Here is a 232220-nt window from a genome sequence, read left to right as displayed (position 1 = left end):
TGGCCCATTAGGTAAAACGGCCCTGGTGAGTGGTTGGGTGAGTGCGGAAGTGACTATGCCTGAGGCACAGTAAGAGAGCACGTGCTTTATTACTATAGTACTATACTGCCTCCAACTTTTATGAACGACTGGGTGTTTAAGGTTAGCGATTTGTCGTTATTATCTGGCCGTATAGCAAATGAAAAAAATACAATTACTTTACTATGCAAGTTAAAATGTAGATGTTTTAACATTTATGTTGAAAAAAAATGTAGGGCCCCTGTAACACATTCTCCTGCGGAGGGAGCTGGTAGGAACGTTGGCTTGCTCGGTCAATGGCCAGGGTCAACGGCGGCACCACGTGGTACATTCAGCACAATATGCCCGACTGTGAGGGCGGGCACAAGCCGGCGTGAGTAGGTTAAACGTTGAGTTTTATAAGGGCACCACGGGGTGACCAGCCCCTCCCCACCCAGCCCCACCCCTCCCACCCCCCACCCAGCCCCACCCTCCCCACCCACCCCTCCCCACCCAGCCCCACCCTCCCCACCCAGTCCCTCCCTCCCCACCCAGCCCCTCCCCACCCAGCCCCTCCCTCCCCACCCTCCCCTCCCCACCTAGCCCCTCCCTTCCCACCCACCCCTCCCCACCTAGCCCCACCCTCCCCACCCAGCCCCTCCCTCCCCACCCTTCCCTCCCCACCCAGTCCCTCCCTCCCCACCCTCCCCACCCAGCCCCACCCTCCCCTCCCCACCCATCCCCACCCCTCCCATTTTTGGATGCACGACGGACGGACAGACACAATAATCCCCTGTGGGCTGGTGGTGTAGTAACCAGGAGGTTCCTGTAGCAGATGTTATACTGTGTAGTAACCAGGAGGTTCCTACACAGAATAACATCTGCTACAAGCCCCGCACTCGCTTCATCCGGCACTGGATCTTCCCCGACCCACGTTAGGAAGCCAATGGGAGCTTCGCTGCACTTTTAAATCATCATCATCTAGATTGACAAACTCATCTCTTTAGAACTGCTTATTCCTGTTTTGGTCTGCTGTGTACGGTGCGAAAGACGTTCACACGTGCATGACGAGCATTGATGTCAATGACATAATTTGTGTCGACTGTAGCGTGACGTCACCGCTAGACGGTCGGAGAACACGACCAATTAGTACAACTTAGCATAATTTATATCGACCACCGCGTGACGTCACCGCTAGACGGCTCGGAGCGCGCTAATTAACATAATATATGCAAACCGTTGCGTGACGTCACCGCCGGACGGGTTGGAGGACGCCGACGATTAAACACCCGCTTATCATAATTCATGTCGACAATCGCGTGACGTCACCTCCAGACGGGGTTGGAGGATGCTCACACACTTAGCATAACTTAGCATAATTTATGCGACAGCGGCGGCGGCTGCTGCTTGCTTGGGACCGCAAGTCGCATTCCACGCGTTGGGCCCCGCTTTGCAAAGAGAAAATAAATACATTTGGGCAAAATATTAACCGAGCAACCTGCAGTTATTTTACAGCGACACACACACACAAAAATTAAATATTATTACGTGCAATTAAAGCGCTCGCGTTGTTGGTGGTGTTTGGCGGCGGCGGCGGCGGGGGGGGAGGTAGGGGAGTGGGTGGAACAAAAAAAAGCAAAGTTTTAAAGACATTTAATTCGCAATTGATTTAAATTTGGCAAAACCGTCAACCGCCTCTGTGCCGTCAACTCCCGTGCCTGAGAAAATAACACTGAAGGTGAGCGGCGGCGGCGGCGCACCGTCACGTTTGCTATTTCTTTGTAATTTTTTTCCACCCCCATCTTAACCCGTTGCGATTTTCTCTCGTCGGATTCCGGTTCGGTACCTTTCACCGTTGCTCGGTATATTTTTTGTTATTTTTTCCCTCCCTAATCCGAGTTTGTATTTCCACGGTGCGAGGAGGTTTTTTTGTGTGTTAGTGTTGTGTGTTGTTAACACGGTGGTGGGTGGGGGGTGGGTGGTGGTGGTGGCGAGAGACCCGAAGCAGCGGCCGCCATCTAAACCAGCGGACGCCGCACAGATTTCTCTCGGCCCGACGCCTCTTTCAAACGGTGAATTTCTAAACATCTCCCCTCCTCCCGTGGATCTATATCTACCTTTGTCGGACATTCACGTCGTTCGAATGTCAGCTTTTTAGACGCGCTGGTTAAAAAAAAAAATTAACCCTCCCCCCCCCCCCCCCCCCGATTACGCCGACTCCCTCAACACCGTGCCGGGGTGGGGGTGGGAGACTCCCACCCTGCGCGCGCGCGCGCAGGCAGCCGATTCAGGCGAGGGCCTAGGGCCCGCTTGCGGCCTGGTGGGATATTAATTTACACAAAAAAAAGTGACGCATAGCAAATTGATAAAGGTGCGATCGCCGCGCTATTAATTTTGCGTCGTGCAACTAAAAACGGGCGCGTGCGACGGAGCTATTGGGAGACGCGTGAAAACGCAGCGCGTTCAAATGCAGTTGTAATAAGTTGCAAGTGTGTTCCTTTTTAATTCATTAGCGGATGGAGTGGTGGTGGTGGTGGTGTGTGTGGGGGGGGGGGGTTGTCAAAATGGCGACTGCAGACAGTGACTTGAAATTAATGAGATAACATTTGTTTTGTTTACATTTAAACGGCCCAAACTCGTAACAACGTTAACACTATTTGCGTGCAGAGAAACGCGAGGCGTTGACTTTATTGTAACCGCGGCTGTAAAATGACGCCGGCCGACGCTTTAACGGCGAAGACGGCCGGCGAGGCCGACTTTACCGGGCGGCCTTTTGTCATCGGCGTGCTTATTTTGTCCCGAGCTTTTTGCGTTGTTGTTGTTGTTGCTGTTCGTTGTTGTCTTCGCATTACCGCTGTCGCTTTCGCGCGTACGTGTGGTGCGTGGCCGTCGAAACGTCAACGCGATGCGGGTTTGAAAGCCGTGTGACACATGCAGTCCACGCCATCGTCCCCTTGCCTGTGTTTTTTTTTCTCTCCCTCCACATTTGCTCCCCGTCGTCGATCTCTTAAGCCGCGTGTTCAACCTGCACAGCATCACCACCTCTCACCGGCTTTGTCCACTGCTGGATGAGATTGGGGGGGGGGGTGGAGGAGAGATGTGTGTGGAGGGGGGGGGGGAATCCTCTCCATCATCACGCCCGTGTGTCTCATCATCATGGTGGTGGTGGTGGTAGGGAGGGAGGGGATCTTTAACCATACTTCACCGCGCCGGTCATTGCTGATTTAAGCGAAGGCGCCGTCGTGGGGGCAAGTCCGCGAATGTGCGTGAGGCATGTTGGACGACTTCCTTCGCGCCGTACGTAGCCGGCGTCGTGTGCGGGCGAAGGACGACGGACTAAACACGACCAAGCTGTTGCTCGAAAGAAACGCGTTAAACGAATTCTATAGAGGGGAATAACCTTGCGCGTGTGTGTGTGTATATTTACGTATCGATGTGCTGCTGTACACGGACGCCTCACATGCACACGACGCTTTGCGGGCACAAACAACCCCCCCCCCCCAAACCCCCCCCCCCCAAATGCCCGCTCATTTTCCGAGCTCGCAGAACGCATCCAGTACGAGAGAGATTTGCACCACCACCACCACCGCCTCCTTGGCGCACCTAGCCTGGCACGATCGCTGCGGCCCAATGGGGTTGTGAGCATAGTGCTGAAATCGCGTATAAATGAACGTGGTCCCATACCCGGCGACCCCTAATCACTTACCTTATTACAGACCAACTCGGACCTTATTGGCCACCCTGTGTGCCCTCATCAAATACACTACGCTATACACTACGCTATACACTCCACTTTACACTATACACTACATTTCTACATACTTGTCAACCCCTCATCAGTTGCCGTGCCTTATTACAGACCAACTCAGACCTTATTGGTCACCCTGTGTGCCTCATCCAATACACTACGCTATACACTACACTATACACTCCACTTTACACTATACACTACATTTCTACATACTTGTTAACCCCTCATCAGTTGCTGTGCCTTATTGCAGACCAACTCAGACCTTATTGGTCACCCTGTGCGCCCTCATCCAATACACTACGCTATACACTCCACTTTACACTATACACTACATTACTACATACTTGTCAACCCCTCATCAGTTGCCGTGCTTTATTGCAGACCAACTCAGACCTTATTGGTCACCCTGTGCGCCCTCATCCAATACACTACGCTATACACTACGCTATACACTCCACTTTACACTATACACTACATTACTACATACTTGTCAACCCCTCATCAGTTGCTGTACCTTATTGCAGACCAACTCAGACCTTATTGGTCACCCTGTGTGCCCTCATCCAATGCACTACGCTATACACTCCACTTTACACTATACACTACATTTCTACATACTTGTCAACCCCTCATCAGTTGTCCTACCTTATTGCAGACCAACTCAGACCTTATTGGTCACCCTGTGTGCCCTCATCCAATACACTACGCTATACACTCCACTTTACACTATACACTACATTACTACATACTTGTCAAGAACCCCTTATCAGTTGTCCTACCTTATTACAGACCAACTCGGACCTTATTGGTCACCCTGTGTGCCCTCATCCAATGCACTACGCTATACACTCCACTTTACACTCCACTTTACACTATACACTACATTACTACATACTTGTCAAGAACCCCTTATCAGTTGTCCTACCTTATTACAGACCAACTCAGACCTTATTGGTCACCCTGTGCGCCCTCATCCAATACACTACGCTATACACTACGCTATACACTCCACTTTACACTATACACTACATTTCTACATACTTGTCAAGAACCCCTTATCAGTTGTCCTACCTTATTACAGACCAATTTAGGCATTATTGGCCACCCCGCGTGCCCTTATAAAGCACCCCCCGTTCATCCTGTAAAGTCCCATCGCAAGGGAGAAACGCAAACACGTTGACAAACGCATTTTTGTTGTTGTTGCCCGTATTGAAACGGCTGTACACGCCTTATGGGCCTGAAAACTGAATTTTCCCGGTTCAAGAATATGGGCGAAACCGCGTGCGGGTTGACAAGTATGCGTTTCGGACAAATGGCGTCACTTAACAGCACTTTACCCAAAGGTTTGCTCAGACTATACAGAGGGGGTGAATCTTTGTCTGTACATACAGTGTATATGCACGTCGTGTGTGGAAATTTTATATATATATCAATATATATCTGCATATGAAATGTCGCTGGGGCATTTGATGGGGGGAAAAGGGCCCTTCTTAGCCTTTGCGTCAGTTTCCTCTGGTGTCCTCTTTTTATTTTGTGGCACCAGACGTTTTAACTGAACTAAACTACATATTTTTTTATTTCACCATGTAAGGACCCACTGAGCTATGTAGCCTCTTTGCCAGAAGCGACCTGGCTTTCACAAATGATAAATCGACGAAGTCGTTCGTCATCATCATCACATGGGGATTTATAGCAGCAGGCAATCAATGCATAGAGACCCATAGAGGCCCATAGAGACACAGAGGCGCATAGAGACCCATAGAGATGCAAAGAGAGACCCATACAGGTACATCGAGACCCACAGACTAAATTTAACTTCAGATAGTCCCCGATTTACGATGGTCCGACTTACGAGATTTCGATCTCACGATGGCGATACGACAAAATTGTAAAATATTTTACATTTTGCTCGGCAGGCAAACGCAGCAGCGTGCAAGGTACGATAACTGTACGTTGGGGACGCTGCCGGGATGTACGCATCTCCCGCACCTTCTATTAAATTGCAGTTCATATAGGTAGGCTAAGAATTTACCATGTTTTTTTTTACTTTACATTTTACTGTGCAATACAGTATTGTAATTAATAAATACATACAGTATATAGTTTATACAGTACGGCACTGTAAATTTGCTCTGTTTTGCTAAATTATCACCATTCTTTAAGACTCCTGGGTAGGCTAAGGCCATCTTCGACTTACGATATTTTTGACTTACAATGGTGGTCGTCGTAACGCGTCTCCCATCGTAAGTAGAGGCCTACCCTGTGTTTTGATTTACCAGGGAAGAAGGCCTACTGAGCTACATAGCTCTTATTGCTCAACGAAGTGGCTTTTTATCACGTGGAAATGTTGCGCAGCCAAAAACTCGTGTTGTTGATTTAAAATGTGGAGGGAAAAAAACCGGGAGGACCCGGGAAAAAGATCCACGCGACCACGGGGAGAACACGCAAACTATAAATATACAGCAGGCGTCAGGGTCGAGATCGAACCCACGGACCTCCTGTATACCAAGCGAGGTAGTTAACATCTCGCGACCGTGGCGAGATGTTAACTACCTATTATATAATTTCTCCTTTTAAGATCAGAATGTTTTGATGAACTCGATGAGTTTGTTTGGTATTGCCTATAAAATAATTATTTTTAGAGGCACCACGTAAGTTATTCTCCCTGAAAACTGCTATTTGCGTGAGGGTCAAATTGGTATCCTTAATTCTCATAGCTGGGATTTGGTGACATTGAGTGCAAAAAACAACCACATTTACACTGGAGAAGCCAATTGAACAATGACTGTTGTCTACGAGACGATATAATTCCCTATCGAAGACTGAAGGTAATCTACCTTTTAGTCTGTGTGTCTTTGTTTGAATCTTATGGGGTAAAGTGAGCCTACGGGTCTCTGTGTGAGTTTACAGGTCTCTGTAAGTCACTTGTCACCGGGCTGAAAACCATCAACTTACACACGCTTGAGAATCCAGTTTAATCACATCTCCACGTGACGGCGTGAGTTTCGATGCAAGACTGGTCGTTTGAATCTGTGGGTTAGAGTGAGTCTACGGGTTGCTGTGTGGCTGCCGCTGCCTTCCCGCTGGTTTGTGGTTCCTCCTCCTGGTGCCTCTTGAGTTGTCCACACTCTCTCAGTCATCCTCCCCTCTCTCCGAGTCGTCCTCTCTCTCTCTCTCTTCGAGAGCGAGCGGATACTGTGAAGCGCTGCGTCACATGTTGACTTGGTTGTAATTTCATTAACCCGGCAGGGATGATTGGACCCCCCAAGAGGTTGGTTGCCTCCTGTGCGCATGTGGATCTTGTGCTCGTCAATTATGCACATCGTCGTCATAGTTGTCATGATTCCACGGTGAATAAAATAGGTACCACTCGCATCAGAGAAATGAAATTCAGCTGCTGCTGCTGCTGCTTCTGTTCCCCTTGATCAGTGATGGGGTAACCTTGGCCCTGTCACAGGAATGTGGACAGTGCCGGATTATCCTCGTAGCAAATGTAGCATATGCCACGGGCCCCGCACTTTCAAGGGCCTCGCGTTAAATGCTTTCAAGCGATCAATTCCAGTTCAGCGATTCTGCACTTGCTTTATTACTATAGCACCTATACTGCCTTCAACTTTTATGAACGACTGAGCGTTTAAGGTTAGCGATTTGTCGTATTATCTGGCTGTGTAGCAAATAAAAAAAATGCAATTACTTTACTATGGAAGTAAAAAAAAATGTGTTTTAATATTTGCGTGTTTTTAAAAAAAATTTAGGGCCCCTTTATTATAACATATGCTACAGGCCCCGCACTAGCTTAATCCGCCACTGAATGCGGAATTGTACCGTGTACACGTGTGCATTGTACGAGACAGCAAGCGGCACGTGCAGCTCAAGCGACTGTTGGGTCTCTGTCTCTTCTCCCGTGCTTCTGCTGCTTCAACTGCTGCTTCCCCTCCTCCTCTACCCCTCCAGCTTCACTTTACCTTCCCTTGCTTCCGTTCCACTTCACCGCAACGCTTCGACCGCTTCACCTCCCGTTGCTCTTTCTCGACCCCCTCCGGCTTCCGCTGACGCCTCTCGTCTTTTTTTCTTTTCCGGCTGCCTCCGTTGTCGTTGCTTGTCGCTCGCGTCTTCTCAATCCTCCTCCCGCTGCTGCTTCCGTGCTTTGATTACGAAAGCGCAAAGCGCTTGCCACAAATAAACCGCAGTATCTTGCCGATCTCATCAAGGAATATAAACCATCACTCGAACTGCGGTCGTCCTCGCAGCGGCTTTTGGCTCGCCGTCGAGCAAAGGCGGTCACCGCATCGCGCGATTTCAGATGCGCTTCTTCGGCCGCCTGGAACGCTCTTCCTTCCGATATTGGAAGCCACTGGAGCTACACACTTTAAAAATACAGGTAGAACATTAATTTATTTAGAACCCCTTTGTGTGTTTAGTTTGTTGTCCTACCCCGGCACCTCCGATTAGTACCGTTGGCTACGTACGGTGCGAAAGAAGTTCAACATACACACACACATACATACTGGTGCTTCTCATGCTGCTGCTGCTGCCTCTCCAATTTCTGCCGTTCCCTTTTGCGTCTCATTGTACTCCGATTTTTATGAAGGGGGACTGTGTGTTATCTTGCTGAGGTTCTTGCTGCTTCGCCCGAGCTTGGGAATTGATGCGCCCGTGGAAATTTTAACCTTGCAACAATCCCCCTCGCCAACCGCGGGGCTTGCCGTCCTGATAACCGCCGTGGTTGGCAAAACCGCCACGGCATTATGGGAAATATAGGGGGTTGGGTCGCACTCGTCAAAAGCCTAACGACATCGCCGGTTCCTTCACTAGGCACAATAAAAGCACAAGTGATATTATGAAAAGCAGTGAGTGTTCAAATCGCCTCATTAACAACGATAACATAATGCGAGTTACCTTTAACTGCTAAGCATTGAAGTTACGTGGCGATGACGTTATTGATAAGGTGACGTGGGAGAGAGGAGGTGGTTGTCAGAAGGCAGTGTGGCTCTGCCCCACCCCCTACCCTCCACCTGGTGGGGGATAAGTGAGTGGTGGTGGGAGCTGCTGCTGCTGCTGCTCCCTCTTCTTGCTGCCACTGCAACTTCACGCTTCCCGTTTTGTCGCCGCGCAGGTTGGGGCCGCGTCCTGGGAGCGACGCCGTGAGCCACCCGTACTCAATGATCGCTCTGAGCCCATGTCCGAGCGTGCGGGGCAGAGCGCAAAGGGAAAGGACGGCAAGACCAAGTACGCGTCGCTCAGCCTCTATAACACCTACAAGGGCAAGAGCATCGAGACCCACAAGACTACCAGTACGTTGGGGGGGGTGGGGGGCGGGGGGTCGCGCACACGGGGACACGCACGGGGAGACACGGTGAGATGCGGCGAAGCACGGGAAAACATGGGGAACGTGTGCGGAGGCATGGGGACATGCGGGGAGAGATGCAGGGAGGCACGGGGAACGTGTGGGGAGACACGGGGAGACATGGGCAACTTGTGGGGAGACATGGGGGGGGACATGCGGCGAGTCACGACGTGAGATGGCGAACGTTTAGGGGGGACATAGGGACATCCGGGGAGACATGGCGAATGTGTGGGGAGACACGGGGACATGCGGGGAGACACGGGGCGACATGAGGAACGTGCGGGGAGACTCGGTGACATCCATGGAGACGCGGGGAGACACGGCGGACGTGGGGAGACGCGAGGTCTACGCAGAGAGACACGGGAAGACAAGGGGGTACATGCAGGGAGACACGGGGGACATACAGGGGCTGACACGGCCGGACGAGGGACACCCCACGGGCAGACAACCTGGTTTTGTGCGAGTCGCAGAACCAGAGACGTCTCCACCACCAGAGGCCCACTGAGCTACGCCGCTCTATTTCAGAAGCGGCTCGGCCACCACAAAATGATAGCTCAACGAAGTCAGTGGCTCATCATCACAGTGTGGAAATTTATATTAGCAGCAGCAGGAGCCAAGTACTCTAAAACCAGTGGTTCTCAACCGGGGGTACGCAGACCCCTTTGGGGGGGGGGGTACGTGGCAATGTCCCAGAGGGTACGAGAGGTGATTTATAAACGTGTGATATGATACACACGAGAGCCATTTGTGAATTATGAATTTGCCAATATCAGGTAACTGTGATAACATTCAAATCCACGTGGTTACCGAGAACAATATTAAAGACCTTTCTAAACTCATTGATCTTAAACAATGCGGGTTTCCAAGGGTAACCGGCAAGCGCGAACAAATGACATCACGTGCTCCGTTATTTTTTTGTGCTTGCAGTTACATAGCTAGTTAGGGGATACCTCACAAAATGGACAATCGTGTAAAAAAATGTCGATTTTCTCGTAATTGATGCATTCATTTTTCGGAACCCATGTTGGCTCAGTGCAAGGTGGGGGGGTTACTACTCTGTTGAAACTAAATTCAACAAGGGGGGGTGGGTGGGGGGGGTAACACAGTAGCCAAGAAAGTCTGAGAAAAATAATAATTTACATTTATATGCGAGTTGCCATACACTGTTGCCTCAAGGCCCCTTTGTAAGAATAATTGTTAGGAGAGAAGCTTGAATAGAATAAACGGATATAGTAATAGGTTTTACCCTTTTAACTGGCACAAAAAACTGACACCTTTATTCAAGGGCATCATGTCTGCAATAACCACAACACAAGCAGTCAAAATGCAAACAAAAAGACAACTGATAATAATATGCACTGTCCTTGAATTTGATTGGTCCACACCCGAGACGGCTTTCTTTAGAGCCTAGTCTCCACTGGTGTTGGACCAGAAGACGCCAAAAGGCGTACAACTCAAAAACAGGACACTGTCAGAGTATTGAGGCCTCGGGGTGAGCATTTGCATTATGAGACCTCCTTTGCCAGTAACAAGATATAGTAATAGGTTTTTACCCTTTTAACTGGCACAAAAAAACATGTGGTGGTGGTGCCAGGCCATGCAAGGTCTTTACAAACGAGTTAGAAGGCTCTCGAACTCCACACGTTTCAAGACAGGCAGCCAGTGTCATGGATAAGAGAACCGGAGAAATGGCACGCAACGGGGCCCCTATAACTGCCGCGTTCTGAACGATTTGTAATCCACCAAGGACCGCTGCTCTGAACGCACGCCGGTTCTCGGTGCCGAGGAGGGATGAACCGAGCGGGGCGGGGCGGCGACGGGGCGCCCCGCCGCCTGCAGCCCTGTGCGTCGAGGCGGCCGAGACCCGGCGTGAAAACCCCAAAGCAGAAAGCGGAAAAGAAAAAAAAAATCCTTTTGGCCGTAAACCTGAATCGGGCGTAACTTGTTTCCTGAACGTCGCTTGCTCGGCGCGAAACCGGAATTGGAATCTTTATTCGCCCCGGAGAAATGTGAAGCTCTTTTTAACCAACTGGCGACCCTAACCCCCGACAAACCCGGGTGCTCGTGTGGCGATGGCGGTGATGCAGTCGCTACGAGACATGGCCTGCAGAGCCTGGGGAAGGTGGCCACGGCGCGGCGCATGCCGCCCCCTGCCAACCTGCCGAGCCTGAAGGCCGAAAACAAAGGCAACGACCCCAACGTGACGCTGGTGCCCAAGGACGGATCGGGATGGGCGAGCAAGCAGGAGCCTCGCGACGACAAGACGTGCGTGCGCAAGTCCCTCGCCCGCTCGCTCGCTCTCGCCCACTCAGTTTGCACGCTCGCCCACTCGCTCGTCCGCCCACTCGCTCGCCCGCTCGCTCGCCCACTCGCTCGTCCGCCCACTCGCCCACTCGCTCGTCCGCGCACTCGCTCGCCCACTCGTTCGCTCACTCGCCCACTCGCCTGCTCACTCGTTCGCGCCCACTCGCTCACCCGCTTGCCTACTCACTCACCCACTCACCCACTCGCTCATCCGGTTGCTCGCTTGCTCGCTCGCCCACCTGCGATATCACTCGCTCACCAACTTGCCCGCCCGCCCGTTCAATTGCACGCTCACCTGGTCATGCGTTAAACTGCTCACTCGCTCGGTCACTCGCCCATCCACTCGCGCAATCGCCTGCTTACTCGCTCACTCTAATTACTCACTAGCACACTCACACTCTGCTACGCCCGAGTGCCAACCACTGCGCCACTGCTCCCCACCTGCGCATGCACACACGCGCGCACACACACAGTTATGTCCATTTTGTGGGTTGCGTACGTGCATGGTATCTGCGTGTGTGTGCGCGCATATCTCCGCGTGTGTCTATATCTGCGTGTGTGTGTTTTCGGGGAGCGGTCGTGTAACGGTGAGCGCCCCGAGGCTATGGAACCCGGTGGCCCGAGTTCGATTCCCGCTCACGGCCAACATCGGCGGCGACTATCTGAACCGGTCCCGGGGCCTCGCCTAGGTCGCCTCAGCCTCGTACGAGTACCTGGCGCTGTGCGCAGTCAACGTCTCCGCGTTGGAGGCAAAGGAGGCCGGGCATGGTGCTGGCCCACACCCACCCCCTCGGTGTGCCGTCCCGGCCTTGGTAGGCGATGCTGTTCGCTAAGAGCGCTGTTGAGGCTAGACGGGGAATCGTCGTCGTTGTCTGTGCCGTCGTGGTTCGTGTCGCCCAGGCCTCGGGCGCCGCCTCTACTGCAGCCAGAGTCGCTGCCGCCGCCGGCTACACCGAGCTGCGCCGTCTCCTCCGCCCCCTCGCCCCCCTCGGCCAACGTCAGCGCCACCACAACCACCACCACCACCACCACCACAGAGGTACGGGCGCACGCACGCACGCACGCACACGCGCGCGTACATACGTGCGCACGCGGGCATGTACATGGACCGTCCTCGCGGTCCGTGGAATTGTAACCTCCCGCCAGCGAGTCGCAGTGCCGCCAGTGACGACGCCGACTGTATCGCCGAGCGCCGCCCATCACCTCCCGTCCAGCGGCAATGTCCAAGGCACCCGGGGCCGTTTCCTAGATGAGTCGGCCGTATCCCAGCCCTGGTTTTTATTATCGCCGTCATCATTTTGTCATCGCCCCGTAGGCCACCGCACGACGATGACTGCCGGTTATTTGCGAGCTGCTGCATCCCGCCAATCGCAAGACAGCTTCTCCCGCGGGCGCTGAAGTTGCCGTGGGTTGTCGCGTTTGTCCGGCGTGACGCCCTCTCTCCCCAGCCCCCGGACCCCCCCCACCCCGCCGCTCCCCCCTCTGACTCTGCCTGGGGTTCGTGTGCTTCCTTTGCTCGTGTTTGGGTGGCAGAGTGCAACCTGCAAGACGAATGTCACCTCCTGGGCTCCACCTGCACCCAGGGGCAGCAAGGTTCACGTAGAAGGTGAGTGGCCCATATCCGTGGGGTTTGAGTCCTTGGTCTGGGTGCGTTGTGGCGGTGGGTGGGTGCGTTGTGGCGGTGGTGGTGCTGGTGGTGGTGGAGGTGGTGGTGTTGATGGTGGTGGCGGTGTTGATGGTGGTGGCGGCGGTGATGGTGGTGGCGGTGGTGGTCGTGGCGGCGGGGGTGGTGGCGGCGGTGGCGGCGGCGCTGGCGGTGGTGCTGATGGTGGTGGTGGTGGTAGCGGCGGTGGTGGCTAAGCTGCTCCTGCTGCTGCTGCACATGGCTGCCTGCGGATCCAGCTCTGTGCAGGCAGCAGCAGTAGCATCGAGGGCTTGGTGGACCACTCACAGGTGGGGTGGGCCTCGAGGAGGAGTCGTACTCCTGGAAGTGCCAGAAGAAGGCAGTACAGCAGCGGAGTGTGGGGACGAATCTCCATCTGTTCCATCTCATGTCCTTCTAACCCGTGGGTGGGTCGTCATAGAGGAGCCGTACCCCTGGTTTTGCCAAGTGAAGGCAGTACGGCAAAGTGCGGATAAATCTCCCATCCGTTTCCATCTGTACCGGGATACTGTTGCCCCCCCCCGCCCCCTCTGCCCTCGCACAAGGCTTGGATTATTTTCCTGGTGCTCCATCCCACGTGAATAATAGTGTAGCCAGTTACCCAGCTATGCTTTTGGTGGAAACGAGGAGCGGGGGGGGGGGGGGTGGATGGGGTGGCAGGATGTCGGGGGGGGGGGTGGTGGAGTGTTCATAATGGCCTTGCCAAAGTACCACGATCGGGATTTTTGCCAGTGCAGCTGCCATGCTTTGGCATGCGTTGCCTTTGCGATTGAGACATTCAGAGTCGTGAGCGCTGTTTGAGTCTTGTCTTGAAAACTCACCTACTTAAATTGGCTTCATATATCAAAGCGAATTTCCCCATAATAAATGATGGAAACTCAGATGATTCGTTCCACAACCCACAAATATTCATGTAAAAATGCTTAATGCAAAATACCTTTTTATATTTGTATTATTTAAATTTAATGTAAAGTAATCAAATTTATTAATTACATTTAATCGTGGCTGGTGTGAGGGAGACGAGAGAGAGGAGAGGAGGAGGGTTATTGTATAGGACGACTTTCACTTGCAGTACAGTTACTAAAGAACAGTGACTACACTTTGACACAAAATTAAAAAAATGCTTTACGCACACACATGGTCACAACACTATTATACGGTAGTAAACAGTATACACGTGGTCACAACACTATAGTACTGTAGTAAACAGTATACACGTGGTCACGACAATATAGTACTGTAGTAAACAGTATACACGTGGTCACAACACTACAGTACTGTAGTAAACAGTATACACTCGCACGAATGTTGACTATACGAGTGAGGCACGCCGACTGAGACCGAGCATGGGAGACGATTACCCACAATCCCGCAGCGAGAGAGAGAGAAGAACCATTGGCTCAGTTGTGATCACGTGACGCTTGGCAGACAAAGCGTATGCTGTACGTACTGCTCGTATTGCAAAGACCCTCGCTCGTTTATCAAATTATTATTTATTTTAAAAATTAGCTTGTCTTGCAAAACACTCGCAGACCAAGTTACTCGCAATCCAAGGTTTCACTGTACGTTAATTCCTCAAGCCTTTGCCTGGTAGGATGGGGATGGTTTAGTTTTGCTATGCATCTCATCATTAGACCTCCTTTGCCAGTACCAAAATATAATAATAGGGTTTTTCCCCTTTTTTTCTGGCAACAAAACTGAAACCTTTTGACAAGGATTCATGTTACTGCATTAACCGCAATACCTGCAGTCAAAATGCAAACAAAAAACACACTATGATAATATATGCATTGTCCTTGAAACTGATTGGTCCACACCAAGGGACGGCTTTCTTTTGAGCCTCGACCCGATTGGTGCTCGACCAGATGACGCCATTTGGGTCGAGGCTCAAAAGAGAGCCGTCCCTTGGTGTGGACCAATCAATTTCAAGGACAATGCATATATTATCATAGTATGTTTTTTGTTTGCATTTTGACTGCAGGTATTGTGGTTAATGCAGTAACATGAATCCTTGTAAAAAGGTTTCAGTTTTGTTGCCAGAAAAAAAGGGGGAAAACCCTATTATTATATTTTGCTCTGTAGTTTTGCTGATTTGTTTACCTTGTGTTTTTTGTAGTTTGTCATAACGTTCCTACCCCGTGCCCCAACTGGACATCTGTTAAAAAGAGCTTTATAGCTCATCGGATTGCTCCTGCAGTGTAAATCAATATTCCGATTCGGTCCATTTACCCCGCAGGTTCTGTGTTTATTTCCTGGCTTACCATACACGGCGGTGGTGCATTAAGATCCGTGATAAGCGCCACTATCCAAATCTAAATTATGATTGTTTGGCGACAGTGATGGTTGCGGTGGTGGGGATAGTAATTGTAGACGTAACGATTGTGGTGCTTGGCGATGGTAGTGATTTTGACGACGACAGCGGTGGTGGTGGTGGTGGTGGTCAGGTTCGTGTTATTGTTGTTGGTGATGTCTATGGTCCTAGTACTCTAACCCATCGCAACATCATCATCATCGTCATCATCCTCCTCCTCACAACCACCATGATGTCCTTGTCCACGCTGCGGGTTCTGATTATCTCCTGGCTTTCCACACACGGTGGTGGCGCATTGGTGGGATCTTACGGATGCAACGCGCGTCACTTTACAAACGTGAATTATTATTCTTGCGAGGCCTCGCCCTCCATCCCGCCACTGTGTGTGTGACCTCTCCTCCTTTTTGCCCCCTTGCCCTCCCTGCCTCCGTCCCCCTCCCACCTTGCCCACCGCAGTAGTGGCTGCCCCGAGCCAGCGTTCGCGGCTGTCTCAGCAGGAGTTCCCCAGTCTGCAGGCGGCCGGGGAGCAGCAGCAGCAGCAGCAACAGCAGCAACAGCAGCAGCAGCAACAGCAGCAGCAACAGCAGCAGCAGCAGGCGGAGCAACGCGGGGAGGCTGCCCACGACGGTGCCGTGCCGGCGTACGGACCCGGGCCCAGCCTGCGCCCACAGAGTGAGTGGGGGGTCCATAATACCTTGCCCCAACAGTCTGTTAAAGGCTACGTGGAGGATCATTGTCTGTGGGGAGACTAAGGCGGCCGGGCATGGTGCTGGACGATGTTACTTAGACCGGCGATGATGCTGATGACTACGATGGTACGTACACCGATGATGCTGATGATGATCATGACGATGGCACCTACGCCGATGTCGATGGTGACGATGGCACCCACACCGATGTGGCAATATCTCCCCTCCCCCCCCCCGCCACCTCCTCGCAGATGTGGCAAGCTGGCGGGAGGGCGGTGGGCGCATCGCAAGCGCAGCGGCAGCCGCAGCGGCGGCTGGAGGAAGCGCGGCGGTGGCGGCGCCGGCATCATTATCATCGTCGGCGGCGGCAGCCGGCGCCGGCTCGGCGGGGTCCGGAGGCGCTGGCGTCCCCCCTGGCGCCAGCCTCGGCGACCCCGAGCCCCTCAGAGGCGCAAACGGCGTCGGCCCCCGAGGGGGAGGGGTGCCGGGGGGGGTGGGGGCGGGGGGGGCGCCGGCGCCCGAGACGAGCAGCCCGGGACTGCTGGCGACGCCACAGATGATGGCGCCCGGTTCCTCCTTCCCCTCCTCCTCCTCCTCTTCAGCTGCTGCTGCTGGCGCCGTCGGCAATGCGTTCTCGCCGGCGCCCTTCCGGGGCCCTGGGCCTCCTTTTGTAAGCGTGGGGCCATCGTGTCCGGTCGTGGGATTGCGCGGCGTTTGCGGTTGTGTGGTTAGGGGTTGTGGTTGTTGTTGTTGTCGTCGTCGACGGGTGGAGAACAAACACCCCCCTTCTTAGAGCGCCCTCTAGCGGATGCCCTTGGGCCAGCATTTGCGTGAGCGAGCAGAGCTATTGCAGGGGCTGCGCCCTCGCCGTTTTAACCGAGACGCGGCGTGTTCCGTCGCGCCCTTTGTACGTTGGCACGCGCCTTGAAATTCCGCTCGCCGGTTATCGCCGGTTAACCACCACAAATTAAACCGTGCTTTGTATTTTCGTCCCCGTCTTCCCCTGACCCCCCCACCACCACCCCCCCTCCTCCCCCTCCTTTGCCTTTGGGGGGTGCTTACCACAGATGGGGTACCCCTCGGGGTCTCTGCGAGGGATGACATTCGCCCCGGCTTTTGGTCCCGCAAAATTCCGCTTCCCGTTCACGCCAGCTGAGGCGGCCAAGTGAGTGTGCCGTGCCCGCCTCGTCCCCCCCTGCTCCCAATCCCATTGATGCTCCTTTGCGCTCATAGCCACCCCTCCACTGGAATCAATTCCCCCTGTACATTGAGCAGCACCCCACCACAGACTCAACACTGCCCGTAGACTCAACACTGCACCACAGACTCAGCACTGCAACATAGACTCAACACTGCACCATAGACTCAACACTACACCATAGACTCAACACTGCACCATGGACTCAACACTGCACCATAGACTCAACACTGCCCGTAGACTCAACACTGCACAATAGACTCAACACTGCACCATAGACTCAACACTGCACCATAGACTCAACACTGCCCGTAGACTCAACACTGCCCATAAACTCAACACTGCACCATAGACTCAACACTGCCCGTAGACTCAACACTGCACCATAGACTCAGCACTGCAACATAGACTCAACACTGCACCATAGACTCAACACTGCCCGTAGACTCAACACTGCACCATAGACCCAGCACTGCACCATAGACTCAACACTGCTCACAGACTCAACACTGCTCACAGACTCAACACTGCACCATAGACTCAACACTGCACCATAGACTCAACACTGCACCATAGACTCAACACTGCCCATAAACTCAACACTGCCCGTAGACTCAACACTGCACCATAGACTCAACACTACACCATAGACTCAACACTGCACCATGGACTCAACACTGCACCATAGACTCAACACTGCACCATAGACTCAACACTGTACCATAGACTCAACACTGCACCATAGACTCAACACTGCACCATAGACTCAACACTGCACCATAGACTCAACACTGCACCATAGACAAAACACTGCACCATAGACTCAACACTGCACCATAGACTCAACACTGCACAATGGACTCAACACTGCACCATAGACTCAACACTGCACCATAGACTCAACACTGCACCATAGACTCAACACTGCACCATAGACTCAACACTGCCCATAAACTCAACACTGTACCATAGACTCAACACTGCACCATAGACTCAACACTGCCCGTAGACTCAGCACTGCAACATAGACTCAACACTGCACAATGGACTCAACACTGCACCATAGACTCAACACTGCACCATAGACTCAACACTGCCCATAAACTCAACACTGCCCATAGACTCAACACTGCACCATAGACTCAACACTACACCATAGACTCAACACTGCACCATGGACTCAACACTGCACCATAGACTCAACACTGCACCATAGACTCAACACTGCACCATAGACTCAACACTGCACCATAGACTCAACACTGCACCATAGACTCAACACTGCACCATAGACTCAACACTGCACCATAGACTCAACACTGCACCATAGACTCAACACTGCACCATAGACTCAACACTGCACCATAGACTCAACACTGCACCATAGACTCAACACTGCACCATAGACTCAACACTGCACAATGGACTCAACACTGCACCATAGACTCAACACTGCACCATAGACTCAACACTGCACCATAGACTCAACACTGCACCATAGACTCAACACTGCCCATAAACTCAACACTGTACCATAGACTCAACACTGCACCATAGACTCAACACTGCCCGTAGACTCAGCACTGCAACATAGACTCAACACTGCACAATGGACTCAACACTGCACCATAGACTCAACACTGCACCATAGACTCAACACTGCCCATAAACTCAACACTGCCCATAGACTCAACACTGCACCATAGACTCAACACTACACCATAGACTCAACACTGCACCATGGACTCAACACTGCACCATAGACTCAACACTGCACCATAGACTCAACACTGCACCATAGACTCAACACTGCACCATAGACTCAACACTGCACCATAGACTCAACACTGCACCATAGACTCAACACTGCCCGTAAACTCAACACTGCACCATATACTCAACACCGCCCGTAGACTCAACACTGCCCATAGACTCAGCACTGCACCATAGACTCAACACTGCACCATAGACTCAGCACTGCACCATAGACTCAGCACTGCCAAGAGACTCAGTACTGCACCATAGACTCATCACTGCACCATAGACTCAACACTGCACCATAGACTCAACACTGCACCATAGACTCAACACTGCACCATAGACTCAACACTGCACCATAGACTCAACACTGCACCATAGACTCAACACTGCACCATAGACTCAACACTGCACCATAGACTCAACACTGCACCATATACTCAACACTGCACCATAGACTCAACACTGCACCATAGACTCAACACTGCACCATAGACTCAACACTGCACCATAGACTCAACACTGCACCATAGACTCAACACTGCACCATAGACTCAACACTGCACCATAGACTCAACACTGCACCATAGACTCAACACTGCACCATATACTCAGCACTGCACCATACACTCAGCACTGCACCATAGACTCAACACTGTACCGTAGACTCAACACTGCACCGTAGACTCAACACTGCACCATAGACTCGACACTGCCCATAGACTCAACACTGCACCATAGACTCAACACTGCACCATAGACTCGACACTGCCCATAGACTCAACACTGCACCGTAGACTCAACACTGCACCATAGACTCGACACTGCCCATAGACTCAACACTGCATCATAGACTCAACACTGCACCATACACTCAACACTGCACCACAGACTCAACACTGCACCATAGACTCAACACTGCACCATAGACTCAACACTGCACCATACACTCAACACTGCACCATAGACTCAACACTGCACCATAGACTCAACACTGCACCATAGACTCAACACTGCACCATACACTCAACACTGCACCATAGACTCAACACTGCACCTTAGACTCAACACTGCACCATAGACTCAACACTGCACCATAGACTCAACACTGCACCATAGACTCAACACTGCACCATAGACTCAACACTGCACCATAGACTCAACACTGCACCATAGACTCAACACTGCACCATAGATTCAACACTGCACCACAGACTCGGCACGACGATGACGACGACGATGTCACGCGCCCCCCCCCCAGGTTTGCCCAGGGAGCTGGCCGCGCCGGACCACGCGGCCCAGGCTTGGTGGGAGGCCTCTCTGTGGTCACGGCGTCTTCGGCAGCCGCGGCCCTGTCGTCGGGGGGCGGCGGCGCCGGCGCAGTCACCGGCGGCGCCACGCCGCCACCGGGCGGCGAGCAACCGCTGGAGCGTCCCTGCATCGTCAACGTCAACGACCTGAAGGAGTTCGACACGCTGGAGAGCGAGGCCGACGACGGATGGGCCGGTGCGTCAAGACGCGCATCTCATCGTGTCCCACCAACCCTGGCCCGCGCGATTGTAGATTTGGACGCGGCCGGGTGGTGTCTCGTCAGTGGTTGAGCGCGCGGCTCGCGGTCAGAAGGTCAAGAGTTCAATTTCCGCTTGATGGGTGGGAGGGGGGTAGCGGTTGACCCGGCCCATCATCATCATCATCCCTCCTGGGTTGATAGAATGAGTACCACTTTGTGGGGGTGGGGAGGGAGTAAGTCAACAGTTAGGGGTCCTATGGATGTACTGTCCACCCCCCCCCCGCCTCAGCCCTAGGGCTGTGGAATGTCCAGCAATGGCTCCGTGCGGGGCCGCAAGCGGGAGATTGGTCGCCAGTGGCTTGATGCTCATTTGAGCTGTGCCATTATTGACGTGCGTGGCGCTCCGCCCTTGCCATATCGTCTCCCTCCCCCGCCCCCCGCTCCCCCCAGGCGTTCAGGACGAGGTGGACTACTCCGAGAAGCTCAACTTCAGCGACGACGACGAACCCAACGGCTCCAAAGAGAAGAAGCTTTGGTACGGCCCGTGCTCAAGAGCCGCACGGCCATTCTGAGCCAGCCCCTGGGGAGGAGGAGGCACCGCGTTTTTACGGGTTCTGGCATTTGCCGGCTCGGCGTGCCTGACGCGGCCGTCCGTGCGCCCCTTGAGAGCCGTGTATCCTTCTTGTCGCCAGGGTGGCCCAGCAGCGAGTGGATGCCTCTTCGGAGCTATCCATCAAGACATCTGCACTGATGCAGACTTCACAAGCTGGACAGTATCAGCAGCAACATCAGCATCAGCAGCAGCTCCATCACCATCAGCAGCAGCAGCAGCTCCATCATCATCAGCAGCAGCAGCATCAGCAGGCAAGTTACGATGCACCCCGACCCAAGGACTGGAACCCGTGCAGACGCAGTGAAACCGACACGGCCGTTATGAACTCGGACTCGGGCCTTGAACCAGAGCGAGCATATGGGCCTTTTGAAATTAGGTCGTGGGCCGTGTGAGAACGAAGTGGCAGGGCAGTGCCTGGTCCACGGGTCGTGTGAGAACAAAGTCTCGTCCCTTCACCTGATGAAGGCCGCTTGTGTTGTGGCCGAAACGTCGTGGGAATTTTATTGTGTTCTTTTTATTTTATCAATTTATTATTTTATTCTCATTCTACGTGACTTAACCAGGCCGTGTCTGGCCCACGGGGGAGTTGCGTGACCCCTTCGTGTGTGTCCCTCGCCCTCTCTCGCTGTGCCTCAGAGCTGGAAGTTGCCCGGCCGCCCCGGCTTCGAGCGCCGCCTCGCCCCGCCGGAGCTCCCCTGCCCCGTGGTAGCGTTCGCAGCACCACCACCACCACCACCACCGGCAGCAGCGGCACTGACACCGGCACTAGCAGCGGCACTGACACCGGCACTAGCAGCGGCGCGCGCGGAGGGAAAGCAGCACTAGCAGCAGTAACGCCGGCAGCGTTTTTGCAACGGCGCCAGCAGCACTCGCGCGATTACTGGCAGCAGGTGGCGGTTGCGTTGACGGCGCTGCCAGTCGTGAGTGACGCTGACGGTACTGGAAGCAGCATTGGCAGCACCAATCAGCAGTAATACCGGCAGCACTGGCAACAGCACCGCCGGCGCTGGTGCAAGTACTACCGCTCGCAGTAATAACAGCGGTTGCTAGTGCTAGCGAGCACGGCTTCCGGCACAAGCAGCGCTAACGGAGGAAAGCATTAACGCTTCCAGCGGGAGCAGTCGTCAACACCAGCTGCCTTGGCGCTATCAGATGTGACCCCTCACTCACCCACCCACCCACCCACCGCCGTCATTCCTAACACACCGCCCGTCTTGTCCACAGGGGCAGCGACTGCAGTCGCCACTCTTGGGCTCGCAGCCTGCGCCCCATCACCTCCACCAGCACCACCTTCACCAGCAGCAGCAGCAGCACCAGCAGCAGCAGCAGCAGCACCACCAACTAATGCAGCAGCACCAGCAACAGCAGCACCACCTCCACCCGCTCCACCCGCAGCAGCATCCGCAGCAGCACCACCCGCACCAACAGCAGCATCACCACGTCCCTCAGCAGCAGCAGCAGCAGCAGCAACAGCAGCAACAGCACCACCACCACCAGCTGCAGCTGCCGCTGGCGCTCATGCCGGGACGTCCCGGCTTGCAGGCGCCGTCGTCCATGCCGCCCGCCGTCGCCGTCGCCGTGGCGGCCGTGGCGGCGGTGGCGGCCGCGGCGTCCGCTTCCGCCGCCGGCGCCGGGGGCGGCGGCGGCGTAGCGGGCGGGGGCATCCTCCCCGCCCCCGCAGGGGGGCCTTTGCCGGCGCCGGCGCCGGCGGCGGCGGCGGCGGCGGCGCCGGGCTCGCCCGTCGCTCCCGCGCCGGTGGCAAAGGCGCCGTCGGAGGAGGCGGAGGACGAGGCGTGGCGGCAGCGCAGGCAGCAGGCGAGCGGCGGCGTCTCGGCCGCGGTGGAGCGGGCGCGGCGCCGGCGCGGGGCGGAGGAGCGGCGCATGGAGGAGGAGCGCCTGGCCGCTTGCGCCGAGAAGCTGAAGCGCCTCGACGAGAAGATGATGCTGATGACGCAGGCGACGGTGCAAGCCGGCGGAGGGCAGCAGCAGCAGCAGCAGGCGGTGGCGGCGGGGACCGGGCAGGCGCGCGACGGCGGGGCCGCGGCGGCGCCGGTGGCGGCGACGGCAGAATTGGCGACGTGAGTGGGCGCCGGCGATGGGGGAGGGTGGAGTTTGTGTGTCGTGCGCGCGTGTGCTGTGCGCGTGTGTGTGTGTGTGTGCGGTCTCCTCTGCACAGCGGTAGTGGAGTGGCTAGCGCTAGGCTGCGCTATGAACCCGGCGACCCGAGTTCGATTCCCGCCCGCGGCCAACACCGGTGACGGTTATTTGAACCGGTGCCGGGCATTGGTGCTGGACACCACCACCACCACCCGATCGTGTACCGTTCCGGCCTTCATAGGTGCTCGCTCGTAACAGCACTTGTCTCTAGAGTATGTTAAGGCTATACGGGGGATCTTTGTATTTGGTGTCCTCTGGCCCATGTGTTGTGCACTGCGTGTTGTTGGCGTGGTGTTTGTGTGCCCCGTACGTGCGCTGTGCCTTGGTTTGTGTACCGCTCTGTGTGAGTGGAGCTCTGTGTAATTGGACTCGCACGTCACTCTCTCTGTTTCCCCTGCATCTCTCCCCCCCCCCCCCCCACTCATTTCCTCTCCCATCTTTCTCTACTCTGTTCCCTCTCCTCGCTCGCTCACCTGCATCACTCTCTCCACCTCTCTTTATACCCTCCCATCTCTGTGCACGCTCCTCCTGCTCCCTTCTCACTCCTCTCTCCGTTTACCCTCTCTCTATTTTCTGCCTCCTACTGCGCTCACTCCTCTCCTCCCCATCTCTCTCCTCCACCCTTTTCCCTCCCTTCCCTCGTCATCCTCGTGATCGTCATCATCGTCATCCTCGTCATCCTCATGATCGTCATCATTGTCATCATCATCCTCATCGTCATCATCGTCATCATCGTCATCCTCATCATCGTCGTCATCCTCATGATCGTCATCGTTTTCCTCGTCATCGTCATCATCGTCATCATCATCATCATCCTCATCGTCATCATCGTCATCCTCATGATCGTCATCGTCTTCCTCGTCATCGTCGTCATCGTCATCATTGTCGTCATCATCTTCGTCGTCATTGTCTTCCTCGTCGTCGTCATCATCGTCATCCTCATCTTCGTCATCATCCTCATCATCTTCGCCATCATCATCATCATCTTTTCCCCATCTTCTCTCTCACAGTCGAACTCCCCGATCCGACTCGGAGCTCAAAGCGGCTCCCGCTGCTCCTCCTCTTGCCTCCGCCGCCTCCGCTGCTGCTGCTGCGTCGTCCTCCATCATCACCACCACCACTTCGCCCGCCCCCCCCTCCTCTTCCTCCTCTTCCTCCTCTTCCTCCTCCTCTTCCTCCACGCCCCTCCCCTCGGGCACCACCTGCTCCGCCCCGCCCCTCCCCCCGCTGAAGCCGGCTCCCGTGCTGGCGCCAAAGAAAGAAGCGGAGGCTGCGGCGGTCGGCGGCGGCGCCGGCGTCACCGGCGCCATCGGTAGCGCCGGCACGAGCCGGATCCGGATCGGCGCGGAGAGCGGAGCCGGCAATCGAAGTATCGGGGCACACGGTACGGGGATGGGGTGGGGGGGTGAACGAAGCTCTAAATGGCCGGGGTTGGAGACTGCGTAGCCGGTCGCTCGCTCGCAAAACTCGCCGAGCTACCCACCCACTCATCTGCCTGCTCACCGGCTGACACCCTCGCTCACCCGCTCACGAACTCGCCCGCCTACCCCCACCCACTGTCACGTGTCTCCCTGCGCGCTCGCTCACCCGCTCACATGCTTGCCCACCCACTCGCTCATCTACCTGCTCGCTCGCTCATTTGCTCGCAAACTCACCCACCCACTCATCTACCTGCTCGCTCGCTCACCCGCTCACAAACTCACCCACCCACTCATCTACCTGCTCGCTCGCTCGCTCACCCGCTCGCAAACTCACCCACCCACTCATCTACCTGCTCGCTCGCTCACCCGCTCGCAAACTCACCCACCCACTCATCTACCTGCTCGCTCGCTCACCCGCTCGCAAACTCACCCATCCACTCATCTACCTGCTCGCTCGCTCACCCGCTCGCAAACTCACCCACCCACTCATCTACCTGCTCGCTCGCTCACCCGCTCGCAAACTCACCCACCCACTCATCTACCTGCTCGCTCACCCGCTCGCAAACTCACCCACCCACTCATCTACCTCGCTCGCTCACCCGCTCGCAAACTCACCCACCCACTCATCTACCTGCTCGCTCGCTCGCCCGCTCGCAAACTCACCCACCCACTCATCTACCTGCTCGCTCACTCACCCGCTCGCAAACTCACCCACCCACTCATCTACCTGCTCGCTCGCTCATTTGCTCGCAAACTCACCCACCCACTCATTTTCCTGCTCGCTCACTCGCTCACCCACTCGCAAACTCACCCGCCCACTCGTTCATCTACCTGCTCGCTCACAAACTCACCCACGCATTCCCTCACCTACCTGCTCACTCTCTCACCTGCTCCCAAACTCAACCACCCACTCGCTCATCTACCTGCTCACTCTCTCACCTGCTCCCAAACTCAACCACCCACTCGCTCATCTACCTGCTCGCTCGCTCGCTCAGCTGCCGACTCAACCCCTCGCTCTCTGCCACCGCCCGGGTGCGCGCCCGTGCCTTCACAGATCCCCCTCTGGCACCGACGGGCTGGAAAGAGGGCGCGGGCCGCGTGTCCCTCCCCGTCTCCACCTCCCTCTCCGCTGGCGCCACCGCCAACAGCAGCAGCAGCAATAGCAGCAATAGCAGCAGCAGCTCCGTCAAGAACGCAGCAGCAGCAGTGGCAGCAGCGGCAGCTTCCACACAACCACCACCAACCCCGACTCTGACACCGCCACCTCAGAAGCTGGCGCCGATGGCGCCAGCCTCTGTCGCCGCCCCGGCGACGGCGGCGTTGGCGCCGGCCTTGGCGCCGCCGCCGCCGCCGCCGCCCGCGGACGAGGAGAGGGGGGCGGGGGAATCTGCGGGGGAGGGCATGGGGGGGCCGCCGAGGGAGCGGGGGGGGGCGATGGTGGCGCAGCAAGGGGCACCAGCGCACGCCTACTCCCGCCACTTCCAGAAGACGCTGCCGCCGAGATTCCAGCGCCAGCAGCAGGTGGGTGGGTGGGTGGGTGGGCTGACGGGCGGGTGGGTTGGTGGGTGGATGGGGAGGGGGGGGTGGCGTGCGCGGTGGGCGGGTGTGGGTGGGTGTGGGTCGGTGGATGGGTGTGGGTGGATGGGTGGGTTTGGGTGGGTGTGGGTCGGTGGATGGGTGTGAGCGGGTGGGCGGGTGTGGGTGGGTGTGGGTCGGTGGATGAGTGTGGGTGGATGGGTGGGTTTGGGTCGGTGGGCGGGTGTTGGGTGGGTTTGGTGGGTGTGGGTTCGGTGGGCGGGTGTGGTTTCGGTGGGCGGGTGGGGGTTTGGTGGGTGGGTGTTAGTTTGGTGGGCGGGTGTGGGTTTGGTGGGTGGGTGTGGGTTGGTGGGTGTGGGTGGGTTGGCGGTGGTGATTCTGCGTGCGGTGCTTGCACCGTGCCCCCTGCTCGCGAGGTGGACTCGACGCATCCCTCCGTGCCGCTGTGGCCTCAAACCCGAAAATGAATATGTCGTTGGTGTGACACTCTCGTATACACACGGCAGCAACAACAGCAGCCGCCGTTCGCCACTGAGCGGCGGCGACGTCACCCCCGGCGCTTGTGCCAGGCCAGGTGCACTCTGGCGGCGGTGCGCTCGTGTATACGCGAAGACAAAGATCCCCCGTATAGCCTTTTTAACGGACTTGGGGCAAGTGCTGTTTGCCAGCGGCACCTATGTAGGCCGGCACGGCACACGGGGGTTGGGTGGCCAGCACCACGCCGGGCTCTCTCTGTTGGGTGATGTTCACACACTGCACTCGTTTTGAGGCCGAATCGACCGAGGGGAGGCCCAGGAGACCGTTCAGATTAATCGGCGCCGTTGGTGTTCGTGGTCGTGAGTGGGAAATCCGACTCGTGTCACCGGGGCAACGTTGAGCGCACGGGCCATTCGCCCCTCGCTGGCGGCGACGTCGCCACGGCACCTGTGCCAGGCCCAGGTGCACTTTGAGGCCACGCACTATGCGCGCACGCACACACACGCACACGCACGGCGAGAGCACTAACGTCCTGAAACATCTCTCGGCCCAACCGCAGGAGCAGTTGTTGAAGCAGCACTGGCAGCAGCATCAGCACCAGCATCAGCAGCAACCGCAGCAGCCGCAGCAGCAGCAGCAGCAGCAGCTGCCGCACTCGGGGCTGACCCCGCCACCGCAGCAGCAGCAGCAGCGGACTCAGTACCAGGGCGGGATGGTGCCCGGGCCTCCGTTGCCATCGCTGTCCATCAGCTACGACCCGCGCTGGATGATGATGCCCACCTACATGGACCCGCGAATGATGCAGGCGGGAGGGAGGCACGGCTCCTCGTCCACGCAGGCAGCCGCAGGGATGCATCATCCTTCAGGTGAAGCTAGGCGGCGGCGAGTCAAGCCTCGCTCGCTCGCTTGTTGGTCTTCTTGGCTCCTTCGGTGAAGTCGCGTAGAATGGAAATAAAATAATCAAACTTAATCAAATAAAATTCTCGCGACGTTTCGGCCACAGCACAAGTAGCCTTCCTCAGGTGAAGAAACAGAACTGTCGGGAAGACGGCGCTTCAGTGAGCGCTGCCAAGCTTGGCGCGGCGTCTTTTAAGCTGGGTGGGAGGAGCGGGAGCGCCTTGACGAAGGAGTTTACAGACTGTATCAGCAGAAGAATTTAGCAGTGAAGTAGCTGTGTTAATGTGAGAGATTAGCAGGATGTTAAAGTCAGAAATTAGCATGTAACTGGGAGATTAGCATAATGTTAGTGCGAGGGATTAGCATGTAACCATGTCGGAAAAAGTGGCGGTTTCTTTTCAACGTTTGCACCACGGAAAGCGACGAGCTTTGTTCAGACGGACGAGTCCATCTATTTTTATTTTTCGATTTGAAGCTTTCGTGACTACAATGATTCATCTTCTTTGGTTCTTTCGGTAAAGTCACGTAGAATAAGAATAAAATAATAAATTGATAAAATAAAATAACACAATAATATTCTCACGGCGTGGCTTTTTCACTCCAGCGCTGTCCTACCAGACAGTCTCGTCCCTTCACCTGATGAAGGCCGCTTGTGTTGTGGCCGAAACGTCGTGAGAATATTATTGTGTTATTTAATTTTATCAATTTATTATTTTATTCTCCTTCTACGTGGCTTTACCGAAAGAACCAAAGAAGATGAGTCCATCTATGCTTGTTCGTGTTGTGCGTGTTCCGTGTGTGTGTCTGGAGAGCGGTAGTGTAGCGGCTAGCGCACCGCGCTACAGACCCGTCACCCCGAGTTCGATTCCCGCTCACGGCCAACACCGGTGACGATTATCTGTACCGCTCCCGGGCCTCCCCTAGGTTGACTCGGCCTCAAAGTTATTACCTGGTGCGATGTGTAGTAAGCGTCACCACTGTGGAGACAAAGGCGGCCGTGCGTGGTGCTGGCCCTTCATGGGCGCTCGCTTAACAGCTCTTGCCCCAACAGTGTGTTCAGGCTATACGGAGGACCTTTGTCTGGAGACAAAGACGGCCGGGCGTGCCGCCGGCCCTTCATAGGGTGCTGCTCGCTTTAACAGCACTTGCCCCTACGGTCTGTTGAGGCTATACGTCGGGGGAGGGATCTTTGTCTTTTGTGGGGGGGTGTGCCGCTGGTAATTGCAGGGCGGCGGCCTCACTCCTTTCGTGCTCGCGCCGAACCACCAACGGGATCCTCTCGCCCCCCTCCCTCCCTCTCTCCTCCCCCCCGCCCCGCCGCTGCCACAGCCGGCCTGCTGGCGCCGAAGCAGGTCCTGCGTCGGGAGCACCCGGACGGCGCTCCTGCCTCTGCGATGGAGTCTTACCTCCAGCACGGCGGCGGCGGCGTCGCGTCCACCAACGCACAGCCGCCCTCTCAAGGTCACGCGGGTGAGTCGCCCGCTCCTCTGTCATCCAGCAGTGGCACCACCAGCAGCAGCAGCAGCAGTAGTACCAGCAGCAGCAGCAGCGCCACCATCACCACCATCCGCCTAATGCACCGCCGCCACCACCACCGCCCATTTTTTATATTTTTTTATTTTTTTCACGTTAACACAGCCACCGACGCGCTTTGAACCTACCGACGTGGCTTTACCGAAAGACCCGAAGAATATGAATTCCTGCAGTCACGAAAGCTTTAAGTCAAGATTTAACCGCATCTTTTAACAAACTTCGAGACAAGAAGGCTAAACCTTTAAAACAGTCTGCCTCAGCAGCTTTCCCCGTCTTTTTATTTATTTCTGATGACGAAGGGCTTGCGTTGCGATCGAAACGTCGTCGTTTTTTAAAATTTTTATTATTTTTTTATTATTTGTTGTTTTCACATTAACATAGCCACCTCCGCGCTTTGAACCTACCTACGCGGCTTTACTGAAAGGCCCAAAGAATATCACCCATCTAATCCACCAGCAACAGCAGCGCCACCATCACCATCTCCTCCTAGCACGGTTGGCTACGTGCGGTGCAAAAGCAGTTCAGCATTCACATGTACACCATCACCACCATCACCACCATCACCCCACCTAATGCACCAGCGGCAATGCCACCATCACCACCATCACCCCACCTAATGCACCAGCGGCAATGCCACCATCACCACCATCACCCCACGTAAAGCACCAGCGGCAATGCCACCATCACCACCATCACCCCACCTAATGCACCAGCGGCAATGTCACCATCACCACCATCACCCCACCTAATGCACCAGCGGCAATGCCACCATCACCACCATCACCCCACCTAATGCACCAGCGGCAATGCCATCATCACCACCATCACCACCATCACCCCACCTAATGCACCAGCGGCAATGCCACCATCACCACCATCACCCCACCTAATGCACCAGTGGCAATGCCACCATCACCACCATCACCCCACCTAATGCACCAGCGGCAATGCCACCATCACCACCATCACCCCACCTAAAGCACCGGCGACAATGCCACCATCACCACCATCACCCCACCTAATGCACCAGCGGCAATGCCACCATCACCACCATCACCACCATCACCCCACCTAATGCACCAGCGGCAATGCCACCATCACCACCATCACCCCACCTAATGCACCAGCGGCAATGCCACCATCACCACCATCACCCCACCTAATGCACCAGCGGCAATGCCACCATCACCACCATCCCCCCACCTAATGCACCAGCGGCAATGCCACCATCACCACCATCACCGCACCTAATGCACCAGCGGCAATGCCACCATCACCACCATCACCCCACCTAATGCACCAGCGGCAATGCCACCATCACCACCATCACCACCATCACTCCACCTAATGCACCAGCGGCAATGCCACCATCACCATCACCACCATCACCCCACCAAATGCACCAGCGGCAATGCCACCATCACCACCATCACCACCCACCATCACCCCACCTAATGCACCAGCAGCAGCAGCGCCACCCTCGCCCACCTACGCCAGCGGTGGCAATGCCACCATCACCACCATCACCACCATCACCCCACCTAATGCACCAGCGGCAGCAGCAGCAGCGCCACCCTCGCCCACCTACGCCAGCGGCGGCGCTGACCGCCAGATCCACCCAAAACGTTGCCTCCCCCCCCCCCTTCAACCCCACCAATCGTGCCACCGCGCCTTGCTGTGCATTCACACGCCCGGTGCCCCGGCTCATCGTCGCCGGCGCCGCTGCGGCTCGTCGTGTAGCCGTTGGCCTGCGCCGATCTCCCCCGCTAGCGCCGGCCGGACTCCTGCTGCGGGAGCGAGCGACGCCCCCCGCGGAGCCACCCCCCCGTGCCGTCTGGGGTTCGGCGGAACCGTCGGAGCCGACGCGCCGCGTCTCCCCTTCCTCCGCCGGCGCCGTCACCCCCACCTCACCGCCACCGCAGCAGCACCAGCAGCAGCACCAGCAGCACCAGCAGCAGCAGCCTCCTCCCCGCTTCCTGCAAGACTCTCGGTAACGGGGGAGAGTGCTCAAGGCGGTTACGGGCCGTCCGCAGGGCGCAACCAGACTCGGAATCGTTCAGTTATTACCGCAGGAGGAATCGGATGATTTGCAGAAAGCTCCGTATCACGGACGTCCAGCAGGACGTTACAACTGTCGCTCACGCCACAGGGTCCGCAGGGTTTGCCGGGCGTGGGTGGCGCTGGCCACCCTCGGGCTCCCCCGCCCCCCTCTCAGGCGCTGCTGCTGCTGCTCGCTGCTCAGAGCGCTGGCCCCAACAGTCGGGTTAACCCTTCCCCGTTCCGAGACGACCGCAAATTGCAGGGCGGTTTGGGGGCGCTCCGTTCGGCGTTGAATCTCGGAACGTGCGAGCGGCCTCGGCGTTAAATTTCATTTCGAGAGGCGTTGGTCGTGGTTCAACGCCCCGGTAGGCCTTCCGCGACCAATGCTTGTCGGGCCAGGTCGCGTGAATGTGTAGATGCCGTGTCGTCAAGCCCACCGCCACCCGACACGGCCGAGGTCGCTTTGTGAAGCGCCCCCGGTGTTTCGGAGCGTAAACCCACAGCATTTCTTGCGGTTCGAGTACGCTGTTGTGGAGGCGTGGACGCGGCAGCGCCGCTGCGGTTGGAGACGTCGTTGCTCGCCACGGAGAACCGCAGCGACACGGCCGCCGCCGCCGCCGCCGCTCGACCGATATCCACGCGCAGCGCCCCCCTTGCCCCGCCGCACGGCCTTGTGGGGAGCCTCACGACGCCTCCCGGCGGGAAAGGGCTAAGAGGCCACGACAGTGCGCGGGGATTCTCTGTAAAGACTTGCGGCCCGCCAGCGAGCAAAGCTTTTTTTTTTGTCGAGCGCAGTACGATAATAGTTCGCGGCAACGGGGGCCGATCCACTGCCGGATGAAGGGCCTACCTCCCACGGCGCCGAGCGAGCGGGGTCGTAGGACGTTGAGGGCAGGGGGTGGGGGGGGGGGGGGGGGTGTTGGGTAGGAACCCGGCCCGGCGCCGTGGGGGGCCCCCGGGCTGCGTCACCGCTGGTGAGAGAGCACCGCACCCAGACAGGCAGGAATCCAGCCGAGCCATCGGAGCGTACGCGCGCGCGTTTAACGCGTCTGTCCGGCGCGTTTGCACGGCGCAGGCGTGACCTCGTGCTGGGCTCGCGCTCCGAGCAGCACCAGCAGCACCACCTCTTCGACGCGGACGACGTGTCCCCGCACCACCACGTCCCGGCAATGTACCGCGACCTGTTTGACGGCGGCGGCGGCGGCGGTGGCGGCGGCATTCGATCGGCCCCGCGGTCTTACCGGGACAAGCAGATGTTCCAGCAGCAGCAGCAGCAACAGCAGCAGCAGCAGCACCACTCGCCGCACTTCGAGAAGGTAGAGTGACTGCGATGAGAAACGCGACCACAGCCACACCTCGACAGTTCGTGATGAGCCGCAGCGGCTGACGATTAAACGTGGGGGGTGGGGGATCGATCACGAGCACGTGCCGCGTTTTGGTACGCACGCACGCACGCACAGAATCGGGATATTTATTTATACTTGCGGGAGGGATCCGATGAGCTATGAAGCTCTTTTTCACGGATGCCCAGTCAGGGGTACGGGGTGAGAACAACAAGCACAGTTACAAAAAAAACACGATAGCATTTGCAAAGTATTAACACGGGTAAACACATCGCCCAGACGCATTACAAATGCGACACTCGACCATCCGCCATCCTACCAAGCCCACAGAGGTGTTAACTTTATTTTGTCAAAAGTGATCTGGCCGCAAGTGAACGCCCAACAAAAAGTGGCTTATCATTTGGGCATTTTCGTAGGTAACAAAATAATCGAAATGGTCTGAAGGCGTGTTTATAAATGTGGAGGGTAAAACTCGGAGGACCCAGGGAAAAAAAATGCATGCGACCACGGGGAGAACTCGCAAACTCTAAATATACAGGCGTCAGGGCCGGGATCAAACCCCCAACCCCCTGCACCAATCTGCTCCACGCTGTTCTGATGGACACGCGTGTGCCGCTACAAAGACAAGCCAAAGATTCCCCGTGGAGAGCCCGAATGGACTGTTGGTGGAAAGTGCTGTTAGCTAGCGGCACCTACGAAGGCCGGCGCACGGCACGCGAGGGGGCGGGGTGGCCAGCAACCGCGCCCGTCCGCCTTCGTCCTCCCGAGTGGCGATGTTGACGCACCGCACCAGATGATGCACGTTGAACTTCTTCTCGCACCGTACGTGGCCAACCCGTGCTGCTAATCGGAGGTGCGGGTAATCGTCACTGGCGTTGGCCGTGAACGCGGGTCACCGGGTCCCGTAGGGCAAGCGCGCTAACCGCTGCGCTACCGCCCCTCCATCGCCGCCGCGCCCGTCGCGTTCCTCCGCCCCCGCCCTTCGTCCACCAACTCCTTCGCCGGAATTAACGCCGGCGCGGCCATCGTGTGCCTTGGTCGTTACCGCTCCCCGCTCCTCTCCTGCCCCCCCCTCCCCCCACTAACCCACCCCCCCCCACCCCTTCCCCCCCCACAGCTGTACCGGCACGCCGAGCTCGCCTCGCCCGATGACTCGCCTCGCTCCCCGCTGCCGCGGAGGATCGGCGGAGAATCATCCGGCACCAGGAAGGAAGCTGGCGGCGGAGGCGGCGGAGGCGGCGGAGGCGTCTCGGCACCGCGTGGTGACGAGCGGGAGCGAGAACCCGGGGCCGGAGCCGTGGTGGCCGGATTGTCGGCGCGGGGAGACACCCGGCAGAGGGGAGAGGGTGAGCGAGCGGCGCGCCGGTGGGAAGTGGTTGCGGTTGCCGAGGGCTATCTGAACCGGTCTTCTGGCGATCCCCTAGGTCGACTCGGCCTCGAATGAGTATCTGGTGCGGTGCGTGGCAAACATCGCACCAAAGGCGGGCCCGGGTGTGGTGTTGGCCACTCAACCCCCCCCGTGTGCCGTGCCGGCCTACATAGGCGCTTCTCGCTAACGGCGCTTGCCCCGGCAGTCTTGTCAATAGGCTCGTTTTGGGGGTTCTCTGTCTTTTGGTTGCGAGGGCGGCGGCGGCGGTGGTGGTGGTGGTGACTGAAGTGGCCACGGCGGTGTTTGTGGTATTATAACAATAGCGTGCCGTTCACGCTAATAGTATCCCATAGCGCTGTACAGCAAGGCCTCAGAGTATGTGTTGAGGGCCGCGTGACTTACTCGGCTTGGCGTCCGTGCGTGCGAACGAAAGTACGGGCTGCACAAAGCGTGCGACTGAGCCCCCGCGTACTTGGAGGCCTTGCCGTACATCCATTATATGTGAGGACCAAATCCCATATAGAGCCGCTACCAAGCAATTGGAAACCCTGTTGCGAAGCAAAATTAAAAACGAGTGGACACATTAACGAAGAGTATCGCCGTGAAAGGGATGGTGTTGCGAGGTTTAGCTTTCGTGAACGTGTGGTGGTGGTTGTAGTGGCGGTGGTTTTACAGTTGAGTGGCTGGTTGCGTGGATGGGCGGTGCTTGCGTTGATGAACCTGGTGCTGGTACCTGTCACGGCGATGGCTAATCGGGCTGGTTGATGACGATAATCCACGCACCGCCACCTCCCGCAACAACCTCACGGTCTGGGCCCCCCCCCCCACCTCTCATCCTCCTCCCCCGCCTCCCGCAGGCAAGGCCAGCGCCAAGGCCGCCACTCCGCCCAGCGCCGGCAGCACCAGCGGCAGCAGCACCGCCTCTGGCGGCGCCGGCGACTTTGCGAAGCCGCCGCACTGGAAGGACGGCAAGCTGGAGACCCGCTGGGGGCCCAAGCCGGGTTCCAGCGGCGGCACGGCCGGCGCCGCCGCCGCCGCGGCCGGCGGCAACTCTGCTCCGCCTCAGCAGCAGCAGCAGCAGCACCAGCAGCCTCCTCGCCGCACCGGCCCCATCAAGAAGCCGGTGCTCAAGGACCTCAAGACGGCCGACCGGGACGACAAATCGGCCGGCTTCTCCGACGGCAAGGCGGCGGGCGGCGACCCCGGCGCGGATGGCAAGGAGCCGGGCGCCAGGGGGGCGGCGGCTGGCGGCAGGGACGCGCGCCCCGACCGCTCGTTCCCCCCGGCCGACGGCGGGGGCAAGGACGGCAGCGCCGGCGGGGTGTTGCCATCGAGGCCCCCGCGCCGTCGCGACCCTCCCTTCGAGCGCGCCTTCCGCGGCCGCGGCGGGGCGGCCGCCGCCGCCGGCATCGGCGGCGGCGGCGGCGGCGGGCTCGCCGCCAACGCCGGCTGCGGCGCGAGGGTGTCGAGAGGGGGAGGCGGCGCTGTCGGCTCGCTCACGGCGGCGTCGCGTGGGACGTGCGGCGGCGGCGGCGCCGGTTGCTCACCGGCGACGCGGGGCAGAGCCAGCGCCGGCACCGGGCACCACCGCGACTTCCCAGGCTCCCGCGACTCGCGCTTCCGCTACGGCGGCGCCAGCGGCGGGCAGTGGGGCGCGGAGGACGACAGCGAGAATTCCGACACCGGCGGCGGTGGCGCCGGCGCGGAGCTGGCAAAGCGGCGGCGCCAGCAGCAGCAGCAGCAGCAGCAGCGGGCGTCGGTGAGCGACGCCGAGAGCGACGCGCTGGACGGTTGCGGCGGCACCGGCAAGAGAGAGGCGTCCGGCACCAGCAACAACAACAACGGCGGCGGCATCGGCGGCGTCAACCGTGGGCAGCAGCAGCTGTCGGCACCAGCTCGGCTGCTCGGGCTAGACCAGCAGCAGCCGCAGCAGCAGCAGCAGGCGGTGGGGTTTGGAGCGGCGAGAGCCGCCGTGGCGCCGGCGGCGGCGGCGGCGTCGTCGGCATCGGCGCCATCGCCGGCCGCGGGCGAAGAGAAGCAGGACCGGCCGTTTGCGCCGAGGGGAGAGCCGAGCCGCCGGGGCCGCGGGGGGGCGCTGTCGCGGGGCGTGGCGCGCGCCAGCATGGTGCTGTCGGCACGGCACCAGCAGCTGCACCAGCAGCAGCGCCAGCACCAGCACGGTGAGACGTGGAGAGGACCGCAAGACCCGCAGAGACTAACGGGTCTTGTGTTGTGAGTGCTAAAGCGGTGGCGGTGGTGGTGATGGTGGTGATGGTAGTGATGCCGGTAGTGTGATGGTGATGGCTTTTGGGGGTGGTGATTGTTGCGGTGGTGCGAGTGATGATGATGATGGTGGTAGTAGTGGTGATGGCGGTGATTGTGGTAGTTTGTACGTTGGGGGAGCGGTAGTGTGGCGGTTACTGCGCCGCGCTGCGAACCCGGCAACCCGAGTTCGATTCCCGCTCACGGCCAACACCGGGTGACGGTTATCTGAACCGGTCCTGGGCCCTCCCCTAGATTGACTCGGCCTCAAATGAGTACCTGGTGCAGTGTGTGTAAACATCGCTGCTGGGGAGACAAAGGCGGCCGGGCTTGGTGCTGGCCAACCCACCCCATCGTGCGCCCACCGCGCCGTCTTTCATAGGCGCTACTCGGCCAGCAGCACTTGCGCCGGACAGTCTTGTTAATAGGCTGATTGTGGTGCTTGTGGTGACGACTACGGCGGCACCGTTGGCCGTGGCTGGTGGTGCTGCCGGCATTGGATTCTAGGCCGGGATTGACGAGAAAAAAAAACAAACAACCTCCCCCCCAGCCTCTCCTCCTCCGCAGAAATCATCGCCATTCGCGACCCGCAGTCCGATGGGAGAATTCGACGGCCTTGCCTTTGTGTCTCTCGTAGCTTTGTACCCCGACGTCGCCCCCCTCCCCCCCTCCCCCCTGACCCCCTTGTATCCCATCAAACTTTTGTCACTGTCCCATTTGTACGGTCTCTTCTCGCAGCCATTTGCGTACAAAATAAAACCATTGTCATGCGCACCACGCGTTGCCTGTATTCTGAGCGTAAGGAACCCGTTGCAATTGGAGCCGACGAATTTTGTTAAGGGCACTTGGCAGAGGTTTCACGCGGTTACAATCCAGGAAGGAGTGGGGGGGGGGCAGCCCCTCACCTTCCCGGTCAATACTGCAGGTGGCTTTGAGATGTTGGTGACTACCTCGCCTGGTGTACAGGAGGTTGTGGGTTCGATCCTGACCCTGACAATGCCTGCTGCATATTTGTAGTTTGCATGTGGCTAGGAGATGTTAACTACCTCGCCTGCTATACAGGAGGTCGTGGGTTCCTTCCCGACCCTGTGACGCCTGCTGTATATTTGGAGTTTGCATGTGGCTGGGAGACGTTAACTACCTCGCCTGGTATACAGGAGGTCGTGGATTTGATCCCGACACTGACGATGCCTGCCGCTGTATATTTGGAGTTTGCATGTGGCTAGGAGATGTTAACTACCTCGCCTGGTGTACAGGAGGTTATGGGTTCGAGCCTGACCCTGACACCTGCTGTATATTTTGAGTTTGAATATGACGAGATGTTAACTACCTCGCCCTGGTATACAGGAGGTCGTGGGTTGGATCCCGACCCTGACAATGCCTGCTGTATATTTGGAGTTTGCATGTTCTCCCCGTGGTCGTGTGGATTTTTCTCCGGGTCCTCCAGTTTCCCCCCCCCCCACATTTAGAATCATCACGCGTTTAGAGTAGTTGGCTGCTGTAAATTTCCACGTGATAAGCCACTCCGTTTAGCTATCATCGTTTGTGGCCAGGTCACTTTTGAAAAAGGAGCTAGTTTTATAGTTTCAGTGCTGTTATGCGGTGGCAAGAGAACAGACGGAAGTGGTTAAGGAGGGGATGGGGTAGGCGTGGTTTTAGCTGGAGACCAGGGCAGGGATTAGCGGTAGGGATGGCGATAGGGGGTTGGGATAACAATCGGGGTAGGTGTGGTGATAGGGGTAGGGGTAGTGATAGGGGTTTTGATAGTGATCGTGGTAGGGGTGGTGATAGGTGTAGGGGTGGTGATAGGGGTAGAGGTAGTGATGGGAGTTATGATAGGGGTAGTGATTGGGGTAGGTAGTGATAGGGTTTATGATAGGGGTAATGATAGGGGTTGTTGATAGGGGTAGTGGTAGAGGTAGTGATAGTGGTAGTTATAGGGATTATGAAAGGGGTAGTGATTGGGGTAGGTAGTGATCGGGGTAGGTAGTGATCGGGGTAGTGAGGCCGAACTGCCGCAGGGCAATGGGTGGTAGCGGTGGAGGGTATGGGGGCTGTGTGCGAGGTGCTTCACACGTTTCCAGCGCGTGCCACCGTTACCATCGCTCGTGCGAGGCGGTAAAATCATGTGGTTAGAAATACCGAAAGGACCAAAGGGTATGGATTCCTGCAGTCACGAAAGCTTCAAATCACGACGAATATATTCTTTAGTGTAATCTTGGGAATAGGTTTTCCCCTTTTTTTCTGGCGACAAAACAGTTGTCAAAATGTTAAAACACCAAACTGAAACCTTTTTCAGTAAAACCTTTGATTTGCGAGCACGGTTCGTTCCCGGAAACGTGTTTGTAATCCAAAGCACTCCGCATATCAAAGCACTCCGTAACGTCAGTTGCGTGATCACGTGACGCTCGGCAGTACAAAGCGTGAAACACGTGCTACTGATCGTGTTGCAAGACCCCCTCGCTCCTTTATCAAGTTAATATTTATTTGCAAATTTTTGCTCGTCTTGCGAAACACCTCGCAGGCCAAGTTACTCGCAATCCACAAGGTTTTCCTGTACGAGGAATCATGTCTGCATTAATACGTGACCTTGGTTCATACGTACAAACGTTGTTACGTACGGTAAGGTGTCTAGAGTACGCCCTCCACCCCCCCCCTCCCCGATTCATGCTTACACACACACACACCCCCAACGCGACTCGTACTTTCGCTCGTTTATCAAGTTAATATTTATTTACAAATTTTTGCTCGTCTTACGAAACACCTCGCAGGCCAAGTTACTCGCAATCCAAGGTTTTCCTGTACGAGGAATCATGTCTGCATTAATACGTGACCTTGGTTCATACGTACAAACGTTGTTACGTACGGTAAGGTGTCTAGAGTACGCCCTCCACCCCCCCCCTCCCCGATTCATGCTTACACACACACACACCCCCGACGCGACTCGTACTTTCGCTCGTTTATCAAGTTAATATTTATTTGCAAATTTTTGCTCGTCTTGCAAAACACCTCGCAGGCCAAGTTACTCGCAATCCAAGGTTTTCCTGTACGAGGAATCATGTCTGCATTAATACGTGACCTTGGTTCATACGTACAAACGTTGTTACGTACGGTAAGGTGTCTAGAGTACGCCCTCCACCCCCCCCTCCCCGATTCATGCTTACACGCACACACACCCCCGACGCGACTCGTACTTTCGCTCGCACGCACGGGGCGGCGGGAAGCCGGGGCCAGTCGCGCCGCCCGCCCGCCCATCTCGCCAGACCCGCGCACGCACTGTGACCCTACGTCGTTAGGCCCCTTCATCCCCCGTGGGAGACGAGGCCACGGCCAGAGCTTCCCTCCGTCCTGTCCCCCCGTCCTTGGCCGGAGGCTCGTCCGACCACGGCGCGTAACCCGCAGCATCGCCCCCCCCCCTGCCCCCCCCCCGCCCCCCCCGCCCCCCCCCGCCCCCCCCGCCCCCCCCGCCCCCCCCGCCCCCCCCGCCCCCCCCGCCCCCCCCGCGCGCGTGAGCAACGGGTGTCACCAAAGCTCGCATCCTTCGCATTTGTAACATGCAGACGACCAGCGACTCATTTACCGTACAGTACTGTACTCTGTTAAACACTTATTATATACACTTACTTTTTACATCTGCACCCGTGTAGTTATATAGTGATGTAGTATATAGTAGTGATATAGTATATATATATGTCTTATAGGCGAAACACCCAACTCACGCCAATTCACGCTTACGCCGGGGGAGGGGGGTGGTGGTGGTGGGTACTTGGGGAACTCGGAGACCTTGATGTATAATGTAATATTAACACATATATAAACGAACAAATAAAAACATGTGAGACCGATTAGCCGGGACGGACGGACGGACGGACGGACGGACGGACGGACGGAGAAGAGCCTCTTGGTTTACCCAATGTGTGCCGGAGGGGTCGGACGGTCGGCTTCAAAGCGCTCTGCCGCAGATGTCCCGGTCTCCCGTCTCGCGCTTCGCGCTGCGAGAGGACGCTGAAGGATGGAGACGTCGCCTGGGAGAGGGAGTGGGGAGCCCTCCCCTGCGTGCAAGCAACAGACAGGCAGACAGACACCACCCCCGCCCCCCTCGTTCCTCTTGGAGAGACGGGCCCCCCCCCAGCGGAGGCGGATTGTCGCAGAGCTGCCTCCGTGAATTCCTTCCTCGAGCGACGGGACTTTAACCCCACCCCCCAAATTGAATGCACAAGCAAAGTTAACGTGACGGTGTGTTTTTTTTGTTATTGGTGATTGGGGCGGGGGGCGGGTTGGGTTGGGTGTGTGAGGGGGGGGGGGTCTAAGGTCATCATTCGGCTTCGCTAAACCCACGGTGTCGCACGGGGTGAACGTATCGATAGGACCTCGCCCCTGGCCCTGCTTGGCCCCCCCCCCCACCCTGAGCCAACGGTGCGCGAGGTCGCTGCGTGCCAGTGGGGAAAGCGGAGGAGGGCGTGTTTGGGGGGGGGGGGGGCAGGTTACGATCTACGTAACCCCCCCCCCCCCCCACAACAGCCGGTGCCCATCCCCAGACCGTGGGTTCGATCCCCCGGTACCTCACCGCCGCCCCTCCCCCCCCCCCCCCCCCTTGCTCCCTACGGCAGATTGCGCCGATTGCCCTTCCGGCCCCGACAGCTGCTGCTGCTGCCCACTGTCGGCGTCTTCGGCGGCGGCGGCGGCGGCGGCGGGGGGGCCGCCGCCGGCGGCGGACGGCGCTGGGCGGCCCTGCTTCAACGACCGCTGCCGGGCCGAGCGACCGCCGCGGCGCCAGCGCCCGGCGCGGCCGCCCCGCCAGGACAAACCGCCGCGCTTCCGGCGCCTCAAGCAGGAGCGCGAAGCTGCCGCGGCCGCTGCGGCCGCGGCCGCTGCCGCGGCCGCGGCGGGGGCCGCGGCCGCAGCAGCGGCCGCGGCTTCAGGCAGCGCCGGCTCGGTGGAGACTCTGTCACCGCTGCCGTCGCCGACGCTGGCGGGCGACGACAACGACGACGACGCCGGCGGCGGCGGCGGCAACAACAACGGCGCGGCCGCGGTTTCGAGCGACGCGCCGGCGCAGCTCAACTCGGCGGCCGCCGCCGCCGCCGCCGGCGGAGCGAACGGCGCCGGCGGCGGCGCGGCGTCGGGGAGCAAGTCGCCGGACCTGTCCAATCAGAACTCGTCGGACCAGGCCAACGAGGAGTGGGAGACGGCCTCGGAGAGCAGCGACTTCAACGACCGCCGCGAGCGCGACGAGCGCGACGAGTCGCTGCAGGCCGCCCTGGCGCCGGCGCCCGGGCCCGCGCCCGAGGGGACGGCGGCCGACGGTGAGCGGACGCTAAGGCGGCAAGCGCCGCTTGGCGGGCGAGCGCCCTTTGGCTTCGTAACCCGCTCGGTGATCCACGCGCTCGACCGGCCGGGCCGCGGTCGGTCTCGAGTGATTTCCGAGCTGCTCGTGATCAACCTTGCTGCCTGCCCCCCCCCCCCCCCCCGGGCAGATCTGTCGGAGTCCGGCGGGGGCGGCCGCAAGGACGGTGCTCCGGGGTCGTCGTCGGCGGCCAAGCGAAGCTTCTCGAGCCAGCGGCCCCTCGACCGCCAGAACCGGCGGCCGGTGGGCAACGGCGCCGGCCAGGGCCAGGGCTACGCGGGCGGAGGGGGAGGGGGGCGGCACCAGCGGGCCAGCCCCGCGGGCTCCACGCGGGCAGACAAGAGGAACGGCCCAGGGTCGAAGGGCAGGAGGCGCAGGTGAGGTGCGGGGGTGTTGGGGGGGGTATGGGAAGGTAGAGGGGGGGGGGGTGATGGGAGTTGAGGGGGGTGGGGGCGGGAGTCGTGGAAATGGAGACAGTGGGGGGGAGACACGGGAGGAGACATTGGGGGAGACATTGGGGGAGACATGGGGGGGGAGAGACGTGGGGGGAGAGACGTGGGGGGAGGGACGCGGGGGGAGAGACACGGGGGGAGAGACGCGGGGGGAGAGACGCGGGGGGAGAGACGCGGGGGGAGAGACGCGGGGGGAGAGACGCGGGGGGAGGGACGCGGGGGGAGAGACACGGGGGGGAGAGACGCGGGGGGGAGAGACGCGGGGGGGAGAGACGCGGGGGGAGAGACGCGGGGGGAGAGACGCGGGGGGAGAGACGCGGGGGGAGAGACGCGGGGGGAGAGACGCGGGGGGAGAGACGCGGGGGGGGACGCCGGGGGGGGACGCGGGGGGGAGACACAGAGGGAGACCTCTGTCCCCTGACACAGAGGTCTCCCTCTGTGTCAGGGGACAGGGAGGCAGGAGAGGACAGAGACGGAAGTGAGGGGGAGAGAGACGATGGTGGGGACACGGAGAGGTGGAGAGGCAGGGAGACACCAATCAATCTCCTTGTCTCTGCGGTGTCTCAGCTCTGTGGAGGACGCGCTTGGAGACACGGGGACACGAGCCATCTCCCCTGCTCCGGACGGCGCCGACGCCCGCGAATCGGTGAGAGGTGCCGTCGTCGTCATCGCCATCGCCAAACATCGCCTCCCAACACCATCGTCAACATCATCATCACCACGACCGTCACCAACACGATCACCACCACCACCGCCACCGCCACCACTATCAATATCATAATCGCCACCGTCAGCAACACCATCACCACCGTCAACATCATCACTACACCATCATCATCATCACCACCTCCACTGTCAATATCATCACTACCGTGACCATCAACACCATCGCCACCACAACTATCAATATCATCACTACCATGACCATCGTCACCAGCAACACCGCTATTAATATCATCACTACCATGACCATCGTCACCAGCAACACCGCTATTAATATCATCACTACCATGACCATCGTCACCATCGTCACCGCTATTAATATCATCACTACCATGACCATCGTCACCAGCAACACCGCTATTAATATCATCACTACCATGACCATCGTCACCAGCAACACCGCTATTAATATCATCACTACCATGACCATCGTCACCATCGTCACCGCTATTAATATCATCACTACCATGACCATCGTCACCAGCAACACCGCTATTAATATCATCACTACCATGACCATCGTCACCAGCAACACCGCTATCAATATCATCACTACCATGACCATCGTCACCAGCAACACCGCTATTAATATCATCACTACCATGACCATCGTCACCATCGTCACCGCTATTAATATCATCACTACCATGACCATCGTCACCAGCAACACCGCTATCAATATCATCACTACCATGACCATCGTCACCAGCAACACCGCTATTAATATCATCACTACCATGACCATCGTCACCATCGTCACCGCTATTAATATCATCACTACCATGACCATCGTCACCAGCAACACCGCTATTAATATCATCACTACCATGACCATCGTCACCAGCAACACCGCTATTAATATCATCACTACCATGACCATCGTCACCAGCAACACCGCTATTAATATCATCACTACCATGACCATCGTCACCAGCAACACCGCTATTAATATCATCACTACCATGACCATCGTCACCAGCAACACCGCTATTAATATCATCACTACCATGACCATCGTCACCATCGTCACCGCTATTAATATCATCACTACCATGACCATCGTCACCAGCAACACCGCTATTAATATCATCACTACCATGACCATCGTCACCAGCAACACCGCTATCAATATCATCACTACCATGACCATCGTCACCAGCAACACCGCTATCAATATCATCACTACCATGACCATCGTCACCATCGTCACCGCTATTAATATCATCACTACCATGACCATCGTCACCAGCAACACCGCTATTAATATCATCACTACCGTGACCATCGTCACCAGCAACACCACCACTTTCACCACCACTTTCACGGAACCGTAGAGTTGATCAGCGCCCCCCCCCATCTCGGAAGCCCCCCACGGCGGGAGCGGCCGCGGTGGCGCCGGCCGTCTCCCCGTTTGCCGCCGTGTTCCGCGTCGACCGCGTCATCCCCAGCGACCCGGGCGCCATCGCCCGCGCCGTCACCAACGCCGCCAGCGCCGCCCGGAGGCTCGGTGACGGCTTCGGGGGGCGGCAGCAGCAGCAGCAGCAGCAGCGCCAGCAAGGGCAGCAGCAGCAGCAGCAGCAGCTGCACGGGGTGCAGCATCAGGGCAGAGTGGGCGTCAGCAGGAGGTCGGCGAAGACTGACGCGCTGGCGCAGTTCGACCTCAACAACTACGCGGGTGAGAGGGTGGTGGCGGTGGCACCGGTGGTTGGTGTGGTGCTGATGGCGGTGGTCAAGCGTGGTGGTTGCCCGGTGCTGGTGCGGTGTGTGTGTGTCTGTGTGTGTTGGAGAGAGGTGGTGCTGGTGGAGATGTCGCCTGTGGTAGTGATGATGGTGGTTGCTTAGTGGTGGTGGTGAACGTGCAGTGGTGTGGGTGTCTGTGTGTGTGTGTGTGTTGGAGAGAGGTGGTGCTGGTGGAGATGTCGCCTGTGGTAGTGATGATGGTGGTTGCTTAGTGGTGGTGGTGAACGTGCGGTGGTGTGGGTGTCTGTGTCTGTGTGTGTGTGTTGTGGGAGCTATAGTGTAGCGGTTAGCGCTAAGCTGCGCTATGAACCTGGCGACCCGGGTTCGATTCCCGCTCACGGCCAACACCCAGTGACGATTATCGGAACCGGTCCCGGGCCTCCCCTAGGTCGACCTGGCCTCAAATGAGTACCTGGTGCGGTGTGTAAACATCGCCACTAGGGAGACAAAGGCTTTCGGGCGTGGTGCTGGCCACCCACCCCCTCGTGTACCGTTACCGGCCTTCATAGGTGCTGCTCGCTAACAGCACTTGCCCTACAGTCTGTTAAGGCTATACGGGGGATCTTTGTCTTTGTGTGTTGGACCTCTTTGGCACCGTACGAAGCCAAACCGCGCTAATCGGAGGTGCGGGGGGGGGGAAAGGACAACAAACGAGCACACGAGAAGCAGTTCTATTGTGGTGTCGTGTATCGTGTGTAGTGTGTGTCTGTTGTAGTGTATATGTAGTGTATTTTAGTGTGTCGTGAGTGTGTAGTGTAGTGTGTAGTGTCGTACGTATGGTAAACTTATTTCGCACCGTACGTAGCCAACCATGCCAATGGGAGTGTGCGGGGGAAGGACGACAAACTAAACACAAGAAGCAGTTCTTCAGAAAAAAGGAGTTATTTTTTTGCGTTTAGATTTGTCTGATAGCGGCGGTGGTGACCCAAGAGAAATTTCACCAAGTTCTGTTCGTGAGTAGCAGCAGCAGCAGCAGCGGGAGCGGGTGGCCATCTTTGTCTCCCCCCAGCTCACCAGCTACTCGTTTGAGACCCAGACCTCTCCTCTCCACCTCCCCACCGTCCCCTCCCACCCTCCCCGCCCCACCACCGCTAGGCGTGGTGGTGATCGACCACCGCCCGAAAGGTGTACGACGAAGACAACGAAGATCACGAGGAGGAGGAGGAGGAGGAGGTGGCCGGGTGCGGGAGATGAAGAAGAGGAGGAGGACGGAGAGGGTGGTGCCGGTGCTGTCGCGCGGCGGCGGCGGCGGCGGCAGCGGCGCTGCGGCCTCCGTGGACGGCTTCACGCCGGTGGTTTCGCGACGTCAGCGCCGGCAGCACGAGGACCGGGGCCTCTCCGTGAGCACGAGCGAGCGAGCGGCCCCGCGGGCCTTCCCCCCCCCCCCCCCCCCCCCGCCGGGGTTTTCATACCAGCAGGGGCGTTCGCTTGGCTCGGCCGTCGCTCGAATGAACGCCGTCGTGATGCTCCGTTAGCCTACGGCCTTCGCCCATTACGTGAGGGCCTGCGCCTTGGAGGGGTGGGGGGTTGGGGGGGGGGGGGTCACTGCACCTGGGGCTAGGTGTATGGGGGCAGTCCCCCCCGAGGCAACGCCAACGAGGCCCCCCCGGGGGCAGCCGAGGGCAGCGGCCGGGGCGGGGGGCCCGGGTGAGTCTCGGATCGGAATCTTGATTCTTTTTTTTTTGGGGAGAAAATCTGATGAGCTGTGCAGCTCTTTTTTTTTCACGAATGTCCAGTAGGGGCACCCTCCCACCTGGAGACTAACGCTCGACCGACCTCCATCGTAAGCCGGATGAGCGTGTATATATATACACACGTGTATATATATACACACGTGTGTATATATACACGTGTGTATATATCGGGGTACCCCCTTATCCACGAACGTCAATTGTGCTTAGATTCCTTTCGTTGGCATTTGGTTCCTAGCTCCGTGACGACTTTTTGACCTTTCAACCCCCCCCATCTTCTTTCTCCACCCGCCCATCCCTACTACCCTCCCCCCCCCCCTCCACAACACACACACACACACGCCACGTCCACCCGCCCTGGGCCGCTCCCAATAAGACCCCGCCAACGCCGGCACCGCAACCGCGCCGACGATCGGCGCCTCCAAAGCGCGCGCCGTCGACAAGACGAAGGCCCAGCGCTCCAACGTGCCGCCTCGCTTCGCCCGCAAGCAGCACCAGCAGCAGCAGCAGCAGCAGCAGGAGGGGACAGCGGCGTCCCACCCGGCTCTGTCCGGCAGACTTGTCGGCGAGCTCCCGTTGCCGCTGTGCGATCGCGGCGACAGGAAGGGCGCCGATCACTCGGCGGCTATGGCGGCGGCTACGGCGTCGTCCGGACGGAGGCAGCAGAGGGCACCGGGCGGAGGAGGGGGAGGGGGAGGAGGAGACGCCGCGTGGGAGGCGCTGCCGCGGTCGCCCTCCCTCCTGCCGGAAGTCGTCAAGAAATGTGAGCGTGGGTTCGTAATGGCCGGCCGAGTGAGCGAGTGCGTGGGGCGGCGGTGGGCGGTGGGGCGGGTGGTGATGGCAACCGCCTCCTTTTGTCGCCCCGAGTGGCGATGATTTTTTTTTTTGGTCATCGTTTCTCTTATTATTTGACACGGCCACAGCATTTGAGGATAATCGTCGCTGGTGTTGGCCGTGAGCGGGAATCGAACAACCCCCCCCCCTCCCCCCCCCCGGGGTCTTAGCCGCGTTCGTGTGGCGTACACCGCGCTAACCGCCACACCCCCACGGTGTTGGCTACGTGCGGTGCGGAAGAAGTTTCAAACGCACGCGCGTGACCCAATCCCTCCTAACTCCCCCCCCCCCACCTCCCCCCCCGTCTCCCTCCCACAATGCCGTGTGCCACAGCGACGTTTGGAGCGATCAGCTGTTCCCTGCCGCCCGCGAGCGCCTGGAGCAAGCCCCTCGCTGCCTTCCGCGTGGCGGACGTGGCGGCCGGCACCGAGGTGCGGCCCCCTGCGTAGGAGACACGGGCCCATCGCGATGGCCGTGGACCCCCCCCCCCCCCCCCTTGAGCCAGACGCTCAAGACAGACCTCGGGATGTCAAGCAGCGCTGGCTTTGTGTGTCCGCGACCCGTGACGGAACGGCGCTCACGCACGCCCGCACACCCCCTGCCCCCTCCACCGTTCTAGGGCCGAACGGTCGATCGATTTATAATCGAAATCGCAATTTGAAGCGACGCCATGTGCAAATCGCAAAGGCTGCGATTTTTTTTTTGCGATTCGAAAATGTCCTGTTACGCCCCGATTGGAATTGTTTTCATTTTGTAATTGTTTTAACTTAATTTGACTTGACAATTGTTCTATGTTTCATTGTTCTATTTCAATAATTATAAAAAAAAAAACATTTTTTAATAAATACATGTTGGAAGCAATTCATATCTTTTAAGTTCTCATCCTGGCATTAGAATATATGGGGAAAATTTTGATTTAAGGCTTTTCGTGACTGCAGTAATTCGTATTCTTAGCGCTTTCGGTAAAGTCACGTTGAAGGGAAACAATAACATATATGTTATATGAATATATAGAGCAGTTAATATACATGATGGTATCACGTGGTAATGCTCCATCACGTGTTTTATTGAACTGAAGCTTGACTTGAAAAAATATAATCGCAAATTAAATCGCAATACCTGTCAGAAAAATCGCGATGAAATATCTTCGCCAAATCGTTCAGCCCCCCCCCCCGCCCCCCCACCGTTCCCGTCCGCCTTTGTCTCCCCCAGATGCCACGAGCGAGCCAGCACGACAGCGGCGTGGACCTCAGCATGGACTCGCACGGATCGTCGGCCAACTCCTCACAGCGCAGCTCACCCTATGGGACCGCCAAGTCTCCTGGTGGGGGCACGTGGGAGGGGGAGGTGTGGGGGGGGGGACGTGGGGGGGGAGGAGGTGTGGGGGGGAGGTGTTGGGGGGGGGGGGACGTGGGAGGGGGAGGTGTTGGGGGGGAGGACGTGGGGGGGTGGCAAGGTCTGGGGGGGGGACGTGGGGGGGGAAACATGGGGAGAGGTGGGGGGGGGAGGTGTGGGGTGAGGTGTGGGGGGAGGTGTGGGGGGAGGTGTGGGGGGAGGTGTGGGGGGGGGGGTGGAATACAGTCTTCCCTCGTTCATTCACAAACTTGCTATCACTCGCTCGCCCGCTCACTCAGTCGCCCATTCAGTCTCCCTCTCAATCACTCAACTCGCCCATTCACTCACACACTCATTCGCTCACCCACTCATTCGCTCATTCATTCACCCACCCACCCCCCCCCTCATTCACTCGCCCCTTCACTCGCCCACCCATTCACTCGCCCACCCCTTCACCCGCTCGTCGTTCACTCACCCGCTCATTCGCTCACGCGATGGCCTCGAGGTGCACCTAGCCTGGCACGAGAGCGTAGTGGTGAATTGGCGGCCGTCACGCGGGGGATGCCAACGGCAGCCTTCTCGCCGACGGCACCGCCGCCGCACGCCGCCTCCACCTCCTCCTCGTCATCATCGTCATCTTCGACCTCTTCCTTCTTTTCCACCTCGTCAGTGAGTGCCCCAGCATCGGCCAGTAGCTCGGACGATTCCAACTCCTCGTCCTCATCCTCAACCTCGTCGACGGCATCGGCGTCGGCGTCGGCTCCGGTGTCCACCACCTCCTCGTCCGCCTCCTCATCCGCTCTGCCCGAAGCCAAGGAGCAGAGAGCGGCGATGGTGACGGGGGCTCTCGGAGGAGACGCTCGAGAGGTGGGTGGGTGAGTGGGTGGATGGGTGAGTGAGTGGGTGGGTGAGTGGGTGGGTGGGTCGGAGAGTGGGTCGGAGAGTGGGTGGGTGGGGGATTGAGTGAGCTTATAATTGAGTGGGTGAGCTCATGAGTGGGTGGGAAGGTGGTAGGGTGGGTGGGGGATTGAGTGAGCAAGTAATTGAGTGGGTGAGTGAATGAACGGTTTAGTGAGTGGGTGAGTGAGTAGGTGAGTGAGTGAGCGGGTGGTTGTGGGTGAGTTAATGGGTGAGTGAGTGGGTAGGTGGTTTGGTCGGTGGGGGATTAAGTGAGCGAGTAATTGAGTGGGTGAGCTAATGAGTGGGTGGGTGGGTAGGTGGTTGGGTGGTTGAGTGGGTGGGTGTTTTGGTGGGTGGGGGATGGAGTGAGCGAGTAATTGAGTGAGCGAGTAGGTGGGTGATTGAATTGGTGGTGGGTGGGTTGGTTGGTGGGCCGAGTGGGTGGGCAGGTAGGTGACTGAGTTGTGGATGGGCGGGCAGGCGGGCGGGCGGGCGAGCGAGCGGGTGTGTGACCGCCCCCCCCCCCCTCCTCCCCCTCTCCTGCTCGCTGCCAGCTGGGCGAGGCGGTGCGTGTGGCGCTGGCCGGCGGCGCCGGCGTGGGGGGGGTCACGGGAGGGGGGGGGCCCTCCGCGGGGGAGCACCGGCCTGGCCCCATCGGCAAGGAGCGCTGGCTGCGCCAGCGGAGGCCGGAGAGGACTCCGCACGCAGCTGGCGCCGACGGCGGAGGGCACGGGCCTAGCGGCGCCACACACCCGCCCGTGTTCAAGGTGCGCGTGCACCTGGGCCGGCACAAGCACCGCGGAGAGCGGGCGTTTCCGGCACCTTTGGCAGCCCAACGTCGGTAGTGGTGTTGGTTGTGTGTGCGCGAGTCTGTGTGTGAGTTGTCTGGTGTGAGTTTTCTGGGGGGGGTGTGTGTGTGTGAGTTGTGGGGTGTGTGTGTGATTTGTGGGGTGTGTGTGTGAGTTGTGGTGTGTGTGAGTGTGTGGGGTGTTTGTGTGTGTGAGTTGTGTGGTGTGTGTGTGAGTTGTGGGGTGTGTGTGTGTGAATTGTGGGGTGTTTGTGTGTGTGAGTTGTGGGGTGTGTGTGTGTGTGAATTGTGGGGTGTGTGTGTGTGAGTTGTGAGGTGTGTGTGTGTGTGAGTTGTGGGGTATGTGTGATTTGTGGGGTGTGTGTGAGTTGTGGGGTGTGTGTGTGAGTTGTGGGGTGTGTGTGTGTGTGAGTTGTGGGGTGTGTGTGAGTGTGAGTTGTGGGGTGTGTGTGTGTGTGAGTTGTAGGGTGTGTGTGTGTGAGTTGTAGGGTGTGTGTGTGTGTGTGAGTTGTAGGGTGTGTGTGTGAGTTGTGGGGTGTGTGGTGTTGTGGGGTGTGTGAGTTGTGGAGTGTGTGTGTGTGAGTTGTGGGGTGTGTGTGTGTGTGAGTTGTGGGGTGTGTGTGTGTGAGTGTGTGTGTGTGTGAGTTGTGTGGTGTGTGTGTGAGTTGTGGTGGTGTGTGTGAGTTGTGCGGTGTGTGTGTGTGAGTTGTGGGGTGTGTGTGTGTGTCTGGGGTGTGTGTGAGTTGTGGGGTGTGTGTGTGTGTGTGTGTGGGTGTGTGTGTGTGTGTTGTGGTGTGGTGTGTGTGTGTGTGGGTGTGTGTGTGTGAGTGTGGGGTGTGTGTGTGTGTGAGTGTGTGTGTTGTGTGTGAGTTGTGGGGTGTGTGTGTGAGTTGTGTGGGTGTGTGTGTGTGTGTGAGTTGGGTGTGTGTGTGTGGTGTTGTGTGTGTGTGAGTTGTGGGGTGTGTGTGTGTGTGAGTGTGTGGGGTGTGTGTGTGTGTGAGTTGTGTGTGTGTGTGTGAGTTGTGGGGTGTGTGTGTGTGAGTTGTGGGGTGTGTGTGTGTGTGAGTTGTGTGTGTGTGTGTGAGTGTGGAGTGGTGTGTGTGTGTGAGTTGTGGGGTGTGTGTGAGTTGTAGGGTGTTTGTGTGTGTGAGTTGTGGGGTGTGTGTGTGTGAGTTGTGGGGTGTGTGTGTGTGAGTGTGGGTGTGTGTGTGGTTGTGGGTGTGTGTGTGAGTTGTGAAGTGTGTGTGTGTGTGGTTGTGGGTGTGTGTGTGTGTGTGTGTGTGTGTGTGTGTGTGAGTTGTGGGTGTTGGTGTGTGAGTTGTGGGTGTGTGTGTGAGTGTGGGGGTGTGTGTGTGTGAGTTGTGGGGTGTGTGTGTGAGTTGTGTGTGTGTGTGTGTTGTGGTGTGTGTGTGAGTTGTGTTGTGTGTGTGAGTGTGGTGTGTGTGTGAGTGTGTGTGTGTGTGTGAGTTGTGGTGTGTGTGTGTGTGTTGTGGTGTGTGTGTGTGAGTTGTGGTGTGTGTGTGTGAGTTGTGGTGTGTGTGTGAGTTGTGGGGTGTGTGTGTGTGAGTTGTGGGTGTGTGTGTGAGTGTGTGTGTGTGTGAGTTGTGGAGTGTGTTTGTGTGTGAGTTGTGGGGTGTGTGTGTGAGTTGTGGGGTGTGTGTGTGAGTTGTGGGGTGTGTGTGTGTTGTGGGGTGTGTGTGTGAGTTGTGGGGTGTGTGTGTGTGAGTTGTGGGGTGTGTGTGTGAGTGGGGTGTGTGTGTGTGTGTGTGTGTGTGTGTGGAGTTGTGGGGTGTGTGTGTGTGTGGGTGTGTGTGTGAGATGTGGGGTGTGTGTGTGTGTGAGTTGTGGGGTGTGTGTGTGTGTGTTGTGGGGGTGTGTGTGTGAGTTGTGGGTGTGTGTGTGTGAGTGTGTGTGGTGTGTGAGTGTGAGTGTGTGTGTGTGTGTGAGTTGTGGGGTGTGTGTGTGTGGTGTGTGAGTTGTGGGTGTGTGTGTGTGTGTGTGTGTGTGGGGTGTGTGTGTGTGGTGTGTGAGTTGTGGGGGTGTGTGTGTGGTGTGTGTGAGTTGTGGGGTGTGTGTGTGGTGTGTGAGTTGTGGGGTGTGTGTGTGGTGTGTGAGTTGTGGGGTGTGTGTGTGGTGTGTGAGTTGTGGGGTGTGTGTGTGGTGTGTGAGTTGTGGGGTGTGTGTGTGGTGGTGTGTGTTGTGGGGTGTGTGGTTGTGGGTTGTGTGTGTGTGTGGGTGTGAGTTGTGGGGTGTGTGGTGGTGGTGTGAGTTGTGGGGTGTGTGTGTGGTGTGTGAGTTGTGGGGTGTGTGTGTGGTGTGTGAGTTGTGGGGTGTGTGTGTGGTGTGTGAGTTGTGGGGTGTTTGTGTGGGTGTGTGTGTGGTGTGGGGTGTGTGTGGTGTGTGAGTTGTGTGTGAGGTGGGGAGCGGTAGTGTCGCGGTTAGCGCGCTTGCGCTACGAACCTCCTGCTCACGACCAGATGATTATCTGAACCGGTCCTGAGCCTCCCCTAGGTCGACTCGGCCTGAAATGAGTACCTGGTGCAGTGTGTAAACATCGCTACTGGGGAGACAAACGCGGTCGGGCGTGGTGTTGCCCGTGTCTCGTCGCGCAGAGTCCGGGATTCGCGTCTTCGGAAGACGTGAAGACGGGGTCTGGGCTGTCTGCAGCCGAGAGCCTGGGGCCCAGGGTACGATGGAGACGTGCGGGGGGGGGAGAGACGCGGGCGGGGGGGGGGGGGAGAGACTCACGAGGGGGGGGGGGCGAAGCCGGGCTTCACTCTGACCACACCACCCCCCCCACCCCCTCCCCTCCTTCACGGGCGCCACTGCTCGCAAACAGCACTTGCCCCGACGGTCGGTTGAAGGCTACGTGGGGGAACCTTTGTCTTTGTGCGTTGCAGGTGACGCTGCCCGGGGTGTCGACGTCGCGTCCCGGAGGTTTGCGCTCTGACCTCGCCCACGACTCTCCAGCCACCGCCGACCTCACGCTCAAGGTGACCGGGGGGGACACGGAGTAGGGCGCTGGTGGGGAGCGCGAGCGTTTGCGTCACCCCGGTGTTGGTGCCATTATGTGATCGTCACTCCTTTTGGTTATCTCGGGTCAAGCCATCACGTAGGTATCAAGTAAAATAAATGGCGACGTTTCGGGCTCGACGCAGGCGTCCGTCATTGACCTGATGATGACCTCATGACGGACGCTTGTGGCTACCGGTGCCGGCGGTGTCAAGATCGGCCTCTGTGGAGGAGGAGGAGGAGCAGGAGGAGGCTCGTGAAGGACGCTACTGGGCGCTGGAGGCAGTCGCGCCCCCCCCCCAACAGCAGCGGAGGGGCGAAGGAGCGACGCTCGCAACAACGAGCGGAGCGCCGGGAGGGGATACAGCGCAGCGAGTTGGCAGCAGTGGGCAAGCACAGGTGGTGCATCAGCCACTCATGTCGAGTCGGTTAACCCATTGGGCACCCGGGCTCCGTCCCCGTGACCTTCTGCCGGCGAGCTGCAGACAATTCAATTGGCCTCAAAGTGAAGCTCGCTTGGCAAAAGCGCTGTTGCGATGTCACCGTCACTTACTGCCGAGTGATGGCTGCTGCTGTACGTGTACGTGCACGTGTACGTGTGCGCGTGTGTGCGTGCGACTTTACGATTATGGATTCCTGCAGTCACGAAAGCTTCAAAGATGCAGAGCGGCGTTGGGATCAGTTGTGTGGGTTTTAGTGAAAGTGTGGGCGAGGTGACGTGTGATTGTGGGTGCGTGATTGATTGAGTGGTGGGTGGGTGAGTGAGCGGGTATGCGTGTGCCTGTGCGTGTGCCAACATCGCCACCGGGGAGACAAAGGCGGTCGGGCGTGGTGCTGGCCGCCCACCCCCCCACGTGTGCCGCAGGGCCGGCCTTCATAGGCGGTCGCTAGCAGCACTTGCCCCAACAGTCTGTTGAAGGCTATACGGGGGTGGGATCTTTGTCTTTGTGTGTGTCTGTGTGTGTGTGTGCTCGTGTCCGCAGATGGAGTTTGCTCGCAAGGCGTGGGAGAACTCCCCCAGCCTCCCCCACGCCGCCCCCCGCTCGCCCCCGCTCGCTCCCCTGCAACACCACCACCACCACCGCCAGCAGCTCGCGCCGACGGCACAACCGCACCACCCGCGCCAGCAGCCTCCGCCGCCGCAACAACCGCCGCCCACAACTGTCCCGGCAGCGGCGGCGGTGGGGGTCGGCGGCGGCGGCGGCGGCGGCGGCGGCGGCGGCGGCGGTGGCGCCGCGACGATGGCCGGGTACGGCCCGTTTGGCGCGGGAGCCGGGCCCATGATGGTGCCGTCGCTGGCGCCGCCGTCACTGCCCGGTGAGTGGGGAGTGCAGTGTGTGTGTGTGCGGTGTGTGCGGTGTGTGTGTGTGTGGTGTGTGTGGTGTGTGTGTGTGTGGTGTGTGTGTGTGTGGTGTGTGTGTGCGGTGTGTGTGTGTGTGTGCGGTGTGCGGTGTGTGTGTGTGTGCGGTGTGTGTGTGTGTGGTGTGTGTGTGCGGTGTGGTGTGTGTGTGGTGTGTGTGTGCGGTGTGTGTGTGCGGTGTGTGTGTGTGTGTGCGGTGTGTGTGTGTGTGCGGTGTGTGTGTGTGTGGTGTGTGTGTGCGGTGTGTGTGCGGTGTGTGTGTGCGGTGTGTGTGTGTGTGTGCAGTGTGTGTGTGCGGTGTGTGTGTGTGTGTGCGGTGTGTGTGTGCGGTGTGTGTGCGTGTGTGTGTGTGTGCGTGCGGTGTGTGTGTGCGTGCGGTGTGTGTGTGCGTGCGGTGTGTGTGTGTGGTGTGTGTGTGCGGTGTGTGTGTGGCGTGTGTGTGTGCGGTGTGTGTGTGTGCGCGGTGTAGAGCGGTGTGTGTGTGTGCGGTGTGGTGTGGTGCGAGTGGTGCGAGTGGTGCGTGTGCGTGGTGCGCGTCTTGTGGGTTAGTGTGCACCCACAATACTCGCCCCCTCTCACCCTCACCCCCCCCCCCCCCCCCCCAGTGTTTGCGTCGTCTGCGGGGGCCCCGCGTTCTACATGAACGTGGGCCACCTGTTCACGGCCCAGCCGCGCCTGCACCCTCCGCCCCCCTCGCTGGGCCAGACGGCGTCCTTCCAGCCGGCGCTCTCTCAGGTGACGCCGCTGCGCCGCCGCGGTGGGGGCGCTAGTGAGTGTTCGGTGAAGTCGTGTGTTTGTCTCTTTGTGAGGGTGAAGGAGTGAGTGAGTGAGTGGAGTTTGCATGTTCTCCCTCTCTCCTGCAGAGTGACCGTGAGTGAGCGTTTGCCCGTGGCCCTTGGTTCACAATGGCCGTGTCTGCGTGTGTGTGTCTCTGTGCGTGCGTGTCTCTGTGTGTGCGTGTCTGTGTGTGCGTGCGTGTGTCACTGTGCGTGCGTGTGTCGCTGTGCGTGCGTGTCGCTGTGTGTGCGTGTCTGCGTGTGCGTGCGTGTCTGCGTGTGCGTGCGTGTCTGCGTGTGCGTGCGTGTGTCTGCGTGTGTGTGCGTGTCTGCGTGTGCGTGCGTGTGTCTGCGTGTGCGTGCGTGTGTCTGCGTGTGCGTGCGTGGTCTGCGTGTGCGTGCGTGTCTGCGTGTGCGTGTCTGCGTGTGCGTGCGTGTCTGCGTGTGCGTGCGTGTCTGCGTGTGCGTGCGTGTCTGCGTGTGCGTGCGTGTCTGCGTGTGCGTGCGTGTCTGCGTGTGCGTGTCTGCGTGTGCGTGCGTGTCTGCGTGTGCGTGCGTGTCTGCGTGTGCGTGCGTGTCTGCGTGTGCGTGCGTGTCTGCGTGTGCGTGCGTGTCTGCGTGTGTGTGCGTGTCTGCGTGTGCGTGCGTGTGTCTGCGTGTGCGTGCGTGTGTCTGCGTGTGCGTGCGTGTGTCTGCGTGTGCGTGCGTGTCTGCGTGTGCGTGTCTGCGTGTGCGTGCGTGTCTGCGTGTGCGTGCGTGTCTGCGTGTGCGTGCGTGTCTGCGCGTGCGTGTCTGCGTGTGCGTGCGTGTCTGCGTGTGCGTGCGTGTCTGCGTGTGCGTGCGTGTCTGCGTGTGCGTGCGTGTCTGCGTGTGCGTGCGTGTCTGCGTGTGTGTGCGTGTCTGCGTGTCTGCGTGCGTGTCTGCGTGTGTGTGTGTGTCTGCGTGTGCGTGCGTGTCTGCGTGTGTGTGCGTGTTGCTGTGCGTGCGTGTCTGCGTGTGCGCGCGTGTCGCTGTGCGTGTCTGCGTGTGTGTGCGTGTCTGCGTGTGCGTGCGTGTCTGCGTGTGCATGTCTGCGTGTGCGTGCGTGTGTCTGCGTGTGCGTGTCTGCGTGTGCGCGCGTGTCTGCGTGTGTGTGTGCGTGTCTGCGTGTGCGTGCGTGTCTGCGTGTGTGTGCGTGTCTGCGTGTGCGTGCGTGTCTGCGTGTGCGTGCGTGTCTGCGTGTGCGTGCGTGTCTGCGTGTGTGTGCGTGTCGCTGTGTGTGTGCGTGTCTGCGTGTCTGCGTGTGCGTGCGTGTCTGCGTGTGCGTGCGTGTCTGCGTGTGTGTGCGTGTCGCTGTGTGTGTGCGTGTCTGCGTGTCTGCGTGTGCGTGCGTGTCTGCGTGTGCGTGCGTGTCTGCGTGTCTGCGTGCGTGCGTCTCGCAGCCGCCACCGGTGCAGCAGGTGGCGTTCCCCGTGTACGCGTCGCTCGCGGCGCCGGCGCCACCACAGGACGTGTTCACCGGATCGCTCGCTCCCTTCCGGTATCCGCTCGCACAATGGCAAAGACGCGCAACCCCCCCCCCACCCGCAACCGGATAGCCTCTAGCGGCAAGTGCCGGCAACGCACCGCACGGCACGGCACGCGGGCGGCCGGTGATGAGACTTACGAGCCCCCCACCCCGCCCCCTCCGTCTCCCCGGTGCGCACCGGTTTAGATTTTGCCGGTGCCCTCGGCCGCGATGGGGGAATGGAGCTCGGAGTCGTAGCGCAGCGCCGCTCCCCACCGACGCTGATGTTTTTGTACACACCGCACCGGTGGGGTGGAGTGGAGGGGCGGGGGGAGGCAGGATGGGGTGGGGGGGGCTGATTTAAGGCCGAGCCAACCTAGGGGAGGCGCCACTGAAGCGGGTTACAGATCGTCTCGGTCCCGTGTCGGTGGCCGTGGCAGGAAACTCGAACTCGGAGGAGAGAGAGGTCATGGGTTTGTCGGGGCACCGCTCGGCCAATCACAGACGCCGACCCCTAACGCCAGCGCCGGCCCTGACTTTGCCCCGAGCCCTGACGGTCCCCATGACCAACTCTGCCCTTGTGTGTGTCCCTAGTTCACAACAGCAGGCTTACCTGCAAGGGAACCTGCATCAGCAGCACCATCAGCAGCATCAGCAGCACCAACAGCAGCAGCAGCATCAGCAGCAGCAGCATCAGCAGCAGCAGCACCAGCAGTCACCCTCAGCCTCTGTGGTGCTGAGCGGAGCGCCAGCTGCTCTCTTCTCTACCAGCACCACCGCGAAACCTCACGCTTACAGCGCCACTTTTGCTGCACCACTACAGCCGCAGCACCACCTGCAGCAGCAGCAGCAGCACCACCTCCAGCAACAGCAGCACCTGCAGCAGCAGCAGCATCTGCAGCAGCAACAGCAGCATCTTCAGCAGCAGCAGCATCTTCAGCAGCAGCAGCAGCAACAGCAGCAGCACCAGCAACAGCACCACCACCAGCAACAGCAGCAACAGCAGCAACAGCAGCACCACCAGCAACAGCAGCAGACGGTGCCTGTGGTTGGTGAGGTGGTGCCAGGGAAGTTGCCGGGACCGCCGCCGGTGTTGTACGGAGCTCCGGTTGGTGACGGCATGACTCAGGTGAGTGCCAGCGTGAGAGAGGAGAGGGGTGGTGACGATGGCGGTGGTTGTGATGATGGTTATGATGATGATGATGATTGTGGTGGTGGTGGTTGTTGTTGGTGCTGGTGTTGAAGATGGTGCTGGTTGTGGTTATTGTAGTCATGGCTGGTGATGATTGTGGTGGTGGTAGTTGTGATGAAGGTTGTGGTTATGTATGTTGTTGTGATGATGATGCTGATGGTGGTAGGTGTGATAATGGTTGTGGTTATGATGATGGTGGTTGTGGTGGTGGTGGTGATAGTGCTGGAGATGACGGTGGCGGTAGTTGTGATAATGGTTGTGGTTATCATGATGATGGGGGTTGTGGTTTTGATGATGATGATGATGGTGGTTGCGGTTCTCATAGGAATGCCAGACTGTGTTTCCATCTGGACATCATCAGCAACACAAGCAGAATGGGTTTTCACAGGCTCCAGGCGGCATCCTACAGCATCAGGCAAGCCTCTACCACTGAGGCAGACACGCGGACATGCAGACACGCGGACATGCAGACACGCGGACATGCAGACACGCAGACATGCAGACACGCAGGCATGCAGACACACGGACATGCAGACACGCAGACATGCAGACACACGGACATGCAGACACGCGGACATGCAGACACGCGGACATGCAGACACGCGGACATGCAGACACTCTTAAATACAGAGACCAACACATACAGACAAAGACATAGATCCCCCGTATATCCTTTAACAGACCGTTGGGGCAAGTGCTGTTAGCTAGCAGCAGGACGCCATGGCACATGAGAGAGGGCAGGGTGGCCAGCGCCACGTCCCGGCCACCTTTGTCTCCCCAGCGGCGACGCTCACTACACACGCCACACAGACACACACAGGCCGAATCCCATACAATACAGAGACGCATACGGGCAGGCGGACACACAGACGAGACGGATGGAGACAAAAGATCGATGGCTTGATAGACAGATGGACAAGTGTGTGCGTGTGTTTGTGACCGAGTTCGATTCCCGCACCACGGCCAACTCCGGTGGCGATTATCCGAATCGGTCCTGGGCCTCCACCTAGGTCGACTCAGCCTCAAGACGAGTACCCGGTGCGATGTGTGTCTAGTAAACGTCGTCGCTGGCGGCCGGGCGTGGTGCTGGCCATCCGTCTCCTTCGTGTGCCGTGCCGGCCTTCGTAGGTGCTAATGGGTAACAGCGCTTGGCCCGATGCTCTGTGGGGGGGGGGGGGGGGGGGGATCCTCGTCTTTGATGGGGGAGACAAAGGCGGCCGGGCGCGGTGCTGGGCCACCCATCCGCGCACCCCCTGTTCCGCCGCCAGCCTTCACAGGCGCTGCTGTTCGCTTGACAGCGCTTGCCCCGGACGCTCTGTTAAGGCCTACACGGCGGGGGGGGGGTGGGGTGGTGGATCTTTGTCCGTCCAGACCTCCCTTGCTCCGGCGACTCTGCTGCCCTCCCAGCCGGCGCAGCCTCCGTTTGGAAGCCGCGCAGCAGCGTCGCCAGCCAAGGTGAGTGGAGGTGTGGGCCCCCCCCCTCCCCCCGTGCGGTCATACGGGGCGGGGGGGGGGACAGGCGGTAGGGGAGAGGAGTACGAGAGAGAGGAGAGAGTGGATCGCGGTGTGAGAGGAGCTCGCTGATCCTTGAGAGCCCTGGGGTCTCCCACAGTCCCGTCGTCGATGGTGCTGGCCCTGACTCTTGACTATCACCCCTGAAGCTCACCCTGTGTGTGACCGACTTTCGTCCCGATCCTCGCCCTGACTGTGGCTCTCTATGTCACCAGCTGGGGGAGCCGGAGCGAATGGGAGAGGACCTCAACCAGGGCTCCTCCAACCTCGGCAGCCCGGCCTCCTGCACCTTCAGGTGTGCGGTGACTGCGATGGTGACGGTGGTGGGGTGGTGGCTGCGTTGCTGTTGGCGACGGTGGCGATTGCGATGATTGCGATCCTGCCATTCGTGACGGTGATCGTGACGGCGATGGTGATCGTGATTGTGGTGGTGGCAATTGTGACCGTGACCGTGATAACGTGGTGATTGTGACCGCGACGGTCATGATGGTGATGATTTTGATGATGGTGATGGTGATCATGGATGGTGGTGGTGATTGTGACGGGTGACGGTGGAGATGAGGGCGAGTGATCACGGCGCTGGTGACGGTGGTTTGCGATGCTGTCAGAATGAGAATATTTCTCCTGGAGTAGTCCGATGAGCTATGAAGCTCTTTTTTTTAACAGATGTCCCAGTCGGGGCACGGGGTAAGAATGTTACAACAACAACAACAAAGCTACACAAATCACAGCGATAGCAGCGCAGCGTACAAGACGGGTAGACACATCACCCTAGACACTTCGCAAATACGACACTCAATCATCCCCCCCCCCATCCTCGCAGGGCAAAGCCCCACTGAAGGTGTGAACTTATCTCTCCCGAGCGACCCCGTGCCACCACAAGTGATAGCCCGAGCGAGTGGCCCCCGTCATCACGTGGACATGGACGGCGATCCAACAACAACAACAACAGCAACAACAACACAACCTCAACGCTGCATGTTGCCGAAACGTGGAGGGGAATAACCTCGTTCGATCCTCTGCCCCCCAACTCCCCCCACCCCCCACCCCCACCCCAGGACGGCCGGGCTGACCCCGCAGACAAGCGCGGTGGTGACGGTGACGGCGTCCGGTGGTGCCGGGTCGCCGGCGACGGCCGCCCCCCGACCGTGCTTCCCCAAGCACCCGGGAGCCGGCGCCGTGAGGGTCGGGGGGCCCCCCCTTTCCCCCGCACTACCTCCCCACGCAGGTGAACCCACCGCGGCTGTGAACCGGTGCCGGGGGACACCCCCCCCCCCCCCCCCACCCCCCCCCCACCCACCCCCACCTCCCCCCTCGCCTCGGTCGACCCGCATCGAGCGAGTACCTCGTGCGGTGGTGCAGACGTCGCCACCGGGGAGACAAAGGCGGCCGGGCGTGCGTGGGTCTGGTCACGCCCCCCTCCCCCCCCCCATCGTAGGGCTTTTCGCTCACAGCACTTGCCCGAAACGGCCTGCGAGAGGCTTTACTGACGGAGAGGGGGGACATTTGTCTTTGTGTGTGGGGTCAGCGGGGGTAGGGTCAGGGCGGGGGGGGGAGGGGTCAGCGGGGGTAGGGTTAGGGTGGGGGGGAGGGGTCAGCGGGGGTAGGGTTAGGGCGGGGGGGGAGGGGTCAGCGGGGGTGGGGTTAGGGTGGGGGGGGGGGTCAGCGGGGGTAGGGTTAGGGTGGGGGGGAGGGGTCAGCGGGGGTGGGGTTAGGGTGGGGGGGGTGTCAGCGGGTGGGGGTCGGGGAGATGCAACCAAAGTCCCAGTCGGGGCAGCGATATCCCCAGACAATCCCTGAACCAACGAAGCGTGTTCCCCCCCCCCTCTGCCCCCCCCCCTCTCCCTCTGCCCCCCCCCTCCCCCCGGCATGGCAGGCCATGCCCCAGCCAGCGCTGCTGCGCCAGACGGTGCGTCCCGCCCAGGGCACCACCTTCCCCGCGCCCATCCAGCGCCCGCCACCGCCGACGCCTCAGCCGCTGGCGGCGCCGCAGCCGCAGCCGCAGCAGCAGCAGCAGCCGCCGTCGTCGGCTCCGCCTGGCGGCTCCATCGCTGCCCGGTTCACCAGACCGCCCGGCGGTCAGCAGCCCGCGGCGTTGCCCCCCGCTCAGCACCAGCAGCAGGAGCGCCAGCAGGAGCAAGCGGCCGCGCTAGCGCCGGTGGGCAGCCGGGTGGCGGTGTCGCCGTCGCCGCCGCCGCCGTTCGTCAACCCGCGCGAGATGAAGGTGAGAGAGGGGGGGGGTTTCGGACGAACGTCGCACGCTCTGCCGCCACGGTGAAGCCGGCAACGATGCCGCCCTTGTGGCCCGCTGGCACCAGCGTGGCCCGGCCTCGCGAGCGGACGCACGAACCTGTGCCGGAGCGACGACGCCAGTCGGCACGCCGTGGGCACGCGGCGGCGGCGCCGGCGGCGGTGCCGTCGATGGTCACGGTGCTTGGCCACCCGACGGTCCGTTTGGTGATGGCGGTGATGGCGACGGGGCGGCGGCGATCGTAGTTGTGACGCCACGGTGCGGACGCCGTCTCTCTGCCCCTCTCCACCGTCCGTTCCTCCCAGGCCAAGCAGCGAGCCGAGGTTCTGCAGTCGACCCAGAAATTCTTCGCCGGGCAGCAGCAGCAGCAGCACCATCAGCAGGGCAAGCCTGCAGCGCAGCCACCGGCCTCCTCCACCGCCGAACAAACCCACGATCAGCTGGCCGCTTGCCCGGCCGACGGCGCCGCGGCGGCCCCCGGCGCTCCAAGCGGTGACGGCGGCAACGACGCCGACGACGCCGCTGCCGCCGCCGCCGCTCACCAGGGGCCACTGCCGCCGCGCGGGAAGCCGGCACGGACGGGCCCCATCAAGGCGCAGCACGGCGCGGGGGTCGCCGGCGATCAGGAGGAGCTGCCCTGACGACCACCACCACGACGACGACGACGAGGAGGAGGAGGAGGAGGTGGAGGAGGTGGTGGTGGTGGTGGGGTTGGTAGGAAGGAGGAAGAGATGAAGACGGTCGAGCTTTGAAGCCTTGGCCCATCCGGTGGATGAAGATGACGAGGGATGTGGGAGGGAGGGAGGGAGCCGGAGGGAATGGGCGGCCTCACCGCTCGCCCCGCGTTGAGAGCGAGCGAGCGGGCGCCGGTGCGGTGACGCGAGTCCACCGCCTCCTCGTCGCGGCCCGTCGCTAAATGTTTACCGCGACACGCACGGCATGCGTGTCGCGGTTTCCCCCGGCATCCAGGAGAACCGCCGCCGCCACCCCCTCTCCCCCCGGCCTTTTGCGGGAATTCCGCACGGATGAATTTCGGATTCCGTACGGGTGGATAGATGTTGCTGTGCTGCCAGCACTGTACAGTGCCGCCCCCCCCCCCCCCCCACCCACCCACCCACCGTGCCCCCGTAGCCCGGGGACTCTTGCAGGAATCTCTGCGTGGATCGCCAACCCCTGCCCCTCCCCCCCCCCCCCACATCCCCCCTCACCCCCCTCCCCGTTGAGTTAAGCGACGGGTTCCAGGTCAGCCCCCTTCGACCTCGCCTGTTGTGTGTTCCGGTTTTGTTGGTTAGCGTTTTAATTTTAAACCTTAGACTTAGCTTTTTTATATATATATTAATGTAACCGTGTTGTTTATTATTATTTTGTTTTTATTTTGCCCGCCCTTTTATCACTTGACGCCACCGACACCACAACCACTGCTACCGCTGCCACCACCAACACCACCACCACCACCACCAACACCACCGCCGCCACCAACACCACCACCAACACCACCGCCGCCACCACCACTACCACCACCACCAACACCACCGCCACCACCACCACCACCGCCGCCACCACCACCAACACCACCACCGCCGCCACCACCAACACCACCGCCGCCACCACCAACACCACCACCGCCACCAACACCACCGCCGCCACCACCACTACAACCACTGCTACCACCACTGCCAACTCCCCTACCGCCACCACTGCTACCGCCACTATCGCCGCCGCCGGCGGCACCACCGCCGGCATCACGGTGACCGCCTCCCCATTGCTCCCCCACGCCACACGGAGATGGCGGCGACGGTAACGATGGCGGCGGTCAGTCGCTCGACGTCTTCACAACGGGACGCGGCGGTCGCCCCCCCCCCACCGTGCGCCCCCCCCCCCCCCACCGCTTCCCCCCACCACTTCCCCCCACCACGTCCCCCCCACCCACTGCTCCTCCGCGTGGCGAGCGTCACGGATCGACGGTGGGCCAACGCTTCGCAGTGACCGGGCCAGAGTGGACCGTGTGTGCGTGGGTTGGGTCGCGGATGCCGGGGGGGAACTTTCTGAACCTTGGAACGCCCCTCGCGCAAAGCTGGAGGTCGGATGGATGTGTGGCGCCGCGGTCGGCCTGGCTCGGCTCGGGGGGGCGGGGGGGGGCACGCGACCCCCCTCCTTGAACTCCTCCTTGCTCCTCTCCGCGTCTCCGGCCGGCTTGCGACGGAGCGACGACATTTATTTAAAAATGTTCATCGTCGTCATCTTCGTCGTCGTCATCATCATCACGACGGCGGCGACGGCCTTCCCCCCCCCCACCCTCCGCGCTCACCGCGGTGGGGATCGCCGGCGTTGGCGGGAGGGAGTCGTCGCCACGAGACTGGAGGGAGCACGCAGACACAGCGGCCGATCACACGAACATACACAGCGGCCGATTGTGCGCACAGACACACACACACGCGGTGACCGATCACGCACAGGCACACACACACACACAGCGTGCGTTGTTTTGCCCGCACCACGACGTTTAGCAGAGAGGAAAGACGACGGGGAGAGAGAGAGACACGGAGAGAGAGACACGGAGAGAGAGACACAGAGAGAGACACGGAGAGAGAGAGAGAGGGAAAATACAATCGCCTCCGCTCACGTTTTCGCTGTCACCATCCTCTCGGATCGCCGCGCTGCTCCACGAACGACGGTGAAAAAGAGGACGAGGACGGAATCGCCGCCGCTCGGCTCGCGGTTCAAACAGAGACCCCCTGCCGCTGCCGCTGCCGCCGCTACCGCGGCTACGGCTACAGGGTGCAGCGGTGCGGGTGGACTCCAGCCGGAGGTCGAGCCGCGGTCACCCCGACTGATCGCAGCGGCGATCGCTGCCCGAGAATAGTCGCGACACGAAGCAGCTCGGCCGTTTCCTTCCCGCGTACACGTGTATACGCGTACACACGTGTACACATGTACGTGTGTACGCATGGCGTGCGCGCGCGTGTGCACGCGCTCCGCTTTTTGCATTGGTATTTACCCCGTCCCCTTGTGCGTGTGCAGTCACGGGGTTGGGGTTGGCGTGGGTTAACTGAACAATGTTGCTTCCCACGTGTCTCCGACCTCCCCCACCTCCCCCCCCCACTCCCCACATGACCCCCCCGCCCCCTTGCGCGTGTACCGGTCACGACATTTCACAGGTAGACGGGCGTCCGAGACTGGAGACTCTCAAGGGGTCGTGCATTCCGGGCTGTGTTTTTTTTCCTTCTGGCTTTTATTTGACGGTGATGATGACGACGACGACGACGATGATGACACTGCCCGGCAGTCGCCGTTCGTTTCACGGCGCTCCCCCCCCCCCCCCCCGCCACCTGATGGGACAGGCAAAGGGCTCCCCCACCTGCTCCCCCACCGTGGGAATGTGGAATTTCCCCCAGCACGCGCTCCGTTTGCAGCGTCGCAGGATCGGCCGTGACGTGCGCTGGATTTTGTAAGAGTTAAAGTTCTGTTTGGGGGGGTGGTAGGGGATGGATGGCCGTTGATATCCGCTTGGCGACGATCGCCGTTTGATTATGCGGAGAACTGCCACCGCAAGTCTCCCACCCACCCCCGGGTTTCGACTCCGTCTCCTGGACACGGCACGTCGGAGTTGAGTCTCACCCCGGGTTCCGACCCCACCGCCGCTGCTGTCCGGCCGGCCGGCCGGTGAAGTCGACTGGCAGAGAGGGCTTGATGTTATCTCCCTCGCCCGGGTATACGAGGAGGTCGTCGGTTCGATCCCGAACCTGACGATGCCTGCTGTATATTTGGAGTCTGCGTCTCTCTCTCTCTCTCTTCCACACACCACAACCCACCCCCCTCCCTCCCTCTCCCATCCACCCCCGCCGTGATGATCGCACGGATTCATGTCCGGTCGTTCCCTTAGCCACATTTACAATCGGCATCGAGCGTTAATTTTCACCGCGTGGTGACAAGCCACTCCGGTTGAGCTCATCCACTTGTGGCCCAGGTAGCGTCTTAAATAAAAATAAAAAGCTCTCGAGCTCAGTTGGGCCTCAGCCGGTGAAATATAAAAAAAACATAAACCACTTTAGCTTTAGTATGGGTTACTGTCAACACTCTTTCCAGGATGGTGTTTTGGCCAGCGTGGAAGAGAGAAGGCCAAAATTGCCCCCCCCCCCCCCGTCTAACAGAGGCCCCTCTGGCGGGAGGCCCTTCCGCCAGCAGGGGGGGTGAGGGAGCAGTTGCGGGGGGATGCGCCTTCGATTATTTTTTAATTGGTAACATTTCGCCTTCGCATCCGTGCTGTGTGAGGCCGACCATCTTGCGTGGGGGACATCGTGGCGGCCATGTTGCGTGGGGGACATCGTGGCGGCCATGTTGCGCGGGGGGACATCGTGGTGGCCATGTTGAGATGGGGGGGGGGAATTTCTCATCAGCCATCTTGCATGGGGGGTGGGACATCGTGGTGGCCATGTTGCTTGAGGGTTGTCTTCTTGGCAGCTAATTGGATGGTGCAGTTCGGTGTGGTGACATGCTCCCTAGCAACTGCTCTTGGGGCTTTATTTTTTTCTTTTTGAGTAACGATCCCTCGTGCCCGGATTCTTTTACCGCCTCGTTTTCTCGCGCGGTCTACTCGGCCCTCGTAGAACCGGCGGGCGGAAAATTCCACATTCCAAATGGTGGGGAGCGAGCATAAATAAACCACGTGGACCTGGCCCGTCTGAATTCTCGCCACGGTCGCAGAGCAAACAAAGGGGGGGGGATTTGTTTTTTTGACGGATCGCCGGAATCGTCTTTGGTGGATCGCGGGGAGCTTTTGGACGGGGCTGTGGGAGGGGGTCTTGTCGATGCTTAATGGTTGCATAGCTCTCACGAGCAGCTGTGAGCGTGCGTGTCCTGGTGGGGGTGGTTGTGTCTTCGACTACGACGAATAGTAATATCAGCGCGGCGCAGGGGAAACCACTCGGCGAGAGGAAATTTGGCTGAAAAAAAATGTACAAAAGAAATCGAAATAAAAACCTCAAAACAAGTTTATTACTGGCACCGCGTAGCAATTTTGCTGTGCCAGCGAAATTATGGGTTTGGGGAGCGGCGCGATTGGAATTGCAGGGGCTCGAGGAGTGGTGGTGGTGGGGGTGGGGTGGTGGTGGTGGTATACGTGGTGGGGGAGAGCTGTGGTGGGGGGAGCTGTGGTGGGGGAGAGCTGTGGTGGGGAGAGCTGTGGTGGTGGGGGGGAGCTGTGGTGGGGAGAGCTGTGGTGGGGGAGAGCTGTGGTGGGGGAGAGCTGTGGTGGGGGAGAGCTGTGGTGGGGGAGAGCTGTGGTGGGGAGAGCTGTGGTGGTGGGGGGGAGCTGTGGTGGGGAGAGCTGTGGTGGGGGAGAGCTGTGGTGGGGGAGAGCTGTGGTGGGGGAGAGCTGTGGTGGGGGAGAGCTGTGGTGGGGAGGAGAGCTGTGGTGGTGGGGGGGAGCTGTGGTGGGGAGAGCTGTGGTGGGGGAGAGCTGTGGTGGGGAGGAGAGCTGTGGTGGGGGAGAGCTGTGGTGGGGGGGAGCTGTGGTGGGGGAGAGCTGTGGTGGGGGGAGAGCTCTGGTGGGGGGGAGAGCTGTGGTGTGGGAGAGAGCTGTGGTGGGGGGAGAGCTGTGGTGGGGGGAGAGCTGTGGTGGGGGGGAGCTGTGGTGGGGGGAGAGCTCTGGTGGGGGGGAGAGCTGTGGTGTGGGAGAGAGCTGTGGTGGGGGGAGAGCTGTGGTGGGGAGGAGAGCTGTGGTGGGGGAGAGCTGTGGTGGTGGGGGGGAGCTGTGGTGGTGGGGGAGAGCTGTGGTGGTGGGGGAGAGCTGTGGTGGGGGGGAGAGCTGTGGTGGTGGAGGAGAGCTGTGGTGGTGGGGGAGAGCTGTGGTGGTGGGGGGGAGCTGTGGTGGGGGGAGAGCTGTGGTGGGGGGAGAGCTGTGGTGGTGGGGGGGAGCTGTGGTGGTGGGGGGAGAGCTGTGGTGGGGGAGAGCTGTGGTGGTGGTGGGGGAGAGCTGTGGTGGTGGGGGGGAGCTGTGGTGGTGGTGGGGGAGAGCTGTGGTGGTGGGGGGGAGCTGTGGTGGTGGGGGGGAGCTGTGGTGGGGGGAGAGCTGTGGTGGTGGGGGAGAGCTGTGGTGGTGGGGGGAGAGCTGTGGTGGGGGAGAGCTGTGGTGGTGGTGGGGGGGAGCTGTGGTGGTGGTGGGGGAGAGCTGTGGTGGTGGTGGGGGAGAGCTGTGGTGGTGGGGGGGAGCTGTGGTGGTGGGGGGGAGCTGTGGTGGTGGGGGGGAGCTGTGGTGGTGGGGGGGAGCTGTGGTGGTGGTGGGGGAGAGCTGTGGTGGTGGGGGGGAGAGCTGTGGTGGTGGGGGAGAGCTGTGGTGGTGGGGGGGGGAGAGCTGTGGTGGTGGGGGGGGGAGAGCTGTGGTGGTGGGGGGGAGCTGTGGTGGGGAGAGCTGTGGTGGTGGGGGAGAGCTGTGGTGGTGGGGTAGAGCTGTGGTGGTGGGGTAGAGCTGTGGTGGTGGGGTAGAGCTGTGGTGGGGAGGAGAGCTGTGGTGGTGGGGGAGAGCTGTGGTGGGGGGGAGCTGTGGTGGGGGAGAGCTGTGGTGGTGGTGGGGGAGAGCTGTGGTGGTGGGGGGGAGCTGTGGTGGTGGTGGGGGAGAGCTGTGGTGGGGGGGGGAGAGCTGTGGTGGTGGGGGGGAGCTGTGGTGGTGGTGGGGGGAGAGCTGTGGTGGTGGTGGGGGGGAGCTGTGGTGGTGGGGGGGAGCTGTGGTGGTGGTGGGGGGGAGCTGTGGTGGGGGGGAGAGCTGTGGTGGGGGGGGGAGAGTGGACGTCCCACGTGGTCACTAGGACCGGAAGCTGGGGATGTCATCGTCCTTGATCTCGGCTTCGTCCCATGGTCCGTGGATGTTGCTAAGTGGGGGGAGGGGAGGAGAGGGACGACGAGAGAGATTTCGCAGTTTTAACGCCAGACGAGGAGGCCAGATGGACGAGGCCAAGAACCGGGATTGACATCGGCAAAGTTAACGGATACCGACCGGATAGACAAATCAGATGCAGCCAAAGCTATTTCAATGCTAAATTCTATGCTAATTCCTTTGTGAAGGGGTGCCTCTGCGGATGTGCATGCTTTAACTTTAACACAGCCATTTCTGTGACCAGTCACAAGCTAATCACTCAGCTATTTCAATGCTAAATTCTACGCTAATTCCTTTGTCAAGGCGCTTTGTTTCTTCTCACACAGCTTAAAGGTCGTGATCTGAACGTGGCTCTTTCACTCCAGCGCTGTCCTACCAGACAGTCTCGTCACTTCACCTGATGAAGGCCGCTTGTGTTGTGGCCGAAACGTCGTGAGAATATTATTATGTTATTTTATAAATTTATTATTTTATTCTCATTCTACGCGGTGACTTTACCGAAAGAACCAAAGAAGAAGAAACGAACACTTTGTTGGTGTGTTAACAAGTGAACCAGATGGATTGACGCGACTACAGTTGGGGGATTCCTCTTTGGTTCTTTCGATAAAGTCACGTAGAAAGAAACATAAATTAAATAATAGAATACGACGTTTCGATTGCAACGCAAGCAACCATCAGGTAGAACTACATTTGAGAGGGAGACAAAACACAGACACGGAGACAGACACACGAGCAGAGAGACACACAAGCAGAGAGACAGACAACACAGAGAGAGAGACAGACAACACAGACACACGAGCAGAGAGCCACACAAGCAGAGAGACAGACAACACAGAGAGAAAGAGACAGACAACACAGACACACAGAGAGAGACAACACAGACACACGAGCAGAGAGACGCACAAGCAGACAGAGAGACAGACAACACAGACACACAAGCAGAGAGACAACAGAGAGAGACAGACACACAGAGACAACACAGAGACAGATAGACACATAAGCAGAGAGAGACAACACAGACACAAGCAGAGACAGACAACACAGACACAGACAACACAGAGACACAAAATAGACAACAGAGACAGAGACACACAACATCAACACAGAGAGACACACAATATAGACACAGAGACAGAGACACAACATAGACACACAGAGACAACACAGGGACACAGACACAAGCAGAAAGACAACACAGAGACACAGACAGACACACACAACATAGACACACATAGACAACACAGAGACACAGAGAGAGAGACACACAACAGACACAGACAACACAGAGACACAGACACACAAGCAGAGAGACAACACAGACACACAGACAGACACACAACATAGACACACAGACAACACAGAGAGAGACAACACAGACACACAGACAACAGACACAGAGAGAGAGACACACAACATAGACACAGACAGACACACAAGCAGAGAGAGACCACAGACAGAGAGAGACACACAACGTAGACACACAGACAGACACAAGCAGAGAGAGACAACACACACACAAACAGAGACAACAGAGACAACATAGACACACATACAACACAGAGACACAGAGAGATACACAACATAGACACACAAGCAGAGAGAGAGACAACACAGACACAGAGAGACAACATAGACACACAGAGACAACACAGAGACACACAACATAGACACACACAAGCAGAGACAGACACAAGCAGAGAGAGACACAACATAGACACACAGAGACACAGACATATACACAAGCAAAGAGAGACAACACAGAGAGAGACACAACATAGACACACAGAGACACAAGCAGAGAGAGACACAGAGAGAGACACAACATAGACACAGAGAGACAAACAGAGAGAGACAACACAGACACAGAGACACAACATAGACACAATGAGAGAGAGACAACACAGACAGAGAGAGACACAACATAGACACAGACAGACACACAACATAGACACAGAGACACAACATAGACACAGCATAGACACAGAGACAATACAGAGACACACAACATAGACACACAGAGAGACACACTAACAGAGAGAGACAACATAGACACAGAGACATACAGACGCACAAGCAGAGAGACAACACAGAGAGAGACACAACATAGACACACAACATAGACACAGACAATACAGAGACACAACATAGACACACACAAGCAGAGACAGACACACAGAGAGAGACACACAAGCAGAGAGAGACAACACCGAGACACACACACAACATAGACACACACGCAACAAGAGAGAGAGACACAACATAGACACAGACAGACACACAACATAGACAGACACAAGCAGAGACAGACACACAGAGAGAGAGACACAAGCAGAGAGAGACAACACCGAGACACACACAACATAGACACACAGAGACACACAAGCAGAGAGAGACAACACAGACACAGAGAGACAGACACACAACATAGACACACAGAGACACAACAGACACACATAGACAATACAGAGACACACAACAGACACCCACAAGCAGAGACAGACACAGAGAGACAGACACAGAGAGAGAGACACAAGCAGAGAGAGACAACACCGAGACACACACACAACATATACACACACGCAACAAGAGAGAGAGAGAGAGACACAACATAGACACACACAAGCAGAGACAGACACACAGAGACAGAGACACAAGCAGAGAGAGACAACACCGAGACACACACACACACAACATAGACACACAGAGACACAGACACACAAGCAGAGAGCGACAACACAGAGAGAGAGACACAACATAGACACAGACAGACACACAACAGAGACACAGAGACAATACAGAGACACACAACATAGACACACACAAGCAGAGACAGACACACACACAGAGAGAGACACACAAGCAGAGAGAGACAACACCGAGACACACACAACATATACACACACGCAACAAGAGAGAGAGAGAGACACAACATAGACACAGACAGACACACAACATAGACACACACAAGCATAGACAGACACACAGAGACAGAGACACAAGCAGAGAGAGACAACACCGAGACACACACACAACATAGACACAGAGACACAGACACACAAGCAGAGAGCGACAACACAGAGAGAGAGACACAACATAGACACAGACAGACACACAACAGAGACACAGACAATACAGAGACACACAACATAGACACACAAGCAGAGACAGACACACAGAGAGAGAGAGAGACACACAAGCAGAGAGAGACAACACCGAGACACACACACAACATAGACACACACGCAACAAGAGAGAGAGAGACACACAACATAGACACAGACAGACACACAACATAGACACACACAAGCAGAGACAGACACACAGAGAGAGAGAGACACACAAGCAGAGAGAGACAACACCGAGACACACACACAACATAGACACACAGAGACACACAGACACACAAGCAGAGAGAGACAACACACAGAGAGAGAGACACAACATAGACACAGACAGACACACAACAGACACACAACAGAGACACAGACAATACAGAGACACACAACAGAGACACAGACAATACAGAGACACACAACATAGATACACACAAGCAGAGACAGACACACAAAGAGAGAGACACACAAGCAGAGAGAGACAACACCGAGACACACACACAACATAGACACACACGCAACAAGAGAGAGAGAGAGACACACAACATAGACACAGACAGACACACAACATAGACAGACACAAGCAGAGACAGACACACAAGCAGAGAGAGACAACACCGAGACACACACACACACACAACATAGACAACACCGAGACACCCCAATGCCTCCTGTTGCCGAGGCCTTAAATCCGTGCGTGCCGAGCGTGCCGTGAGTGCGCGGCCTCGCTCACTCCTTGGAGGTCTGCAGCGCCACGAGGGCGAGCGGCGCCAGCAGCATGGGCAGCGCGACGAGCCCCAGGGCAGCGAGCGCTGCGCGCGCTCCGGCCACGTGCCCCACCAGCGCCAGCGAGAGCAGCGACCATGACGCCGACACGCACACGTGGGTGGCCGGGCACCGGCGCTGGGCGGTGTGCCGTGGCGGGCGGGGGTGGGTGGGTATGAGGGGGGGGTATGAGAGGGGGTAGTATAGGGGGGGGGGGTAGTATGGGGGGTAATAGGGGGGTATGGGGGGGTATAGGGGGGAGAGGTGTAACAGATTAACGGATACCGATGGCAGGCAAACCAGATACGGTGCTGATGAGAGAGCAGACAGACAGACACCCAGATGGCATCGTTAAGAAGCCTCGACAGCAGCGGTCCACAAGATTTTTTTTTTGGCACCGGGGTACCGGTTTCGTGGAAGGCTTCACGGACCGGGTGGGGTATGGGGAGGGGGAGGTGTAGGCTACCAGGGGTTAGAGCTTGTGGGGCTTACTCATGTAGGCTACCAGGGGTTAGAGCTTGTGGGCTTACTCATGTAGGCTACTAGGGGTTAGAGCTTGTGGGCTTACTCATGTAGGCTACTGGGGATTAGAGCTTGTGGGCTTACTCATGTAGGCTACTAGGGGTTAGAGCTTGTGGGCTTACTCATGTAGGCTACTAGGGGGTAGAGCTTGTGGGCTTACTCATGTAGACTACTAGGGGTTAGAGCTTGTGGGCTTACTCATGTAGGCTACTAGGGGTTAGAGCTTGTGGGCTTACTCATGTAGGCTACTAGGGGTTAGAGCTTGTGGGCTTACTCATGTAGGCTACTAGGGGGTAGAGCTTGTGGGCTTACTCATGTAGGCTACTAGGGGGTAGAGCTTGTGGGCTTACTCATGTAGGCTACTAGGGGTTAGAGCTTGTGGGCTTACTCATGTAGGCTACTAGGGGTTAGAGCTTGTGGGCTTACTCATGTAGGCTACTAGGGGTTTAAGCTTGTGGGCTTACTCATGTAGGCTACTAGGGGTTAGAACGTGTGGGCTTACTTATGTAGACTACTAGAGGTTAGAGCTTGTGGGCTTACTCATGTAGGCTACTAGGGGTTAGAGCTTGTGGGCTTACTCATGTAGGCTACTAGGGGTTAGAGCTTGTGGGCTTACTCATGTAGACTACTAGGGGTTAGAGCTTGTGGGCTTACTCATGTAGGCTACCAGGGGTTAGAGCTTGTGGGGCTTACTCATGTAGGCTACTAGGGGTTAGAGCTTGTGGGCTTACTCATGTAGGCTACTAGGGGTTAGAGCTTGTGGGCTTACTCATTGTGGCTACTAGGGGTTACAGCTTGTGGGCTTACTCATGTAGTCTACTAGGGGTTAGAGCTTGTGGGCTTACTCATGTGGGCTTACTCATGTAGGCTACTAGGGGTTACAGCTTGTGGGCTTACTCATGTAGGCTACTAGGGGTTAGAGCTTGTAGGCTTACTCATGTAGTCTACTAGGGATTAGAGCTTGTGGGCTTACTCATGTAGGCTACTAGGGGTTAGAGCTTGTGGGCTTACTCATGTAGGCTACTAGGGGTTAGAGCTTGTGGGCTTACTCATGTAGGCTACTAGGGGTTAGAGCTTGTGGGCTTACTCATGTAGGCTACTAGGGGTTAGAGCTTGTGGGCTTACTCATGTAGGCTACTAGGGGTTTAAGCTTGTGGGCTTACTCATGTAGGCTACTAGGGGTTAGAACTTGTGGGCTTACTCATGTAGACTACTAGGGGTTAGAGCTTGTGGGCTTACTCATGTAGGCTACTAGGGGTTAGAGCTTGTGGGCTTACTCATGTAGGCTACTAGGGGTTAGAGCTTGTGGGCTTACTCATGTAGACTACTAGGGGTTAGAGCTTGTGGGATTACTCATGTAGGCTACTAGGGGTTAGAGCTTGTAGGCTTACTCATGTAGTCTACTAGGGGTTAGAGCTTGTGGCCTTACTCATGTAGGCTACTAGGGGCTAGAGCTTGTGGGCTTACTCATGTAGTCTACTAGGGGTTAGAGCTTGTGGGCTTACTCATGTAGGCTACTAGGGGTTCGAGCTTGTGGGCTTACTCATGTAGGCTACTAGGGGTTAGAGCTTGTGGGCTTACTCGTGTAGGCTACTAGGGGGTTAGAGCTTGTGGGCTTACTCATGCAGGCTACTAGGGGTTAGAGCTTGTGGGCTTACTCATGTAGGCTACTAGGGGTTAGAGCTTGTGGGCTTACTCATGTAGGCTACTAGGGGTTAGAGCTTGTAGGCTTACTCATGTAGTCTACTAGGGGTTAGAGCTTGTGGGCTTACTCATGTAGGCTACTAGGGGTTAGAGCTTGTGGGCTTACTCATGTAGGCTACTAGGGGTTAGAGCTTGTGGGCTTACTCATGTAGGCTACTAGGGGTTAGAGCTTGTGGGCTTACTCATGTAGGCTACTAGGGGTTAGAGCTTGTGGGCTTACTCATGTAGGCTACTAGGGGTTAGAGCTTGTGGGCTTACTCATGTAGGCTACTAGGGGTTAGAACTTGTGGGCTTACTTATGTAGACTACTAGGGGTTAGAGCTTGTAGGCTTACTCATGTAGGCTACTAGGGGTTAGAGCTTGTGGGCTTACTCATGTAGGCTACTAGGGGTTAGAGCTTGTGGGCTTACTCATGTAGACTACTAGGGGTTAGAGCTTGTGGGATTACTCATGTAGGCTACTAGGGGTTAGAGCTTGTAGGCTTACTCATGTAGTCTACTAGGGGTTAGAGCTTGTGGCCTTACTCATGTAGGCTACTAGGGGCTAGAGCTTGTGGGCTTACTCATGTAGGCTACTAGGGGTTAGAGCTTGTGGGCTTACTCATGTAGACTACTAGGGGTTAGAGCTTGTGGGCTTACTCATGTAGGCCACTAGGGGTTAGAGCTTGTGGGCTTACTCATGTAGGCTACTAGGGGTTAGAGCTTGTGGGCTTATTCATGTAGACTACTAGGGGTTAGAGCTTGTGGGATTACTCATGTAGGCTACTAGGGGTTAGAGCTTGTAGGCTTATTCATGTAGTCTACTAGGGGTTAGAGCTTGTGGGCTTACTCATGTAGGCTACTAGGGGTTAGAGCTTGTGGGCTTACTCATGTAGTCTACTAGGGGTTAGAGCTTGTGGGCTTACTCATGTAGGCTACTAGGGGTTCGAGCTTGTGGGCTTACTCATGTAGGCTACTAGGGGTTAGAGCTTGTGGGCTTACTCGTGTAGGCTACTAGGGGGTTAGAGCTTGTGGGCTTACTCATGCAGGCTACTAGGGGTTAGAGCTTGTGGGCTTACTCATGTAGGCTACTAGGGGTTAGAGCTTGTGGGCTTACTCATGTAGGCTACTAGGGGTTAGAGCTTGTAGGCTTACTCATGTAGTCTACTAGGGGTTAGAGCTTGTGGGCTTACTCATGTAGGCTACTAGGGGTTAGAGCTTGTGGGCTTACTCATGTAGGCTACTAGGGGTTAGAGCTTGTGGGCTTACTCGTGTAGGCTACTAGGGGTTAGAGCTTGTGGGCTTACTCATGTAGGCTACTAGGGGTTAGAGCTTGTGGGCTTACTCATGTAGGCTACTAGGGGTTTAAGCTTGTGGGCTTACTCATGTAGGCTACTAGGGGTTAGAACTTGTGGGCTTACTTATGTAGACTACTAGGGGTTAGAGCTTGTGGGCTTACTCATGTAGGCTACTAGGGGTTAGAGCTTGTGGGCTTACTCATGTAGGCTACTAGGGGTTAGAGCTTGTGGGCTTACTCATGTAGACTACTAGGGGTTAGAGCTTGTGGGATTACTCATGTAGGCTACTAGGGGTTAGAGCTTGTAGGCTTACTCATGTAGTCTACTAGGGGTTAGAGCTTGTGGCCTTACTCATGTAGGCTACTAGGGGCTAGAGCTTGTGGGCTTACTCATGTAGTCTACTAGGGGTTAGAGCTTGTGGGCTTACTCATGTAGGCTACTAGGGGTTAGAGCTTGTGGGCTTACTCATGTAGGCTACTAGGGGTTAGAGCTTGTGGGCTTACTCATGTAGGCTACTAGGGGTTAGAGCTTGTGGGCTTACTCATGTAGGCTACTAGGGGTTAGAGCTTGTGGGCTTACTCATGTAGGCTACTAGGGGTTAGAGCTTGTGGGCTTACTCATGTAGGCTACTAGGGGTTAGAGCTTGTGGGCTTACTCATGTAGGTTACTAGGGGTTAGAGCTTGTGGGCTTACTCATGTAGGCTACTAGGGGTTAGAGCTTGTGGGCTTACTCATGTAGGCTACTAGGGGTTAGAGCTTGTGGGCTTACTCATGTAGGCTACTAGGGGTTTAAGCTTGTGGGCTTACTCATGTAGGCTACTAGGGGTTAGAACTTGTGGGCTTACTTATGTAGACTACTAGGGGTTAGAGCTTGTGGGCTTACTCATGTAGGCTACTAGGGGTTAGAGCTTGTGGGCTTACTCATGTAGGCTACTAGGGGTTAGAGCTTGTGGGCTTACTCATGTAGACTACTAGGGGTTAGAGCTTGTGGGATTACTCATGTAGGCTACTAGGGGTTAGAGCTTGTAGGCTTACTCATGTAGTCTACTAGGGGTTAGAGCTTGTGGCCTTACTCATGCAGGCTACTAGGGGCTAGAGCTTGTGGGCTTACTCATGTAGTCTACTAGGGGTTAGAGCTTGTGGGCTTACTCATGTAGTCTACTAGGGGTTAGAGCTTGTGGGCTTACTCATGTAGGCTACTAGGGGTTAGAGCTTGTGGGCTTACTCATGTAGGCTACTAGGGGTTAGAGCTTGTGGGCTTACTCATGTAGGCTACTAGGGGTTAGAGCTTGTGGGCTTACTTATGTAGGCTACTAGGGGTTAGAGCTTGTGGGCTTACTCATGTAGTCTACTAGGGGTTAGAGCTTGTGGGCTTACTCATGTAGGCTACTAGGGGTTAGAGCTTGTGGGCTTACTCATGTAGGCTACTAGGGGTTAGAGCTTGTGGGCTTACTCATGTAGGCTACTAGAGGTTAGAGCTTGTGGGCTTACTCATGTAGGCTACTAGGGGTTAGAGCTTGTAGGCTTACTCATGTAGTCTACTAGGGGTTAGAGCTTGTGGGCTTACTCATGTAGGCTACTAGGGGTTAGAGCTTGTGGGCTTACTCATGTAGTCTACTAGGGGTTAGAGCTTGTGGGCTTACTCATGTAGGCTACTAGGGGTTAGAGCTTGTGGGCTTACTCATGTAGTCTACTAGGGGTTAGAGCTTGTGGGCTTACTCATGTAGGCTACTAGCGGTTCGAGCTTGTGGGCTTACTCATGTAGGCTACTAGGGGTTAGAGCTTGTGGGCTTACTCATGTAGGCTACTAGGGGTTAGAGCTTGTGGGCTTACTCATGTAGGCTACTAGGGGTTAGAGCTTGTGGGCTTACTCATGTAGGCTACTAGGGGTTAGAGCTTGTGGGCTTACTCATGTAGGTTACTAGGGGTTAGAGCTTGTGGGCTTACTCATGTAGGCTACTAGGGGTTAGAGCTTGTGGGCTTACTCATGTAGGCTACTAGGGGTTAGAGCTTGTGGGCTTACTCATGTAGGCTACTAGGGGTTTAAGCTTGTGGGCTTACTCATGTAGGCTACTAGGGGTTAGAACTTGTGGGCTTACTTATGTAGACTACTAGGGGTTAGAGCTTGTGGGCTTACTCATGTAGGCTACTAGGGGTTAGAGCTTGTGGGCTTACTCATGTAGGCTACTAGGGGTTAGAGCTTGTGGGCTTACTCATGTAGACTACTAGGGGTTAGAGCTTGTGGGATTACTCATGTAGGCTACTAGGGGTTAGAGCTTGTAGGCTTACTCATGTAGTCTACTAGGGGTTAGAGCTTGTGGCCTTACTCATGCAGGCTACTAGGGGCTAGAGCTTGTGGGCTTACTCATGTAGTCTACTAGGGGTTAGAGCTTGTGGGCTTACTCATGTAGTCTACTAGGGGTTAGAGCTTGTGGGCTTACTCATGTAGGCTACTAGGGGTTAGAGCTTGTGGGCTTACTCATGTAGGCTACTAGGGGTTAGAGCTTGTGGGCTTACTCATGTAGGCTACTAGGGGTTAGAGCTTGTGGGCTTACTTATGTAGGCTACTAGGGGTTAGAGCTTGTGGGCTTACTCATGTAGTCTACTAGGGGTTAGAGCTTGTGGGCTTACTCATGTAGGCTACTAGGGGTTAGAGCTTGTGGGCTTACTCATGTAGGCTACTAGGGGTTAGAGCTTGTGGGCTTACTCATGTAGGCTACTAGAGGTTAGAGCTTGTGGGCTTACTCATGTAGGCTACTAGGGGTTAGAGCTTGTAGGCTTACTCATGTAGTCTACTAGGGGTTAGAGCTTGTGGGCTTACTCATGTAGGCTACTAGGGGTTAGAGCTTGTGGGCTTACTCATGTAGTCTACTAGGGGTTAGAGCTTGTGGGCTTACTCATGTAGGCTACTAGGGGTTAGAGCTTGTGGGCTTACTCATGTAGTCTACTAGGGGTTAGAGCTTGTGGGCTTACTCATGTAGGCTACTAGCGGTTCGAGCTTGTGGGCTTACTCATGTAGGCTACTAGGGGTTAGAGCTTGTGGGCTTACTCGTGTAGGCTACTAGGGGGTTAGAGCTTGTGGGCTTACTCATGCAGGCTACTAGGGGTTAGAGCTTGTGGGCTTACTCATGTAGGCTACTAGGGGTTAGAGCTTGTGGGCTTACTCATGTAGGCTACTAGGGGTTAGAGCTTGTAGGCTTACTCATGTAGTCTACTAGGGGTTAGAGCTTGTGGGCTTACTCATGTAGGCTACTAGGGGTTAGAGCTTGTGGGCTTACTCATGTAGGCTACTAGGGGTTAGAGCTTGTGGGCTTACTCATGTAGGCTACTAGGGGTTAGAGCTTGTGGGCTTACTCATGTAGGCTACTAGGGGTTAGAGCTTGTGGGCTTACTCATGTAGGCTACTAGGGGTTTAAGCTTGTGGGCTTACTCATGTAGGCTACTAGGGGTTAGAACTTGTGGGCTTACTTATGTAGACTACTAGGGGTTAGAGCTTGTGGGCTTACTCATGTAGGCTACTAGGGGTTAGAGCTTGTGGGCTTACTCATGTAGGCTACTAGGGGTTAGAGCTTGTGGGCTTACTCATGTAGACTACTAGGGGTTAGAGCTTGTGGGATTACTCATGTAGGCTACTAGGGGTTAGAGCTTGTAGGCTTACTCATGTAGTCTACTAGGGGTTAGAGCTTGTGGCCTTACTCATGTAGGCTACTAGGGGCTAGAGCTTGTGGGCTTACTCATGTAGTCTACTAGGGGTTAGAGCTTGTGGGCTTACTCATGTAGGCTACTAGGGGTTAGAGCTTGTGGGCTTACTCATGTAGGCTACTAGGGGTTAGAGCTTGTGGGCTTACTCATGTAGGCTACTAGGGGTTAGAGCTTGTGGGCTTACTCATGTAGGCTACTAGGGGTTAGAGCTTGTGGGCTTACTCATGTAGGCTACTAGGGGTTAGAGCTTGTGGGCTTACTCATGTAGGCTACTAGGGGTTAGAGCTTGTGGGCTTACTCATGTAGGCTACTAGGGGTTAGAGCTTGTGGGCTTACTCATGTAGGCTACTAGGGGTTAGAGCTTGTGGGCTTACTCATGTAGGCTACTAGGGGTTAGAGCTTGTGGGCTTACTCATGTAGGCTACTAGGGGTTTAAGCTTGTGGGCTTACTCATGTAGGCTACTAGGGGTTAGAACTTGTGGGCTTACTTATGTAGGCTACTAGGGGCTAGAGCTTGTGGGCTTACTCATGTAGTCTACTAGGGGTTAGAGCTTGTGGGCTTACTCATGTAGGCTACTAGGGGTTAGAGCTTGTGGGCTTACTCATGTAGGCTACTAGGGGTTAGAGCTTGTGGGCTTACTCATGTAGGCTACTAGGGGTTAGAGCTTGTGGGCTTACTCATGTAGGCTACTAGGGGTTAGAGCTTGTGGGCTTACTCATGTAGTCTACTAGGGGTTAGATCTTGTGGGCTTACTCATGTAGGCTACTAGGGGTTAGAGCTTGTGGGCTTACTCATGTAGGCTACTAGGGGTTAGAGCTTGTGGGCTTACTCATGTAGGCTACTAGAGGTTAGAGCTTGTGGGCTTACTCATGTAGGCTACTAGGGGTTAGAGCTTGTAGGCTTACTCATGTAGTCTACTAGGGGTTAGAGCTTGTGGGCTTACTCATGTAGGCTACTAGGGGTTTAAGCTTGTGGGCTTACTCATGTAGGCTACTAGGGGTTAGAGCTTGTGGGCTTACTCATGTAGGCTACTAGGGGTTAGAGCTTGTGGGCTTACTCATGTAGGCTACTAGGGGTTAGTGCTTGTGGGCTTACTCATGTAGTCTACTAGGGGTTAGAGCTTGTGGGCTTACTCATGTAGGCTACTAGGGGTTAGAGCTTGTGGGCTTACTCATGTAGGCTACTAGGGGTTTAAGCTTGTGGGCTTACTCATGTAGGCTACTAGGGGTTAGAGCTTGTGGGCTTACTCATGTAGACTACTAGGGGTTAGAGCTTGTGGGCTTACTCATGTAGGCTACTAGGGGTTAGAGCTTGTGGGCTTACTCATGTAGGCTACTAGGGGTTAGAGCTTGTGGGCTTACTCATGTAGGCTACTAGGGGTTAGAGCTTGTGGGCTTACTCATGTAGGCTACTAGGGGTTAGAGCTTGTAGGCTTACTCATGTAGTCTACTAGGGGTTAGAGCTTGTGGGCTTACTCATGTAGGCTACTAGGGGTTAGAGCTTGTGGGCTTACTCATGTAGGCTACTAGGGGTTTAAGCTTGTGGGCTTACTCATGTAGGCTACTAGGGGTTAGAGCTTGTGGGCTTACTCATGTAGGCTACTAGGGGTTAGAGCTTGTGGGCTTACTCATGTAGGCTACTAGGGGTTAGAGCTTGTAGGCTTACTCATGTAGTCTACTAGGGGTTAGAGCTTGTGGGCTTACTCATGTAGGCTACTAGGGGTTAGAGCTTGTGGGCTTACTCATGTAGGCTACTAGGGGTTTAAGCTTGTGGGCTTACTCATGTAGGCTACTAGGGGTTAGAGCTTGTGGGCTTACTCATGTAGGCTACTAGGGGTTAGAGCTTGTGGGCTTACTCATGTAGGCTACTAGGGGTTAGAGCTTGTGGGCTTACTCATGTAGTCTACTAGGGGTTAGAGCTTGTGGGCTTACTCATGTAGGCTACTAGGGGTTAGAGCTTGTGGGCTTACTCATGTAGGCTACTAGGGGTTAGAGCTTGTGGGCTTACTCATGTAGGCTACTAGGGGTTAGAGCTTGTGGGCTTACTCATGTAGGCTACTAGGGGTTAGAGCTTGTGGGCTTACTCATGTAGGCTACTAGGGGTTAGAGCTTGTAGGCTTACTCATGTAGTCTACTAGGGGTTAGAGCTTGTGGGCTTACTCATGTAGGCTACTAGGGGTTAGAGCTTTTGGGCTTACTCATGTAGGCTACTAGGGGTTTAAGCTTGTGGGCTTACTCATGTAGGCTACTAGGGGTTAGAGCTTGTGGGCTTACTCATGTAGACTACTAGGGGTTAGAGCTTGTGGGCTTACTCATGTAGGCTACTAGGGGTTAGAGCTTGTGGGCTTACTCATGTAGGCTACTAGGGGTTAGAGCTTGTGGGCTTACTCATGTAGGCTACTAGGGGTTAGAGCTTGTGGGCTTATTCATGTAGACTACTAGGGGTTAGAGCTTGTGGGATTACTCATGTAGGCTACTAGGGGTTAGAGCTTGTAGGCTTACTCATGTAGTCTACTAGGGGTTAGAGCTTGTGGGCTTACTCATGTAGGCTACTAGGGGTTAGAGCTTGTGGGCTTACTCATGTAGTCTACTAGGGGTTAGAGCTTGTGGGCTTACTCATGTAGGCTACTAGGGGTTAGAGCTTGTGGGCTTACTCATGTAGGCTACTAGGGGTTAGAGCTTGTGGGCTTACTCATGTAGGCTACTAGGGGTTAGAGCTTGTGGGCTTACTCATGTAGGCTACTAGGGGTTAGAGCTTGTGGGCTTACTCGTGTAGCCTACTAGGGGTTAGAGCTTGTGGGCTTACTCGTGTAGGCTACTAGGGGTTAGAGCTTGTGGGCTTACTCATGTAGGCTTCTAGGGGTTAGAGCTTGTTGGCTTACTCATGTAGGCTACTAGGGGTTAGAGCTTGTGGGCTTACTCATGTAGGCTACTAGGGGTTAGAGCTTGTGGGCTTACTCATGTAGGCTACTAGGGGTTAGAGCTTGTGGGCTTACTCATGTAGACTACTAGGGGTTAGAGCTTGTAGGCTTACTCATGTAGTCTACTAGGGGTTAGAGCTTGTGGGCTTACTCATGTAGGCTACTAGGGGTTAGAGTTTGTGGGCTTACTCATGTAGTCTACTAGGGGTTAGAGCTTGTGGGCTTACTCATGTAGGCTACTAGGGGTTAGAGCTTGTGGGCTTACTCATGTAGGCTACTAGGGGTTAGAGCTTGTGGGCTTACTCATGTAGGCTACTAGGGGTTAGAGCTTGTGGGCTTACTCATGTAGGCTACTAGGGGTTAGAGCTTGTGGGCTTACTCATGTAGGCTACTAGGGGTTAGAGCTTGTGGGCTTACTCATGTAGGCTACTAGGGGTTAGAGCTTGTGGGCTTACTCATGTAGGCTACTAGGGGTTAGAGCTTGTGGGCTTACTCATGTAGGCTACTAGGGGTTAGAGCTTGTGGGCTTACTCATGTAGGCTACTAGGGGTTAGAGCTTGTGGGCTTACTCATGTAGGCTACTAGGGGTTAGAGCTTGTGGGCTTACTCATGTAGTCTACTAGGGGTTAGAGCTTGTGGGCTTACTCATGTAGGCTACTAGGGGTTAGAGCTTGTGGGCTTACTCATGTAGGCTACTAGGGGTTAGAGCTTGTGGGCTTACTCATGTAGGCTACTAGGGGTTAGAGCTTGTGGGCTTACTCATGTAGGCTACTAGGGGTTAGAGCTTGTGGGCTTACTCATGTAGGCTACTAGGGGTTAGAGCTTGTGGGCTTACTCATGTAGGCTACTAGGGGTTAGAGCTTGTAGGCTTACTCATGTAGTCTACTAGGGGTTAGAGCTTGTGGGCTTACTCATGTAGGCTACTAGGGGTTAGAGCTTGTGGGCTTACTCATGTAGGCTACTAGGGGTTTAAGCTTGTGGGCTTACTCATGTAGGCTACTAGGGGTTAGAGCTTGTGGGCTTACTCATGTAGACTACTAGGGGTTAGAGCTTGTGGGCTTACTCATGTAGGCTACTAGGGGTTAGAGCTTGTGGGCTTACTCATGTAGGCTACTAGGGGTTAGAGCTTGTGGGCTTATTCATGTAGACTACTAGGGGTTAGAGCTTGTGGGATTACTCATGTAGGCTACTAGGGGTTAGAGCTTGTAGGCTTACTCATGTAGTCTACTAGGGGTTAGAGCTTGTGGGCTTACTCATGTAGGCTACTAGGGGTTAGAGCTTGTGGGCTTACTCATGTAGTCTACTAGGGGTTAGAGCTTGTGGGCTTACTCATGTAGGCTACTAGGGGTTCGAGCTTGTGGGCTTACTCATGTAGGCTACTAGGGGTTAGAGCTTGTGGGCTTACTCGTGTAGGCTACTAGGGGGTTAGAGCTTGTGGGCTTACTCATGCAGGCTACTAGGGGTTAGAGCTTGTGGGCTTACTCATGTAGGCTACTAGGGGTTAGAGCTTGTGGGCTTACTCATGTAGGCTACTAGGGGTTAGAGCTTGTAGGCTTACTCATGTAGTCTACTAGGGGTTAGAGCTTGTGGGCTTACTCATGTAGGCTACTAGGGGTTAGAGCTTGTGGGCTTACTCATGTAGGCTACTAGGGGTTAGAGCTTGTGGGCTTACTCATGTAGGCTACTAGGGGTTAGAGCTTGTGGGCTTACTCATGTAGGCTACTAGGGGTTAGAGCTTGTGGGCTTACTCATGTAGGCTACTAGGGGTTTAAGCTTGTGGGCTTACTCATGTAGGCTACTAGGGGTTAGAACTTGTGGGCTTACTTATGTAGACTACTAGGGGTTAGAGCTTGTGGACTTACTCATGTAGGCTACTAGGGGTTAGAGCTTGTGGCCTTACTCATGTAGGCTACTAGGGGCTAGAGCTTGTGGGCTTACTCATGTAGGCTACTAGGGGTTAGAGCTTGTGGGCTTACTCATGTAGACTACTAGGGGTTAGAGCTTGTGGGCTTACTCATGTAGGCCACTAGGGGTTAGAGCTTGTGGGCTTACTCATGTAGGCTACTAGGGGTTAGAGCTTGTGGGCTTATTCATGTAGACTACTAGGGGTTAGAGCTTGTGGGATTACTCATGTAGGCTACTAGGGGTTAGAGCTTGTAGGCTTACTCATGTAGTCTACTAGGGGTTAGAGCTTGTGGGCTTACTCATGTAGGCTACTAGGGGTTAGAGCTTGTGGGCTTACTCATGTAGTCTACTAGGGGTTAGAGCTTGTGGGCTTACTCATGTAGGCTACTAGGGGTTCGAGCTTGTGGGCTTACTCATGTAGGCTACTAGGGGTTAGAGCTTGTGGGCTTACTCGTGTAGGCTACTAGGGGGTTAGAGCTTGTGGGCTTACTCATGCAGGCTACTAGGGGTTAGAGCTTGTGGGCTTACTCATGTAGGCTACTAGGGGTTAGAGCTTGTGGGCTTACTCATGTAGGCTACTAGGGGTTAGAGCTTGTAGGCTTACTCATGTAGTCTACTAGGGGTTAGAGCTTGTGGGCTTACTCATGTAGGCTACTAGGGGTTAGAGCTTGTGGGCTTACTCATGTAGGCTACTAGGGGTTAGAGCTTGTGGGCTTACTCATGTAGGCTACTAGGGGTTAGAGCTTGTGGGCTTACTCATGTAGGCTACTAGGGGTTAGAGCTTGTGGGCTTACTCATGTACGCTACTAGGGGTTTAAGCTTGTGGGCTTACTCATGTAGGCTACTAGGGGTTAGAACTTGTGGGCTTACTTATGTAGACTACTAGGGGTTAGAGCTTGTGGGCTTACTCATGTAGGCTACTAGGGGTTAGAGCTTGTGGGCTTACTCATGTAGGCTACTAGGGGTTAGAGCTTGTGGGCTTACTCATGTAGACTACTAGGGGTTAGAGCTTGTGGGATTACTCATGTAGGCTACTAGGGGTTAGAGCTTGTAGGCTTACTCATGTAGTCTACTAGGGGTTAGAGCTTGTGGCCTTACTCCTGTAGGCTACTAGGGGCTAGAGCTTGTGGGCTTACTCATGTAGTCTACTAGGGGTTAGAGCTTGTGGGCTTACTCATGTAGGCTACTAGGGGTTAGAGCTTGTGGGCTTACTCATGTAGGCTACTAGGGGTTAGAGCTTGTGGGCTTACTCATGTAGGCTACTAGGGGTTAGAGCTTGTGGGCTTACTCATGTAGGCTACTAGGGGTTAGAGCTTGTGGGCTTACTCATGTAGGCTACTAGGGGTTAGAGCTTGTGGGCTTACTCATGTAGGCTACTAGGGGTTAGAGCTTGTGGGCTTACTCATGTAGGTTACTAGGGGTTAGAGCTTGTGGGCTTACTCATGTAGGCTACTAGGGGTTAGAGCTTGTGGGCTTACTCATGTAGGCTACTAGGGGTTAGAGCTTGTGGGCTTACTCATGTAGGCTACTAGGGGTTTAAGCTTGTGGGCTTACTCATGTAGGCTACTAGGGGTTAGAACTTGTGGGCTTACTTATGTAGACTACTAGGGGTTAGAGCTTGTGGGCTTACTCATGTAGGCTACTAGGGGTTAGAGCTTGTGGGCTTACTCATGTAGGCTACTAGGGGTTAGAGCTTGTGGGCTTACTCATGTAGACTACTAGGGGTTAGAGCTTGTGGGATTACTCATGTAGGCTACTAGGGGTTAGAGCTTGTAGGCTTACTCATGTAGTCTACTAGGGGTTAGAGCTTGTGGCCTTACTCATGCAGGCTACTAGGGGCTAGAGCTTGTGGGCTTACTCATGTAGTCTACTAGGGGTTAGAGCTTGTGGGCTTACTCATGTAGTCTACTAGGGGTTAGAGCTTGTGGGCTTACTCATGTAGGCTACTAGGGGTTAGAGCTTGTGGGCTTACTCATGTAGGCTACTAGGGGTTAGAGCTTGTGGGCTTACTCATGTAGGCTACTAGGGGTTAGAGCTTGTGGGCTTACTTATGTAGGCTACTAGGGGTTAGAGCTTGTGGGCTTACTCATGTAGTCTACTAGGGGTTAGAGCTTGTGGGCTTACTCATGTAGGCTACTAGGGGTTAGAGCTTGTGGGCTTACTCATGTAGGCTACTAGGGGTTAGAGCTTGTGGGCTTACTCATGTAGGCTACTAGAGGTTAGAGCTTGTGGGCTTACTCATGTAGGCTACTAGGGGTTAGAGCTTGTAGGCTTACTCATGTAGTCTACTAGGGGTTAGAGCTTGTGGGCTTACTCATGTAGGCTACTAGGGGTTAGAGCTTGTGGGCTTACTCATGTAGTCTACTAGGGGTTAGAGCTTGTGGGCTTACTCATGTAGGCTACTAGGGGTTAGAGCTTGTGGGCTTATTCATGTAGTCTACTAGGGGTTAGAGCTTGTGGGCTTACTCATGTAGGCTACTAGCGGTTCGAGCTTGTGGGCTTACTCATGTAGGCTACTAGGGGTTAGAGCTTGTGGGCTTACTCGTGTAGGCTACTAGGGGGTTAGAGCTTGTGGGCTTACTCATGCAGGCTACTAGGGGTTAGAGCTTGTGGGCTTACTCATGTAGGCTACTAGGGGTTAGAGCTTGTGGGCTTACTCATGTAGGCTACTAGGGGTTAGAGCTTGTAGGCTTACTCATGTAGTCTACTAGGGGTTAGAGCTTGTGGGCTTACTCATGTAGGCTACTAGGGGTTAGAGCTTGTGGGCTTACTCATGTAGGCTACTAGGGGTTAGAGCTTGTGGGCTTACTCATGTAGGCTACTAGGGGTTAGAGCTTGTGGGCTTACTCATGTAGGCTACTAGGGGTTAGAGCTTGTGGGCTTACTCATGTAGGCTACTAGGGGTTTAAGCTTGTGGGCTTACTCATGTAGGCTACTAGGGGTTAGAACTTGTGGGCTTACTTATGTAGACTACTAGGGGTTAGAGCTTGTGGGCTTACTCATGTAGGCTACTAGGGGTTAGAGCTTGTGGGCTTACTCATGTAGGCTACTAGGGGTTAGAGCTTGTGGGCTTACTCATGTAGACTACTAGGGGTTAGAGCTTGTGGGATTACTCATGTAGGCTACTAGGGGTTAGAGCTTGTAGGCTTACTCATGTAGTCTACTAGGGGTTAGAGCTTGTGGCCTTACTCATGTAGGCTACTAGGGGCTAGAGCTTGTGGGCTTACTCATGTAGTCTACTAGGGGTTAGAGCTTGTGGGCTTACTCATGTAGGCTACTAGGGGTTAGAGCTTGTGGGCTTACTCATGTAGGCTACTAGGGGTTAGAGCTTGTGGGCTTACTCATGTAGGCTACTAGGGGTTAGAGCTTGTGGGCTTACTCATGTAGGCTACTAGGGGTTAGAGCTTGTGGGCTTACTCATGTAGGCTACTAGGGGTTAGAGCTTGTGGGCTTACTCATGTAGGCTACTAGGGGTTAGAGCTTGTGGGCTTACTCATGTAGGCTACTAGGGGTTAGAGCTTGTGGGCTTACTCATGTAGGCTACTAGGGGTTAGAGCTTGTGGGCTTACTCATGTAGGCTACTAGGGGTTAGAGCTTGTGGGCTTACTCATGTAGGCTACTAGGGGTTTAAGCTTGTGGGCTTACTCATGTAGGCTACTAGGGGTTAGAACTTGTGGGCTTACTTATGTAGGCTACTAGGGGCTAGAGCTTGTGGGCTTACTCATGTAGTCTACTAGGGGTTAGAGCTTGTGGGCTTACTCATGTAGGCTACTAGGGGTTAGAGCTTGTGGGCTTACTCATGTAGGCTACTAGGGGTTAGAGCTTGTGGGCTTACTCATGTAGGCTACTAGGGGTTAGAGCTTGTGGGCTTACTCATGTAGGCTACTAGGGGTTAGAGCTTGTGGGCTTACTCATGTAGTCTACTAGGGGTTAGATCTTGTGGGCTTACTCATGTAGGCTACTAGGGGTTAGAGCTTGTGGGCTTACTCATGTAGGCTACTAGGGGTTAGAGCTTGTGGGCTTACTCATGTAGGCTACTAGAGGTTAGAGCTTGTGGGCTTACTCATGTAGGCTACTAGGGGTTAGAGCTTGTAGGCTTACTCATGTAGTCTACTAGGGGTTAGAGCTTGTGGGCTTACTCATGTAGGCTACTAGGGGTTTAAGCTTGTGGGCTTACTCATGTAGGCTACTAGGGGTTAGAGCTTGTGGGCTTACTCATGTAGGCTACTAGGGGTTAGAGCTTGTGGGCTTACTCATGTAGGCTACTAGGGGTTAGTGCTTGTGGGCTTACTCATGTAGTCTACTAGGGGTTAGAGCTTGTGGGCTTACTCATGTAGGCTACTAGGGGTTAGAGCTTGTGGGCTTACTCATGTAGGCTACTAGGGGTTAGAGCTTGTGGGCTTACTCATGTAGGCTACTAGGGGTTAGAGCTTGTGGGCTTACTCATGTAGGCTACTAGGGGTTAGAGCTTGTAGGCTTACTCATGTAGTCTACTAGGGGTTAGAGCTTGTGGGCTTACTCATGTAGGCTACTAGGGGTTAGAGCTTGTGGGCTTACTCATGTAGGCTACTAGGGGTTTAAGCTTGTGGGCTTACTCATGTAGGCTACTAGGGGTTAGAGCTTGTGGGCTTACTCATGTAGACTACTAGGGGTTAGAGCTTGTGGGCTTACTCATGTAGGCTACTAGGGGTTAGAGCTTGTGGGCTTACTCATGTAGGCTACTAGGGGTTAGAGCTTGTGGGCTTACTCATGTAGGCTACTAGGGGTTAGAGCTTGTGGGCTTACTCATGTAGGCTACTAGGGGTTAGAGCTTGTAGGCTTACTCATGTAGTCTACTAGGGGTTAGAGCTTGTGGGCTTACTCATGTAGGCTACTAGGGGTTAGAGCTTGTGGGCTTACTCATGTAGGCTACTAGGGGTTTAAGCTTGTGGGCTTACTCATGTAGGCTACTAGGGGTTAGAGCTTGTGGGCTTACTCATGTAGACTACTAGGGGTTAGAGCTTGTGGGCTTACTCATGTAGGCTACTAGGGGTTAGAGCTTGTGGGCTTACTCATGTAGGCTACTAGGGGTTAGAGCTTGTGGGCTTACTCATGTAGGCTACTAGGGGTTAGAGCTTGTAGGCTTACTCATGTAGTCTACTAGGGGTTAGAGCTTGTGGGCTTACTCATGTAGGCTACTAGGGGTTAGAGCTTGTGGGCTTACTCATGTAGGCTACTAGGGGTTTAAGCTTGTGGGCTTACTCATGTAGGCTACTAGGGGTTAGAGCTTGTGGGCTTACTCATGTAGGCTACTAGGGGTTAGAGCTTGTGGGCTTACTCATGTAGTCTACTAGGGGTTAGAGCTTGTGGGCTTACTCATGTAGGCTACTAGGGGTTAGAGCTTGTGGGCTTACTCATGTAGGCTACTAGGGGTTAGAGCTTGTGGGCTTACTCATGTAGGCTACTAGGGGTTAGAGCTTGTGGGCTTACTCATGTAGGCTACTAGGGGTTAGAGCTTGTAGGCTTACTCATGTAGTCTACTAGGGGTTAGAGCTTGTGGGCTTACTCATGTAGGCTACTAGGGGTTAGAGCTTTTGGGCTTACTCATGTAGGCTACTAGGGGTTTAAGCTTGTGGGCTTACTCATGTAGGCTACTAGGGGTTAGAGCTTGTGGGCTTACTCATGTAGACTACTAGGGGTTAGAGCTTGTGGGCTTACTCATGTAGGCTACTAGGGGTTAGAGCTTGTGGGCTTACTCATGTAGGCTACTAGGGGTTAGAGCTTGTGGGCTTATTCATGTAGACTACTAGGGGTTAGAGCTTGTGGGATTACTCATGTAGGCTACTAGGGGTTAGAGCTTGTAGGCTTACTCATGTAGTCTACTAGGGGTTAGAGCTTGTGGGCTTACTCATGTAGGCTACTAGGGGTTAGAGCTTGTGGGCTTACTCATGTAGTCTACTAGGGGTTAGAGCTTGTGGGCTTACTCATGTAGGCTACTAGGGGTTAGAGCTTGTGGGCTTACTCATGTAGGCTACTAGGGGTTAGAGCTTGTGGGCTTACTCATGTAGGCTACTAGGGGTTAGAGCTTGTGGGCTTACTCATGTAGGCTACTAGGGGTTAGAGCTTGTGGGCTTACTCGTGTAGCCTACTAGGGGTTAGAGCTTGTGGGCTTACTCGTGTAGGCTACTAGGGGTTAGAGCTTGTGGGCTTACTCATGTAGGCTTCTAGGGGTTAGAGCTTGTTGGCTTACTCATGTAGGCTACTAGGGGTTAGAGCTTGTGGGCTTACTCATGTAGGCTACTAGGGGTTAGAGCTTGTGGGCTTACTCATGTAGGCTACTAGGGGTTAGAGCTTGTGGGCTTACTCATGTAGACTACTAGGGGTTAGAGCTTGTAGGCTTACTCATGTAGTCTACTAGGGGTTAGAGCTTGTGGGCTTACTCATGTAGGCTACTAGGGGTTAGAGTTTGTGGGCTTACTCATGTAGTCTACTAGGGGTTAGAGCTTGTGGGCTTACTCATGTAGGCTACTAGGGGTTAGAGCTTGTGGGCTTACTCATGTAGGCTACTAGGGGTTAGAGCTTGTGGGCTTACTCATGTAGGCTACTAGGGGTTAGAGCTTGTGGGCTTACTCATGTAGGCTACTAGGGGTTAGAGCTTGTGGGCTTACTCATGTAGGCTACTAGGGGTTAGAGCTTGTGGGCTTACTCATGTAGGCTACTAGGGGTTAGAGCTTGTGGGCTTACTCATGTAGGCTACTAGGGGTTAGAGCTTGTAGGCTTACTCATGTAGTCTACTAGGGGTTAGAGCTTGTGGGCTTACTCATGTAGGCTACTAGGGTTTAGAGCTTTTGGGCTTACTCATGTAGGCTACTAGGGGTTTAAGCTTGTGGGCTTACTCATGTAGGCTACTAGGGGTTAGAGCTTGTGGGCTTACTCATGTAGACTACTAGGGGTTAGAGCTTGTGGGCTTACTCATGTAGGCTACTAGGGGTTAGAGCTTGTGGGCTTACTCATGTAGGCTACTAGGGGTTAGAGCTTGTGGGCTTATTCATGTAGACTACTAGGGGTTAGAGCTTGTGGGATTACTCATGTAGGCTACTAGGGGTTAGAGCTTGTAGGCTTACTCATGTAGTCTACTAGGGGTTAGAGCTTGTGGGCTTACTCATGTAGGCTACTAGGGGTTAGAGCTTGTGGGCTTACTCATGTAGTCTACTAGGGGTTAGAGCTTGTGGGCTTACTCATGTAGGCTACTAGGGGTTAGAGCTTGTGGGCTTACTCATGTAGGCTACTAGGGGTTAGAGCTTGTGGGCTTACTCATGTAGGCTACTAGGGGTTAGAGCTTGTGGGCTTACTCATGTAGGCTACTAGGGGTTAGAGCTTGTGGGCTTACTCGTGTAGGCTACTAGGGGTTAGAGCTTGTGGGCTTACTCGTGTAGGCTACTAGGGGTTAGAGCTTGTGGGCTTACTCATGTAGGCTACTAGGGGTTAGAGCTTGTTGGCTTACTCATGTAGGCTACTAGGGGTTAGAGCTTGTGGGCTTACTCATGTAGGCTACTAGGGGTTAGAGCTTGTGGGCTTACTCATGTAGGCTACTAGGGGTTAGAGCTTGTGGGCTTACTCATGTAGACTACTAGGGGTTATAGCTTGTAGGCTTACTCATGTAGTCTACTAGGGGTTAGAGCTTGTGGGCTTACTCATGTAGGCTACTAGGGGTTAGAGTTTGTGGGCTTACTCATGTAGTCTACTAGGGGTTAGAGCTTGTGGGCTTACTCATGTAGGCTACTAGGGGTTAGAGCTTGTGGGCTTACTCATGTAGGCTACTAGGGGTTAGAGCTTGTGGGCTTACTCATGTAGGCTACTAGGGGTTAGAGCTTGTGGGCTTACTCATGTAGGCTACTAGGGGTTAGAGCTTGTGGGCTTACTCATGTAGGCTACTAGGGGTTAGAGCTTGTGGGCTTACTCGTGTAGGCTACTAGGGGTTTAAGCTTGTGGGCTTACTCATGTAGGCTACTAGGGGTTAGAACTTGTGGGCTTACTTATGTAGACTACTAGGGGTTAGAGCTTGTGGGCTTACTCATGTAGGCTACTAGGGGTTAGAGCTTGTGGGCTTACTCATGTAGGCTACTAGGGTTACAGCTTGTGAGCTTACTCATTGTGGCTACTAGGGGTTAGAGCTTGTGGGCTTACTCATGTAGGCTACTAGGCATTAGAGCTTGTGGGGTTACTCATTGTGGCTACTAGGGGTTAGAGCTTGTGGGCTTACTCATGTAGGCTACTAGGGGTTAAAGCCTGTGGGCTTACTCATGTAGGCTAATAGGGGTTAGAGCTTGTGGGCTTACTCATGTAGGCTACTAGGGGTTAGCGCTTGTGGGCTTACTCATGTAGGCTACTAGGGGTTAGAGCTTGTGGGCTTACTCATGTAGGCTACTAGGGGTTAGCACTTGTGGGCTTACTTATGTAGGCTACTAGGGGTTAGAGCTTGTGGGTTTACTCATGTAGGCTACTAGGGGTTAAAGCCTGTGGGCTTACTCATGTAGGCTACTAGGGGTTAGAGCTTGTGGGCTTACTCATGTAGGCTACTAGGGGTTAGAGCTTGTGGGCTTACTCATGTAGGCTACTAGGGGTTAGAGCTCGTGGGCTTTCTCATTGTGGCTACTAGGGGTCAGCTTGTGGGCTTACCCATGTAGGCTACTAGGGGTTAGAGCTTGTGGGCTTACGCATGTAGGCTACTAGGGGTTATAGCTTGTGGGCTTACTCATGTAGGCTACTAGGGGTTAGAGCTTGTGGGCTTACTCATGTAGGCTACTAGGGGTTAGAGCTTGTGGGCTTTCTCTTGGAGGCTACTAGGGGTTAGAGCTTGTGGGCTTACTCATGTAGGCTACTAGGCGTTAGAGCTTGTGGGCTTACTCATGTAGGCTACTAGGGGTTAGAGCTTGTGGGCTTACTCATGTAGGCTACTAGGGGTTAGAGCTTGTGGGCTTACTCATGTAGGCTACGACTGGATACCATCACCACCGCTATCGCCACCACCACTATCGCCATCATCACCTTGATGATCAGCTGCAGGGATGGCCACAGAGCGAAGATCTGGTAGGCGAAGGCGGTGATGGCGAAGGCGTGGGGGGCGGTGGGGAGACGCGATGCCAAGCACACGGCGCCAAACACCGCCATGCTCAGAGACGTCACCCTAACAACACACAAACACACCGTACCGTACCATGCACACCATACCATACACCAATCCATATGAGGTTTTATTTTACTGACCAGTACCAATAACTACCATTCGCCGCCAAGTGACGGTGACGTCACCACGGCGCTTGTGCCAGGCTAGGTGCACGTTGAGGCCACGTGAAGTGTCGAACGCCCGCTGGCAGGAGGTCACGGGGCAGACCCAGGTGCCACGAGTCGACTGACTGAGATGACTGGCTGATGCACCACCTGTGCCCCCTACTGTGCCCACTTGCTGTGTTTAAGCTGCCTGGCGCTCCGCTCGATATGAGCGTCGCTCCTCCACCCTCCGTTGTTGTTGGAGGGCGACTGCCTCCAACTGCCCAGTAGCATCCTTCACGAGCCTCCTCCACAGAGGCCGATCTTGACACCGCTGGTCCCAGTTATTGGAAATTCCACTCGGCTCCACATCCTCTTGTACCACGTCACTCCATCTCTTCTCTAGCCTGCGCCGTGCCCTTTTAGCCCCCTCGAACCGGCCGAACAAAAGCTGGCTGGGCATGCAGGCTACATGACCCAGCCTTGGCTCCTGGAGGAGGTCACCGATGGGACTGTGTCCAGAGCTTTTGAGGATTTGTGAACTCACAATCCAGCCTGCTCAAACCCAGGATAGATCGTGGGCAGGCCAGCCTGAATGTTTTAGCTGTCAAAGATGTTCGTTTAGGGGGGGGGGGTCCACGTTTCATAAGCATAGATAATGGAGGGCATGACCGTGCCCAAGAAAACTTGAAGCTTCATGTGAATCGACACACCAGGTAGCTTCCACACACAGCGTTACGCAGCCGATGAAAAGAATGCCACTCGACTGAGTCGGAGCGAGACCTCTGCTGTCAAACCAGAGCCGGTCATAAGTTTGCCCAGCTTTGGAACTCAGAAAGCATGAAGAACAACCCAGAGCTAGACCTACTGAAGGTATCATAGGCCTTCACCAGGTCAATAAAGCAGATATGTAGGTCTTGCTGGAATTCCCTACACCTCTGCTGTAGCAGACGGACAGAAAATATGGCATCTGTGCAGGACCGCCCTTTCCTGAAACCGCATTGGGGCTCCGCAAGCCTCTCCTCAGCGTGCCTGGCAAGGCGATGTTGACTAATCCTTGCCAGTATCTTTCCCGGCACACTGAGGAGTGAGATGCCCCCTGTAGTTGTTCGGGTCTGTGCAGTCCTTAAAGAGGGGGACCACCAGGGCATCCTTCCAATCCTGCGGAACTCGTCCAGTGGTCTTGACTGTTATGTAAAAATAGGGCATTCTGCACAGAAACACCACCATCCTTCGGCAGTTCGCGTGGGAGATCATCTCTGCCCGGCGCTTTTCCTGGTCTCAGACTCTGGATTGACTTCCATACTTCCTCAACAGATGGCACTTCAGCCAGCCACTCACAGCGGTGACTACATCCAATATTTGAGGCACCGCAGCCTCAGCAGGGTCATGGCTCAACTTTTCCCCACGATGTTTTCCAGGCCGAGGGATTTACCCTCCTCCAAGACCTCACAGAAATGCTCAGGAAATCCGCAAACCTGTTGCTGGGTGTCAGAGATCGGATCACCCTTCTTTCCCCTAAGGTGTGGCACTGCAAGTTACCTTTTTAATGGAATAAAGCGTAATTTGTCAGCTTCTGAGTCAGACTCCACCTCCCGAGCAACACGCGACCACCGCTCATCCTTGCACCGCCGCACGGCTCTCTGAACCTCCGAGTTGAGGCTGCGATAAGCCTCCACATTCTCTGGTGTGGGATGCTGTAGACGGTGGGAGTGGGCCTGGAACACCTTCTCTGTCAGCCGGGGTCTCAGGGCAGGTTTGGACCGTGTACCCAAAGCAGCCGTTGCAGCTACATGAGCCACAGTCCTAAACCTTGGCCATTTCTCCTCGGCATCAGGAGGAGGGGGGATGGACAATGCCAACCCCAGCTGCATGTGCTGAAGACATTTTCATTTGCAACTTTCATCAGCGAGCTAAGACCCGACCACTGTGGGTTTGAATGGGGTCCTAGATGGACACCCACCAACTGGAAGAATGGCTGGCGCATCTTTCAGATGACAAGCCGATAGTGGGCAGTTCAGCTTCACGATAAGTCCTCATGTCAAGGACATGGGCCTGCATCTGCTGTTCCATCACTATATAGTCCAGCAGATGTTCTTGCTGGGACCTGGCATGCATCCATGATGTGTGGATGCCCTGATGCCAGACCAGCGTGTTAGTCATTACAAGCCCATGGGCTGCACAAAAGTGTAGTCGCCTACCATTGTTATTTAGCTGATCTGGCCCATGCCTTCCAATCACTCCAGCCCAAGTACCAGCATCATGACCCATTCGGGCATTAAAGTCACCCAACAGGATGACTATCCCAAGGGGCCACTTTAGCTAGCACCTGTAACAGGAGGTCATAGAAGGCATCTGACTCGGCCTTTTCCTGCATCCCTACACTGATGTTGATCTTCTATGGGGGCGTAAGCAACCACCACCACCCACTATTCCTCGCATTCTGGTGATGGGGAGGCGAGCTCGCTCACGGTAGCCTTGGACTTACAGCTTCCCACACCTCACCGCCACGCTCCCACACTCCCTTCATTCTTTTGTTCAAAAAAACAGTTCCACTCCCTGATGTTTGGCAGTCTCCTTCCCCAAGTTGAGAACTGTGCATCCCTCATGATGACTGGAGCCAGAACCGGTCCACGGGACCTCCTGTATCCCACAGAGGTCCAGGCAGTGCCGGTCCATCTCCCAACAGAGTGAGCGTTCAAACATTCCACGTGGCAACTCACAGTGCCTTTTTGCCGTTCCTGGAGGAACCCCAAGGGCATGGGTTCAGTCTCCTAGCTCCGCCAAGTGGAGTTTGGCAAGGAGACGTCATAGATGCCTGTACCTCCTGGGCCTTTGGCACAAGCTTAGTTAGATTTTTTTTCCACGTATTTTAGTGGTACTTAAATTGAAGGGTTACCAGCCCCTCGCACCTGTCCAGAGTCCCCCATTGGCCGCTGTGGTGGCTACAAACGCCATGAGGGAAAAGCCAATTGAAGTGAGCCTTTCCTCCCATGGGAATGCTCACCGCAGCGTTACCGCCCGGCACCACATGCACCGTACCATACACAGTGCGCCGAACACCTCCATGCTCAGAGACGTCACCCCGACTCGCCACAAAGACAATGGTCCCCCAATTTTTGCGAGCCTACAAAGACAATACCACAAACATACTAAACACCATACCATACACCATATATACACCATACAATACAAACAATAAACCGTACATGAAACACAATACAACACACTACACACAGACACACCATACCGATCATGTCGATGGCAAAGATGGTGATGGTAATGAAGTGGTGATGGTGGTGGTGATTATGATGGTGATGATGTAATCTCTCACCTCTTCGGACTCATGCCATAATCAAACAGTAGCAGATGTCCCAGCAGCATCAGCGTCTGCAATAAAGAAACATCACCATCACGACTCACCACTCATCATTCCCCGCTCACCACCAGCCATTACTCACCACCCAACACTCGCCACTCGCCACCATTCACCACTCATCATTCCCCGCTCGCCACCACTCGCCACCGGACGTGCAGTGCGTGCGTCACCGTCATAGCGTAGATAGTGTCGGTGCTGATGGTGTCAGTGAGCGTCTTGAGGATGGGGGAGAAGCCGTAGGAGAACCCCAGGAAGAAGGTGGCGCTCTTGACGTCAGCCAGGCCTGCGACAAGCGGCACCGCGCACACATGGGGACGCTAGAGCAGGGGCCCCCAACCCCGGACCGCTACAGCAGGGGTCCCCAACCCCGGGCCGCGGACCGCTACAGCAGGGGTCCCCAAGCCCCGGTCCGTGGCCTGTTAGGAACCGGGCCGCACAGCAGCAGGAGTTGAGAGCGGTGAATCCGCGCGTGGCCCGCCCCATTATTTTATTATTTACCACGTCCATCCGCGCCTCCTTCCCGCACTGCGCAACTCATCTCAGTCACGTGGTGTTGGTAAGCCCACAAGCTAACCGCCTAGTAGCCACAATGAGTAAGCCCACAAGCTAGGCCTCGGCAAGGTAAGGTAAAAAAACGAGCCTACCTTTACCCTACCTTTTACCTTACCACAATACAATCATTCTACCCTTACCTTTTACCCTTCAGCAACGAGCTTACCTTTACCCTACCTTTTACCCTTACCCCACCTTTTACCCTTACCCCATACAAATTACCCGATTACAGGGTAATTACTGGGGCACTACTACACGTGAAGGTTTATAACAGGGTAATTACTGGGGCACTACTACACGTGAAGAAGGTTTATAACACGGTAATTACTGGGGCACTACTACGCGTGAAGGTTTATAACAGGGTAATTACTGGGGCACTACTACACGTGAAGAAGGTTTATAACAGGGTAATTACTGGGGCACTACTACGCGTGAAGAAGGTTTATAACAGGGTAATTACTGGGGCACTACTACACGTGAAGAAGGTTTATAACAGGGTAATTACTGGGGCACTACTACACGTGAAGGTTTATAACAGGGTAATTGCTGGGGCACTACTACGCGTGAAAAAGGTTTATAACAGGGTAATTACTGGGACACTACTACACGTGAAGAAGGTTTATAACAGGTTAATTACTGGGGCACTACTACACGTGAAGAAGGTTTATAACAGGGTAATTACTGGGGCACTACTACACGTGAAGAAGGTTTATAACAGGGTATTTACTGGGGCACTACTACACGTGAAGAAGGTTTATAACAGGTAAATGCTAGGTAGAGCGCTTTATTCATCTATAGAAGACTCTCGATGATTCAAATTTTAAATGGAGGCCAGGGACTGTGCCACGGTGCTTTTAGCGAGCGGTAAACAAGGTAGTAGGTAAACAAGGTAGTAGGTAAACAGGGTAGTAGGTAAACAGGGTAGTAGGTAAACAAGGTAGTAGGCAAACAAGGTAGTAGGTAAACAAGGTAGTAGGTAAACAAGGTAGTAGGTAAACAAGGTAGTAGGCAAACAGGGTAGTAGGTAAACAGGGTAGTAGGTAAACAGGGTAGTAGGTAAACAGGGTAGTAGGTAAACAGGGTAGTAGGTAAACAGGGTAGTAGGTAAACAAGGTAGTAGGCAAACAGGGTAATAGGCAAACAAGGTAGTAGGCAAACAAGGTAGTAGGCAAACAAGGTAGTAGGAAAACAAGGTAGTAGGTAAACAGGGTAGTAAGTAAACAAGGTAGTAGGTAAACAAGGTAGTAGGTAAACAGGGTAGTAGGTAAACAAGGTAGTAGGCAAACAAGGTAGTAGGCAAACAGGGTAGTAGGTAAACAAATTGTTTACCGGGTAATTCTTCCGCGCTACCTTTACCCGACCCTTTACCTCACCCCTTGACATGTCGACACCTTTACCCGGTAAGAAGGGTAAATTACCTTACCTTGCCGAGGCCTACCACAAGCTAAAAGTGTGAAAGACCCAACCATGAACCCCCCCACCCCCTCCCCACCCCCGGTCCGTGAAAAAAATCGTCTTCCACAAAACCGGTCCCCGGTGCCAAAAAGTTTGGGGAGCGCTGCGCTAGAGGATCGTAGCGCTCGCGATGATTTGCGGAAGCACCGACTCATCGCAGCGTGGCTGCTACTGCTGCCATGACCACTCCTCGTTTGTGGTTCCTACTCCTGGCGCCTCCGAATCGTCCCCCATCGCTCGTCGTCGCTAACATCGCTGACATCATCATCGTCGTCGTCACGATAACATCTTCAGCGTCGTCATCGGGGGGGGGGAAAAAAAAACAACGCCGAGCCGCGGGCCAGGCTGGCTCGGCCCCGGCGCGGCTTGGTTTCGGCAGTGGAAAAAGAAAAATAATTGGTTAAAAAAAAACAAAATTTACGCGCACAATTTCTTTGCAGTCGAAATGAGAAAATAAACTATATTTTGACCCCAGAATTAATCAAATGTTGATGTGCTCAATAATAAAAGTGGGTGGCTTGCGCGAAGAAAATGAAACACATCGAAAGGAAACCATTGGAAAAATCTTGTTCTTTGTTTAACATAATAATAGCTTGTTGTGCAATTGTTGGTCTGGCGCTAAGGAAGAGAGGGCACCCACAGCGGCCTCTCCGGCGCCATGACGGGCGGCGATAGAAGCGAGCCTCTCATTGGTCATAACTGGCCAGCAACAGCCGCTGTGATTGGACGCAGACATTTGCCGTCGTTGGTGTGGGGGACGTGGAGCGGAATGTACGATTATTAATTATTCAAATTAAATTTAAAACACGATGATTAATTTTTAAAAAGTTAAAAACACGAATATCAATTCGTAAAAATGTGTTAAAAACGCGATTATCAATTAGTATACGTTAAAAAACACCATTATTAATTAGTACAATTGCTAAAAACCATAAATTCATGAAAAAACACAAATCTCAATAAGCAAAAACGTGTTTAAAACACGATTATTCATCAGTATCAATGAGTTAAAACACGATTAATTAGCAAATAAATAGTTAAAAACACGGTTATTAATTAGTCAAATGTAGTTAAAAACACGAATCATTAGTATTAATTAGTTAAAAACGCGATTATTAGTAAAAAATCGTTAAAAACACCTTTTTTGTCAAATGTAGTTAAATACACGATCACGAATGAGTCTAAATTTAGTTAAAAACGCGATTATTAACCAGTAAAAAATTTTAGTTTCAAACGCGTTTATTAATAAAAACATTTATTAAAAACACAAATAGACATCACGATGGGTGGGGGGACGGGGCCTGGACCGGGTTTAAAAAAAAATTTAAATCTCGAATTTACATTATGAGACCTCCTTTGCCAGTAACAAAATATAGTAATAGGTTTCACCCTTTTAACTGGCACAAAAACTGACACCTTTATTCAAGGCATCACGTTTGCAATAACCACAACACAAGCAGTCAAAATGCAAACAAAAAAAGACAACTCTGATGATAATATGCACCGTCCTTGAATTTGATTGGTCCAGTCTCCAGCGCTGTCCTCCAGACAGTCTCGTCCCTTCACCTGATGAAGGCCGCTTGTGTTGTGGCCGAAACGTCGTGAGAATATTATTGTGTTATTTTATTTTATCAATTTATTATTTTATTCTCATTCTACGTGGTGACTTTACCGAAAGAGCCAAAGAAGAGGGTAAAACCTATTTACTAAATCTCGAATCTTGACGAGCCGGGGCGTGGAGTATACTCTTCCGTTCTTCCGGCAAAGTCATCACGTGGGTTAGGAGTCAAATGAAACAAATCACGACGTTTCGACCGCTAACAACCAGCAATCGTCATCAGGTGAGACATCCGCTGCTGAAGTTTTCTTGCCCGTGGTTGTCCCACCCGATGAAAATATTATTTTATTGTTCTACCCACGTGATGAACTTTACCTAAAGAAACCAAAGAATGTGTGGATTCCTACAGTCACGAAAGCTTCAAATCAAGATTTAAAGCATATAGTGCTGTCAGTGTGTTTTTTTTGTTTGCATTGTGATAATATATGCAGTGTGTATAGCAATAATAATATATGCAATGTGTATGGAAATAAAATATATGCAATATGTATAGCAATAATAATGTATGCAATGTGTATAGCAATAATAATGTATGCAATGTGTAAAGCAATAATAATATATGCAATGTGTATAGCAATAATAATATATGTAATGTATATAGCAATAATAATATATGCAATTTGTATGGCAATAATAATGTATGAAATGTGTATAGCAATAATAATATAGGCTATGTGTACAGCAATAATAATATATGCAATGTGTATAGCAATAATAATATATGCAATGTGTATAGCAATACAAATATATGCAATGTGTTTAGCAATAATAATATATGCAATGTGTATGGCAATAATAATATATGCAATGTGTATAGCAATAATAATATATGCAATGTGTATTTCAATAATATATCCAATGTGTATAGCAATAATAATATATCCAATGTGTATAGCAATAATAATATATCCAATGTGTATAGCAATAATAATATATCCAATGTGTATAGCAATAATAATATATGCAATGTGTACAGCAATAATAATATATCCAATGTGTATAGCAATAATAATATATCCAATGTGTATAGCAATAATAATATATGCAATGTGTATAGCAATAATAATGTCTGCAATGTGTGTAGCAATAATAATATATCTTCTTTGGTTCTTTCGGTAAAGTTACGTAGAATGAGAATAAAATAATAAAATAACACAATAAAATTCTCACGACGTTTCGGCCACAACGCAAGCGGCCGTCTTCAGGTGAAAGGTACAGAACTGTCGGGACGACAGAGCTTCAATGAACGATGTTAAGATTCGTAGCGACTTTTAAGCTGGTTGGGAGAAATGAGGCACCTTGACAAAGGGGTTTACATATCAATAGCTGAGGGATTAGCTTGTGACTGGTCACGGAAATGGCTATGTTAAAGTCAAAACCTACACATCCACAGAGGCAACTAGTAATTTAGCATTGAAATAGCTAAGGGATTAGCGTGTGACTGGTCACAGGAATGGCTATGTTAAAGTCAAAACCTACACATCCACAGAGGCAACTAGTAATTTAGCATTGAAATAGCTAAGGGATTAGCTTGTGACTGGTCATAGAAATAGATGTTAAAGTAAAGGCCTACACATCCACAGAGCTTCAATGAACGCTGTTAAGATTCGTAGCGACTTTTAAGCTGGTTGGGAGAAGTGAGGCACCTTGACAAAGGGGTTTACATATCAAATAGCTGAGGGATGAGCTTGTGACTGGTCACAGAAATGGCTATGTTAAAGTCAAAACCTACACATCCACAGAGGCAACTAGTAATTTAGTATTGAAATAGCTAAGGGATTAGCTTGTGCAAATAGCTGAGGGATTTGCTTGTGACTGGTCACGGAAATGGCTATGTTAAAGTCAAAACCTACACATCCATAGAGGCAACTAGTAATTTAGCATTGAAATAGCTAAGGGATTAGCTTGTGACTGGTCACAGAAATAGATGTTAAAGTAAAGGCCAACACATCCACAGAGCTTCAATGAACGCTGTTAAGATTCGTAGCAACTTTAAAGCTGGTTGGGAGAAGTGAGGCACCTTGACAAAGGGGTTTACATATCAATAGCTGAGGGATTAGCTTGTGACTGGTCACGGAAATGGCTATGTTAAAGTCAAAACCTACACATCCACAGAGGCAACTAGTAATTTAACATTGAAATAGCTAAGGGATTAGCTTGTGACTGGTCACAGAAATAGATGTTAAAGTCAAAGCCTACACATCCACAGAGGCACCTCGTACATGGACGCCAAAGGGGGCTGCAACAACTCAACTGTCATACAGTAAAGCGATGTGAAAAACCTAATTCTAAATTACATCAATATAATAAATGTACCCAATATATTCTTCAATAAGCTGAGCTATTAACATTAACTGGGTATACACTACACTATATAATGAATATCATATAGTAAACCAATAAAAACTAAAATATAAACTACCTCAATGTTATATCACAATGTAATATGGTGAAAAAACGGGTGGATTCTTACCTTCCACTTCAGCACCACGGACAGCTACGTTCAGACGGACGAGTCCATCCATGGTTGGAGCGGAGGAGGAAGAAGGGGAGAAACAGCTGCGAGGTGCTGTTATACTCCATGTTGTAAACCATACCATTAACCGTGGTGTGAGAGGTATTAAGAGTCAGTGCCAGCGAAAGAGCTGCGGTCTGAAGGTCCTCGTAAAATACAATTAATTAAGAACCGAAATGGTTTAAAACATATTTCCAATGGTTACTAAGCCAGAATCCATCTTCTCGGTTGAAATTGTCTCTGTGTTTGTATATGTGGATGGCCTCATGAACGAATCTCTCATGGTAGCCGGTTGGTTTGCAAAGAACCTCTGTCTTGGAGAAGTCAATGTCATGTGAACCCACTGAATTATAACAGTGATCTGCCACGGCAGAGGAGTTCGTTCTACCGTGTTTCAAGTCTGCTTTATGTTCGCGGATGTGGTCCGAGATATGCCGTTTGGTTTCTCCAATGTAGCTACTACCACAGAGGCACTTTAGTTTATAAACGCCCGGGTACTGTATGTCTGGAACAGCATATTTTACAGATGGAACCAGATCACGGATTTTATGTACTGTGTTGAATCAGACCTGGATCTTGTGTTTATTCAGGATTTTGGAGATCTTTTTAGTGACCCCTGCAATGTAGGGTAAGGTGATGGTTTTGAGTGGCTCCACAAGAGGATCCTTCTTCCTGACTGGAGTAATGGCTTTGCGGATTGTGTAGTCGGAGTAACCATTAGCTCTGAGAGCCTGGTGTACGTGCTTGAGTTCATTGGTAATGTGTTCCTGGTCGGAAATGCATTGGGCTCTATGGTATAGAGTCTTGATGAGTGAGTTCTTCTGGGATGGATGGTGGTGGGAATCCGGTTTCAAGTAAGCATCTGTATGGGTAGCTTTCCTGTAGACAGACTACCGCAGAGGTGTTTTTTTCCAGTGAAAGGTCAATGGTATAGTTTATAACATGGAGTATAACAGCGCCTCGCAGCTGTTTCTCCCCTCCTTCCTCCTCCGCTCCAACCATGGATGGACTCGTCCGTCTGAACGTAGCTGTCCGTGGTGCTGAAGTGGAAGGTAAGAATCCACCCGTTTTTTCACCATATTACATTAAGATATAACATTGAGGTAGTTTATATTTGAGTTTTTATTGGTTTACTATATGATATTCATTATATAGTGTAGTGTATAGCCAGTAAATGTTAATAGCTCAGCTTATTAAAGAATATATTGAGTACATTTATTATATTGATGTAATTTAGAATTAGGTTTTTCACATCGCTTTACTGTATGACATTTGACTTGTTGCAGCCCCCTTTGGCATCCATGTACGAGGTGCCTCTGTGGATGTGTAGGTTTTGACTTTAACATAGCCATTTCTGTGACCAGTCACAAGCTCATCCCTCAGCTATTTGATATGTAAACCCCTTTGTCAAGGTGCCTCACTTCTCCCAACCAGCTTAAAAGTCGCTACAAATCTTAACAGCGTTCATTGAAGCTCTGTGGATGTGTAGGCCTTTACCTTAACATCTATTTCTGTGACCAGTCACAAGCTAATCCCTTAGCTATTTAAATGCTAAATTACTAGTTGCCTCTGTTGATGTGTAGGTTTTGACTTTAACATAGCCATTTCCGTGACCAGTCACAAGCTAATCCCTCAGCTATTTGCACAAGCTAATCCCTTAGCTATTTCAATGCTAAATTACTAGTTGCCTCTGTGGATGTGTAGGTTTTGACTTTAACATAGCCATTTCCGTGACCAGTCACAAGCTAATCCCTCAGCTATTTGATATGTAAACCCCTTTGTCAAGGTGCCTCACTTCTCCCAACCAGCTTAAAAGTCGCTACAAATCTTAACAGCGTTCATTGAAGCTCTGTGGATGTGTAGGCCTTTACTTTAACATCTATTTCTGTGACCAGTCACAAGCTAATCCCTTAGCTATTTAAATGCTAAATTACTAGTTGCCTCTGTGGATGTGTAGGTTTTGACTTTAACATAGCCATTTCCGTGACCAGTCACAAGCTAATCCCTCAGCTATTTGCAGAAGCTAATCCCTTAGCTATTTCAATGCTAAATTACTAGTTGCCTCTGTGGATGTGTAGGTTTTGACTTTAACATAGCCATTCCTGTGACCAGTCACAAGCTAATCCCTTAGCTATTTCAATGCTAAATTACTAGTTGCCTCTGTGGATGTGTAGGTTTTGACTTTAACATAGCCATTCCTGTGACCAGTCACAAGCTAATCCCTCAGCTATTGATATGTAAACCCCTTTGTCAAGGTGCCTCACTTCTCCCAACCAGCTTAAAAGTCGCTACGAATCTTAACATCGTTCATTGAAGCTCTGTCGTCCCGACAGTTCTGTACCTTTCACCTGAAGACGGCCGCTTGCGTTGTGGCTGAAACGTCGTGAGAATGTTATTGTGTTATTTTATTATTTTATTCTCATTCTACGTAACTTTACCGAAAGAACCAAACAAGATGAATCCTTGCAGTCACGAAAGCTTCAAATCGAAAAGTAATAATACATGCAATGTGTACAGCAATAATAATATATCCAATGTGTATAGCAATAATAATATATCCAATGTGTATAGCAATAATAATATATGCAATGTGTATAGCAATAATAATGTCTGCAATGTGTGTAGCAATAATAATATATCTTCTTTGGTTCTTTCGGTAAAGTTACGTAGAATGAGAATAAAATAATAAAATAACACAATAAAATTCTCACGACGTTTCGGCCACAACGCAAGCGGCCGTCTTCAGGTGAAAGGTACAGAACTGTCGGGACGACAGAGCTTCAATGAACGATGTTAAGATTCGTAGCGACTTTTAAGCTGGTTGGGAGAAATGAGGCACCTTGACAAAGGGGTTTACATATCAATAGCTGAGGGATTAGCTTGTGACTGGTCACGGAAATGGCTATGTTAAAGTCAAAACCTACACATCCACAGAGGCAACTAGTAATTTAGCATTGAAATAGCTAAGGGATTAGCGTGTGACTGGTCACAGGAATGGCTATGTTAAAGTCAAAACCTACACATCCACAGAGGCAACTAGTAATTTAGCATTGAAATAGCTAAGGGATTAGCTTGTGACTGGTCATAGAAATAGATGTTAAAGTAAAGGCCTACACATCCACAGAGCTTCAATGAACGCTGTTAAGATTCGTAGCGACTTTTAAGCTGGTTGGGAGAAGTGAGGCACCTTGACAAAGGGGTTTACATATCAAATAGCTGAGGGATGAGCTTGTGACTGGTCACAGAAATGGCTATGTTAAAGTCAAAACCTACACATCCACAGAGGCAACTAGTAATTTAGTATTGAAATAGCTAAGGGATTAGCTTGTGCAAATAGCTGAGGGATTTGCTTGTGACTGGTCACGGAAATGGCTATGTTAAAGTCAAAACCTACACATCCATAGAGGCAACTAGTAATTTAGCATTGAAATAGCTAAGGGATTAGCTTGTGACTGGTCACAGAAATAGATGTTAAAGTAAAGGCCAACACATCCACAGAGCTTCAATGAACGCTGTTAAGATTCGTAGCAACTTTAAAGCTGGTTGGGAGAAGTGAGGCACCTTGACAAAGGGGTTTACATATCAATAGCTGAGGGATTAGCTTGTGACTGGTCACGGAAATGGCTATGTTAAAGTCAAAACCTACACATCCACAGAGGCAACTAGTAATTTAACATTGAAATAGCTAAGGGATTAGCTTGTGACTGGTCACAGAAATAGATGTTAAAGTCAAAGCCTACACATCCACAGAGGCACCTCGTACATGGACGCCAAAGGGGGCTGCAACAACTCAACTGTCATACAGTAAAGCGATGTGAAAAACCTAATTCTAAATTACATCAATATAATAAATGTACCCAATATATTCTTCAATAAGCTGAGCTATTAACATTAACTGGGTATACACTACACTATATAATGAATATCATATAGTAAACCAATAAAAACTAAAATATAAACTACCTCAATGTTATATCACAATGTAATATGGTGAAAAAACGGGTGGATTCTTACCTTCCACTTCAGCACCACGGACAGCTACGTTCAGACGGACGAGTCCATCCATGGTTGGAGCGGAGGAGGAAGAAGGGGAGAAACAGCTGCGAGGTGCTGTTATACTCCATGTTGTAAACCATACCATTAACCGTGGTGTGAGAGGTATTAAGAGTCAGTGCCAGCGAAAGAGCTGCGGTCTGAAGGTCCTTGTAAAATACAATTAATTAAGAACCGAAATGGTTTAAAACATATTTCCAATGGTTACTAAGCCAGAATCCATCTTCTCGGTTGAAATTGTCTCTGTGTTTGTATATGTGGATGGCCTCATGAACGAATCTCTCATGGTAGCCGGTTGGTTTGCAAAGAACCTCTGTCTTGGAGAAGTCAATGTCATGTGAACCCACTGAATTATAACAGTGATCTGCCACGGCAGAGGAGTTCGTTCTACCGTGTTTCAAGTCTGCTTTATGTTCGCGGATGCGGTCCGAGATATGCCGTTTGGTTTCTCCAATGTAGCTACTACCACAGAGGCACTTTAGTTTATAAACGCCCGGGTACTGTATGTCTGGAACAGCATATTTTACAGATGGAACCAGATCACGGATTTTATGTACTGTGTTGAATCAGACCTGGATCTTGTGTTTATTCAGGATTTTGGAGATCTTTTTAGTGACCCCTGCAATGTAGGGTAAGGTGATGGTTTTGAGTGGCTCCACAAGAGGATCCTTCTTCCTGACTGGAGTAATGGCTTTGCGGATTGTGTAGTCGGAGTAACCATTAGCTCTGAGAGCCTGGTGTACGTGCTTGAGTTCATTGGTAATGTGTTCCTGGTCGGAAATGCATTGGGCTCTATGGTATAGAGTCTTGATGAGTGAGTTCTTCTGGGATGGATGGTGGTGGGAATCCGGTTTCAAGTAAGCATCTGTATGGGTAGCTTTCCTGTAGACAGACTACCGCAGAGGTGTTTTTTTCCAGTGAAAGGTCAATGGTATAGTTTATAACATGGAGTATAACAGCGCCTCGCAGCTGTTTCTCCCCTCCTTCCTCCTCCGCTCCAACCATGGATGGACTCGTCCGTCTGAACGTAGCTGTCCGTGGTGCTGAAGTGGAAGGTAAGAATCCACCCGTTTTTTCACCATATTACATTAAGATATAACATTGAGGTAGTTTATATTTGAGTTTTTATTGGTTTACTATATGATATTCATTATATAGTGTAGTGTATAGCCAGTAAATGTTAATAGCTCAGCTTATTAAAGAATATATTGAGTACATTTATTATATTGATGTAATTTAGAATTAGGTTTTTCACATCGCTTTACTGTATGACATTTGACTTGTTGCAGCCCCCTTTGGCATCCATGTACGAGGTGCCTCTGTGGATGTGTAGGTTTTGACTTTAACATAGCCATTTCTGTGACCAGTCACAAGCTCATCCCTCAGCTATTTGATATGTAAACCCCTTTGTCAAGGTGCCTCACTTCTCCCAACCAGCTTAAAAGTCGCTACAAATCTTAACAGCGTTCATTGAAGCTCTGTGGATGTGTAGGCCTTTACCTTAACATCTATTTCTGTGACCAGTCACAAGCTAATCCCTTAGCTATTTAAATGCTAAATTACTAGTTGCCTCTGTTGATGTGTAGGTTTTGACTTTAACATAGCCATTTCCGTGACCAGTCACAAGCTAATCCCTCAGCTATTTGCACAAGCTAATCCCTTAGCTATTTCAATGCTAAATTACTAGTTGCCTCTGTGGATGTGTAGGTTTTGACTTTAACATAGCCATTTCCGTGACCAGTCACAAGCTAATCCCTCAGCTATTTGATATGTAAACCCCTTTGTCAAGGTGCCTCACTTCTCCCAACCAGCTTAAAAGTCGCTACAAATCTTAACAGCGTTCATTGAAGCTCTGTGGATGTGTAGGCCTTTACTTTAACATCTATTTCTGTGACCAGTCACAAGCTAATCCCTTAGCTATTTAAATGCTAAATTACTAGTTGCCTCTGTGGATGTGTAGGTTTTGACTTTAACATAGCCATTTCCGTGACCAGTCACAAGCTAATCCCTCAGCTATTTGCAGAAGCTAATCCCTTAGCTATTTCAATGCTAAATTACTAGTTGCCTCTGTGGATGTGTAGGTTTTGACTTTAACATAGCCATTCCTGTGACCAGTCACAAGCTAATCCCTTAGCTATTTCAATGCTAAATTACTAGTTGCCTCTGTGGATGTGTAGGTTTTGACTTTAACATAGCCATTCCTGTGACCAGTCACAAGCTAATCCCTCAGCTATTGATATGTAAACCCCTTTGTCAAGGTGCCTCACTTCTCCCAACCAGCTTAAAAGTCGCTACGAATCTTAACATCGTTCATTGAAGCTCTGTCGTCCCGACAGTTCTGTACCTTTCACCTGAAGACGGCCGCTTGCGTTGTGGCTGAAACGTCGTGAGAATGTTATTGTGTTATTTTATTATTTTATTCTCATTCTACGTAACTTTACCGAAAGAACCAAACAAGATGAATCCTTGCAGTCACGAAAGCTTCAAATCGAAAAGTAATAATACATGCAATGTGTATAGCAATAATAATAATATATGCAATGTGTAAAGCAATAATAATATATGCAATGTGTACAGCAATAATAATATATGCAATGTGTATAGCGATAATAATATATCCAATGTGTATAACAATAATATATGCAATGTGTATAACAATAATATATGCAATGTGTATAACAATAATAATATATGCAATGTGTATAGCAATAATAATATATGCAATGTGTATAGCAATAATAATGTCTGCAATGTGTGTAGCAATAATAATATATGCAATGTGTATAACAATAATAATATATGCAATGTGTATAACAATAATAATGTATGCAATGTGTATAGCAATAATAATATATGCAATGTGTATAACAATAATAATATATGCAATGTGTATAACAATAATAATGTATGCAATGTGTATAGCAATAATAATATATGCAATGTGTATAACAATAATAACATATGCGATGCGTATAACAATAATAATATATGCAATATGTGTATAACAATAATAATATATGCAATATGTGTATAACTATAATAATATATGCAATATGTGTATAACTATAATAATATATGCAATATGTGTATAGCAATAGTAATATATGCAATGTGTATAGCAATAATAATACATGCAATATGTGTATAACAATAATAATATATGCAATGTGTATAACAATAATAATATATGCAATGTGTATAACAATTATAATATATCCAATGTGTATAACAATAATAATATATGCAATGTGTATAGCAATATTAATATATGCAATGTGTATAACAATAATAACGTATGCAATGTGTATAACAATAACAATATATGCCATGTGTATAATAATATATGCATTGTGTATAACAATAATATATTCAATGTGTATAGCAATATTAATGTATGCAATGTGTATAGCAATAATAATATATGCAATGTGTATAACAATAATATATGCAATGTGTATAACAATAATAATATATCCAATGTGTATAACAATAATAATATATGCAATGCGTATAACAATAATAACATATGCAATGTGTATAACAATAATAATATATGCAATGTGTATAACAATAATAATATATGCAATGTGTATAACTATAATAATATATGCAATATGTGTATAACTATAATAATATATGCAATATGTGTATAAATATAATAATATATGCAATATACAATATGTGAATAGTAATATATGCAATGTGTATAGCAATAATAATACATGGAATATGTGTATAACAATAATAATATATGCAATGTGTATAACAATAATAATATATCCAATGTGTATAACAATAATAATATATGCAATGTGTATAACAATAATAATATATGCAATTTGTATAACAATAATATTATATGCAATATGTGTATAACAACAATAATATATGCGATGTGTATAACAATAATAACAATAATGGTGAACTCGCAGAGCCTCACGTGAGCGCCCTCCCCGCCCGCCGAGAGCCTCGTGCAGCGCGTAGCCGACGAGGGTGAGGAGGAGACCAACGCAGACGCAGAGCAGGGGGGAGAGCGAACCCTCCGACAGGTGCCACCACACCAGCACCAGCGCGCACACGCTGCAAAACACCCCCACACCCCCCCCCCGGGGGAAAACACGGTTTTATTGGTGCAGTCCGACACCCCCAGGGAATCACGATTGTGGTACAGGCCAACACACCCCCCCCCCCCCCCCCCTGGGAATCACGATTGTGGTACGGACCAAGACCAACATCCTCCTCCTGGGAATCACGATTGTGGTACAGACCAACACACCCCCCTGGGAATCACGGCCGTGGTACAGACCAACACACACCCCCCTGGGAATCACGATTGTGGTACAGACCAACACACACCCCCCTGGGAATCACGATTGTGATACAGAACAACACACACCCCCCTGGGAATCACGATTGTGGTACAGAACAACACACACCCCCCTGGGAATCACGATTGTGGTACAGAACAACACACACCCCCCTGGGAATCACGATTGTGGTACAGAACAACACACACACCCCCCTGGGAATCACGATTGTGGTACAGGCCAACACACACCCCCCCCCTGTGAATCACGGCCGTGGTACAGACCAACACACACCCCCCTGGAATCACGATTGTGGTACAGACCAACACACACCCCCCCTGGAATCACGATTGTGGTACAGACCAACACCCCCCCCCTGTGAATCACGGCCGTGGTACAGGCCAACACACACCCCCCTGGAATCACGATTGTGGTACAGACCAACACACACCCCCCCTGGAATCACGATTGTGGTACAGACCAACACCCCCCCCCTGGGAATCACGGCCGTGGTACAGTCCACGTGTGGACTAATCTGTTCCATCTCACGCCCTTTCTACTTGTTGGTGGGCGTCAGGGAGGAGGTGGTACAGCAGAAAAGTGTGTGGACTAATCTCCATCTGTTCCATCTCACGCCCTTTCTGATTGTTGGTGGGCGTCAAGGAGGAGCCGGTACAGCAGCGAAGTGTGTGGACTAACCTAATTTATATTTTCTTTGGTTCTTTCGGTAAAGTCACGTAGAATGAGTATAAAATAATAAATTGATAAAATAAAACAACACAATAATATTCTCACGACGTTTCGGCCACAACACAAGCGGCCTTCATCAGGTGAAGGGGACGAGACTGTCTGGAGGACAGCGCTGGAGTGAGAAAGCCACGCTGAGATCGCGACCTTTAAGCTGTGTGAGAAGAAACAAAGCGCCTTGACAAAGGAATTAGCATAGAATTTAGCATTGAAATAGCTGAGTGATTAGCTTGTGACTGGTCACAGAAAAGGCTATGTTAAAGTTAAAGCATACACATCTGCAAAGGCACCCCTTGACAAAGGAATTAGCATAGAATTTAGCATTGAAATAGCTAAGTTAAAGTATACACATCCGCAGAGGCACTCCTTGACATTCTACATGACTTTACCGAAATAACCAAAGAAGATGAATCCTTGCAGTCACGAAAGCTTTAAATCGAAATCTAATTTATATTCTTAGCTCTTTCGGTAAAGTCACGTTGAAGGGAAACAATAAAATAATAAAATATACGTTTTTTTCACATCTGATGACGACCGTTTGTGTTATGGTCGAAACGTCGTGAGAATTTGTATTGTTTTATATATTTTATTATTTTATTGTTTCCCTTCAACGTGACTTTACCGAAAGAGCTAAGAATATGAATGACTGCAGTCACGAAAGCTTTAAATAAAAATGTAATCTAATTTAGTTTTAGTATGGGTCTCGACGGGTATGGGTCTCTGTGGTTCTATTAAGAATCTCTGGGTCTCTGTGGTTCTATGAAGAATCTCTGGGTCTCTGTGGTTCTATTAAGAATCTCTGGGTCTCTGTGGTTCTATGAAGAATCTCTGGGTCTCTGTGGTTCTATGAAGAATCTCTGGGTCTCTGTGGTTCTATGAAGAATCTCTGGGTCTCTGTGGTTCTATGAAGAATCTCTGGGTCTCTGTGGTTCTATGAAGAATCTCTGGGTCTCTGTGGTTCTATTAAGAATCTCTGGGTCTCTGTGGTTCTATGAAGAATCTCTGGGTCTCTGTGGTTCTATGAAGAATCTCTGGGTCTCTGTGGTTCTATGAAGAATCTCTGGGTCTCTGTGGTTCTATGAAGAATCTCTGGGTCTCTGTGGTTCTATTAAGAATCTCTGGGTCTCTGTGGTTCTATGAAGAATCTCTGGGTCTCTGTGGTTCTATTAAGAATCTCTGGGTCTCTGTGGTTCTATGAAGAATCTCTGGGTCTCTGTGGTTCTATTAAGAATCTCTGGGTCTCTGTGGTTCTATGAAGAATCTCTGGGTCTCTGTGGTTCTATGAAGAATCTCTGGGTCTCTGTGGTTCTATTAAGAATCTCTGGGTCTCTGTGGTTCTATGAAGAATCTCTGGGTCTCTGTGGTTCTATTAAGAATCTCTGGGTCTCTGTGGTTCTATTAAGAATCTCTGGGTCTCTGTGGTTCTATTAAGAATCTCTGGGTCTCTGTGGTTCTATTAAGAATCTCTGGGTCTCTGTGGTTCTATGAAGAATCTCTGGGTCTCTGTGGTTCTATGAAGAATCTCTGGGTCTCTGTGGTTCTATTAAGAATCTCTGGGTCTCTGTGGTTCTATGAAGAATCTCTGGGTCTCTGTGGTTCTATGAAGAATCTCTGGGTCTCTGTGGTTCTATGAAGAATCTCTGGGTCTCTGTGGTTCTATGAAGAATCTCTGGGTCTCTGTGGTTCTATTAAGAATCTCTGGGTCTCTGTGGTTCTATGAAGAATCTCTGGGTCTCTGTGGTTCTATTAAGAATCTCTGGGTCTCTGTGGTTCTATGAAGAATCTCTGGGTCTCTGTGGTTCTATTAAGAATCTCTGGGTCTCTGTGGTTCTATGAAGAATCTCTGGGTCTCTGTGGTTCTATGAAGAATCTCTGGGTCTCTGTGGTTCTATTAAGAATCTCTGGGTCTCTGTGGTTCTATGAAGAATCTCTGGGTCTCTGTGGTTCTATTAAGAATCTCTGGGTCTCTGTGGTTCTATTAAGAATCTCTGGGTCTCTGTGGTTCTATTAAGAATCTCTGGGTCTCTGTGGTTCTATTAAGAATCTCTGGGTCTCTGTGGTTCTATTAAGAATCTCTGGGTCTCTGTGGTTCTATGAAGAATCTCTGGGTCTCTGTGGTTCTATTAAGAATCTCTGGGTCTCTGTGGTTCTATGAAGAATCTCTGGGTCTCTGTGGTTCTATGAATAATCTCTGGGTCTCTGTCGGTCTCCATGAGTTGTGGCTCTGTGGATCTCTTATGAGTCTGTAGAATACATCAACGTGCTATTTAAGAGTATTTGTTGACCTATCATTTGTGGCAGCCAGGTCACTTATATCGAATAAGTAATATATTTTTTTAAAACAGTTTTTTTAAAACACGCTTTAATGAAATGTACCGTACTAGCAATGGAAGAACTCCACCACGACTCCAAGAAGTGGCCCCGAAGCTTGCCACAACGCAAGGGGACCGTGGTAAATTACAGCCAACGTCAGTTTACCGTAGACAATGAGACCCAAGCCGAAACATGACATCTAAAAATAATGTTTAAATATATATGTTTTATTTTTAATGGTAGAATATATTATTGTCATCAGTATGACATAAGTATACCAAGTTTTGTAGTCGATACCACAATGGGAAGTGGGTTACAATTGAGTTACAAGATTTGAGGATACAACGACAATAGACAGAGTGAGTTAAAAGACAGTGTGTTAAACAAATTTGCTTTACAGCTCAGTGGGCCTTACCCGGTCAAATAAAACTAGTGAAATAAAACACATTCTCCTGCGGAGGGAGGGAGCTGGTAGGAACGTTGGGTTGCTCGGTCAATGGCCAGGGTCAACAAGGGCGGCACCACGTGGTGTATTCCGCACAATATGCCCGACTGTGAGGGCGGGCACAAGCCTGGCGTGAGTAGGTTAAACGTTGAGTTTTATAAGGGCACCACGGGGTGACCAGCCCCTCCCAACCCAGCCCCTCCCCACCCAGCCCCTCCCCACCCAGCCCCTCTCCGCCCACCCTCCCCGCCCCACCCACCCCACCCAGCCCCTCCCCACCCTGCCCCTCCCCACCCAGCCCCACCCCTCCTACTCCCCACCCAGCCCCTCCCCACCCAGCCCCTCCCCACCCAGCCCCTCCCCACCCAGCCCCTCCCCACCCAGCCCCACCCCTCCCCACCCAGCCCCACCCCTCCCATTTTTGGATGCACGACGGAAGGACGCACGGACACAATAATCCCCTGTGGGCTGGTGGTGTAGTAACCAGGAGGCTCCTACACCAGTACAATAGTTGAGCGTCTAGCGTCAGGATAGAGAGAGCGAGTGACATGACAGGGGTTCTGACCTGCACAGCTGTTGGGCTATGATGGCAGATTCGTACACCACGCTCCAATATTCGTAGTGTCGAACCCGGACTGTCAAAGACAAAGACCCCCCCCCCCGGTTATCGCCTTACAACACGAGTGTTGGGGCAAGTGCTGTTAGCGAGCCATCATCATCATCACCACCACCACCACGATGCACGGGCAGATAACAGCCCTGTAGGTTTCGATTTAAAGCTTTCGTGACTGCAAGGATTCATCTTCTTTGGTTCTTTCGGTAAAGTCACCACCACGTAGAATGAGAATAAAACAATAAATTAATAAAATAAAATAACACAATAAAATTCTCACGACGTTTCGGCCACAACACAAGTGGCCTAAAATAACACAATAAAATAACACAATAAAATTCTCACGACGTTTCGGCCACAACACAAATGGCCTAAAATAACACAATAAAATAACACAATAAAATTCTCACGACGTTTCGGCCACAACACACAAGGCCACTTGTGTTGTGGCCGAAACGTCGTGAGAATTTTATTGTTTTATTTTATTTTATTCATTTTTTTTAATTCCCATTCTACGTGACTTTACCGAAAGAACCAAAGAAGATGAGCCCTGCAGGTGTCTACTGCACGTTTCACTTTTCATTGATTTGGTATAGCCCCGTGAGCCATTCTCGGCTCTTGAAATCGGGTGCAACCACAAAACAAACCAAAAAAAACCTAAAACATGAACAAGAAAAACATCTTAAAGTGACTATGTGTGACTGTGCAAAACAGAAAATCCGGGAAAAAAACAGCAAAATATTCCAGAAAAAGCGTCGTACACCAACGCTGCGTGCAAAAAATCCCAGTGGGATGCAAGTCAAACAACAACCACAACAACCACAAGACAACTAAGATTAAGGCCATCAGTCTAACTCCGTACTACAACAAAACAAACCATGGCCAAACCAAAACACTTGGCATTCGTTGTTTTCACGTAGTGCCAATATGGCTCAAGTAGTGCACATAATAGTAGTGTTTAGTAGTTTGTATGCTAGTGTGTAGTGTATAGAATAACAGTGTAGTGTATAGTGCAGTGTATAGTAGTGTGTATAGTGTAGTAAGTGTATAATGTAGTAAGTGTAATAGTGTAGTGTATAGTGTAACAGTGCAGTGTATAGTGTAGTGTGTAACAGTGTATGTAGTTAGTGTATAGTAGTGTGTATAGTGTATTGTGTAAGTTTAGTGTAAGTGTAGTATATAGTGTAGTGTATAGTGTAGTAATTGTAACAGTGTAGTGTATAGTGTAGTGTATAGTGTAGTGTATAGTAGTGTATAGTGTAGTAATTGTAACAGTGTAGTGTATAGTGTAGTAAGTGTAACAGTGTAGTGTATAGTGTAGTGTATAGTAGTGTATAGTGTAGTAATTGTAACAGTGTAGTGTATAGTGTAGTAGTGTACCAGTGTAGTGTATAGTGTAGTGTATAGTAGTGTATAGTAGTGTGTATAGTGTAGTAAGTGTAATAGTGTAGTGTATAGTGTAGTGTGTAACAGTGTATGTAGTTAGTGTATAGTAGTGTGTATAGTGTAGTAATTGTAACAGTGTAGTGTATAGTGTAGTAATTGTAACAGTGTAGTGTATAGTAGTGTATAGTGTAGTGTATAGTAGTGTATAGTGTAGTAATTGTAACAGTGTAGTGTATAGTGTATGGTAGTGTATAGTGTAGAGTGTATGGTAGTGTATAATGTAGTGTATAGTGTATGGTAGTGTATAGTGTAGTGTATAGTGTAGTGTATAGTGTAGTAATTGTAACAGTGTAGTGTATAGTGTATGGTAGTGTAGTGTATAGTGTATGGTAGTGTATAGTGTAGTGTATAGTGTAGTGTATAGTGTAGTAATTGTAACAGTGTAGTTTATAGTGTATGGTAGTGTAGTGTATAGTGTATGGTAGTGTATAGTGTAGTGTATAGTGTAGTGTATAGTGTAGTGTGTAGTGTAGAGTAGTGTGTATAGTGTAGTAATTGTACCAGTGTAGTGTATAGTGTATGGTAGTGTATAGTGTAGTGTATGGTAGTGTATAGTGTAGTGTATAGTGTAGTGTATAGTGTAGTGTATAGTAGTGTGTATAGTGTAGTAATTGTAACAGTGTAGTGTATAGTAGTGTGTATAGTATATAGTGTAGTGTATAGTGTATAGTAGTGTGTATAGTATATAGTGTAGTGTATAGTAGTGTGTATAGTGAGTAATTGTAATCCATGGGCAGACAGCCCGTCGGTGTACCACTACACAACCTTCCCCTTCTCGGTCTTGTAGTGGCCCAATATGCCACTTCTCTCTCTATCTCTCTGGCACCAATTTCTCGTGATTGCGATGTCGTTGTCATCGTCGTGAAGCCAATGTCCGTGAAGTCTTCCTCTATTATCTCCGATTCATCAGGCTGGCTGGGCGCAAGTCGCACGTCCCTTCATTCATTTTCGCGACCGGCGGACGGGCGCGCCCCATCCCGGCAGCGCGGCTAGGAAAAGCGTAAAAAGCCTAGGGGGGGGGGTGGTGTGGTAGGCCTCGCGCGCGTTACAAAACAGGGCGAAGGAGCCGCGGTGTGTCGTTACCGTTCTTGGTCAAGTCCTTTAGGAACTGCGCGTCCACGTAGTTGTCGGGGTAGTCTTGCTTCTCGTACAACACCTTTCGCCACGGCTTCTTAGCCTCCGTCGTTGTCTTTCGTGCCTGCGTGCTCACGTCGGTTGCCATTGCAAAGTGCGCCCGGTGAATACGCGGCGACCATCTTGCATAGGGGTAAGTGGTGAAAGGGACGCGGCGTCCATCTTACTCGGGGGGAGTGAAGGGAACGCGGCGTCCATCTTACTCGGGGGGAAGTGAAGGGGACGCGGCGTCCATCTTACTGGGGGAAGTGAAGGGGACGCGGCGTCCATCTTACTCGGGGGGGGGGGAAGTGAAGGGAACGTGGCGTCCATCTTACTGGGGGAAGTGAAGAGTACGCGGCGTCCATCTTTCTCGGGGGGAAGTGAAGGGGACGCGGTGTCCATCTTACTCGGGGGGAAGTGAAGGGGACGCGGCGTCCATCTTACTCGGGGGGAAGTGAAGGGGACGCGGCGTCCATCTTACTCGGGGGGAAGTGAAGGGGACGCGGTTTCCATCTTACTCGGGGAGAAGTGAAGGGAACGTGGCGTCCATCTTACTCGGGGGGGAAGTAAAGGGGACGCGGCGTCCATCTTACTCGGGGGGGCAGAGAAGGGGACGCGGTGTCCATCTTACTCGGGGGGAAGTGAAGGGGACGTGGCGTCCATCTTACTCGGGGGGAAGTGAAGGAGACGCGGCGTCCATCTTACTCGGGGGGCAGAGAAGGGGACGCGGCGTCCATCTTACTCGGGGGGAAGTGAAGGGGGACACGTCCTCCATCTTACTCAGGGGTGGGGGGGGGACGCGGCGTCTATCTTACTAAGGGGGGAGGAGACGCGGCGCCAATCTTACTCAGGGGGGGGGGAAGGGATGCGACGCCCCATCTTACTCCGGAGGCGAGTGACATAGTCACTTTAAGACGTTTTCTTGTTCGTGTTTTTTGTGTGTTGTGGTTGCACCCGATTCAAGAGTCGAATGGCTCACAGGGCTATACCAAAATAAATAAACTGAAACTGAAATCATCTTACTCAGGGGGAGGGGACACCGCCCATCTTACTCAGGGAGAGGGGAACCCCTCCCTCCCTACTCTCCCTCTCTCCCTCCCTACTCTCCCTCTCTCCCTCCCTACTCTCCCTCTCTCCCTCCCTCTCTCCCTCTCTCCCTCCCTCTCTCCCTCTCTCCCTCCCTACTCTCCCTCTCTCCCTCCCTACTCTCCCTCTCTCCCTCCCTCTCTCCCTCTCTCCCTCCCTACTCTCCCTCTCTCCCTCTCTCCCTCCCTACTCTCCCTCTCTCCCTCCCTACTCTCCCTCTCTCCCTCCCTACTCTCCCTCTCTCCCTCCCTACTCTCCCTCTCTCCCTCTCTCCCTCCCTACTCTCCCTCTCTCCCTCCCTACTCTCCCTCTCTCCCTCTCTCCCTACTCTCTCCTCTCCCTACTCTCCCTACTCTCCCCTCTCCCTACTCTCCCTCCCTACTCTCCCTCTCTCCCTCCCTACTCTCCCTCTCTCCCTCTCTCCCTACTCTCCCTCTCTCCCTCCCTACTCTCCCTCTCTCCCTCCCTACTCTCCCTCTCTCCCTCCCTACTCTCCCTCTCTCCCTCCCTACTCTCCCTCTCTCCCTCCCTACTCTCCCTCTCTCCCTCCCTACTCTCCCTCTCTCCCTCCCTACTCTCCCTCTCTCCCATTGGTAGCGCCCTGAGACTGTGCAGCGCAGCGCTTCACCGCTTCCACCACCGCTCACCGACGTCCCCCCCACAGTCACGTGGTGTGCTTGAACAACCAATCGGCGGGCTAGTTTTTTTGGCGGGTAACTCGGGGTCTGAACCGGAACCGGAACCGGATTCATTCGCCCCGCCCCCCCCCCACCACCCTAGGCACCACCCCCCTCCCCTCCACCAATTCTCCTCACGGTGCAGCGTCGACTTCGTAGGCCGAGTGAGTTTGTTTTCTGTCGTCGTTATAGTACGAGTCGCATCGAGTAAAACGTCGTTTACTCGTTTATCCCCGGTGACATCGACCGGTGGTGCTTATTTATTCCCAGCTTTAATTAAGAGAGGGGTTTGTTTTTTTTGTAATTGTCAACTTCTCGGGCCTAGTCTTGCAGGCCTCGCGTAGGATTCTCAGGCTTCAATCGCAACGGAGTTCACCCCCCCTCCCCCCTTTGCCCCCCACCCCCCTTACGGCTCGTAGCCAAAGGCGCAGCCCCTGCAAGTGCCTCCACTCGAGGCAGCGAGCGACGAGACACACAGCGAGTCAACCCACACGGGTTGACTCCGGTTTTTTTGTACAGGGGGAAATGGAGCTGTCAGGTCTGTGCGGCGTGTACAGCCGTTTCAGTACGGGCAATAACAACAACAACATTATTGTCTTGTAGTGAGACACTGGGTGGTGAGACACTGGGTGGTGAGACACTGGGTGGTGAGACACTGGGAGTGAAACACTGGGTAGTGAGACACTGGTGGTGAGGCACTGGTGGTTAGACACTGGGTGGTGATACACTGGGTGGTGAGACACTGGTGGTGAGACACTGGGTAGTGAGACTCTGGGTAGTGAGACACTGGGTGGTGAGACACTGGGTGGTGAGACACTGGGTGGTGAGACACTGGTAGTGAGACACTGGGTGGTGAGACACTGGGAGGTGAGACACTGGGTGGTGAGGCACTGGGTGGTGAAACACTGGTAGTGAGACACTGGTGGTGAGACACTGGGTAGTGAGGCACTCGGTGGTGAGGCACTCGGTGGTGAGGCACTCGGTGGTGAGGCACTGGTAGTGAGACACTGGGTGGTGAGACACTGGTTGGTGAGACACTGGGTGGTGAGACACTGGTGGTGAGACACTGGGTAGTGAGACACTGGGTGGTGAGACACTGGGTGGTGAGACACTGGGTAGTGAGACACTGGGTAGTGAGGTACTGGTAGTGAGACACTGGGTAGTGAGACACTGGTGGTGAGACACTGGGTAGTGAGACACTGGGTGGTGAGACACTGGGTGATGAGACACTGGTGGTGAGACACTGGGTAGTGAGACACTGGGTGGTGAGACACTGGGTGGTGAGGCACTCGGTGGTGAGGCACTGGTAGTGAGACACTGGGTAGTGAGACACTGTGTAGGGAGACACTGCTAGTGAGACACTGGGTAGTGAGACACTGGTGGTGAGACACTGGGTGGTGAGGCACTGGTAGTGAGACACTGGGTAGTGAGACACTGGGGAGTGAGACACTGGGTGGTGAGACACTGGTGGTGAGACACTGGGTGGTGAGACACTGAGGAGTGAGACACTGCTAGTGAGACACTGTGTAGGGAGACACTGCTAGTGAGACACTGGGGAGTGAGACACTGGGTAGTGAGACACTGGGTAGTGAGACACTGGTACAGAGACACTGGTGGTGAGACACTGGGTAGTGAGACACTGGGTGGTGAGACACTGGGTGGTGAGACACTGGGTAGTGAGACACTGGGTAGTGAGACACTGGGTAGTGAGACACTGGCAGTGAGACACTGGGTGGTGAGACACTGCTAGTGAGACACTGTGTAGGGAGACACTGCTAGTGAGACACTGGGGAGTGAGACACTGGGTAGTGAGACACTGGGTAGCGAGACACTGGGTAGCGAGACACTGGGTAGCGAGACACTGGGTGGTGAGACACTGGTACAGAGACACTGGGTAGTGAGACACTGGATGGTGAGACACTGGGTGGTGAGACACTGGGTGGTGAGACACTGGGTGGTGAGACACTGGGTGGTGAGACACTGGTACAGAGACACTGGGTGGTGAGACACTGGGTGGTGAGACACTGGGTGGTGAGACACTGGGTGGTGAGACACTGGGTGGTGAGACACTGGGTGGTGAGACACTGGGGAGAGAGACACTGGGTGGTGAGACACTGGGGAGAGAGACACTGGGGAGAGAGACACTGGGTGGTGAGACACTGGGTAGTGAGACACTGGGTAGTGAGACACTGGTACAGAGACACTGGTGGTGAGACACTGGGTAGTGAGACACTGGGTGATGAGACACTGGGTGGTGAGACACTGGGTAGTGAGACACTGGCAGTGAGACACTGGGTAGTAAGACACTGGGTGGTGAGACACTGCTAGTGAGACACTGTGTAGGGAGACACTGCTAGTGAGACACTGGGGAGTGAGACACTGGGTAGTGAGACACTGGGTAGTGAGACACTGGTGGTGAGACACTGGGTAGTGAGACACTGGGTAGTGAGACACTGGTGCAGAGACACTGGTACAGAGACACTGGGTAGTGAGACACTGGTACAGAGAGACTGGTGGTAAGACACTGGGTAGTGAGACACTGGGTAGTGAGACACTGGGTAGTGAAACACTGGTACAGAGACACTGGTACAGAGACACTGGGTAGTGAGACACTGGGTAGTGAGACACTGGTGGTGAGCCACTGGGTAGTGAGACACTGGGTAGTGAGACACTGGGTAGTGAGACACTGGTACAGAGACACTGGTGGTGAGACACTGGGTAGTGAGACACTGGGTGGTGAGACACTGGGTGGTGAGACACTGGGTGGTGAGACACTGGCAGTGAGACACTGGGTAGTGAGACACTGGGTGGTGAGACACTGGGTAGTGAGACACTGGCAGAGACACTGGGTAGTGAGACACTGGGTGGTGAGACACTGGGTAGTGAGACACTGGCAGTGAGACACTGGGTAGTGAGACACTGGGTGGTGAGACACTGCTAGTGAGACACTGTGTAGGGAGACACTGCTAGTGAGACACTGGGTAGTGAGACACTGGGTAGTGAGACACTGGCAGTGAGACACTGTGTAGGGAGACACTGCTAGTGAGACACTGGGGAGTGAGACACTGGGTAGTGAGACACTGGGTAGTGAGACACTGGGTAGTGAGACACTGGTGGTGAGACACTGGGTAGTGAGACACTGGGTAGTGAAACACTGGTACAGAGACACTGGTACAGAGACACTGGTACAGAGACACTGGGTAGTGAGACACTGGGTAGTGAGACACTGGTACAGAGACACTGGTACAGAGACACTGGTACAGAGACACTGGGTGGTGAGACACTGGGTAGTGAGACACTGGTGCAGAGACACTGGGTAGTGAGACACTGGTGCAGAGACACTGGGTGGTGAGACACTGGTAGGTGAGACACTGGTACAGAGACACTGGTGGTGAAACACTGGGTGGCGAGATACTGGGTAGTGAGACGCTGGGTGGTGAGACACTGCTAGTGAGGCACTGTGTAGGGAGACACTGCTAGTGAGACACTGCTAGTGAGACACTGGGGAGTGAGACACTGGGTAGTGAGACACTGAGTAGTGAAACACTGGTACAGAGACACTGGGTAGTGAGACACTGGGTAGTGAGACACTGGGTAGTGAGACACTGGGTAGTGAGACACTGATGGTGAGACACTGGTGGTGAGACACAGGTACAGAGACACTGGTACAGAGACACTGGGTGGTGAGACACTGGTACAGAGACACTGGGTAGTGAGACACTGGTACAGAGACACTGGTGGTGATACACTGGGTAGTGAGACACTGGGTAGTGAGACACTGGGTAGTGCATACCTGTCAACCCATACGGTGCACGTATTCTTCCTAGGATGAACGTTGAGATTTTTAAGGGCACGGGGGTGAACAAAATAACGTCTGAATTGTTCTGTAATAAGTTGGGCACTGATGCGGGGTTGACAGGTTTTGTACGACAGTGTAATTGGCCTACTCTTTCGCTTCTTGCGATGCGAGCACACGGCCTGACTCCAGCGTGTTTGTACCCATCCGCATTCGGGGTTCGGCATGAACATTCCTTAAAAACTCGCAGAGCCAGACTAAGGCAAACTTTTACGAGTCGCCTGCACTGAGGAAAGGGCCCATTGGCCGAAACGTCGCCTCTTTTTATGTTCCCCTCGGAACAACAACAACAACAACACTAAGTGGCGGCGACGTCCCCACGGCGCTTGTGCCAGGCTGGGTGCACTCTGAGGCCATCGCGTGAAGCGTCCGACGGCTCCGCTGCTTGCCACGAGGTCACCGAACAGTCCCAGCCAGGTGCCCATGGGTTTGGCCGACTGCGGTGTGAATGCCAGGTCGTGCCGCGCTAACTGAGCCACCACCCCCCTGGGCTCTTACAACTTTTTACGAGTTATAATAATAATAGGGGTTTTTCCCCTTTTTTCTGGCAACAAACTTGAAACCTTTTTTTTACAAGGATTCATGTTTACTGCATTAACCGCAATGCCTGCAGTCAAAATGCAAACAAAAAACACACTATGATAATATATGATGCATTGTCCTTGAAACTGATTGGTCCACACCAAGGGACGGCTTTCTTTTGAGCCTCGACCCAATTGGTGCTCGACCAGATGACGCCAAAAGGCCAAAAGGCGTCATCTGAATCCTTGTAAAAAGGTTTCAGTTTTGTTGCCAGAAAAAAAGGGGAAAAACCCCTATTATTACATTTTGGTACTGGCAAAGGAGGTCTAATGATCTTGACGAGTTGTTTGGTTTAATGAATAACATCATCATTGTGGCATTGACAGCATAGCAGTCTCGGCACCAGACTCCAGGTAGTCCCCGACTTAGGGTGGGGATGCGTTTCGACGAGCACCATCGTCGTAAGTCGAAGATGGCCTTGGCCTACCCAGGAGTCTTAAAGAATGGTGATAATTGAGCAAAAACAGAGCAATTAACAGTACCGTGCTGTATAATACTGGTAGGAACGAAGTTGTAAACTGAGTGTACGAGCCTGCAATGATTAATGTGTCCGTCCGTCCGTCCCCTTTTAATACTTTAACGAAGTGAAATCTCGTGCTGTTGGGGTGTAAAAATAAAATTGGGCAAAATTCCAATGTTCCTACCAGCCCACCCTGCAGGGACCTGTACTATATACTGTGTGTATTAATTACAATACTGTATTGCACGGTAAAATTTAAAGAAAAAAACCAAGGTGAATTCTTAGCCTACCTATATGAACTGCAATTTTATAGAAAGTTTTTTTCAGGAAACAATCCTATCTGCTATAAAAAAACTTTCAACATGCATTGAACGTATGTATCGCATCGTGGTTACCCTCAAATGAAATCGCTAAAGCTACGTATCATACACGCATTGAACGTATCGTAACGTGTCATATTCTACTGTACTCACCAAGATTCTGTCCGTCGTCTGCATACTTGAACGATGTTAAGGTTGTTGATGACCACATTAACTTAGTTTGATGGCGATGATCAAGTTACAGTATCGGACCTCGTAGCACGCTGCTGCGTTTGCCTGCCGCGCGAATTTAATATTTTTTTTACAATTTTGTCATATCGCTATCGTAAGGTCGAAATATCGTAAGTCGGACCATCGTAAGTCAGGGACTAGCTGTATTTGGATGATTTTGCTTGCGATAAATGTCCAAATGATGAAGCCACTTTGTGGTGGGGCAGGTCGCTTTTGAAAAATCAGTGAATACCTCGGTGTCCTTTAACTCGTAGTATGGAGACGGTTTAGTGTTGTATTCGTGTGTGTTTGGGCGATTTGTTTACGTTGTAATTTGAACGCCTATCGTGTTTTGTATTGTTGTTACGTTCTTAACCCCTTGCCCCTACTGAACATTTGTGAAAAAGAGCTTTATAGCTCATCGGATTCCTCCAGTATAAATAAATATTCTGATTCTGGAAACAGCGGCAGCAATGTCATCATCGTGAGCTAACGGTGGTATCATAATCGTAGCAATATGAACAGCAAGTGTCATCGTCAGAGCAACAGTACTGTCATTGCTATCGGAGTCACAGCAGCAGCAGCAGTATCATCATAGCAAGAGCAGCAGCAAGTGTCATCGTCATAGCAACAGTACCGACGTTATAGCGGTCGGTATCGTAGCAGGAGCAGCAGCGGCGTCATCGTCATAGCAACGGCGGTACCATCTCTATAGCAGTCGCACCAGCAGCAGTATCATCGTTTCAACAGCATCGGCGGTGTCACTATAATCGGCAGGATGTCGAGGGAGGAGGGAGCGAGGTCGGGTCGCGCGCACCACAGCGCCGCAGAACGCACGCACGAGCGTCTGGCACGAGCCCCCGATGCCATCAAAGCGGCCATCGAGGCGGGCAACATCAACATCTCCAGCGGTAACATCGGCAACATCGGCAACATCGTCGTCGTCGTCGTCGTGATCACTATCACGATCGTCGCTATCACACCGTCACTATCGCCCGCAAACGTCAGCATCCCCAGCGGGAACATCGCCAGCATTGCATGGCCAACACCATCGTCGTCACTGTCGCCAACATCACTAATATTCATCAATATCACTGATATTCATCAATATCGCTATCATCATCATCAGCAGCAGCAGCAGCAGCGGCATCAGCAACATCACGATGACCCGCAGCATCAACATCTGCGGTGTTAAACATTACCCTTGTCCACCATCACTATCACCAGCATCATCTTTGGGTCTCTGTGTGAGTCATTGGGTCTCTATGTGAGTCTCTGGGTGTCTATGCGAGTCACTGATGACCGTGCCGAGACCATTGACTCACTGCACAAGAGACCCCCGGCCCCACCTCTGTTATCATTGCTGTGGCTGGGGGCGGCTGCTGAAACCCGGGCTGGAATCCCAGGGCTCTCGGCAACGGATCCGGCTCCGTGCCTCTGACCTCGTGAGCCACGGACTCAGGGGTGGGCCCCACCAATCCCCTAACCCAGACATGGGCAGAGCACGGCCCCCGGGCCGTATACGGCCCGTTGGACTTTTTAATCCGGCCCGCCGAACTTGTCCAAATATTAATATTATTATTATTGAATTAAATTTTACCTTTCTCCTGTAATGCCCCCCATTTCTCCATTAGATGACGCACTTTGACCGGGAGTTACGACATGGTTTCTGTATTGTTCAAGTTCGTGCAAATCGTCAAATTGCCTTGCAAATAAACGCTTTGCTAACTGTTAAAGGCCAAATCCTTTAATGTAATGATTTTTAACACGTCATTTACATTAGTTCACACAAACGCTCCATCCATCTGTTCCTGGCCCGGCCTCTCTGTCAAATTTTAGTACCCATTGTGGCCCGCGAGTCAAAAAATGTGCCCACCCCTGCCCCAATCCCTACCCGCTCGGGTTTCCACCACCACCACCACCACAACCACCACCACAACCACCTCCTCCGCGTGCCGTGACCCAGGGGAGTCGATGCCGGTGGAGGCCGGCGGCGGTCCCGGCGGCGTGACGTCGCGCCAGGCCGAGATGCTGGCGGAGTTTGAGCGGCGCAAGCGCGCGCGGCTCATCAACGTGTCCACCGACGACGCCGAGGTGAAGGCGGCGCTGCGCAAGCTGACGGAGCCCGCCTCGCTCTTTGGGGAGGGGCCCGCCGAGCGCAGAGAGAGGTGCGGGAAGGGGAGGGGTGGGTGGGGGAGCACCAGCGGCTCTGTCGCTCCATACAACGCATGCAACGCACGAGCAGTCCACGGTGCACTGCACTGCGAGTGTATGTATGCACGCCGCACTGCGCCACTACCGCGGTAGAGATTCACATGCACCGCACTACCTTATGCACTGCAGCGCTGCCAGCGTTGCTGCACAAGTGTTTACACTGCGCTAGCAGTGTAGGCTCGCTGCGCTGCAGCTTGTGCTGTTGATGATGGCGATGAGATTGATGCCGTTGATGGCGACGAAGCCGCTGTTGAGGACGATGGCTGTGACGATGATGATGATGGTGGTGGTGGTGGCGGCGGCGATTGCGGTGGCGATGGTGGTAGTTTTGTGGGGTGTGGTGGTGCAGCGGTTAGCGCGCCGCGCTACGAACCCGGCGACCGGAGTTCGATGCCCGCTCACTGCCAACACCCAGTGGCGATGATCTGAACCGGTCCTGGGGCTCCCCTAGGTCGACTCAGCCTCAAATGAGTTAACTGGTACGGTGTGTAAACATTGCTACTCGGGAGACAAAGGCGGCCGGGCGTGTGGTGCTGGCCACCCACCCCCTCGTGTGCCGTGCCAGCCCTCATAGGTGCTGCTACCTACTCGCGAACAGCACTTGCCCCAACAGTCTGTTAAGGCTACAGGGGGGACCTTTGTCTTTGAGCGTAGGCTGCGGAACATCCTGTCTGTCGTCGGTCAAGATGCTCTCAAGAAATCGAAACGAGAGGAGGAGGAGAGAGCTCAGAAGAAGAAACAGGAGGTAGAGATGTCTTCTCACCTCACTCGCCACTCACCACTCACCACACTCGCCACTCACCACACTCGCCACTCACCTCACTCACCACTCACCTCACTCACCACTCACCACACTCGCCACTCACCTCACTCGCCACTCACCTCACTCGCCACTCACCTCGCCACTCACCTCACTCGCCACTCACCTCACTCGCCACTCACCTCACTATACACTACACTACTATTCACTACACTACGATACACTACACTACTATACACTAGACCACTATAAACTACACTACTATACACTACACTACTATACACTACACTACTATACACTACACTACTATACACTACACTATGATACACTACACTACTATACACTACACTACTATACACTACACTACGATACACTACACTACTATACACTACACTACTATACAATACACTACTATACACTACACTACTGTACACAACACTACGATACACTACTACACACTACACTACTACACACTACACTACTACACACTACACTACTACACACTACACTACCACACACTACACTACCATACACTACACCACTATACACTGAACTACTATACACTACACTACTATACACTACACTACTATACACTACTACACACTACACTACTATACACTACACTACTATACACTACTCTATACACTACTCTATACACTACACTATACACTACACTACTATACATTACACTACTATACACTACACTACTATACACTACACTACTATACACTACACTACTACACACTACACTACTATACACTACACTACTATACACTACTCTATACACTACTCTATACACTACACTATACACTACACTACTATACACTACACTACTATACACTGTACTACTATACACTTTACTACTATACACTACACTACTATACACTACACTACTATTATACATTACACTATAAACTACACTACACTACTATTATACATTACACTATAAACTACACTGCTACACACTACACTACTATACACTACACTATACACTACACTACTACACACTACACTACTACACACTACACTACTACACACTACACTACTACACACTACACTACTATACACTACACTACTATACACTACGCAACTATACACTGCACTACTATACACCACACTACTATACACTACACTACTACACACTACACTACTACACACTACACTACTATACACTACACTACTATACACTATACACTACACTACTACACACTACACTACTACACACTACACTACTACACACTACACTACTACACACTACACTACTACACACTACCACACACTACACTACCATACACACACCACTATACACTACACTACTATACACTACACTACTATACACTACACTACTATACACTTCACTACTATACACCACACTACTATACACTACACTACTATACACTACACTACTACACACTACACTACTACACACTACACTACTACACACTACACTACTATACACTACACTACTATACACCACACTTACTACACTACTATACACTACACTACTACACACTACACTACTACACACTACACTACTATACACTACACTACTACACACTACACTACTATAGACTACTATACACCACACTACTACACTACTATACACTACTATACACTACACTACTATACACTACACTACTACACACTACACTACTACACACTACACTACTACACACTACACTACTACACACTGCACTACTACACACTACTCTACTATACACTACACTACTATACACTACACTATACACTACTACACACTACACTACTACACACTACACTACTACACACTGCACTACTATACACTACACTACTACACACTACACTACTATACACTACACTACTATACACTACGCTACACTCACCACACCAAACTCACCCATCTGCTCCCCACTGCTCCTTGCCCCACAGCTGCAGGAGACTTGGTACCACGAGGGGCCCGAGACTCTCAAGGAGGCCCGCATCTGGCTCGCCAAATACTCGTTACCACGGTAACCACCCTGCTTTAACCAACCCATTACCATGGCAACCACCCTCGCTAACTCCTCATTACGACGGGAGCCGCCCCTCCGGCAAATATTCATTACCATGGTAACCCAGCTAGCCAACCACTGATTACCATGGTAACCACACTCGCTAACTGCTCATCACTATGGTAACCGCCCTCCTCACTAAATACACATCACCATCATAGTCCAGTTCACTAACAACTCATTACCATGGTAACCTCACTCGCTAACTGCTCATCACTATGGTAACCGCCCTCCTCGCTAAATGCACATTACCATCATGGTCCAGTTCACTAACTCATTACCATGGTAACCACACTAGCTAGCTGCTCATCGCTATGGTAACCGCCCTCCTCGCCAAATACACATTACCATCATAGTCCAGTTCACTAACAACTCATTACCATGGTAACCACACTCGCTAACTGCTCATCACTATGGTAACCGCCCTCCTCGCTAAATACACATTACCATCATAGTCCAGATCACTAACAACTCATTGCCATGGTAACCACACTAGCTAACTGCTCATCGCTATGGTAACCGCCCTCCTCGCTAAATACACATTACCATCATAGTCCAGTTCACTAACAACTCATTACCATGGTAACCACACTAGCTAACTGCTCATCACTATGGTAACCGCCCTCCTCGCTAAATACAACTCATTACCATGGTAATAGAATTAGTTGTTACCACGGTAACCACCCTCACTAACCTTGGATCACCTAATTCTTCTCGTGAGTTATAATTGGTCATTGGCTCCTCTTCACTCATTTCGATTGGTCAGTTTCTTTCCCATGGCTCGTTCGATTGGCTGAGACACCGGTGTCACCGTCCCTGTTGGTCGACGTCGCAGCGGCTACTTCCGATTGGCCGAGGTCAACGATGTGTTGATAACGCACTCTGATTGGCTGCCATCGTGTTCAATGACACGTTCTCATTGGCCGGTGTTGTCTCGATGACGCTTTCTGATTGGTCGCCCTCCCCCCACCGCCTCGTGTGGTGCGTTGCGATTGGTCGGTTGTGTCTGCTTTGTCAGGGCGATGCAGAGGCTGAAGGAGGCGAGAGCCAATCGGGAGCTGCCGGAGGCGGCGAGGAACGCAAAGAGGCAGGAGCTCCATCGGCAGATACGGGTGAGCGATGATATCAGCTACGGCAACATCATCATTAGCAGCTGATGATGATGTTGGGTTTGATCTTCCGCGGAACTCATCGTCCACCCCCTAAACCACATCACCCACTGCACAAACCATGGCGGTAGATGCGGATAACTGATGATGCACAAATGGAGAATTAAAAACTCTCCAGTAGCAGCGTGAGGACCATACAACGTATAGCGATGCAATGCCCGATCCACGATCACGAAGGAGACATCACGGCGACGATGACGATACGCTACTGCTCCGCTTGCTCCTGCTGACGTGGTTATATCTGGGCTTGACCACCTCTCGAATGTGAAATTGTAGTCGTCGTTGCTCTGCTTCTACGTCAGCCGTACAAAAGAAGAAACGGCATCACTAACAGCAGCATCGGTATCTTCAATATCAAATGCAGCAGCAGCAGCAGCAACATCATCATCACCAGCATCTAGAACAGCGGCAGCAGAAACTCATCATCATCATCACCCTCATCGCCGTGTGTGTGTGTGTGTGGGGGAGCGGTGGCATAGCGGTTAGCGCGCTGCGCTACGAACCCAGCTGAGACCCGAGTTCAACTTCCCCTCGCCTCCACCATCCAACACCGGTAGCACCGAATATGTGAACAGGTCATGGTTCCTCCCATAGGTCGACCCGGCCTTGAATGAATACCCGGTGCGGTTGTGTGGTAAACAACAGCGCCGGGGAGACAAAAGGCTGCCCGGCGCACGTGTGGTACCGGCCACACCACCACCACCACCTCTTTTGCCGTGCCGGCCTTTATAGGCTCTGCTTACTCGCTACCGCCACTTGCCCCAATGGCCTGTTGAAGGCTACACGGTGGGGGTGGAGGATCTTCAGATTTGTCTTTTTTTTTTCTCGCCCACCCTCCCGCTACCCGTCACCCCACAGTCGCTCAGTAACTTCTGCAGTCAGATCGGTGACAGTCGGCCCATCTCCTTCTGCCAGTTCAGCCCCAACTCCAAGATGCTGGCCACGGCCTCCTGGTGAGTCCCAGTGGTTGGGGGTGGGCGGGTGGGTAGGTGGAGAGAGAAGTGTCTGGGTGTTCGCGTGTGTACGTGCGTCTGTATGCACGCAGGTGTACGTCTCTGTACGTGTGTATACGTCTCTGAACGTGTGTGTGTACATGTGTGTGCGCGTGTGTGCGCGTGTGTACGTGTGCCCTGGTGGTCCCCCTTTTTAAGAAGGGGGACCGCACAGACTGTAACAACTACAGGGGCATCTCACTCCTCAGTGTGCCGGGAAAGGTCCTGGCAAGGATTATTCAACATCGCCTTGCCAGGCACGCTGAGGAGAGGCTTGCGGAGCCCCAATGCGGTTTCAGGAAAGGGCGGTCCTGCACAGATGCCATATTTTCTGTCCGTCTGCTACAGCAGAGGTGTAGGGAATTCCAACAAGACCTACTGCTTGACCTGGTCAAGGCCTATGATACCATCAGTAGGCCTGGGCTCTGGGTTGTTCTTCGTGCTTTTGGAGTACCTGACCCTCTGCTCACGATCATTAAGGACCTTCATGATGGTGAGCGGGCCCGGGTAAAACTACGTGGCCGGGAGTCAGAGCCATTCCCTGTACACCTTGGGGTGCGACAGGGATGTCCTCTGGCTCCCACATTATTTAACATCTATTTTGACCACGTAGTTCGTGAAGCCTTCAATAGCTGTACCGGGGGAATCTCCATATGGTACAGATATAATGGGAGGCTGATCGATGCCCGGGTGTGGTCAAGGGATGGGCTCCCTATTGCTCAACCACGTTATGTATGCTGATGATTTGGTAATAGCTGCTCATTCAGAGGAGGAGTTGGAGACGCTGGTGCTGAGACTGGAGTGTGCCACTAAGAGGTGGGGCCTTAGCATCAGCCCCACCAAAACTAAGCACCTGCCTGGGTATTTTGTACCATCGGACACTCCACCCCCACAACTCCCAATCGGTGATGGGGCAGTTGTGGAGAGAGTGGAGAGTTTCCCATACCTGGGCAGTGTGCTTATGACTGGCTCCAGTTTAACAGCAGAGGTCTCACTCCGAATCAGTCGAGCGGCAATATATTTTCATCGGTTGCGTAACGCTGTGTGGAAGCTACCTGGTCTGTCGCTCCACACTAAGCTTCAGGTCTTCTCGGCCACGGTCATTCCCTCTCTTCTCTACGCTTGCGAAACGTGGACCCCCCTAATGGAACATCTTCGCCGGTTAGAAACATTTAGGCTGGCCTGCCTACGATCCATCCTGGGTTTAACCAGACTGGATTGTGTGAGGAGCTCACAAATCCTTGAAAGATCTGGGCAAGGTCCCATCGGTGAGCTCCTCCGGCGGGGAAGGCTGCGATGGCTTGGTCATGTAGCCCGCATGCCCAGCCACCGCATGCCGAAACAGCTTTTGTTCGGCCGGATTGAGGGGGCTAAGCGGGCGCGGCACGGGCTAGAGAAGAGATGGAGTGATGTGGCACAGGAGGACGTGGAGCTGAGTGGACTTGCCGATGACTGGTACCAGCGGTGTCAAGATCGGCCTCTGGAGGAGGCTCGTGAAGGACGCTACTGGGCAGTTGGAGGCAGTCGCCCTCCAACAACAACGGAGGGTGGAGGAGCGACGCTCACAACAACGCAACAACGAGCGGAGCGCCGGGTGGCTAAAGCACAGCAGGTTGCCACAATAGGGGGCACAGGTGGTGCATCAGCCAGTCATCTCAGTCAGTCGACTCGTGGCACCTGGGTCTGCCCCGTGACCTCCTGCCAGCGGGCGTTCGACACTTCACGTGGCCTCAGGATGCACATAGCCTGGCACAAGCGTCGTGGTGACGGCACCGCCACTTAGTGGCGAATGGCAGTTGTTGTTGTTGTTGTACGTGTGTATACGTCTCTGTACGTGTGTATACGTCTCTGTACGTGTGTATACGTCTCTACGTGTGTGTGTGCGCGCTTGTGGACGTCTGTGTACGTGTGTGTGTGTGCGCGTGTGTGTACGTGTGTGCGCGTGTGTACGTGTTTATACGTCTCTGTATGTGTGTATACGTCTCTGTACGTGTGTGTGTGCACGTGTGTGCACGTGTGTGTACGTGTGTGTGCGTGTGTGTGTGTGCGTGTGTGTACGTGTGTGTGTGCGTGTGTACGTGTGTATACGTCTCTGTACGTGTGTATACGTCTCTGTACGTGTGTATACGTCTCTACGTGTGTGTGTGCGCGCTTGTGGACGTCTGTGTGTGTGTGCGCGTGTGTGTACGTGTGTGTGTACGTGTGTGTACGTGTGTGTGCGCGTGTGTACGTGTGTATACGTGTGCACGTGTGTATACATCTCTGTACGTGTGTGTGCGCGTGTGTGTATGTCTCTGTACGTGTGTATACATCTTTGTACGTGTGTATACATCTCTGTACGTGTGTGTGTGCGCGCGCTTGTGGACGTCTGTGTACGTGAGTATGTGCGCGTGTGTGTACGTGTGCACGTGTGTATATGTCTCTGTGCGCGTGTGCACGTGTGTATATGTCTCTGTACGTGTGTATACGTCTCTGTACGTGTGTGTGTGCGCGCTTGTGGACATCTGTTGACATGTGTGCGTACGTATGTATACGTGGGGAGCGGTAGTGTAGTGTTTTGCGCACTGTGCTTCTAGTCCGGCGACCCAAGTTCGATTCCCGCTCACGGCCAACACTAGTGACGATTATCTGAATCGGTTCTAGGCCTCCCCTAGGTCGACTCAGTCTCAAATGGGTAAACATTGCCACGGGGGAGACAAAGGCGGCCGGGCGTAGTGTTGGCCATCCACCCCCTCGTGTGCCGTGCCGCGCTTTATAGGTGCTCGCTAACGGCACTCGCCTCAACAATCTGTTAAGGCTATACGGGGGATCTTTGCCTTTGTACGTGTTGCGTATGAATCTGCCAGTCATCTCAGTCAATCAACCCCCACAGCACCTGGGTCTGTCCCCATGACCTCCTGCCAGCAAGAGCCTTCGACACTTCATGCGTCCTCAAAGTGCACCTAGTGTGGCACAAGCGCCGTGGTGACATCACCGCCACTCAGTGGCGAATGAATGAAGGCTGCTGTTGTTGTTTGTGATGATGTTGGTGGTGGTGGTGGTGGTTGCTGTTGCCGATTGCGGTGTTGATGGTTGCAGGAGTGGACTGTGCAAGCTATGGTCCGTCCCAGACTGCACCCCGATCCGCACTCTGAGAGGTTTGTCCGCCAGACACTCCGTGCCCCTCGGCTCTCTCGCAATGGCCATCTCAAACAAACACACGCCCATACGCTTTGGTTCTATTGGGTAAAGTCACGTAGGTGAAAATAAAATAACAAAAAATCACAACGACGTTTCGGCCACAACACAAGCGGCCTTCATCAGGTGAAGGGACGAGCCTGTCTGGAGGACAGCGCTCGAGTGGAAGAAGCCACGCTTAGATCACGACCTTTAAGCTGTGTGAGAAGATAAAGAAGACCAAGCGCCTTGACAAAGGAATTAGCATATAATTTAGCATTGAAATGGCTCATTGAAATAGCTAAGTTAAAGTATACACATACGCAGAGGTGCCCCTTTGACGAAGGAATTAGCATCGAATTTAGCATTGAAATAGCTGAGTGATTAGCTAGTAACTGGTCACAGAAATAGCTATGTTAAAGTTAGAGTATATACATTCACCGAGGCACCTAGTGCTCATCAAACAGGAGAATTTAGCGAAACACAACCACGCTCAGACATCGGACCTGTGTGCGAGCAAACAATGGTGTTCTGACAAATAAATTAGCATAAAAATTAGCATTTGATTGGCGGATTTTATGAAAGAGGTGGTGTACACACGCCTACCCGGCTAAGACCCCCGAGTTGGAATCCCGCTCACAACCACCAACGTCGCCGCTGGGGAGACGGAGGCGTTGCCGGCCACCCATCCCCCCGGCGCGCCGTGCCGCCCTTCCTAGACGCTCCTGCCGCTTGCTAGCGGCACTTGCCCCGGCGGTCTGTTGAAGGCTGCGCGGGGGACCCTTTGTCTTTGCTCCTGATCCAGGCCACGACCAGAACGTGGGGGCGATCGTGTGGCACCCGCAAGCCACTCTGAGCCTTGACCCCAAGGACTGCAACATGGCTTCCTGCAGCGCGGACGGGGCCGTGAAGCTGTGGAACCTAGTGAGGTGAGAGGGGAGGACACGCGGAGAGAGACACGCGGAGAGAGACACGCGGAGAGAGACACACGGAGAGAGACACACGGAGAGAGAGACACGCAGAGACACAGAAAGAGACACAGAAACAGACACACACAGAGACACGCGGAGATACGCAGAGACACGCGGTGACGCAGAGAGAGATACGCAGAGACTGCAGATAAAGACACGCAGAGACACACGGAGACGCAGAGAGACACACAGAGAGACACGCGGTGATGCAGAGAGAGACATACGGAGACGCAGAGAGAGACACACTGAGAGACACACGGCGCGACACGCGGTGACGCAGAGAGAGACAGTGACGCAGAGAGAGACACACGGAGAGACACGCGGTGACGCAGAGAGAGACGCGGAGACGTGTAGAGACGCGGATAGAGACACAGAAACGGACACACAGAGACACGCAAAGGCACACGGAGATGCAGAGAGAGAGACACGCGGAGACGCAGAGACACACGGAGAGACGCAGATGGAGACAGAATGAGGGGACAAGATTCGGCGGATAGACTCGACAGGGATGCACGATGTGGACAGGGACACGGTGTTGACAGAGACACGGTGTTGACAGAGATGCGGTGTTGACAGAGACACGGTGTTGACAGAGACACGGTGTTGACAGAGACACGGTGTTGACAGAGACACGGTGTTGACAGAGACACTGTGTTGACAGAGACACTGTGTTGACAGAGACACGGTGTTGACAGAGACACGGTGTTGACAGAGACACGGTGTTGACAGAGACACGGTGTTGACAGAGACACGGTGTTGACGGGAGACACGGTGTTGACAGAGACACGGTGTTGACAGAGACACGGTGTTGACAGAGACACGGTGTTGACAGAGACACGGTGTTGACGGGAGACACGGTGTTGACAGAGACACGGTGTTGACAGAGACACGGTGTTGACAGAGACACGGTGTTGACAGAGACACGGTGTTGACAGAGACACGGTGTTGACAGAGACACGGTGTTGACAGAGACACTGTGTTGACGGAGACACGGTGTTGACGGAGACACGGTGTTGACGGGAGACACGGTGTTGACGGGAGACACGGTGTTGACGGAGACACGGTGTTGACGGAGACACGGTGTTGACGGAGACACTATGTGGCCGGGTAGAGACCAGACGGGAGACGTGTCTCCTGCTGTGCCTGTGTGTGCCGTGCGTCCCGACAGCGATGAGCCCATCGCCAACATCGAGGGGCACACGGCGAGGGTGGCGCGGATCGCTTACCACCCGTCGGGGCGCTTCCTCGGCACCACGTGGTATGGCGGCGGGCCGGCCTCGCGAGCGAGTGTGTGTGAGCGTGAGTGTGTTTGTGTTTAGATGTATGCGTGTTTTTGTTTGTGTGAGGTGAGCGCGTGTGTGTTGGCTGAGCGCTAGTTTGTGTGTGTGTGAGGTGAGCGCTAGTGTGTGTGTGAGAGTGTGTATGTGAGCGGTGTGGTGTGAACGAGAGTGTGTGTGTGTGTGTGTGAGCAGGTGTGTGAAGGAGTGTGTGTGTGTGTGCATGTGAGCGTGTTTGTGTGTGTGAGCGTGTGTGTGAGGTGAGCGTGTGTGTGTGAGGTGAGCGTGTGTGTGTGAGTGTGTGTATGTGAGCAGTGTGTGAACGAGAGGGTGTGTGAGCAAGTGTGTCAAGGAGTGTGAGTGTGCATGTGAGCTTGTTTGTGTGTGTGAGGTGAGCGTGTGTGTGTGAGGTGAGCGTGTGTGTGTGAGGTGGGCGTGTGTGTGTGAGGTGGGCGTGTGTGTGTGAGGTGAGGGTGTGTGTGTGTGAGTGTGTATGTGAGCGGTGATGTAGCGAGTTAGGGCGCTGCGCTACGAACCCGATTCCCACTCACGGCCAACACCACCGATGACGATTTCCTAAACCGGTGCTGGGCCTGCCCCTAGGTTGACTCAGCCTCAAATTAGTAACCTGGTGCGATGTGTAAACATCGCTTTCGAGGGAGACGGAAAGGGTGACCGGGGGGTGGTTGCTGACCACCCACCCCCTCGTGTGCCGTGCCAGCTTTCACAGGTGCTGCTCCACTAACAGCACTTGCCCCAACAGTCTGTTAAGGCTATACGGGGGTGCGGGGGTATTTGCCTTTGCATGCGTGTGAGTGTGTACGCATTCTCTCTCGTCTTCTCATTTGTGTCCCCCGCCCTCCCCGTGTCTGCGTCCCCGCGTGCCCCAGCTATGACCATTCCTGGAGGCTGTGGGACCTACAGGCTCAGGAGGAGATCCTGCACCAGGAGGGCCACAGCAGGGAGGTGTACGACATCGCCTTCCACCCCGACGGGTCGCTCGCAGGGACAAGGTGCTCGCCGCTCGCTCGCTCACCCCACCTGTCCGCCTGCCCGCCCGCCCGCTCACTCACCACTGCAACGTGATAATAGATGAATGGATTTGAAAATCGATTGTCCGTTCCACGCCGCGGCGTTGCGCGTTCCCTTGCAGCCACCAGGCGGCGCTGCTACACAGCGCAGTGCACACGAGACGCGTGTGTACGTGTGTGTGTACGTGTGTGTGTGTTCGTGTGTGTGTACGTGTGTGTGTTCGTGTGTGTGTGTTCGTGTGTGTGTTCGTGTGTGTGTTCGTGTGTGTGTACGTGTGTGTGTACGTGTGTGTGTGTTCGTGTGTGTGTTCGTGTGTGTGTTCGTGTGTGTTCGTGGTCGCGTGTGCGTGGTCGCGTGTGCGATGGTGCAGCGGTTAGCGCTACGCCGCGCCACGAACCCGGCGATCTGAACCAGTCCATGGCCCTCGCCTAGGTCGACTCCGCCTCAAACGCAGTGTGTAGTAAACATCGCGACGTGGGAGACAAAGGCGTCCCGGGCGGGCGTCGTAGGCGCTGCTGCTGCTGCTGCTACTCGCGAACAGCACTTGCCCCAGCGGCCTGTTAAAGGCTACACGTTTGGGGGTGGGTGGTGGGGTACCTTTGTCTTTGTGCGCGTGCAGTGGCCTGGACTCGTTTGCTCGCGTGTGGGACCTGCGAACTGGCCGCTGCATCATGTTCATGGAGGGTCACCTCAAGGAGATTTTCAGCATCGACTTCTCTCCCAACGGGTGAGGCCCCACGGCCTTCTAAACTAAACTAACAAAATCTAAACAATTTTTGTTATTTTATTTTCCCAGGTAAGGCCCCGTCGGGCTATATAGAGCTCTCTTTCAGAAGCGACCTGTCTGTCACAAATGATAGCTCAACCGAGTGGCTTATCGTCATCATGTGGACATATATAGCAGCCAAATATTGTGAACGTGTGATGTTTATTCTAAATGTGGAGGGAAAAACTGGAAGACCCGGAGACAAATCCACACGACCACAGGGAGAACATGCAAACTCCAAATGTCCAGTAGGGGTTGGTGGGGTCAGTGGGGGTGAGTGGGGTCAGTAGGGGTGAGTGGTGGTCAGTAGGGGTGAGTGGTGGTCAGTAGGGGTGAGTGGTGGTCAGTGGGGGTGAGTGGTGGTCAGTGGAGGTGAGTGATGGTGGGGGTGAGTGGTGGTGGTCAGTGGGGGTGAGTGGGGTCAGTGGGGGTGAGTGGGGTCAGTAGGGGTGAGTGGTGGTCAGTGGGGGTGGGTGGGGTCAGTAGGGGTGAGTGGTGGTCAGTGGGGGTGAGTGATGGTGGGGGTGAGTGGTGGTGGTCAGTGGGGGTGAGTGGTGGTGGTCAGTGGGGGTGAGTGGTGGTCAGTAGGAGTGAGTGGAGTCAGTAGGGGTGAGTGGTGGTGGTGGTGGTCAGTGGGGTCAGGAGGGGTGAGTGGTGGTCAGTGGGGGTGAGTGGTGGTCAGTGGGGGTGAGTGGTGGTGGTGGTCAGTAGGGGTGAGTGCTGGTCAGTAGGGGTGAGTGCTGGTCAGAAGGAGTGAGTGGGGTCAGTAGGGGTGAGTGGTGGTGGTGGTCAGTGGGGGTGGGTGGGGTCAGTAGGGATGAGTGGGGTCTGTCGGGCTGGGGGGGGGTTATCGTGTGCACGCCCAACGTCAAGCGAGTACTCGTCATGCAAGCAAGCGCCACGATAACCGCACGGCCCTCCCAGTGCAATGTTGCAACTCGCTGCTCCGGCAAACGCCATTTTTACCCCCTCCCCTACCCCCCCTCCGCACCGCCGCCCTCCGCCACCTCACCTCACCCCCCCCCCCCCCCCCCCCCGCCAACCTCGCCCACAGGTACCACATCGCGACGGGCAGCGCTGACAACACGTGCAAGATCTGGGACCTGCGGCGGCGCGCGTGCGTGTACACGGTGCCGGCTCACCACAACCTCGTGTCGCGCGTGCGCTTCCAGCGTGAGTTACGCACGCGGCCGGGAGCACTTAACCTACGCACGCACACACACACACACACGCACGCACACGGGGGTCTTTGTATACTTGTGTAGTGAGCCATTTCAGAGACACTTTTTAGGAGGCAACAACGTTTATTCTACACGTATGCAACACCGTTACACACGGGGACTAATACACCGACCTCTCACTCTCGTTGCACACGGGACCACAATACACCTATCTCTTGGTTCTTTCGGTAAAGTCACGTTAGAAGGGAAACAACCGAGACGATGGATTCTGGCTTAGCAATCATTGGAAGGATTTGATAAACCATTTCAGGTCTTAATTAATTCATAATTAAGGTTTTTGGGTTAGATTGCGTTTATTTATAAATGTGTCGTAACCCTCCACCACCCGACACGGCCAATCAGCAAAAAAAGTGTCACGTTGACAAAAGACAAATAATTCACTACTTCAGCCCACCGGTGTGTTGAAGAGTTAATCCACATTTACAGTTTGAGTACGACGTTTCGCTGGTAAATACTTCCAGCATCATCGGGCAATTCGCCAGAATGGTAAAGCCCTCGCTTGCTCCCGGTTTTATATAGAGCAGCAGGGTGACGTCATCACTTAACTCATCAGGTGCAGTGATTAGAGGCGGAGGGGGGGGTAATGTAATTATATAATCGATTAGTAATCAGTCATTGGTTATGATTAGTAATGAGTTGTAGATTAGTAATTCTTTCAATCAAAATGTAATGTGTATTATTTAATAATACTCTTCAACACACCGGTGGGCTGAAGTAGTGAATTATTTGTCTTTTGTCAACGTGACACTTTTTTTGCTGATTGGCCGTGTCGGGTGGTGGAGGGTTACGACACATTTATAAATAAACGCGATCTAACCCAAAAACCTTTATTATGAATAATATTGGTCGCGAAAGCCTACGTGTTAAACTCTTAATTGATTGTTCACGCTTGCGGTGGCTTTCGGACCGCATCCATTATTTTGGTCTCCCACCTCCTCTTTTCCGAACATAGATGGACTCGTCCATCTGAACAAACTGTCAAATCGCTCTCCGTGGTGCTAACGGTTAAAAAAAAAACGCCACTTTTTTCAAATTTTCTTGCTGTGGTTTTCACACCTGATGATGATTGCTTTGTGTTGCAGTCGAAACGTCGTGATAATTTTATTGTTTTATATTTTTATTATTTTATTGTTTCCCTTCTACATGGTGACTTTACCGAAATGACTGCAGGGATATGAATCCCTGCAGTCACGAAAGCTTTAAATCAAAATTTACACCTATCTCTCTGGCACACGGGATAACTATAATCGGGTCAGAGCAGCCAACATGCTGCCTGACCCACGATGTCGAAGACGGAGGCGTCGCACTTGGGTTCTACTTCACCTGCAGACAGCCCCGATATACGATCGGAGCTTGCCTTTTATCCCTCTTGGCGTGGCCTGGCTCCGCCCCCCGGCCACGCCCACCTCTGGAATATTCCCCAAGGTTCCAGGCCACCTGACACCTGTTCCCTCTCTGGCTCCGCCCTCCAGCCACGCCCACCTCTGGAATATTCCCCGAGGTTCCAGGCCACCTTACACCTGTTCCCTCTCTGGCTCCGCCCTCCGGCCACGCCCAACTCTGGAATATTCCACGAGGTTCGAGGCCACCTAACACCTGTTCCCTCTCTGGCTCCGCCCTCCGGCCACGCCCACGTCTGGAATATTCCCCGAGGTTCCAGGCCACCTTACACCTGTTCCCTCTCTGGCTCCGCCCCCCGGCCACGCCCACCTCTGGAATATTCCCCGAGGTTCCAGGCCACCTTACACCTGTTCCCTCTCTGGCTCCGCCCCCCGGCCACGCCCACCTCTGGAATATTCCCCGAGGTTCCAGGCCACCTGACACCTGTTCCCTCTCTGGCTCCGCCCCCCGGGCACGCCCACCTCTGGAATATTCCCCGAGGTTCGAGGCCACCTAACACCTGTTCCCTCTATGGCTCCGCCCTTAACCACGCCCCCCTCGGGAACTCTCCAGACGTTTCTCGGCTACTCTTCCCGTGTCCCCTCGTTCACCTTTGGCCCACATTCCTCACCCCGGCCCATGACTCGTCCCCGCATGCCCCCCCCCCCCCCCCCCCCAGTTACCGCCAGCCGCCCCCACAACACTCCCCCAGTGACCGACTCTGTGGCAATTACCTGCGGCGCTGGCGGAGGAGGCTGCTATCCCCTACTCTGTCGGTAGGCCTCACCTGGTTCTCTTCTGCTAGCACCCAGCACCATGCCCCTAGTGACCCGCTGCGTGGTACTGCACGGCGTGTTCGCCTCGGCGCCAATTTCTACGGCACTTGGCGCTACGCGCCGTTAGTGATCCATTGAACATCACTACTGCTTGTATATTCCTTACGCTTGGATGGTGGAGTGGGGGAGGGTGTGGGGGCAAGGGGGGTGTGGGGGGTTAAGGGTAGGTGGGATAAGGGGGCAGGGGGCGCCGTGGGGGAAGTGTCTGGGTGTTCACTCCCTGGTCGCGTGTGTACGTGTGCGTGCGTGTGTGTGTGTGTACGAACCCTGTGGGTTTTACCGTGCTGCCCACGCATGTAGGCACACGCACAAGAATGCACGCGCGCACGCGTACGTGCGTGCACGTGTGCGTGCGTACGTGCGTGCACGTGTGCGTGCGTGCACGTGTGCGTGCGTACGTGCGTGCACGTGTGCGTGCACGCGTGGGCGTGCATGCGTGGGCCGTACGGTAAACCCACTGTGGTCTGCACGCTCCTTCAACGGAGGAGGAGGAGGAGGAACAGCGGCACTCTCTCTCTGCTGAATCCCTCTCACTCTGGTCGTGCCGGCAGCAGCAGAGCCCAACATTGGGGCATCGGGCTCCTGAACCGTACGGCTATCAGAGAGTGTGGAACGTACAAAGATCCCCCGTGTAGCCTCGACAGACTTTTGGGGAAAGTGCCGTGAGTGAGCACCTGTTTAGGCCGGCACGGCACACGAGGGGGTGGGTGGCCAGCACCACGCCCGGCCGCCTTTGTCTTCCCAGGTACTAATTTTGAGGCTGAGTCAACCTAGAGGAGGCCCCGGACAGGTTCAGTTAATCTTCACTGGTTGTTGGCCGTGAGCGGTAATTGAACTCGGGTTGTCGGTTTCACAGCGCAGCGCGCTAACCACTGCACCTCCAATTTCCATGTGGAATGTACATGCGCATGCACACCCACACATACACACGTCGCTTTAATCTCAACTCATTCTCTTTGCGAGTTTATGGGTCTGTGTGTGAGTCTATGGGTCTCTCAGTGAGTCTATGGGTCTTTGTGAGTCTATGGGTCTCTGTGAATAGTCTATGGGTCAGTGTGATGAGTCTATGAGTCTCTGTGTGGTGAGTCTATGGGTCTCTATGTGGTCAGTCTATGAGTCTCTGCGTGGTGAGTCTATGGGTCTCTGTGTGAGTCTATGGGTCACTGTGTGAATCTATGGGTATCTGTGTGGTGAGTCTGTGGGCCTCTGTGTGAGTCTATGGGTCACTGTGTGAGTCTATGGGTCTCTGTGTGGTGAGTCTATGGGTCTCTGTGTGAGTCTATGGGTCACTGTGTGAGTCTATGGGTCTCTGTGTGGTGAGTCTATGGGTCTCTGTGTGAGTCTATGGGTCTCTGTGTGGTGAGTCTATGGGTCTCTGTGTGAGTCTATGGGTCACTGTGTGAGTCTCTGGGTCTCTGTGTGATGAGTCTATGGGTCTCTGTGTGATGAGTCTATGGGTCACTGTGTGAGTCTGGATCGCTGTGTGGTGAGTCTATGGGTCTCTGTGTGAGTCTATGGGTCACTGTGTGAGTCTATGGGTCTCTGTGTGAGGAGTCTATGGGTCTCTGTGTGATGAGTCTATGGGTTTTTGTGAGTCTATGGGTCTCTGTGTGATGAGTCTATGGGTCTGTGTGATGAGTCTATGGGTCCTTGTGTGATGAGTCTATGGGTCTGTGTGATGAGTCTATGGGTCTCTGAGTCTGAGTCTACGGTTCCATGTGCGAGTCTGTGAGACCCCAGTGTAATCTCCGTGGTTGGGGCTGAAACCTGGATTAGAACCCAGGGTCTTGGCATCGATGACGGCTCAGGGTATCCGACACGGCCGTTATGAACCCTCCGCAATCATCCGGCCCCATCCTCCACTACAGATCTCGAAGTTGCCAAGATTCCCAGTGCACAATGGGCTATTCCAGTGCCTAAGCCATTGTTTCAATCCAGCATCCTTAGTTGAATGGTCTACGTACGTAGGTACGTGTGCGTGCGTGCGTGTGGGGAGCGGTCGACTTGCGGTTTAACACGCTGCATTATGAACCCGGCGACCCGAGTCCGATTCCCCCTCACGGCCACCAACACCAGTGACGATTATCTAAATCCGTCATGCACGTCCCCTCGGTCGACTCGGCGTTCAAATGAGTCTTTCCCCATTGCCACCGGGGAGACAAAGGCGGCCGGGCACAGCGGTGCTGGTCCCAGCCACCCGCTCATGCACCGTGCCGCCATTCATAGTTGTTCTGCGACACAGCGCTTGCCCCAACAGTCTGTTAAAGGCTACACGGGGATCTTTATCTTTGCTCCCTCACGCGCTCATGAACGCGCGCGCACAGGCACCTCGCTTAAACATGCCTCGTCGTCTTGTGAGAAACCAGTCGGCTCAACTTGTTCCCCCCCCCCCCCTCCATCATCATCGGGTCTTCTACCCTCCCAGTCGACCGCCCCTCTCTCTGTCTCTCGAGCCCATCATCATCATCCTGCTACCGCTTCCCCTCCCTGCTGCCGCCCTTCAAGCAACGACCAGCCTACCCCTATCACTTCCCTTATCTCTCACTACCCCTATCACTAGCTGTATCACTCACTACCCCCTACTACTACCCCTATCTATCACTACCCCTATCACGAGCTGTTTCGCTCACTACCATTATCACTCACTAGTCCTATCACTACCCCAATCATTCACTACCCCTATCACTACCCAAACCCCTAACATCACTACCCCTATCACCAGCCAAACCCCTATCACCACTCCAACCCTTATAACTACCCCAACCCTTATCACTACCCCTATCACGACTCCAACCCCTATCACTACTCCTACCCCTATCACCTCACATAGCCTCTGATAGATACTCATAGAAATGCATACTCGTAGAGATGCATGGATATGGGGTTGAAAAGTGGGCTAGGTTTTGCCCAATCCGGACGAAGCTGGCTCGACAAACTTAATAAACAAACTGACAGAGAGACTCCTGGAGACACGTCGGGGCGAGTGAGGGTTGTGGGAGAGACGGTGTGAGGGTTGTGTTGTGTGTGTTGTGGGGGAGGTGTGTGAGGGTTGTGTTGTGTGTGTTGTGTTGTGGGGGAGGTGTGTGAGGGTTGTGTTGTGTGTGTTGTGTGTGGGAGAGGTGTGTGAGGGTTGTGTTGTGTGTGTTGTGTTGTGTGTGAGGCGTGTGAGGGTTGTGTTGTGTGTGTTGTGTTGTGGGGGAGGTGTGTGAGGGTTGTGGTGTGTGTGTTGGGGGAGAGGCCTGTGAGGGTTGTGTTGTGTGTGAGGCGTGTGATGGTTGTGTTGTGTGTGTTGTGTTGTGGGAGAGGCGTGCGAGGGTTGTGTTGTGTGTGTTGTGTTGTGTGAGGCGTGTGAGGGTTGTGTTGTGTGTGTTGTGTGTGAGGGTTGTGTTGTGTGTGTTGTGTTGTGGGAGAGGCGCGGGGGGGTTGTGTTGTGTGTGTTGTGTTGTGGGGGAGGCGTGTGAGGGTTGTGTTGTGTGTGTTGTGTTGTGGGGGAGGTGTGTGAGGGTTGTGTTGTGTGTGTTGTGGGAGAGGGCCTGTGATGGTTGTGTTGTGTGTGTTGTGTTGTGGGGGAGGCGTGTGAGGGTTGTGTTGTGTGTGTTGTGTTATGGGGGAGGTGTGTGAGGGTTGTGTTGTTTGTGTTGTGGTGGAGGTGTGTGAGGGTTGTGTTGTGTGTGTTGGTTATGGGAGAGGTGTGTGAGGGTTGTGTTGTGTGTGTTGTGTTGTGGGAGAGGCGTGTGAGGGTTGTGTTGTGGGAGAGGTGTGTGGGGGTTGTGGTGTGTGTGTTGTGTTGTGTGTGAGGCGTGTGAGGGTTGTGTTGTTTGTGTTGTGGTGGAGGTGTGTGAGGGTTGTGTTGTGTGTGTGTTGTGTTGTGGGAGAGGCGTGTGAGGGTTGTGTTGTGTGTGTGTTGTGTTGTGGGAGAGGCGTGTGAGGGTTGTGTTGTGTGTGTGTTGTGTTGTGGGAGAGGCGTGTGAGGGTTGTGTTGTGTTGTGTGTGAGGGTTGTGTTGTGTTGTTTGTGTTGTGGGAGAGGCGTGTGAGGGTTGTGTTGTGTGTGTTGTGTTGTGGGAGTGGTGTATGAGGGTTGTGGTGTGTGTGTTGTGTTGTGGGAGTGGTGTGTGAGGGTTGTGTTGTGTGTGTTGTGTTGGTGGGAGAGGCGTGTGAGGGTTGTGTTGTGTGTGTTGTGTTGTGGGAGAGGCGTGTGAGGGTTGTGTTGTGTGTGTTGTGTTGTGTGTGAGGCGTGTGAGGGTTCTGTTGTGTGTGTTGTGTTGTGGGGGAGGCGTGTGGAGGTTGTGTTGTGTGTGTTGTGTTGTGGGAGAGGCGTGTGAGGGTTGTGTTGTGTGTGTGTGTTGTGTGTGAGGGTTGTGTTGTGTGTTGTGTTAGAGGTGTGTGAGGGTTGTGTTGTGTGTGTTGTGTTGTGGGAGAGGCGTGTGAGGGTTGTGTTGTGTGTGTGTTGTGTGTGAGGCGTGTGAGGGTTCTGTTGTGTGTGTTGTGTTGTGGGGGAGGCGTGTGAGGGTTGTGTTGTGTGTGTTGTGTGTGGGAGAGGCGTGTGAGGGTTGTGTGGTGTGTGTTGTGTTATGGGAGAGGCGTGTGAGGGTTGTGGTGTGTACTTGTGTATGTATGTGCGTTGTGTAGAGCGGTAGTGCACCTGTTATGTCTCCCACCCTCCCATCACTCGTCCGTCTCATCTTTCCCACTCTCTGATTCAACTCACTGCCTCTCACCTCCCACCGTCTCTCATCCTTCCTTGCCCTCTCACTGTCTCCCAACTTCTCACCCCCTCACCATCTCTCTCACCACCCCCCTCTCACCCCCTCACCATCTCTCTCACCACCCCCCTCTCACCCCCTCACCATCTCTCACCACCCCCCTCTCACCTTCTCACCCCCTCTCTCACCACCCCCCCTCTCACCACCCCTCTCTCACCACCCCCTTCCTCACCACCCCCCTCACCACCCTCTCTCTCACCACCCCTCCCTCACCACCCCTCTCACCACCCCCTCTCTCACCACCCTCTCACCACCCCCTCCCTCACCACCCCTCTCTCACCCCCTCTCTCACCCCCTCTCTCACCACCCCTCTCACCACCCCTCTCACCACCCCTCTCACCACCCCTCTCACCACCCCTCTCACCACCCCCTCCCTCACCACCCCTCTCACCACCCCTCTCTCACCACCCCTCTCACCACCCCTCACCACCCCCGACCCATCCCCCCCACCACCACCACCCGCCCCCCTCCCTCCGCAGCCACGGGTGGCCACTTCCTGGTGACGGCCGCGTACGACAACACGGCGAAGGTCTGGTCCCACCCCGGCTGGTCCCCGCTCACCACGCTCGCCGGACACGAGGGCCGCATCATGGGCCTTGACCTGTCTCCCGACGGGAGCCTCATCGCCACCTCCTCCTACGACCGCACCTTCAAGCTCTGGATGGCGGAGTGAGGGGTGTGGGGGTGTGGGGGCAAGGGGAGGGGTTAAGGGTGGGTGGGATAAAGGGGGGGCATGTGGGGGGGGGGGGGGGCCGTGGAGAAGTGTCTGGGTGTTCACGCGTGTGTACGTGTACGCGTACGTGTGTGTGTGTGTGCTTGCGTGCGTGTGTACGTGTGTGTACGTGTGTGTGTACGGGCAAGGGGAGTGTAGCGGTTGGCGCGTGTTCACTCCCTTACCGCGTGTGTACGCGTGTGTACGTGTACGCGTGCGTGCGTGCGTGTGTGTGCGTGTGTGTGCATGTGTGTGTACGGGCAGCGGTAGCGTTAGCGGTTAGCGCTACGCTGCGCTACGAACCCGGCGACCCGGGTTCGATTCCCGCTCACGGCCAACATCGGTGACGATTATCTGAACCGGTCCCGGGCCTCCCCTAGGTCGACCCAGCCTCAAATGAGTACCTGATGCGGTGTGTAAACAAAGCCACTGGGGAAACACAGGCGGCCGGGCGTGGTGCTGGCCACCCACCCCCTCGTGTGCCATAGCGGCCTTCATAGGTGCTCGCAAACAGCACTTGACCCTACAGTCCGTTAAGGCTATACGGGGGATCTTTATCTTTGTGTCTGTACGTGTACATGTTTGTACACGTGCACACACACGTGTACGTGTTTGTACACGTGTGTGTGTGTGCGTGTGCGCATGTATGGGTGCGTGTACATGCGCGCGTGCGTGAGTGTCTTTGCGAGGTGGGTGGGGGGGGTGGAGCGGTACCGTCGGGGTCAGCGCTGCACTGCGCCACGATCCCGACGACCCAAGTTAGATTCCCGTTCGCGTTCACCGACGCCGGCGGCCATTATCTTCACCGGCCTCTGTGGCCACGTGCACAACAGACAAAGGTCCCCTGCATAGCCTTCGCAGGCTGCCGGTGCAAGTGCCGTTCGTAGCGCGGCGCTAACCGCTAGCGCCAGTGTCCGTCTCCCGGTGCGCTTGGTCGTCCCGTTTGTACTCCGGTAAACTGTAAGCTAAACTTTTTGGGTTTTTTTTTTACGTCATCAGGCAAGGCCCCACCGGGGCTACGTCGCGACCTGGCCACCAGATGTAGCCCAGCAAGAGAAAGGAAGGGGGCTTTTCGTCGCGTGGACATTCATTTGTGGCGAAATTCTCTTGAACGCGCGTTTCTTAGATTTGGGGGGAGGGGGGGGGGGAACCCGTAGGAACCCGGAGAAAAATCCACGCGACCGCGGGGAGAGAGGCACCGCAAACTCCAAATATACAGCAGCAGCAGCATGCGTCGGGGTCAGGATCGAACCGCGATCTCCTGCATACCAGGCGAGGGAGTTAACATCTAGCAGCTGTTATTCTGATGAGAGAGAGTGGCACGCAAACTCCAAATATGCAGCAGGTGTCAAGGTCAGAATCGAACCCACGATCTCCTGCATAACAGGCGAGGTAGTTAACATCTCCTAGCAACTGTTATTCTGATGAGAGAGAGAGACACGCAAACTCCAAATATACAGCAGGTGTCGAGGTCAGGATCGAACCCACGACTTCCTGCATACCGGGCGAGGGAGTTAACATCTCCTAGCAGCTGTTATACTTTTGTGAGAGAGACACGCAAACTCCAAATATACAGCAGGGGTCAGGATCGAACCCACGACTTCCTGCATACCGAGCGATGGAGTTAACATCTGCTAGCAGCTGTTATTCTGATGAGAGAGAGAGAGACACGCAAACTCCAAATATACAGCAGACAGGGTCAGGATCGAACCCAAGGCTTCCTGCATACCGGGCGAGGGAGTTAACATCTCCTAGCAGCTGTTATACTGTGTGAGAGAGAGAGACACGCAAACTCCAAATATACAGCAGGTATCAGGGTCAGGATCGAACCCACGGCTTCCTGCATACCAGGCGAGGGAGTTAACATCTAGCAACTGTTATTCTGATGAGAGAGACACGCAAACTCCAAATATACAGCAGGGGTCAGGATTGAACCAGCGACTTCCTGCATACCGAGCGAGGGAGTTAACATCTCCTAGCAGTTGTTATACTGTGTGAGAGAGAGAGACACGCAAACTCCAAATATACAGCAGGTGTCAGGGTCAGGATCGAACCCACGGCTTCCTGCATACCGGGTGAAGGAGTTAACATCTCCTAGCAGTTGTTATACTGTGTGAGAGAGAGAGACACGCAAACTCCAAATATACAGCAGGTGTCAGGGTCAGGATCGAACCCACGGCTTCCTGCATACCAGGCGAGGGAGTTAACATCTCCTAGCAACTGTTATTCTGATGAGAGAGAGACACGCAAACTCCAAATATACAGCAGGGGTCAGGATTGAACCAGCGACTTCCTGCATACCAGGCGAGGTACTTAACATCTGGCCACCGAGGCACCCTACGCGTTTCGCCCACACTAACAACATTGCCGGTTATAATTAATTTGATATCGCGTCATTCAGGCCGATTGCATGCTGCGACGCTGTACATTAACTTTATGTGCAAGGGGCCAAATCTTTCCGTACAGTAAACCCTCGTTAATTCGACACTTCTGGCTCCCTGGCCTTGCCCGAATTATACAATGTTCCGAATGATTTCCAGTGGTTCTTCCCCAGTGCCCTCCTGACCCAATAAAAATTAAAAAATAAAAATCCGAATTTGTTTTTCCAAATCAGTCCCTTTCTGTGCTCGATGTCGGGTGTGGACGGTGTTTCTGAGAGGGCTGGCTTGCGCAGAGATGCACAAACGAGGTGAAGCCCAACGCGACGGGTTCTGCACCAACGCGCTCCGCCACCAGACCGAGTCCGTTGTTTCGGTTCGTGCCAAGCGGCGTCGCACCGCGTGCCACGCCGACTCCTCGCTTTGTTTTTACCCGCCCGGCGCTCCGCTCGTCGCCGCGAGCGTCGCTCCTCCGCTGTTGTTTGGGGGAGGGGGGGGGGGGCTACTGCCTCCAGCCGGGATCTCGCCTGGTCGGTCAACTGACGGACGCCAAAGGCAAAAGGAGACGGCGACCCTCTCCGTTGACCTGTGACATTTAAATCACGGACGCTCGGTCACGAGATGTTGGTTCCTCCGATGGGTTCTGTCCGTGGTCATCGTAATAACGATTTGTCGTTCACTGAAACGGCGACCCACCCAAGACAGACCTTGGACACGAGCCGAGTGAGGAATTCGTCGTGGGTTGGAATTGAAAGTTTCGTGGCGATGCTATTTTTAATTTTATAGGAGGTATTGAGGAAGCGGATGCTTGACTACGTTGCGGGTGAGTCACGGGCTTTATTTTAACCCATCCGACGGTCCCAACCCTTGAGATTCGCCGTCTCTCGTGGCTTTGGCGTCAGGGTCGGGATCAAACCAACGTACTCCTGCGTACCAGGCGAGGTAGTTAACATCTCCGAGCCAACGTGGCGTGGGACCCCGGTTGGAGAATCGCCGTGATTTTGGTCGCCAAATTGCCTCTGGTCCTGCCTCCAGGACCGGTTGCCCCTCGGTCACCCCCCTCGCACCTCCTGACGTCCTGCATCTAAACCATCGCCCAGAACTCTCCGTGGCTCCTCTACCCAGGAGCTACCCTCGACATCACAGAGAGTCGGGACCACGATCGCCACGCGTCGTTTCTCCGTTGTCGGCCCCTCCACCTGGAACACCGCCAACCCCACCCCCCCGCCCCCCTCCACATTCTCGGCACTGACTTCTTTCCCTACCCTCGAAGTGCCTTCTCGAAACAACATCTTTTAACATTTGACTTTTACTGAGCGCAACTCTGAGCCGGGCACCGCACCTCAGGTTCGCTGCCTTCGGGGCAAGTGAAAATTGTAGTTGTAGATGCAACTGTTTCTTCACGTTCTGTAGATGTAGATGCCACTGGTTCTTCACGTTCTGCAGATGTAGATGCCACTGGTTCTTCACGTTCTGTACATGTAGATGCCACTGGTTCTTCACGTTCTGCAGGTGTAGATGCCACTGGTTCTTCACGTTCTGCAGATGTAGATGCCATTGGTTCTTCACGTTCTGCAGGTGTAGATGCCACTGGTTCTTCACGTTCTGCAGATGTAGATGCCATTGGTTCTTCACGTTCTGCAGATGTAGATGCCACTGGTTCTTCATGTTCTGTAGATGTAGATGCCACTGGTTCTTCACATTCTGCAGATGTAGATGACACTGGTTCTTAACGTTTTGTAGATGTAGATGCCCCTGGTTCTTCACGTTCTGTAGATGTAGATGCCACTGGTTCTTCATGTTCTGTAGATGTAGATGCCACTGGTTCTTCACGTTCAGCAGGTGTAGATGCCACTGGTTCTTCACGTTCTGCAGATGTAGATGCCACTGGTTCTTCAAGTTCAGCAGGTGTAGATGCCACTGGTTTTTCACGTTCTGCAGATGTAGATGCCACTGGTTCTTCATGTTCTGTAGATGTAGATGCCACTGGTTCTTCACGTTCTGCAGATGTATATGCCACTGGTTCTTCATGTTCTGTAGATGTAGATGCCCCTGGTTCTTCACGTTCTGTAGATGTAGATGCCACTGGTTCTTCATGTTCTGTAGATGTAGATGCCACTGGTTCTTCACGTTCAGCAGGTGTATATGCCACTGGTTCTTCACGTTCTGCAGATGTACATGCCACTGGTTCTTCACGTTCTGCAGGTGTAGATGCCACTGGTTCTTCATGTTCACCAGGTGTAGATGCCACTGGTTTTTCAAGTTCAGCAGGTGTAGATGCCACTGGTTCTTCACGTTCTGTATATGTAGATGCCACTGGTTCATGTTCTGTAGATGTAGATGCCACTTGTTCTTCACGTTCTGCAGATGTAGATGCCACTGGTTCTTCATGTTATGTAGATGTAGATGCCACTGGTTCTTCACGTTCTGTAGATGTAGATGCCACTGGTTCTTCATGTTCTGTAGATGTAGATGCCACTGATTCTTCACGTTCTGTCGATGTAGATGCCACTGGTTCTTCATGTTGTGTAGATGTAGATGCCACTGGTTCTTCATGTTCTGTAGATGTAGTTGCCACTGGTTCTTTACGTTCTGCAGGTGTAGATGCAACTGGTTCTTCACGTTCTGTAGATGTAGATGCCACTGGTTCTTCATGTTCTGTCGATGTAGATGCCACTGGTTCTTCATGTTCTGTAGATGTAGATGCCACTGGTTCTTCACGTTTTGTCGATGTAGATGCCACTGGTTCTTCACGTTCTGTAGATGTAGATGCCACTGGTTCTTCATGTTGTGTAGATGTGGTTGCCACTGGTTCTTCACGTTCTGCAGGTGTAGATGCCACTGGTTCTTCACGTTCTGCAGGTGTAGATGCCACTGGTTCCTCACGTTCTGTCGATGTAGATGCCACTGGTTCTTCATGTTCTGTAGATGCCACTGGTTCTTCACGTTCTGCAGATGTAGATGCCACTGGTTCTTCACGTTCTGCAGGTGTAGATGCCACTGGTTCTTCACGTTCTGTAGATGTAGATGCCACTGGTTCTTCACGTTCTGTAGATGATACTGGTTCTTCACGTCCTGCAGATGTAGATGCCACTGGTTCTTCTCGTTCTGTATATGTAGATGCCACTGGCTCTTCATGTTCTGTAGTTGTAGATGCCACTGGTTCTTCACGTTCTGTCGATGTAGATGCCACTGGTTCTTCACGTTCTGCAGATGCCACTGGTTCTTTATGTTCTGTAGATGTAGATGCCACTGGTTCTTCATGTTCAGCAGGTGTAGATTGCACTGGTTCTTCACGTTCTGCAGGTGTAGATGGTTCTTCACGTTCTGTATATGTAGATGCCACCGGTTCTTCATGTTCTGCAGATGTAGATGCCACTGGTTCTTCATGTTCTGCAGATGTAGATGCCACTGGTTCTTCATGTTCTGTAGATGCTACTGGTTCTTCATGTTCTGCAGATGTAGATGCCACTGGTTCTTCACGTTCTGCAGGTGTAGATGCCACTGGTTCTTCACGTCCTGTAGATGTAGATGCCACTGATTCTTCACCTTCTGTAGATGCCACTGGTTCTTCATGTTCTGCAGATGTAGATGCCACTGGTTCTTCATGTTCTGTAGATGCCACTGGTTCTTCATGTTCTGCAGATGTAGATGTTACTGGTTCTTCACGTTCTGTAGATGTAGATGCCACTGGTTCTTCACGTTCTGCAGATGTAGATGCCACTGGTTCTTCATGTTCTGTAGATGTAGTTGCCACTGGTTCTTCACGTTAGCAGATGTAGATGCTACGGGGGAAGGACAACAAACTAAACAGAGGAAGCCGTTCTAAATAAATGAGTTTGACGTCGAGATGATTTTAAAGTGCAGCATAGCTCACAGTGTGGCTTCCTCATATCGGAAGGGGAAGAGCGTTCCAGACGGCCGCAGAAGCAGCAGCGATCTGAAAGTGCCGCATGACGATCATGATGACGACGGTGATCATGACGATGAATATGATGACGATGATGACGATCACATGACGACGATCATGACGACGATCATGATGATGATGATGACTGATCATGATGACGATGATGACGACTGATCATGATGACGATGATGACGACTGATCATGATGACCATGATGACGACGATCATGATGACGATGATGACGACGATGACGACGACGATGATGATGACGATGATGACGATGATCATGACGATGATCATGATGACGATCATGATGATGACGATCATGATTATGACGACTGATCATGATGACGACGATCATGATGATGACGATCATGACGACGATCATGACGATGATCATGACGATGATCATGACGATGTTCATGACGATCATGATGACGATAATGATCATGATGATGACGATGATCATGATTATGACGACGATGATCATGATGACGACGATGATCATGATGACGACGATGACGATGCGGGCGACCGCCGTCTTTGACGGCTGAGCCAACGAACCGCAGCTGAGCGGAGTTCGACGATTCCGCCGCCGCTGCTGCTGCTGCGTTAGCGGTGGTGGTGGTGCACAAACACAGCCAGCGCTCTCAACCACAATGTCAACAACACGGCACGAGAGAGACAGAGAGAGAGGGAGAGAGGGGGCTTCATAAAGCAAAGCATTGAACAAAAAAACCCCCGAAATGATGGAACGAATCAAAGTGCCGACTGCACCGAGCATCATCTTCTTGTTTCCTCTGATTTGTGAAACAAAAAGTGAGAGGGCGGATGGCTCGATTCCCGCTCACGGTCTGCCAGCACCTGGCGACGAATTTCTCTCCCCGTGGCGGTTTCCGCTATTTCACGTTGACGCGTTGTTCAAGGGGAAATCACTTCCGAGCGTGCGGCTGGCGACTCGCACACAGTTGAGTACGTGTGTGAAACACCGGGGAGACAAAGGCGGCCACCCCCCCACCCAACCCCCTCGTGCGCGTTCACCGTGGCGGCCTTCATAGGCGCTTGCTCCGCTTACAGCACTTGCCCCCCCCCCCCCCCAAACAGTCTGTTAAAAGGCTGCACCATCGATCGCCCGTCGGCATCGGCGAGCGGGCGTCGTAAGGAATTGAAGCGACGACGCTGGGTGGTGTGGCGGTGTTGGGTTTGGTGGCGGTGATGCAAGCGCCGCGTGGCGATGTTGTGCGCGCGAAGGAAGAGGTTTTATTTTTAGAATCGCGGGGGTCTGGGACGCAATGTTCTTTCTGCTGCGTCGCGAGCTTTTACATAACCACGGGATCCCCCCCTCCCTCCACCCCCCCTCCCTCCACCCCCCCTCCCTCCACCCCCCCTCCCTCCACCCCCCCTCCCTCCACCCCCCCTCCCTCCACCCCCCCTCCCTCGCTCCCTCCTCCACCCCTCCCTCCTCCCCTCCCTCCCCTCCCCTCCCTCCCCCTTCCCTCCCTCCCCCTTCCCGCCCTCCATCGCTCGCTCCCTCCTCCCCTCCCTCCACTCCCCCCTCCTTCCCTCCCCTCCTCTCCCTCCCCCTTCCCTCTCCCTTCCCTCCCTCCCTCCCCTCCCTCCCCCTTCCCTCCCTCCTCCCCTCCCTCCCCTCCCTCGCTCGCTCCCTCCACTCCCCCCTCCTTCCCTCCCCTCCCTCCCCCTTCCCTCCCTCCCTCCCTCCTCCCCTCCCTCCCCCTTCCCTCCCTCCTCCCCTCCCTCCCCTCCCTCCCCCTTCCCTCTCTCGCTCCCCTCCCTCCACCCCTCCCTCCCCTCCCTCCCTCGCTCCCCTCCCTTCCCCCCCAGCGTGTACCCGCGCGTCATCTCCCTCCCAGGGGGAGCGGTGGCACAGTGGTTAGCGCGCCGCGCCACGAACTCCGCGGGCGGAGTTCGATTCCCGCCCACGGCCCACCAACACCCCGTCCTGGGCCCCCCATCCCCCCCCCCCTCCTCTAGGTCGACTCGGCAGCAAATGAGTTTCCCGGTACGGTGTGTAGTGAACATCGCCACTGGGGAGACAAAGGCGGCCGGGCACAGTGATGCTTCCCCACCCACACCCCCCACCTCGTGCGCTGTGCCGGCCTTCATAGGGTGTTGCTCGCTAACAGCACTTGCCCCAACAGTCTGTTAAGGCTACATGGGGGATCTTTGTCTTTGCTCACACACGCACACACGCACTCGCACGCACTCGCACACACAACAACAACATTCGCCACTAAGTGGTGGTTACGTCACCACGACGCTTGTGCCAGGCTAGGTGCACGTTGAGGCCACGTGAAGTGTTGAACGTCCGCTGGCAGGAGGTCACGGGGCAGACCCAGCAGGTGCCACGGGGCAGACCCAGCAGGTGCCACGGGTCGACTGACTGAGATGACTGGCTGATGCACCACCTGTGCCCCCTACTGTGACAACTTGTTGTGCTTTAGCCGCCCGGCGCTCCGCTCGTTGTTGTGAGCGTCGCTCCTTCGCCCTCCGTTGTTGTTGGAGGGCGACTGCCTCCAACTGCCCAGTAGCGTCCTTCACGAGCCTCCTCCACAGAGGCCGATCTTGACACCGCTGGCACCGGTCATCGGCAAGTCCACTCAGCTCCACGTCCTCCTGTACCACATCACTCCATCTCTTCTCTAGCCCGTGCCGCGCCCGTTTAGCCCCCTCTATTCGGCCGAACAAAAGCTGTTTCGGCATGCGGTGGCTGGGCATTGCGAGCTACGTGACCCAGCCAACGCAGCCTTGCCTGCCGGATGAGCTCACCGATGGGACTTTGTCCAGAAACACTTACTCGGTGTCTTTGTCTCTACGCATGCCTCTTGTCTTTCCACAATGTCTTATCAATGTCAGTATTTGTCTTGATGTATCGGATTACTGTTGTATCTCTGTCTGTCGGTGTCGTTCTCCGCTGTGTACTGTCCCGCGTGTGTCTCTCTCTCCGCATCTGTGATGCTCTGTGTTTTTAAAAAAATATTTGCATTGTTTGATTTGAATAATCCATGGTTTGTTTGTTGTAGTTGTTGAAACTTGATGACCTCCTGTGACCCTTCTGGGCGTCTGTGACACGAAGAGCTTGAAAGCTCATCGGATTCCTCTTGTCTTAATGAATCATCTGAATTGGGGGGAGAAGTATTGTCTTGTGATTTGTAAATCCGTGTGTGTGTGTGTCTGGCTTGTCTCTCGCCATCAGCGAGTTGGCCTCAACGTGCACCTAGCCTGGCACAAGCACCGTGGCGACCTCACCGCCACTGAGTGACGAATGGTTGTTGTTAGCAGCGAGTTGGCACAGTTTGAGGCACAGGCGGTGCATCTGCCAGTCACCTGGGTCTGTCCCGTGACCTCCTGCACCTAGCCTGGCACAGCAGTTAACCCATAACACCTTGGTCTGCCGCGTGACCTCCTGCCCCTAGCCTGGCACAGCAGTCAACCCATGGCACCTGGGTCTGTCCCGTGACTTCCTGCACCTAGCCTGGCACAGCAGTCAACCCATGGCACCTGCTGGGTCTGTCCCGTGACTTCCTGCACCTAGCCTGGCACAGCAGTCAACCCATGGCACCTGGATCTGTCCCGTGACCTCCTGCACTTAGCCTGGCACAGCAGTCAACCCATGGCACCTGGGTCTCTGCCGTGACTTCCTGCACCTAGCCTGGCACAGCAGTCAACCCATGGCACCTGCTGGGTCTGTCCCGTGACTTCCTGCACCTAGCCTGGCACAGCAGCCAACCCATGGCACCTGGGTCTGTCCCGTGATCTCCTGCACCTAGCCTGGCACAGCAGTCAAACCATAGCACCTGGGTCTGTCCCGTGATCTCCTGCACCTAGCCTGGCCAGCAGTCAACCCATAGCACCTGGGTCTGTCCCGTGACTTCCTGCACCTAGCCTGGCACAGTCAACCCATGGTAACTGGGTCTGTCCCGTGACTTCCTGCACCTAGCCTGGCACAGCAGTCAAACCATAGCACCTGGGTCTGTCCCGTGACTTCCTGTACCTAGCCTGGCACAGCAGTCAACCCATAGCACCGGGGTCTTTCCCGTGCCCTCGTGCACCTAGCCTGGCACAGCAGTTAACCCATAACACCTGGGTCTGTCCCGTGACCTCCTGCACCTAGCCTGGCACAGCAGTCAAACCATAGCACCGGGGTCTGTCCCGTGACCTTTCAGCAGCGAGCTGTTGACACTTCGCGTGGCCTCAAAGTGCACCTAGCCTGGCACAAGCGCCACCACTAAGTTGGGGTACAATTGTTTGCGCACGCAGCTGCGAGCCCAGAAACACGAGTTTGATTCCCGACAATGGCTGATATCACCGGTGAGTGATCTTCTGAACCGGTCCTGAGCCTCCCCAAGGTCCGCTCGGCCTCAAACGAGTGCCTGGTGGTGCTGTCGTAGTGTCCCGTAAACATCAGCACCGGGGAGACAAAGGCGGCCGGGCGCGGTGCTGGCCACCCAACCCCCTCGTGTGCCGTTTTGGCCTTGGTCGGTGCTGCTCGCTAACAGCACTTGCCCCAACAGTCTGTTGAGGCTACACGGGTGGTCTTTGGTGGTGGTGGTGAGGGTCCCCAAGGGGTTTACGTGACGGACGACAACTGGGCAAAGCCACCAGCCCTGCCGTGGTGGTAGTGGGGGGGGGGTCCCCAAGGGGTTTACGTAACGGACGACGACTGGGCGAAGCACCAGCCCTGCCGTGGTGGTAGTGGTGGTGGGGGTCCCCAAGGGGTTTACGTGACGGACGACAACTGGGCAAAGCCACCAGCCCTGCCGTGGTGGTTAGTGGGGGGGGGGGGTCCTCAAGGGGTTTGCGTGACGGACGACAACTGGGCAAAGCCACCAGCCCTGCCCGTGGTGGTCGTGAGGGGGTCCCCAAGGGGTTTACGTGACGGACGACAACTGGGCAAAGCCACCAGCCCTGCAATTGCCCTCTCAAGGTGCTGTCCAGGATGGAGGGAGCTCTCTAGAGCACAGCTAGAGTGGTGGGTGCTTGGCCTGCTCTTCCACATCGACCGGTAACGTCTGGGAAAAGGTGGGAATGGCCCACGCTTGTTTGCCTACCGCACGTGACCTGCCGTGTCTCGCTTTCAGGAGGGTACTGCCGCATTTTAGAATCATAATATTTGTTGATACTGCAGAAGGAATCCGATGAGCTATGAAGCTCTTTTTTTTTACTCACAGATGTCCCAGTAGGGGCACGGGGTGATAACGTTACAACGACACACACAAAAAAAGACAGATAAACACATCACCCAGACACATGACAAATACGACACTCAACCATCCGACATCCTACCAGGGCAAAGCCCCGCCGTTGGTGTGAACTTATTATTCAGAAGCTCAACAAAGTGGCCCCCCATCATTTGAACGTCCATGGCAGCCAAAGTCATCGAAAAACCGGAGGTCCTGGAGAAGGCTCACCCATACCACCAGCGCACTGCACGGATGGATTCACGAATCTAGAACACTGCACAGAAGGATTCACGAATCCAGCACACTGCACAGATGTATTCACGAGAAATGTAACGTCTTGTCTTGAGATTTTAGAATGTCGAATTAAACGTGAAAAATAAATGTAACACCCCTATTTAAAAATACGTGACCGGGGTGTTGATCGTGTTGTTTTGTTACAGAATTAAGACTTACACGTGAGAAATATCAAACGTTATACGACTCCTATATATTTATATATCCTAGAAATTTATAAGAATTTCCCATAAGACTCGGAAGGGCTGGGCCAACTCCTCATGCCCATATATGGAAGTGGCTTTTGTGGGCGTTACCATGAGGGATGTGGGGAGGAGGGACCGGAAACGGGCGTGGTTAATGCTAATCTGTGTAAATATGCTAATTAGGGGAGGGGCGAAAACGCCTCTCCGAATTCTCAATAACCCTCGACTTAAAGCTTTCGTTACTGCAGGAATTCATATTATTTGGGTCTTTCGGTAAAGGGCCGTCCATAAATGACGTCACGCGATTTTGGACGATTTTGACCCTCGCCCCCTCGTCACACGACGTCACAAAAAGTCAGATATGACGTCACAAAGCTCTGCCCCCCCCAAAAAACCATATTTCCATTTTTAAAATTAAACATGCTTCAAATCGCTTTAAACTATTGTCACTGTAGTGCGTATTTAATGTGGCGCTGCACTCTGATGTTGTAGGAGAAAACATTTATTAAAAAGTATATTTAATTAAATAGAACGTTTTGATTTAAAGCTTTCGTGACTGCAGGAATTCATATTCTTGGTTCTTTCGGTAAAGTCACCACCACGTCGAAGGGAAACAATCAAATAATAAAAATATAAAACAATAAAATTCTCACGACGTTTCGACTGCAACACAAGCAATCATCATCAGGTGTGGTTTTCACACCTGATGATGATTGTGAAAACCGCACCTGATGATGATTGCTTGTGTTGCAGTCGAAACGTCATCAGGTGTGGTTTTCACACCTGATGATGATTGCTCGTGTTGCAGTCGAAACGTCGTGAGAATTTTATTGTTTTATATTTTAAATATTTTATTGTTTCCCTTCTACGTGGTGACTTTACCGAAAGAACCAAGAATATAAGTAGAACGTGTTGTCTATATTTATTTATAAAGTTGCGCATTTTGATGTGACGTCACATTTCTCAACCCCCCCCCCATTCGTCACACATCGTCACAAATGTCTGACCCCCCCCTCACCCCAGGTGCGTGACGTCATTTATGGACGGCCCCTTTTCGTGACTTGGGTCTTTCGGTAAAGTCACGTAGAGATAGGTTCAAAAAAATAAAAATAAAATAACAAACAAAAAAACTCCGACGTTTCGATCGCAGCACGATCGTTCGTCATCAGGAATTAAAAAAAATAAAGACGAACGCTCGTGTCGTAGTTTTTTGTTGCTATTTTCTTTGAGGCTTTTGATTTGAAAGCTGATTTCTTTGAAACCTTATCGACGTGACTTTACCGAAAGACCCAAGAATAGGGTCAATAACCTGTTTGACAAAACAAATATGTAACAATAGATTTGACCCTTTCGAGGAATAAAACACACGAGGTGAATTCAAATGTTCAAACCACCAAATAGATTATAGCCTTCGCAAGGGATCAAGTTACTTGTTTTGTCTCTCTCTCAAATTTAGCAATCTTTGGAAGAAAGTTAATCGACCAGGTACGGTGTTGAATGTTACGTTAGTCGACTATCTGTGTTGCATTATATTTCTAAGTTTACTAGGTTTCATATTTTGATTTAAAGCTTTCGTGACTGCAGGGATTCATATTCATGGTTCTTTCGGTAAAGTCACCACGTAGAAGGGAAACAATAAAATAATAACATTCTAAAAAATATTGTTTTATATTTTTATTGAAAAATATTGTTTCATATTTTTATAAAAAAATATTATTTTATATTTTTATTATTTTATTACTTTAATATATAGGTTTCATATTTTTGGTTCTTTCGCTAAAGTCACCACGTAGAAGGCAAACAATAAAATAATAAAAAATATAAAACGATAAAATTCTCACGACGTTTCGACGGCAACACGAGCAATCACCATCATCAGGTGTGAAAACCACAGCAAGAAATGTTTTTAAAAAAATGTGTGTTGCAGTCGAAACGTCGTGAGAATTTTATTGTTTTTTATTTGTATTATTTGATTGTTTCCCTATCTACGTGGTGACTTTACCGAAAGAACCAAGACTATGAATCCCTGCAGTCACGAAAGCTTTAAATCAAAATATACTACATTTGTTTTCGCTTTCATTTGTACCTGATGACGATTGCTTGTATTGCAATAGAAACGTCGTATGCTATTATTTAATACTTTTTTCTTTCTACGTGACTTTACCGAAAGAATCAAAGAGTGTGCCCAATGTTGTTGACGGCGGTGTTTTTGTTGTCGCGTTGTGCCAGTGGTGGTTGCACAGACAACCACGACAACAACTCGACTCACATCCGTGTCAACATCGGAATCTGAATGTTTATTACAGCAGGAGGAATCCGATGAGCCATGAAGCTCTTTTTACTCACGGATGTCCAGTATAGGGGGACACGTGCATCTGTGGGAGCTTAAATGGGACAAATGTATTATAGGCGACGTTTCGGGCAATGACCATTCATCGTAACACAATGTGTATGTGCCATTAGGCCAGTGTTATTGAGATGTTAACGACCTCGCCTGGATATGCCGAAGGTCGTGGGTTCAATCCCGACCCTGACGCCTGCTGTATATTTGGAGTTTGCGTGTGGCTAGGAGATGTTAACTCTCTCGCCTGCTATACAGGAGGTCGTGGGTTCGATCCCGACCCTGACGCCTGCTGTATATTTGGAGTTTGCAAGTGGCTAGGAGATGTTAACTCTCTCGCCTGCTATACAGGAGGTCGTGGGTTCGATCCCGACCCTGACGCCTGCTGTATATTTGGAGTTTGCATGTGGCTAGGAGATGTTAACTACCTCGTCTGGTGTACAGGAGGTCGTGGGTTCGATCCCAGCCCTGACGCCTGCTATATATTTGGAGTTTGCATGTGGCTAGGAGATGTTAACTACCTCGCCTGGTATACAGGAGGTCGTGGGTTCGATCCCAACCCTGATGCCTGCTGTATATTTGGAGTTTGTGTGTGGCTAGGTAGATGTTAACTACCTCGCCTGGTATACAGGAGGTCGTGGGCACGACCCTGACGGCCTGCTGGTTTTCACACCTGATGACGATGTCGTGAGAATTTTATTGTTTTATATTTATTATTTTATTGTTTCCCTTCTACGTCACTTTACCGAAAGAACCAAGAACATGTGTTTTATTGTTGTCACGTTCTTGCCCGGTGAGACAAAAGAGCTTTATAGCTCCTCGGATTCCTCATGCAGTATCAATCAATATTCCGATTCTGAATTTGCTGCGGTACCCTCACTGAGGCATCGAATTTGCGCCTTGGTTAAAACGTCGGGCGTGGCGAGACAGAGAGGCATGGGTTAAATCCGGCACGAGAGGGGGCGTGGTTAATATTCAAGGAGGCGTGGTCATACTTAAGGATGGGGCGGGGTTAATATTTAAGGAGGCGTGGTGATACTCAAAGCGGCGTGGTTATATTTAAGGGGGTGTAACTATATTTAAGGGGGCGGGGTACGCGCGACCGGGAGTGGGCGTGGCCGATATCATTTGCGGGCGTGATCAATCCCCGAGAGGGGCGGGCAAGGGGAGGTCGCCGTCCAATCGCGTGGTCACTCTCGCGTGTGGGCGTGGCGAGTGTGCGGGGCGGTGGGGGGGGGCGGAGTCATATAAATAGCGGTGGAGGATGAGGCGGGGTGGATGTCCTTGCGAGAGAAGCCACTCGGGCTTGAGGTCTCCCGGTGTCTTGTCTCCCTCTTACCCCCCCCTCCCCCCCGTGTCTCTCTCTCAGTGTCTCTATCTCAGTGTGTCTCTCCGTGTGTCTCTCTCTCTCTCCGTCCTCCGTGTCTCGTCCCTGACCTGTCCGTGTCTTCCGGTGTCTCGCCCTCCTGTCGTCCCGCTTGGCTGCGTTTGAGTGTCTTCCTGTTTTGGTGTGTGTGTAGTTGCGTCCGTCCGTGTGTGTGTGTGTCTTCTGTCAGCCTCACCTGTGTGTGTCTGTGTATTGGTGTGTGTGTGTCTGTGTGTCTATCCGTGTGTGTGTGTACGTGCCTGTCTGTGTTTGTCTTGTCACATCCTGTCGTGTCCCTTCCCCCCCCCCCACCCCTGTGTAGCTGTCTGTCTGTGTCTCTGTGGTGTGTCCCCGTGTCTCTCTAGGTCTGTGTCTCTCTCTCTGTGGTTAACCCACGTGTTCCCGTAAGGGCAGCGTAGGGGGCCCCCAAAGCACATCACGTATGGAGACTAAGCCATATTTTCGTTTTGGTAAGCGAACTACTTGCATCATGTTTGCATGTATACACACACACAGTAATTACATGTTACATTGTGTGTCTGTGTGTAGCAATTGGAGTGTATCAGGTCGTATTGTGGCGTTGCATGCATTGTGCGAATTGTCCAGTGTGTAATTCCGCACAACAAGATGCATTTTTTTTTAAAATCCTACGTGGTTTGTGTATAGTGTCTTGAAAGCTGCACTGATGTATCTCATGAATCTACGCGTTAATGTACGTGTGTATAACGTCTTTAAGGAGAGTGCGTTGAATTATGCATTCAACGTGTGTGCATCCTGCACGGTTAATATCACACGCTATACTGTACGTGAATACGTGTAAAGGTTACTCGCGAAACGTCGTACTTTGTGTCTTGTTAAACGTTGTGGCTTTTGCTCTCCCAGGAACGAATTGGGCACGTTCCGTTTACGTGACGAATCTTACTAATTTGCTGCGTCGGGTGGTGGCGGGTTTAACGACACAATTTACGCGATATAACCCCAACAAACCTGGATGTGCGCGCTATATTGAACCACAATTATATTAATTATAGTATATGCAGCGCGTACTTCACAATGCACCATACATTGCAGATTAATAGCGCCAACTGTATATTACGCTAGACATAATAAGTGTTATAGTATTAATATTCTCGGTTATTTCGGTAAAGTCACGTCACATTATTCGTCACGTAATAATAATAATTCACTGCGCGTGTGTGTATATATAGGAGTTGTAATGTGCGCGTTGTTAAAAATTATTAAATGTTGTTGCGGGATAAGCGGGTTGGTGTGCAACTTTAACGCATTGCAAGTATACTGAATTTTTGTTTGTATATTATAAATCCGAGCACGGGTACAGTTAAAGCACGCGCGTGTGTGTGTGTGCGTTGTTTAAAACGTTAATCTTTCTTGGGGTTGCTCGATCCACTGCTGGTTGGAGGCATCCGTATAACTAGTTGACATCGAAGCCGCGTGTGTACTTTATATTAAATCTGTATCTTGAGTATCCCGAGATCGTTAACTCGCTTTCCGCGATCGCAACTTTAACACGACCGAGTAGAAATGCCGCAAACAGGTACGCAAACAAATTTATTTTTTTATTTTTTCTTTGCTTGTTAACAAAACGCTTATTCTGATGGGACACGCCAAAAAAAAGGTGTGTGTTTGTTGTTAAAGAACGATGTGTTGAAGAACGATGACAGGCGCCAGTAACGAAACGTCGTCAACTCCTCAAGTCCGACGTTTTAATAAAACTAAAACTGCGGCTCGGCCGCAAAGTCTCGTCTGCCGTGCGTAGAGAGGACGTCGGGCGTTACACAACGATAACAAGCGAACGCGGGAAGAAAAACAAAACACAACAAAGGCAACGGTGTAAAAAAAAACAACTAAATTATAACGATTGTTTTCTGTTTACAATCGTTTAAAAAAAAAATTGTTGTTGTGTTTGAGGCGATGGGATGGTTTCTGCGGCCTGGGACGAAAACACTGAGAGATGGAGCCTTCGGTTAGCCTAGGCTGTGGTGACGTTAGTTTTTTTTAAAATATTTGTTTTTGGAACATTAACAAAACGTCTTTTTTAAAACCCGTCGACAAAGTTTACACCGAACGCGCGGTCCACGTGATGTTAATTGTCGTTGTAAATGTATATTTGAAAAAAAAAAATCGGAAATCTGTCGAAACTCTACGTTGCGCCGATCGGCGACTTGATTTTGAGGCCTAGCGGAGGCTTCGACGAAAAGTGATGGAAGTTAAAAAAAATAAACACTTCTTGTTGTTGTAGCTTTTTTTTTTTAAAAACACACGATAAATAGAACGTTGTTTGTTTGCAATTATATTGTCTTAAACTTAAAGCGGTCGCTTTCGACGCGAACTGGAGGAGGGAGAGGATGAGGAGGGGAGGGCGTGAACAGCTTCACATTTTTTTGCAAAAAATAAACTCGGTGAGCGCTTTGACGCGTTTTTTTTTAAAACAAATAATAACAACAATTGTTACACTTCAAACTTTAAACACGTTGACGGTGCCGTATACGAGCCATAGCGATGCATTCCTTGAGGCCCAGGGCGAAGTTTTCTTTTGGTTTGCTTGCGCGTTTGTTAGCGTTCGGTTTTTTTCCTTCTCTCTCGCCTTAACCGCATTACCGTACGTTATGTTTTTTGTTGTTGCTGTTGCTTTTGATCGCCTCTAACTCCCTTAAACGTGTCTATAAAAGTTACCGTGCGAGCATTCGAAGTCTCTCTGTCGTCACACACACACACAACAACCCCCTACCTACCACACACAACCCCGTACATTGCCCGTGTATATCGACGGGCCCTATGGGCGCCTGCGATGACTTACTTTGTTACGCGCGTATAACGTTTAATAGGCTTATTTTGCTTCGGTATTATTGATAATAATTGTGTAAATGTCGTGTGTTTTTAAATGTGTATAATATTATACACGTGGTCATGTTGTGTCGGGCTGTGTACGTTGTTGCTGCGTGGAATGTCGCGCGCGTGTGTGTGTTGTTTCGTGTCCGCGGTCTAGTAGCAGTTCACGCGGTTAAAGTTTAGTTTCGCTGAGTGCATTAAGCGTTAACGCCTTACCCAGCGTGTTAATAACCTTCGTGCACAATGACATCGGTACGTATTTGTACGATTTAAAGACTAACGATCCCCCCGGTAGAGCCTTTACATACTGTTGGGGCAAGTGCTGTTAGCGAATAGCAAGCACCACCACCACCACCCCTTCGTGACCAGCAACCACGCCCGGCCGCCTTTGTGTCTCCCCCACCTACTCGGGTTGAGGCTGAGTAGACCTAGGAGAGGCCCAGCACGGGTTCAGATTAATAATCGTCACCTTGTGTTGACCGTGAGCGAGAATCGAACAGACGCGCATCAAGAAGTCACGCACGCACCCACACACACACACTTGAACACACACAGATAAAAGTTCCCCCTTGTATAGCCTCAACAGATTGTTGGGACAAGTGCTGTTAAGCGAGCAGCACATGTGAGAATGCTGGGACTGTACACGAGGGGCGATGTTGACTTACACGCCGCACCAGGTATAACTTCATTTGAGGGCTGAGTCGACCTAGGGGAGGCCCAGAACCGGTTCTGATAATCGTCCACTGCTCGTCGTCGGCCGTGAGAGGGAATCGAACTCTGAGGTCGCCGGGTTCGTAGTGTTGACCGCTGCACCACCGCTCCCCATACACGAATTTATCCCGTAGAGCCTGTAACAAACTATATATAGTAATAGGTTTTTACCCTTTTAGCTGGCACAAAAAACTGACACCTTTATACAAGGAGATCATGTTTGCAATAACCACAACACAAGCAGTCACAAATGCAAGCAAAAAGAGACAACTCTGATAATGATATCGGCACTGTCAGAGTTGTCTCTTTTTGTTTGCATTTTTGACTGCTTGTGTTGTGGTTATTGCAAACATGATCCCCTTGTATAAAGGTGTCAGTTTTTGTGCCAGCTGAAAGGGTAAACACCTATATTCTTAGCTCTTTCGGTAAAGTCACGTTGAAGGGAAACAATAAAATAATAAAATATATGTAAAACAATAACAAAATTCTCACGACGTTTCGACCATAACACAAACGGTCGTCATCAGGTGTGTCGGTAAAAACCTATTATTATATATAGCTACTGGCAAAGGAGGTCTCATACCTGCAACAAACTGTTGGGGCAAGTGATGTTATTGAACACGTCCACGTACGTACACATACACATATACACACGTGCAGTAGATCTCTGTAAAAACACAGCGCTGTTTTACTTTACGCGTGCGCCTAAAATTGTTTATTTTCTTTAATCATCAGAATCTTTGGATGCTAAACCCCCGGGGGGGGTTCAGTGCAGCAAATGTGTAAACATGTAAAACCCACGCGTCTCTCTGTGCGGAAAGTTCGACTCTTGGGAGTGCAGCTGGTTGGCACGCCGCGCGCTATGAACCCCACCCATGTGGCACTGGGACTTGGCTACGAACCAGAGTTCGATTCCCGCTCACGGCAGCCAACGCCGGTGACGATTATCTGAACCGGTTCTGGGCCTAACACTAGGCCGACTCGGCCTCAAATGAGTACCTGGTGCGGTGTGTCGTAAACATCGCCACTGGGGATGCAAAGGCGGTCGGGCGTGGTGCTGGCCACCCACCCCTCCTCGTGTGCCGTGCCGGCCTTCATAGGTGCTCGCTGACAGCACTTGCCGTAACAGTCTGTTAAGGCTACACGGGGGACCTTTAGTTCGATGAGAGGAGTGCGTGGTGGGTTAGCGCTACGCTGCGCTATGAACCCTGGCACCAGAGTTCGATTCCCGTTCACGGCCGCTAACACGGGTGACGATTATCTGAACCAGTTCCGGGCCTCCCTTAGGTCGACTCGGCCTCAATTGAGTACCTGGTGCGGTGTGTAAGAAAACATCGCCACTGGGGAGACAAAGGCGGTCGGGCGTGGCGCTGGCCACCCACCCCTTCGTGTACCGTGCCGGCCTGCGTCGGTACTCGCTAACAGCACTTGCCCCAAACAGTCTGGGCAGGGCTGCTGCGGGGATCTTTGCCTTTGCAGTTCGTGTCAGGGGTGAATTTCGGTCAAATGATTCTCATACTTCGCAGGAGGTCGGGGAAAATAGCAAAGTGAAGTACGCAACCAATTGGATGCTGCTACGCTCTCAGTGCAAAGTTCACGGGGTATGTGCGTACCGTGCATTAATTCTAAAACGAAGACACGTACGGGTGTGTAACGTTTTGCAGAGAGTATGCATTGAATTATATAGTCGATGTGTTAATTAACATCGTGCGCTCTGCACGGTTAAGATGTGCAAATGCAGTAATACTGCGCGGTGCATCGTGCATGAATGTGTACGCTTTACTGAACCGCCAGTATATGCAGTGTATACTTCACGATGCACCGTACATTGCAAATGATTGTGCTTTGTAGATGACCACAATACGTTACACAATGAACATTGTTAATCGCGTCACGAACGGAGCTACATTGGGAGGACACTGCTCGCAACAGAGAAACTTGGCCACGTTGCTGGAGTGAGTTCTGCACAGAGCTTACTCCCTACACCGCTTGTCCTCAACCTCATTTAAGTCCTAAACGCGAGCTCTAACCCATAGCGGTGATGCTTACCGTCAACCCTACCACCAATCCCTGAAAGAAAATTCCAAACCCGCTTACCCGTTCCCCTTTTCCTACGCCTTGTAAAAAAAAAAACCTCAACTCCTAAAATCCAAACCTCTTGTTCCTAAACCCTCACCTTAACCCCTAGCCCTAAATCTTATCTCGTTAACCATTGACCTGCACTCTTATCTTCAGGCCTACACAATAGTTACCCTAAATCCTAACCCCTCATCCATTAACCCTAATCGTAAACCTAAACCATAACCCCTCACCCTAAATCCGAGCCCACCTTTTATCCGTTTACCTTAACCCCAGACCATAATTGTAAAACCTTAACCCCTAAATCGAAAACCATAACTCCCCTAGTTTGAAATATAGCCCCTAAACCTAAATCTTGCCGTAAACCCTAACTCTAAATCCTACCCACTAATCCATTACACCTTGGCCTTACCCTGACCCTGTGCCACGAATACGGTGACCAGAGTTCGATTCCCGCGCGCAGTCGCCAACGCCAGTGACAATTATCTGAACCGGTCGTGGGCGGGCGCCCTTGGGTAGACTCGGCCTCAAATGAGTGCCTGGTGCAATGTGTAAACATTGCCACCTGGGGAGACAAAGGCGGCCGGGCGTGGTGCCGTACCAATCTTTATAGATGCCCACTAACAGCACTTTCCTCAACAGTCTTTTTAAGCTAAATGCAGGGGATCGTGAATTATTTATATGTAGTACAAGTTTATGTGTGTATGGGAATGTTGGTATATGCTGTATGCATAGTAATATAAATGTACGTGGTATTTAATTACATTGAGTGGCAGAAAGTTTAACCTGTGGGTTAGAGAATGAATGGGGCGCTGCGGTGGTGAGATGTTAACTACCTTGCCTGGTATACAGCAGGTCGTAGATTTGATCCCGACCCTGACAATGCCTGCTGTGTATATGGAGTTTGCATGTACTCCCCGTGGTCCCGTGGATTTTCCTCGAAGTCCCCCGGTTTTTGCCCTCCCACATTTAGAATCAAAATGCTTTTTAGAATATTTCGCTGCTGTGTACATTTCCACGCGGGGCTATCGTTTGTGGTGGCCAGCTCTCCTCTGATAAAGAGCTTACACAGCTTAGTGGAGCCTTTCCTGGTAAAATAATAAATTGTTTTTTAAAAGTTTAAATGCATGCATGCGAATTGCATCGTCGTAAGCTATTTATAAAAGTGAGCATGGCGCGTCGTGGAGCAGTTGGGACGATGGACAGGAATAATAACTGGAGTGGCAGCCAAGGAATGGAATGCGCCCGAGAGGGACCTCCACCAGGGAGATGGAGTGACGATTACAGCGGTCCATGTGCAGGTGCTGGATGCATTTTTTTTTACCTCGCAGGGATCGTAAGATCTGGCTCTGTCTTGGGGGTGGGGGGCGGGTGAAACCCTTCCATCCGGCGGTGGAATTGATGACAGCTGATAATGGTGGTGGCGATGATAAATGTACGTGTGGGTACGTGCGGGTGTGTGCGCGTGTTGGTATGTTTGTGTTCAGGATGGGTGTCTATATATGGGGCATGGTAGTGTGGCGGAAAGCACCCTGCTGCGTTAGGTTACCCCGGTGACCCAAGTTCAGTCCCCACTGGATATTTTGAACCGTTCCTGGGCCTCCTCTCCCTAATCTTGACTCGGCCTTAAATCAGTACCACCTGGCATGGTGTTTAAGTCTCAGAACGAGGCAGGAGACGAATGCGAATGGGTGTGGCGTTGGTGTTGGCCACCACCCCACAAGGTGCGCTTTTCCGGCCACAATTAGGCCCTGCTACCCGCAAACAGCTCTTGACCCAACAGCCTGTTAAAGGCTACACGGTGGGGAACTTTGTCCTTTTGTGTCCGTGTGTTTCGTATCGCCCTGGTAAGTCGGCAGTAACCTTGTCTCACTCGCAACACATGCTTACAGAGTGTTCCCCCAAAATGTTGATTGACGTCACATTTGGCACTGGGGTGCCCTTGAAAAATCTGCAGATGCAAACATTTGCAAGTTTACCTCCCAGTTACGGTCGGGGTTGTTGAGGTGGGTGGGGTGTCCCAAATAAAAAATAATGTCTTGGTTTTTCAGTGTTGTTTTGATCGGGAACAGCGTCTGATTATAAAAGTTGGGGATTTTAAGGACAAATGTGGGTTCTTTGTGGGGAGCGGGTGCTCGGTCGTGGTGCACTCGCGGATCGTCGCAGAGGTCCCGCAGTTCGAATCCGACCGGCCGCCCTGGTTACCCGCCGCCGGTGCGGGAACCGTTTTGCAATGATTGTAGTTTTTTTTTTATATAAACAAGGCGTCTTTTTCGTGCGAAATTTCACCTCGCGACGCTGTGACGCGAGAGAGAGAGTAGTAAGAACGTGGATAAATGTAGGATAGCGCATTCTGACTGGAGGCAGAAATAGGCGAGGTTTTTATACGACACTTCCGTACGCCCCATAATAGTTTTTTTTTTGGGTTAGATCGCGTAAATGCAAATGTGTTGTTGAACCTGCCACCACGCGATGCAGCCAATTAGTGAGGTTTGTCACGTAAACAAAACATGCCAGTTCGTTATGAGTGTAATGACGACTTGACTCTTTCTTGAGATGTTTTTTTTATTGAAGACACGGTCACTTGAACCGGCGGAGACCCTACCGCAACAGCCCCGAGTCTCCCACGCATTTCCCTTATATGGGGTCCGAGGCCCACGCCCCCATTCCCGAACATTCTCGCTGGTTATAGACGCTCGCTTGACCATTCCCGAGCCTTCTCGATCATTCCCGTAGCCACCAGTCCACTCGCACTGCAAGCTGGCTCCCCTGTCATTACCTCCCGTGGCTACCAGTCCATTCGTACTGCAGGCTGACTCCCCTGGCATTACCTCCCGTAGCCATTAGTCCATCCATACTGTAGGCTGACTCCCATGGCATTACCTCCCGTGGCCACCAGTCCACTCGCACTGCAAGCTGGCTCCCCTGTCATTACCCCCCGTGGCCACTAGTCCACTCACCGAAGGTTGACTCGACTGTCATTACCTCCCGTAGCCACAAGTCCATCCATACTGCAGGCTGACTCCCATGGCATTACCTCCCGTGGCCACCAGTCAATTCGTACTGCAAGCTTGCTCCCATGTCATTACCTCCCGTGGCCACTGGTCCACTCACACCGAAGGTTGACTCGACTGTCATTACCTCCCGTAGCCACCAGTCCATCCATACTGCAAGCTGACTCCCGTGGCATTACCTCCCGTGGCCACCAGTTCATTCGTACTGCAAGCTGGCTCCCCTGTCATTACCCCCCGTGGCCACCAGTCCACTCACACCGAAGGTTGACCTGACTGTCGTTACACTATACTCTTTGGTTTTTTCGGTAAAGTCACGTAGGTATAAAATAAGTAATATAAAAAACTACTTTTTAAAAAACACGCTTTAATGAAATGTACCGTGCTAGCACTGGAAGAACTCCACCACGACTCCAGGAAGTGGCCCCGAAGCTTGCCGCAACGCAAGGGGAGCGTGGTGATTTACAGCCAACGTCAGTTTACCGTAGACAATTAGACCCAAGCCGAAACATAACGTGTAAAAATGAATGCTTAAAAAGATGTTTTTTAAAAAAATTTTAATGATAGAATATAGTATTGTCATCAGTGACACGAGTATACCAAGTTTGCAGTCGATGCCACATTGGGAAGTGGGTTACAATTGAGTTACAAGATTTGAGGATACAACAACAACGGACAGGGTGAGTTAAGAGAAAGCGTGTAAAACAAATACATTGCCATTGTTACTGGAGCTTGTTCATCGATGTATGGTTGAACTTCTTTCGCACCGTACGTAGCCGACCGTGCTAAGCGGAGGTGCGGGGGAAGGACCACAAACTAAACAAAAAACAGTTGTAAATAAATGAGTTTTTTTTTTATCGAAAATGAGTTTTCATTCTACACATACCGTAGCCATGACAATCACAACTGCTAAGATTACCATCACCATCGCCACAATCCTTACCGCCATCATCATCGTCCCTAAGGAATCACTGGAATGGACGCCATCTGCTACGACTGCATCAAGTGACGCAGGAGATTCAATTAAGTCTCTTGTTAGGTTCAATTAAAGGACATCATTGCCCCTGCCATAGCAACATGGACATTACATTGACGAGCTATACGCACTGGATTGGACGGTGGTGGGGGGGGGGGAAAGAGTGGTGGTGCTGCGCTTAGCGCGCACCGCGCTACGAACCTGACAGCCCGAGTTAGATTCCCAACAATGGCTAATGTCGGTGGTGTGGGTAATATCTGAACCTTGTCCCCTCGCCAACCTTCACTGGCTAGCGTCGTGAAGCAACACCTGATGACTGACACGGCGTGGGGGAGGCCTTCAATCACTCGGTGGATTGGCAAAGGCCTGGACATTATTTTACATCGCCAAGTTCGCATATCCGACTCATTGTGGACTTGAGGTGTTCCCGAGGGATGCACGTTACGTCCATCCTCGTGAATAGCACATTGCTCGCGGATGATAACGATAGTAGGCCTAAGATCATGAATTTTTCCGTGAGTAAATACGTAAATAAGCGATTAAATACGTGAAAATTATAATAACACGCAAATTAAATGCGTGCCTTTTTGGTTTCTTCCGTTAAAGTCATCGCGTAGGTATAAAAAGTAAAATAAATCACGACGTTTCGGGCGCACCACCAGCGCCCTCCCGTCAGGTGTGCTGCGCCTGAAACGTCGTGATTTTTTTGATTTTTTTTCTCTACCCACGAAAGCTTCGGATCAAAATAAAATTTGGTTTGAATAAACATCGAAAACACCAAACAAAAATCACGAAAGTGTTCAATAATATCCTGTGAACTCATCGCTCAATCTCTTCGCTTCATCTCATCGCTTCATCGCTCCCTCGATGCAGTCGTGCACATTTCCCAGATGCGTTTTCTCGGATGGGCGAAATCACGGCTCCCCCCCCCCCCCAGCCCCCCCCAGCGAGTTCGTGTATCGCGAGGGAATGCCTACGGTCTGACACGTGTGAAGTGAACGTGCAGTTGAGAATGCGATGGTTGTTATTACGCGGCGGGGTGGGTGGGTTGGGCGGGGGATGAGCACTTTGATCGCGCCAGGGCGGATACGTGACGGTCGGATAGCGCGTCACCTTCACCGTGTTTATTCGCGTCCTCGACGATCGCGGGCATTCTGGGCCCCCCTTGCTATTTTATTATTCACGACGCATTATAATGAGTGGGCTGAATGCGCACGTCTCATTTGGGGGGGCGGGGAGGTGGAGGAGTGGAGGGGGGGGGTGGGCCTTCTCTTCGCTCGGTCCGAGAAGGGATGCCGAATTGATATGTTGGCTTGCCAAGGGGTGACGGATTACGAACGTTGTAAAGTCGGGCTACCTCGTACGACTCCCCCCCATCATTCCGCGTCGCGCCGCGGTAAGTTTTCCAATTGCCAGGCAGTGGTGGCTACGCACGTAGCGCTGTCGAGGCAGCGGTGGGGGCGGTGGGGGGGGATTGGTGGATCGCAATTTTCATCGTAACGCGGTAAAGCGCGGTCGTTCCGTCGCTCTTGTGCGTTGGCCGTAGTGGGTGCTTTGGGGAAGAAAAAAAAACAGCGGGCGCACGCACGCACGCACGAGGAGATGGCCGCCCGGCGAGTGGCGCGCACGGCGCTCCGGTGCGTTCCTGAAAAGTGCCGCGTCAAGCGGAAACTGTTTCGCCCGTCAACGGCGCGGTGGCTGTGAAGCAATTCGCCGTCGAGCGCTCAGAAACTGCTCTACAGCGGGGTGCTCGTTACAGCGGGGTGCGTGTTCCATGCTATAACGGAGTGCGTGTTGTTCCACGCTACAGCGGGGTGCGTGTTGTTCCGAGCTACAACGGAGTGCGTGTTGTTCCACGCTACAGCGGGGTGCGTGTTGTTCTACGCTCTAACGGGGTGCGTGTTGTTCCACGCTACAACGGGGTGCGTGTTGTTCCACGCTACAACGGGGTGCGTGTTGTTCCACGCTACAACGGGGTGCGTGTTGTTCCACACTACAACGGGGTGCGTGTTGTTCCACGCTACAACGGGGTGTGTGTTGTCCCACGCTACAGCGGGGTGCGTGTTGTTCCACGCTCTAACGGGTGCGTGTTGTTCCACGCTACAACGGGGTGCGTGTTGTTCCACACTACAACGGGGTGCGTGTTGTTCCACGCTACAACGGGGTGCGTGTTGTTCCGAGCTACAACGGGGTGCGTGTTGTTCCACACTACAACGGGGTGCGTGTTCCACGCTACAACGGGGTGCGTGTTGTTCCGAGCTACAACGGGGTGCGTGTTGTTCCACGCTACAACGGGGTGCGTGTTGTTCCACGCTACAACGGGGTGCGTGTTGTTCCACGCTACAACGGGGTGCGTGTTGTTCCACGCTACAACGGGGTGCGTGTTGTTCCACGCTACAGCGGGGTGCGTGTTGTTCCACGCTCTAACGGGGTGCGTGTTGTTCCACGCTCTAACGGGGTGCGTGTTGTTCCGAGCTACAACGGAGTGCGTGTTGTTCCACGCTACAGCGGGGTGCGTGTTGTTCCACGCTCTAACGGGGTGCGTGTTGTTCCACGCTCTAACGGGGTGCGTGTTGTTCCGAGCTACAACGGAGTGCGTGTTGTTCCACGCTACAGCGGGGTGCGTGTTGTTCCACGCTACAACGGGGTGCGTGTTGTTCCGAGCTACAACGGTGTGCATGTTGTTCCACGCTACAACGGGGTGCGTGTTGTTCCACGCTCTAACGGGGTGCGTGTTGTTCCACGCTCTAACGGGGTGCGTGTTGTTCCACGCTACAGCGGGGTGCGTGTTGTTCCACGCTATAACGGGGTGCGTGTTGTTCCACGCTCTAACGGGGTGCGTGTTGTTCCACGCTACAACGGGGTGCGTGTTGTTCCGAGCTATAACGGGGTGCGTGTTGTTCCACGCTACAACGGGGTGCGTGTTGTTCAGAGCTACAACGGGGTGTGTGTTGTCCCACGCTACAGCGGGGTGCGTGTTGTTCCACGCTACAACGGGGTGCGTGTTGTTCCACGCTACAACGGGGTGCGTGTTGTTCCACGCTACAACGGGGTGCGTGTTGTTCAGAGCTACAACGGGGTGCGTGTTGTTCCACGCTACAACGGGGTGTGTGTTGTCCCACGCTACAGCGGGGTGCGTGTTGTTCCGCGCTCTAACGGGGTGCGTGTTGTTCCACACTACAACGGGGTGCGTGTTGTTCCACGCTACAGCGGGGTGCGTGTTGTTCCACGCTCTAACGGGGTGCGTGTTGTTCCACGCTACAACGGGGTGCGTGTTGTTCCACGCTACAGCGGGGTGCGTGTTGTTCCACGCTCTAACGGGGTGCGTGTTGTTCCACGCTACAACGGGGTGCGTGTTGTTCCACGCTACAACGGGGTGCGTGTTGTTCCACGCTCTAACGGGGTGCGTGTTGTTCCACGCTACAACGGGGTGCGTGTTGTTCCACGCTACAACGGGGTGCGTGTTGTTCCACGCTACAACGGGGTGCGTGTTGTTCCACGCTCTAACGGGGTGCGTGTTGTTCCACGCTCTAACGGGGTGCGTGTTGTTCCACGCTCTAACGGGGTGCGTGTTGTTCCACGCTACAGCGGGGTGCGTGTTGTTCCACGCTACAACGGGGTGCGTGTTGTTCCACGCTCTAACGGGGTGCGTGTTGTTCCACGCTACAACGGGGTGCGTGTTGTTCCGAGCTATAACGGGGTGCGTGTTGTTCCACGCTATAACGGGGTGCGTGTTGTTCCACGCTCTAACGGGGTGCGTGTTGTTCCACGCTCTAACGGGGTGCGTGTTGTTCCACGCTCTAACGGGGTGCGTGTTGTTCCACGCTACAGCGGGGTGCGTGTTGTTCCACGCTATAACGGGGTGCGTGTTGTTCCACGCTCTAACGGGGTGCGTGTTGTTCCACGCTACAACGGGGTGCGTGTTGTTCCGAGCTATAACGGGGTGCGTGTTGTTCCACGCTACAACGGGGTGCGTGTTGTTCAGAGCTACAACGGGGTGTGTGTTGTCCCACGCTACAGCGGGGTGCGTGTTGTTCCACGCTACAACGGGGTGCGTGTTGTTCCACGCTACAACGGGGTGCGTGTTGTTCTGAGCTATAACGGGGTGCGTGTTGTTCCACGCTACAACGGGGTGCGTGTTGTTCAGAGCTACAACGGGGTGCGTGTTGTTCCACGCTACAACGGGGTGTGTGTTGTCCCACGCTACAGCGGGGTGCGTGTTGTTCCGCGCTCTAGCGGGGTGCGTGTTGTTCCACACTACAACGGGGTGCGTGTTGTTCCACGCTACAACGGGGTGCGTGTTGTTCCACGCTCTAACGAGTGCGTGTTGTTCCACGCTCTAACGGGGTGCGTGTTGTTCCACGCTACAACGGGGTGCGTGTTGTTCCACGCTCTAACGGGGTGCGTGTTGTTCCACGCTACAACGGGGTGCGTGTTGTTCCACGCTACAGCGGGGTGCGTGTTGTTCCACGCTACAACGGGGTGCGTGTTGTTCCACGCTACAGCGGGGTGCGTGTTGTTCCACGCTACAACGGGGTGCGTGTTGTTCCACGCTACAACGGGGTGCGTGTTGTTCCACGCTACAACGGGGTGCGTGTTGTTCCACGCTACAGCGGGGTGCGTGTTGTTCCACGCTACAACGGGGTGCGTGTTGTTCCACGCTACAACGGGGTGCGTGTTGTTCCACGCTACAACGGGGTGCGTGTTGTTCCACGCTACAACGGGGTGCGTGTTGTTCCACGCTCTAACGGGGTGCGTGTTGTTCCACGCTCTAACGGGGTGCGTGTTGTTCCACGCTCTAACGGGGTGCGTGTTGTTCCACGCTACAGCGGGGTGCGTGTTGTTCCACGCTCTAACGGGGTGCGTGTTGTTCCACGCTACAGCGGGGTGCGTGTTGTTCCACGCTACAACGGGGTGCGTGTTGTTCCACGCTACAACGGGGTGCGTGTTGTTCCACGCTCTAACGGGGTGCGTGTTGTTCCACGCTCTAACGGGGTGCGTGTTGTTCCACGCTACAGCGGGGTGCGTGTTGTTCCACGCTACAGCGGGGTGCGTGTTGTTCCACGCTACAACGGGGTGCGTGTTGTTCCACGCTACAACGGGGTGCTTGTTGTTCCACGCTCTAACGGGGTGCGTGTTGTTCCACGCTACAACGGGGTGCGTGTTGTTCCACGCTACAACGGGGTGCGTGTTGTTCCACGCTACAGCGGGGTGCGTGTTGTTCCACGCTACAACGGGGTGCGTGTTGTTCCACGCTACAACGGGGTGCGTGTTGTTCCACGCTACAGCGGGGGGCGTGTTGTTCCACGCTCTAACGGGGTGCGTGTTGTTCCGAGCTACAGCCCCCCCCCCCCTGAGCCTCGTGTAACGCAAGATCGCGGACAGGCCGTTACCCCGGCATTGGGGCGAGGCCGACCGATAATAACTTAGCAGGGGGGGGGGGGGAGGATTTGGTGAACGAATTCCGCTGCTGGATGGAGCGCCCGCCCGCCCGCCACGTGCCGTTTCGGTTGTGGTGTTCGTTTGATGGCCGCGCTTTCACCACGCCGCTGGTGGTCAGGTGGGGGTTTTAAAAACGCGTTGGGGGCGGGCGGGCGGGGGGGGGTGGGTGCGCGGTTTTAAGAAGGGGCGGCGCGCGCGGAACAGGTTTCAGAAATAACTCGCCCACCGGCATTAGCCGCGGCGGTAAATCAAACCCGCGCCGCTTGGGTCATATCGGGGCATGCTAACCCGCTTGTGCCGCCACCGGCCCCCCCCCCGCCTGCCAATGTTGATCCCCGCTTCCCACCCCCCCCACCCCCCCCCGCCCCCCCCCCCCCGCTTCCCACCCCCCCCCCCCCCCCCCCCAAATGTTGATCCGAAGTGAAGAAATTTCAATTGTCTTCTTTTGGTTCTTTCGGTAAAGTCACGTAGAATGAGAATAAAATAATAATAATTTATTTTATTCTCATGCCACGTGGCGGTGACTTTACCGAAAGAACCAAAGAAGATGAATCCCTGCAGTCACGAAAGCTTCAAATCGAAATTTCAATTGGGTTATATCACGGGTGAGCAAAGTGCACCCTCCCCGTTTCAAGGAGAGATGATGGCCTGCGGAAAATGGCAGATGAGGTCGCAGAACTAGTTCTGAAGGGGGTTGGGTGTGGGTGGGTGGTCCCACACTTGTCCCACGGTTGTCCGCATTTGGCGGTGATGCAGCACGTGCCCGGCAACCCCCGGCGCCGAGCCACGCGTCGGTTAGAAGCCGAACCTTTTCCTACATTCTCGCCGGCAAATTTTACCCTCGGCGCATTTGATTTGATTTTTTTCCCCCCCTTCCCCTCTCGCGCACGGTCAACGGTGACCCAGGCCGAGCCGTCAATTCTCGCCGCGCCCGAGAACCCGGTTTAACCACAACAAAACCCCCCACCCCGTCCGCGGGGGGAAGTCCATGGGCGGCCGGCCGGCCGGCCGGCCGGCCTGGCCTGGCCTGGCCGTGAGCGGTGGGCTCGGCGCTCGGCGCGCTGCGCCGTGGACCCGGTGCGGGCGTGCCAACGCCACCGCTCGGGAGACGATTGGCCGGGCGCGGTGCTTGGCGCCCGCCACCCCGTCGTGTGGCCCACGGTGTCCCGTCGCTTCGCGGGTGCTGCTTGGCTAACGGCACTTGCCCAATGCAGTATGTTGAGGCTGTACGGGGGGGGATCTTTGTCTTTGTTGATGTGGCCTGTGATGTGGTGGCGGTGGCGGTTGTGCACAGTGTGGTGGTGGTCTCCAGTCCTCAACGCGGTGTCGAGGAATTGGGAGTTAAGTTCACGGGAACGGTCGCAGTGCGTAAATAGTCTCGTCTCTCGTGTGTGTGTGTGTGTACGCTATGTTGAACTTTCATTTCGATTTGAAGCTTTCTTGACTGCAAGGATTCGTCTTCTTTGGTTCTTTCGGTAAAGTCACCACGTAGAATGAGAATAAAATAATAAAATAACACGATAAAATTCTCACGACGTTTCGGCCACAACGCAAACGGCCGTCTTCAGGTGAAAGGTACAGAACTGTCGGGACGACATTGAAGCTCTGTCGTCCCGACAGGTCTGTACCTTTCACCTGAGGACGGCCGCTTGCATTGTGGCCGAAACGTCGTGAGAATTTCATTGTGTTATGTTGAACTTCTTTCGCACCATACGTAGCCAAACGTGCCGATCGTAGGCGCGGGGGAAGGCCCGCTTGACATTGTGCACTGAACGTAGTACAGGTTTCTTTTGGGTTGGATCGCGTAAATCTAAATGCCGTCCCGTTAAACCCGTCAGCACCCAACACAGCCAATTAGTGAGGTTTGTCTCGTGAACAGAAGGTGGCCAATGCGTTACTAGTACAGTACTAGTGTGTACTGTGTAGTGTAGTATACTAGTACAGCACTAGTGTGTAGTGTAGTATACTAGTACAGCACTAGTGTGTAGTGTATAGTGTAGTATACTAGTACAGTACTAGTGTGTACTGTGTAGTGTAGTATACTAGTACAGCACTAGTGTGTAGTGTAGTATACTAGTACAGCACTAGTGTGTAGTGTATAGTGTAGTATACTAGTACAGCACTTGTGTGTAGTGTATAGTGTAGTATACTAGTACAGCACTAGTGTGTAGTGTGTAGTGTAGTATACTAGTACAGCACTAGTGTGTAGTGTAGTATACTAGTACAGCACTAGTGTGTAGTGTATAGTGTAGTATACTAGTACAGCACTAGTGTGTAGTGTATAGTGTAGTATACTAGTACAGCACTAGTGTGTAGTGTATAGTGTAGTATACTAGTACAGCACTAGTGTGTAGTGTATAGTGTAGTGTATTGTGTAGTGTACTAGTACAGCACTAGTGTGTAGTGTATAGTGTAGTGTATTGTGTAGTGTACTAGTACAGCACTAGTGTGTAGTGTATAGTGTAGTATACTAGTACAGCACTAGTGTGTAGTGTATAGTGTAGTATACTAGTACAGCACTAGTGTGTAGTGTAGTATACTAGTACAGCACTAGTGTGTAGTGTATAGTGTAGTATACTAGTACAGCACTAGTGTGTAGTGTATAGTGTAGTATACTAGTACAGCACTAGTGTGTAGTGTATAATGTAGTATACTAGTACAGCACTAGTGTGTAGTGTATAGTGTAGTACAGCACTGTGTGTAGTGTATAGTGTAGTGTAAGGTTTGTCACGTAAACAGAACATGCCAATGCGTTACGAGTACAGCACACCGATGTATTGGAGAGCAAATCCACAACAATTACAATCTTTTGTCAAGATGTGCTGTACTTGGTAACGAATTGGCCACGTTCTGTTTACGTGGCAAACCTCACTAATTGGCTGCGTCGGGTGGTGGCGGGTTTAACGGCACAGCATTTATATATGTACGCGATTTTAAATACGTAAATGTGGTCGCGGAAGGCTACGTGTTAAATCGTACACTGCATAGCCATAAGCGAGCACCTTCACATGGTGCTGTGGGCAACTCCACGCTGGGCCGCCGCCTCGTTTAAATGTTTTTGCACACACCGCACCGGGCACACATATATATTTTTTTCATCAAAGTCCGAGTCGACCCTGGGTGGAGGCCCGGGACCGGTTCAGAGAAGCCGTCACTGGTGGTGTTGGCCGCGGGCGGGAATCGAACTCGGGGCAGTCTGTTGAGGCTACGCGGGGGGGATGGTACACGAGCGAGTGGGTGGCGAGCGCCACGCCCGGCCGCCTTTGTCTCCCCAGTGGCGGGGTTGTTTACACACCGCACCGGATGCTCATTTGAGGCCGAGCCGACCTAGGGGAGGCCCGGGAACGGGGTTCGGTTTAATCGTCCGTGGTGTTGGCCGCGTGCGGGAATCGAATTTCGGATCGCCGGGTTGGTCACGCGGCGCGGCGCTAACCACTGCACCGCCGCCCCCTCCCCCACTGCACGAAGACAAATAAAGGCACGTGATGGCACACACACAACAACACACACAACAACATACACAACACACACACAACACACAACAACACGCACAACAACACACACAACAACACACAACAACACGTACAACAACACGCACAACAACACACACACGCACAACAACAACACACACAACAACACACCCACAACAACACGCACACGCACAACAACAACACACACAACAACACACACAACAACACACACAACAACACACACAACAACACACAACAACACGCACAACAACACACAACAACACGCACAACAACACACAACAACACGCACACGCACAACAACAACACACACAGCAACACACACAACAACACACACAACAACACACAACAACACGCACAACAACACACGCAACAACACGCACACAACACGCACAACACACACAACAACACACCCACAACAACACGCACAACAACAACACACACAACAACACACACAACAACCGCCATTCGCCACTAAGTGGTGGTGACGTCACCACGAGGCTTGTGCCAGACCATGTGCACCACAACAACATGCACAACAACACGCACAACACACGCACAACACACGCACAACAACACGCACAACAACACGCACAACAACACGCACAACAACACACACAACAACACACACAACACGCACAACACACACAACAACACGCCCAACACACAACATACACACACAACAACAACACACGCACAACACACACAACATACACACACAACAACACACGCAAAACACGCACAACACACCCACAACAACACGCACAACACACAACAACACGCACAACACACACAACAGACACAACACACGCACAACACACACAACAACACAACAACATGCACAACACACACACCACACAGACACAACACGCACACAACACACGCACAACAACACACGCACAACACGCACAACACACCCACAACAACACGCACAACACACACAACAGACACAACACACGCACAACACACACAACAACAACACAACAACACGCACAACACACACACCACACAGACACAACACGCACACAACACACGCACAACAACACACGCACAACAACACACGCACAACAAGCACAACAACACACAACACACGCACAACACACACAACACGCACAACAACACACACAACGACAACACACAACGACAACACAACAACACACACAAAACACTCGCACAACACACCAACAACACACGCACAACACACGCACAACACACGCACAACACACGCACAACACGCACAACAACACGCACAACCACACGCACAACCACACGCACAACAACACACACAAGAACACACGCACAACAACACGCAAGAACACACGCACATCAACACACAAGAACACACGCACAACACACAAGAACACACGCACAACAACACACAAGAACACACGCACAACAACACACAAGAACACACGCACAACACACGAACACACGCACAACAACACACAAGAACACACGCACATCAACACACGCACAACACACGCACAACACGCACAACAACACACACAACAACACACGCACAACAACACACACAAGAACACATGCACAACAACACACACAAGAAAACACGCACAACAACACACACAAGAACACACGCACAACAACACACACAAGAACACACGCACAACAACAACACACGCACAACACACGCACAACAACACACACAAGAACACACGCACAACAACACACGCAAGAACACACGCACAACAACAACACACGCACAACAACAACACAACAACAACACACGAACAACACACGCACAACACGCACAACAACACACAAGAACACACGCACAACAACACATGCACAGCACACGCACAACACACACAACAACAACACACACAACAACACACACAACACACGCACAACAACACACACAAGAACACACGCACAACAACACACACAAGAACACACGCACAATAACACACACAAGAAAACACGCACAACAACACACACAAGAACACACGCACAACAACAACACAACAACAACACACGAACAACAACAACACAACAACAACACACGCACAACACACCAACCAACGCACGCACAACACGCACAACAACACACACAAGAACACACGTACAACAACACACACAAGAACACATGCACAACAACACACACAAGAAAACACGCACAACAACACACACAAGAACACACGCACAACAACACACACAAGAACACACGCACAACAACAACACACACAAGAACACACGCACAACAACACACGCAAGAACACACGCACAACAACAACACACGCACAACAACAACACAACAACAACACACGAACAACACACGCACAACACGCACAACAACACACAAGAACACACGCACAACAACACATGCACAGCACACGCACAACACACACAACAACAACACACACAACAACACACACAACACACGCACAACAACACACACAAGAACACACGCACAACAACACACACAAGAACACACGCACAATAACACACACAAGAACACACGCACAACAACAACACAACAACAACACACGAACAACAACAACACAACAACAACACACGCACAACACACCAACCAACGCACGCACAACACGCACAACAACACACACAAGAACACACGTACAACAACAACACGCACAACACGCACAACAACACACAACACACAACACAACACACAACACAACACACGGACATCAACACACGCACAACAACAACACACACACACACCAACAACAACAACACACACAACAACAACACGCGTTTGCTCGTGCACGCGCGTGTGCGCGCCCTGGCACGCGCGTTAGCGGCTGGCGCAGTGGGTCCGTCCGTGTGTGTGAGACCTCGTCGCGTAATTTGTGTCGGCAGGTACGTTAGCGCTTCAAGCTCGGCTCCGGTGCCCTAATCCGATGGGGGGGGGGGGGGGATTTGCACTCAGTTTGTCGCTTGAACCCCTCGGCGTGCGTCGTTGGGTGTTTCCGGCCGGTTTCGTTGTGTTCCTGTCCCCTCCCGCGAGACTTGAGACGCAAGATATGTCCATCGCGAATCCTGGGGTTGTCTCCTCGTCTCCGACGGTGAGTGATGGCCCCGAGCCTAACTCGAGACACCGATCCCGAGACCCGGTCTAAGGATCGGTGTCTCGGGCGCGGTGGCCTGAGACCGGGTCTCAGGCCACCGCGCCTGAGACTGGGTCTTAGGACACCGATCCTGAGACCCGGTCTCAGGATCAGTGTCTCAGGACACCGCGCCTGAGACACTGATCCTGAGACCGGGTCTTAGGATCAGTGTCTCAGGCGCGGTGTCCTGAGACCCGGTCTGAGGACACCGCGCCTGAGACCGGGTCTCAGGATCGGTGTCCTGAGTCACAGGTCTCAGAAGACCGATCCTGAGACCGGATCCTGAGACCCGGTCTCAGGACACCGATCCTGAGACACCGATCCTGAGACCCGGTCTCAGGATCGGTGTCTCAGGACACCGATCCTGAGACCCGGTCTCAGGATCGGTGTCCTGAGACCCGGTCTCAGGACACCGCGCCTGAGACACTGATCCTAAGACCCGGTCTCAGGCGCGGTCTCCTGAGACCCGGTCTCAGGAGACCGATCCCAAGACCCGGTCTCAGGACACCGATCCTGAGACCCGGTCTCAGGACACCGATCCACGGCGAGAAAAATTTGAAAAAAGTGCCGTTTTTTTCCCCTTCCAAATTTTCTTGCCGTGGTTTTCACACCTGATGATGGACGATTGCTTCTCGTGTTGCAGTCGAAACGTCGTGAGAATTTAATCGTTTTATATTTTTTATTCTTTTATTGTTTCCCCTATCTACGTGACCTTACCGAAAGAACCGAGAACACACACACACACACACACGTAAAACTCGCTTGGGTTCGTGCGTCAGTTGTCGGTGACGTTGCCCCGTCCGCTGTCCCTTAAACCCGACCCCCCCCCCCCGCAGAGTCCTCCAATCAAGTGGGTGCACCCATGAGCGCCCAGTCCCCTCACTCCACTATGAGCTCCCCGCCGCCCCTGGCTCACGGAGGGGCAGGGATGGGGGGCTCGAGGGTGATGGGGGGCCTGGGCGGAGGGGGCAGCGGGGCCGGAGGAGGAGGACCCCTGAACGGCCTGGGGTCCCCGTACCCCGTCATCAGCTCCTCGGGGCTGGGATCGCCCATCATCACTACGCAGGGCCTCGGCTACGGCAGCGGCATCGGGAACCCACAGGTGCAGTGTCGGTCGCGTTGGGGGGCGGGGGTTGGGGGGGGGGTGGTGACTGCGGTGGTGGTAGTAGTAGTGGTGGTAAGGGTTGTTTATGGTGGTGGTCATGAATGTGGTTGATGATGGTTGTATTGTGGTGTAGAGGATGGTAGCAGCAGTGGTTGGTGGTAATGATTGTGATGGTGGTAATGATTGTGATGATTGTAATGATGATGATTGTGGTGGTGATTGAGGTGATGGTAGCGTTGTGGTGTTGAGGATGGTAGCAGCAGTGGTTGGTGGTAATGATTGTGATGATGACGATGGTGGTGGTGATGATTGTCGTGATGGTAGAATTGTGGTGTTGAGGATGGTAGCAGTAGTGGTTGGTGGTAATGATTGTGATTATGGTGGTGGTGATGATTGTGATGATGGTGGTGGTGGTGATTGAGGTGATGGTAGCATTGTGGTGTTGAGGATGGTAGTGGTGGTGGTAATGATTGTGATGATGATGGTGGTGGTAATGATTGTAATGATGGTGGTGGTGATTGTGGTGATGGTAGTATTTTGTTGTTGAGGATGGTAGCAGTAGTGGTTGGTGGTAATGATTGTGATGATGACGATGGTGGTGGTAGTGATGATTGGTGATGGTAGTATTGTGGTGTTGAGGATAGTAGTAGTGGTTGGTGGTAATGATTGTGATGATGATGGTGGTCGTAATGATTGTAATGATTCTGATGATGGTGGTGGTGATGATTGTGGTGCTGGTAGTATTGTGGTGTTGAGGATGGTCGAAGCAGTGGTTGGTGGTAATTATTGTGATGATTATAATGATGATGGTGGTGGTGGTGATTGAGGTGATGGTAGCATTGTGGTGTTGAGGATGGTAGTAGTGGTTGGTGGTAATGATTGTGATGATGATGGTGGTGGTGGTGATGATTGTAATGATTCTGATGATGGTGGTGGTGATGATTGTGGTGCTGGTAGTATTGTGGTGTTGAGGATGGTCGAAGCAGTGGTTGGTGGTAATTATTGTGATGATTATAATGATGATGGTGGTGGTGGTGATTGAGGTGATGGTAGCATTGTGGTGTTGAGGATGGTAGCAGCAGTGGTTGGTGGTAATGATTGTGATGATGACGATGGTGGTGGTGATGCTTGTGGTGATGGAAGCATTGTGGTGTTGAGGATAGTAGTAGTAGTGGTTGGTGGTAATTATTGTAATGATCACGATGGTGGTGATGATGGTAGTATTGTGGTGTTGAGGATGGTAGTAGTGGTTGGTGGTAATGATTGTGATGATGACGATGGTGGTGGTGGTGATGATTGTGGTGATGGAAGCATTGTGGTGTTGAGGATGGTAGCAGTAGTGGTTGGTGGTAATGATTGTGATGATGACGATGGTGGTGGTGATGATTGTGGTGATGGAAGCATTGTGGTGTTGAGGATGGTAGTAGCAGTGGTTGGTGGTAATTATTGTTATGATTGTGGTGGTGGTGATAATGACTGGTGGTGGTGATGATTGTGATGGTAGCATTGTGGTGTTGAGGATGGTGGTAGTGGTTGGTGGTAATGATTGTGATGATTGTGATGATGGTGGTGGTGATGATTGTGGTGATGGTAGCATTGTTGTGGTGTAGAGGATGGTGGTTGTGGTTGGTGGTAATGATTGTGATGATGATGGTGGTGGTGATGATTGTGGTGATGGTAGCATTGTGGTGTTGAGGATGGTAGTAGCATTGGTTGTTAGTAATGATTGTGATGATGATGGTGGTGGTAATGATTGTGATGATTGTAATGATGGTGGTGGTGATTGTGGTGATGGTAGTATTGTGGTGTTGAGGATGGTAGTAGTGGTTGGTGGTAATGATTGTGATGATTGTGATTATGGTGGTGGTGATGATTGTGGTGATGGTAGTATTGTGGTGTTGATGGTAGTAGTAGTGGTTGGTGGTAATGATTGTTATCATTGTGATGATGGTGGTGGTGATGATTGTGATGATGGTGGTGGTGATGATTGTGGTGATGGTAGTATTTTGTTGTTGAGGATGGTAGCAGTAGTGGTTGGTGGTAATGATTGTGATGATGACGATGGTGGTGGTAGTGATGATTGGTGATGGTAGTATTGTGGTGTTGAGGATGGTAGTAGTGGTTGGTGGTAATGATTGTGATGATGATGGTGGTGGTGGTGATGATTGTAATGATTCTGATGATGGTGGTGGTGATGATTGTGGTGATGGTAGTATTGTGGTGTTGAGGATGGTCGAAGCAGTGGTTGGTGGTAATGATTGTGATGATTATAATGATGATGATGGTGGTGGTGGTGATTGAGGTGATGGTAGCATTGTGGTGTTGAGGATGGTAGCAGCAGTGGTTGGTGGTAATGATTGTGATGATGACGATGGTGGTGGTGATGATTGTGGTGATGGAAGCATTGTGGTGTTGAGGATCGTAGCAGTAGTGGTTGGTGTTAATGATTGTGATGATGACGATGGTGGTGGTGATGATTGTGGTGATAGTAGAATTGTGGTGTTGAGGATAGTAGTAGTAGTGGTTGGTGGTAATTATTGTAATGATCACGATGGTGGTGATGATGGTAGTATTGTGGTGTTGAGGATGGTATTAGTGGTTGGTGGTAATGATTGTGATGATGACGATGGTGGTGATGATTGTGGTGATGGAAGCATTGTGGGGTTGAGGATGGTAGCAGTAGTGGTTGGTGGTAATGATTGTGATGATGACGATGGTGGTGGTGATGATTGTGGTGATGGAAGCATTGTGGTGTTGAGGATGGTAGTAGCAGTGGTTGGTGGTAATTATTGTTATGATTGTGATGATGGTGGTGGTGGTGGTGATGATGACAATGGTGGTGGTGATGATTGTGATGGTAGCATTGTGGTGTTGAGGATGGTGGTAGTGGTTGGTGGTAATGATTGTGATGATGGTGGTGGTGATGATTGTGGTGATGGTAGCATTGTTGTGGTGTAGAGCATGGTGGTTGTGGTTGGTGGTAATGATTGTGATGATGATGGTGGTGGTGATGATTGTGGTGATGGTAGCATTGTGGTGTTGAGGATGGTAGTAGCAGTGGTTGTTGGTAATGATTGTGATGATGATGATGATGGTGGTGGTAATGATTGTGATGATTGTAATGATGGTGGTGATTGTGGTGATGGTAGTATTGTGGTGTTGAGGATGGTAGTAGTAGTGGTTGGTGGTAATGATAGTGATGATTGTGATTATGGTGGTGGTGATGATTGTGGTGATGGTAGTATTGTGGTGTTGATGGTAGTAGTAGTGGTTGGTGGTAATGATTGTTATCATTGTGATGATGGTGGTGGTGACGATTGTGATGATGGTGGTGACGATTGTGATGATGGTGGTGGTGATGATTGTGGTGATGGTAGTATTGTGGTGTAGAGGATGGTGGTAGTAGTAGTGGTGGTGGTGATGATTGTAATGATGGTGGTGGTGATTGTGGTGATGGTAGCATTGTGGTGTTGAGGATGGTAGCAGTGGTGGTGGCGGTGGTGACCTTACAAAGGTACTTGGTGGTTAGCCCCGCAATATTAACAGGAACTTATCGATCTTTCTACTCCAACGAGCTCCCTGGGATCATCGGATTGCCGCCTTCTCTAAGTACACCGAGGTTCAAGGCTCATTACCTGGGGTGGATTGCGCTTAAGCCTTGGGACACGTTGCCTCTGCCAAGAGGACAATCAAGAGTCGTCAGAGCTATTTGAGTCTCGTCTTGAAATTGGCCTTAACCCCCCCTTCCCCATCATGTCCTCGTCGTACCCTGCAGGTTCCGTTTCTTTGCTGCCTTCCGTACACGGCGGTGCCGCATTGGTGGGGATCTGCGGCTGAAATGCGTCGCTTTACTGACGTGAATAATTAGTGGTGTTCGGGGCTTCTTGGTGGCGGCGGGTGCGGTGGGCACGGTGATTTTTGGTCGTGGTGTTGTGTTGGCGGTAAGGATTTTGTGTTGGCGATGTTCATGGCCCGAGTTAAACATCATCATCATCATCATCATCCTCACCCCCCCCCCCCCCATCAACACCAAAAATAGATCCCCCGTGTAGCCTCGACAGACTGTTTGGGGCAAGCGCTGTTTAGCGAGCAGGCACCTGTGAAGGCCGGCAGGCACGGCACGCGCCGGGGGTGGGTGGCCAGCAACCAACGCCCGGCCGCCTTTGTCTCCCCAGCGGCGATTGTGTACGCAACGCACCAGCTACTCATTTGAGGCTGAGTCGACCTAGGGGAGACCCAGGACCGGTTCAGGTAATCGTCGCCGGTGTTGGCCGTGAGCGGGGAAAATCGAACCCGGGCCGCCGGGTTCGTAGCGCAGCGCGACGCTAACCCGCTACACCGCCCCCCCCCCCCCCGCCCCGCCCCCAAACACCTCCGCCCCCCCCCCTTCCCTTTCCCTGCCCCCCACCCTGTGTTTTGCAGGCGGGCGGCGGTGTGGGCAGCTCCAGCGGGCTCAACATGGTGAGCAGCTCGGAGGACGTGAAGCCTCCGCTGGGCATCAACGGCGTGGGCGGCAAGGCGTCGATGCACGGTGGCAGCAGCCCCCTGCCCTGCCTCTCCAAGCACATCTGTGCCATCTGTGGGGACCGCTCTTCTGGTGGGGGTGGGGGGGGGTGTGCCCCTGTGTGCAGAGAGGCGCTTTGACACTACCGGACCGCCACCACCGCCACCACCGCCACTTGCTTACACGAGGGCACCGCGGTCTTACATAGTGCAGCAAAACCTTGGATTGCGAGCGACTTGGCCTGCGAGTGTTTTGCATGAGGAGCTCAACACATTTTTCAAGTGGATTTTAACTTGACGAACGAGCAATACGAGCAGTGGACGTACTGGACACGCTCTGTACTGCCGAGCGTCACGTGATCACGAATGAGCCGAACGGTTCTTCTCTCTCTCTCTCGCTGTGGGATTGTGGGTAATAGTCTCCCATGCTCGGTCTCGGTCGGCGTGCCTCACTCGTATAGTCAACATCCGTGCGAGCGTAGACTGTTTACTACAGTACTATAGTGTTGTGACCACGTGTATACTGTTTACTACAGTACTGTATAGTGTTGTGACCACGTGTATACTGTTTACTACAGTGTTGTGACCACGTGTATACTGTTTACTACAGTGTTGTGACCACGTGTATACTGTTTACTATAGTGTTGTGACCACGTGTATACTGTTTACTGCAGTGTTGTGACCACGTGTATATTGTTTACTACAGTACTACAGTGTTGTGACCACGTGTATACTGTTTACTACAGTGTTGTGACCACGTGTATACTGTTTACTAGAGTGTTGTGACCGCGTGTATACTGTTTACTATAGTGTTGTGACCACGTGTATCCTGTTTACTACAGTACTATAGTGTTGTGACCACGTGTGTACTGTTTACTACAGTATAGTGTTGTGACCACGTGTATACTGTTTGCTATAGTGTTGTGACCACGTGTATACTGTTTACTACAGTACTGTATAGTGTTGTGACCACGTGTATACTGTTTACTACAGTGTTGTGACCACGTGTATACTGTTTACTACAGTGTTGTGACCACGTGTATACTGTTTACTACAGTGTTGTGACCACGTGTATACTGTTTACTATAGTGTTGTGACCACGTGTATACTGTTTACTATAGTGTTGTGACCACGTGTATACTGTTTACTACCGTACTATAGTGTTGTGACCACGTGTGTACTGTTTACTACAGTATAGTGTAGTGACCACGTGTATTCTGTTTACTATAGTGTTGTGACCACGTGTGTACTGTTTACTATAGTGTTGTGACCACGTGTGTGTGTGTGCGGGTAAAGCATTTTTTGTTATTTTGTGTCCAAGTGTAATGACTGTTCTTTAGTAACTGTGCTGCAACAATGGCCCAACAATGCAATGTCACATTACCGCGAAATCCTCGAAAGGAGGCAAAAGCGAGCGTCATTGGGATAGGTTCCTTGTTAAAGTTGCACAAATAGGTTCCTTGTACTGGTAGGAACGAAGTTGTAAACCGAGTGTACCAGCCTGCAATAGATTAATGTGTCCGTCCGTCCGTCCCCTTTCAATACTTTAACGAAGTGGAATCTCGTGCTGTTGGGTGTAAAATCAGCAATAGACAGCGCAGAGACTTGTCCTACCAGCCCACCCTGCAGGGACCTGTTTAAAGTTGCACATAAAGAAAATGATTCCAGTGAGCCACCAGATGGCAGTGATTCCGTTAGTGACAGTGAAAGTCGTCCTACTCAATAACCCTCCTCCTCCTCATCTCCTCTCTCTCGTCTCGCTCACACCAGCCACGATTACATTTAATTAATACATTTGATTGCTTTATATTAAATTTAAATGAAAAAAATATAAAAAAGGTTTTTATATTTTTACATGAACATTTTTCGGTTGCGAAACGAATCATCTTGAGTTTCCATGATTTCTTGTGGGGAAATTCGCTTTGATATACGAGTGCTTTGGATTACAAAGACGTTTCCGGAACGAATTATGCTCGCAATCCAAGGTTTTACACTGTACTTCAATCCTACCACGTGACATGATATTAGTACTACAGCAGCAAAGTCCTCCAGGGAGTCGGGTACTCACAAGTACCCACTAGTAACCTGCACCTCCACACAGGACTCTACCTACGGTGCACTACCGCTACATCAATAACATTAACCACCTCCACACAGGACTCTGCGGTGCACTACCGCTACATCAATAACATTAACCACCTCCACACATGACTGCGGTGCACTACCGCTTCATCAATAACATTAACCACCTTCACACAGGACTCCACGGTGCACTACCGCTACATCAATAACATTAACCACCTCCACACAGGACTCTACCTACGGTGCACTACCGCTACATCAATAACATTAACCACCTCCACACACGACTCTACCTACGGTGCACTACCGTTACATCAATAACATTAACCACCTCCACACAGGACTCTGCGGTGCACTACCGCTACATCAATAACATTAACCACCTCCACACAGGACTCTGCGGTGCACTACCAAGACATCAATAACATGAACCACCTCCACACACGACTCTGCGGTGCACTACCGCTACATGAACACAATTAAAACTAAACTAAAAGTTTTTTTATCTTACCAGGTAAGGCCCCGCTCGAGCCGGGTAACCCGTTCTTTCCACAAATGACAGCCCCCCGCGCAAGCGGCTTGTCACGCGGAAATGTAACGCAGCAAAACACTCTCGAACGCGCCGTAGCTAAACGCGGAGGGGAAACGAAAAACCAACCCCATCGCCGTGACCACTCGAGGCCTCCGGCCACCTCCACAACGGCCCTCGCCGACGCCGCCGCCCTGCTGCGTAGGCCAACCCGTGCCAATCGGGTGGTGCAGGGCGGTGTGTGTGTAACGCCGGACCAAAACAACGACGCTAACCGCCGCCGCCCCCGCCCGCCCCCCCCCTCCACACCGGCGCAGGCAAGCACTACGGTGTGCACAGCTGCGAGGGCTGCAAGGGCTTCTTCAAGCGCACGGTGCGCAAGGACCTGAGCTACACTTGCCGCGACACCCGCGACTGCATCATCGACAAGCGGCAGCGCAACCGCTGCCAGTACTGCCGCTACCAGAAGTGCCTCGCCACCGGCATGAAGCGTGAAGGTGAGACGCGGGACGCCGCTGGCTTTCGACCCCCGACCCACGACCCACGACCCACGACCCCCACGACCCCACCAAGGACGACGAAGGGCGGCGCGTGCGTAGGCCGCGGGGTTTAGCACGTCGCGGTTTCGCGCCGGCGTTGTCTCGGGCCGCGGAGTTTTGCCGACCGGCCACCCGGTCCGCACGTGTCTGTCGTCACGTGTCCGTCATCACGTGGCCGTCATCACGTGTCTGTCGTCACGTGTCTGTCATCACGTGTCCGTCATCACGTGTTCGTCGTCACGTGCCCGTCGTCACGTGCCCGTCGTCACGTGTCTGTCATCACGTGTCTATCGACACGTGCCTGTCATCACGTGTCTGTCGTCACGTGTCTGTCGTCACGTGTCTGTCGTCACGTGTCCGTCGTCACGTGTCTGTCATCACGTGTCTGTCATCACGTGTCTGTCATCACGTGTCCGTCATCACGTGTCCGTCATCACGTGTCTGTCATCACGTGTCCGTCGTCACGTGTCTGTCATCACGTGTCCGTCGACACGTGTCTGTCATCACGTGTCTGTCATCACGTGTCCGTCGTCACGTGTCCGTCGTCACGTGTCTGTCATCACGTGTCTGTCATCACGTGTCTGTCATCACGTGTCCGTCGTCACGTGCCCGTCGTCACGTGCCCGTCGTCACATGTCCGTCGTCACGTGTCCGTCGTCACGTGTCCGTCGTCACGTGTCTGTCATCACGTGTCTGTCATCACGTGTCTGTCGTCACGTGTCTGTCACCACGTGTCTGTCATCACGTGTCCGTCATCACGTGTCCGTCATCACGTGTCCGTCATCACGTGTCCGTCATCACGTGTCTGTCATCACGTGTCTGTCATCACGTGTCTGTCATCACGTGTCTGTCGTCACGTGTCCGTCGTCACGTGTCTGTCGTCACGTGTCTGTCATCACGTGTCCGTCATCACGTGTCCGTCATCACGTGTCCGTCATCACGTGTCCGTCATCACGTGTCTGTCATCACGTGTCTGTCATCACGTGTCTGTCGTCGTCCGTCGCCACGTCTCCGTCGCCGCGTGCCCGTCGCCGCCTCCAACGTGCGGCCCTTTGCGTGTCCCCAGGCCACGCGGCGTTCCTGGCCTCCAGCGAGGAGGAGGAGGCAGCTAGGTCCAGTTGCACGGAGTTTTGTCTTCCTGTAGTGTGGAGTAGAAGGCCGTCCTTAATGACCACCCCTGTTGGCAACTTGTCACTTCACGGCGGGCCTCCATAGAGCCCAATGTGTAGTTTATTGTGTAGTGTATAGTAGTGTGTAGTGTAGTGTATAGTATATAGTGTACAGTAGTGTGTAGTGTAGTGTATAGTCGTGTATAGTAGTTAATAGTGTAGTGTGTAGTGTATAGTAGTTAGTGTAGTGGTTAATAGTGTAGTGTGTAGTGTATAGTAGTTAGTGTAGTGGTTAGTAGTGTAGTGTGTAGTGTAGAGTAGTGTGTAGTGTATTGTAGTGTGTAGTGTGTATAGTAGTGTGTAGTGTAGAGTAGTGTAGTGTATATAGTGTACAGTAGTGTGTAGTGTATAGTCGTGTATAGTAGTGTAGTGTGTAGTGTATAGTAGTGTATAGTGTAGAGTGGTGTGTAGTGTATTGTAGTGTGTATGTGTGTAGTGTGTATAGTAGTGTAGTGTATAGTGTACAGTAGTGTGTAGTGTACTGTAGTGTGTGTATGTGTGTAGTGTATAGTAGTATAGTAGTGTATAGTAGTGCATAGTAACCACGGTCCTCCATAGAGCCCAGTGTGTAGTGTATTGTAGTATATAGTGTATAGTAGTTAGTAGTGTCGTGTATAGTAGTGTAGTGTGTAGTGTATAGTAGTGCGTAGTAACGACGGTCATCCATAGAGCCCAGTGTGTAGTGTATTGTAGTGTAGTGTGTGTAGTGTAGTAGTGTAGTGTATAGTAGTGTATAGTGTAGGGCCTCCATAGAGCCCAGTGTATAGTAGTGTGTAGTGTATAGTAGTGTGTAGTGTAGTGTATAGTAGTATAGTAGTGCATAGTAACGACGGTCATCCATAGAGCCCAGTGTGTAGTGTATAGGAGTGTAGTGTATAGTGTATATAGTGTAGGGCCTCTATAGAGCCCAGTGTGTAGTGTATAGTGTAGTGTATAGTGTAGTGTGTAGAAGTATAGTAGTGCATAGTAACGACGGTCATCCATAGAGCCCAGTGTGTAGTGTATAGTAGTGTAGTGTATAGTAGTGTAGTGTGTAGTGTAGTAGTGTATAATAGTGTATCGTGTAGTGTGTAGTGTAGGGCCTCCATAGAGCCCAATGTGTTTGCTTACCGACCATTCCCCTGTTAACGACGGGCTGTTGTAGGCACAGTAAAGTATTAATGAACGCATCGATTTTACCGCGTTTCTTCTAATGTTATTCGTTCATAGTGTTAGTATTTTTACGAATTAATATCCACTGTTTAAATATTACAAGGTACATTATTGTTTTTTGGCGTGATAGAGGGGTGACCGTCGATGCTGTCGGAACGAATTGAGCCTTTAACGTCCATTTCCTGCCGGATCCGTGGGGCCAATTACCGCCGCTAAGAGGAGGCCTTCTGCTGTACAGCACTGTGCACGAATGCCACGTGCACAGTGCCGTACACCACGTTTCATTGTTGTACTCTGCGCACTTGCTGTAGGAGCCATTACATTTGAACGCTCTGGAAATATCCATCGCGTTTTAATTTCAAAAATACTTCCCGGTTTAATGTTTGGCTTGATGCAGGGCAACATAAAACAACAACATTACCAACAAGAGGAGGGTGTTGATTTGAAGCTCTTGTGACTGCAGGAATCCATACTCTTTGGTTTTTTTTGGTAAAGACATCACGTGGGTATAATGATTGATTTGATTTTGTACCTACGTGACTTTAACCGAAAGAATCAAAGAGTAAGACTAGGAGAGTGGTGGTGGGGGGTTGGGTGTCGTATTATGAACCGTGAACTGCTTGACCCCGCCGAGATGGGCAAGGGTTTGCTGCATGCTTCTTACGCACGCCTTTAGAATTCGTGGACTCGCATGGAGACCCGTGGACTCGCATGGAGACCCGTGGCCTTGCGTTGAGAGACACGTGGACTTGTTTACAGAGACCCGTGGACCTGCGTAGAGCGTTTTGTCATCGGGAGAATGTGGTGGCTGCTGTTGTGCGGTGGGTCCACCTGACCCCAGGCAGCCACTAGAGGCGCTGCAGCATCCAGCCACTCGGCTCGAGTGAGGGAAAAGAGTCGACGTGGAACGATTCTTCGCACCTAGAATCGATTCTCACCAAAAAACACTCCCAATATTTATGCGTTTGTGTTTATGTTCCTGTGCGTGTGTGCGTGTTTCTCCGTGTGCACGCGCGTCCATGTGGGTGTGCGTTTTACGTGTGTCCGTGTGGTCCTGTGTCTGTGCCCACCCACCCGTGTGTGCGTGCCTGCTTGTCTTTGTCCGTGTGCGTCTGCCCACGTGCGCGTCTGCCCGCGTGCGCGTCTGCCCGCGTGCGTTTGTTCGTCGTGCCCCGTGTGGCGCCTGTGCCCCCCCCCCCACTGCGGCGCCGGCGGGCGCTTGCGCGGGCGTGACGGCCGGCGAGGCAGCCGTGCAGGAGGAGCGCCAGCGCGGCAAGGACAAGGAGGACAGCGGGGACGGGGAGGGCGGCGCCGGCGGGGGTGCCAACGAGGACATGCCCGTCGAGAAGATCCTGGACGCGGAGCTCGCAGTGGAGCCCAAGACGGAGACCTACGCCGAGCTGGGCGCCGCCTCGCCCGCCGGCGCCTCGGTACGCGCCGCCTCGCTAGCGCACGAGCGCATGCGCACGGTGGCACTCTAGTGCGCTAGTGCGCCACACCGTAGCGCACTAGCGCATGCGCACGGTGGCATGCTAGTGCGCTAGCGCCACACCGTAGCGCTAGCACACTAGCACATACACACGGTGGCATTCTAGTGCGCTAGTGCCACACACTAGCGCTAACACACTAGCACATACACATGGTGGCACTCTAGTGCGCTAGTGCCACACCGTAGCGCTAACACACTAGCGCATACACATGGTGGCATTCTAGTGCGCTAGTGCCACACACTAGCGCTAACACACTAGTGCATACACACGGTGGCATTCCAGTGCGCTAGTGCCACACACTAGCGCTAACACACTAGCGCATACACATGGTGGCACTCTAGTGCGCTAGTGCCACACCGTAGCGCTAACACACTAGCGCATACACACGGTGGCATTCTAGTGCGCTAGTGCCACACACTAGCGCTAACACACTAGTGCATACACACGGTGGCATTCTAGTGCGCTAGTGCCACACACTAGCGCTAACACACTAGCGCATACACACGGTGGCATTCTAGTGCGCTAGTGTGGTAGCACTCTGCATATGTAAATACATACGTAGAGTAGAACCCCTGGTACCGACCACCCCTGTTAACAACTAATCGCTTAACGCCGGGCCAATGTGTTAGAGCCCAGTGTGGAGTGTATGGTAGTGGAGTGTATGGTAGTGGAGTGCATGGTAGTGGAGTGTATGGTAGTGGAGTGTATGGTAGTATAGAGTAGAATCCCTTTTAACGACGACTAATCACTTAACAGGCCTCCATAGAGTCTAATGTGGAGTTATCGTAGTGTGTAGTAGTGGAGTGTATAGTAGTGTAGTGTATAGTAGTGTAGTGTATAGTGGGTGTAGTGTATAGTGGTGTGGTGTAGTGTATAGTGGTGTGGTGTAGTGTATAGTGTATAGTGGGTGTAGTGTATAGTGGGTGTAGTGTATAGTGGTGTAGTGTATAGTTGTGTAATGTATAGCAGTAGAGTAGTGTATAGCAGTGGAGTAGTGTATAGCAGTGTAGTGTATAGCAGTGTAGTGTATAGTAGTGGAGTGTATAGTAGTGGAGTGTATAGTAGTGTAGTGTATAGTAGCGTAGTGTATAGTAGCGTAGTGTATAGTAGCGTAGTGTATAGTAGCGGAGTGTGTAGTAGCGGAGTGTGTAGTAGCGGAGTGTGTAGTAGCGGAGTGTGTAGTAGCGGAGTGTGTAGTAGCGGAGTGTGTAGTAGCGGAGTGTGTAGTAGCGGAGTGTGTAGTAGCGGAGTGTGTAGTAGCGGAGTGTGTAGTAGCGGAGTGTATAGTAGCGGAGTGTATAGTAGCGGAGTGTATAGTAGCGGAGTGTATAGTAGCGGAGTGTATAGTAGTGTAGTGTACGGAGCCAACCGTGCGGGGAAAGCACAACAAATTAAACACAAAGCAGTCTACAGGCAGTGTCCCTGGAGTCTATGTTGCATTGTTGAGTCTATGGGGCAGTGTTGAGTCTATGGTGCAGTGTTGAGTCTATGGTGCAGTGTTGAGTCTATGGGCAGTGCTGGGTTTATGGTGCAGTGTAGAGTCTATGGGCAGTGTTGAGTCTATGGGCAGTGTTGAGTCTATGGTGCAGTGTTGAGTCTATGGTGCAGTGTTGAGTCTATGGTGCAGTGTTGAGTCTGTGGTGCAGTGTTGAGTCTGTGGTGCAGTGTTGAGTCTATGGTGCAGTGTTGAGTCTATGGTGCAGTGTTGAGTCTATGGGGCAGTGTTGAGTCTATGGTGCAGTGTTGAGTCTATGGTGCAGTGTTGAGTCTATGGTGCAGTGTTGAGTCTATGGAGCAGTGTTGAGTCAGTGGAGCAGTGTCGAGTCTATGGGCAGTGTTGATTGTATGGGCAGTGTTGAGTCTATGATGTAGTGTTGAGTCTATGTTGCATTGTTGAGTCTATGGTGCAGTGTTGAGTCTATGGTGCAGTGTTGAGTCTATGGTGCAGTGTTGAGTCTACGGTGCAGTGTTGAGTCTATGGTGCAGTGTTGAGTCTACGGTGCAGTGTTGGAGTCTATGGTGCAGTGTTGGAGTCTATGGTGCAGTGTTGAGTCTATGGTGCAGTGTTGGAGTCTATGGTGCATTGTTGGAGTCTATGGTGCAGTGTTGGAGTCTATGGTGCAGTGTTGAGTCTATGGTGCAATGCTGAGTCTATGGTGCAATGCTGAGTCTATTGTGCAGTGTTGAGTCTATTGTGCAGTGTTGAGTCTACGGGCAGCGACGTATGTTGAATTGCCTCCCCTCTACCCCAACCTCTCCCGACACCCCCTCCCCCATCGTGTCTCATCGCTGCCTCCCCCCCCCCCCCGCTCTGCGCCCCCCTCCCCCCCCGACTCCAGCCCAACGACCCGGTAACGAACATCTGCCAGGCAGCGGACAAGCAGCTGTTCACGCTTGTGGAGTGGGCCAAACGCGTCCCCCACTTCTCGGAGTTATCCCTCGACGATCAGGTCATCCTTCTACGTGCGGGTACGCTCCCCCCCCCCTCCGTGTGTGTAGCCCCTTCAAACAAGGTGCGCCTTTGAGCGAGCGCACGGAATTGAAACATGGGAAAATAAATATTAATTAGCGGTAAGAAAACACAAAATAAAGGCTGCACGTGGACGGGAAGGCTCTGATTCGGTCAGTGATGAAAAGGTGAACTGGCTCGCTATTCGGTTCGGACGTGGGGAGAAAAAAACTGAGTCTATGGGCAGTGTTGAGTCTATGGTGCAGTGTTGAGTCTATGGGCAGTGTTGAGTCTATGGGCAGTGTTGAGTCTATGGTGCAGTGTTGAGTCTATGGAGCAGTGTTGAGTCTATGGTGCAGTGTTGAGTCTATGGTGCAGTGTTGAGTCTATGGTGCAGTGTTGAGTCTATGGAGCAGTGTTGAGTCTATGGGCAGTGTTGAGTCTATGGGCAGTGTTGAGTCTATGGTGCAGTGTTGAGTCTATGGTGCAGTGTTGAGTCTATGGAGCAGTGTTGAGTCTATGGGCAGTGTTGAGTCTATGGTGCAGTGTTGAGTCTATGGGCAGTGTTGAGTCTATGGGCAGTGTTGAGTCTATGGGCAGTGTTGAGTCTATGGTGCAGTGTTGAGTCTATGGGCAGTGTTGAGTCTATGGGCAGTGTTGAGTCTATGGGCAGTGTTGAGTCTTTGGAGCAGTGTTGAGTCTATGGTGCAGTGTTGAGTCTATGGTGCAGTGTTGAGTCTATGGTGCAGTGTTGAGTCTATGGTGCAGTGTTGAGTCTATGGGCAGTGTTGAGTCTATGGTGCAGTGTTGAGTCTATGGTGCAGTGTTGAGTCTATGGTGCAGTGTTGAGTCTATGGTGCAGTGTTGAGTCTATGGAGCAGTGTTGAGTCTATGGAGCAGTGTTGAGTCTATGGGCAGTGTTGAGTCTATGCTGCAGTGTTGAGTCTATGGTGCAGTGTTGAGTCTATGGGCAGTGTTGAGTCTATGGTGCAGTGTTGAGTCTATGGGCAGTGTTGAGTCTATGGGCAGTGTTGAGTCTATGGGCAGTGTTGAGTCTATGGGCAGTGTTGAGTCTATGGGCAGTGTTGAGTCTATGGTGCAGTGTTGAGTCTATGGGCAGTGTTGAGTCTATGGTGCAGTGTTGAGTCTATGGGCAGTGTTGAGTCTATGGGCAGTGTTGAGTCTATGGTGCAGTGTTGAGTCTATGGGCAGTGTTGAGTCTATGGGGCAGTGTTGAGTCTATGGAGCAGTGTTGAGTCTATGGAGCAGTGTTGAGTCTATGGTGCAGTGTTGAGTCTATGGTGCAGTGTTGAGTCTATGGGCAGTGTTGAGTCTATGGTGCAGTGTTGAGTCTATGGTGCAGTGTTGAGTCTATGGAGCAGTGTTGAGTCTATGGTGCAGTGTTGAGTGGTGCAGTGTTGAGTCTATGGTGCAGTGTTGAGTCTATGGGCAGTGTTGAGTCTATGGTGCAGTGTTGAGTCTATGGTGCAGTGTTGAGTCTATGGTGCAGTGTTGAGTCTATGGTGCAGTGTTGAGTCTATGGTGCAGTGTTGAGTCTATGGTGCAGTGTTGAGTCTATGGTGCAGTGTTGAGTCTATGGTGCAGTGTTGAGTCTGGTGCAGAATAATCCACGCGACCATACGGCGGGCGTCGGGGTCGGGATCGAAGCCACGACCTCCTGCGTAGCAGGCGAGGGGAGATGGCATCTCCTGGGCACCGAGGGTAGCCGGGCGAGGGACCGGGTGGATGTGGGTGGGTGGGGTGGGGGTGGGTAGACGTGTGGTGAACGGCGGAGGCTTGGAACAGAGAAACGAAGTCTTGAAGGGGGCGGTGTCCAGAACGCATCGTGACGTTGCCCTTGGCTGAGGACGTCGTTCCGATGACCGGTGAGGAGGTGAACGAGGTGGACGTGATCCAGTGCCTCGCGCCGCACCTCCTCCGTCATTCCTTCAACCCCCACGCCCCACCTCCTCCGGTTTGCGTGGCCCATTGAAATGTGCAGAATCGACAAATTGGGGGGTGATATTTCACGACGTTTCGGGCCGCAACACAAAGCGGCCTTGTTCAGGTGAAGGAACGGGCGGAATTAGCACGCAGCTTAAAAGACCCGGTTCCATGCTTGGCAGCGTTCACTCGAGCGCTGTCCTTCTGGACAGTTCCCGTTTCTTCACCTGAAGAAGGCTGCTTGTGTCGTGGCCGAAACGTCGTGAGAGTTTTATTTTATGTTTTATTATTATTATTTTGTTTCCCTTCCACGTGGTGGTGACTTTACCGAAAGAACCAAGGAGATGAATCCCCGCGGTCAAGAAAGCTTTAAATCGAAAAATACGGATAGTATTTATTTCTCCTGGAGGAACCCGAAGCTGTTTTTTTTTTTCACGGATGCCCAGTAAGGGGGCGCGGGGGTCAGAACACATTACAGCAGCAAAATGTAAACGGATCGCTTGAAAAAATAAAATACGTTAATGAAACTTAAACGATTCGTATGTTACCAGGTTGAGCCCCCACCGAGCTACGTGGGTCTTCATCAGACGCGACCTGGCCCGCCACAGACGATAGCCCTATTCATATTCTTAGCTCTCTCGGTAAAGTCACGTTGAAGGGAAACAATAAAACAATAAAAAAATATATATAGAACAATAAAAAAAATTATCGCGACGTTTCGACCGTAACGCAAACGGTCGTGAGAATTTTTATTGTTTTATATTAATATTTTATTATTTTATTGCTTCCCTTCAACGTGACTTTACCGAAAGAGCGAAGAGTGTGAATCGCTGCAGTCACGAAAGCTTTAAATCGAAAGACGATAGCCCGGCGAGAAGTCGCTCACCGCGTGTAAATTCATGGCGGCCAACGGACGCGCTGTCTCGCCGCTGTTTGCTCCATGACCTGTTGCTCTGTGGCTTTGCTGATGGCAGCGAGGTGGCGTCCCCCCCGGGATGTTCCGTCCGTGAAACTTTTTTTATTGCACCGGGAGAGGGCGGGTTGTGGCGGTGGTGGTGGTGGTTGTTGTAGTAGTTGTGTGGTGGTTGTGTGGGCGGAGACCCAGTTTGCTCGGATTTTCAGAAGTCTCTCCCCCCCACCCCCCCCCCCCCCCCCGAGCCGCCAACCGCTGCTCCAAGAGTCTCGGCTGTCCGTCCCCGGATTTCGGAACGGACAGCCCCAACAGAGGTGTCGAGGGTTTCTTCAGTCTTATCGCTCGGCTTGATCCTTAAACGGAAACTTGCGCCCGAAGGTTCACGCGGGGGACCGTTCTCCGCGGTTGTGTGCGTGTGTGCGTGCGTGTGTGTGCGTGCGTGTGTGTGCGTGTGTGTGTGCGTGCGTGTGTGCGACGTCCCGCTGTACCACCGCAGGCTGGAACGAGCTGCTCATCGCGTCGTTCTCTCACCGCTCCATCTCGGTGAAGGACGGGATCTTGCTGGCGACGGGCCTGCACGTTCACCGCAGCAGCGCCCACAGTGCCGGCGTGGGCTCCATCTTCGACCGGTAGCGCCACGCGGCGCCACGCGGCGCCGTGCCGTGCCACGCGACACGCCGCGCCGTGCCACGCAGCGCCGTTGTTCGTGCCACGCGGCGCCACTTTGCACTGCCACACTGCGCCACGTCACGCACAGCACCACGCCACACACAGCGCCACTCCGAGCCACACAGTGCCACACCGTACCATGCCACACCGCACAGCGCCACACAGCGCTACAGCGCCACACCGTGCCATGCCACACCGCGCAGCACCACACCGCGCTACAGCGCCACACCGTGCCACGCCGTGGTGACGTCGTCACCGCCACTTGATGTCCAACCGTGGTTGTTGTTGTCGTCTATCCGTGTGTGTGCGTGCGCACGCGCGAGTTTGTTCGCTGACAGCACTTTCCCAAAAAGGGGTCCGTGTAAAGGGGATCTTTGTGTCTGTGTGTGTCTGTGTGTGTGTGTGTGCGTGTGTCTGTGTGCGTGTGTCTGTGTGCGTGTGTCTGTGTGCGCGTGTCTGTGTGCGTGTGTCTGTGTGCGCGTGTCTGTGTGCGTGTGTCTGTGTGCGCGTGTCTGTGTGTGCGTGTGTCTGTGTGTGTCTGTGTGTGTGTGTGTCTGTGTGTGTGTGTGTCTGTGTGTGTCTGTGTGTGTGTGTGTCTGTGTGTGTGTGTGTCTGTGTGTGTGTGTCTGTGTGTGTCTGTGTGTGTGCAAAGCGTGCTCACGGAGCTCGTGTCTAAGATGCGGGACATGCAGATGGACAAGACGGAGCTCGGCTGCTTGCGCGCAATCGTGCTCTTCAACCCAGGTGTGGCAGGGCCTTCACGGGCCTTCAGTTACCTCCACGGGCCTTCACGGGCCTTCATTCACTCTGTCCTTCACTCACTCTGTCCTTCATTCACTCTGTCCTTCACTCACTCTGTCCTTCACGGGCCTTCATTCACTCTGTCCTTCATGGCCTTCACTCTGTCCTTCACTCACTCTGTCCTTCACGTGCCTTCATTCACTCTGTCTTTCACTCACTCTGTCCTTCACGTGCCTTCATTCACTCTGTCCTTCACTCACTCTGTCCTTCACGGGCCTTCACTCACTCTGTCCTTCACTCACTCTGTCCTTCATTCACTCTGTCCTTCACTCACTCTGTCCTTCACGGGCCTTCACTCACTCTGTCCTTCACTCACTCTGTCCTTCATTCACTCTGTCCTTCACTCACTCTGTCCTTCACGGGCCTTTATTCACTCTGTCCTTCATTCACTCTGTCCTTCATTCACTCTGTCCTTCACTCTGTCCTTCACGGGCCTTCACGCACCCGCACAGTCCTTCACAGTCCTTCACGTCCTTTCGGCTACCCGCACAACAATTCCTCACGGGTCAATCGCAGACCCCGAAACCCCCCCCCCCTCCCCCCCTTGCCTCGTCGCGGTCCCTTACGGAGCCCTCGAAGGGGCCTTCGCTCACCCCTCACAATCCGCCCGCGCGGGGTGCCTCTGTCAACCCTCCTCCCCCCCCCCCCCCCGGTCCACTCCCCCACTGCCCCCCTCGACCCGTCTGGCGCGAGCGTAGACGCCAAGGGGCTGTCGAGCCCGGCAGAGGTGGAGGCGCTGCGGGAGAAGGTGTACGCCTCGCTGGAGTCGTACTGCAAGCAGAAATACCCCGATCAGCCCGGCAGGTAACCGTCACGCGCCCTTGTCTAAAGAGATAGAGAGAGAGATAGATATTTATTATCATGATGATTATTGACGAGCTTTACTTTACCGGGGCTTCGCCCGAGACTTGGATTCTTGTCTTGGATTAAGGGTTGCGGGGGAGGGGTGATGCGTGACGTCGGCAGGCGGGCACCGGGCGACGCTGCCGCGTGCGGGTGACGTCACAGATGTGACGTCAGCGGTGACGTCACAGATGTGACGTCAGCGGTGATGTCACAGATGTGACGTCACAGATGTGACGTCACCGTCACATCTGTGACAGATGTGACGTCACAGATGTGACGTCACCGCTCGCGTGCCATGCAAAATATATCCATTATTGCGCCCCCCCTCACCCCCCAAAATACAAAAGTGTATTTTTATACAGTCTGGAAGGTACCCGCATGGCAAATTTCAAGTTTGTTGCATGTTGGGAAGTATGCTAAACATTTCGAACAGACACACACACATTCACAAATGTCCCTTTATATATACATAGATATACTCTTGATTTAAAGCTTTCGTGACTGCAGGGATTCACATTCTTGGTTCTATGCGGTAAAGTCACCACCACGTAGAAGGGAAACAATAAAATCAAATAAAAAATACAAAACAATAAAATCCTCACGACGTTTCGACTGCCACGCAACAAGCAATCGTCATCAGGGTGTGAAAACCACAGCAAGAAAATTTGAATTTTAAAATAAATACATTATTTTGCCGTTTCCCTTCTACGAGACTTTGCCGAAAGAACCAAGAATATAGACATACTCGTTGGTTCTGTCGGTAAAGTCACGACGTGGGTAGAAAAAATCCAATGGATCTCGCCGTTCCGATCGCAACACAGGCGACCCATCAGCACCTGAACATGGTCGCTTGTATTGCGACAAATTTCTTTAAAAACCCCTCTACTTTTGATTTAAAGCTTTCGTGACTGCAGTAATTCATATTCTTAGTTTTTTCGGTAAAGTCACGTTGAAGAGAAACAACAAAAGAATAATATATATTTTTTTAGTTTTATATATATTTTATTATTTTGTTGTTTCTCTTCAACGTGACTTTACCGAAAAAACTAAGAATATGAACCCCTCTACTGTATTATGGATTCTTATTATTATTATTTACAACTCCACGTGAGCCCCCCCCGGTACGGAACGAGTGACGGGGGGGGGGGGGGGTGCGGGATCATCGGGAATACCGGGAGCAGCGGTCCGATGTTCGTGCGACAGGGGGAATTTGAAGGTTTTGGAACGTTGGTGGGGGGGGGGGGGACCGCGAGGGTTTATACAGCGAGGGGAGAGGGGTAACGGGGAACGACGACAAACTAAACACAACAACAACGGCAACAAGAAGCACTTCTGAAGCAATGAGTTAGTTGTCAATGTAGTATAGTGGTGTCGTGTATATAGCAGTGTAGTGTATGGCAGTGTGGTGTATGGTGTAGTGTATAGCAGTGTGGTGTATAGTGTATAGCAGTGTGGTGTATAGTGTAGTGTATGGCAGTGTGGTGTATAGTGTAGTGTATAGCAGTGTGGTGTGTAGTGTAGTATATAGCAATGTGGTGTATAGTGTAGTGTATAGCAGTGTAGTGTATAGCAGTGTGGTTTATAGTGTAGTGTATAGCAGTGTGGTGTATGGTGTAGTGTATAGCAGTGTGGTGTGTAGTGTATAGCAGTGTAGTGTATAGTGTAGTGTATAGCGGTGTAGTGTATAGTGTAGTGTATGGCAGTGTGGTGTATGGTGTAGTGTATAGCAGTGTGGTGTGTAGTGTATAGCAGTGTAGTGTATAGCAGTGTGGTGTATAGTGTAGTGTATAGCAGTGTGGTGTATAGTGTAGTGTATAGCGGTGTAGTGTATAGTGTAGTGTATAGCAGTGTGGTGTATAGTGTAGTGTATAGCAGTGTAGTGTGTAGTGTATAGCGGTGTAGTGTATAGTGTAGTGTATAGTGTAGTGTATAGTAATGTAGTGTATAACAGTGTAGTGTATAGTGTATAATCGTGTCGTGTGTAGTGTAGTATATTGTAGTGTATAGTGTAGTATATAGTAGTGCTGTGTATGCATGTTGAACCTCTTTCGCACCACCGTCACGGAGCCAACCGTTGTTAATCGGAGGTGTGGGGGGAAGGACATTTAACTAGACACAAGAAGCCATTCGAAAGAAATGAGTTTGTCATTCTCTGCCATGATTTAAAAATGCAGCGTAGCTCCCAGCGGTTTCCTAATGTCGCAAAGGAAGAGCGTTCCAGACGGCCGCAGATGCGTACCTGAAGGCGCCACGCGATGCAGCATGGCCAGCAGCACCAGGCCCGGCTCCTGTTGTCTCACTAGTGGCGATGTTTACTACACACTGCACGTGTGTGTGTGCGTGGGTGTGCATGCGGGTGTGCATGCACGTGTGTGTGGGTGTGCATGCGTGTGTGCGTGTGTTGGCTGTGTATACACACGTGTGTGTGCGTGTGTTGGCTGTGTTTACACACGTGTGTTGGCTGTGTATACACACGTGTGTGTGCGTGTGTTGGCTGTGTATACACACGTGTGTTGGCTGTGTATACACACGTGTGTTGGCTGTGTATACACACGTGTGTTGGCTGTGTATACACACGTGTGTTGGCTGTGTATACACACGTGTGTTGGCTGTGTATACACACGTGTGCGCGTGTGTTGGCTGTGTATACACACGTGTGCGCGTGTGTTGGCTGTGTATACACACGTGTGTGTGCGTGTGTTGGCTGTGTATACACACGTGTGTGTGCGTGTGTTGGCTGTGTATACACGTGTGTGTGCGTGTGTTGGCTGTGTATACACACGTGTGTTGGCTGTGTATACACACGTGTGTGTGCGTGTGTTGGCTGTGTATACACACGTGTGTTGGCTGTGTATACACACGTGTGTGCGTGTGTTGGCTGTGTATACACACGTGTGTGTGCGTGTGTTGGCTGTGTATACACACGTGTGTTGGCTGTGTATACACACGTGTGTTGGCTGTGTATACACACGCGTGCGTGTGTGCGTGTGTTGACTGTGTATACACACGCGTGCGTGCGTGTGTTGACTGTGTATACACACGTGTGTGTGCCGTGTGTTGGCTGTGTATATACACACGTGTGTTGGCTGTGTATACACACACACGTGTGTTGGCTGTGTATATACACACGTGTGCTGGCTGTGTATACACACACGTGTGCTGGCTGTGTATACACACACTTGTGCTGGCTGTGTATACACACACGTGTGCTGGCTGTGTGCTGGCTGTGTATACACACACTTGTGCTGGCTGTGTATACACACACGTGTACTGGCTGTGTATACACACACGTGTGCTGGCTGTGTATACACACACGTGTGCTGGCTGTGTATACACACACTTGTGCTGGCTGTGTATACACACACGTGTGCTGGCTGTGTATATGCACACACTTGTGCTGGCTGTGTATACACACACACGTGTGCTGGCTGTGTATACACACACGCGTGCTGGCTGTGTATACACACACGCGTGTACACGTGTGTTGGCTGTGTATACACACACGTGTGTTGGCTGTGTATACACACGCGTGCGTGCGTGTGTTGACTGTGTATACACACGTGTGTGTGCCGTGTGTTGGCTGTGTATATACACACGTGTGTTGGCTGTGTATACACACACACGTGTGTTGGCTGTGTATATACACACGTGTGCTGGCTGTGTATACACACACGTGTGCTGGCTGTGTATACACACACTTGTGCTGGCTGTGTATACACACACGTGTGCTGGCTGTGTGCTGGCTGTGTATACACACACTTGTGCTGGCTGTGTATACACACACGTGTACTGGCTGTGTATACACACACGTGTGCTGGCTGTGTATACACACACGTGTGCTGGCTGTGTATACACACACTTGTGCTGGCTGTGTATACACACACGTGTGCTGGCTGTGTATATGCACACACTTGTGCTGGCTGTGTATACACACACACGTGTGCTGGCTGTGTATACACACACACACGTGTGCTGGCTGTGTATACACACACGTGTGCTGGCTGTGTATACACACACGTGTGCTGGCTGTGTATACACACACGTGTGCTGGCTGTGTATACACACACACGTGTGCTGGCTGTGTATACACACACACGTGTGCTGGCTGTGTATACACACACGTGTGCTGGCTGTGTATACACACGTGTGCTGGCTGTGTATACACACGTGTGTGCTGGCTGTGTATACACACGTGTGTGCTGGCTGTGTTTACACACACGCGTGTTGGCTGTGTATACACACACGCGTGTACACGTGTGTTGGCTGTGTATACACACACGTGTGTTGGCTGTGTATACGCACACACTTGTGCTGGCTGTGTATACACACACACGTGTGCTGGCTGTGTATACACACACGCGTGCTGGCTGTGTATACACACACGCGTGTACACGTGTGTTGGCTGTGTATACACACACGTGTGTTGGCTGTGTATACACACACGTGTGTGCTGGCTGTGTATACACACACGCGTGTTGGCTGTGTATACACACACGCGTGTACACGTGTGTTGGCTGTGTATACACACACGTGTGTTGGCTGTGTATACACACACGCGTGTGCGTGCCTGTGCCTGTTGCAGGTTCGCGAAGCTGCTGCTGCGGCTGCCCGCCCTGCGCTCCATCGGCCTCAAGTGCCTGGAGCACCTCTTCTTCTTCAAGCTCATCGGAGACACGCCCATAGACACCTTCCTCATGGAGATGCTCGAGGCTCCTCACCAGCTCACCTGAGCCACCGAGGAGGAGGGAGGAGGAGGAGATGGTGACGGTGGTGGTGACGGTGGTGGGTCGAGGCGAAGGTGGCGACGCAAGGGGAAGGTGGTGAAGGATGCGTGAATATGGCGGCGTCCACGGGAAGGAGGTGTGGGACTTGCTGCTGTTGGTGGTGGTGGTGTGAGTTGAAGGAGGTTGTTGTTTGCCCGGTGGTTGGTGGTGGCGGCAGAGGCGTGGAGGCGGCGGTCGAGCGGGTGGAGCAAGAGGTTTTGAAAGAGAAGGATGAGGCGGTGGGGGCGGGTGGAGGAGGAGGAGGAGGAGGAGGAGGGGGGCGGGTGGCGTGGGGCGCTTAACGAGGCGAGGGAGTTTTCGGTCGAGTGAGCCGCGGTGGTAGATTGAGGTGGTTTCTCTCGGCCAACTCCGCCGTCTGCCACCGGGAGTCGATCTTCCGAGATTCCCGTCGGGGCCGTGGAGTGTCTCTCCTCGGTGCCCGCCCCACCGCTGCTTTCTTCCCTCGCCCCCCCCCCCCCCCCCACTACGCTTGAGCCTCGCTGCTCACGTTGACTGGCGCGCGGTGGCTAGGGGACGTTAACTACCTCGCCCGGTATACAGGAGGGTAACCTGGGTTGCGATCCCGACCCTGACCGACGCCTGTTGGAGTTGGCGTCTCTCCCCCCCTCTCCCCCTCCCCCCACCGGGTATGTCCCTTCCACGTTTTAGAATCGGGAGTATTTGGCTGCTATAAATGTTCGCGTGATTTTGATTTAAGACTTTCGTGACTGCAGTCATTCATATTCTTGGTTCTTTCGGTAAAGTCACGTTGAAGGGAAGCAATAAAGTAATGAAATATATTGTTATATATATTTTATTATTTTATCGTTTCCCTTCAACGTGACATTACCGAAAGAAACAAGAATATGTTCACGCGATGATGATGATAAAGCCACTTCCTGCGATGTGTAGAGCTACGCAGCTTCCAGTGGGCCTGACCTGACAAACTGAATATGTTAAAGAGGCGTAACTTTTACGCTCCATCCTCACCGATGAGATATTGGCGCTCGAAATGTAACGCACCCGAAAGGACGTTGCAATCAAAACCTGTACCCTAAAAGGGTGACCAACGTAGAATTGAGACGAAAAGGGTTGCACGTGGAAGGACGACTTTGATTCGGGCAGCGATGAAAAGGAAACCGCTCCGCTGGCTGCGCGTGGAGGGGAAAAAACGCTTGGAGAATAATCCACGCGAACATACCTCGGGCGTCGGGGTCGGGCTCGAACCCACGACCTCCTGATGGCATCTCCTGGGCACCGCGGGTAGCCGGGCGAGGGACCGGGTGGATGTGGGTGGGTGGGTAGACGTGTGGTGAACGGCGGAGGCTTGGAACAGAGAAACGAAGTCTTGAAGGGGTTGGTGTCCAGAGCCATCGTGACGTTGCCCTTGGCTGAGGACGTCGTTCCGATGGCCGATGAGGAGGCGAACGAGGTGGACGTGATCCAGCGCCTCGCGCCGCACCTCCTCCGTCATTCCTTCAACCTCCCCCCCACCACCCACCCACCCACCGCCAACCCACCACCACCTCCCGTCACCACCACCGCACGCAACACCACCAGCATCACGCCCCCCCCCTCCCAGGCTCGCGCGGGCTGTCGACGGGAGAGGGGTCCTTGGTCCGACAGAGCGCGGCGATTGGCCGTGATCAAACCAGGTGGTTTCTCGACAACGGTTCTCTGTGAAGGACAGTGCACTCGGTTTTATCGTCATCACGGCCGATGTCCCAATGCTTTACTTCCCGACTGGAGCGACTCTTGGATCCTCCTACCTCCCTACCTACCTACCTCCCTCTCTACCTCCCTACCTCCCTCCCTACCTACCTACCTCCCTCTCTACCTCCCTACCTCCCTACCTACCTACCTCCCCCTCTACCTCTCTACCTCCCTACCTCCCCTACTTACCTCCCTCTCTACCTCCCTCTCTACCTCCCTCCCTCTCTACCTCCCTCCCTCCCTCTCTACCTCCCTCCCTCTCTACCTCCCTCCCTCTCTACCTCCCTCTCTACCTCCCTACCTACCTCCCTACTTACCTCCCTACTTACCTGCCTACCTACCTCCCTCTCTACCTCCCTCTCTACCTCCCTCCCTCTCTACCTCCCTCCCTCCCTACCTCCCTCTCTACCTCCCTCTCTACCTCCCTCCCTACCTACCTCCCTACCTACCTCCCTACCTCCCTACCTCCCTACCTCCCTACCTACCTCCCTCTCTACCTCCCTCTCTACCTCCCTCTCTACCTCCCTCCCTCTCTACCTCCCTCTCTACCTCCTCCATACCTCCCTCCCTCTCTACCTCCCTCCCTCTCTACCTCCCTCCCTCCCTCCCTACCTCCCTCTCTACCTACCTCCCTACCTCCCTCCCTCCCCCCGAGGAGGCTTCATCAAGACATCCCTCGCGGGGGAGTTTTCTTAACGAAATCTGTTTTTCGTCCACAAGTTTTGCCCCGCGCATTTTTATTTATTCTCCACAACTGCAGATTTTTCCTCCCAAAACACGCGCGTTCAGTATTTTTTTCTTATTTTTCTTCTAATTTTTCAGCAATTCTTCCCATCCCCCCCCACCCCCCCCCATTTCCTTCCTACGAAGTCCCGATTGCACCGTCCGGCTTCAAATCTGGACCCGCGCAGAGCAGTGCCAATTCTTTTGCGTGTTGGGGAACGGCCCACCCAAGCGGACAACGCCGAGTTACTTCCGAGCGATCCCGCGTCGTGCGCGCGCCGCCTGTAGTCCAAGTTTGGTGGGGGTTGGGGGCAGCACTTTCCCACGCGTCCGTCCACCTACCCACCCACGCCCACATTTTAAACGTATGCGCATATTTCAGAGGCGTAAAAACTGCACTTAAACCACCTTCCGTCGCACCGGCAGCGTGGGGCTCTCCCGACGAGAGAGAGAGAGAGAGACCAAGGACCCCCCTCCCCCCCCTCCCGTCGCACCCGTCCGACACAACCACCCCCCTTTTGCATCCCCCTCGCTTTAATTCTGCACCCACCCATCCATCCACCCACCCATCCACCCATCCCCAAACCCGACACAGAAACCTAATTGCTCGGACATCTTTAAAGAAAGATCTCGAGCTGCTTTTACTTACTGCGACGCAAATCGTGAACGGGGGGTGGGGAGGATGTGACCCACCAGAAAGCGGGGAGGGGAGGGGCGGACACGCGCCCCCCCACTGTCGGTGCCCGTCGCCACCTCTGCGCTAAGCTGCCCGCCGTCTCGTCGCCGCCGCCAACCGTTGGGTGGTACGGCGAATCGGGGTGCGGGGAGGGGGGCGGCCACCCCCCTCCCCCCCCCCCCACCACACGCTTCGGCCCTACCACCGAAGCCCCCTCCCCCCCCCCCCGCCGCCACACGGCGGCAGTTTTAAAAAAGCTCTCCTGTAAATATAAATGAATATTAAAGTATAGATATTGCCGGGACGGTCCCCCGTCGCCTAGCGACGACGAGGTGCGGAGCGGTGGCGGTGTCTCCGATTTCCCCCACCCGCTCCCCCCCCCCGCCCCCCCCCCCACCCTCTCATGCCGCGCCTCTCCTCGTGCCGCGCCCGCCATTGGCCCGGCGCGTCCGTTCACCCCCACGGTGCGTCCGCTGTTGCCGCCGCCGCCACAGCGGCGGCGGCCCGTGTCGGGGGTTGTCCGAGCGCTGCAACGCGATAGTCCGGACGTCCCGACGAAATCCGGCGGATCGGCCTGGACGAAAAGTAAAGGGGCGTTCGTCTCTCTGCCCGTGTGGTGCGGTCTTGCGACTCGTGGGGGGGGGGGGGGGGGGGGGGGGTGGGGGGGGGTGGGGTGGGTGGGTGAGGTCTCTCGTGCATGGGTTCTGCTCGTTCTGCTCCCGGTCGCGATCCGTCGCTTCGTCGAGGCTCGGTCGCTCGCGTCGATTCGTTGGCGAGCGATGCACGGGTCGAGTAAATCCCATTGGTTAGTGGAGCGTCGTGTCGAACGCACCCCACCCAGCCCCACCCTACACACACACCCCCCCCCCCCCCATCCCTCCACACCCCCCTTTTTTAATTGGCCAACATCTTTTTGCACGGTCGGTGCTTCGGCTCGCGGTCCCGATTTTCCCGCGCACCACAGCCGCCGCCTGGCTAGCCAATCCGGAGGGCCGTCGCCCCGGGTTTGATTCCGTCTCCCGGCGGTGCTCAAGTTGAAACAACGGGGAGGGCGGGGGGGGCGGCAGGTCTCTCAAATCTCCTCTCACCGCCGCCTCTGTCCACCCAGCAGCAGCAGCAGTAGCAGCAGCGTGGCGTGCACCCGCGAGTCGCTTCGGCGAGAGCACGTATTGCGGGGAGGTTAAGGTACGGGGGCCTAGTCCCCCCACGTCTTCAAAAGGTCAGCGGGGGGAGGTGGGGGGTAGGGGTAGGGGTAGAAAGAGTAGGCCGAAGGTTGGTTTGCCCCACCCCCTTCCCCGCGCCTAAAATATCACAGGCTTCCCCAGGGCGCGTCTCTCTGGTGCAGCGGGTGGAGTGGAGGCCCTTGGGCCCGCCAGCAGGTGGCGTGAGAGCGAGAAAAAATGCACGTTGGGGGGGCGGCGTCTTATCGTTGACGCGTGGACGGTGTGCCGCGCCTCCCTTTGTGACGTCACCACGGTGATGTCACTGGAGGCGGGCGAGCGCGGGGGGGGCGGCGCGTGGCGGCCCGCGGTAGCGAATTGGAAGTTTTATTTGGAGCGGTGGGGTGGGGGGGGGGGGGTCGCGTCATCCTTCACACTTAAATACTGTTTTATATGTACGCTCTCTCGTACACGCGCACGTATATATATATCTACCTTAACACGCTCGCACCCGTGGCCGATTTTCGCATCCCGGCTGCGAAGATCAAAGACGAGGAATCGCCCCGTGTCAGCCTTCCAAACGGGACTAGGCGGCGGGGGGGGGGGGGGGCAAAGCGCCGCTGTTTGCTCGCAGCAGCAGCATCGGCAGTAGCAGCAGCAGCAGCGCCGCCTTTGTCGGCCGCGGCACGGCACTCGAGGCTGACCGGGTGGCCAGGTCGCCTGCCGTCTTGATGTTTCACTACCACACGCGCACCGCACCGGGTACTCGTTGGCAGGGGCGGAGCCGGGGGGTTGGGGGTGACATTCTGCGTGCGAGTGTACGACACTCGGTCTGGCGGGGACTGCGTGCCAACTGCATCGTCGGAGCGCGTTGTCCGCCGACCGATGGCGTCTGGTTCAACAGCCCGACTCTCTCTAAACCGTTCGTGAAATTAAAATTTTGTTGAATGTCACCCCCCCACCCCCCCCCCCCCCCCCCCGGGGCCTGGAAATCCTGTGCTCCGGGTCCTGCTCGTTGGAGTCGAATCAACGCGGACACGACAGTAAAACCACCACCTCGCTTGCATATGACCTTCATAACTCCCACTTTCCCCCCCCCCCCCACCTCACCTCTCTCCCCCGTGCAAATTGCAAATGTAAATGAACCTGGTAGCATGTGACGGTTGACACAATGGTCACGGAGTGAGTTTGCATGACCCGTGTGTACAGTGTGCGTAAACGCATTACGCACAGCGTGTACAGTATACGCACGGCCTATATTTTAACGGGAGGGGGTGGGGTGAACTATTTTAGCGCAGATTTTTCGGGGGGGGGTTTCTTTTTTTGACGCAAATGATTTTAACCACGTCCTGTCTCGGTCCCCCCCCCCCCAAAAAAAGTACGCTAAATAATAAAGAGAGGTTTTTTTTTTTAAACGATCGCAAAAGGGTCCTTTTGTCGGGCTTCGCCGCGACGAGTTGATGAACGTTGCTTCGGGGCGTCAATTCGCGTTTGCTGTTCTCCGGATTTATAAGACGCTCCCCGGACAGTTAGGGAGCAACCCCAAGCTTGTGCCGCTTCACCCCCCCCCCCCCCCCCCGGGGCTGTCGGCTTCCACTGATCTGGTCTAGCGCCACCTTTTGCCTACTCTTCCCCCTTGCACTGGGAACAAACTTCCCCCTCCGCATGAAACGAGGAAGCACCCCGTGTCTAGTTTCTACTCCTCGCTCAAGACGGGCGGTGGGGGGGGGGCCCGGGGGGGGGGCCCAGCTCATCTCCCTGGTGGCCCATCCTTCCCTCCATCCCCAAGTACCCATAGACTCACGCAGAGACCCACAGACTCGCACGGAGACCCATAGACTCGCACGGAGACCCATAGACTCGCACGGAGACCCACAGACTCACACAAAGACCCACAGACTCGCACGGATACCCACAGACTCGCACCGCGACCCACAGACTCGCACCGCGACCCACAGACTCGCACGGAGACCCATAGGCTCGCACCGACTGAGTTGTGATTGAACCGTGTTTTTAAGTGCAGTGAGTTGATGGTCTCAGTCCGGTCACCAGTGAAGAGAAGAAAATATAACCCTGGCTGCATTGAACTTGGTTCTGCACAGCTCACTTGAATACCGACTCTAGCATCACGCGACGGACGTTACGCTTGGGATGTCTGGGAAAGTTCTGCTGCCCTACTGCTGCCCGACTGTGGACCGCAGGAGCGTCATTTTAATTCGTGATCTCGGATGGAGCTCTATGCTATCCACTTCAGTGGCCCCGTTATCCAACACGTCCACCGATAGCAAAATCTTCGGACAAAATACGGGGGAGGGGGCGGGGGGGGGAGGCGGGGCTTGAAACGCGTCTTATAAAGCGGAGAATATTAAACGAGTTTGATTTGTTGTTATGGTGGTTCATTGTCTCCACACCTGCGTTGCAATTATCGTGAACACTTGGGCAGAGTTTATCCACCACAATTGTGATTTGTCGATGCCTTACCCGACATCCGTGTTGTGATAAGATCGTGCGTCAGCGGCGTGCGTTATTATCTCGCCACGTCGTTTTCACCTCTTTTTAAAATTTATTTTTAAATATTGACCCCGAACCCAAAAAAAAAAGTGACGCGTTAATTCCTGCTACGTCGTCAAAACTCGCGACTAAAAAAACTTAAAGAGTTTCTGATGCGCGCGCGTGCACAACTGCTGCTGCCATTCGCCACGAAGTGGCAGTGACGTCATCATCTTTACCCGTGCCAGGCTCGGTGCACTTTTGAGGGCACGTGGATTTGGGCCTGGGATCTTTGGCAGGTTGTGTGGGAATTGGGCCTCGTAGCTGCAGGGATACAAGAGGTGAAGGTGTTCTCTGCTGGAAGGAGGTCACGGGACCAGACTCTGCAAGTGCCATGGGTTGACTGCCTGAGATGACTGGCAGATGCACCACCTGCAACCCCCTGCTGTGCCACATCGCTGCGTTTTAGCCGCCCGGCGCTCCGCTCGTCGTTGCGATCGTCGCTCCTCTGCCCTCCGCTCTTGCTGGGAGGGCGACTGCCGCCTTCAGCTGCCCAGCAGCGGCGGCAGCGGCGTTCACGACCCTCCTCCGCAGAGGCCGATCTCGACACCGCCGGTAGCGGCCGTCGGCAAGTCCCACTCGGCTCCACGTCCTCCCGTACCGCGTCGGGCTCCATCTCTTCTCGAGGCCGTGCCGCGTCCGTTTAAGCCCCCCCCCCCCTTAAGCCCCCCCCACCCATCGTCTGTCCGGCCAAACGGAAGCTGCTTGGGCATGCGGTGGCTGGGCACGCGGTGGCTACGGGGGACCCAGCCGACTTGACGACGGACGAGGACTGCGTCCCCAGATCGTTCCAGAAACCCTGTGATCTCTCCCCCCCCTCCCGCCCTGGATCGTAGGGCCTAGGGCCAGCCTGAACGTTTGTGACGGTTTCCTCAGGAGGGTTTCCCACGTTTCGAATGGAGTAGCTCCGGAAGGAGGAGGGTGCGCCGACGTGGTGGTCAGCGGGGAACGGGTGTTTGACCGACCCCGCCGTGTGTTTTACTGACCCCCTCCGCTGTTTGTTTGACCGACCCCACCCCCCCTCCCCCGCTGTGATTGACCGACCCCCCCCCACACCCCCCCCCCACACACTGTGACCGACTTCACCGCTTTGGTACCGCCCGATGTTGATCGCGAGTCACACTCGACCTCAGGTCCGCGCTGTACCACCAACAACCAGCAAGCAAGCAAGCATACCACCCACCGACGCAACAACAACAAACACAGACACCAACAACAATAATAACGTATAAATGTATCGGATTTTCTTAATTTTAAGTTCTCAGTTTTAAACAAAATAATAAAAACTTTGTATTTTAAACGAAAAACTTTCACACACAAACCCCCCTATTATATTTAGTCGCTATACCAAGGGGGGTGGGGGGGGGGGAGTGGTGGGGGTGGGAGTTTCTCGCTTATTATTTCCCCCCCACACCCCACCAACCCCACTAATTCCCCAAGCCCGCCGGTTATAAGAAACATTAAGTAACGGGATTTCCGCGGCGATCGTGGTCTGTTCGTTGGTTTGTGTCGCGGTCCATCCCTCCCCCCCCCGCCCCCACCACCCATCAACGCCTCGGGTTTCGGAGGCTGGAAAGGAAATCGCAAACCAACCCAGGCAACAAGTCGCGCCGTGAGACCCGTCTCGGCTCCAAATAATGTGACTCGTCGCCGCGGTGGGAGAGCGAGAGAGAGAGAGAGAAAGAAAATGTGTATATTTTGCCCGAATTAAAACTTTAAAAAAATTACAAATCTAGCGGCACGGACTCATTTTCTTACCTCCACCTTCCCCCCCCCCCCCCCCGGGTCGGGCGCGGCGTTTAAACGTCGTCTTGTTTACCCGTTGTGTGCAAAACTAGCCCCCCTACTGGCCAAGACTAATCAGCGCTGTCCTACCAGACAGTCTCGTCCCTTCACCTGATGAAGGCTGCTTGTGTTGTGGCCGAAACGTCGTGAGAATATTATTGTGTTATTTTATTTTATCAATTTATTATTTTATTCTCATTCTACGTGACTTTACCCAAAGAACCAAAGAAGATGAATCATTGCAGTCACGAAAGCTTTAAATCGAAACTAATTAGAGAATCTATCCAAAATCTTGATTGGAAGCTTTCGAGACCGCAGGAATCCACACTCGTCGGTTCTTCCGGAAAAGTCATCACGTGGGTATAAACTAAAATAAATCGCGTGACGTTTCGATCGCAACACAGGCGGTCGTCCTCGGGCGGAAGAAATATAACCCGGCAGTGGAACCGCTGAACCTATCGAAATAAAAATAATTTGAACTGTTCGGATAGCTACCGCCTTAGTGCTGCTTGGAAGCGAATCGTCAAATAATACGTAAACGCGTGCCTAATAAAGGGTGGCATACTGCAATAGGGATTGCCGTTGATGCGGCTATTTTAACACATTCTCCTGCGGAGGGAGCTGGTCGGAACGTTGGGTTGCTCAGTCAATGGCCAGGGTCAACAACGGCACCACGTGGTGTATTCCACAAATATGCCCGACTAAGGGTGGGCACAAGCCGGCGTGAGTAGGTTAAACGTTGAGTTTTATAAGGGCACCACGGGGTGACCAGCCCCTCCCCACCCAGCCCCTCCCCACCCTCCCCACCCAGCCCCTCCCCACCCAGTGGTGGTCGTGGTGATGACGATGGTGCTGATATTGATGGCGGCGTGGCCGTGGTGATTATGGTGCTGCTGTTGGTGGTGATGGTGTTGGTCATGATGGTGCTGTTGCCGCTGGTGATGGCGAGGGGTTGATGGTGCTGGTGGTGATAATGATGGTGATGATGATAATAGTGCTGTTAGTGGTGGTGATGATGATGATGGCGCTGTTGTATAATCGTGGACAGATTCGTGGTTATTATCCCATGGTGAGAGACTGCGACCCCTTCGCTCGCCCGGAAAAGAAGAAAAAAACAAAATCCTCCGTCTCGAGAAATGGTTTTCAGGAGTGTCCCGCGACATTCAGGAATTCTTCTCTGGCGTGCGATGGTTGAGACATTGCACTTCCAATCCAATGGCATTATGGGTAGTCAACCTACTTGCAGTGCTGCAGTCAAAAGTCAAAGTCACTTGGCGCTCATCTCGAATGCCAAATCGTGGGCCGGCGGTGGAAATTCTCACGTTGGGGTAAAACGTGGAGCAAATACCCCCACCCCACACACGGTTATGGATAGGCGTAACGTCTGTCGGAATGACATTCACCTTCGCCCGTAACTCCCTCGCCTTCCCCCCCCCCTTTGTTGCAATGGGCCGTTCCACGCCTAACCCCGCTTAACGCCCGCATGGGTTCAACCATTGTTCATTGAGGGATGTTTCGCACGCTATAATTTTTTTTAATGGGACTTCATAGCCGCAATCAAATGCGTACACCGTAACCACCGACCCTTGCTTAATTGAAATGGTACGCACCTCTATAAACAGTGGATTGGACCATTGCTTTCAAGATGACTGCTGTGTTAATTTGAAATACACCCGCACGCCATATGAACAAATCACCCCTTAAACGGAATGGCGCTTACCCCCTTGCGTCTCATCAACAGCAATGTATCGGATCATACCATTACGCATTTTTAGGGGCAGTTGGAAATGCTGCAATGCGCCGCTGTCTGAAACAAGACGAATGTTTACTGCCCTGTAAATGCAATGGTTTCGCCCGCAACGCCCATTAGAATCGCAGGGGCGCGGGTCGTACCATTAATAATTAGGGGTAGTTTGAATGCCACTGCAATGGCTGTTTTTAATAAAAAATTTTTTTTTTTAAAAACACGGAACGTGTCACCTAATTTTATTATAACAATCGTCACTCCCTTGAACGTGCGTCCCACTCGACAGCACCATTTGGAGTAAACATTCCTGGACGTTCCCATTATTCAATTTTGGGGTTGGTCGTAAACACTGCAATGCGCCCTAGAACCCACCCTCCTCCCCCTCCTCCTCCTCGTATCCATTCAAGATAAAAAAAAATTGTAAACAGACCTTTAAATCTCCCACCCCCAACTTACATTCGCGGTGGTACATCCCACGCGCGCGCGCCCCGTTTAAATCAATGCACCGCGGACCGTACCATTCACGTCAGCGGTTCCAGAGGAGGGGGGCTGGTTGGTGTTGAACACCGCGGTCGAGCACCATTGACATCAATTGCAGCGGCACGGGCAGCTGTGATGTCGGTGTAAAAGCCCGAGCGGCAAAGGAATTGCTTTGCAAATAATAATAACAACAGAAATAATAAGTGCACCGTTATTGACGAGGGGGGTGGGTGGGGTGGTGGGTTAAATTTGATTTTTTTTCGTGTGTGTGTGTAATTGTAAAGCGAAGGGTGACAAAAAAAATATTTATATATTCAAACAACAACACAACAACAACAGCAACAGCAATCAAACAAGGGCGATTGATCATGGGGAACCGCGGAATGGAAGATTTAATTCCGCTCGTGAATCGAATGCAGGACGCGTTCACGGCCATAGGGCAAAACTGCAGCCTGGATTTGCCGCAGATCGCAGTGGTCGGATCGCAGAGCGCCGGCAAAAGCTCCGTCCTTGAGAATTTCGTGGGCAGGTAAAACAAACGGACCACCACCACAACCACCACAATCATCATTGTGTAAGAAAAAAAAATAGTTTAAATTTTTTTTGTAAAAATAAAAAAATAATGCGTGTGTAAATTGAGGCCTACGTTTTGTCGGTCTTTCGTGGGCGAGCACCGGACTAACCTGAGTGGGCCCCGCCGGCCAAGGCGCGACTCGGGCCGCGGTAGCAGCGGCGTTCATGAGACGCGTCCCGTTACTTGGCGAACAACGCTCGAAATGTTTGTTAAAAGTAGTTAAGTTTGTAGGCGTAGTCGTTTGTTACTGGTGGCTTTCGCGGCCAATATCGTCCATAATATAGGTGGGGGGGGGGGTTGTTATTGGGTGAGATAGCGTAAATATGAATTCTGTGTCGTTAAACCCGCCACCACCCGACACGGCCAATTAGTGACTAGTACAGCATTAGTGTGTAGTGTATAGTGTAGTGTATAGTGTAGTGTACTAGTACAGCATTAGTGTATAGTGTAGTATACTAGTACAGCACTAGTGTGTAGTGTATAGTGTAGTGTATAGTGTAGTATACTAGTACAGCACTAGTGTGTAGTGTATAGTGTAGTGTATAGTGTAGTATAATAGTACAGCACTAGTGTGTAGTGTATAGTGTAGTATACTAGTGTATAGTGTAGTGTATAGTGTAGTATACTAGTACAGCACTAGTGTGTAGTGTATAGTGTAGTATACTAGTACAGCACTAGTGTGTAGTGTATAGTGTAGTATACTAGTACAGCACTAGTGTGTAGTGTATAGTGTAGTATATTAATATAACACTGGTGTGTAGTGTATAGTGTAGTATACTAGTACAGCACTAGTGTGTAGTGTATAGTGTAGTGTACTAGTACAGCACTAGTGTGTAGTGTATAGTGTACTAGTACAGCACTAGTGTGTAGTGTATAGTGTACTAGTACAGCACTAGTGTGTAGTGTATAGTGTAGTGTACTAGTACAGCACTAGTGTGTAGTGTATAGTGTAGTATACTAGTACAGCACTAGTGTGTAGTGTATAGTGTAGTGTACTAGTACAGCACTAGTGTATAGTGTAGTATACTAGTACAGCACTAGTGTGTAGTGTATAGTGTAGTGTACTAGTACAGCACTAGTGTATAGTGTAGTGTATAGTGTAGTATACTAGTACAACACTAGTGTGTAGTGTATAGTGTAGTATACTAGGACAGCACTAGTGTATAGTGTAGTATACTAGTACAGCACTAGTATGTAGTGTATAGTGTAGTGTGTAGTGTAGTATACTAGTACAGCACAGTGTGTAGTGTATAGTGTAGTATACTAGTACAGCACTAGTGTGTAGTGTATAGTGTAGTATACTAGTACAGCACTAGTGTGCAGTGTATAGTGTAGTATACTAGTACAGCACTAGTGTGTAGTGTATAATGTAGTATACTAGTACAGCACTAGTGTGTAGTGTATAATTTAGTATACTAGTACAGCACTAGTGTGTAGTGTATAGTGTAGTATACTAGTACAGCACTAGTGTGTATAGTGTAGTATACTAGTACAGCACTAGTGTATAGTGTAGTATACTAGTACAGCACTAGTGTGTAGTGAATAGTGTAGTGTATAGTGTAGTATACTAGTACAGCACTAGTGTGTAGTGTATAGTGTGGTGTACTAGTACAGCACTAGTGTGTAGTGTAGTGTATAGTGTAGTATACTAGTACAGCACTAGTGTGTAGTGTAGTATATAGTGTAGTTTACTAGTACAGCACTAGTGTGTAGTGTATAGTGTAGTGTATAGTGTAGTATACTAGTACAGCACTAGTGTGTAGTGTAGTATATAGTGTAGTTTACTAGTACAGCACTAGTGTGTAGTGCAGGGGTGGGCAAATTTTTTGACTCGCTGGCCACAATGGGTTCTAAAATTTGACAGAGGGGCCGGGCCAGGTACAGATGGATGGAGTGTTTGTGTAAACTAATATAACTGACGTGTAAAAATCATTACATGAAAGGATTTGGCCTTTAAGGTAGCAAAGCATTTATTTGCAAAGCAAAGTGCGCCATCTAATGGGGAAATTGGGGCATTACAGGAGAAAGGTAAAATTTAATTCAATAATAATATTTGGACAAGTTCGACAGGCCGGATTAAAAATCCCAACGGGCCGTATATGGCCCGGGGGCCGTACTCTGCCCATGTCTGGTGTAGTGTATAGTGTAGTATACTAGTGCAGCACTAGTGTGTAGTGTAGTGTGTAGTATACTAGTACAGCACTAGTGTGTATTGTAGTGTGTAGTGTAGTGTATAGTGTAGCATACAAGTACAGTACTAGTGTATAGTGTAGTATGCTAGTGCGGCACTAGTGTGTAGTGTATAGTGTAGTATACTAGTACAGCACTAGTGTGTAGTGTATAGTGTAGTATACTAGTACAGCACTAGTGTGTAGTGTATAGTGTAGTGTATAGTGTAGTATACTAGTACAGCACTAGTGTGTAGTGTAGTGTATAGTGTAGTATACTAGTACAGCACAAGTGTCTAGTGTATAGTGTAGTGTATAGTGTAGTATACTAGTACAGCACTAGTGTATAGTGTAGTGTATAGTGTAGTATACTTGTACAGCACTAGTGTGTAGTGTATAGTGTAGTATACTAGTACAGCACTAGTGTATAGTGTAGTGTATAGTGTAGTATACTAGTACAGCACTAGTGTGTAGTGTATAGTGTAGTGTATAGTGTAGTGTACTAGTACAGCACTAGTGTATAGTGTAGTGTATAGTGTAGTATACTAGTACAGCACTAGTGTATAGTGTATAGTGTAGTATACTAGTACAGCACTAGTGTGTAGTGTATAGTGTAGTGTATAGTGTAGTACACTAGTACAGCACTAGTGTGTAGGTCTTCATTTAGACAGACGCAGCATTTCTCCTGCTGTCTGTTCCAGCCGATGACGGACGCTTGTGTTTGCGATCGAAACATCGTGATTTAATTCATTTTACTTCCTACCTACGTGATGACTTTACCTGAAGAACCAACGAGTTCCATTTAACATATTCGACCGCGGGTTTTTTCGTTTGGTAGAGCGTGAGACGGCAAATGGGTTCTTTATCCTTGATAACTTTTGAGATATGGTAATAGGTTTTTACCCTTTTAACTGGCACAACAACTGACACCTTTATTCAAGGCATCATGTTTGCAATAACTACAACACAAGCAGTCAAAATGCAAACAAAAGGGACAACTCTGATAATGATATTGGCACTGTCCCTGAATTTGATTGGTCCACACCCGAGACGGCTTTTCTTAGAGCCTCGTCTCCACTGGTGTTGGACCAGAAGACGCCAAAAGGCGTACAGCTCAAAAACAGCACACTATCAGAGTATTGAGGGCTCGGGGTGAGCATTTACATTATGAGACATCCTTTGCCAGCAACAAGCTATAGTAATAGGTTCTACCCTTTTAACTGGCACAAAAACTGACACCTTTATTCAAGGCATCATGTTTGCAATAACCACAACACAAGCAGTTCGAAAACGGTCAAAGGTAGCAAAGCTTACTCCTTGTAGACTATTAAGTTAATTGATATTTTTTCTTCGTTCTTTCTCGTGAAAAAAGAAACGGAACTCTTTTTTTTAATTGAGCGGTGGACGGTGATGGGCGAAGTGTTTAAATGTAAGAAGTTGAAGCGATGTCGCCAACTATTTGTCGTGGAAAAATAGCGAATGTTTGGGGTGCTTGTTACGTGGTCTGATCAAGACTGTAAAGAAATCAAATCAGGTTTATTATGAGATGTATCTTGTTGAAACCTTTTCGCCTGGCGAAGACAGCCTCCTTATGATCATGTTGACGGTGATGGTATAGGATTGGACGTCCGCTAGAGGCCGCTATAAGGGATATCCACTCAGGAGGAGTTCTAACAATTTTTTTTTTAATCCTTTTCTTCCACATTGGTCACCGGTGGTAGAGGGTGGGACGTTACCCACAATTCACCCCACCACACGCGACTCATTTAAGACAAAAGTGGCATCTCTCCCCCCCCCCCCCTGGTGCCTAGGAGATGTTAACTACCTCGCCTGGTATACAGGAGGTCGTGGGTTCCATCCCGACCCTGACGACGCCTGCTGCTGCTGTAGATTTGGAGTCTGTGTCTCTCTCTCTCATCATCATCACGGTGGCTAGGAGATGTTAACTACCTCGCCTGGTGTACAGGAGGTCGTGGGTTCCATCTCGACCCTGATGACGCCTGCTGCTGCTGCTGTATATTTGGAGTCTGTGTCTCTCTCATCATCATCATCACGGTGGCTAGGAAATGTTGACTACCTCGCCCGGTGTACAGGAGGTCGTGGGTTCCATCCCGACCCTGACGATGCCTGCTGCTGCTGTATATTTGGAGTTTGCGTGTCTCTCTCTCTCATCATCATCACGGTGGCTAGGAGATGTTGACTACCTCGCCTGGTATACAGGAGGTCGTGGGTTCCATCCCGACCCTGACGCCTGCTGCTGCTGTATATTTGAAGTCTGCGTGTCTCTCTCTCTCTCATCATCATCACGGTGGCTAGGAGATGTTAACTACCTCGCCTGGTGTACAGGAGGTCGTGGGTTCCATCCCGACCCTGACGATGCCTGCTGCTGCTGCTGTATATTTGGAGTCTGCGTGTCTCTCTCTCTCATCATCATCACGGTGGCTATGAGATGTTGACTACCTCGCCTGGTCTACAGGAGGTCGTGGGTTCCATCCCGACCCTGACGACGCCTGCTGCTGCTGTAGATTTGGAGTCTGCGTGTCTCTCCCCGTTGTCGCGTGGATTTTTTCTCCGGGTCCTCCGGTTTTTCCCTCCACATTTATAATCGACATCGCCACGCGTTTAAGGCTGCAGTAAAAACCTTGGATTTGCGAGCATAATTCGTTCCGGAAACGTGTTTGTAATCCAAAGCACTCGCACATCAAAGCACTCCGTACGTCAGTTGTGTGATCACGTGACGCTCCGCAGTACAAAGCGTGCACACGTACGCTTCTGCTCGTGTTGCAAGACCCCCTCGCTCGTTTATCAAATTAATATTTTTAAAAAAAAATGTTGTTCGTCTTGAAAAACACTCGCAGACCAAGGTTTTACTGTACGTATTTGGCTGCCGCTATACGTGTCCGCACGCCAACGATGATGATGGTGATCCACTGCTTCGTTGAGCTATCATTTGTGGTTTGCCAGGTCGCTTGTGACTAAAGAGCTAAAGGTAGCGCAGTGTAGGCCTAAAACTACAATCTTGACCGAAAGCTTTCGTGACTGCAGGAATTCGTATTCGGCAAAGCCACGCAAGCAATCGTCCTCAGGTGAGGACGATTGCTTGTGTTGCCATCGAAACGTCGTGATATTTGTATTAAGAAAAAATTCTATCTACGTGGCTTTACCGAAAGACCCAAAGAATACTAAAAATACAAGTTTAGTTGTAGTATGGGTCTCGATGTGCATGGGTCTCTGTGGGTCTCTATGAGTACGGGTCTCTATGGGTCTCTGTGGTCACTTCTGAAAAAAAGCTTTTTATAGCCTTGCCGGCCTTCTTAAAACACATTCTCCTGCGGAGGGAGGGAGCTGGTAGGAACGTTGGGTTGCTCGGTCAATGGCCAGGGTCAACAAGGGCGGCACCACCACGTGGTGCATTCCGCACAATATGCCCGGCTGTGAGGGCGGGCACAAGCCGGCGTGAGTAGGTTAAACGTTGAGTTTTATAAGGGCACCACGGGGTGACCAGCCCCTCCCCACCCAGCCACACCCCTCCCACCCCCCACCCAGCCCCACCCCTCCCCACCCAGCCTCCGTCCACCGAGCCCCACCCCTCCCACCCCCCACCCAGCCCCACCCTCCCCACCCTCCCCACCCAGCCCCTCCCTCCCCACCCAGCCCCTCCCCACCCTCCCCTCTCCACCCAGCCCCACCCCTCCCATTTTTGGATGCACGACGGACGGACAGACACAATAATCCCCTGTGGGCTGCTGGTGTAGTAACCAGGAGGCTCCTACACAGTATGAGTGCCGCTACACACTAAGAGCACCTGATCAATGCGTCTGTGTCCGCGCGTGTGTGTAGGGATTTCCTGCCGAGGGGATCTGGGATCGTGACGCGGAGACCCCTGATTCTTCAGCTGTGCACGGCCGACACCGGTACTGGCGCAGAGACAGCTGTGCAGTGCCTCTTGCAAAAGCTGTGTGTGTGTACACCTGTGTGTGTGTGTGTACACCTGTGTGTGTGTGTGTACACCTGTGTGTGTGTGTGTCACTGTGTGTGTGTGTGTCACTGTGTGTGTGTACACCTGTGTGTGTGTACACCTGTGTGTGTGTCACTGTGTGTGTGTCACTGTGTGTGTGTACACCTGTGTGTGTGTGTCACTGTGTGTGTGTCACTGTGTGTGTGTCTGTACACCTGTGTGTGTGTGTGTCACTGTGTGTGTGTGTTATGGGGAGCGGTAGTGTAGCGGTTAGCGCGCTGCGCTATGAACCTGGCGACCCGGGTTCGATTCCCGCTTACGGCCAACACCATTGACGATTATCTGAACCGGTCCGGGGCCTCCCCTAGGTCGACTCAGCCTCAAATGAGTACCTGGTGCGGTGTGTAAACATTTCCACTGGGGAGACAAAGGCGGTCGGGCATGGTGCTGGCCACTCACCCCCTCGTGTACCGTTCCGGCCTTCATAGGTGCTCGCTAACAGCACTTGCCCCTACAGTCTGTTAAGGCTATACGGGGGATCTTTGTGTGTGTGTACACCTGTGTGTGTACACCTGTGTGTGTGTGTGTCACTGTGTGTGTGTGTGTACACCTGTGTGTGTGTGTCATTGTGGGGAGCGATAGTGTAGCGGTTAGCGCGCTGCGCTATGAACCTGGCGACCCGGGTTCGATTCCCGCTCACGGCCAACACCAGTGACGATTATCTGAACCGGTCCCGGGCCTCCCCTAGGTCGACTCAGCCTCAAATGAGTACCTGGTGCGGTGTGTAAACATCGCCACTAGGGAGACAAAGGCGGTCGGGCGTGGTGCTGGCCACCCACCCCCTCGTGTACCGTTTCGGCCTTCATAGGTGCTCGCTAACAGCACTTGCCCCTACAGTCTGTTAAGGTTATATGGGGGATCTTTGTCTTTGATCTTTGTAGGTGTGTGTAGGTGTGTGTGTAGGTGTGTGTGTAGGTGTGTAGGTGTGTAGGTGTGTGCGTAGGTGTGTAGGTGTGTTTAACTCGTGGTTTAGTAGTAATTAATTGAAGGTGGAGGGGTTACCAGCCCCTCGCACCCGCCCAGAGCCCCCGTTTAGCCCCTGTGGTGGACACATATGCCATGAGGGGAGGAGCCAATCAAAATTGGAACCTCCCCCCACAGCACTGTCCACGACAGAGTTGCCCATCCGGCACCGCGAGGAGGTAGGGGGTTGTTTTGCCGGACTAAATCTGCAGGTTCGCAGATTTGCTGAGCATTTCTGTGAGGTCCTGGGGGAGGGAAAATCCCTCAGCCAGGAAAACATCGTGGCACAAAGTGAGGATGACCCTGCTGAGGCTGCAGTGCCTCAAATATTGGAAGAAGTCACCCCCTGTGAGTGGCTGGCTGAGGTGCCATCTGTTGAGGAAGTACTGAAGGCGATCCGGAGTCTGAGACCAGGAAAGGCAGCGGGCAGAGATGATCTCCCAAGCGAAATGCTGAGGGAGGGCGGCGTTTGTGCACAGACTGCCCTATATGACATCATAACAACAGTCTGGACCACTGGACGGGTTCCGCAGGATCGGAAGGATGCCCTGGTGGTCCCCCTTTTTAAGAATGGGGACCGCACAGACTGTAACAACTACAGGGGCATCTATCTCCTCAGTATGCCGGGAAAGGTCCTGGCAAGGATTATTCAACATCGCCTTGCCAGGCACGCTGAGGAGAGGCTTGCGGAGCCCCAATGCAGTTTCAGGAAAGGGCGGTCCTGCACAGATGCCATATTTTCTGTCTGTCTGTCTGCTACAGCAGAGGTGTAGGGAATTCCAACAAGACCTACATCTCTGCTTTATTGACATGGTCAAGGCCTATGATACAATCAGTAGGCCTGGGCTCTGGGTTGTTCTTCGTGCTTTTGGAGTACCTGACCCTCTGCTCACGATCATTAAGGACCTTCATGATGGTGAGCGGGCCCGGGTAAAACTACGTGGCCGGGAGTCAGAGCCATTCCCTGTTAACCTTGGGGTGCGACAGGGATGTCCTCTGGCTCCCACATTATTTAACATCTATTTTGACCACGTAGTTCGTGAAGCCTTCAATAGCTGTACCGGGGGAATCTCCATATGGTACAGATATAATGGGAGGCTGATCGATGCCCGGGTGCGGTCAAGGGATGGCTCCCTATTGCTCAACCATGTGATGTATGCTGATGATTTGGTAATAGCTGCACATTCGGAGGAGGAGTTGGAGACGCTGCTGCTGAGACTGGAGCGTGCCACTAAGAGGTGGGGCCTTACCATCAGCCCCACCAAAACTAAGCACCTGCCTGGGTATTTTGTACCATCGGACACTCCACCCCCACAACTCCCAATCGGTGATGGGGCAGTTGTGGAGAGTTTCCCATACCTGGGCAGTGTGCTTATGACTGGCTCCAGTTTAACAGCAGAGGTCTCACTCCGAATCAGTCGAGCGGCAATATCTTTTCATCGGTTGCGTAACGCTGTGTGGAAGCTACCTGGTCTGTCGCTCCGCACTAAGCTTCAGGTCTTCTCGGCCACGGTCATTCCCTCCCTTTTCTACGCTTGCGAAACGTGGACCCCCCTAATGGAACATCTTCGCCGGTTAGAAACATTTAGGCTGGCCTGCCTACGATCCATCCTGGGTTTAACCAGACTGGATTGTGTGAGGAGCTCAAAAATCCTTGAAAGATCTGGGCAAGGGTCCCATCGGTGAGCTCCTCCGGCGGGGAAGGCTGTGATGGCTGGGTCATGTAGCCCGCATGCCCAGCCACGGCATGCCGAAACAGCTTTTATTCGGCCGGATTGAGGGGGCTAAGCGGGCGCGGCACGGGCTAGAGAAGAGATGGAGTGATGTGGTACAGGAGGACGTGGAGCTGAGTGGACTTGCCGATGATCGGTACCAGCGGTGTCAAGATCGGCCTCTGTGGAGGAGGCTCGTGAAGGATGCTAGTGGGCAGTTGGAGGTAGTCGCCCTCCAACAACAACGGAGGGCGGAGGAGCGACGCTCACAACAACGAGCGGAGCGCCGGGTGGCTAAAGCACAGCAGGTTGGCACAGTAGGGGGCACAGGTGGTGCATCAGCCAGTCATCTCAGTCATCTCAGTCAGTCGACCCGTGGCACCTGGGTCTGCCCAGTGACCTCCTGCCAGCGGGCGTTCGACACTTCACGTGGCCTCACGGTGCACATAGCCTGGCACAAGCGTCGTGGTGACGTCACCGCCACTTAGTGGCGAATGGCGGTTGTTGTTGTTGTTGTAGGTGTGTGTAGGTGTGTAGGTGTGTGTGTGTGTAGGTGTGTGTGTGTAGGTGTATGTGTAGGTGTGTGTGTGTGTACACCTGTGTGTCGCCATCTCACCGGGTTCTTCGGGCGAGAATTAATAACGCGCGACATCACAGCGCCACACACTCTGTCCCAGCTCCCTCCTCCTGATGGTGGGGGCTCGTTTCTCGCTGCGTCTCCCCCCGCGTGTCTCCCCATAATCCTGTCTCCCTTGTCTCCTGTGTCCACTACATGTCCCCCCCCCCCTCGTATCCCGTTGTGCCCCCCCGCGTGTCTCTCCCATGTCCTCCACCCCCACCACCATGTCCCCCTGTGTCCCCCCGTGTCCCCCCCGTGTCCCCCCCATGTCCCCCTGTGTCTCTCCCGTGTCCCCCCCTCCCCCGTGTCTCTCCCGTGTCCCCCCGTGTCTCTCCCGTGTCCCCTCGTGTCTCTCCCGTGTCCCCCCGTGTCTCTCCCGTGTCCCCGC

At 53.0% G+C, this 232220-nt stretch overlaps 6 protein-coding genes and 1 long non-coding RNA gene across 9 annotated transcripts in view; 6 read left to right on the top strand and 1 right to left on the bottom strand.

Annotated features, from left to right (window-relative positions):
* Nucleotides 1-1333: 1333 nt before the first annotated feature.
* LOC116958267 (uncharacterized) lies at nucleotides 1334-56673 on the top strand. Its single transcript, XM_076056185.1, has 39 exons — nucleotides 1334-1735; nucleotides 8865-9042; nucleotides 11183-11360; nucleotides 12300-12438; nucleotides 12933-13005; nucleotides 15830-16045; nucleotides 16314-16732; nucleotides 17130-17227; nucleotides 20280-20524; nucleotides 20979-21063; nucleotides 21221-21392; nucleotides 21778-21849; nucleotides 22366-23219; nucleotides 24309-24682; nucleotides 25774-26240; nucleotides 27292-27598; nucleotides 28959-29099; nucleotides 30903-31152; nucleotides 32278-32518; nucleotides 33663-33891; nucleotides 34772-36094; nucleotides 36727-37172; nucleotides 40139-40238; nucleotides 40787-41482; nucleotides 41654-41900; nucleotides 42543-42621; nucleotides 44064-44373; nucleotides 45534-45811; nucleotides 46055-46085; nucleotides 46506-46892; nucleotides 47297-47394; nucleotides 48176-48287; nucleotides 48969-49165; nucleotides 49753-49965; nucleotides 52619-52693; nucleotides 52907-52999; nucleotides 54002-54335; nucleotides 54984-55113; nucleotides 56576-56673. The coding sequence occupies exons 2-38, from the start codon at nucleotides 8928-8930 to the stop codon at nucleotides 55019-55021; spliced, it is 9732 nt and encodes a 3243-aa protein (XP_075912300.1). The 5' UTR covers nucleotides 1334-1735; nucleotides 8865-8927; the 3' UTR covers nucleotides 55022-55113; nucleotides 56576-56673.
* A 3779-nt stretch (nucleotides 56674-60452) lies between these two features.
* On the top strand, nucleotides 60453-66590 carry LOC142907080 (uncharacterized). The gene is made up of 3 exons (XM_076056081.1): nucleotides 60453-60572; nucleotides 61221-61568; nucleotides 61901-66590. The coding sequence occupies exons 2-3, from the start codon at nucleotides 61224-61226 to the stop codon at nucleotides 62234-62236; spliced, it is 681 nt and encodes a 226-aa protein (XP_075912196.1). The 5' UTR covers nucleotides 60453-60572; nucleotides 61221-61223; the 3' UTR covers nucleotides 62237-66590.
* Nucleotides 66591-68366: 1776 nt separating this feature from the next.
* On the bottom strand, nucleotides 68367-118346 carry PIGC (phosphatidylinositol glycan anchor biosynthesis class C). Its single transcript, XM_032980797.2, has 8 exons — nucleotides 118150-118346; nucleotides 115573-115642; nucleotides 111136-111275; nucleotides 97173-97285; nucleotides 96958-97013; nucleotides 93402-93540; nucleotides 72313-72482; nucleotides 68367-68461 (listed from the first exon to the last, which is right to left on the bottom strand). Exons 1-8 carry the CDS (start codon nucleotides 118286-118288, stop codon nucleotides 68395-68397), a joined length of 894 nt encoding a protein of 297 aa, XP_032836688.1. The 5' UTR covers nucleotides 118289-118346; the 3' UTR covers nucleotides 68367-68394.
* A 1656-nt stretch (nucleotides 118347-120002) lies between these two features.
* Nucleotides 120003-148640, top strand: PRPF4 (pre-mRNA splicing tri-snRNP complex factor PRPF4). The gene is made up of 14 exons (XM_032980796.2): nucleotides 120003-120109; nucleotides 126151-126284; nucleotides 127340-127541; nucleotides 128242-128332; nucleotides 130256-130335; nucleotides 131396-131489; nucleotides 132405-132499; nucleotides 135617-135675; nucleotides 136500-136623; nucleotides 137834-137923; nucleotides 138833-138955; nucleotides 139594-139701; nucleotides 140795-140913; nucleotides 148441-148640. Exons 2-14 carry the CDS (start codon nucleotides 126152-126154, stop codon nucleotides 148632-148634), a joined length of 1512 nt encoding a protein of 503 aa, XP_032836687.1. The 5' UTR covers nucleotides 120003-120109; nucleotide 126151; the 3' UTR covers nucleotides 148635-148640.
* A 71-nt stretch (nucleotides 148641-148711) lies between these two features.
* On the top strand, nucleotides 148712-151269 carry LOC142907079 (uncharacterized). Its single transcript, XR_012930764.1, has 2 exons — nucleotides 148712-150136; nucleotides 150367-151269. It is a non-coding gene; the product is annotated as an uncharacterized LOC142907079 (long non-coding RNA).
* A 12977-nt stretch (nucleotides 151270-164246) lies between these two features.
* On the top strand, nucleotides 164247-211203 carry LOC116958263 (retinoic acid receptor RXR-alpha-B-like). The gene is made up of 10 exons (XM_032980795.2): nucleotides 164247-164817; nucleotides 186827-187092; nucleotides 191518-191692; nucleotides 194527-194706; nucleotides 198318-198499; nucleotides 200899-201028; nucleotides 204362-204494; nucleotides 205187-205278; nucleotides 206034-206139; nucleotides 210764-211203. Exons 1-10 carry the CDS (start codon nucleotides 164790-164792, stop codon nucleotides 210909-210911), a joined length of 1440 nt encoding a protein of 479 aa, XP_032836686.1. The 5' UTR covers nucleotides 164247-164789; the 3' UTR covers nucleotides 210912-211203.
* A 10613-nt stretch (nucleotides 211204-221816) lies between these two features.
* DNM1 (dynamin 1) overlaps nucleotides 221817-232220 on the top strand; it is a 73623-nt gene continuing 63219 nt past the window's right edge. For 2 of the 3 annotated variants that reach the window (XM_076056078.1, XM_076056080.1), the window contains exons 1-2: nucleotides 221818-222307; nucleotides 228361-228434. In XM_076056078.1, coding sequence (XP_075912193.1) covers nucleotides 222147-222307; nucleotides 228361-228434 — 235 coding nt within the window. In that variant the 5' untranslated portion in view covers nucleotides 221818-222146. Of the gene's footprint in view, nucleotides 222308-228360; nucleotides 228435-232220 lie in introns of all 3 variants that reach the window. The other variant, XM_076056079.1, reaches the window with a different exon arrangement.

The sequence above is a fragment of the Petromyzon marinus genome, chromosome 74 (genome assembly GCF_048934315.1).
Source record: "Petromyzon marinus isolate PM22_M1 ecotype Great Lakes invasive population chromosome 74, UKy_Petmar_22M1.pri1.0, whole genome shotgun sequence".
In the NCBI taxonomy this organism is placed as follows: domain Eukaryota; kingdom Metazoa; phylum Chordata; class Hyperoartia; order Petromyzontiformes; family Petromyzontidae; genus Petromyzon; species Petromyzon marinus.
The sequence above is the reverse complement of the archived record's forward strand: the minus strand, read 5'-3'. Positions and strand labels throughout refer to the sequence as shown.

What these genes read in the sequence shown, in the direction of transcription:
- LOC142907080 (XM_076056081.1), top strand. Translation starts at nt 61,224, where the DNA reads ATGCCCCAGCCAGCGCTGCTGCGCCAGACGGTGCGTCCCGCCCAGGGC. An exon ending in TCAACCCGCGCGAGATGAAG is followed by an intron (nt 61,569 to 61,900) that starts GTGAGAGAGGGG and finishes CGTTCCTCCCAG; the next exon opens with GCCAAGCAGCGAGCCGAGGT.
- LOC116958267 (XM_076056185.1), top strand. Translation starts at nt 8,928, where the DNA reads ATGTCCGAGCGTGCGGGGCAGAGCGCAAAGGGAAAGGACGGCAAGACC. An exon ending in GCAGCGCCAGCACCAGCACG is followed by an intron (nt 36,095 to 36,726) that starts GTGAGACGTGGA and finishes CCTCCCCCCCAG; the next exon opens with CCTCTCCTCCTCCGCAGAAA. An exon ending in GAGCCCTCCCCTGCGTGCAA is followed by an intron (nt 40,239 to 40,786) that starts GCAACAGACAGG and finishes TCCCTACGGCAG; the next exon opens with ATTGCGCCGATTGCCCTTCC.
- PRPF4 (XM_032980796.2), top strand. Translation starts at nt 126,152, where the DNA reads ATGTCGAGGGAGGAGGGAGCGAGGTCGGGTCGCGCGCACCACAGCGCC. An exon ending in CAACATCAACATCTCCAGCG is followed by an intron (nt 126,285 to 127,339) that starts GTAACATCGGCA and finishes GCCGTGACCCAG; the next exon opens with GGGAGTCGATGCCGGTGGAG. An exon ending in GCCAAATACTCGTTACCACG is followed by an intron (nt 130,336 to 131,395) that starts GTAACCACCCTG and finishes CTGCTTTGTCAG; the next exon opens with GGCGATGCAGAGGCTGAAGG.
- PIGC (XM_032980797.2), bottom strand. Translation starts at nt 118,288, where the DNA reads ATGGCAACCGACGTGAGCACGCAGGCACGAAAGACAACGACGGAGGCT. An exon ending in ACACTATCTACGCTATGACG is followed by an intron (nt 97,014 to 97,172) that starts GTGACGCACGCA and finishes TCTTTATTGCAG; the next exon opens with ACGCTGATGCTGCTGGGACA. An exon ending in CCCTGCAGCTGATCATCAAG is followed by an intron (nt 72,483 to 93,401) that starts GTGATGATGGCG and finishes CACACCGCCCAG; the next exon opens with CGCCGGTGCCCGGCCACCCA.
- LOC116958263 (XM_032980795.2), top strand. Translation starts at nt 164,790, where the DNA reads ATGGAGACTAAGCCATATTTTCGTTTTG. An exon ending in CCTCGCCCGCCGGCGCCTCG is followed by an intron (nt 198,500 to 200,898) that starts GTACGCGCCGCC and finishes CCCCGACTCCAG; the next exon opens with CCCAACGACCCGGTAACGAA. An exon ending in TACCCCGATCAGCCCGGCAG is followed by an intron (nt 206,140 to 210,763) that starts GTAACCGTCACG and finishes TGCCTGTTGCAG; the next exon opens with GTTCGCGAAGCTGCTGCTGC.